At 40.6% G+C, this 288358-nt stretch overlaps 5 protein-coding genes and 1 long non-coding RNA gene across 24 annotated transcripts; 4 read left to right on the top strand and 2 right to left on the bottom strand.

The window, feature by feature from the left end:
* Positions 1-2930: 2930 nt before the first annotated feature.
* HELZ (helicase with zinc finger) lies at positions 2931-88952 on the bottom strand. Of its 5 annotated transcripts, none has more exons than XM_039562170.1 (31): positions 88907-88952; positions 71584-71811; positions 69774-69810; positions 66345-66469; positions 64152-64208; positions 63313-63361; positions 62818-62893; positions 59902-60100; positions 58778-58885; positions 58176-58473; positions 54658-54925; positions 49814-50147; positions 45922-46052; positions 43423-43602; positions 42802-42906; positions 36023-36201; positions 34330-34448; positions 32758-32903; positions 30152-30299; positions 27649-27832; positions 26525-26753; positions 23203-23407; positions 19209-19260; positions 18199-18392; positions 15629-15836; positions 15068-15144; positions 14310-14892; positions 13694-13934; positions 12011-12524; positions 8914-9166; positions 2931-5701 (listed from the first exon to the last, which is right to left on the bottom strand). In XM_039562170.1, the coding sequence occupies exons 2-31, from the start codon at positions 71791-71793 to the stop codon at positions 5370-5372; spliced, it is 5841 nt and encodes a 1946-aa protein (XP_039418104.1). In that variant the 5' UTR covers positions 71794-71811; positions 88907-88952; the 3' UTR covers positions 2931-5369. The 5 variants fall into 5 exon arrangements, with proteins under 5 accessions (XP_039418104.1, XP_039418105.1, XP_039418109.1 ...); XM_039562171.1 differs by having other exon boundaries at positions 42802-42903; XM_039562175.1 differs by lacking the exon at positions 71584-71811 and having other exon boundaries at positions 88907-88923.
* A 7520-nt stretch (positions 88953-96472) lies between these two features.
* Positions 96473-105261, bottom strand: PSMD12 (proteasome 26S subunit, non-ATPase 12). 2 transcript variants are annotated; one of them, XR_005603313.1, is made up of 11 exons: positions 105082-105261; positions 102961-103020; positions 102700-102828; positions 101514-101621; positions 100473-100577; positions 99883-100032; positions 99571-99705; positions 98918-99030; positions 98412-98586; positions 97818-97950; positions 96473-96921 (listed from the first exon to the last, which is right to left on the bottom strand). XR_005603313.1 is itself a non-coding variant. In XM_039562108.1 (11 exons), the coding sequence occupies exons 1-11, from the start codon at positions 105187-105189 to the stop codon at positions 96712-96714; spliced, it is 1371 nt and encodes a 456-aa protein (XP_039418042.1). In that variant the 5' UTR covers positions 105190-105259; the 3' UTR covers positions 96473-96711. The 2 variants fall into 2 exon arrangements, 1 of the variants encoding a protein (XP_039418042.1); XM_039562108.1 differs by having other exon boundaries at positions 97818-97895; positions 105082-105259.
* A 4444-nt stretch (positions 105262-109705) lies between these two features.
* On the top strand, positions 109706-190424 carry PITPNC1 (phosphatidylinositol transfer protein cytoplasmic 1). Of its 4 annotated transcripts, XM_010410092.4 has the most exons (11): positions 109706-110338; positions 147243-147391; positions 151017-151105; positions 151552-151559; positions 160581-160652; positions 169719-169814; positions 179001-179156; positions 179848-179911; positions 183208-183326; positions 183770-183862; positions 186173-186261. In XM_010410092.4, exons 1-11 carry the CDS (start codon positions 110291-110293, stop codon positions 186176-186178), a joined length of 900 nt encoding a protein of 299 aa, XP_010408394.1. In that variant the 5' UTR covers positions 109706-110290; the 3' UTR covers positions 186179-186261. The 4 variants fall into 4 exon arrangements, with proteins under 4 accessions (XP_010408394.1, XP_019147848.1, XP_010408396.1 ...); XM_010410094.4 differs by lacking the exon at positions 183770-183862 and having other exon boundaries at positions 109708-110338; positions 186173-186617; XM_010410090.3 differs by lacking the exons at positions 183208-183326; positions 183770-183862 and having other exon boundaries at positions 109710-110338; positions 186173-190424.
* A 1570-nt stretch (positions 190425-191994) lies between these two features.
* On the top strand, positions 191995-204222 carry NOL11 (nucleolar protein 11). The gene is made up of 18 exons (XM_039562565.1): positions 191995-192147; positions 193641-193754; positions 194455-194511; positions 195078-195223; positions 195479-195536; positions 196064-196202; positions 196617-196811; positions 197117-197193; positions 197900-198023; positions 198696-198799; positions 199051-199128; positions 199909-200093; positions 200342-200467; positions 200614-200835; positions 201328-201406; positions 202213-202305; positions 202618-202725; positions 203033-204222. Exons 1-18 carry the CDS (start codon positions 192010-192012, stop codon positions 203144-203146), a joined length of 2157 nt encoding a protein of 718 aa, XP_039418499.1. The 5' UTR covers positions 191995-192009; the 3' UTR covers positions 203147-204222.
* Positions 204223-207001: 2779 nt separating this feature from the next.
* BPTF (bromodomain PHD finger transcription factor) lies at positions 207002-260981 on the top strand. 11 transcript variants are annotated; one of them, XM_039562557.1, is made up of 32 exons: positions 207002-207739; positions 219173-219995; positions 226546-226769; positions 226923-227123; positions 227691-227804; positions 230428-230592; positions 230771-230946; positions 231810-232165; positions 232441-232572; positions 233098-233227; positions 233962-234097; positions 234569-234790; positions 235090-237517; positions 237741-237865; positions 238071-238199; positions 238516-238666; positions 239455-239578; positions 240954-241206; positions 241654-241815; positions 242779-242927; positions 243194-243317; positions 243876-244099; positions 245235-245457; positions 245684-246003; positions 247261-247343; positions 249153-249378; positions 249800-250128; positions 253302-253475; positions 254360-254552; positions 255478-255562; positions 257272-257458; positions 258974-260981. In XM_039562557.1, the coding sequence occupies exons 1-32, from the start codon at positions 207103-207105 to the stop codon at positions 259008-259010; spliced, it is 9042 nt and encodes a 3013-aa protein (XP_039418491.1). In that variant the 5' UTR covers positions 207002-207102; the 3' UTR covers positions 259011-260981. The 11 variants fall into 11 exon arrangements, with proteins under 11 accessions (XP_039418491.1, XP_039418489.1, XP_039418488.1 ...); XM_039562555.1 differs by having other exon boundaries at positions 227616-227804; positions 243194-243302; XM_039562554.1 differs by having other exon boundaries at positions 227616-227804.
* An 18423-nt stretch (positions 260982-279404) lies between these two features.
* LOC109146070 lies at positions 279405-285779 on the top strand. The gene is made up of 2 exons (XR_002047845.3): positions 279405-283310; positions 285320-285779. It is a non-coding gene; the product is annotated as an uncharacterized LOC109146070 (long non-coding RNA).
* The last annotated feature ends 2579 nt before the right edge of the window (positions 285780-288358 follow it).

Raw genomic sequence — 288358 nt, 5'->3', positions numbered from 1 at the left:
CTCAGCCTAAACTTCATTTAAAACGAGCTTCCACTGTCCACGGTGGGACAGTGCCCCTTGGAACACCACATTACTTTATAACAACTACAGGAGCATTAGGCTGCTCTGTACCACAAAACACACAGAGCAGTGGGACCTGTTCTAAAAGCATCCATTCCAATTCCCCTTTCCATTGTCACCAAGGGACAAGAAAAGAGCATCGCAACTTTACTTTGACTGAAGTAGAGGATGAGATTGCTGTTGCTTTGTCACACTTGATCGATGCTTAGGCTCCACTGAAGCTATTGAACATAAATTCAAGGCATGCAGACATCACGCATGCCCACTCTGCATCAGACACTGAGCTGCTTTGCTGCTTTCTACAAATGAATCCAGAGAAGGGAATAAACTTAGATTTCTGGACTATTTTCTATGTAACAGAACCAGCAGCACAATTCCGTTTGGCAAGGCTGCACCCCAGGCTCTGGCTCAGCTTCGTGCCCAGTATCACCAGTCTCACTGGCAGCACCTCGATGGCTTTACAGCTGGTCTTGTTGAGGTATTTACCCTCCAGCAGGAAGCCAAGTCTTCTGGAAAAGGGACTCACAACATCTTTTAACCAGTCTTGGATAATTCACATCACAGAGCATTTTCTGTAATTTTGTCAGAAGCATCTATTAATCCATAATGAGGTAAAAGCTCCTCAACATTTCTCAGCTAAAGTTGCCAAAAAACTGACATTTCCATTGCTGCTGCTGAAAATCCTTTTAATTCTCTTGAATGGAAGAAAGAAACAAATTTAGAAGGATTCAGCCCTTGCTCTCTGACACAGCCAGCAAAAAGAGACTCGTGCGAGTATTGCTACACCAACAGAAATAGCCCATATTTCATGTCAAGGAATACGATGTGCAAATTTTTATAGGCACCATAGATCATCACCATCTGTCTTGACAAGTTAATTGTCTGCAGTTTTTCTAGGAAAACTAGAAACTTTAAAAACTAACAAAACAAGTAAGTTGAAGGATGATATGGGCAGAGCATGAAGCATCGTGGGCTCATTGCCCTGGAAATGTGCAGGTTCTGATATGCCTGAGTTCTGTCTAAAAAGAATATTTGGAGTGGTCAAACACTGCTCTTGGTGCTACTTATAGCACTGGGTACTACATACATAGCAAAAGAATTGCTTATAGAGCATGATCTCTGCAAAAAAAACCAGCTGAACTTGACAAATCTGGGAACAAAGTATTAATTAATCAAAGGAGGGAATGGCACTCACAGGGTTGTTAGCAGTCAGTGGCAGGACTCACATCCTGCAAAGGGCCAGCAACACCACAGCCCATACAATTAAAAATCCAGGACAAACTGTATTAGATGACAACCTCCAGGAGAAAATGTGGATGCTGGGACCTTGGTTCTAACCAGCCAGCTTTATGCAGAACAGCAACTTAGGAGCTGTCTTGTGGAAACGCCGAAAGCTGCCATGTGACCACAAAGCGGGATGGAGGGAACTGTCCCTACAACCCACTCTGGGCTCCGAGGAGCTCGGCACTGCTGAGACACATCCTGGGGACACCCACTGCACTTCAGGGAGTAGCAGAGGACACCAGCACACCATGGAGGGGCCCCCAGCACCCAGAGCACTAACGAAGAGAGACAGGGATGTGCCACAAAACCTCTGCCTGAGCCTGCCGGGTCCTTCAGGACAGGCTGGCAGCTGCAGGACCAGGGCCAGGAGCAATCCAGGCTGTGCACAAGCACATCCGTGTCCCACACCATAACCCAGATGAGCCAGGACACCACAGGCAGGTCCTAGAGCGTCAGGAGGTGTGAATGTTACCTCAAAATCCAGCTCCAAGTCAGGCTGTGCTCACAGCAGAGCGGCATTACCTCCGGCTGCTCCTGACCTAGGATGGCCAAGTGGAAAGCTCGCAGTTTCGTAAGAATTCAGTCTTCAAATACACACAGAAAAACCTCCCAGCTGCCACTAAGTGGCTTTTTAAAGGGTGGAGGCTCTATTTGAATTGTAAAAAAAAAATATTTTTTTTTAGAATCCAAATAATTTTTTTTTTAGATATTTCCCTTCATTCTTCATTAGCTCTTATCATCACACTGACAACCTGCCATGAGGCATCCGGATTTTTCTCATGAAAAACTGGAATTAAAGAAAACAAACCCAGAAATTATCCTTTATATTAAATACAAGCTTACTAAATTTAGATCTGTCATTTAAATTTTCCACGGACAACAATGGCAGATTATTCCTGGACAAGGGGCATGGGATTTGGCACTAACTGAAGCATAAAAAGTCAAGGAGCCAAATGCCCAGTTGGTGCATATGCCCCAGCTTCCACTCATCTCCCTCAAATTGAGATAATTTACACAAAGTCAATTTTGAATTTTTGCTGTAATTGCAACAGGTCCATATTTACAGTGCAGCCTGAGCAGTGCCCACTGGAGCCATCTGTAAGGCTTAATTTCATTTTAATTAGAGTTTTATTCAAGCCCTAGGAGAGTTTAAAATACAGTTTTGGGGTTTTCTAAACATGACTTCAATAAACATTGGATAATTTGCTCCAAAAACCAAAGATCTCACTCAGGGCTGTATATGTGACATACAATGGCTAGACAAGACATTAAAAAAAAAAAAAAAATCTTTTGGAAAAAAACTAACTCTCAGAAATCCAAATGATTCATGACAAAGCTGTTAAATCAGATCATCTCTATCATATCATCCTCAAATTCCTGGGTGAGAGCACTTATGAAAATTTAGCACCAAAACCAGCTGGGGTTTTCATAAAGTTAAAAAATTGAAATTCTAAGTCAGAGAGAAAATGGGTTTTTATCTGTAATATTTTCAGTGTAGATAAAATACCAGTGCAAAACAGAATAAAGTGTGGTGAGATGCAACCATCTCCCCTTAACTGATTGACAGATAGCAGTAAATTAACAAGTGATGTTTATTAGTTTAATATTCAATATTAATTGGTGAACAGAATCAAAAGGCTGCTCCACAGAACTGAGTGACTTTGAAACCCCTGAAATTACAAAATCCTGACTCGGGGACGTGAAGTGCATTGTATCCCCAACCTCTGCTCCTCCCTCCCTTGGATCCCCACCTCAGCTCTGCCAGTCCTGCTCCCCTCTCTGTTGGATCCCCAACTCTCTCCTCTCTCCACTGGACCCCCACCTCTGCTCTCTCCCAGGACTCTGCACAGAGCAGTGCTCAGGACACAGATCCATGGAGGAGAACTGACAGTTCTGCCAAAACACCAAATCTGAGGCAAACTCCACTGGGCCCCTGCCCAGCCCCTGCAGGCAAATTTCCCACAGACTGATTCCTGCAGCCAGCAGCTTGGCAAAAAACCCATTTAACAGCAGTTTTGCTTGAGTCAAGGTTGCAGAATTTGGCCTCTCCTCATTTTTGGGTCGTCTGGGTTCAATGCCCTGTGCTGAAGTGCTGAGCAGAACTTGGCAGGGGCTGTCCCCTCCCCAGCATTGTTTGTTTGGTATAACATTAGGAAATAAATTAATGAGTTACACGGGCTTTGCTTTACAGTAAAAAGAAGGAAAAAGGTTTTCAGGTAAGTTTCTGAAACATAACCCAGCAAAGAATTATAATAAAAAATTTATATGCAAACCTCTGCAGTGTACTGAGCTAAAATCAACCCCATTACATAATGACCCTTGTCTTACCACATGAATTCAAATGCAAAAAAATAAACCTGACTGATTGTAACCAGAGAAAAAATCTGATTGAACAGAGCAGCAGCCACTGCTCCCCTGTAAGGTGTCCCATGGACAGCTGCAAAAATCTGAAAACACCCCCACACAGCTCTAAAATTTCAATTCTCACAGGTAATTAAGTGGAGGAATTCTGAACTACACCTTGCCAGATTTAAAGTTACTTCAAGTTTAAAAGGAGGACTAAGGAGAAGTAAAGGAGAAACTCTACAACCCCTCTGGAGCTCCCCGGCCACAAAGCAGGGACAGTGTGCAAGACCAGAAATCTTTATCCACAAAGATTTTATCATCTGAGTTTTCATTCACACGTTTCTTTAATTTTTTTTTTTTTAATATCCCATAATTAGTTTTTTCAGACTGGATTCCTTAAGGGCCAGGTTCATGGAGAACTTCACAGAGCTCATGGAGATAAATAACCTGGTAACCACTCTGATCCCCAGAAGATTTAGATTAATTTGGATACAGCTTTGACAAACATTAAATCTCTTCTTTAATGATGTTCCTCAAACAAAACAGTTAGCAAAATATCTGAATTTCCTTGTATAATGTCACATTTTAATGTAAACATCAAATAATGTACCAAAAGTTTTACCGGAAAAAAAACCCAAAAGTTAAAGCGGCACAATTCTTTATACCACTGGAGAAGAGGGGAGGAAAAAGCCAGATTACAAACATTTACACATGCATAGTGGAAAAAAAATTAAACAAACAAAAAAGTATTTTACTAAATTCACGCATTTTTTTTAAAATAGTTATTAAATCTACTAAGCACCAACATACCTAAAAATTTATTTTCAGCTTCATGATTCATTTAAAAAACCTATCAAATTAACTTTTCAAACAAGCTTATATTACTAGCTTGTCCAAAAATAAAATGTAGAGTTTTTTTGGGTTTTTTGTTACTTTTTTTCTTCTTTTTTCAATTTTTTAATTATTTTTTTAAAGTATACCAATACTTTTATCTGAATGTTTCCAAACAATGGCATAGGTGTCTGCAAAGAACGCCTTTACTTTACCCTACAGTGGATGGAAAATACAATACCACATCATATAGAATCTAAAACTATAAAAGTCTGAGAATGCAGCATCCCTTCACAAAAAAGCTGATAAAACTGAAATTATTTAGAAGATGCTGCACCTTTATTTAAAAAAAAAAATTAAATGAATTTAAGCAGAAATAACATACATTTTTACATTAACTGGCCATTTCTGGTACAGAAACCCAGCATAGTATGCTAATGTTATTGAATAAATGTAAATGCTACTTACAATCTTCTTAAATACAATTTAGACAAACTTTTTTTTTCCTTTTTTTTCTTTTTCCTTTTTTTTTCTTTTTTTCAAGTTGTACAGGTAATCTCTCAGCTGCTAGTTTAATGCAACATATCATTAACATTACACAAATTAAAAAATAACACGTGTTTTCCTACAGAAAAGCTTCCGAAAACCCGACCCACATCAAAAAATGCAAAAAAATGGAATATAATAATAAAAAAAATTAGTTGCAAGTCTAGCAGCAAAGCAATTAAGTGAGGATATATTTACTAATATAAACAAAGGGAATATTTGCAACTACAGGTGAAGCCCCAACTATCTTAGATCTACTGACACAAATAAAAATTAAATTCTCTCTAAAAAAAATAATCTGATTATTTAAAATAGGAGTAAAAGCCATTGCTACCTGATGAACTACCTAGGCTAAGTTCCTGAAACAAGGACAGGGGGTCGCTGTTCTTTTTTGTCTGCTCAGGAGGAGGTTTGGGCTTGGGGGGAGCCCGCAGAGCGCTGGCGTAGGACATGACGGGTTTGGTGCTGCCCGCAGGCTGGGGGATGCTGCTGTTGGACTCTACCAGCTGCTTGCTGGGCATCAGAGGGGGGAACTGGCCCAGGTGCTGGAGCACATTGTAGTTGAAGGAGTTGGAGAGCTGGATGTTCTCGGCCTTCAGGTGCTCCTCCGGGGGCTTGGCCACCTTCGGTGGAGCTGCGAAGGAGAAACCAGAGTTGGAGCAAATGAATGGCTCTGACTCAGCCAATCCACCTGCAGTAAGCCCAAAGCCAGTGCTGACACCACCCCTTTGGTAACCTCCTCCCACACCACCCATCTGCTCTGTTTAGTCACTCTGAAAATGAAGCTTATAGAATGACACAATCACAGAACGGTTTGGGTTGGAAGGGATCTTAAAGCTCATCCCGTCCCATCCCCTACCATGGGCACAGACACCTTCCACAGACCAGCTTGCTCCAAACCCCATCCAGCCTGGCCTTGAAGTGATCCAACTTCATTCCCAACTCTTGGATCATTCAGCAGCAGCACAAAACTGACATTACTAAACACATCCCCCATGTGTTCGTACCCTACAGCCATAACCCCAAACCTGCAATTCCGCACAGCGGATTCTCTGGATGCACTGAAGGGAAGCTGCTTCCAAATGGGATCTACTCTAATTTAAGCACTTTATCCACTGAGACAGCACAAAGAGTATTTCATTCTTCTTGCTTTACAGCTTAATAGGCTAAAATTAAAATTTACAGCACCATATATAATTCATTCTCCAACAGCAAATCAGAGTCCTGAATGCCAACCAACTAATTATTGGTATTTCAGGCTGAATGCATTCCTGCTAATTGATATGTTCTTGCTCCACATTTAACAACTCCTGTAACTATCAGAAAAAATGGTGCTTTAAACCATAGGTATAAAACTGCTTTCGTGAATTTCCTGAATCCTAATGAGGTCCCTTACTTTCGTCTGCAGAATTCTGCTGTCTTGCACAGCTAGAGAGACACCAGACTGAAACACAGTTCTATGTTCTATCTGCAACAGTCTAGGAACTGGGCAACAGATATATTCTGTAATTATTTCAGTCTTTAATCAGATAATGTTATTTTTAAAGTGCACATACAAAAATGTACCACCAAATGAGTGCAAAAGTAGAAAAACAAAGTTTCTCACTGGAAAGGTCACACACAGGCTTCTGCTTTTTACAGAGCACTAAAAAATAAAACAAAACCAAAAAAAAAAAAAAAACAAAAAAAACACCCCAAATCAGCCCATAAAAGAATGGATATGGAAAGAACACAAGCAAAGCAATTTTGCTAAGGTTGCTATGACTCAACAAAAAACAAACAACCCAGAACATGAGCAAAAAACCTCCCAAAATAACCACAGCACTCAAGAGAAGACAAGTAATGACAAGCAGGGCCAGAGGTGAAAGCTGTGTGTGGTAGAGGTGTCTAACAGAAGGCAAAATATGAAATACACATCTTGAATAAGAACTTAAATCATTTTCTTTCCATCAGCAGAAAAAGCAATGCATATCAAACTCCCTAGATGCAATTTTGGGAAGTGCCTGCATAGAACAACCCCGAGCAATTGACAGCAGCTCTCCCTGTGCTTCATAAATCCATCCTGATCCAACCCAACACTGGTGCCACAGCCACTCCTGATGTACAGGAGAGATCAGTCCTTTAACAGTCTGGAGTCAGGGTCACTCCCTCTCAAGCAACAAATGCAGGCACAGGACTTTCACAGCATCACATTCTCACAGGGTTTTATTTCATGGATAAAAACCAACAGTAATGGTGCAGTTACTGGTCATTAACCGTTAGCTCTATAAAACACATCTGGGCTGTAAATATGATCACAGGCAGTGAGCTGTAGATGTGGAAAGGCACAGCAGCCATAAAATGGAGATGTGTTTGCATGAACCATTAGATACAGGGCTCTGTTTCATATACATTTATTGACAAACAGAAACCATGCTAACTACAATAAAAAATATTTCATTGCAAATGCAGTTACCAGTGAGAACTTGGTATTTTCACTTAGAATTTAGTATTTGACAGCAAATGTGTGTACATGGTACTTTTTACATACACATCTGTCCTCCGAGGACTTTACTCACAAACAGGGTTCTCAAGCTTTTCATTAAAGCAAAGAAATGTGGGACTGGCTGATCCCAATATAAACGTGCCAGAGCTCCTGAGCTCCTCTTAGATAACCACGGAGTTTAGAGAGCAACTCTGTGTGAGCAATTCAGTGACGAATGCCACATAATACTGTGCATTCAGCTCCTTAATGTTCAGAAAAAATAGAAATAGATTGAAGGAGGTGCCCTGAGCTTGAAGCTTTGAACTTAGCATGAAAGATGCTGCCATAAATATGGGTTTGCAAAATAACATTTTCACATTTTGGAAATTAAAAGGCACCTTAGGAATTTAATTCTTAACTGCTGTCGCTGATATAAAGAGCTTTTTTCATTCATTCTACACTGCATGTTCCTACTTCATAATTACTATGAAATTACAAGATGTTTTAGGTTTATAAAGTTTGGTGAAAAGCAATTAAATCTTTTAAGGCAAATAAAACCAGCTTATAAATATTTTTCCACATTATTAAGTGGTTTTAATATCCACGCTGGAATACTGTTTGCAGTTTTAATTATTTTGTTTTTAAATTACCACTGGAGATTCTTAAAACAAAATCACAGGGAAGAAACTGTACTACCCTGGTAATTTTGTTTTTCATAAACACAAGAAATATGGAGAACAGAAGAAGAGAATAATAGTTGCACTGCTCCAGCTCTCTCTTTGCAGCTTTTTTTCCATCTCGAAAAGTTAATTTAGTTTCTGTCTGCTCAATCAATCAGCACTGCTGCTACCACCAGGGAAGCCACATTCCACTGAGATTCTTCCACGGTGAGAGAGAATTTAAACTCATCACTCCTTTGATGAAGTACCAGAATTTACTAGAGAAATGCTGAGAGCACTAATTCAGTTTATGTGCTGCTCCCCCAGACTGTAATACCAACACAAAATATCACTGATTCTGGAAATAAATAATCTATCTTGCAAATAAATCCCACCAGTCACCTTAGTTCCCTCCAGCACAAAGTCTGCTGCACTCGAAGCCACTGTAAGAGACTATCTGGGTTTACTGGAACTTTTGGAGAAGACTAAGAAGCAGCATTGCTTTTCTAGATGAAGAACAGGATGTTAACAAGGTGGCACATTAAAATAGGTTTTTCAAGCAAACCTTTAACTACTGAAACAATGAATACTTCAAAATCTTTGCTTAAATTGGTTTTGGGAATTAAAGAACTGGCAGAAAACACTGGGTGGGAAGAAATCCACAGGCAAGCCTGTCCCTCAGCCCTGGTCACTGCAGAGAGAAGCAGCTGCAGCTGTACCCACCTAAGAGCTCCCGGGGGGGAACGGCTCTGCTGGCTCCGTTGCATGGAATGTTTGGGTATGGGGCAGAGGAGGAGGAGTTCACCCACAACTCAGGGGAGGAGTAGTTGAACGACGACTGGTTACTGTGGTCCTGAAGCTCTTTACACTGACCAAGACTGTCTTGAGGAGTGCTTAATTCTTCAGAACAAGCCTGGACTGAACTAGAGGAAATTCTTCTTTGGTACAACGGCCTGCCTGGTCCTCTTGGTTCATACTGTGAACAAAAAACACCAAACCATAAAATAGCCCTTTGCTCTTTTGATTCAACTGCATGTACCAAATACCATTTCCCTATTCAACTTTTTCTCTGAAATGTTTAACCAAAAAAAAAAAAAATCCTTTGCATTTAGGAAAAAAGTCTAATACATTTCAAGTTGTATGCTGTATACTGCAGTCACTGATAACATATTTTGATCACATGAAATACAGAATTTTAAAGGAAGCGCAAAGTACATCAACTGAAATTTCTTAATTCTTATCAACCTTTACACCTTTATATCTCACACTTCTACGTGGGCTATGGATCACACAATGAGGAGGAAGATACCCAGCATTTACAGATGAGGCAAAGGAAGCACAGAAATACACAAGAGCAAGAAAAAATGTTCTTACAATGTAGTCAGGAATAAAATGGCTTTTCCTTTTCCAAAGGATAAATTAGTGACTTGTATACCAGGATCTGGGGAAGCAGGATACATTTGTATACTGGATTTTGCACATACAAAACAAATGCTCTGGAGAAGCGAGTGCCCTCGGGAGAAATAATGCAGAGAATTTTATCTGAAACCACAGAAATTACTTGCTTCCATAACTCTGTAGATCATGTAGATGAAAATGGCAGGAACTCCATTAATTAACCTGTGGGCTTCAACAGTTCAGATTTAAGGGCTCTCTAAGCTTTCTCAAGATTCAAAGCAAGTCTGTTGTATCACAGTTTATTTTTAACAATAAATACACTATTTACTCCCATCTGCACTGACTAACAAGAGCACTAATAACAGAAAAGTCATACAGGTAAATCTAGACTTGGTAAAGGGAAAAAGAACCATCCTAATGAAATGTCTCAAGAAATCAGCTAAACAAACATCAAGTAACTTGCTTGCAGAGTCCCAACATTGTTATTATATCATCTCCAACAAATAGACACAGGAAAAAAGTGCAAGAAAGGAAACTGTTACATCTTATTTCAGTCGCCACAATCAGGGGATCAACACTTGGATATCCTGACAATCCATTCCCCTAAGGAAATTCTTCAACAACAACAAAAACAAAACAAACCAAAAAAAATTCATAAATTACTGCCCAAATCAACCCCAAAAGTATACATTTATTGAATGTAAAAGGGCTATTTTGGTAAGCAAGCAGGAATTTATCAAAGTTCTGGACACTTGCAAGTACAGGACCAGACAGAATAACTCCAGTATTCCCTCTGATGTGCAGTTCAGATCTGGTCTGACTAAACACATGCAAAAGCTTTCAAGTATCAAGTCAATTAACAGCTTTATAAATAGTGGTTGAGGAAACAGTTTAGTAAGGATATCAAAAGTCAAGAAAACTGCCCTGACAAGTGCCTTGTCTGAGGGATGTCTGTTAAAAATACACCTAAAACCCCATATTGATTTCTTTGTGCATTCAGTCCTACCTACCAGCTGGACCAGCAGTTTTGGAAAGTTTGTAAGCAAGTCTCTTTCTTGTAACACTTTTACTGTATTTGGCAGTTCTGTCACATATTTTGAAAGGAAGAAGAAATAAGAACTAAACTGAATTTGCACTAATTACATAAAGGCTCACTCTATTTGTCTTCAGATAGCAGGAGCTGTCACAAGCTCTATAGGAATATTTATTGGTTTATTACTGCTGAAAAACCATTGTTCCTACGTCCCGCTGTACTGACAGCATTAACTGTTGTCACAAAGTATTACATTTTATATAGGGTGGTATGACTTAATGGACTGAGACATCAAATTTCTAAATGTCTATAAACCCAAACCTTACTACAGCTCTGGCTGGGCCTGAGGACTCCATTAACCTCTCTGGATCTGTGTAAGAGAGAAATTTGTAAAATGCACTGGAATTCAATTTTAGTTATTTTTCTCATAAACTAAATATTTTCTGTTTTCAGAAGTTGAAAGACAAATTAAATATGTATTGTGTGAGACAGCGATGAGCAGAGCTCCCTGCCCAGCTTCTGTAAAAACCTAAACAGAAATGCATCACAGAACAAGCCACTTATGTACAAATATTGGATTACATGCAGTAAGTGAGAATATTAATTCTCAGATTCCTGGAACGCGACCTGGCTCCAGCATATTCCATGTTTACACATCATACACTCTTTAGCACCTCAGATTCCAATAGGGAATAAAACCTCCTGTTCAAAACATGACCTGTCCTAGCAGGACTGCTTGCACAGTCTGCATCCCATAACAAACCCCCTTAGAGTCCAGGACAAGAGAAGGTGAAAAGAGACAGAGCCAGCTGTGGCAGGGTGTGTGCTGGAGCCAGCCTCAGGGAGCACAGCTGGATGTCTCTGATTTCCAACACACAGCCCCTAAAATACACAGGATGGCTTTGTACCAAATTAGTGCAGGCAGGGTGGGATTAATGACATCAGCTTTTGGACCATGTTGGAACAGCTGTACAGCTCTGGTCTCCTATGAGCAGTAACTCAACCACATTCGCAGCTCAGTACTGAGTCAACTGGCTGGGTCATTCCACCTGACTGTCCAGAGTCCTCTCCTGAGCTTCCACCTGGGCTGTGGTGGATTGTCACTGCAGATAAATGACATGCAGACACAGAGCAGTGACTGCACAAAAACTCTGAGTAACATTCCAAAAGCCAAGGTTTCCCATTTAGCAGAGAAAACCTTACACCTGCAGTGACAAGAACCACAGATCTGCTCACGGTGAACAGCAAAGACGCAGAGAACGATTCCACCTCACAGAAATTCCCAGTGTGAGCTTTTAATGTGTGAGGTGTTTTGCACTCATGACCACTTCACAACATAATTTGATATTAAAACAACAGGACAAGTGCAGAGCAGACAAGAATACCCACCTCTTCTAAGCTGTGGAGCGAAGAAGCAGAAACTGCTCGAGATGTGAGTGGATGAAATGGCTCCTGACCGACTGCGTGCTGATGATTCTGGATTTGTAAAAAAGGGCTTTGCTGCGACCTGTGGGGCAGTGGAGGTATTCCATAGTGAAAGCCCTGCCCCAGGAGGTGATTCTGCTGTAGGTTAGCGTAAGTCCAGGATCCATCAGGTTGCAGGTATTTCAAGGGAGATGGGGTTATGTGTTCGGATGGCATTGAGAAAGGGGGGTTGTACATTTGGGGTAAATGCTGCTGAAATGCTGGGTTAGTGGGCAGTTCAATGTCTCTGCTGTTCTCAGTGAAGTTGGGGAAGTGGGCGCTGTGGTTGGAGTTGCAGGAAGGAGAAGGGAGTGCTGGTGGGCTTCGGGGCTGGACTTGTCTGTATTGCAACAGTCTCGACTGGGGGGGTGGCATTTCGGCTACGTCCCGACTCTCACTTGGATCGCGGTGTGACAGCTCTCGGAGCAAGTCCTGGAATCTGCATTGGCAGAATAAATGTATCAAGAAAAGGGGGGGGAAACAAAAAAAAAAGTTTTGCTGAAATCTCGCTCTTTTTGAGATGTAGAAAACTCAGAGCACAGAACACTGAATTTAAATATTCTTATCTTTGCACTTACTGACCCTAACTTCAAAGGATGTGACTGAGCAATCAGAAATTAGGCACAAGAGGATTAATTGGATGAAATACTCACCTGAATCATCTCAAAGTTTTAATAACTCTTGAGATTTTCTTTTCAGTCAGAAGAATCAATTTTTTGTTATCTCTTAAGAGACAACTAAAGGTAAGGATTTCCTGCTTTACTACACAAAGTAAAAAGTTCACATAGTTAAAAGAAAATTTTAACCCCTTTCAAGGTAAAAGCCAGAACAATCAGGGACTCCCCTCATTTGCGCAATATACTTCCGAACTTCTTCAAAACGTCAAGAACATTCAATGCAGCACTTCAAAGAGTCAGCTAAGAAGGCATTTAGATGCTTTACCATGGCTATAACAAACCAGATGGAAAAGAAAGCATAGTGGGAGATGACAGTAAACAGAGGCAATTTAAAAATCCAGCCTTTACAATACACATGATTAAAGTTGATGACCACTGGAACCATTTTTCTTTTGATGTTCAACAGCTTCCTTTCTTGCCCCCTAAAGCTCCATCTCAAATACAAGCATTTTAAAATTTAAATCTGCTTTTAAAAGCAAAGGGTTTTTAAAAAGGAAGAAAAGTTGAGGTTTCACTGGGGAGCAGTGTTTGGGGAGGGACTGGTTTGTTTATTTTCAAACACACAGATCTCAGACTGCTACTTCAAACTGAAGAATTTACAACTTAAATAGGCCTTAACTACACTCAGACACCTCTTTCATAAAAACCCAAGGTTGTTACTCTCTATCCATTCCTTATTCCATAAATACAGCACTGAAAAGCTCCATAAAAATATTTTTCCACTACAGCTTTACTACCCAATATACTAGCAGAATAAAGCATAACACATAATAAAAGCATAGTTGTAAGTCAGCCTGTCAACTATTTTAACCTTCATAATAACAGCAGCAAAAAGCAATACCTTTAAGTGCCTTGCACTTGATCACAGTGTTACAGATAGGTGCCCACTGCTCAATTTTACACAAGCTCTGATGACTCAGTAAACAAATACCTTGAATATGTTGCCTCTGTTTCATCTTCTGTATTACTGGCAAGTTTCCAGTTTGCCCTAACTTGCTGCTGCTGATGTAATCCAATTGGTTGCTGAGGAAGATGTGGTAGATGAGGATGGTGATGGTGTTGATATGGAATAGTGCCTTGACTGAGATAGGCATTATGTTCATTCCATTGCTGTAACCTGGCTTGTTGTTGCTGCCTTATTGTTTCCAAAGCTACATTTCCATGCATACGATCTATAAAAATAGTTTTGAAAAAAAATTTTATCTAATGCCCCTTTTTAAAGATCTTTATGTCAGAAAAAAAAAAAAAAGAATACTTTTTATACAGTTTATTCCAGGGTCTATTATAGACTAACTGCATTGCAGTGCATAACCTGGTTATTTAAATCATATGGAAAATCATATAAACATAAATCTTCTAATAAAGTGCTGAATATTCAAACATGCCTCAAGCAGCAAATTATGCTCAATGACATTACTTATGGAAACTAACCCAACAATGACCCAATTCAGAGCAATATGCCTGAAAAAGGTAAATACCTCCTTCATTTTCAATTCAATGTAGTTATAATCGCACACTCTGAATTTAAATAAAGAAAAGTCACCTACCTAAAGTGTCCCCTAAGGGCATTCCTGACGGATTCTCTTCAATGAAGTTGTTCAAGTGGGTTGGCAGAACTGGGTTGTGCTGTGCAATAGGCCTCAAAGGATTACTGACTTCTTGTAACAGAGGTGGGGGGTGTTGTTCTGAAATCACAGCATCTACAGCAGGAGAATGTGGTCGGTGGGGAATGGGATTATTAAAAAAGGACTGGCTGGGGCCTGCCTGGAAAGCAGGGGAAAGCTGCGAAGGTGGTGGAGGCTGCTGATTCAAGTGATTATGCTGCTGAACTACCTGGCTCTGTTGGGGTGGCATTTGGTTGGGCTGTTCAGGCAAGTGATTTTGCTGTTGACTTAAAAGGTTTTGCTGCTGCTGCTGCTGCTGCTGCTGCAGAGGGTACGGCTGCCTCGGAATCTGGGAGAGGTGCTGGAAGTGGCGGTTGGGAACTGCAAACTGGGAGTGGGGTGGGGTCAGGTGCAGGTTCAGCTGCCTGGGGTTGGGGTTGTCTTTGCGATGGAATTTAGCATTGGGGTAACCAACACTGGAACGGGACTCTGGGCTTCTCTGTTGAGGATTTGCTTCTAAATCAACCTACAAAAGGAGAATAAAAAGTTTTGTAAATTCGCATTGAAAGAAAAACAAAACCATTTCAGTAATGACTAAATTCTTTAAGAGAGAGTATGAAAAAACAAACAAACAAAAACACCCAAATCCCCAACAAATAAACAAACAAAACAAACCAGAAACCCATACAAGAGAAACCTACCTGCTTGGATTCCAGAGGTTTCTTCTCAGGTGTTCGAATTTTACTGATTTCAGGTCCAGCAGTGTTTTCACTTTTACCTAAAAACATTTACAAAATTATTTAGTTTCAATAGAAGAATTATTATTTTGTGATTTTTTTTCCCCCAGACACAGGAAAATTGACTTATTAGTATGGCATTTACAGCATCACAGACATTTAGTGTCATTTACCTAAATAACACCTTCCCTTTAATCTCTGCACTCTGTTCATTAATCATCACTAAGTAGTTCTTCCAACTTAATTGCAAATAACATCAGCACTACTGCAGAAGGGAGATGGAACAATTACACCCTCAACACCCCTCCCCAACTCCCATTCCTTCTGAATCTCACAATATCTCAGTCATTCTATTTGAAATGGCAAATCCCAGGTTATTTCTCCAATCTGGGGATCCCTCTATAAGGGAGGAAAGTGCCACAGATAGAGAGGATGGAGGAAAGAAAGTCCTTTCCACAACACCCTATTTCAAGCACAAACTCTCCCCAAAGCAGAGCAGTTTCAAGTGCCATTTCAAGCACTAACCATTTCGAGTTTGTTCGTGCTGCTCCTTGTCCTGGTGCAGGAGCTGCTGCTGTCCTATGCTAACAGGAGAGTGGTGTCCCAGGCCATACGGGATCGGGGACCCTCGCCCATGTGCCTGTAACAGGTTCATGTTATATGCCATAGCTGCTTGATGAGTAATGAGTCGAGGGTCGACTGCAAACCTACCCTGATACCCCGTCCATGGTACCTAAGAGGTAAAAAAAAATAAAATTAAAAAAAAAAGAAAAGAGAGATGTGATCTGTTAAGGTACATTAAATTAAAGGCTGTGATAATGAGTGCACTGATGTTAGGTCAGTGACAAGAGTTTTTCATGCATCAGATGACCTGACACACACACTACAGCTGGTGCTGGAAAGGGAGAGCTATAAGGGTAGGCAAAACAAGGGGCAGAGATTTTCAAGGAGAACCCTGGGCAAAAATCTTCTATCAAAACCCATTCTCGTTTCAGTAGTTTTGAAGTTCAGAGAGAAAAGACTGATGGACAAACTGTAGTTTAATAAACTTCAGATTAATCTCTTCTCTAATTAAATAGAAATGGGTGAAGTTCAAGCAAATACAAAGCCTTTTCTCCTGGTACGTATGAGGCATTGGGCTGTGGCTCAGAGGTGGGGACAGAGAGAGAAGCCTCAAAGCCAAAGAACAGACCTTGCAGCACCCAGTGCTGTGATTCTGGGCCACAGAAGGAGCAGCTGTGCCCACCTCTGCACACACAGGACACTCAGTGAAGTTACCAGGACTATTGGTGGAACCCAGAGAGTACCCACAGGTGAGCAGTGATAGGGAGTGACACTCCAGTGTGCCTGTGCTACATGACTCATGTATTGCAGAGTCAAAGGAAAATCCACCTCCTGAACACAGGTAGAAAGTCGGGATATTTTACAATGGTTTCAATTTTATTCCTAAAAGGAATGCTAAGGAAGATAGCTCTGCATCAAGTGAGTTCAATCTTGTCCTGTAGGGAATTTATTAAAAGAAGGGAATTATATGAATAAGAGAAGATTGTAGGGAAAGTCATCCCCAACACTCAGGCTTGCCAAAGCATTCTTTACTGATGGCAGCAAACAACCTCCTAGCTTTTACCTTGGGTATGGAAACTGCATTAAACAAAGACATCATTATATCTTCCATGAACATAAACACATTTTACTTCAGTACCAACTTGTTTCAAGTGTAACAACTTCCATCCAATTATTTTTTTTTAATTACTATTTGCCCTTGAAATGTGCACTTTGAACTTCAGCTTTAGGCTACTATTGCATCTGTACAACCCCAAATCATCTCCAAGCTTCTTTTCAAAAGTAGCAGTCTCATTAGTACCTCAGTCTTCCCACTTAATTATTTAAAAATCCATCCTCATGGAAGGTAAGTTCAAAATACTTATTTTTAATAAACTTCTTTTGATTGGAAACACATAAAAAATATATTAACCTTGGAACAATAAGACAGAGCTTTTTAAATTACCTTGGTTTGATATTAATATAATGTGAGCAAGCGTGACAAAGCTACAGCTGCTGGCCTTCTCATTGCATTTAAATTTATCCATCAAATGCAGACTTCTAGTAAGTTTAGAAAAAGGAAAATTCATTGGCCTAGCAAAGAAAACCAATTTACAGCTGCCAGCTGATCTAAGACACAAAACTGAAACTACAGCAAGTCCCCCATTCAGCATCCATAACCCCAATTACAACAGAGGACTCAGAATTACTGGAAAAAAACAAATTAGCTGTATTCCAACATTTAGCATCATGAATGGAATTAAACACATGCATGTGTGGGTTCCACGTCCTTGCCACGGTCTTCAGGAGTTGTGTACAACACAGACATGTTACTCCACAAGCTTCTGCAGCCTTTGTTCTTTCCATGCATTTTCCTCCTGGAATATGTGACTGTGAAGGGTAAAAATAAAGCAGAGACTGCTTCTTTAATGTGTGCAAATTTTGGTGAGACAGTTTTATTTGTAATCCAAAATTCCATGCATAAATGTAGCCTAAAAGACCCGATTAGAAATCTTCATTCTGTTCCCGAATGTCATTAAGGAAAGGGACTGGAGAGGAAACTGGTTCACTATGAGGTTCTGGAAGGGAAAAACATCCCATTATGCTTATTTTTCTTATCACTTCACTTCAGACACCTTGCACTGCAGACATCCAAAACTTGTAATTTAGACTGTGTGAAGCCAATAAAGAGAAACAAACTTGGTGTGAATCACTGAGGTCTCTCCAATGATTAAGAACTGAACCAGGCAAATAATTCAGAGGCAGGTGTCTCAAGTCAGATGAGACAGATTCCACTGGTGTGCCTAAAACACACCAAATTACATGAACATGAAATTGCTTTTAGCCTGCCTGGAGTTATTTGTGGGAGCAAAGCTTTCAGGTCCATATTTTCTGGTGGTCCTCTGCACTGTCACTCCTAAAGCCAGCAATGCCCACAGATTTGGAGTGCTGAAAAAAACCTGCAAAAAATTCACTATCTGATTTTGCCATACATTCATGTGCATACAATAACTGAGGTGGGGACGGGGGAGAAACAGAAAATGAATTCTTACAGGCAAAGGCACAGACATGACCATATTTCCTCCATAGACAGCAGGTACATATAGAATACTTGTCCCAGTGTGTGGATCTATCCTTTGAACAGGACTTGGAGATTTCCCCAGATTGGGGTGAGGTCCCAGAGGAGGAGGGGGAGGAGTATATGCTCGGATAGGATTTCCAATTAGAACAGAAGGATTGGGCTGAACTGAAAATAAAAATAAAAGATACATACATACAAAAAAAGAAGATATATACACAAAAAGAACATGAAGATGACCATTTCTTTGGGTTTTTTTCATCCTAACAGCATCTATCTTTATAATGTATGTGTGCAACTCTCTAACAGCATAGGTCTGGTACACTAACAGAAAGCATTAATCAAATCCTGTATTCCATTTCAAAAATCTGAAGAGGCAGAAAATACGAGCTGAGATACAGAGAAACAGGCAGCTGGTAAGTGCATTAATGAAAGAATGTCCCAAACCAATTAAATATGCTTACAGTCAGAGTGGCTGTTAAGCACTGCATCAAAAACTAAAATAACCCTGCTTTTCTAGCAGGGAAGAAAAGCTGTAAACTAATACTTTTTCAAATTAATAACAAAATTATTCAGCTGTTGCATGCTACCTTGCAAAGGTATGATCAGGAGTATCTGGCTATATGACAGCACAGTTTACCTTCAAAGTACCTCAGAAAACAGTGCATGCAAAATAATCTCCAAACCCTCTTAGTGCAAATACACTGGTACAGGGTTGCAACAATGAATTTCAAACACAGCCATTTTTCAAAGGCCAACAACTATGTTTGTGTTAAGGCTCCAAAGTCAGTGCACACACCACCTATAAAGTGAGAGCCTTGGAAATATCAAATGTCCACTTAACAGTTTGTGATCTGATTCCCACATGCAAACAACAAGTAAATGCCTTTCAAACAGAGAAGAGACCAGATACTCAATGTATATCAAACTACTGTCAGCTTCACTGGGCTTGGGAATTCCCCCAGGAACTGCAGAGGCACTTACCAATTCCATCAGGTGGGAAATGGTCATTCTGGTTGTGATGATGGACCTTGCCCTTTAAAGGAAAAAACCCAGTAATAGTGATCTTTGCATTCTTATACAAACCAAAGCTTTTTATTTCAAGTGAACATGATAATTAAACATAAAACAGAGTTTGAAAGGAGTCAGCCCAACAGTTTATTCTGACACATTCAGCCATCCAGTTCCACCACCTGACTATGAATTCACAAAGCTGGACATAAAACACCACTAAATCAATTAACCAGTGGGTCATTACAACTCCCTCTGGGAAAACTCTCTCCCAAAGTCTATTTTCAGATGCAAAGAAAGTTACAGCAGATATTTTGATTTTCTTTTCCCACCATTTTATTTCCCACTGTCCCACATCTTTCAGGAGCAGCACCCAGTACCAATGTAACCCTCAGTACTCCTCTGCCATAGCAGCTTTAGTAGAAGAATGATCCATTTTCTGCTCCGGGTTCCAGCTGAAAAACACTGGAGACAAAGGAGCTGCCCCCAGTTTTACTCAGTTGCTCACCCAGCCCCATTAGACATTTGTCTCCCTGCCCCATCTCATTTATCAGCTTCTGGGCTGTGGTTCCTCTGTGACTGCTCCCCAGAAGTACAATACAGGAGAGTAAAGAACCCCAGTGCTCCAGGGAAACTGTTCTTCCTTGGTGAACTGTACGTTAGAAAAGGATTTTAACAGACCTGAGTTATCCCTACTACTTTCTCATGAGTTTGCAGCATCAATTAATTAGTTAATACTCATAAACTGTGAGCACATATTCCATTGCCAGTATGCTCTCAAGTCCTTTGCAGCACAGAAATACTTAATCAGGACCTAAGTATGTTCACAAATTTAAAATAAATCTAAAAACGCTTTGATGCTGCAAAACTTTTCTTGCCCAGGAGATAAGCCTAGGCAGTTTTCCAGCACTCCGAGCAAATTAGTCAGGGTACAAAGACAGGTTGTTTGACAATGTTGACTCATGCATAAACCAGATTAAAGAACTGGTCTCCAAATTTTCCTCTCATTTGAAAAATGAATTACGGAAAAATAAAATAATAATTGCTTTTCATTGCAGCACTTACACAAAGGAAGCCTGTTTATTCAACAGAGAAGGATCCAATCTAAAAACGTGGAGGAGCTACAGCCTTAATCACTCATGGACAGCACACAGCATTTCTGTATCTGTTACAATGTCAGAGGCAAGCAGCATGTGCAGAAGTCTGACAAACCTCTGTTCTAACCTATCAGACCTGTATTTATAGGTGCCATATTTTTAAAACTGAAATACCAAATAATGAGGTAAGTTTGTAAGAAAATAATGACGTAAATTTGTAAGAGGAGCTGTCCTCTCAGTGGGAGCTTCAGCACGTCCCTGTATGAGATTGGTAAATGAAAGTCAACTGGGGCCACCTCGAAGTTGGGGAAGGGAGTTGCTGCCTTTCTTTTTTCTTTTTCTCTTCACAGTTTTGACAGTTCAATGATTTTTTAATAGTCTGTTACTAACTCAATTGTTACCATTTCTCAAAGATTTTCACACCAAGGCTCATGTCCCCACCCATCTCCAAATACCTAAACCTACCCTAGAACTGATGGTGACTGACACCACTGGAGCACAAATACACTCAGTTTCCTCTAAAAATTCACTCTACCTTTGGAATATAAAAATCCACATGACATAAAGGCACTCAGAGGAAGCCCAGACCAAGATTTGGGTGACTGCACCCAAGATTTGGGTGAGGCAGTCAACAGCTTCATCATTCCTTGGATCCCCCTTTAGTCAACAAACGGGAGTAGAGAGTTCTGGAGAGATTTATTCCAACCTGTGGTCCTCACTGACTGCAGGAAATGTCTGGGATGATGATGCATCCTGATTTAAGTGCCTGAATCCAGACCAAAAGCTGGCAGGCAGCAAGTGGGAGGTAGGAAAGTTGTAAACTCAGAGCTTAGTTTACTGTACGTGAACTACCCTGAGGGAAGCTCCGAGTTCTGGAAACTTTCCCTTTCCACATCATCACCTTTAATAAAGGCTGCCCCCATCCAACTCCGACATTCCTGCCTCACTCCCATGCCCAGCCAAGCCACACAAACACAGGAGAAGGCAATGCCCTCACACAGTTCCATGCTGGCTGTTTGCCTCTCAGACAGAGAAGACTGAAACGTATTTCCTTCTTTAAAATATAAACAGCAAAGAGGTTTTTAATGTCCCTACATAAATCCAGGAGCAATTCTGCTGAATAAGAAGGTGCTGTTTGTACAAAATCACATGTGAAAGACAAGCCCTGCCTTGCACAAGGTCCATAAACTCACCACAAAACATGGTACTGGAGACTGTTCTTATTTTTTTGCTAGGTTCTAATCCTTCATTTTTAATGTTAAATACTGTACTAGGATGTCTAAAATAAGCAAAACCAACCATCTGCTTTCAAAACTCAAGCAAAGGGAAATGTATCCCTGATCCCAGCCGTATTCTCAGTGTATTTGATTATTACCTGCTCACTGCTCTGCTGTTACTGCACACACTCACTACCTCTCAATGGCATTCAGAGGGAAGATTTTATTTAGACTTATGATATAGGTGGTTTAAACACTTCACATCTCAAGCTGAAAACACAGCACTGGCAATCTGAACAGCACAAGGGCTTAGTTTGCCAACAAACTAAAGAAAAATAAACAGAGCTTTCTACTTACAAGACTCTCCCCAACACTCACTCCCCTTTTTTTAACGTGTACTATACCTACATTTTCAAATACTTTTTTTTTTTCATTTAGGAAACTAGAAGTATTAATAATGATGCTCTATTATTAAGGAAAAGACTGAAGAGCTCATGAAAAACGAGAGTGCAGCAGTGGCTTTAAAAGACAATTTTGTAATTTCTGGTTTTCTATAAGCCCAGTGTTTTGACACATGACTAGAAGCTTTAGAAATCTGGTGTTTGTTTCAGAAAGTAATGCATCTTGATGAAGAAACCAAATGTTCTCACTTACAAGCTCCCTTTTAGGAAGGACTGCCAAAGGGAAGGCTTTCCTTTTTGTATCAAAAAAACCTGTCGTAAAAATTTCATTTCAATGATACAGCCTGGAACAAAAATGCAAAGCTATGGGAAATACATGCAGTTCTTCCTTCCTGTACACTGAGTTCATCACAAAGCTGACAACCTGCATTTCAGCTCCACTTCTAAACACAGTTTAATTAAACTACAACCCAAATGATTTTGATATAAACTACAAAGAACTATTAAAATAGAATTCATTACTAATATATTATCCCCCAAGAAAGCTCTAAAATTTAGTGTTGTTCTTTACCATCCGAAGGAAGCTATGTATTTTCATCACTTCTTCACCTGCTTTTATTAAAAGAGCTGATGAAATTACCACTCAGAGGTAATTTTATCTCTCTGCCCTCTTGATGCTAATGAAATTTGGTCTTCTGAATGACATTATCACTGAGCTAATCTATGCAATAAACCAGTTTACAACATATTTTTAATTACATCAAAAAATTATCTTACGTAACTTAAGTCCTTGAATTTTAAACGTGATTTTAGACCAAACCAAATCCCTTCTGGCTATTATTTTGTTGGCTTCTTTATTCCTTGTCAGTTTCTGTATCAACCTGATGTTTCTTGAGGTACAGTCAGAGCACAGCTTGGGATAGGGATTGGCTCTTGCTCAGAGGGTTTCGTCTGATTTATCTAAACCCTGAGGTTCCATGGCTGAAGTTCTCCGGTCACTGCAACACTGCCAAGGTGTGTTTTAATAAGGAAACAAGGCTTGGACTACCCCTAGCTATACTGCTAAAAACTTCATGATAATACAAGTCTGGAGGTTTCACTTGAAAATGCTGAGGATCCCTCTGGAATTTGCATTCACCTCTGATTGCATTGATGCAATTTTAAAACAAACAGCTTGTTCCATAAACCTTTTATGTTCTTTCTCTACGTTCACTTCCAGTTTCTGACAGAACCATCACCAGTAACACTTTACCTTTGGAGGTGACTGCTGCTGTTTGGTGGGATTGGCTGAGTGCTGATGCCGGAGAGCTCGGGGGATGAACTCAGGGGCCAGAGGGTTCAACACGTAAGTTTTCTTTAACTCCAGAGCTTCCAGCTGAGCTTTGATCTGCTCAAATGTGATGCCATGAAGACTTTCGTTCTCGTGACACAGGGCAATAAACCTTTCCCAGAATTTCCTATGGAAACGATTTTTACAAACAGTGAGGAAGACTCAGTGGTGATTTTTAAAATAAAAACAGATTTAATGTAACTGTGGGACACTTATTTTTTGTGTGTGCACAGTTTGCACACCAAGCCATCCACCCTGAACCTGCTCCCTGCAGCTGAACCCCACAGCACAGTGCAAAGCTCCCCAGCCATTTCAAATGGACACACAGGGCTGTCCATGCGCATCAGATCACAGCACTGGCTGGGTACCACATCTAATATTAATAGCATGGACAGCTCCAACTCGGAATTTTTTCCTAGAAAACCAAAAACAGCGAATTCAATGTTTAAAATTCTGGAATGTATGTGATTTAAGGCATTTATTGAAGCTCAGTCACGGGAATTATACAGATTCTCAGTCCTAGATGATGTCACGAACATTCTCTGAATTTAGGCAGATCATTCAGTGTAACAAATACCAAAGCTGAGATATACCCTCAAAACTACTCTTATGAAACACTTCAGAAGCACATGAAAATTAACATTTTGGGCAGTTTCTAGAGATTGATATCCTCTGGTAGAAAACAAGCAAAACCATAAATTCTAGTGCATGTCAGATTTTTCTGTAACATATAGAAGTATTTTCAAGATAGAAAGACAACCATCAGGTGACACACAACTTGTCTACAAAAATTCTGTTTCCAACTTTTTGAAGGATGGAGGGGTTATTTAAACCATGTAATAAGAGAACATTCCTCCCTGTCTTCTGCTTTCTCATGACATGTCTTTCTACTGCTTTAAAAAAAAGGTCTTTTTTTTTTTTTTTTGATAACATCCACAGCAGGATCTATACGAAAACTTTACACTTATGATTTTTTTTTAACCTCAAAGGAACTTTTTGGGTGAAGTCACTGAAACTTAAAAGGTATTTAAATAAGGTCTGAAGATGTCACATTAAAAAAAACCCAACAAACCTGACTGAGCTGTCTCTTTCAAAAATATCAAGAGTAAAGGTGTGCTTGACTATAACTCCTGCTTGTTCACCCTTCAGTAATAAGGTCTGGCCTATCAGCAAGCCCTGTTCTTTCCCCAAAACCTGTAAAATGAGAGATTGCTGCACGCTAACTTTAATAGCAGTGTCACATTTTGCTGAGTAGCTGACTTTGTGAGAAAGAACAAACTTCTGTCTTGCAAGAATGCTGTGATGCTAGTGATGTTTTTAAGAATTCAAAATAGTTTTCCCTAAAAGCCCATTTCTGTTGTGATTTTATAGAGGCAAGAAATGCTCTTTCAAAATTCAAGATGCAAGTTGGCCCTTTTTCTCCATTTTGCACTAAGGCAAATAGATCTTGCAAGGTTTTAAAAAAACAAAATTAAATGCATCACTGGGATGCTTTAATGATGGAATTCCCTCTGATTAATCAATTCTGTCACCAAACCTACTGCCAAGTACCACAAATCCACTGAGACTCATCCACTTTTGCTCAGAATGCTGAGAATGCCCCAAGCAGTCTCTCTACACATGGAACACTTGTTCTGGGGTGTAAGAACAGAAAATAAAACCCTGCTGTCTCTGTTTGAGTGTGCTTGGGAGTTTAAAGGGGGTGTCTGCCAAAACAGCCCTGTCTAGTCCAGTTGGAGCACAAAGGAATGTAATGATTACCCTGGGCATACTTCACAAAGCTCTCTACAACTATCATTACAGTCTTGACTCATTTTGACAGGTATTAGAATATTTATAAAATTCAAGTACACTCTAAACTTTTTTGAGGTCTGTTTTTCCTAACGAAATGTCACTTCTTTCAGACTTCTCTACTCCTGTTGTACTAAAAAAGAACCATCTTCCCAGCAGCCTCCCTGAGCCCCTCCAGCACTATTTACAAAGAGTGAATGTTCAATTATTCAGTGAAACAAGACAATGGTGTATTAAAGGAAAAGCTTGAGATACATCTTAATAAAGTTTCAGTGTTCCTTGTTTCTTAATTATCTTTTAGTTTCACAATTTGGAACAGCTCTACGTCTATAAACAGCTGCTGGTCTTCAAAATGCAAACTCAATCCTTAACTGCCAGCACTGTAATTTATTTACCATGCTGACAGCCTATATTTTTATTTTATTAAGTTTTTGCACGCCCTATTTCAGATATTTTGTAGGAGCACTTGGGAGGCACAGGGGCTCTTTGTCATCAGCTCATTATATAAACCAGCCCATGCCTAAAAAACCCAACCAGGTAAAGGTAAAAATGAACTAAACCCACAATAACTATTTCTCTGTCAAGAAGATGTTAGAAGCCATTTAAAGCAGATCACTACATTCATGTACAGATACTCCTGATGTGGCCCCAAGCAGGGAAATGGTGAAATTCAGGTTATATTTCATACATACAGTAAACAAAGGTTTGAGTTCCATTTGGCTTTTTCAACTCTAATCTTTGAAAACCACATCCCTTTTCAATACAGTAGAAGAAGCACTGCTCAGGAAACTAGAACACAACATAGATATAACAACTAACATGTATTTTTAGCTTTATTTTAATAATGTAGTCAGTGCACTGTTTCCTCTCTTCGAGAATAAGCTGCAGGGTTTATCTCTGATCATCTCAAAATTTCAGCTCTTCCATCAAAAAAAACCCTTTGAAGAACAAGAACTTGGAACCCTTAACGTGTTTACATATCTCAGCATTTTTCACATTTCTTCACTTAGGTCTATAAAATGTAAATTCACTCAAATTTTAACGAGTTTTTTCCGAGTGTCATAAAGACCTATAAAAACACAAATAATGTTTCTCAAATCTTCTACCATCCTACAACTGCCATAATATTCAACTTTAGAATACCACATTACATCACAATTTTAAACTCCGAATTACACATCAGTTTTATTTGTGCATAAAATTGTAACAGGTATACAACAAAACCCTACTAGAAAGTAAAATGAAGTATCTTCAATTGTTACTGTAAAGTGAAAATTTGACCAACTATAAATATGTGAGAACACCGTTTATCAATGACCAGGTATAGCTAACTCACACTTTTTCCCTGTTATCCATGATGACATCCATCATTTTCCTAAATCCATCAGTCACTGATAAACACATTCTCTAGTACCCTTAAGCCCTGATTAACTAAGGAACATAGACAAAGTACCTGCATCTTCCAATGGAACATAAAGCAATAGGATCTCCCACCACAGCTACCAAGGATTGTGCTCTTGTAATGGCAGTGTTGAGAAGTTTGTAATTCGACAGAAAACCGTAATCCAAGTCTTCTGTTGAATCCTCCAGTAACTGCTCTTTCCTTTTAATTGGAGTTTGCTTATGTTTGCATGTATGCCGTGTTCGTACTGTGCTGAGGAACAAAACTCTGAACTGTTTTCCTAAAATGAAACAGAAAACATCTCTGAGATAATTGTTGCCATTTCTGCTCATCCCACGATCAGACCACTGCCCTTGCCAGCCAGATTTCACACCTAGATTTTCTGAACTCATAGCTACCCTTCACATGAAGAGCTTTATGCAAGAATAATTAAGACTTAAAAATTTTAGAAGATGCGTATTTCATTACAAGAATATTTCCTCTTCAAAAAACTTACGTTTTCACCTTGATATTAATCCCTCCTGAACTTTCTGAAATGTTAATTATCATTACAGCATTGCCAGTCAGTCAATAGCAAACCTTGAATTTATTTATTCTACCTTTAAAAAAAGTTCTGGACATTTTTGATTCATATTTTAAAATTTCTCAAATACATGAATATCCACCATGAAAAAACAGAGCAAACCACTCACTGTCACTCGGTTACTTTATCATCTGCCTTTGTTTGTTACTGAACTAGAAGTGCAACCTAGCAACAGGCTATGCCTACATAAAATCCTTGTTATCAGTGTGATTTCAGGAAGAAACACCTAAATTTTTAGACTCCTTACAGTTTATTCCACAGGTGGAAAAGAAATCAGCAAAACACTTTGAGGCTAAAGTTCTGTTACATTTGTATTTGGAACTGTAAAATCCATCAGTCTGTTAAAAATGTTAAAATTATGTCAAAAATCTCATTTTTCACAATTTTCACTCCATTTATTTTTTAAATAAGGTTGAACTTAATTCTGAGAAAAGATAATGTCCATGAGTTTATAGTCAACGTTGGAGCAACATCTGTGTCACAGCTCTCCTTTTGCTTCCATTGCTTTAGGATAATTTTAATAAGTTATTATTGCAGCAGACACATTTCCCCCTTGCTCGGCCCAGCTCTGGGGCCCAGCACTGCTCCTCACCTTGAACGTTGAGTACTCTCTCCACGCTAACGTCCGAGAGGCGCTTCTTGCGCAGCTCAGCGCGGATCCGGAACACCTGATCGGCATACGGGGTCACCACCCCAATGCTGCCGTCGTCCAGCTTGCCCCAGGCCACGGGCCACTTCCTCCTCAGCTCCTCCACACGCTCCACCACTTCAAACACCTTAGAAGAAAGGCAAAATTCTTAGAAGTTATGCCCCACTGAGCATCACTCTTTGATATGGAAAAGGAATTTGAACTTTAAAGCTCTGAAACACTTACATGACACAGCGTTATACAAGCAATGACACCACTGCATCCTACAGTGATACTCTAAAGTATCATGTATTAAAACAATGTATTCACTATACAGCCCCCTTTTTTAGCTTGAAGTAAGTTTTCCCACAAAAGTCACTGTTAAAATTACAAACTCCAAAATTACAGTAATAATCTTAATTTTCATTCTTAGGTTCTTATGAAAACATCAAGTGCACTAGGAGCCTTCTTGCAATACTTAATCTTATTAATTATTAATACTTAATCTTATTTCTGTAAGTAAATGTACTGCCTAAATAGCTATAATTTTATTTTTCTTCCGGATTTCATATATATGTCATCTTAGAGTCTGATAACTCTAGACACAGAGTCCGTATACCAGAGCACAATCATTTCCCATTCCAGAGGATACCATTGGGAGCTTCAGATTATTCATCAACTGCTAGTTCATCTCTGTGAAATACTATGAAATGTGCTGCCTGAGAAGACTAATGTGTAATAAAACCTGAAAACCTCCTCCTGTGAGGATACAGCCTCAAAGTAATGTCCTGCCAGAGCAGCTCATTTCAACACACCAGAGGTACTGCACTGCAAAAGGCATTTCTGAGTAACTTTATAGGTTTGTGATTCCTTTTCTTTTTTTAAATTTATATTCAATAAATATTTCTTCAGCTATTTAAAGCATAATTGATGATGTAGTTTTCCTACAGCATCACAAATGCAAGCTCAGCCTCTTAAAGAAAAAAAAATCTGTTGATCCTTAAAAAGTCACAAATAGTTTATTTTTGGCAATTTTAGAGGACAGTGAAAATATGGGACTGTTTTTAAGCAAGTCCTGAATATTTTTGTGACATCAATTCTTGTATTTAAAATTCCAGCTCTACTGACAAAGGATATTAGAATAAACTTTGATATCTATAAAAACCATAGCACAAAAATAATGATCTTTTGTAGGTATTTGGGCAAGATTCTCTGAAAGTATATAGCTTCTGGGTGTGTATTTAGAATTAATACCACATAGGAAAATTTTAAAATGAAGACCAACAAGGGAAAGTGTATTTCCCAGATTAATTCTTAATATAGGCATCAATGAACCCCAAGATGTCCCAATGCAAAACATCCATTAAAGGTCAAACTGAAAAAATCTCCTTCATCATGTAATTTCAGTTTTTCCTGTTGGTGTTTAAGGAGCCGCTGTCCTTCATTTCTGTCTGTGGCTATTAATGACTCACAGTTTTCAGACAGTTACTTGGCCACTGAAGTTATTTTTAGGTATTTTACAACTTTTTTTAAATGGCAAAGTAATCCAAGTAGATTAACGAAAGCAGTCAGGTGTCCAGAAGTCATTGGAGCTTCTTATTTAGGAAGGTATTTTAACACAGCAAAGAACGTTTAACAAGCACAGCATAAGAACAACAAACAGGTTTCAAATTGTGCATCAGATGAACCACACTATGATCAGCAAAAGGAAACAGACAGCTCTGCAGTGCTTCATAACAAGCACTAACCAGAAATTCCTCCTAAACTTACAAAAATTTCTGCTATTTCTTTGATTTTCTCTCCCTCCCCTAACTGAAGGTGACTGGAAAAAGGCATCTTCCACTATGAAAAGCGTTATCGAGTCAGAACGTGGGAGGTGGGTGCTGCTGTATGTGTTTGTTTTTGTGGGCTTGGGTTGTTCATTTTTTTAAAACACAAGGGAAGGAATGAGAATGAAAGTAATTTTTGAAGAATACCAATAAATCTATGTGAAACAAACAGATTGAGAGTAAGTTTTCACCTAAAAGAATCTCATCTGCACATTAGCAGTTAGACACTGATCCTAAACATATTAAAGCAAATGTGAAATGTTACTCCAGAGGACTCTTATCTGAGTGGGAACATTTCTACAACAGTTAAAGAAATCTAAGTTTTACTTCAAATTACAGTTACTCTCAGTTGCTAAGATGCATCTATCAGAATGTCACATAAATTATCAGGAAAGACATCCTGAAGAATGAGACTGAGAGAATGAGATGTGGCTTATAATTTGCAAAGAAAGAAGGTAAATTACTGGAAATATTTACTACAATTGCAATTTTCATTACATCATGTTTAGCAAATTCCATGTTCCCCTCTCCTAGTAGAGGACAATTTATGTCTTCCACCCACACTGAGCATAAACCAGTAAATTTGGGGGAGTGAAGCTTTAAGAAAACAATCAATAGTAAAAGCAAAGAAGAGTTACCTCTGCATTATTGTAAAAAGCTGTACTATTTTTTTCTTGCACATCTTCTCCACGTGCTGTGAAGAAAGTCAAAGGGTAGAAATCTTTGTGTGCTGGCTGCTTTCCACTCGCCATCAATTTGCCTTCATAGAAAAGTTCGGATGTGTAACTGTAACGAGGCAAAACAGGGTAAAATGTGGAGTCTACACATGAGCTCACTGATAAAATATGCAAATCTCCCGGATGCAATATGCAACCACAAAATACTTTGTAAGGAAAACAGAGCCACTGATTACTATTCAGCATCTTCAAATGATTACTCTGAACTGATATTTCCCTACTACAGACACAGCAGAAGGCACTAAAAATATGCTTCTCCAACACTTTCTCTACAAAGACTGTTTTTTCTTCTCATCTAAAGCTCAACAAAGTTATGAACATTCTCACTGATGTTTCACTCAGAAGTTCTGATGGCTGGAAGCTGGGCAAAAAGAACACTTGCTGTCTGGCACTGGTTATTCCCCAGGCTGGACAATGAGCTTGCTCATGTCAGTTAAGAGTTATTGGACTTGGAAGATAAATTTACTACAGATTTCATGTGCACTGAGCATGACGCAGGCCAAGCGTTCAGATGTCAACCAAGCCTTTCATCTGTGACTTCTACTCCAGGCTGATCTATGTTGCTAGAGACCAGAAACACAACCAGAACAGAGTTCCTCTGCTGGCAGCAGCCACTCCAGCAGCTGGCTGACTGAAAAAGAAATGAGGCAAGAACTCCTTCATGGTGAAAAGCAGGAAGGAACAAGACAAACTGAATGGAATGAGGCAAAAAGGCAGCAAGGAGAGACTGCAGAGTGCTGTAAATCCTGTATGCTATTGCACAGCAGAGATGAACTAATGCACTGGCTTCCAGTAATTAGTGAATTTTGGTGTCATCTAACTTTTCAATGCTCAGCCTCCAACCTTAATATTCTTCAGCTATCACTCAGAGGCTGCAATAACCTGAGTACAGCCTGACATGAAGACAACCAGAGCAGTAGACGGTGCAGCTGGTGGGTCCATTGAGTTCTTCCAGGATTCCAGTTATTGCAGCTTAAGATGGAAATAGCTGCTCATGGAAAAGCCACAGAAATTTGTCTGAGACCAAATCACCATTAAAGCACTGCAGCCCACCCCTGACCTGAACTGGCTTACCCTGGACAACCCTGAAGAACATTGGACTCCTCTGTGGGTTGGGTTGCAGCAGTCAATCCACAGCACCCAGGGGGCAAAACTAACCATTTCTTCTGCAAATTAACTTTTAGTAATGAGATCTCATTAAACAACAAATTTTTTCTGTATGGGCTGTTTTTTCCAATTACAGCTCCAAAGTCAGGCTGAACTAATGGCATGCTCTTTCCTCAGTTTCTCACGGTGTCTCTACTTCAGTGAGGTAAAGATGATTAATGAGCCCTTCATCTTCCTACACTTCTGTCCTAAGTGTCATGGTCCCACTTGTCAGGGGAAATTCCACATTATACAAAAAAGGAGACTTGAGACATCTCCTAAAGGGACCACCACCATGAGAGTGTTCAGCTGGTTTCACCTCACACAGCAACACTTCCCAGTGGAATTGGGCACACTGGACTTTTACCAGAGAGCCAACCAGCCCCAGTGGTGTTTCTGCATCCTCACCTCAGTGTTCAACACAGTGGATCTTTCTTGGAACTCCCTGTCTGAACTCCAGCTGCTGAAGTGAATTTTCATGATCTTTCTGAAGCAAATGACATGGAAGTGATCTCTAAAGAAAAGCTGAAACGATCCCTTCCTTTACAGATGTTCTCTCATTTCAAACTCAGAAACTCAAGCAATGTGTAAGAAATTTAGCAGCACTCAGCCTATAATTACAAAGTCCATAAAGTGAAGATAGATCAAGCTGTGTAAAAAAATATTTTACATTCTCACTTTAGATTCCCCAGAGCACTTAAATATTTCTGCTTTTGCTTTGAACACAGTGATAACCTAATTAGTATGACTGGATACCAACATAATATTCCTCAGTACATATCTGAGCCAGGATTTAAACTTTAGCATTTTTCCCCATGATTGCACTTATTCTTTCCAGCACAGCTCATAGATGAGCTCATTACACTGGCAGCCACTAGTTTATCATAGCAGAAAAATGCAAACCCACTGATTAATGTGTCTTGAAAGAAGTAATAAAAGATGTCAACAGTAAAGAAGTATGCTCAAAATTTGACCTATTTTTCCCATTCACAGTTGCATATCCATATGTTCCTTACATTGCCCACAGCTTACCATTCCAAGATAACCCACCCCAGTAAATCTAAAACTCTGAAATGGTTCAAAGAAGCACAGAGCCTATACAATAGACTGCACAGTGGTTAAAAAGGGAAAGTTGGCTCTTCTTTGGTTTAGTGCGCAAGCAGCCAAAGCATCTCCACCTGAACGAAGGGGTCTGTCCCTCTGGCATCTGCTCTAGGAGACCAAATTACAACACAAAATTACTAATTAACTTTGAAACAACTAAGATTTCATGACAGAGACACTTCAGCTGTGCTTGGCTCTTTTGTTCACTCACAGCAGTCAGAAGAAGCACATGATACAGTGAAAAAGTTCACACCTACTTGATGATTGCTTCATGGGAGCGATAGTTCTCACACAGCAGGATCCTGCATGGGAATTCTGCAGGGTAGTGCTCGTAGAGTCGGTCAAGCAAGGAAACATGAAGGTTTCTCTCCCTGGCAAATTCACTGTAGACAAAAGGACTGAGCTGTAATAGACACACACACACAAAGAAAATGTAACTAAATAGGTGGACTTGGAATTTCATGCTCCCAACATATGTATTTTGCATCAAACCAAAAATAAAACCTTCCTTTTACTGTACATTCATAGTTGGAAGACACAGACCACGGCTATTCCACAGAAATGCTCCTTCCTACCAGCAAAGTGACAATAGACCAGCATGGTCTTAAAGGAACAATAAAATATTCAATAACTATGCAAAGAGACCTTATATTTAAGTTCAACACTCCAAACTGTGTTTAGAATGACTTTACACCATTATTCTGACAACCACTTTTACAATTAAGTTATTACCACAAATAGTACAGATCAGAAAATAAAGGATTTTTAATACTATTTTAAAAGTTAAATAGAAATGTTGTTGAAAAAACAGAAACCCAGTGACCTATTTTCTGTTACACTAAACTCCTACTGGGCTTGTTTAACAATAAAACCAGCATCTATTACAGTAGTAAAAATAGAACCAAAAATGATGAAAAACAGATTTTTAAAATACAATTTCAAAGTGTAGAAATAAATCCAATCTATTTTGTCATTCTGAATTCATATGATTCAGATTCTGAGTTTCACTTCAGCTAAATATTAGTTTCTGAAATTTAAATACTGGACACCTGATCGGGGATCTTCTGGAAGACCCTGAGCTATAGAGCAGCCTGGGACACACAAGCCCAGTCAAGACTTCATCCACCCAGTTGGGCTGATGAGATCAAGCCTGAAGTAAGAATTCCAAACTCTTGAGAAGCACTTTTGAGAGCAATATTCAAAAAGCACTGCCTCAGCCCTTGGCATTACTAATATCATGACTTTAAATGAGCCAGCAGTATTAAATCATAGGTGGCAGCACCATTCTAAGTTTGTTACTGTACCAAAGCAAACATCCACTCTACTGCTACTGTGAGATGTGAAGAGAATTAAAGGCTAATCTATAAAAACAAATAAATCTGGCCTAAATCAATAAAGCAAGTAAAGCTGACTTTTCCAAGCATGCTTTCCTATGCCTACAGGCTGCAAAGTGACAGGCATAATCAGTGTTTCAAACTCTCCACACCAAGCAGCTCCCAGGCACTATGTAGAAACATAAAAGCACTGGCTAGTTTCAGTTTCCCATTTTTCACTTGTTCAAATCTTCACCAGATTAGATGCTTCTAATAAAAATGTGAAGTTCTCTAAACCCTAATTCTCCATATTCTTGAATTCTTTTAAGAATCAACAGGGGAATACCAGTCACTAACTCCTGACTATAATAACTATCACCATATCTTACTCAAATAACATCCCTGGAATTCTCCTTGGCTTCCCCATCTATTATATGATTTGGTGCAGATAAACAAATATATAAATAAAAATATGATACATATGCACTTCATACTCAAAAATTCCATAGCTCTTACCTGCATGTGGTCTCCAGCCAAGACAATTCTTGTGTTTTTATTAGCTAATGCTAGAGGCATAATAGTTTCACACTCCATAGCTTGAGCAGCTTCATCTAACAGAATGTGTGTAAAAAACCCTGTAAAACAGAGATATCAGCAAATAAATGCAACTTGAAATATGATAAAATGAACACTGATACAAAACAAAAACTTGAACTTAACATTCTGTATTCTGACAGTAACCGAAACTAGAATAAAAAAAAATGTACGATTACACAAATTAATTCCTAGCAACTACTGAAAATTACATAAACAATTTTCAAACCCATCAAATGACCAACAGTGGTCACCTGGTTGCCAGTGACATCAGCAGGAGCAACCCAGGTCTGCCTCTTTCTTGTGATACACATGAAATTAAACATGTGTTTTATCTGAGCCTTCCTTACACCAAGAGGAAATGTCTCTTGGCAGACCATCCTTCAAGAGGTTTCTCACATCTGAAAGTCATTTCACCACCATGAGACTTGAAGAGCTTTGTACAGTGACAATGACAAGGAATTCCTCATGTACTTGAGTCCTATTAACTATTTTATGTACTAAATTTCCCATTAAAATTGCACACATACCTGAGCACTTTGCTGGTTATGGGCTTAAAGGAATGTTGGGGGGGGGGGAAAAGGAACAGAAGTTGAAGGAAAATTTAAATTCAATCTTATGATAATATTGGACCAAAGGTTTGGTGGGAATCTATGCACTAAAGAACATGCACTTGAGAAAAAACTTGACCACTGTAGACTTATATTTTATGAAATCTAAATTCAGGATAGGTATAGAAGTGCTTTTATACATTGATGTCTGTGATATATTAAGGTTTAAAACAAAGTATTAGAGGACTTCGTGTACCATCCAATTAAGATTACATACATAAAAATGTAGCAATTTTCTTTGGAAAATATGAATTTCATACAGCTGCACACACATTGCTATGGCATGACTGTACACAGCTCGTTGCCAAACAAAGCAGCTATTTCTATCTAAAGACCCAAAAATATTTACCATAATTCCGTATTAGTTTTCTCTGTTGCAACAAATGCTTAAATGTAGCCATATAAACCCAACCCTAACAACTTATGCAAAGAAATTCCATGTTTTCCAAAAAGCAGATGGATTTAATTTGGAGATCAGGAAAATAATAAACCCTAAGCAGCCTCTGCCCCAAAAAATCAGTCTAATATATTTCAGTTTAGAAAACAACCCTAAATGTATCATGTTAACAAAGACAGGGCTTGTATGTGTGGGAATTGTTTGCAAAGCTAAACAATTCACAAAACAAGGGAAAAAAGCTCTCTGTTATTTATGCTTACATGCTCCACTGAGTAATGACCTTAATGAGCATAATATTCAAAGTCAGAATCTCAAACAGACTTCTCCCTCTTGGATCTCAGAAACACCAGAACACAGATAGTACTGCTTCTTTATTAAATTTTTTTTAAAGAAGGAAAAAAAAAGAATAAGCAAAAGTTTAATTAGAATGCCAGCAGTTTACAGATTTGTAATAAACATTTATTCATAAAAAAACAAAAGAGCATTTTAAGATTATCATTGTTTACTTTATTTTTTTAACAGTTCCAAGAACTGGGTAAGGAACCAACACTGGTAAGAGGAAGATACTTCTCAAGCTTGGATACTTCTTGTCTAGAAATTATCTTACCTGGTTCAAGATCCAGCTGACATAGATACTGTGATGTATTTAAAGTAACAACTACAACTCGTTGCTTAAGAATGTCTTCTTTCTGTGGCATCTGAAAGGTGGAATGTGTGCTTGAAATCAAACAGTACTGATGCACAACTGGGTGAACAGTCTTTACCCAGCGATTTCGGAAATATACCCTAGGAAAGAAAAAGGGGCTTATTTTCTATGAGGTTTGAACACAGCAACAGTCTAATATTTCAAATACGAATATTCTGTTTTCTGGTAAATAAACATCATCCTCAAGAAGCAAACATCACAACTGTGCAGAATTACATGCTAAAATGTCTTTGATTCACCTTCTATTATTGCAGTGCAGTATTACATACACAGTTAGCAGGTTTTAATTCACATATAGAAATCTGTAACGTCTTTGAACATTTATGTTCTGTGACCCTCACATCAATGCCTATTTCATTTTAAACTTAAAATAAAGTCATTTTAAAGAAATATTTCCTGATCTGAAATGTAACTATAGCCCAGAGCATGGAACTGACAGTGGGCTGCACATCTCACCCACTGCAGCTGATATTTGAAATATATTCAAATCCTGTTGTTCCTTTCACACATCCTGGGGGTTGTCTGAATTCTAAGAACCAAACATGAGTTGTATTCATCTTTTTATCATACAGGGTCATAACTTGATACACTGGATAAAAGAATGAGGGAACGGTGCCAGAAGTTTGGCTGGAGCCTAAAATATTAGGACACTGACTGGGCTTCAAGCATCCTTCGATGATACATAAAGGTCAATCTAACCACCATCCCATGGGATGGATCAGTGACGAGTTTTTCTCTGGAAGGGATGACATGTTACAGCCAGTTTAGCTAAATGGAAGAGAAACAGAGGACACAAAGGCTGTGCCTCAGAAAACAGGAGTACAAGTAACTCCACAGGGGTGAAGAGAATGACTCCCAAACATATCCAAAGGAGCTGGATAAAAGTGCCCTGTGACACCTCCATCAGGTGTTCCTCAACACTATCATCTCTATCAAGAACTACAAATCTGAAGTAGAACCTTCAAACGACAAGAAATTCCTGTACAGATATTAAAGTTTGGAATTAAAGTTTTTCAGATTTATTTCCAAAGCAAATTAAGATGAAATTAATTAATTTCATTTCTAAATATGGGATTTAATGCTGTTCAGTTTATCTATTCATTATTTTATTTCTCCTGCACCCATAGTTCAAATCCCAAATCATTAATGAAGTGTTTGGAAAAGTGTAACTATGCACCTAACTGCAAAACATGACTGCACTGGCTGGACTCTGGATATCACATGTCCACCCTCATCTGAAAATTACAGCTGAGCTCCACATAATGTGAGAGAAACGAATACTACGATTAGAATAAATTTGGTTTGTGAAGATACAATATCCATTTTGGATGAAATGAAATGCAAAGACACTTCAGTATCCTGAATGACTTTTTATCTGACAGCATAACCAACCCAAATCCACACCTGGAGACCACAGGTAACTCCAGGTAAAACTGGGTTCAGTGCAGGAGCAACCCCCACACTCCTGAGTCATTCTCAGAACAAGAGGCTTCTATTGTTACCCCCATGTATTTATTTGTTATCAGCTATCAAACGGATGAGCTTTATTTGATAAATTGTTATTACACTAAGTCATAGCCTAACAGCTACAACAAGGTAGTGGAACTGAGATCACCCTGCTCCACATATCCTCAGCTTTTGGGTGCTTCACTTTCCCAACCCTAACTGAGGTAATACCCACCATCTCACAGGAGTATTGTGAGCATTACTGAGTTTATTGGGAGTTTATGTTTGTAAAGCACTTTGAGATTCTTGGATGAAAGGTGCTATTGAAATGCAAAATATTATGGTTATTAGACATTATTATACCTTGCACTGTCTTTTATTACAAAAATTCAACTGTGGGTGACTCACAGATTGGCTGACAGCCTTTCAAACTGCATTGCTGCTTACCCATTAATTTCTTTTATTTTGATGTGAGATCAAAAAGGTATCCCAGAGCTATTATTCACCACTGGCATAAAAACACCTGACAAATGTGACTACTTCGAAAATGTCGTGATAGAAGTTAAGCCTCACTGAACAAGGACTTTCTTTCTTGGGTGCAACTCAGGCTAATAAAATCACCCATAATTTCATTATTAGGTGTTTTTTCCTCAAAGTTGGAAAAACCAATTACAAAAATGGGGTTTACCAGCTTAACACACATCATAACATTTCACCCTGCAACATGCCCTTAGCTTCTGATTAAACAGAAGACTAAACTTCTAAAATGTTTAGTCTTAAATCTGCATGAGCAGAGTCCCTTAACTCCAGCAGAGTCAGGCAGTTACTAAACACTCATTAGTACCTACAACACATTTTATTATTATTTGGGTACAAAGTGGGCAAAAGCTGCAGCCACAGAACCCAAACCCAGCCACAGCTCACAAGAGAGATTTTCTCCTATCACATGCCTCATACCAAGACTTTAATTCTGGAGAAATGAAAACCTTGCAGGGTAAGGTTTACCCAAACCACAAGCAGTGAAATTACTGGCAAATACATGGAGCACTGCCTCAAAATGGAAATCCCAGAAGATTATAGATTAGGGACTCAATCTTCTGCAAATAAAGGCACTGAATACATCCACTGTACTTCATGCTTGGTTAACACGCATGGAATCTGCATGTCCTGTGGAAATTCAGCTCACCTTTATTTCTACATGTGGCATCTAGGTATCTACAACAGAAGCCTTAATTTCTGTGCATCTCCAGCCAATGAGCCGAAGAATGCAACAAGCTGTCAGCTGATCTGCCTGTGTTTCCATTGCCTTCCCAGCCATGACATCAAAAACGACATCTCCCCCAACTATTTCAACTAAGTGTCAGTCAAATCAAGTAGTTCCAGGCTGGGATTCCTTCTAGCCACTTAAAATACACTTGTAAAATTAAATAAAGGGGGAGTCTGGAGTCAGAACCTCTGAGGGAGGCTAAAGAGAGTTTCATTTGCATTCCTGCCCTTCAACAGCAACTTCCTTTTGTGACTCCTTACAACAGAGTGGGGACTAAACTTCAGTTCTTCCAAACTTCCCTGTTGTGAACTGGAAAACACTGACTCCTCCCAGTTCTCCACAGAAGTTCTCTTCCCAGTTCTCCAGGACTCTCTCCTTCAGGCTGTGCTCCAATAAACCCTTCTTGGCTAAATCCCAGCTCCTCAGCTTTTGTGCTGTCACTTCTCACCTGAAATCCCTCAAGTAAAAAGAGCACAGAAACTCAGAGGGAAAGGAATCTAGCAGGCTAATTTCATGTCTCTGTTAAGAGACCATTAAAAAAGAGAAATCTAACTAGTCCCAAGAAGCCTAAAAAAAATTTTAAAGCACCTGATTTCCCTCTTCCATTTCTTTAGATCCATCTCCAATGAGAGGCTCATTCTCACAAACAAATATGTTCTTTGGATGCAGAAAACATGTGAAGAACCTGTCCTACAACTTGAAAGTTCTCTTCCTTAATCCCTTTTTCTTTAAGGATGGATAAGATGGAAGCTAGAGTTTCAAGAATAAAGTAACTAGCAGAAGACTCATTTATTTTACAAACTAACATTTGATAAGATAAATTAATTCCATTTTCAGTACAAGAACTCATTTGGAAAAAAGGGCAATGGTCTTTTAAAAACTGCTGGGGGTTTTTGGTCTGGGTTGCTGTTTGCTTTCTTTTTTAATTCAACTCTGGCTCCTATGGATCATTTTTTATAACCTGGATAATTCTTAGCTAGCAGCCACATATTGAAGCTACCTGGTTCCAGGATATATGCAAGACTTACACATGTATGTTATGATCAAAGTACTAAAAAAATCAACTGAAGGGGTTTCAGTGAGATATTTTCAACAGAATCAACTTATTTTTTGACACTGCTGAACTGACAGTCAGCAAGCACATGCTTAGGAATAAATTAAAATACTCAATATATAGATAAAGGCTGTATCAACCTCTTTCCTTTTCCCTTAAGTATTACATACAAAATCAGTGTATGGAAACAACTACATCTGAAATATGCAAGTAAAATAATACCAAATTAATATTAAAATAATACCTCAACCACTGCCCAGAAACATACAGAGGAATTGCTGCTATCTGCTTCCTGGAGTTTTTAGGAGAGGGTAGTAATCTGAATTCTCCTGCTACAGTGCTCTCCTACCTCAGCACCCACCCCCAGAAGGTTCTAGCAGCTGAGGGAGACAGGCACGTCCACAGAGAAAAAGGATATACAAATTAGGAGCCAATTACTCCCTCTTACAGCTCTGACTCACCATCTAAAGGTGCCTGGCTGCTCCTGCACACTAAAAAATTAAGTGTCTCACCATCAAACAGAAGCACTTAATCAAGGCTCTCTCCTCCCAGCTGTAGCTTGGGTTTGGGTTTCATTCCTTCAGAAACATTTCTGAATTCATTTACGTAAGTATATGAAATTGTTTTAGTGTCAAGTTTCCCCAGTAAAAGACAAGTTTTGGAGTGTGCCCCTAATACAGTTGACTCATCTAATCAAACCCAGGGGCACAGTTTTTTTTCTGGGTAATAATTTGTTTATGGGCATCAGGACTATGAGAATTTGGCCTTCAGGCTTAACTGGTATTTCATTTAGGTGCAGAACTTAGATTTAACATAAATTCTCGGTGTTCATTCTGACTTTGCATTTTCCAAAGGGCATAGAAAGTTATTTTATTAAGAAAAAATACAAATTTATAACATGATATTTAAACAAAAAACCCCACAAACTCTACTTCTCAAACTTTTACGTCACATCACTGGACAGGATAATTTATTTAGTGTACATCTTACCTACAGAAATACCTACACGGTTTTCAGTACAAAATGTTAAATAATTTAGCTTTCCTTCTTTAAAGACAACATAAATATTATAAAATATTATGCTGCTCCCCACTAAGCCAACTCATCACTTGTAGAGTAAATAAGGGATAAAATCTACAGCTAAGTGTTCAGTTATTTAAAAACACAACAAATTCTGCACGCAGTGCATCTACCTTTAATAATTAACTGCTTTCACTCCACTTGATGTTTCCTTTAAAATACTACAAGACGCTCAGATCACCCTGTTTAACCTAACAGTAATGATTTTCATTTGAAAATACACCTTTACTACAGTCAAGAAGGGAGGTACATCCATAATTAATTTTGAGTTGGGAGTCTCACACAACTCCAGTTCTGATTCAGAAAAATTGACCTTTAACTCCTTCCAGAGCAGGTTACATGCACTTTGTGCTCAAACAATAATTATATGTCAGATTTTTTACTTGAACCATACATACTTGTGGATCTGTTAATATATCTATCCAGCTCCAGAGGTGCCTCCACTTTCTTAAACCTCAATTGTTTTCTAGAGGTGTCCTGACTATTTGAACAGCATCAGACAATCTACAGCAGCCCTTTCTGAAGACTTCATAACAAATACTACAACAATTGAATTCAAACATTCCGTGACTTTTAACTTAACTCTGCTATGATTTTCTTGGCAAATACACATATAAATTTTAACCATAAGAAAAATACCACTTTTTATGTTTTTCATATTTCTGAGACTGGACTACACAGTTGAAAACAAGGTAGCAAAAGCCTGGCAACAATAGAACTGTACTTAACTCCTTGCACTGTTAAATCACACTTCAATATTCGTAGAAGAGCCGATTACACACATTTTTTTCCCTTCAGAAAATTAAGACTCCATAATGTTTTTCATCCCAAAGTGCTTTACAAATCACCTTAAGACAGTCTGTGTTAAAACACAACCAAATCAAAGGTATCTTTTCAAAAATATGCTGCATTCTTTCCCTTGGCCAGATCCTCAGTGTCCATAAAATGTCACATGGCAACTAAAGTCAACAGACCTAAGAGAATTTACACCTGTTGCAAATGTAGCCCTTTCACATAACTTCATTGGCTTTACTGACATTGCATAAAATATAAGTCCAGGATGGCTTTTAATAGCTAGCAAGTAAACACAGAGTCATTTTCTTAGTAATATTATAAATTCACCCACCGGCATTCAGAAAATGATGCCCATAATTTAAAAAAAATTATATATATATATACCAAGTTAGCAGTATAAAGTATACATTGTGATTACTGAGCAAAATGTTCCCAGGAGCAGATAAATCCTTCTTAACTATTTCCTATTTTCATATTACCCTCCTTGCTCTTAAGATTACATTTCTTTTTTTTTTCCTTAACTAATTTCCCCAAAACACCCATGGTAAGTACACGTCAACATATACATATATACAATCACCTCAAATTGACTTATCAGAAGAGGCCAAACTACTTTCACTACTTTCTCTAAATAAGTAGCTCCTATGACATCAAAATATTTCTCCAAGAAGCCAGGTGGGGAGCCCCAGTTTCCAAATCAGCCTTGTAAATGTAAGTCAAAATTTTCAGAAATTGAAATACAATTAAAGTTCATTTTATCATAGTAGCTTTTAGAGGAGCATATCAAAAGCTTGCTCATTAGGAAAGACACATTCATCAACAGAATAATAAAAGCTTAAAAAAGGATGTCTTTATTTTTATTTAACAAATGACCCAAAATTATGTTACAGTATTTCACATTCCTTTTAGGCTGTTTTTAAAAGAACTGCTGGCAATGCCGATATGCTTTTATGTTTTAGAAGTTCTTTAACCGTTTTTTATAGACACCTTTTCTTAAGAATAGTATTTTATAGATACATAATAAGCCTTAAAAAATACCTGAGAGGTCTTGCCTGGGGATTGCCTGCTTCTACATATGGATGTAAATAATCCTTTATGTAGAGATCAGCAGCACTATTAGAATGGGTGCAAATGAGAATCCTGCTGGAAAAATGGATGCAAATAAAAAAGCAATGAAGAAACAGAAAACAATTCAAAGCAGTAGAATACAAAAAAAAGGAAACAGTGGCCATCTTCCTGCACATTCCTCTTCATGAAACTACTCCCTAACCCACTGCTCTTCCCATGATCCAGCCCTCAACTCAAATCCTCCAGTTATCAGCCATCAAACACTTTTTCAATAATCATTTTGTAATTACTAATCTAGACTTCATTTCAAAGAACAGCTTTTGTTATCTACCATGCTGCAAAACTCCCCATGCCGAGCAAATTACAGCCATTCTATGTAACTTCCATTTTAATTAGTTTTGTTCTAAATGGCAAATACAGGCTAAGATTATAAAATTACTTTGTCATCCCAAACGATGACGGGTGGCGTGGCTTTGTTTGTTTCTAAGATGGGTGGAAATTCTGTATTTCTACCTTTCACTTGAATTTAAGCAAAAAATCACATCCTCTCTGCTAGTGTAGTCCTGCTCTGTGTTCAGTGCCCCCTCTCACCTGGTGTCCTGCTGTTGGAGGATGTGCTTGACTGCCTGAGCCAGAGTGAAGGTTTTTCCTGTCCCATAGGGACCGATGATAAGAACAGGAGGCAGTTGTATGGAGAGTGGGGTGGTGATAGCCAGAACAGCCTCTTTCTGCTTTGCATTTAGCCGAGGGTCCAACTGCTCATCCCATTGTCTGTGCAAAAGGAGGCCACAGAGGTTAAAAACAGAAGCTTTCACAATCCACTGTCAGGCAGAAATTAAATGAGGGAAGATTTCAAAAGCATTAAAGAGCCTTTACAGAGCTGCTGTATGGCTCGTGTCACTGAGGCACATGAAACAAATCAACAAAACAATCACATGCTTTAATCATTTGGTATTTACAATAAATCAGTTGGGTTGGTTTTTTTTTTTTCAACCTATTCTCAATTTACATCATCCCACCTAACAATAATTAACCTGCAGAGCACACATTTTAGAAGAAGGACATACTGCACCATCCCCTGATAATAAAAGCAAGTAAACATACAATGATTTTCTACTATTATCATGCAAAATATTAGTTACATTAGTTATGTTTCTTCCCTGCATTTACATTGTCAGCTTTAAAAGTCAACAGTTACACAACCCCAGGGCTTGGTAGAAGCTATCTACAATCAAATTTAAAAACTACTGGCTACTAATTAACTACAAACTTCTCTTCACTTTTTTTTTTTTTTTTTTAAGATCACCAGGGCACATACCTCTAATGGGAAAGCACTCTGAAAAAAAAGGATTTTTGTTGTAAGCAGCCTAGTGATGCCAGGATTGGGAGGAAGATGCTTTCAGAAAATTCTTGACAGAGTTTTTAGTATTCCCACTGACAGATTTAAAAGTAGACATGCATAGTAAAAAACACCTGTCACTGCTGCACATATGGCCATACTTTAGTAATGTGATCTGCTTTGGTACAAGCACCACACTACTTACAGACTGGGAAAGTTTCTGTTCTGTAGTAGTTTGCAACAGGGAGCAAGATCAAGAGGGAGTAGACTGAATTCCTAACTTTTAAGATGCCTATGAACAACAAGCTAGCAAGAGACTAAGAAACACTGGAAAGGAACAGGGACATAAAACAGAAGAAAAACGAGGAAGACAGTTTGGAGCTAGTTTTGATTCTTAAGGAACGACAAATCAAACCACCAGATGGAACTGACTTTAAACTGAACTACAATCATTATGTATATTATTTATGTATACAAAAAATACAAAACATACCAACATATCAACTGCAACTGATATGTACATAGAAGATAAAAGTTCTATCCTATTTGACTTACCTCCTTTTTATTGAAATCACTACTTACTTCCAAACTATTCTTAAACACTATTTCCTTGTAAGACTCACTCAAAACCTAATTAAGTCAGTGAACAGATTGTCACTGACCTCCATTAGCTTTGTAGTGTAACTCTATACAGAACCTATTTCCTTCTTCCTCTCAGTACTGTCAAAGCTCTGATGCACACAGTGATCATCCCACCCAGAACACTGATCCCACTCTTTTATTGGATCTGTTCTTCTCACAATTCCAGAGACAAACTACAATTTTTCCAGTTTTTTGTCTTACAATATCTCACTGTGTCAGCTTTCTGACAGATCACTGTCCTTTTAATCCCTGGGCTATCTCCTGATTTGTCCTGCATCACAATCACACTCCTAATTCTCACCTTCAAGACCCCCCACGACTCTTCCCAGGCTGAACAGACTGCCAGTTCCACATTCCTCTCATTTCCCTGGTCTCCAAGCACAGAAACCTCATGCCTCTTTTATCAAGAGCAAGAATACTGACCATATTCCCTGAGCCACACAGCCTCACATTTCTCTTCCCTAAGCTTCTTCTTCCAGAAAAACTATTTTCACTGCATCGCTGCATCAGCCTTAAGTTTCTTCAGAAGTATTTATATGACATAGGGGTTTATCATTTCATAAAGGAAACTGTGAGACGTATAGAAAGAATCTCTGGGCTGCTTGCAAGAGCAGGGCTGGTCCTTCAAGAATCATTCCCACACCTTCCATAACCGCACCCTCTGGGATATGTCCAAATCTGGGCTCACTGAAGCTCAAGAAGTACTGATGGATTAGCCCTTGCAAACAGGACTCTGCACGCTTGGGATCCTGCACAGCAAACTCTTGGAACTGGCACTTCCATTCCTATAAGGTATCATGTTTTCAGAAGAGGATGGCAGCACAGTAATTAACAGCAGCAGGTTTGTTTTCTGCAGCCACAGTAGAACTGTGATGCCTCCAAGCCCCAAGCTCAGCCCCAGGGAAAACCACTCAGCAGCTTCTGGCCCTGGGAGGATCATTCCTCTTGTTTTATTTAGCACAGCTCCACTCCCTCCTCTGAACCCCTCACCATTAATGAGGAGCACGGCTTGTTTCCCGTTCAAGGACAGATTTCAGCCATCTGCTCTGAGAAATTCAGTGCTGCATCACCACCCAATCTTTGATATTAAAGTGTTTGTGTTCGTGTACCTGTTGGGACTCCAGGGTATGGTGGGAGTCATGCTGACATCTGGAAACAAAATGCTGTTGTCCTTAATCCTGTCCAAGGCATAATGCATTTCACAGAGGGGTAAGCGGTTCAACTGGAACTGAAGTTCAACCTGCAGAACAAACGAATTAATAAATGGAGAGGTGAACAAAAAGGATTTATTTAGAAAATGCTCATTAGACTTTGCTGTACATGATACATTTTTATCTTCCTGCAGACCACTGGCTCTCAAAAGAAAACAGCAACAGCATTCAATCCAAAGATCTATGATAAAATTAACTTGCTAATTTTTTTTTGTTTTGCATCTAAGATAAATACAGCATTTTTTCTAATTTAATTGTGTTGTTTGACTTTCTAGATTAGATTCCACTTTCTGAAAAAAATTCAAGGGAAAGCATTCTTGGAACTGTTTTTTTAATACAAAAAACACTTCTGGAAAATATTATTGACCTAAAACATTATTTTTACAAAAACAAGCTTTCATCTCTTATTGTAAGAACAACCTCAAAAAAATGTCAGGCCAGAAATTTTACCAGATAAACAGATGATATAAATCAGATGTGTGACCAGCAAAGATAAACCCCAAACACTATTTCCAGTCAAACACTGAAATAGAGTAACCTGTCATTTTTGTTCAATTATTATAACTCTCCAAAAGTTCATTTCTAACAATGAGCTGCTTACCAATACATTCTTGGTTTTGGTCTCTCAATTACACGTGTTTTAATGCTAGTAAATAAAAGATATTGCCAACATAAATTCTGGTACAAAGCCAGAAACATCACGGAGAGCACTTAACATTCCCGATTCAATTCAGAATGGACCAATACATAGTGAAAGTAGTTGACACATACACACACTGAAAGGGTAAAGAGAAAAATACAATCTAAATTTGAACAAGGGATAAAAGCAGCTCCTGGGGAAATCATCATAAAAACAGTTCACTCAGATTATCATTTACACATATTTAAATTTGCAATTGTTAATCTCTCCAGAAACAAATGAATCTGATCAGAGCATTATGCTGAAGAACTCCACGTTCACAACACAGAAGCCTTTAGACAAAATTTGACACAGATCTGCACTAATAAAAACCCGCATAAAAACACCAAAAGCTGCTGAAGAATTTCAAGTGACTAATACACATTTTTAGATTTTTTCCAAAGAACTGCTGTCACTATATATTTATGTATTTACTGTGCTACAAGTCTAATAAGCATTTTTGATTAAATGGGAGTAAATCAGTCCCTTTCTAAGATTTACAATAAGTGTGCTACATGTTACAAACAGCAGCCACATTACTGCAACCTGTCTGGAATAGCACCCCTCATTTATCTGGAAATATCAATTATTTTACAATTTCTATGCCCATCTGCACCGAGAGATTTCACAACCACCTTACAGAAGCTGGTTCTGTCCTACCAATTAGAAGATGAGAAGAACAGAAACAGAGCAAAGATGAGCTGAATCTGGTCCGTCCCAACTGAAGGTCCAGCCCCAATGTCCTCCCAGAGAAAAGCCATGGAGGTGTCAGTCATTCCAAATGTAACCCCATGCATGGTCTCAGATCTACTAATTTTCTCCTCTAGCATTCACTGATTCACTGTTAGTCTGCTCTTACTCAATCACACTTTAATCTCTTGGTAATTAGTGCTACCAACCAGAAAGTTCAACAAACACAAAGCAATACTAGAATATACTTTTATAATTTTTTTTGACAACTTAGAAAAAAACCTTAAAAAGTCCTTGTCAGTTAAAAAGGAAGGATGAAAGGAAGGAAAAGAAAAGTGATCCCTTCTCTTTCAAAGCCATATAAACTTCTCCCAGGAACCTTCTCCTATGGAGGAGAATTCCTCATATAGAGGAATAATTTATCCTTCTAGATTTAACTACTTCTTGTACCTGACACTCCTTCATCTGCCTACAAAGCCCCTTCCTACCACAGGCACCACACTGGTGCACCAGTAATGTTTACTACTTGCAGATCTCCTTCAAAAGGCTTTGTAAATTAGCATTTTCTTTTTCCTACTCTTATTTCAGTATTACAGTGTTCATATCATTATGGAGCATGTAAAATCATCACTAGCTTTGCTGTAAATAAACAATGTTTGCTTGTATCCCTGCAGAGTGTAGCCATTAACTTTCCATCTCTGGCAGATATAAAGACATTAAATATTCATCTTGACTATCACATTTTACAGCAAGATGTACAACCATAAGTCTGAAGACAAGGGCAGTAACAAATCTGACAACGTTAAGCATGGAACTCACTGAGGTGTGTGTAACTGCTAGGAAAACTTTTTTTAAATAGGACGCATAAAAATTCAAGAATTATTTTTCCCCACCGTGAAGTTTGTGCTACCTAGCCCCTCAGTCCATGCCCAGCTCTGGCACTCGTCAGGAGTGACAGCACAGCTCATCCTGCCCAAGGGGCAGCTCGAGCTCCTTCCCAAGCTCTGTCCTACCCATCCCTACTAAGTGCTGATTGGTCCCCCAACCACATCCTGCAGATGTTGGGAAAGACTGCCACTCAAATTGCAATGGTCCCAAACTCGTGGTTTGATCTATCTGGGCAAAGTATCTTTGCCCAGACAGACCCCAGGCTGACAAAAGACCACACAATGTAACGAGGGTAATTTAAATGCAGAAAAACTGTGATGCTCATCTGGGTGACACTTTTAACAGCCCCTTCTGGGAGTCCAAGCAAGGTGCCTGGCATTAAATACCTATTATCTACCTACATTCACCCCTTTCTTAACAGCTTGTGATTTGTTTTGTTTTTAATGCTGCTTGGATGGAATCTAATAGCTCTATTTGCTGTTGCAGAGTACTGAATGAGGCCATCTGGGAAGGAGAGGGATGTAACCTGCTTTAATATACATTCCACAATCAGAAAACAGTGGGAAAGGAAGTTAATCCATTGCCAGGTTCACAGAGCAAGACACAGAACAGAGGAACCACTCCAAAAATAAAAGAGTGGCAGCAGCCACGGTGCTTTAAAGTTCACTCCACCCCACCTTTATGAATGGTTTACTTGATAAAAGCAGAATTGTGTATTTATTAGAGTTTAACCAGAACAGCACGTGAACAAGGCACCACCAAGTTTCTGTGACTAATTATAAGAGAAAAAGGAAAGAAACCACCCAACTTATCCAAAATCCACCGAAATCAAAGCAGTTATCAGTGTTTGAGAATCACATACAGAATATCAACTCTACTGAAGAGCAGCAAAATCTCCAGCACCTTTAACAAAAACTCCGTACATCCAAATTACAACCTCCTCAGTTCTAACCTGAGGATCGCTTTCCAAACTTTCAATTAATACCTCATCATAAAAAACTTCCTCACAATTAAAATTCATTCAAATATAGGTAATGCTTTAAGAATCTGACCACCAGTTCAATGACACATGTATGAAGTACTAAATGATTTTACAAACAACTTTAGGACCTGACTTCTAATGCAGAATAGATCTGCTGCCTCAGGCCAAGATTTGTAAGACACTCAAGGGAAAATTAGCCAGTTCCTGGAGCCCCAGCTCATTTGGCATTCCAGTCAAGTTTCCAATAGAATCAATTAGTAAGTTTAATTATCGTTTTAAGAAAACAAACACAAAACCAAGAGCTCAGAACAACATAAGTCTTCCCAGACCAATTACTGATGTTAAATTAAGACATTAGAATTCTTGCATATGTTTCCCCCAAACAAAATAAATGGGAAGAGATAAACCTTTGGTGAAAATGCATTCATTCCAGGCAACTCCAGAGACATTAATCTGAGGTTATTTCTGTTTGGTAACAAGATCAACTATGGAGCCAAAGCAAACACAAGGCAAAGAGTTCTGACACCACAACCACCTCCACCCAGACCTACCTGCATTTCACAATCGGCCCGGAGATTCAGCTCCTCACAGCATTCCCTGGATACCCTCAAGAAGATATAATCCTTTGTCTTCTCCTCGATAGCCGCTTCATAAACCTTCTCTTTGGTTCCTTGGGTCTGTGCTGACTTTTCTTTAGTGACAGGCAATAAATAAACAGCATTGACTTTGGTCATCACCAGCCGTCCAGCCAAAGTGTCTTCAGAAAGCGTCTCAGTGAGCTTAAAGCGGCCAAAAAGTTGTCCATTTTGGGCGTATTTTGCACCTCCAGAAACACCAGTGAGCATGAAGCTTGCTACAATCTGCAACTGCACTTTTATGTTGAACCTAAGTGAGAAAGCATCGAGTCAGTGTGCAAAAATGCTCTCAAGATTCTGAAATTTCAGGCGTTCAGAGTGAAGATTCACTTCATTAATTAATCTTTAAGTATAAACAAGTACGGTCAAACTGACCCTTCGTAAGTATGCAGCTGTCAAATATCCACACTTTTTCCTTTTTACTGTAGCCCATAAAGTATGTATTTAAAAGGATGAAGTTTTAAAAAAGAACCCTCACAAGAGAGAAACAAATACTAGATACCAAAAAAAGCTTAGTGTGAATAAATTACATGTCCCAAAGCAGTAAAAATTTCTATTTAAATAGTCTGTAATCTTATGCTAGGTATGCAAGGAGAGACAGGCAGGCAAAGAACAGAGCAAGATTCCTATTTATCCCATCTGTATCTTCCAGGCTGCACACCAAAGAGGGCAATCTCCATCTTAAAAGGTAAATGGTATTATACCTATAATTCAGAGGGATTGATTAAAATGTGTTGAAACAAATCAGATTGTAGGCATTAAAATGATATAATTTTATTTGAAATGAGGGGCACCACAGGTTCAGCCCTATAAACCATCTATCCACAGAACTCCTATTAGCAGCAGCTTCCTCCTGTAATCAGTGATGTAACAAATTCATCCTTTGCAGTTATCATTTTCCAGAAGTCACATGCACAACACATTAAAGTGACTTATTATCACACTTTATTGACCTCTCACCAATACAAAGTAATCTCGTCTTAGTGTGTTGGGGTTTTTTAAACAGATTGCTTCAACCTGGTTTTAAAAGAACAAAGGAGGAAAAAAGTCTGACACAGTAACAATATTCAGTTCTTTTCTCATCAGCAAGTTTTTCCTAAATTTGCAACAAATTACAGAAAAAAAGTAAAACCCATTCACAAATGAAATAAAAACTCTTGGGAAAATACATTTTTTTCTTGTAATACTTTTCATACTCATACTGGTTTTATTTGATCTGTTCTTCTTATAATTTCTATTTTAACCTAATAAACTGGTAATTGATCATTTAAGCCCTGCAGTATCAATAATCATAAGCCTCTAACAATAAAATCCAACATTTTGGCTTGCTTGGTAATTAAACATCTACCAAACCAATCAAATACATTTTTTCAGATCTGGCAAATCACGAATCTTGCACAAAAACTGCAAGTTTGCCCCCATGTGGTAACAGCTGCTTCTTTACAGAATATGGGCATTGTCAGAGCCGAATTTCCCAGTCCTCCACTCTCCAAAAGCAAGGGAAGTTTTCTTGCCTAAGAGGGATCTGTTTGGTCCATCACTGACCACAAATGTTACTGCACAAGCTACAGTGAAAGCATTCACCCAATCTTTCCCATTTCCACATGGGCCAATAAAAAATCCATAACAAAAAACAAGCTTTCTCCTACTCAAGTGCTGCACTATTCCAAAGAAGCTATCAGCAAGTCAGCAACATCTGAAACAGGTCATATCTCCTTGTTAAAATACCATATAAAACATTTAACTGAGAAACAAGGGCTGGGAATTCTTACTGAGATACAATCCTTTGCTATTGTGAATTTATTTTGCTGAAACTTCCCTGAAGTTGATTCCTATGCTGCTGAATATATATCAGCTGAAATTCAGATTTATAAAAACGTGCTGCAAAACAGTTTTACTGCATTTCTGAGATAACGCACAGGTTAGTGTTTTCATAAATGACTGAACTGCATCTGCTGCACTAAAGGGAATCTCAAGTTTAGATTATCAAGCAATTTCCATTGAGCAAGCTGACACCTTCTGGCAAGCTACAAAACTACAGAATCCTCTCAGGATTTGATTTTTAAAAAATCAGAAGTTGCTTCTTTCATCCATTTCTCACCCTTGCTTTGCAGGGTTAGACAAAATAAGGTTTTCAGTCAGGCTTATAAAAAACAAACAAAAAAAATCTTGTATTTCTTCCTAAGCACTGCAAATGCCAACCTACCTGCAGTGTTTGTGAAGCAGCTATAAGAAAATCTGTTGTTCATATTTAAAACCACAGAATAATTATGAAGAATGACTTCATAAATCATTAATCATCGAGTACCAATGCAAAAAATAAATTCCCCAAAGGCAAATAAACCCATCCTGGCCAAAGCCCCAGGTGCCACTTTGCAAAAGCACATTCAGCACATTTGTTCTGACACCGACACCTGCAGGGATCAGGGTGTGCAGTGGGACACCTGCCTGGGGAGTGATCAATGGAAGACACAGTAATGACAAAAGCAAATTTATTTTCCATCAGAGCCAGCATTTGACACATTCACAGCCTTGAGGATAAATCTGCTCTGTAATTCTGGGCGCACGGAAGGAGCTGTCTGTCACCTCACACACTTAAATGTTCATACCAGAAAATGTTCTAGTCACTCTAGCAAGTATATATTGCTTTTCTCTTCAATATGCAAGAGAGAAAGGAAGAGTTTTAAAACCATGAACAGATATTAACACTCTCCAAAACCAAACTACTATCAAGATTGGAACACTGCTTTGCTTTTCCTCAAAAACAGTGTGTTTGTACTTGGAAATTCAACAGCAGTGACTCCCTTATTAGTCTATTTTGTGATACTCATGTGTAGCAACTTGTATAAATGCCTCTTGAAATAGTAAAATAAACAAGATTTAAAAGTAAGGTTCTCTTGAGACTATCCAGAACTCCCTTATAACTGAATTCAAGACACTTAAGAGCCACTGCAACTTTCACCCAATACTGTCCAGTTCCACTCAGGTGATTCCACATAAAGTCTGTAACAGCACTTTCCTAGAAAGTGGGAAATCATCAACATTCTGAAAAACCAAGGATCCACTTCAATCTGAGCTGCAGACACTCGTGTTACTCCAGTGTTGTCAGAAGAGACCACGCTGACAATCCTACTCCTTTTACAATGTACATTCACAAACCCTTTTAAAAGTGCAACAGCTCATCAACAGTCACTCTTGGCACCACTTCAGAGGTGTTAGAACCCACTTGCATCTGGATTTCTCAGCCCATTTTTAGGCTTGCAACCCTGACACTTCACTAGAGAATACCAAGTGTGTGATCTTAGCCACAGAGGAGTGAAACGTCTGCTGGTTTGAGCCTTGTTGCAATGAAGTGGGTTAGCTACAAGATCAAAAGAATATTTCTGTCATCAACACTATCAAAACAGAAGATTTCAAGAACATTATTAACACTTACTTATAACTTATCAAGCAATAAATTACTGCTGCACCAAATAGTCCAAAGGGGAAGCATTACATACAGGATACAATTATTTTTCTTTCATTTCTCCAGGTTTACTGCTCTTTGGTTTCCTATGAGGCATGAGAGTGCAAATCTCCAGGTGAAAATCCACTCGGTAAAAATACTGCTCATGTTTTGATGATATTTCATAATATTTACTTTAAATCCACTTTTTTCTCAAAAGGCCTTAGAAGAGTCAACCTGTTTATAAATATGCATGATGGAGAATATTTCTGTACGCTGGAAACCGTGTTCAAGCATGATTCCTCCATATGTTAGACTCCAGCTCAAGAGCAGAGTGCAGCAGTGATAAAAGATAAGAAACAGTTCAAATACTGCCCTTCAGCTGCAATTTAAAAAATAAATTGAACCATTTTTCTGGTTTAAAAGCATTAGAAATACAAGACTCATAGTATTTTTTTTTCTAAGTTCTAGAGGGTTGGTTCAATTGAACCTCTATAGCTCCAGGAACAGTTCTTCATCTTAAAAAAGACTTCCTGATTTGGAACTTTCAGTAATTGATAGAACTGAATTTGCTACCAAATTAGGCTAAAAGGATGTTATATCTTTTAGACTTTCCATTCTGAGCAGTGCCAACACTTTAAAACTCTTTAGTACCACATGAATGCAGGAAAAATTTTTGATCACGAATATTAAACTACAGAAAAAAAGTCCACATGAAGGTCTGTAAGTGGGAATTTCACATCTTCTTCCTAAATCCATATTTTTCAAGCATCTACACCAGTTGGGTAATATGTACGTAACACCTAAAGACACAACAAACCAAACAATGTATATTATATGCCTTTTATTAGGAACTTTTATTCAGAAACTGGGTGTCAACCTATTTAGGAAACAAATAAAAGTCAGCTGCCACATCATCACAAGATCAGTCTGATCCACCCGCAATTCAACTCTTTATACAAAGATTTTACATATTCCTTTTCTATAACCTACTTTCACACAGGAACAAAAACATAACTGTTATTAATATATTTTTGTACAGACGGACAAAAAACTAGAAACAAAAATAATTAACAAAACCATGTACAACAGCTGCTTAGTGCCTGCATTGAAAACAGTTTGTTTTCAATGAAGTAGCAGTAATTTATATTTGTCAAGTGCTAGTGACCTTTACCAAACCGTACTATTCCCTGCTTTGTTCAGGTTCAGTTCAAAGAAACAGGAAGCCTCAGTATCTTAAAGAAGCAGGTAGGTTTAATGAAAAAAGCTGTCACCCCCATTTTAATAGGAATATTTTTATAAAGGAATCACTTACTTGCTAACTTCCTTATACTGTGCTATTTCCTCAATATAAAGGAGGTCATGGAGCCGTGACTGATAGTTGGTCTTGGTCAATGATTTGTCCAGGACAGATTGTGTGAACAGCTGGTCAGCAGACAGAGGGATTTGGTATCTGGTGAGAAGGCTCTTCTCCAATTCAGTAGTTTCATTAGGCTCAAACTCTACAATAGTCTTAGATGTGGAATCCCAGCGCTTGGCTGTGGTCAGGAGCTGTTGCCGTGCGTGCATCAGGTATTCAAGGTCTGCGTGGACAGACAGAACAGGGAAGGTGTGGTTTGTTTTTACAAACCCCAGGTGGTTTGGTTTGATTTCAAAAAAAAAAAAAAAAAAAAAAAAAAAATCCAACAAAACCCACTAGTAAAACCAATCTCCTGAAAAACAATGAACTAAACACAGGCAGGAGTCTCCTCTGCCCACAGCACCTTTAGGAAGTCATTGCTGGTACTTACCATCCCTACTTTTCAGGTGTGCACAGAGAGCAAGCAGGCTCTCCAAGAGTAACAGAAAATAAAACATTCTATAGATAGCAAATAGAATTAATAAAGACAAGCAAAGAAAGCACTTTTAACAATCACCAACAGCTTTGAAGGACTTGGCACCACAATACACTTTAAAACTCAACTGCAACATCCCCTCATTTCAAAAACATTAAATAGCGAGGAACCCTAAAACATATATTATAAAATTTAGAAGGTCATCAAAACAAGTCGATAAACCAGCTGGTAAGGAATCATCGCATTTGCAACACTGTGAAAGCCTTTTAAAAAATTCTCCAGCCCCCGAATCTGTGTGTGGTGCAGTTACATAAAGTAGCTAAAGCTACTTTACTAAGCAGAACTTAGGAAATGTAACCTAAGATGATAGAACATTAGAAAATTAAAAGGAAATTAATTTTTCAGTATATCCTGATTTCAGGGACCACATAGCTTAGATGAGAAGACCAAGCACTTGTCTACAGCCACCTAAAATATACCCATTAATACCACAAAACCACTATGACAACAGTGAATCAGTTAACAGAATTGCAGTTAAATTGCAGAGCTGAAAATATTTGGCATTTATAGTCAAGCTATGCTATATTAATATATAATCTCTGAGTAAGATTTAACATAGGTATCCAGGATATCACACCAACGCTGAAAATGTGCAAAAAAGACATTTTCAAATTCAAATTAAATGCTTAACATCGTCTTGACTGTCTTTAGACTAAATAAGAAAAAAACCCCAGCATTTTAGCAGAAGAAATCTCCATTCGGCTTGACTATGACTACAGGAACATGGCTTGTGTTACTCACTGATCTCATGTGTTCACTAAGAAGACACATTTAAATATATCCCTCAAGCCTGAACCATACCAGTCGCTACAGTTGTATGGCAAGAAAAAGTCCAAGTTTATGTGGTTTGTGTGTCTGAAATAACATCGCCACAAATGAAGCTTTCTCTGGTACAAATCACACCTCAGATGCCAAAAGCTCAGTAATTATGCTGGGACTGACTCCTTGCTTAAGCCATTTAATTCACAGCACTGGAGAGGCTCTCCCTGGAAGCCTGACATAAACAGTTCCTGGCACAGATTGCACACACACAGTGACACTTTCTTAAAGAGCAGTTAGTACATAATCAGTGCACAGAAGACTTTGTACAGCTCCCTTTTTCTGCTGTAAATAAAGATTTCAAAATGCAGAATGCAGGCTCCTCCATTAAAATACTTTAATGTTGACCTTTCATTCCTGCCTTAACATCCAGACAGGGCCCTGAATTACATGCAAATGTAGAAACATCGGGCATCTTTCTGTTAGAAAAGCACTTCCACAATATCTCAATCTATATATACCAAAAAGTAAAAGAAACAATGGAACTGGACACAGATCCAATGCAGTTATCCCTTTCCCTTTCCTATTACACACCTCTTAGATTACACAGCAAAAAGCCCAGGATTCTGTACTTAAAATTATCTGTAAAACTCTTAACACCTTTCCATCGGAAATAAGTATTAGTGATGACCTGCCTGAAGACTTCAGTGTCCCTGTGCACACAGACAGGCAATATGTGGAAGGAACAGCAGTACCTAATGCCGGGGACTGCTACCTCCACTTCATCCATCACCTTCATGTGGAATTCAATTGGCTCTTCCTGGGATCCCTGTGGTTAGGACTTGGTTTAAGGCACCAGACCACAGATCGGTTTGACAGGAACTCTGACTCTGCAAGTAAGTCATGGCTTGGCTCCCTTGATCTTACCCAGGTTTACAAGGCAGTGTCTGTTCTCCACAGGCTCAGTGGCTTAGGCAGCCTGTGATTACCCACATGCTCCACGGAGATCACAGAATAGCTCCCAAACAGACCTTGCTTCCAAGATGCCTCTCCCTGGCAATGCCATACCCTCTATTTCCAGAGATGTTACACTATGCACAGTCCCCTGCTCCTGGCTGCAAGTGCTTGGGTCATCTCAAAAGATCAGTTCATGATCTTTGGTATTTGCTATTTACAGCTTCGTTCTGTGAATGTTGCAAACGTTAATGTTATATCGAAATACAGGTCAGGAATAGAGAACTGCTGTTTTCTCAGCTTCATCTTTTTTCCTTCCTTTTCCCTTTTGTTCTTCTTTCTGCTTAAATCCCAGCACTGTAATTCTGTTTTGCTGGTGTTTTTATCTCTCAAGTTTTCATTAAAAATTAAGATCCTGTATCCCACCCTATGGTTTACTGCCAAGTGATACAGTGACCTATATTTATCTCTTACACCACAAATCAAAGTCCTTCCTTCTTTTTTTGCACCTCTTCGAACATCTTTCCATTTTCTGGCATTTTTCTCGTACTGGAGTTATTTCAAGTTTGAACTGAGAGACATAGGTCAGTTTAATAAATAGATTAAACACTTAGAGTAACTTGTAGCTCATTTTTTTACTTGAAAATACAAATATAATTACACTTCCTTTACATTTTCAAAATTCATGTCAACAGCAAATTACTGAGTTACGACCCTATACTCAGTCTCTTGCCTATGACAATCCGAGTCAGATATTGCAAGAGGAGAAAAAAATACAAACCAACTTCTCAGATAATCTGTTTTAATTACTGGGTTTACTACCCCATGTATTCTTATACAGAAACACTTCATTTCTCTAACGACCTTTTCTGACATATTTAATGTCCTCATCAATATACGAATGTTTATAAAAACATAAACATGTTTTTATAAAGGTAGAAGTTGCAGTACTGCACTCAGACACATACCAAACTAGAAAATCCCAGCATTTTAATAATACTTAGGAACCATATTTAACACAGAGTAAGTCATATTCCAATTATCTGCCTGATTTAGATCCTCTGAAGCTTTTGCCCACTATTTATATTCATATCTATGAAGAACATAACATACAGTACGAAACATTCACGAGCTGTTGACAGAGTTCTGCCCAAAACCGAAAAGGAAAGAGATGGCATGAAAGATCTCCACTATTCAAAAAAAAAAAAAAGTTTTAATACATTACCTTCAGTTGAAGCAGCATCAATCATCACTCGTTGCATGAGGACTGGTTCCAATCCAAAGTCAAACACCACAGTTTGGCGAAAAGTCCCAAAGATTTCTGTGTTAAAGGCTATACTGACTTTGTATATATAATGATCTATTCCATTCTGGACCATCTTTCCTCCTATCCATTCCTGACAGTTTTCTGGAACTTCTTGTGATACCTGGGTGGTGCTGTCTCCAGCAGATATTGCAACGATACTAAAGTGTGGTCGATGGGCATCATAAAGCAGTGCCACTCGATACAACATTCTTGCAGGCTGGAAAAGAAATGCAAAGGTTGAAATACAGAAATTATTCCAGGAATAACTTCATTTGCAATCAGATAAAGAGGGTTAATAAGAACTACCAGTTTCTCAGAGCAGATACAGGTTCTGCCTGATTTCCAGAAATCTGGACAGTTGGTACATAATCACCAGAGCTGCTTGGAAAAGAAAAGAGAAGGGATGGTGCTAGGAAGTTTCTCTACATTAAGAATGATGCAACTGAAATCTTAATTGCAAAGAGGTTATGGGTTGCATTCTAGTTATTACTGACTCACTTTTAAAAAATAAGTAGTCCTACCTTACACGTGAGAGCAAATGTCCATGTCTGGTGAGACTTTTTGGTGGTGACAGTTACTGACAGCTCAGGATTATGTTCTACTCTCACTCCTTCTACATATTCACTAAGCTAGATTAAAAGAAAAGGAAGATAACATTAAACTTCTACAGGCAGTATCAAAACACAAACATTCAGGAAAAGGTAGCATTTTTTCAATAGAAAAAGGAAAGAATGGTTTCGCAGATCATGCAGGATTGATGCAAGTCCCACTCAGGAATTAACGTAAATACGCGCTAATGCAGAGACAAGCAAGCTGAATCTACCAGATCAGTCTGTGTAAGTACAGAACAGAACCATTTAGGGACAATTAACCAGAAGACTTGATTTTCAATAATGAACTTAATTGTAAATTTTTGAAGTAGAACAGGATTTCATTTGGATAAAAGGATCTGTGACACAATGAGGCCCAGAAGACCCCAGATCTCACTAACATCAATGAGACTACTGAGACAACAGGAAACGAGAACCAGGCTTTCTACTCATCAATGCATTTTGCATAAAGTCCACTTTTCCCAGATTTTAGTCAACAATAGATGGACCAAAAATTCCTTAGGGTCAGTGGTAAGTAGAGCTGGTCGAATGCCAAAAAAATATTTCTTCTAATTCCAAAGAGCTGCTAACTTTGATCATATCCATACCCCCCACTCCTTGGTACTCAAACACTTTTGAGTATTTGGGGGATTGGCTGTTCTTCACACCAGTGCCTTGCAGCTGCAGGCAAAGAAAGGGAGCCACACACAAGTAAGAGTATTCCCCACTAAGTTGTGAAAGCTGCACCATTTATTGTTGTCCAGTTTAAAAAGTTCTGCCATCTAGTCAGGGAACAGGAACAATACCATGGGACTTGCCTGATCCATCCTACACTGGGAATAGTGAATATGCAAAATGAACAAGCTGTGATTAACCCACAAATCAGCCCAAGTCTCTTTGCAAAAACACCTAGGGCAGGATGGAAAGGAGAGCAAATGGGTTGGACAATTTCTTGGTGAGGAGTGATTCGACCAGCTCTGATAGTCAGGGCCAAAAACAGGCTCATCTGTTAGTTTTAAATAGGAGCACATATGGAAGCAGTATATTTTCCTTACCACTTTCTCAGGAGATAACGAATTCATCCATTTCTCAATCAAGGTTTCCATATAACTGCCCGAACACTGTTTGTTTTCCTTTTGCTGTTTTAATCTGATCAAGCGGGAAGCATATCGTTTTTGCCATTCTGTGAGCTCTTCCTGGGAATGTGCTGAAGTACACTGGGCACCATACCTACAGATCCCTTGCTCTAAAAATCTACATGAAATAGGAAAAACGATTATGCCTTGAACTTCTCAGCCTCCAATTAGAAAAAAAAAATAAAATAAATTTATCAAAATTTTACTTGTAAAGCCAGAAGGACCATTCTTTAAGTTTCTCTCACAGAACTAAAGGCAGTTTAGTCCATGTGAAGTAATTTGGAGATATATATATTTATACAGCATTTTCTAAGAGAGACAGCAGCTTCTCTTATTGCAAAGCCCAGGAAAGTATATCAAATTTCTTAGAAACATAGGGGGACAAAAGTCTTAAGAAATTTCCAGCTTTAAAGAAAACAGAATCAAGTGTTTGAACAGCAATTAACAAAAGGAGATCACAGAGCATCCCTGAAATGACTAGGCACTGTATTAATATGCATCAGCTCCCTGTTAATCAAGGGCAAAGGAAAGATGTAGCATAATTTCTTCCAGTGATTACATTTTTAGCTGATAAATACTCATTCAGCAGTTTTTCCTGGAGCAACAGTGACATCACATGGTCCCTTCTACTAAACACACCTACACATAAACCTCTAGGAAAAGGGTTAATCCTCTTCTTTGGAAAGGGTATTAGTCTAAAAGGATCCATTCTTGAAGACACTAAGAATTTCTTAAAGAAATACATTTTCCATTTAGTGGCATGTGTTGATGCATCAAATTAATGCTGTTCCAAAGGCCTGGATACAACTGAAGCATTCTAGTTCTCAGGATATACTGCAAGTCTGGGCAAATGCCTGTATAACTTGGGAACTATTTTTATAATTTAACTTTGTATTAAAATTATAAACCACAAGGCAGTAGATGCACCTCCATTATTCTTCAAAACTGAAGCACTTTAAAAATAGATGACAAAATGAAAATGAAATAGAGGGATAGGCTTAAGTTCTGAAGGTACCAAGAAAGCATTGGATATACAGAATAAAATTAGACCAGGAGACTGTTTTGTTTGTTTGTTTTGCAAAAGGAGACTATAAAAAGTTAATGCAAACATCACATTTTTTTATTTCCACAGTACATGTGTTATACAATGTGAATTAAACTGTGAACTTTGAGCTATGAGACAAAACCAAGCCACACCTGACTGACATGAAAACCTTGCAGCACAAATACCTGCATATCTAGGTCACACTTGCATCAGTGGTTATAATTTGATTTAGCATACACTTTTCCTTTAAGAAATGTATTTTAAAGTTTGCATGCCCAAACTGTAAACAAAATAAACATGATATATAACACCATATTACTAAAGGCCTTCTCAAGCTATGTTTCTTGATATATTTGAAATTAAAATGTTTTTCCTGGCAGTCAATTTCAGTACTTTTACTGTCAATTTTCCAAGTCACCACTGCATTAGAATGCTGAAGTACAATTATGATTTTCACGGCCTAAAGTAAATGGAGTGCAAGCATATAAAATTGCTGACCTGTTCTTATAACCTACATAACAGATTTAAAATCAAGTGGGCTTCCTTTTGATTATTTAATAGGAAAGCATATTACTTCAGAATTTGTCACCATTATACAGGTTTTCCAAGATCCCATTGTTCGTATTTTTAACACTTTTTTTTTTCCCTCAATTCTACCTTCTTATTTAATACCTCCTGCAATTCCACAGCTTCATTATCTAGAATAAATATGCTGCACTCCTACTGCTTTACGGTACACAGGGGAAAAATAAACCAGAACTTCAAAAATTCATATTCAGTACCTGCAACTGTCTCCTCATAAGGAACTAAAATCTTTAGTCTCTGGTCAGAATGATGCTGTTCAGAGGGATTTGCTCAGTAAGGCACATCCTTCTCACTGGAACGGTTAACAGTGAGCATAAAGCTCATTATAGCTTTAGTGGAAAAATGTTTCAGAGCAGTGGTTGGAAACATGGGATAGATGTTACTCAACAAAAGATCACCACAAGCTAAAAACTGTAAATATCTGTTTTTTTTAAATTGCTGATTAAGCACCAGACATGATTAAGAGTCAAGAAAAGTTGCCAAGATTTAGCATCTCTAGAAAATCATGCCAGAAGTAGCTCAAAATCAGCAATTCAGTCATTTCATTTAAAAAGCAGGTCAGAACTTTTGAAAATAATTTGCATTTGTTACATAAATGGCAGAAGCAAGTGCATAATGATGGTTCCTCCCCATATATATTAATACAGTTTTATGTAGAGCAATCACAATTAACAACACTAAGTACAGGCATTATTGACCAGAAGACTGGAAAAGACAAGGAAAAACACCAATGCAAGCCACTGGATCTTCTCTGTGTATTTGAGTTTATGCAAAAGGACAAATAATGAGATCTGAGGGAAATTCTACTTTTTTTGTTTAATCTGAAGACAAAGCCCATTCATCTGAAGGCAGCACCATAACCTCACTGCGCTTCAGTGTGCTTACACTGCTGCTTGGGGAAATTTTCACACCTCTGAAATCATCCGAATTAGAAAAGGTAGGGGAGAAAGACAGATGCTGACCCGTCACTAGAAAAATGCCCCTCAAACAACTATATTATGAAAACTGAGTTTTATAGTGATTCCATTCTATAAACTGAAGTGCTCTTGGATAAACTGACCCTTCCAAAAATCTGTGAACAGGTCAACTCCTGTTCTAACAAGTACCTTCACTTTCCTGGCCCCTTAATCATTCTGTCAGCAGGTAAATAAAAGAGGAACCATTCTGCTCCCTTGGAGGAGCTTAACATGAAGCACAGAGTTTACCTTTTACAGAGTGTGTATTCCTCACTGCTCGTGACGCCCCTGGGAGGGGGGCGGAAGTGCCAACTGTCCCGGGACCCTGCCGAGACACAACCAGGGTTAATTCTCAATTGCCAAGAGTTTTCCAGTCAGACACCAACTGCTCAGGGATCCATATCTCTAATCATCAACCCAAGGTGTAGCTGGACACAAGCAAAATTATCCCTTCCAGAATTGATTTACAATCCCTAACAAACTCATTTAGAGCACAGGTTGTGAAGGCAAGTTTCAAACCATCTCCAGAACGGAACAGGCCCTGATAGAGCCCCCTGGTCAATAAACAGAAACTTCTGCCTCCAAATGCAGACACCACTGAGATAATTCTACCTCAGACAGTGGGGCTCATCACAACAGTCAAGCCCCTTTTTTGCTTTTTGCCTGCAATGCAGCGCTGAGCATTCAGCAGGATCCAAGTCTTCTCACTAGGAAATTATGTAGCTTTAAAATTGAGTTACATACCTTCATCTAAATCTTCTACATGATATCCTGATGGTACTTTACCAGCTGCCTAAAATTACATAAAAAAGCCCACAGTTATAAAGGAACACAAAACAATTTCATCAACAGGAACTGCTGTCAAAGTGGGTTTTAGAACAACTATTACAAAAATATCACTCATAAGTTGAAATTACTTCCAGTCATAAACCCTGCTGATAACAGGGATTCTGATGAATTTTGACAGGAACACAAAGTCAACTGGTTAGAAGAAAATTTTAGAGATTTTTACAAGACCAAACTCCATCCTGTGATCAACTTAATGTGGACTGCAGTGAATTTCTAAAACACCAAAAACTAAACTGCATTAATAAGTCCTTCAGCTTTCAATCTACATCAAAAATAAAGCTCAAATAAATGACTAAGCATAAGGAAAAAAAAGAGAGGGGACAATTTAATCAGCAGACAGGAGAGTTTGATGTCCAGTACAAAAAAAAAAAGGTGATTAAGAAGGTATTTATATTGTTTAAAAAATTCTGAAGTCATGTTTATTACTTCAGACCAATTTCCAACAGAGAAAAACATAATAAATAAATAAATAAATAAAGCGTATCTAAATGCTTGGAATTCTTTCTACTTTCTATTTCGAGAATAAACAACCTATTAGCATCATTTTTTATTTTCTCATACGTCCTGCAAGACATTGTTGGGTAAAGACCAACACACCAGCAGAAACAATAATGTTTGAACCAGTATGTTCTCAGCCTGGATCTGAGCCTGGATCTCCTGGGACACATGGAAAGCAGCCCTTCAGCTGCTTCAGGTACTGCTCATTATTTTCCCAATAATATCCTCATTATTACCTCTGTTTCAGCAAGAAGTGCTTTCAGTCGTGTCAGATCTTTAGTTACCATCCCGTTCTGGGGGCAGAAAGAATATTAATTAATGAACACCATTACATGCATTAAACCACAGCAAGCAACTCCATTGCCCCCTCAACACCAAGAGAAAGGCAAGAATGAAAAGTCGAGTTTGACTTACAACACCAATTTTAAATGACACTAAATAAAACTGAGTAAACATTATGGTGAAAGAGTGAATTCTACACTGGCCAAAACCAGCACTAGACTTACAGCAAGTATCCATACAGGACAATTCAGGAAAGTACCATATTAAGAAGAACTTGAGGAAAAAATTATACCATGGTTACTGCAACACTTCAGCTCTGAAGAATTAATATAACAATCTTTCACTGCTGTTGGAGTGATGGATTCATTTCTTTTTAAGGATCTGCTTCACAGATCACTAATTTCTGCAGCTCCATAACTCTTCCTGCTCTGATGTAGACTGTGTAATTTTTGGAGTTTTCCCTCAAAAGTAAAGATTAGCCATGTAACTAACTGCATAGTCAAGTACAACTGAAGTAAAAATCTTTCAAAATTGAATTTATGTGAAATACATAGCTATTCGTAACAATTTCACACTCTTTTAAGTCAAAACTTTGATTAAAGGAACCCAGACCTATGGGGTTTGTTTCTATAATCTCTTGCAGAAATTTAATTAAGTGCTCCTACATTTGTTAGATTTCTCCATGTTCTGACTGTGCTACTGAGCAGCAGAAATTACTCTTTGCTGAAAACTTACACACTTAACAATCCTCACACTCAGGCTTTTTCCAAAATGATTTTTCACTTTTGCAGCAGAAGGCTGAAAATTGAACCTGTTGAGCTTAAATGTATTAGAGCAAAAAATGTTACCAAGAATCATTCTCTTAAGCCACTGGGGAGGAAACTGGATGGATTCCAACTCTTCAATAAATTCATTCCAAAACTTTGTTTCACTTCTTCTTTCAAACAATGGCACAAGTCAGAAAATCAGCTGCTGATTTTAATATTCCTACTGAAAACAACTGTGTCTAACAACCTAAAGCTTGTAAAAACCTCTCAAACTCTGCTTTGGGATGACACTCTGGAACTCTATACAAAGGTACCTTTATTTGCACAACAGCAGCTCAAAACAAGGGCACTCTACATTCCCTGCAATAAGGCTATTTTACTAATTTTTCCTGAAGGCAAGTTTCCTTCAACCTCACCAGGAATTTTTCAATGAAACATTTTTTCATTAGAAAACAGCTAAACAAAGAAAAAAAACCCTTTCTTTATGTAAAAATAGCCAATGGCCGGGGGGAAGGGAATTCAGGATACAGCCCAGACAGACAAACAGAACTCTCATAAATAACCTACTGATTCAGTTAAGCACCAAGATATGGGAGACAGGATCCAATCTCAGGGTAAGAGGTTCTCCTGCAAGTTTCTGATGTCACACATTCCCCTCAGTCTGACCAAGCTATGACCATGTTTCTGTTTATTAAGGCCAGCAGTTCATGATGATGAACTTCCTATTTAATCCAGATAACAGAAATTAAAGAGACGCTATTTTTTAGAGACTCACATATGTCCCTAATTTTCCCCATATGAGTAGTCACATAGGAGTCAGAAGTTACTTACACATCTGGGGTTAAAAGCGTCTTTACAAGTTTTAACAGTTCAAGGGTAAAATAGAAGCTTTGAACTCAGACCTCTACCTTCGTCTTGAAATGCAAAGCTTTTGTTCTTTTCCTGAAAAGCTTTTTATGCTGTCTTACAACTTATCATGGGCCAGTTATTTGAAAGTCCAATCAATAATTTTTCTGCTTTAATGGACAGAATTCCAGAAGTCCATGCAAAATGGGGTCAGGTAAAATTTAGAATAAGCAAGCAAAAGTTTGAGATTTGTATTATTCTCGCCAATCACACAAATATGCAAATTAATTTTACATTCCCTGATGATTCCAGGCCAACAATGAAAAAACTTTTCAAAATCCTAACAACTCTGAAACACTGGTTATGCAAGAACCTGGCATCCTGATGACATATGTGTGCCCATATATTTATCTTTTCCACACAAATAATTTTTGTTGCAACCTGCCAATGAAACGTATGTTTGGAAGTTTGTTATTAAACAGATTTTTTAAAACTGTTTTTTTAAATCATGTAGATTGCAGCAAACCCACTTACCAGTGATTCCCCCATCAGTGATTTGGAAAGAACATTAGACACAATTTGCAGCTTCCCTTTGAGATGCATGCAGCAGAGCACGGCCCGGAGAGATCCATCGCCCTTGGCCAGCCCCTCTCCCAGCACTGCAACACAAATCAGCTACCATTATCCTCAGCACACCAAACATTTAAGTCATACATACAGTTTTCCTTCAGCCTTAACAAGAGAACAAAGTCTGAGGCTCAGGTTGAATCCAGGGCTTCTTGGATGTAAATTAAGTATCATGTGCTGTTGTCTAATATTAACTTGAAGCTTGTCTCCCACCATCTAATAAATGCTGCACATGAGCTCAAAAAAGGTTGTCATGTTTGCATGCTAAAATAGACATAAATTAAATATGGGAAGGGTAAATTCAAATATCTGACACAGACACAAAGGACCTCCTCTCACAGAAAGAGTAAAAAAAGAAATAGCAACCAACAACCTCTCAGTAACACAAACATGCTTAGGAAGATCCATTCATGCTCACAAAATGCATGCCCTGTCTTTTCCAAAAATAGCCAACCTCCTCATGGGCAATTCCTGCTCCTTTAAAAGGGCTTTTATTCACTTATGCTGCAAAGTGTGGCATATAGGAACGACTGTCTGAGCCCAGAAATTTACAGGCTCCATGTAACAGAAAACTTTCTAAATGCTTCCTAGCACGGGATCAGCAGCGAGCAGTGCCAAACAGACACTTTCCTGAACACTTCCAGCAGGGACAGGATTTATTTCACGATACAGACGTGCTTCAGACAAGCTGGAACAACACTTAATCACATGTATTACCTGTCCAGAAAAGGAAATGCCAGAGTGACTAAAAAGCTTAGCAAGCCTAGCGTGTGAATTGAAAAGAAGGCTGGACAGTTGTTTAAAATTAAGGAATTATAAAATAACTGTTAATGCAGGCAACATCAACATCTGTGTTTATACTGCTACTCATGCAGATGCAAACAGCCCCTGTTAGTGCTAATAGGAATTTCACATTCACCACAACTTCAGGGTTACATTTTAGAAAATTAAATCAAAACTCCTCACTCAACAGACGTTCACGTCGTTAACAGAAATTGCATTAAAGGCTCAATAAAGAAATAGTCCCACAAAACATTTAAATAAAAACAGCTAAGCATCTCTTCAAACTGCAATGGTAACTAAATCCTTTCTTATAAAGTGCCTCAAAAATTAGTCTGAATTCACCACTCTGATAGTACTGACCACATTGCCAAAAATAGAACTTACTTCCCAAATCAGAAGCAGAAGCACCGAAAATAGCTTTAACATGTCTGACAGTTTGCTAATTTAATCTCAAAGATTAAATCTCCAATTATGATATATACCACTATCTGCATAATATCACCAAGCTAAAACATACGGTTGCACATAAAAAGTTGCAACACATTAACCAGTATCTTTTGGGAAAGATTTGTGGAATAATTTAACAGATTTTAAGTTATCATAATTCCTTGTAACACTGCAAGCAGCATACTATAAAGAACATGTATTTCTCCAGCTATTCCAAAATACACTGATCATTCAGGTTAAAATAAAACCATCATAGCTGCGCAATGTGTCAAGTCTTGTAAAAAAGCTTTGCCCATTATAAAAAGCCTGTGAGCAACAAGGAGTGTGAGTATCAAGTAGTCCATGCTAAGGTTGTTTCTTCCCAATACTTCAAACATCAAACTAAAACTAAGACCTTCTGGGATCATAAATGCAGATAGCAGATACTCTAAATGTCAAGGTGCTGGGCTACAATTGATAACCACACATCATGGAGAACCACAACCAAATCATTCATTCGTATATTCATAAAAATATGGTATGTGTGTATATGTGTGTATATATATATATAAACACATACACAACATTTTTATATACATACATAAATATGGCATTAGTAAGTTCAAAAATGTCCTCAGTTTTAGATCTGGAAAAAAATATGTGCAGAATATGCTGGCATGAATAAAGGAAATTAACATTAATCTGGATGCTATTTCTTTGTTAACTAATATACATTTAAAGGCTGGTTTTTCCTACTTAATTTTAAAAAAGAAGATAAGAGATCAGTGGTCCTATTCCACCCACTTCTACGCCTGTCCAGTGAGAGATGACAAGCAGTTACCATGACAGTTCCTTTGAGATACTGATAACTGACACACACACCAAGAAAAACTTCCACAGATAAATGTCACCCCTGTCCCCTATGACAAACCCATCAGAGCTCATCAATGAGAACACTATTCATTAAAAACAGCATTCTCCCTCCTACCTCCTTTAACCATCATTCGGCTTTCCATATGTCTCTCACTTTTATTTGCCATCATGAAAGACAACTCTGAAGTTAGAATATTACACCCCTATAGCATACATCAATAAGGTAAAAGAAATTTTTTAAAACTTTCAGGCTATTTTAAGAATGGTACTGATTAAGCGACATTCAGACTTTTGTAAGTTATTAAACTTTAATTTTACACCTAGAGAAAGCAAGTTTCTTTTTCTTCGTCAATTTTTATGGACCTTTACAAGCAGGCTGCAGAGCCCCACAAATTCCCCAAACTATGACTTGACTATCAGTGAAGACAAACACATTAAAGAAAACCCAAACCAAATTAAAATCCACAAACCCAGAAAGGAACAATTTAAAGATTATCATTGCTAGCATAGGAATGTCAGAAGAGTAGATCACAGTCTGTGTAACAAAACTGCACCTGAAAAAACTTCCTTTAACATTCAGGAGTAGTTAAAGAATTAAAACCAAAAGGTAGGACCTACCCACCTTTTCTTTCCAAATCTAACTGATAAACTGTGTTCCAACACTTTCCAAACTCAGTGAGCTCTCAGTGAATTCTGAATAATTTGCGTTATACATGAACAACAGAGGATTAGGAAAGATGGTTAACTCCTTCAAAAATACCCAAACTGAACAAGGCAGTGAAACATGAAAGGCTCAACTTCATTGTGACATAGGTACATTTGGAAGCTTTAACAAATGTGCATCATCTTGATTTTCTCTGAACTAAGGCCCAAATGCAAACCAAAATATCCACCATGTCCCTGGGAAGAAAGGCAGAACAATCAGCTGTCTTTTTGTCTTTATCTTCATAAGAATCCTGACATTATCAACTCTTCCTACATTTGTGCACTAAAATAACTATTAGCTAAATAGCACCACTGTGCCAAAGACATGTATTTGAGTCCTGGTACGTGAGCAAGAGCTGAAAAATAGTGAGATCTCTCTTTAAGGGAAAAAAAAAAAAAGCAGAAAAAGTATTATAAAGCAGATACATAATTTTAAATAGGAAAAAAAACCCTGTTAGCAAACTAACAAATCTGGGCATCAGTTTTAAAAATTCAGACAACTGACTGCAATTCATAACACTATTTAATAAAAAAAGAAAATAAGCATACCATGCCTACAGTCTTCATCTGCTTGCCCATACTTTTTCTGAAAGGTAAAACATGAAAAGTTTAAAAATAGCATTATTCCAGTTAGCATAAACAACTACATGTTTGAATTACAAGTTTTTTAAAACTTTTTAGAAACCATTACCTTGTCTTTTCCTGGGTGGAACATGTAAAGAACATAAATCACACGTCAATTATAATATAATTAATTCTTAGAATGCTGACTCTTTCTCAAATTCTCAGTTAATTCTTAAAATGCTGACTTTTTCTCAAATTCTCAGCACGGAGACATTTTAAAAGAAGAGCCTGAATGTGCAAAGGTGTATGTTTTACACAACACCTAGGAAAAAAAATAGAAAACTTAACTTTCTAGACACTGTGTGATTTTTAGTCTTGCACTACTATGGATCTGTTGAAATTTTAAGATACGCACATTATTTTATTCTGTCTTTTCAGAAGTGATTTTGAAGATTATTTTGTTTAGAAAACAAGAAGGAAAGTTTGGATTGTTTTCCTCTTTTACTTTTAAGACCTTACATATCTATATAATTCAAGTCTTTAATAGGAAAGTTTTGATTTCAAGTCTTTTTCCAAACTCCCTGCAGACTTACTGCAATAATAGCACTATAATGAACATCCAGATAGGTGTCTCAGAGGATTTTCAAAGAATGGCGTCAGAAATGTATTAAATACTCCAAGCACCAATGTGCGTATTTGCTTATGGAAATAATTTTGAGAGGTCAAGTCTGCGGTAACACAACTTCTATTAGAAAAACCAACCTCAGTTATTTGTGAATCTCTTCCCCTGAGGAGCCATAAGATAGGTCACTTCTTCATTTAAGAGGTTTCCCAATTCTTGTTTTGCACACTGAATAGTCCAATCCAGCTATTTATTTAAAGAATGCTTAAAAACACTCCCTCATCAGATGGGCAAGATTTGTCTTAAAGCTGCCCAGCAAGGTCTTGTGACTTGGCCAAACTTTTTCCACCTGGGATGAAACAGCTCCTACTCAATATATAAAGATTTGGAGTGGATAAGGCCCCTGTAAATCTGTAATAGCATTACAGAAAGGTAAGAAAATGCAGGTTGTAGGCTTATTCTTAAGCAGTGTAATGTCCTTTCCCTTAAGAAACTGTAGTTCTGATGCTTTAAAGGAAGGACACAACTTTGGCAATGGGGTCACCTATAATTCAGGGTTATGCTTCTTGCTTTGCATTTACAAACCCTTACAAGACCTGTTTTCACCTTTCCACTAAATAAATATTTGCCAGAGTCTAAAAGTTACATCTTTCACCAGATATGCGCTAGTCTAGCCCTGGAAAGCTGGGATTAAGCATTAAAAAACTAATTTTAGGCATACGCAAATGGAGCTAAAGCAGGTATAAACCAGTTACCTAGATTCTGGCATTTCTTAACTTCATTTTTTGAGTGTTTTTATTTGTGGAAACTTTAACTTCATGCTCTTTAGAGATAAGGTAATTTGGTATGTAATTTAGCATATGTACCCTAAACTTAGCTACTTTGCCTTCCTGGAATATATATATATATATGTTTGTTTTTTTTTTTAAATGTTTGAAGTATTTTTCCTTATTTGTTTAGAAAAGTGTGATTGAGACCCAAAGTAAGAGGTTCCAATCCTGAAAAATAAACGGATCAGGGAGAGCTACAAGACAGAAGCCTCACATCATAGCAAGAGGGATTCTGTGGGCAGAGCAACATGCCAAAAATTCTGAGTTGTATTTAAATCTTGACAATACAAGATATTTGACTTTTCTTTCCAGTTCACTAGATACTATAAAGAGTCACACTCACAAGTTGTAAAAAGGAAGCAATTCTATACAGAAGAGTCTCGATTTTGATGCGGTCGATTTCTGCCTGGCAGGGCTCCAGGAGGTGAGCTGGGGGGTACTGGCTGAGGGAAAGGAGAGCCTCTGTGCAATGCTTCACTGCCACTTCATAATCCTGCTGCTTAAGGGATTCACATGCTTGTTCACATGCCTTCTCTGGTCTTCTGTCTGCCATGACTCAGGGACAGAAATCCTAGAGCGGGGGCAGAGGGGACGATAAAATGTTGGTTAGCTGTGGAATGGCACTGAAAACTTGCCAACCAACTTCCATTCCCATCTCAAGGTGCTGTATCACATCCCCCTTGTGCTATGCCAGTCACATTTCCTAAACCAAGCTTCTCACTAACTAATTTCTTCCCAGGCTTTTCTCCATCCCAGCTCTTAGTTTTGATTCTAATTCAAGAAGGTACATAAAGCCCACGATTGATTTTAAGAATGTAAGTAGGGGTTTCAAATTTTAAAGTCAGCATGGATTTAAGCAGAGGCTTTTGGGTCTTCAATGGCAACACAACCTTTGCTTTGGAAGGAACACAACTCATCCCCTAAGTGCTGTCTCTTGAGCCTGCAGCCATGGACTCCACAACACCTTCTCTTCCAAGTACTTCTCACCTACACTCGGGAGGAGGAGGTGCTTCCTCTGGGGTTAAGGACAACAGGGAGGACAGGGAAGGATAGGAAGGACCAGGGGGTCAACAGCAAACCAAACGCTTGTGTATTCCTCCTGCTGGTTTAGCTACATTTACAGCTGAGAAAGTCTAGATACCCCTGCCACACCAACACCTTTGTGCAGAACTTCTTAAATAATTTTAAAGTAAATATTTGAGGGGATTGAGATAGTTATAATAGAAATCTGTATACAGACAGACATTATCTGCCAATAAACTAAGACAAATGGTTATCTACATCTGAACCACCAACAGAAGAGCAAAGCACTTCTGTAATCTCTGTCTACATTCTCCCTTCATTGACATAATATTTAAATCCATGATACACATCCCTAGAGACACTGTACTTTAAAGCAGACTTCACAAAAACGGGTTCTGATAACTGAAAGACGAAAAAAACTAACAGTTCTCATTTTTGCTTTTAGCAAGCAGCATATTGTCAATATTCCTGATTACAGATCAACTATTACAATTCTCTCAAATAACTATTTTTAGTCCACTTTAAAAATTCACTGTTAAAAGCTTCCTTTATACTTGGTATTTTCAGATTTTCAACCGAAAGTAAAGTAACTTCAAGAATTTATCTGGAAGTCAAATAAATGCATTTTCCCCATATGAAAAATAATCCCTGACCCCACTTTTCCCATTAACACATGCCTAAGCCAACATTCAGGAGAAATGCAAACAAGTCTTTTAATATATTGTACAACATAGTGTTCTATGTTTTCCCTTCTATTCTAAATTTCCATTCAGTATCAAAATAATTATATAAAAGAATATTGATTTTTCAAGACATAAACTAGCTTCCCTTTTACAACACTGATATAAAAATTTCTCATATACAACTAAAAAAAAATCTTCTCTAAAATGAAATAACGTAAGCATGACTATTTCACAGTTATCCTGGTACAAATCTGTGACATGTGTCTCTTTCTTAATAACAGCCTTGTAAAATATTACTGCATTCATCCACATTTTTTTTTCTTCTGCTAAAAATGTGTCTGCATTTTCAAACAGAATAGGAACAGGCAAGTAGGTTTTGCATTTCCATATGAGTAAATTCATTCATGAGGTAATTCTATTAAAGATTCTGCTGGATCACTTAAGCACATATTTTCAACTACATAAATGTTAGGTATTCTTAGGCTGTGTATGCAAGGACCCTTTATAGATGCAACTAAAAATCACACTGGTTTCCACTTCACTACCATTTTAGACCACTGTGTATTTCACAAATCTAGGATCTGCTTCCACGGTGATACAACAGTTAATTGATGCTTTTCTCATGTACATTGTTTTCCTCCTAAGGGACTGAAAATAGAGGACTCCATGAACTCTGCTGTACTTTTGATTTCCTCACTTCCTGGCTGACATATAACCAAAATTCCTTTGACCAAAAGGCTGAGCAGAGCTTCTGTGTGTTTATTCTCAAAGAGCTGACTAAACACAGATTCCATCCTAAGTGACCTGGCCAGTGCAGCTGACAGGCATTTGAAAGCCCTTCTCCTCCAGCACGGCACCACGTAAAAGACAAAGATGTTCCTTATCATTTGCCTTACGCTGACTAGTTGGATAAATATAGAACTCTTGTGTTTGAGAAGCTGGATTTTACACACCTAGAAGTGGCCACACAATTTCTTTGGTCAATTTGAAGACTCCAGAGTCCCTCAGAGGACATAACTGACCCTGAGCAAAATCCCGTAAATTAAGTGGAAGCAAGAGCAGTAAGGACCAAGCTGTTGGATAACTGAGTCACACTGATGATATTTCAGGGTGTAAAAAACCCACCAAAATCACAGTGTATGGGACACAGTGATAGATACGGAGCCACTCCAGTGTAATTTGTTTGGAAAAAAATCAAATTATAACAAACAAAACCAGTACGTGGACAACATGTGGAAAATTATGCACTCAGGCTCTCATTTCATTTCAATCCCACCTATGGCCGTACATGCAGACTCAAATACGGACATTTATTAGGTCTTTGTGCCATCTACTTCAGATTCCAATCCAGGTGCTCTAGACTGTTCCTTGGAGACACCTGACCTTTCCTGCTGACTTCAGAAACCATTGTTCCTAGTTTTGGTACCCTGTATCAGCAACTGAAACTTGTGAACATGAATTACAACCACCACTTCTTAAAATCTAGTCTGTTGAAGTACCTGACTTGCCTACATTTAAAATCATTCAGAGCAGTTCCTAAGTCCCAGCAGGACCGGGAAAAGTGACTGCCCCTCTGCTGGGCACTGCTGATGCCTCACCACAAGTCCAGTGTCCAGTTCTGGGCTCCTCCCCTCAAGAAGGGCACTGAGGGGCTCATTTGAGCCCAGAGAGGGGAACAGAGCTGGGGAAGGGTCTAGAGCACCAGTGTGATCAGGAGCAGCTGAGGGAGTTGTTGGGGCTCAGCCTGGAGAAAAGGAGGCTAAGGGGGGACCTTCTCAATCCCTGCAATTGTCTGAAAGGAGGTTGTGGCCAGGTGGGAGTCTGGCTGTGCTCCCTGAGAAGAAGTGACAGGACAAGTGGAAATGGCCTCAAGCTGCACCAAGAGAGGTTTAGGTTGGATCTGAGGAAAAATTCCTTCACTGGAAGAGTGGCTAAGCATTGGAATGGGCTACCCAGGAAGTGATGGAGTCACCATCCCTGGAAGTGCTCAAAAACAAGTGCACTTCACAATCTGGTTTAGTTGGCACAGTGGTATTTTGTCAAAGTTGGACTCAACCTTCGAGGCCGTTTCCAATCTTAAAGTATTCACAGAATCATTAACAGCCACGGTGTGAAGGCACTTGTTAAAAGAAATTTATTTTCAGTTCTACAAATCTTTATTTTCAAGATTTCAAGCATAAAACTGGAATTTCTACGTTCAGTCTAAGAGTAGAATTTATTACAGATTAGAATTGAAAGCTGAAGTGTCACAAGGTCTGTGCTATACTCCCAACTCTCTTTGCAAAACTTATGAGCTTCACTTCTGTCTGCAAAACTGAAATTAAAATACTAAACATGTAACAGGACAAACGTCATGATTATTCATTTTCTCAAAGAGACCTGGAAAACCACATGCCGAAAGAGTTCAAAATTCAATTTTGAGAAATAACTTATCCTATAGTGAAGTTTAATACATCTTCAAAATATTGAAGAACCAGTAAACAGGCATATTCCCACTAGCTGAAGTTGCATATCTGAAACAGGGGGACTTCCCTAAGAAATTATATATATAAATATATAATCTGGCATCATACTTTGTACCTCAAAAAACTCCTGCCCTTAAGTAGAAGAGAACTTACTGAACTTGCATTTCTTTGAAGGCCAATTTGTACTCAGCTTGTCTTCCACAAAATATTGTTTCAAAGACCTGGTTAGTTCCAACTGGTGTTACTTAAACCTCAGTGGTTTTTACAACTAAGCATGACAATTTTTCCCCCCCTACGACTAATGATTTTCAGGCTCAATATTCCTAATGAGTATTCCACCTTCTTGCCAAAGGGCTTTTGTAAACAAATACAAAAAGAGTAACTAAAATTTAATCTCCAAATAAAGCTGCACATTTCCCCTCCAGAAGTGCAGAGGGGGCTGGGAAAGGCAGAAGGGACAGCTTGAGGAGGAAGAGTGATAAACAACGTGATCTACACAGTCATTTATTTCCAAGTAAACACTACGCCTGCTTGGTGCACAGGAGGCTCTGAAGAGCTACTCCACAGTCTGATGAGTCCAACTTCAAATTAAAATCTATGTAGGAGGAGAGAACATCATGAACTAAAATTCTAGTGTTTCACAGCAGTTTTACTCATGACTGTGCACTTCCATGCTCCACAGCTTACTGATGTGTTTTATGGAATCAAAGGGTCCATGCACTAAGATAATGATAAGTTAAAGCATGTGATGGTTCCTAAAAAAATTTCAAACAGATGCTTTTTCAATTCACTGTAAAGCATCTAGCCAGATAACTCTCGCTGTACTTCATAAACAAACAGATTAGAGGGCACAATGCTGTTCCTATTAATGTTACTGGCAAAATTCCCAATGTCTGCCAAGACAGAAGGATCAGATCCAAGGTCTCGCATGCCAAGCTGACAAACAGTAGACAAGTCAGTAAATATTTGCATATTTTAACCAAACATTAACATCTCTTGTAAAGATTTATGCTAAAGCAATGATGTTCAACTTGCAGTCCTACAGTGAGACTGGTAGGGATTTACTGTCAATTGAATTTACTTCAAGAGCCACATCCTGGGAATCACAGAGTGAAGCAAATGAATGAGACCCATTGCCATGGGGAATGTGCAGGGGAAGAGCCTCTCCAGCTGCCTCCCATTACAATCCATAACCCTTCAAACAGCTCTGCTGAGAGAAATAAGCACAAAATATTCCTTGCCAAAGCCATTCAGCCATGTCCTCCTGTTAGCAGCCTCCTGTCCTGCGGGAAAGGAGAGGAGGAGATAGATTTGCCCTTCCATTGCCTATTGGAGTCAAGCTGGTGCAGGCTCTGAGAGCAGGGCAGAATGAATTCCACTCATCCTGCCCCTCTCTACAGAAATGCAAGCACTCTGTTTCCCAACCCTTTGGGATTTTTCAGCCCATCTCACAGACTGGCCACCAAACTGGACAGAAGTTTTAAACATGTAATAAATTCAGGCAATACTCAAGAAAAGACAGCTGGTTTATCAGAACTTCCCAGCAATTCCTTTTAAGAGCAGCAAGAGACCTACTGGATTTATTTACGAGACTGGTTGCTCTGTCCTTCCTCAGTAAGTTCTGAGCTTCAAGTCAATTGGAACTGAATTTCCCAGAAGTCTGAAGGGTCTCGAAGATGCTGCAGGTTTCATGAAAAATGTGTAACAAGACAGATAACAGACCCAGGGAAAGGTTAAGTTATAACTCAGCCTCTTACTGATACCAAGACATCAGTTACCTATCAATTACTGCCATGTGCTGCTATTTACCATCAAGAGCTGTAGCAAAGCATCACTCACCAGTGAAAGGAAAGCCTTATTTATTTTTCTTGCCCATAACAGTCAATGCTATAGGCTGCATTCATCAGCTTAACTGCTCCATGCAGTTGCTCCATGATCCATCCAACAGTCTCCAGGTTTCACTAAAGCAGAGTTTCCAAAGTTTTTAGACTACAGACCCAAGCAGTACACATCCCATCCCTTTCACAAAGTTATTACTGGTAAACTGAGATGTAAGCAATTCACACATTAAGGGCTCAAAAATTTGTTATTTCCATAATGTATACAAGTAATATTTGAGAAGTCACAAAGTTGGTATGGCTACAATCCCTGTGATTAATAGTTTCCCTCTCACTCAAAATTATCAAGCAAAAAGTGACAAGATACTTTAGTTTATATAGGTATGGAAAGATGTGGGTTTTAATCTGAATTAATATCTTGAATATATGACACAATAAAAAAGTTAGCTACTGTGAACATGCCAACATAATAGTTAAAAATCAGGGGCCACTGAAATTCAACTATCAAAACTCTGCAAACAAACCGCATTTGCCAGTCCACAAACTAAAATAAGAAATAGTACATCTGTCCACTGTTGAATCATATTATAGAATTGCTGTGGCATCTCTTGTGATCCCATCTTAAGGCATGCTTCCATCTCTAGATGTCAGTTGGTTTTGTATTATTACCAAATACCACTAAAATACCTTTATATCAGTAAAATAAAATTAAATATCCATTTATTTTCCTTATCTATTGTGGTAAAATAACCCCATCTTTGCCTTGAGATGAAAAAATAAAATAAAAACCCAAAACCACTTTATTCAAGCCTCCAGGATGGAATAAAATAGAGCTGCACAAAATACAGAAGTGACTTACAGACACATACAGAAAAAAAAAGTGCTGTCCTAATGTCATGACCTACACATCATAAATAATCCCAGTCTAAAAAATCATTTAATAAAATGAGAGTAGATCATGATAGTGCACTGTACCAATGTAACAGAGAGGAAAAGGATGGTGCATCTTTCATACACAGGGTGCAAAAAAGAATTATATGAAAGGTGCTTTTAGCTTTTTTTCTTTCAAGAAAAATATAACAGCAAAGATCTTACACACTCATTTATTGCAATTATGGCTGAAGTCCGTAATAGCAGCTAAGGAGTTTTCAGAAATGCACTGCACACCTTACAGAACAAATACAAAAGCCTCCACCCTTGAGAGAGGACAATCTAATCAGTTTTCTGAAATAACTGAATTACTTTGGCTAATGTTGTACAACTCCAGGCAAAATGACCCTACTTTCAATTACAAAAATGATGTTAAATCTGAAATGGAGCATACCGAATGAGGCAAGCACATTTCAAGGTTTTATTCTATACCATAACAGCAGCAAGAATCCTGCTCCAATGCCTCTGAGGAACATGATATGCCTGTTTGGGGAAGGGAAAAAGGGGAGAGGAGAGGTTCATGATGCCCTCGACCACTAAATGCTTAGACTATCCTTTCACATTGAAAAATCAAAGACAGCACCATAAATTAGGAGGACAAGTGATCTCTGGCCACATAAATGGAGCTTTGAGTCTGCTCCTGTGAACCTAAAGTATAGAATAAACACAACCACGTTTCTTGAAAAGGAAACAAGAGCCGTGCGTGGTTTATCATTCACATAACGACAGAGGCAACTGAGATTAAGAGCAAATGCCGTCTGCATCTGGTTCCTCTGCAGGCTTTAAACCACTTTACATACATCACAGACAGTAACAAGTTACATTTTTTTGCATGCCAGTTATGACTTCAGTACAGACTACTAAGTGATTATTAACACTTTATTACCTTTACTAATCTGTTTTATTTTCATTTTGGAAATGGCAGCAAAAGGACAATCTGTGCAGCCAGCAGCAGCAACACTCAGACATGGACAGACTGGCTATCTTTGGCTCAAAATCTAGAAATAACTCACGGCCTCAGCACTTGCAACCACCCCATCCACCACATCCCTAATACCTTCACATCCTGCCTTTAAAATGATCCTTTTTCACACAGATGTCTGAAAACATCACCTGTCCTGATGGAACTAAGCAAAATACCTGGCAAGTCAAAGCACAGCATCTACATGATGTGTGCTGGTGTTGTCTGAAAGCCATCCACAGCCAACAGATACAAGGTTCCTGGTTACACAAAGCAAATATATACATACATATTGCATTCATTAACTTCACAGAACAAATACTAGCTTGTAAAGTTCGATAGTCTGAGGTTGTGTGAGGACAAAAGCATCTGTACAAGCTTATGTTGGCCTTCTGCGTGTCTGCATTATTATGATATTGCCTCTAACTGCGTTAGTCACAGAGTACATTTTCCAAGGGCTACCTGGCGGAATGAGCAGGCAGAACAAGGGCTGCTGCTTAACGGACATCCAGTGAAATACTTCAGCACAGGGCTTGAGGCCTTATTTACTGTGTGTTACTCAAATCTTGTTGTAAAGACAGCATTTGAATGTTTTCACTAACTCTTCAATGATGTCTACAATACTGTGACAAACCACTTTACAAGAATTAAGAAAATATCTTTATCATTCTGACAACATTCCCATTTTCAAAGAATTAAGATAAGAACACACAAGGCCAAAGTTTCTATAAACTTCTTATATTCACATTAAGAGATCTAGAAGTGATTTTTCCCCATTATGCTCTGCCTGTACTCTACAGCCCTTTAACATGACCAACGCAGAGCACTCAGTGTCTGCAGAGTGACTTAGGAGTATCCAGCATTTCTCTACATCACAACATGAGAAAATCATTAGAAATACAGAAAATTAAGTGTAGCAAAGATGGGGCTTAAGTAGGATTTGCCTTCTCCTTTTTTGCTATTCCCTGCTCCATTTCAGAAACACTTTCTAATTTATGCAGATAGCAAAACTGTATTCCAACAAACAAGTGTATTAGCATTATAAAATAAATCATATGTACACTGCACAGCCTCCCTTCTATTTCTTTCGAATACTAATATTTTTCAATCTCCTTCTCCTCATTCAACCACCCCCATCTCTACATTTATTGTACATAATTCTGCAAAAATCTGCATTTTGCACCTTCTGTTTAAATCCAGTCGCTGCTTCCTCTGTGCTGCAGGAAGGTAGAGCTGGGAGGAAAGAGGACCTTGGTATCAGGAGAACAGAAAGAGAATTTTCTGTGCTCTCGTTTTTATCCAAAATCACACCAGGGGGGAACACAGGAGCCCTAGCCTTCAAATTACAGAGAAATCCTGTTTAGCTGAGGCTGAAGCATATTCATTGCAGGGATTATCTTCTACATTTGTACTTAATGCTGATTTGACCAACCCTGAGAGGATTTTCACAAGGTTGATCACAAGTATATCCTTGGCAGAAACACTATACAATAACGCAACTCAACTTTTCACAAAGCAGCACTATAGGTGATTAGATTATTTCTTTTCTAATTTATCATGAACACAAGAAGAAAATATTTTGCCCAATTTCTAGAAAAGATGGAATCATGTTGGCAGAATCTTCCTCTCCTCCACAGCACCCAAAAAGTCAGACTATGAAAGACACCTACCATGGGAAATTTCAACCCAAATAATTAAAATCTGGCAAGCAATAACCAAGTGACATGAGAAGTATGTCATAGTAAGCACCAGGTAACATAATAATAGGTGGTGCTTCTGCCCCACCTAAAGTTTTTGGCTCCTTCATAGAAAATCATTACTTAAACAATCTTTCATAATGACTGATTAACAACAGCAGTTTGTATTCCATATACCTCTATGTTCACACTGCTTTTTGAGAATAGAGTTTCTCACACTTACCCAAGATGAGGACATTTCAATTGGAATATTGTCCCATGGTTACCATTTTATCCCCATAACAACATCACCAATCACTTACTTTAAAAAAATGCATTAGAAAAGTAATTTAATCTTTGCTTCTCTTAATGAAATTTGCCAGAGAAAAACAAAGGGAAGAATCAGCACTGCACGACCAGCAAGCTCTCCATGAAGCAGCACCAACCTAGTGGACTCAAAACTCAAACACACTTTGCAGAACAATATCCATATTCTAAAAGCTGGTTTAAACATCACAATCCACAGCTTTCTAAACTATAGCTCACTTGTGGCAGAACCTCTTTTCTCAACACTTGAATAACAGAACACAGCCTTGTTCCTGTCTCTGCGCTAGTGTTTAGCAATAATTTTGACCAAAAACTGAACACCACTCATCTTAAGGACTTACCGAGTCCTGCAATTCCCAATACTATTCTCCACTAAGTCACAAGGTAGTGCCAGAAGTCCTCTCTGAGAAATGTCTGCTCTATGATATAGTCACATCTGTGTCGATATGACTAAACATGTGTCACCTCATTTTCAAAATGCCAAGCAAGTGCCAAACTGTGTTCCCAAGGAATGCAAAGGGGAGTCAAAGAAGATTCCCAAGCATCATTTCAACACAGGACACGTACCACTATATTTACAAATATGTTTCAGGAGTTTAAATGCAAAAACATGTCACAAAGTTTTCCAGTGCTCACTGAACCTGCCACTCATGCAGCACTGTCTGCAGAGAGCACCTGACCATCATTCATTTACCAAAATCACCGATTTAATCAGTCTCAGAGACAGAATCAAAATTAGCAGTTCCTAACTCTCAGTCCCATGTTCCATTCACAGCTTCATCTAATACAGCTGTATTTGGATTTCAGAAATAAAAGTGTTTTTAAACTAGGAAATTATTTATCACAGCATATTCCCATTTCAGAAGCCCCGTGCAAACTCTTCCCCACCCCCAGCAGCTCCAAAGCTCCGACCTCAATCCACATTTTCTCTTCTTAACAGGATATTGTAGCAATGCTGAAACAGTGTTCCCTCAAATGTCAAACTTTCATTTTCACCCAAGAACTTTCTCCACTCCTGAAATGACCTGATACTGCAAGGCAACACCCTCCTGGGAGCAGATCTACCTGAAGAGCACAGCTTTGAGAAGGCAACTGCAGATGCTACAGATATCTATCACAGTTTTAAAGTTGGATAAATGGGAAAAAAAAAAAAAAGCCCCAAGTTCATTTGCTGTTTGAGATGCAAAATATGAATCACTCTTTCAATCCATTCAAAAGGCAAAAGATTGTAAAAAGTCTTCCTGCTGAATATCAGGTACATTGCACAGGTCACAAACCAAGCACAGGAATCAGCCAGAACATTGCGGCACAAAACAGGAAAATTTTCTTTCAATATACATCAGCCTTCATTACAGCTTTATAATGAACTTTAATTTATTATAGTAGTGAATAATACTGTGACTGAGTTTTTTGTTACGCATTTACACAGTGCTTAGCACAAAAGGGTCCTACCGTAACAGATTTAATAACACAATCATGCCGCCCACAGATCCTCCAAACACATCTTTCCCCAAACCATGCCTATTATGTAACTGTACAGGGTATTTTTGTGAGCAGTTTTGAAAGTTCAAAGCAGTAACTAACCCTCCACCTCTAAAAACTGCTATCTTTGTTGTAAATAACCTTTGAAATTCATTTTTATATGACCGTGCTTCAAATAGTTCAGCATAATATAGCTAAGCCTGGTTTGGGGAGTTGTCTTCTAACTCTTTATTTTAATTACATTAACCTTTCTGCATATGGATGATGCTTTTATAACATCCCTGTTTCCTCTCCTCAAATGCCTGACTGTGGTAGTACCAACAGGTTCAATTTTTAGACTCTTTCAAGAAGAGAATATGGATTCCCAAGTTCTCCCTTCATAGCAAACTCTACGAGCAACACCACAACGTGCATCCAGAACACGTTTCCCAATGGAACTCACTCTGCTCATTCCTTTTGAAACGAACATTAGCGATTCAGTCACGTATTTGAAACCCCACTCAAAGAACTGCATCAGCAGGAATGAGTAATGATCCTGCTGTGGTTAACGGCATAATCCTGACAAAACTTGGGAAGCAGAGGACCGGTGTCTAGCCCAGCCAAACAAATATAAACAAAGCTACAGCCAAGTAGTATTGGTCACTTCAAACAACAAAACAAATGTCCTGCACCATTCCAAATGTGAGTGTCTCAAGATATGGCCAGAGCACAGTTACCTCAAAACCATTAGCACAAACAACTATAATCAAAAACATCACTGGAATAAAAGACCCACAGCACTGCGTTAGCATAGATTCCAAAGTATGCAAAAAACATTCCCCTTAACGACCTCCCTGTGTAGATAATGAGAGAAATCCAAATAATCCTGGCTCCCAAGATAGCAGAGGAGCAGATGCAAGGCAGCTATCGTGGCTGACCCAACAGTATTTGGGAATCCCAGCTGATGGGGAATTTAGTTGAGACCTGTGAAGGAACATTACTGGGAACAGAGGCCAACTACCCATTCCGGTCCCTCCAGTATCACCCCAGGACAAAATGAAATCTTCACTTAAAAAAATACAGACGACCTTACATTAAGTGAAAAGATATATAGGGAAGAAGCGTTATTGTATATGCTGCCAAAACCACTCCACTTTCCATTTGTGGCATTTTCCATTTATGACATCCACAAAGATTTGTTACCTTCTTGGTTTGCTGAACCACTAAACATTCTCCAGCAAATTAAACACTCGTGCCGCATTACTAACAACCAAGATTCTCAAGAACAGCTCATGTTACAGATTTCCCTCTTGCCAATGAGGTCTGAAGGGCTATGAAAGACCTTTTAAGCATATGTAAGCACCGTAGTTTTTTGTGTTTTGATGAATACAGTATTTTTGCTATATATAACTACGGGGGAAAAAAAAAACAGACTGTGAAATTCACAGACTGAAAGATCATTTCTAAGTAACACTTACCCTAACTACCATAAAACCAGCTCAGACGAGTCCACACAGTGCTCACATTTCTATCCTTCACTTCCTGCCGCTCCAACATTCAAAATTTCATACCAACCACAAACCTACTGTTCTTTTTCCGCCAATATTTCATTACAGCTCCGAGAATCACTAGTCTTGCTACTGCTTACAAACAGCAGAGAGCATGACAGTTGTTTCGCCAAACCATATATAAGCCAAAGATTCAAAACATTCACCTCAGACACATCATTCTGCAGGCAAGTGGTATTTCCCAGGACTAACAGCAACAAATGGCACAACAGCTCACAGTCACATCTCCAAAACATGTTTCTACATAACATCACCTACAAAACCTCTTGCTACCAGCTCAGCAGTACTGTGTATCCACTGCTTCTTGGAAAACCTACATAGTCCAGTGCTATTAATTCTAAATTACCTTCCTGCTAAGGTTCAAGCCTTCTAACATCTGACAAAGACTCCATGCCACTCAGAAAATCTGATAGTTTGTGCTCATTCGGAAGCAGGATGGGGTCACAGTCACCACTCAAACTTTGTAGCCACAAAATGGAACCTCTCAGTGTAGTAAAATTACATTTAAGGAGGAAAAAGATTGAAATCTATGATTTCTTATCTGGCTTTCCTGTAATAAGGCTGTAATTTGGTGTCATGGAGGACTCTGAGAAAAGACTGGATAAATAACCAGTACATTTCTAATTTACAACAATGAATTTGCATATAAAATTATAGAGGAATATTTGGGTATTACGTTATAGCCACATGAAGTATCATTTAACTTCAACTGGCAGTGCGATAGAAATGCAACAGAGAAACAAATTCTCACCCATGGGTAATTACTATCTCCCTGCTTAAATTCCCAATCCCTTCTTTTCCTACAGTAATATTCACTTTTCTGTGTTTCTCAAACATAAGCAATTGCTTCTGTTTGAAGCCTCATGTTGTAAATATTCGTGTGAAGAGAAAAGCTCAGTAAGCAAGACTGTTTTGGAATAAGGAACCTGAGTCACATATCAGTGTCACCATAATGAAATCCCCAGAAACTGGTCTGTTCCTGTGGAGCAGTCTCTGACCTTGCAGACTCCAAACTTCCCTGTCTACGTAGTTATTTCCTCCCACCCCAAAACACTTGGGGCAAACAAATGTTTATTTTCCCAGTCAGTATCTCCAGAAGACCAAGCATTCCTTCAGATTTTTTTTTTAATTCCATACCAATGCTGGGTGGAAACTTTTGAAAAAACAATCTCTTTTTGAAACATTCTCTCTTCCTTGTTGAAAAAGAATGGCAGTCACAGAAGTTTGCACAAAGGGGAGGAAGAAATCCAACATATGAAGTACCAAGTCTTTAAATATATGTCATGGATACATATAAACACAAGTGCTGTCTTGCTGCCAAAGGCCATGGAAGAGATAGCAAGACAAACAAGAACGAAAAAGGAAGGTCTTGTTTGTTCTGATAATCTAACTCACAATCCTTTCATTTATGGGGGAAAAAATACATGTACCATGTAGTGAAAATGAAATTTTGCCACAGCATCTCAGCAAGGAGCGAGGAAGAATTCAACAGCTGCAATACGAGCAGGAGGAAGTGTCGGGATTACAAAATTCGGAATTTCCCCCCCCCACAATGAGCCACTGGCAGCACTGCACAGAGAGGAACACTGGGGATCTGCTTCCTTCCAGGAAGAAAGCTTCGGCACTGCCAGGAGAAAAGTCAGGACAGGACTGAGGCTCACTAGGATTCTTGGCCTACTGATCCCCCAGGCAGGGGAATTCCAGCTGTCCAACCACTCTATCCCCTAAGCTAGAGCAGCATGACACCATCCTTCCTTCTCCATCTCCAAGCCAGCTCCCACGACTTTCCCCAGTTACTCAGGCTGTACACAGGAGATGGATTTAAATTATTACCAAAGACTTTTCTAATTTAGATTTCACTCCTGCTACCAGACCTGTGAGGTCCCACTGACCTCAGGAGGGGATGCCAGTGAGGTGAGAGATTCAAGGGCTTTAATAATCTGAATTGCTCCAGCAATTGTTTCTGCCATTACTAAAACGAAAACACCAAGAATAATGTTCAGTAGCAAATATAAGATGGTAATAAATAACAAATAAGAAGAAAAATAAACCAACACACTGAAAGTCAGAAAGAATATCCAGCTATAAATGCAAAGGGGATTTTACTAACAAAAATAATTGCCAACAATGGAGAAAATATTTCATCAGATTATTGAATTAACAGAGTTGAAAAACATCAGTAATATTACTTCCCAGCTCCTACATGGGCTCTTTCATCCGTATCAGGACTCCTTACCAGTCAGTAAAATTCACTATCCGTATTTTAAATTCCTTCAAAAGGAAGCACAAACAGGTGAAGTGATTTGCATCAGGCTGTCCCCATCTCTCAAGCATTAGACCTGTACCATACCCACCTGTGAATATCACCTCAAGCTTTCCAGGCACTCTGACTTACATTTTTTAACATGAGAATTTCTCTATGAATCAACCTTTGAGTAGAAGCTCTCTCCCACACATAGCCCTTCTTCTACAACCAGATCTACTCATGCTGATCCCAAAGCCCAGGAGGAACTTCTCCAAAACCACTGAGATTTCACAAAGGAAAAGAATCCTCCATGACAGATCAAGAAGCAGAACTGGGACAAATCAGAGAATAAGACGCTGCTTCCACATCTCCCTTCAAGTTTTAGTCTGATGGGAAGAGGTAAAACAATCCCCCAAACAAGCAAACAAAAAAATCCCAAAATAAAATTAAAAAAAAAACAAAAACAAAACAAACAAAAACAAACAAAAACAAAACAAAAAAAAACAGTGGTTAGAGGTTACAACCCTTCAAGTCTTCAAGCCATGACTTTAACAAGCCTCTTCCACAGAAAAATTCATCTGGCTCACCTAAAAAGGCACAATGTCTGTATGAATTAAAAGAGGGAAAATACACACTGTACATTTCAGAAGTCCAACAAAATCACAAAGCTGAAGAGTGATAAAGGAAATGTGATTTCAGCCAGGAACAATAAAGAAGTAATTTCTGCTTTCAGAACAAATTACAAAAAGAACTCTTATTTATCAGTAATAACACATAAAATGTCCCTTCACTTACCAATAAAGAAAAACTGCTCTGCTAATTAAAGTTCAACAAAAAAAAGCTTAACTCAGCTTCCATCACTCACAATTTCTGCGCTGTAGAAGCCAAGCCTACCAAAGTCTGATTCCCTGTTTGCACCCCAAGGACGTGGAGGGAATGTGGTGGCCCCTTGTACACTTTCCCCTCCTCTAAGTTTGAACTGAATGTTCAAAATCAGTTCCTCCCTGTAGACCTGCCCAGCACCCCCAGACTATCCCCATCACAAAAGCTTTATCATTAAAAAAAAAAAAGAGAGAGTTTTCATTCACAATCTGCTATGGCTCAAAAGTACTGAAACAACTGAATTAAACACACATTATTTTAAAGCCTCTCTGTTCTGCCTATCAGTCTTGGAAAATAATACAAACTTCCCAAGTATTATTTGCTTATTTTTTTATTTTTTATAAAGGAACATGTCTTTTCTTATATAAATAATGGCAGGTGATGCATTTTATCCTTTGCCTTGCTTCAATTACACTATTTATTAGGAACAACAACATTAGACGATGTCAACAATCCAAGCCACCCCAAGAGGACCAGCCATGGTGATACACTCAATGTGTCAATGGGGATATCCAATTTCAGGGTATATTTCTGTCTCACAACTGAATTCTTTTATTTTTTCAATGAAAAGTGAAATGTGTTATTTTAAAACTTCCTCTCAAGCTTGCTGTACCTTTGATAATGCAAAAATCCTATTACCTTGTTAACTCTTACTCATTTTCTCATTAACTGGGAAGCAGCCTTGCAATTATTTCCCTACAGTTATTTCTTAATTTCCATCAATGATATGTTTAATCATATTACTCTAATCAAAAAACAATTGCCTAACAAAGCGCTGAAGCCAAAACAACTGCACTCCCTTGGAAATTTAACAAAAGGACACGTCCCACCACAGGAGGGGTAACACAGATCCTTCTCCTGCCTGGGGATTTGCCCTAAAAATACATATATAAGTGTCTGCTGGAAGGACTGTGTTGCAATGTGCAGTGGAAGCTCTCCTGTTCTCAGTTTCAGAGCTGTTCCAGGGTATAAAAGCTGCTCTCAGGACCTGTGTTAAACCTCTCCACTCCACTCTCCCTGCCTAAGTCTCCTGCAGAAAACAAAAACATAAGCTCATCTGCCCACCCTTCAACCGCTCCGAGGGGGTAATTTTACAACAGTTGTTAAATTCTTCCAATTTATTTTTCCATCCCTCCACAAACCCTACCTACCCCATTTTTTTCACTTCTATTTCACCATTATTATTTCCCGGCCGTCTCTCCCGTCCCCTCCCGCCCCGCTCGGTACAAAAACAAAGCTGCCTCCCACCCCCCCTGCATCCCCCCGAGAGCACCCCCCGCTTGTGCGAGGCATGCCCGGCTCTCCGGGCCGGCCCCTCGGCCCGGCCGGGCGCGGGGCCGCTCCGCCCGCCCGCGGGCCCTGGGGAGCGCGGCGGCGCCGGGGTCCGGCCGAGCGCCCCGTAAACACCCCGCGAGCGGCGGCCGCCGCAGGCCCTCCGCGGACACAGGGCCCGCTCCCGCCGGCACCGCGCGGCCCCCGCGCTCCGCACCGCCCGCCCCGCCGGCCGCGGGGCCCCGCGGGTCCCCCAAGGGCGCGGCGGGGCCGCCGCCGGCCGGTCCGGGCCGCGCTCGGTGCTCGCGGGGGCGGCCGGGGAAGTCCCGACTTACCTGTCATTACTTTCTACGCCATCTTGGATCCACTTGTCAACGTCCCACAAAGCATTGTGGGAAAGGCTGGCCCTCCCCGCCCGCCGCCGGCCCGGAAGGCGGAGGGCGGCGGTGTGAGGGGACGGGACGGGGACGGGGACGGGGACGGGAACGGGAACGGCGACGGCGACAGCGACAGCGACAGGATATGGATTGGGATAGGAATGGGGTTCTGGTCCGGGGCCAGGACCGAGACGGAACGGCGGTGGAGACAGGGTCGCGGTCCGGAATAGGGGATGGGGATGGAGTCCGGGTCCAGGATGGGGACTGGGACCCGCTGTCCCCTCAGCCCGGCGGCCGCTGAAGCGCAGCCAGGGGTCCCCTCACGGAACAGCGTCCGGGGCTACCTGCGTGCCGCCGGCGCTAGACAACGGCAACGGATTTTCCGCGGGTTTTTTTTGCTTGGTTTTTTTTTTCCCTGGGCTCGGAGCGCAGCTGCGGAGCCCGAGGGTCGCTGGCGGGGCCGGTACTGGTGGGCGTTGGGGGCCGGCCAGAGCGACGACACGGAGCCCACCCTTGAAAAAAGCTTGGAAATTACTTTTTCTCATAGTTATTCTACTGCGTGAGATGGATTTTTTTGTTTGTTTCTTTGGTTTGGGGGTTTTTTTTAAATTATTTTTCTATGGCTTTTTCAAGTTCTTTCCCTTAAAAAAACTTGTGGGAGCCCGGGTCCGGGTGCCGAGGCTGCCGCAGGTGCTGGAGCAGCTCACGCTGTCGCCGTGTTTTCCAAGCCCATCCGCCTGTGCTGAAGAACTGCTGGTAACGCGTTGCTGGCTGCTCATGAATCCCAGAAACTGCTTTGCATAAGAGTTTTGTTTTCGCGGAGTAATCTTCCCTGTTAGCTGTGTTTTCAGACTCTTTGGCAATCAGTTCTTAATACCTACACTGTTTTGCAAACTGGCTTTTTCAAGGTGTTACTGGCTCAGCTGCCGTGGATGGGTGCCCCGTGCTCTGCATAGGCTGTTGTGCTTTAGAGCAAAGTGGACAAGAAATTGGGGAAGAGCAGCTTACTTGAGGATCTTAGGAAAGTTTATCACCAAAACAGGATTCCAGTGTTTTTTAAAAACTTTGCCTCCCCCTTTAATTGAAATAAGATCCAGATCATTTTAGTATTGGATCTTCCTGTAAAATGTATTTACATTTATATTTAAATTTACGTCTTAATGCCTCGTAACTCTTTGAAGACCAACCACCAGCCAAGCCTCTGATGCATTGCCACTGCAAGAAAATACTTGTGCCCAAGAAGGTTTTCAATATTCATCAGTAATGCATTTATAAAGAGAGAGCTCCTTGCAAAAATGTAAATACAGGAGGAACTAAATCTAAATAAATTGTTTACATTTGCAGCCCCAGTCTTAAATCAGTCCGCTTTTTAATTCAACTTCATAACTAGTCGGGAGTACAGTTGTGCTGTCACAGAGGGGAGTGTGGGTGGTCCCAGCCTCAACGCAGGAGATGCTATTTCAGAATAAAACCCTCCTGTGGAACTTGCCATAGGCCATGTCTGCTGTCCCTGCAGCCAGCCTGACAGCTTTTCTAGTGACTTGTGTTTTCCATGGGCACTGTGTGCAAGGAAGTAATCAGATAAAGCTGAAACCATGTTTGGGATCCAACTAACTTTGTGTCATTCAGTCCAGGTTGTTGAAATAGAATTAGTCCTTTTACTTTCAAGGCTGGTTGTGTTTGGTTCCTAGTTGTCTTGGGGGTGACTTTAAGGTGTGTACCCTCTATTGCTGCTCTATGCCCAGAAATTAACTTTGTGCCTTTCTGTGCCTTTAAATTGAGCCTGAGAGGGGGGAGAGGAAAAAACCGAGCAAACTTTTCAAAGCGGTTGTTCAAGGACACACATACACACACCTCTGCTGCGGTAGCAAGAGCAGAGGAAGCACCCTTCTTGCTCTTCAGCCAGCTTTCGGCTCCTTTTCTCCTGAGGAAGATGGAGAGTTGAACTTTGTTTTCCTGGGACTTTGGTTTTTCCCTTCTTCTCTTCTGGACTGTTTCAACATCAGAACACATTGGGAGAATTTCCCACCAAGGCCCTGGAGGTGGGCCCACAACCCAGCTCCAAGGAGGAGGAGAGAGATTACATCTACAGAAGGACTCTGAGATTTTCCCAGGTTTTTCTCCACAGCGAGAGGTTTTATTATTTAGCATTATTATCCTTTTCCTGTGTGTTTGTTAAATAAATAGTTTTTATCTCTTTCACTTTCCTCCGAGGAAAAATTCTTTTTTTTCCTGAACCTGGTGGGGTTGTAACCTGCCTTTTATCAGAGGATATTTTCCTCCAAATTTGTCCAAACCAGCATACTAGTGAGCTTTATATTACTGGTAATTTTTTTTCTGTTAGAAAATGCAAAGGTTTTCTTTAAAATAAATGATAATTAGAAAAACCAGTGGAAGATAGAATTATATTTATATGCATATTTTTAGATATATGTGTTTATATCCTCTGAAGTTCAGTTTGGAAAAGACAGAAATTTAGTTGGGTTTATTTTTCACATAAGCTTTTCTTGAGTCCATTTATTCTGACAGTATTTTTTTATAATGTGCTAAGAAAAAAATTGTGTGGCAGTGACTGAGTTATAGGAGGATCTGTTCAGTGACAGACCCCATTCTTATTACTCTCTGTCTCTGCTGATTTAAAGTTCCAGATTGCAAGTACCAAGAGGCAAAGGCTGCTGTGAAGAGGTGGCAGCTCTGCCCTGTAGGAATAGCCCAGAAAGGAGCTGGGAAGGACCATGGGCGCAGGGGAATCCCCATGTATAAAACACAGAATGGAGCCCATGCCCTTGCACCCACTGCTTTTAATGATCTTGGTACTTTAATTAACCCTGTTAGCTTCCATATGAAGGAAGTTTTAGTCTATTTTGTGAACTGGTCAACTGTATTACATAAACCCAGAGTGGGCGTGCCAGAGGCTGGAGAGGGAGCCAGCAGCTCCAAGATGGGGGTGGCTGCCAAGCACTGTCCTGTGCAAGCACTGCCACTGAGCCTGCAAGCTTGAACAACTCTGTTTCCATGTGGTGTCCCCTCCAAGCTCTTCCAAAGTCTTTGTTACCAGATAGAAAGATGAAGACTTGGTCCAAAACAAATTGGGGCTCCAAGTGCTCATTAACCCTGGAAATGCTGCTCAAAGTGAGAATCCTACAGCAACTGGCTTAAGGGATGAGATCCCAAATCCAAGGGGCCTAAAAAAACTAAATTTGAGTTCAGAGCCACTTCTGTGAGAACATCCCATGAGACAGAGTATGACCCGGGAACTGGTTACAGATTACCTGGGAAGAAAGAGACTTCTTGTAGCTTTCACTGACATGTTTCAATTCAGTATTGAAGGATAATTTAACGAAATAAGGTCATTATATTAGCTACTACTGTGGGAGGAGCTTCATATATATCTGAGACATCTCTTTCTCTTTCCTTGATGTGTATTACCCAAGTGGAAGCTGCAATTTTGCCTTCCAACACATCATTCACAACCCCCCAGGATGAGCTGACAAGTCAGGATGTCACTGAGCACTGGGCAAGGCACAGAACCAGACATGTTACATGCTGACTACTGCCTTGCATTTCCAGAATTGTCCAGACTTCCTAAATTCCTGGAATCCTGTGTGCTATGCTCACCAATGGGGTTTCATGCCAAGGAGAGCTCAGAGTGCTAGACTTCTGCCCAAAGAGACCAGGAGCAGGGGGTCACAAGGAGCCTGGGGGGAGAAGAAAAGCGACAGTGGATGTTGGAAATATAAGAGATACCAAAGGCATAATGAGGAAACATGAGAGAGTAACAAAGACAAGCAATTCCCACTCAGCATCATGAGACTTGACAGGATTCAGATCCTCAAAAGCCTAACAGTGATATTTCTAGGCGCTCATTATAATGGTAAAATTTAAAAAAACCCTCCAACGAATGCAGCGATATCAAACTCAATTCCACTTGTACATTTTTTAGGATTTTGAAATCTTTCAAATCTGAAAATAGCAATTTCCTACTGAAAGTTTAGAAAGCCCACCCTGCCAGGGACCATGTCTGCAAGGAATCCCTGTACAGAAGCCCTAACACATCCTGTCTCCCTACTCTTCAGTCAGGATTCTGTAAATTATGCTGGCTCGCAGGGCTCCCCCCTATTTTGTGAAGCTAGGAGCCATGCCCTGGTCCTTGGAGAATCCAGGCTCCTTGCCAAAAAACAGGGGTTTGAAAACCTGGGGCCACTCAGGGCTGCTAGGCTCCCTGCCATGAAGCCAAGATCTGAGCAGAGCGCTGAAAGGTGTGGCACAGATTCTGGCAGAGTTGGGAACTCTCAAACCCTCACTTGCTCCAGGGCTAATAGAGAGCTGGTAGCCAAAAAGCCCTGGAGTCCTGGCTCGCCCATGAGCTGCACACTTGGAATGACAACTACAGCTTAGTTTCTACATTTTCAAAACAAAAATATTCTATTTGAAAGTTATACTGCTACTTTTTTTCTTTCTCTTCTGCTTTCACAGGAAATTCAGAAAATCAATTTCCATTCTATGTTCAAGTTCACTCCCATTTCTGGGAACTGGTATTTTGTGAATACAGAAAACTCCATTTTCAATCAGCTCCACTCATGATGTCTAACCAGAATACAGGAAAAACCATTACAATTAACATGTAAAAGTAATAAGGACATAATAGAATACATTCAGCAGGGAATTGCCTCCCTGACCCTGCAGCCCAACATCCCAGCAGGCTTCTTGAACAAATCGTTCATCCCCGAGGAACAAAACAACAGGAGGCCTTTCTCAATGGAAGTGCCAGACAGAGTGCAACAACAGGAGCAATGTTTTCATTGCCTTAGCACACTGGACCTTTATAAATTTTGAACTCCGTCAGAAGCAGCAATCATGGGAAAGTAACAGAAGTTAAGTGGTTTACCCTCTTCCACAAACAAGGCAGTGGTAGACCTGGAGTTAGATAGCAACAGTAATTCCTAGTCTTACTAAACAATAAAGCAAACTCTTTCTAGGCAACCATTTAATGTCTCATTATTAGGCTGAAGAGTAGCAAGTTTTGATTTTCCAGCATGAAAATTCCCCTGGAATTCCTCCAGAGTCCTCTCATGAACAGATGATCTCAACTTTAATCTTACTTTGTAATTATCCAAGGGTAACATTTCAACATGGACTCCTTAAACACATGTAATTTCTAGAGCAAGTAATACTCAAACTAATTCATTTCTCCTTTGATCCACAAAATGAGAGCCTTGAGAAGCAACCAGCAATAAGGGGATGTTGAGGGTACACTGAGGAGATAGAAACTACAAAGGTCAGAGTAATGTAATGGTTTAGTCCCACACTGTCAAGATCAAGGATCTTCAGTCTCTGCATTTTTTTTAAGAAGCTGGCATGTCTTTATGCTGACCTTTAAATTGCTCATGGAGGAGTTATATCTGACATATATCTGCATTCTTGAGATGAACTGGCACCAAAAATTTATAGCTTTTTTCCTAGCAACCTGAATGTGACAACCTTTTCCAGACAGACTCAAGATACACTTTCATCAATGGTAGTCTGCAAGCCAAAAAAAAAAAAAAAAAAAAAAAAAAAAAACCAAAAAACACCAAACCCAAACTTCAGGCTAAATAGATTCTTTTCCACTCACTTGGAATTACCCTATAGCCCAATAATTCCAGAGTTTTGTCTTAAAACTTCTCTTTTAACTTTGTGATGTATGGGGAGGGAAACCCTGAGGGATTCTTGCTTCTGGTAACAAGTACTCAGAACACAGCAAAAGTCTCTCTCTGAGGACAGGGAGGGAGTCTGCCTTGGGCAGTATGTTCCAAGCCAAGACTAAGGTGTTCCAAGTGCGAACAAAAATATATTTCAGATCCAAAGACAGAGAGCTTGATCATTGTGGATCTTTGGCATGAACACAGACCATGAAAGTAAACCTTTATAATACTTCTGAACTGACTTTTAAGGAGATACCTGAACTGTTATTTCCATGTTCTTTCTAATGCTGACAGCAAAACGTGGTTGTGAGGGGAAAGAAACCACCTCCTCTCTCCAACAAACTCCTGCTCTAAATGCAGCCAAAGGCAGCAGAGAGGGATAGAGCCAGGCCAGAGAGGGAGGAGAATTTGCAAGAAACCCAGAAAGAGCCAGGGAACCACTGAAACATTCCACTCTAGGATAAAAAGGAAAAGAGGGTTGGCTGGGGAAACAGGTCCAACATATCTCATCTGGTAAAGCATCAGAGGCTTAAATGCTTGGGGCTGAAGATGCCAGACCAGATAGCAAATGGAAGGAAAATGTTTATTGTAAGAACAGGGAGAGGCAAGTTCCCACTTCCCCTGATGACCAATTGTTCCCCTCTCTGATAGTTCTTGCCTTGGTTCCCAAAAGATACATTGGTTTTTAAGCTACTTTGTCCATTGTTCTGACAGCAGCCAGTTTTGCTCATGCTACTAAAGCCTCCCAATGGCCAGAACATCCCATGCTCAGACATGGTCATGACAAGGTTTTAAACAACTTGTACAACTAAGATTAGAATATAATTTAGGAAGTTAGATGGTAAACATTCTGTGCATTCTGAACACCTGCTCCTCTTCCTTCCCTCACTGATAGTTCAGCTGCCTTTTTGTTGCTCAAATGCAGTGAGCTGGATTGGTAACGCTTTGAAAGTTACAAGCTTTCCAAATTACATTCCCAAGTTTCCCATAAGCTATGACCAAAGTCTGCATTTCAAACGCAAATCACTGTTTACAAGCTTCTATCTTTTCCTGTCCCTTCAGACTTCCCTCACTCAAAATCCCTGTTTGGAGTTTCCTAATTTCAGTGTATTCACATGAAAAGAGCATTACTCTGAATGAAGTTCAGAGTGCTTGTAAAGTGATGGGATTTATATATTTCTCAATACATCATTTACAATTATAGTCTCTACTTAATTATGAACAGAATAGTTATGACTAGCATTAAAAATCATTCCAAACCAGCGCAAATTCAATGGAAGTTCCATTGATTCTTACTACACTATTTGTGCTGCTATTTCACTTCCTTATAAAAACAGAGCAGGGGGAAAAGTCCACAGCTTCCCTCCATTAGAAGGAGGTTAAAGTAAATAGTAGGGCATTATCTGCTCAGAATGTAACACACCCATGATGAGAAGTAGCAGCTTTAAAGCACCATCTTAGCTAACTGATTAACTGCCATTTTAGCTATTACAAACTGTAACAACAAAACAGGCAAAATTAGTGACTTGCAAACAACATTTACTTACTCATGTACTGATTGCTCTGGCAGTTCAGAATAATAAATTTTAACTGTAGTACTAAATCACAAGAAATAGCATTATTCATAAGCATAAATATCCAGAATTTTGTTCAAAGAGTATCTGACATAATTTCACAGTATTATCATTGTAAGTTACCACTTTGTAAAACCCTAGGTTTTTATTATTTACAGTATATCCTCTCAATCACAGTCTCAAAAATAGTCCTGTAATGAAATAACCACAGAATTATGTGTTAGACAGATAAGGGTACACATGGAAAAAAAGAAATCACAAGACTATTATTATACAGGCAATACAGTTTTATTCTGTTCTTTCACCAATTGTAGCAAAAACATTTAACAACTGAATGAATAATCAAGGGAACTTAATTGTCAACAGGAATTTCAGAATTATGTTCTAAATTTTAGACCAGGAAGGCTTGACAGGGAGAAAACAAACCATATACACACTTGTAATAATAGTCTCTATTATGAAGATTTAATGCCTTCTTTAAAAGCACTGAGATTATTGAGGCACCTTACTGCAGGTTATGGATCATCTCTTCTTTGGCAATGAGATGTGTGGTTTTGTTAACTAGGGCCATGAGGGAGTTGAGCTTGTGAGACCAGTCATTGAGTATATTGTTTGGGTCCTTAGGCCTCTGGAAATTGATAATTCCTGCCAGCCTGTCTACTTTAGCAAAGATGGTCTTATTAACTACTAGGTTAGACAAGAACTCCTCCGATTCCTGTAAAGACAAACAGCACTAAGTCAAGAAAATAGCATTTTTACCTACAAAACATCAGAATTCCTCCCAGACAGCATGAAAGCACCAGGAATAAGATTTTCTTTATACACAAGTACAGCTGTAACAATCTTGTACTTTAAAAAATGCACGGCATTTTAATATTACACGTGCTGGCAATGCAAGGTGCTAGCACAAACTATTAAAAAAAAAAAACCTTTTTGTTTTCAATCGACCTATATCTGATTATCTTTCATGAAATTAAAAGTTTAATATACTACCCCAATAGACTTTTACACTTTGGAGTACTTGGCTACACAGATACCAGAGCAAGTCATGTAGTAAGCAAGGCTTAGGAAAATCCCAGTGAACTAATTACTGGCCACTGTCAAAAAAGGGTTATTTCTGAGTTTGTGGGAAAAGCAGATTTCATGAAAAGGCAGAAGGGTAAAGCTCTTCATTTGCACTCAAAACACCAGGATGTGTCATTCTACTTGGAAAGCTCTTGAAAAAACAAAGGAGGGTGACAGGAAGACCCCCTCCACCCCATGTTCCCAAAGTGCCACCACCTATGAACAGGGACATTTACAGGTGAAGGACCCTCTCTTCAGATGATTTTCATCCCTCATTGACAAGAACTTTTTAACACTGAAACACCAGAGAAGCTCCAGCATTTACACAAGGTCTTGAACATAAATTAACTTCTAAGAGCAGCTTTTGCCTTACGGGTATGTGCATCATGAAACTGAGTTTACTGTTTAAAGAATGGTTTTGTAACTCCCATAAAGGCAGAAAATTAAAACCAGAACATTACTCTGCTGAATACTCACATCTCTGCCACACACACAGAGACACAGACCCCTCCCTTATGAAAGAAGGATAAGCAAAGCAAAACTTACATCAACTGACAGATCCAGGAGCTGTGCCATTCTCTTCATTGTAATTCTGGTATAATATTTAGCCATTATTCTAATATTCTGGAATAAAAGTGTTCAGAGTAGAGGGTTATGTGCAAAAAATAATTGAAGCAGGCTGCAAAAACATAAAAGTCCATGTTACAAGTAGATTAGGAACTGTAGTGCTCTAATGACAGTCTGGCACGGGGGACAGGAGGGGTTGTGAACAAACAGCTCTTTTGCTGGTAGAAGGTATAAAAGTCTCTACATGACAAATTATTAAAAAAAGAAATCAACCAATTATGAATTTAATACAAAGCAAGACCTTCTGATTTATGCTTTATTGAAATGTGAATGCTCAATCTCATTTGAGTGCAATATGCTCTTTTTGGTGGCAAGTATGCCAAATATATATATATAAAATAGAGATATACAAGCAAGTAAAATCTTGAAAAACAACACAACAGAAAAGACACCTTATCTGCTGCTTTATTAGCTACTTTTTTGTCTTCTTTGTGATTAAAATACAGCAAGCAAAAAGTGTTTTTAGCTGAGGCACTGAGTACACAGCTACTGCCTACAGACACTGATACTTACATGTTCCACAACTCTGTTCTTTAAATCTTTCCATCTCTTTTCACCTTCCTCTGTACAGCCAAAAACATCTGTTGCAGGACTGTCAAGGGATCCTTCTCTCAACTCCTTCCCATATTCTTCAACTAGGGTACTCCACCTCATCAGCTCCATGGTGGTAAACAGTTTTAGGAGGTCTCTAAATGATTTAGTACAGTTGAATTACAATCCTGTATTAATAAGGCCTAGTCTATACTTCAAATAGATCTAAGGCATAATTTTAAATGTTTTATTCTTATTACCATAAATAATGGGGGCAGCTCAAGTCAGACTGTTCTTCTAACAAAGATCTTTCTCTTACAAGAGACATTTATTTTCACACAGAACAATCATGACATTTTTGCAGTATTCTTAATGCAGCATTAAATTCAGAGTTGCTCACAGCAGACCCAGCATAAAGAGATTTCACTTGCACTGTCAGAGAGAGACACTTCTTAATCTAAGAATTGGTTACTAGAAAGGATACTTACTTATACTTGGGGATTTCTTCTAGCTTTTTGTCACTACTAATTCTGTGCACCAAATCAGATTGTTCATTGTCATAAGGTGAAAGAATAACATAAAGAACAACGCTCTTCAGTGCCTGTTTAAGAGGAAAGAGTGTGGGTTTTTTCCACAAACAGAAGAATTGCCAACACTGATTACAAAACTTAAGAGTTTAATAAGCAAAAGATTTAATCTCAGTGTATTAAGAAACTAAGGTGAAACTGATGTCATCTTGCAGAAGTGAACTGTGGTACATTTAAATTGACACAGGTTAACCAAAATTCTAGTATTTCAAATAAATACGTGAAGAAAAATATCTTTTCAAACGTGAAATACATCTGTACTGCACACAGAACAGCACCACTGAGACCACACTTGCACACTGTTTGTAATCTCTACACTTGCATGGAACAGTTGAGACCTTCTCAATTTCAAAGATAATATAATAAAGATATTGGTTATAAACATTCTTTTGAAATCAACTTTATCATATCTGTTTTCAACTAACCAATTTGTTAATATAACCATTTAAATAGAAACAGACTGATGAGCTATTTCATCCCCTGTACACCGATGTGGTAAGATATGGGTATTTGTCACATGGAAATGCAGACATTTTTATGTACAGCTTTTTTACCTGTTGCCACTTTTCACTTTCAGCCTGGATACAGGGAGTGTCATAAATGGCTCTGTAGTGCTTACAGATGGAGAGGTAGGAGCCTTCATGTTGATCCAGCTGGATCATTAAGTTGTAGTACTTCAACTTTAGTTTCTGAAACAGTATCAAAAAGTCAAATTAACACAGCTCCATGACCGGTAAATGAAATTCAACTGAACCCCAGAAAACAGAGAGATTTAAATAAATACACTTGGACCCGAAGAGAAGTAAGTCAGATTAAAATTTGTGTGGAGGGAGGGAGAAAGAGTGAGAAATCCTCCAAGGACTTACTTCTGTGTTTTCTTCTTGAAAAAATTTTGTATTTATTTTTTTGCTGATAATTTGAGTCCGAATATAGTCTTTTACAGCTAGACAGAGTCTCATCTGCTCCAAGATAAATTCTACACGTTCTTTCTTTTCCATTGAACCATAGGTTTCCACCTGAAATGAAAATGTAACTACTTAATGTTGTCAAAGTCAAATCAAGTGAAGGCTTAACTGTGCCAGAAGAGTGGGAGGTTGTCTGGAGGCGGAACACACCAAAACAAAACAACAGAAAAAAAGCTATTACAGAGCAAGTGAAAATAGAATAAAGGTTATTCCATTTTAATTATCACCTCCACTTACACCAAAGAATCCACCAACACTAAACTCAATGAACTAGGTAGAGAATTGAAATCCACTTTCCAAGTGGAAAATATTCTGTGTAACCCAATCATGACATTAACAAAAGCAGTTAAAGCTGAACTGCACTTTCACTAATAACAATTCATCTCATTCCAGGCATTTCTGCAAAGATACCTGATTCAGTTTCTAAACAATCTCAGAACAGTCAGAATTAATTGCTATTGCTGATGCACTTCTAAGTTCCAAGGCGTTACCTGCAACTCTTGCAGAATCGAGGCAGCCTCTTTCACCTCCCCGTTCTGTTCCTTTATTGTTGCAAGTGTCTTTGTCAGGCGAGCACGCTCAATTTCCACATATATCTGAGGGCAGAAGGAAGAGTTTAAACACTAATTTTTTAAAGAGGAGTGCTAACTCTGAGACTGCAAGCCCCCTGGGAAATACACTTGATGCTGTCATCATACAACCACTTAATTTGTTGTGTATCCATCCACTACACTGGCACTATCCACAATATACACTGATGAAATACAGTGGATAATTGACACACCAAACTTTTTTGGACCAAATTAATCTAAAAATGACCTATGATTCTTCAAGCAAACACAAAGGGATATGCACTGTGAATAAAGTATTAAATATTTTGTCTACTAGAATATATTGAAACAGATAGAAGTTACATTTTATGGTTAATGTGTACTAAGTACTCCCCTTTAAATTATTTCACTTACTCCTAACCAGCCATTAATCAACAAGACTTGATTACTAACAATTTAGACTAACAGACAGAAGTCATAACATTGACACAAATTTGCCTTAATTCAGAATTCTTTATTTTCTTAAAGCAAAAGGAACACAATATAAGTAACTCACTTGGTATAATGCTTTGGTATCACCTTCTGATTACCATAACTATATGTAACACCTTGCTAAGTGCAGGAGAAATTAAACTAAACCTGCCCATTTCTCTACCAAATTCAAATACATGACATATGAAAAAGTGAAAAGTAAATGGTATTTTAGAATTTTGAAATGTATTACTAACTATATTAATAATACATCTAGATAACTACATTATAGGAACATGGACCAGTGTTTCAGCATATGATTTAAATATGGAAAATATCTGCAGTCTTTTAGACAGAAATAAACTACTTGGCTTCTCAGGTTAATTTAAAAATTACTTCTGCTCTTACTTGCACAGGATTAAAAAAATAATGCTAAGAAACCACGCTTTTAAAGAAGGTGAACATTTTTATTCTACCTTTTAGACATTGAGCCTTAAAACAAAATCTTACTTTTCCTTCTGTGACCATACGCAATGTGTCGATTAAGCGCAGTTTGACGGGTAAGTCTGTGATTTCTTCAACATAAGTGCAGCACTGCTGGACCATTTTAGCAACTGCCTAGTATGAAAACAGAGAGGAAAGACATACTATTGTTTTAGATTTCCCTAATGAATTCAAGCTATAACACTCAGAGGTAAGTAAAAAATAGTTTCACATCACACTAAAGAGACTCATTTCAGCAAAAAGCACACAGAGTCTATCTCCTCACTTTGATTCATGAAGATGTGTACAATGATGCTATTGACTGATGCTACAAGGCAAATGGGATGCTGTTCTGTCATTTTTTTCATCTCAGTTTTTCCAATAGTGAAAATAATCCATGCCATGCAGTTCTATCCTGAAAAGCAATTCCTCTTCTGCCAAATCCACAAGACTCACATGGACTGGCAGAACTTCTCTGCTTGCTCTAAGACCCGCATGGCTGAAGAGATGTGTATCTTCTCTTAACTCTGTGCACTACCCCCTCTCCTTACAACACCTGTAGATTCCTCAGGAAGGGAAGGAAGAGGGATGTTTCCTTCAGTGACAAGCACAGGTACTAGAATGTGCACTTCTGGTAACAATGCTGACAAAGCTGGTAAAATTATTATTAAAATACCTACTTCTAAAAAAAACCCAGAATTAAAACTTCTAGAAATGTCTTCCTCAAAAAGTTCCTCAAAATTCAGCTGGAATGATTCAAGCCTTCAGCTACAGTCTGTGCAAGTCAGAGAACTAAACTGTACTCTTACACATACTAGTGATGATTCCGCACACTAAACAATAGGTAACCCTTTCCTTCCTAAACCAATGATGCCATTAAAATTACCTATTGCTGACTTCTATTTAAGTCAAACTGAACACACAGAGTGCAACAAACTTCACACTTTCTAAAATGCAAGTGCTTTATACCAAAGTATGCCAGTTTCAAAAGCAAGCACGCAAAGCAGACATTTCATACGAGCACAAAAAATTGCAGTAACTCTGTTTAATGCACATCTGAACATGAAGAATATGTCTACAATACACCCTGCAGAAGAGTGTAAAGATGAACCACCATCTTTACACAGAAAGTCCCTACACATATGGGGGAACCAGGTATGTAATACAGCTCCAGAATACAGTTTTATATTTTGTTTTGAAGGATTAAATTCACCTGTTTTAACTGACTTCTTCTCTTTGATAGAAGAATAATATTTTCATTAAGAGCATCCCAGTCTTTAGCTTCGTAACACATTTTCACTACGGCAACTAAGATTCGGGATGTGGAGACCATGTCAGAAGCCTGTAACAAACCAAGAGCATGTTAGAGACAGGATAAACTGATGCTCCAAGGATACTGCAAGTCCCTTCATGACTTCAACACAGTGGAACATGAGGTGTGTAGCACATCCCAGCACCACCATACACTACTCACCGTCCGTGTTTGTTTTTCCAGGGAGAGAAGGTTTTCAATGACTTCTTGCAATCTTCCTTCCTAATAAGACGGGCAAACAAATATCTCCGTGAGTCAAGAACATAACTCAGTTTAAACTGAGAGTAGCTCAAATTCTCACATAAATAAAAACACAGACCAGCCCGTACACTCATTTTAATTTTTTTTCCTTTAAAAAAAAGTATGCATAGCACTAACTTTAAAGACATGGTTCTACACAGAGATAGAACTGGAGAGGTACTAGTGGCATTTTTGCACAACACATGCTCCAAGTTGTCTGCCTTGGGAGAGAAACCTGGCAAGTTTCAGACAGGTTTGGTGAGCTCACATTCACTGAGCTGCGTGGAAGACTCATTTCTTCTCTGGCCAAAACAGAGCTTTCAGTGAGATTAGATATGCAATTAAACACCTTGGCCAAAAAAATTGTTCACCTATTACTTCCACCCATATTCATATCTTAATTACAGTGTATTATACAAAGTATAAACTACAACCTTTACAGGCTAAGCATGGAATTATAATAGTCCTGGTTTTAGAGGGGTTTTGAGAACTGTATTTGCCTTTGTTTAGAGGAGTGTAAGATACCACAATGTACTTTTAGTCCTAAGTTGCAATTCCTAGCAAATATCTTGTTAAAAAAAAAAAGTTAATAGGGGTGAATTTGTAGCAGCCCATGGCAGTGGTAGGGCTGCAAAAGATGGTTAGAAACTAGAAACAAAAAACGGGTAGAAAATGAGTAACAAACCACAGAAAATGAAATTTGTTTCTAAAACATCCCAGCTGAAATATTGTAGACTACATACAATGGTTTATCAAGGATGTGCTCTTACTGCCACAGAATTTATGTTTTGCAGAATGAAACATGGCCATGGTGTCCATTCCTCTGCAGAGCTGTGCCTGTAGGACAAAATCCTTGTGCCTGCTCTCCATTCAATAGCCTTAAGATAATGTAAGATGCAATTTATTTATCTTAAGGCTACTGCCTTCAGAACTGTACAACGTGTGTCTTGAAACACATGGATCAAGCAGAGCATTTGCAGCATGTGAAGAGTCAGATGCCATCCTACTGGGACAACAAATGACAGCAACAACAGGGAAGCTGTGGCTGCCCCATCCCTGGAAGTGTTCAAAGCCAATTTGTACGGTTTTGGAGCAACCTGGTCTAGTAGAAGGTGTCGCTGCCTGTGGCAGGGGGTGGAATGAAATGAGCTTAAGGCCTCTTCCAACCCAAACCATTCTGTAATTCCATGGTTCTGTCTTTTCTGAGATCTGAGGGGCACAAGAATCTCCACGTCACAGAAGAATTTTTTTATGAAACACCGTATGCTCAATCACTATGACCCCACGTGCAACACATCCTGCGGTCACACAGGGTGTGTACACAGACGTTGTTTACTGAGCCGAAGGAGGCAGAGACAGCCCTAGCGCCTCTCCTGGCTCTGTTCCTCCATTCCAGCTCCTTGGGGCTCGCATGTAACCGAGTTAAAGCGCTGCCTGTCCAACGTGCCCCGGGACCTGTTACACGAAGGTAGCTCCGGCGTACAGAGCCCCGGGATGAACAAGCAACTCCGCGTATGCCCGCGAGCAGGGGCTGCGGGGAAGAGCCACGGCCCTTGTGATGGACTGGGGCCCGCTGGTTCCCTCACCCGCGAGGCTGCGCCCCGAAACCCCGTCCCGTCTCAAAATCACAGAACAGACTGAGCTGGAATGAACCCACAAGGATCATCGAGTGCATCTCTTCGCCTTGGTTCTGCACAGAACCTCCCTAAGAATCCATGTGCCTGAGAGCGTTGTCTAAACATTCCTTGAGCTCTGGCAGGGTTGGGGCCGTGACCACTACCCTGGAGAGCAGTTTCAGGGCTCAGGCACCCTCTGCTTGGCCACCAACCTCCCTCCTTCCCACCCTCCCACACAGTCCTGAAACGGCGGAGCCGCCCCACTCCTTCCCTTCCCCAGCACGGCACGGAGAACCCGCAACCAGACCCCTCAACACCGCATCGTGGGGTAGGATGCGGCCGCGGGTCGCTCCGCGCCACCTCCACGCGCGGCCTAGCGCGCCATGACTCAGCCCGTCCACCCCGCCAGGCTTCTCTCCCGCCTCACCTGCGCCAGCCGCTCGCACTCGGGCAGCCGCTGGTCCACAGTCGCGCTGTAATCCACCTCCATTTTGACGATGCGGCCATCGGCCCGCTCCGCGCCGCCCTCCGCCATGTCCGCCCGCTCCGCTGCCTCAGCGCTCACCGGAACCGGCCGGGCCCGCGCGCAGGCGCGCCGGGTGCAGCCCCGCCGAAGGGCCCCGCGCCGCGGCAAGCAGGCACTGCTGTGGCCATCCCCGGCCGCCTCAGGACCCCCGGCGGGGGAGGTGCCGCCTCTGAGGGGACCCGCCCCGCCTACGACACTTGGGAGAGGACCGGGTGTGTCACTGCCTCGCTGTGCGGATCTGCCCCTCAATCCGCCCCTTGGAGGGGACCTGGACTGCGATCTGCCCCTCTGAATGGCTCTGCCCCTTAATCCACACTTCTGAGACCCAGTCTGGCCGGGGGATTCCTCGGCACCCAGGAAGGGCAGCTGTGAGTTGATGCCAGATGTCGCGGTGACATCTCCCGCTGACATCTCCCAGTGACATCTCCCGGAGTGCAGACACGACCCCCATTCCGCCCTGTGGCCTCAGCACGGCCACGGGGCTCGGGACAGTTGCCACAGCCACGGTGTTGCTCGTAGCTTGGGGGTGGTGAGGCAGGAAGACGGTGGTTTTGTGCTGTTCTCCCACATTTGGGGACAGCCTGGCCGTGTTGACACGTCAGGTGTGGCTGCAGTGGAGCACTCTGGGTTCTGTAGCTGCTGATTTCACCTTGGTGGTTTCACTGTATCTCATTACAGCCTTACGTCATTTAATCACCTGGCATTGCTGGAGAGGTGGAGGAAAGGTAGGACACGCTTTGACTTTTAAGTGCACAAGAATCCTGATCTAGACAGTGTTGCACCATCAATGTGTTTGAAAAGTTGTGAGATGTTGGTGCAACGCCTGTGTGTGCAGGTTGCTATCATCTCCCAACACAATTTCATATGCTACAGAAGTTTCATTCACTGGGTAAATCCAGAAAATCTCCCTCGTGTTTGCAAGCAAACAACTCAAATACTGAACAGGGAATGTTCAAATACTCAAAAACTGAATCAGAATCACAGAGTGGCTTGGGTTGTAAGGGACTTTAAAGATCACCTAGTTCCAACCACCTGACATGGGAATCTTTGGATGTTATTTAAGATTTCCAGAAAGAAGAAGTTACCATGAAATTACATTTTGTGTTGTGTTACTTTCAGACTATACTGTACACAGACCAACATGTTAATGCGGCAAAGGGGTATTTGAGGTAACTGGTTTAAATATTTTTTTTTTACAGAATTAAGACTGAGTTCCTACATCTGCTGCACTGGTGTAAATTCAGAGTAGTTCAGTTAAGTGAATTCAGAGCTCCAATACTGCATTTTGCAACTGTGTCTGATACATACCTTCCAATTAGCACAGCACAGACAGGCTTTGAATCACTTTCTGTTTGAACACAAACTTGATTTAAAAAGTCTGCTAACAGAATTTATCCATTATCCTTAATCATTTTTACTTAATTTCAATTGACTTAAGTACTTAAAATACATGCATGTATCACACAGAGCGTGTCAGTTGTTCTTCCCTAACTCTGGCCATTTGCAAATTTTTACAGAGTTTTTATTTTTACAATCTCATTCTTTTAGCTCATGGTAATATTAGTATATTTTCACAGGTGATGGACTGGGAGTGATGGCTTCCAGAGAAGTTAAAAGTCACATGCTAATCTAATTGAACATAGTCCCATACACAGTAATTTGGTTCAGACAAAAGAGTGAAAGAGGAAGAAAATAACTGCCTTCTGCAACTGTTGTTTTCCTTTAACTGCATGCATGCGCAGGGAAATGAGGCAGCTGTTGCCTCCAATATAGAATCCCTGAGCGGCTGAAAAAGAAACTAAATTCTTATTCAAAAGTCCTTAGTGAAACACCCAAAGAAATGGCTTGGCTCTTGCTGTCTCTTACTCTGAAGTGACACTTTGCTGACACGAGTCCATCTGGAGTTCATACTCAGCATAATTTAACATATCGGCTTTTTTCCTCTGGGTCAGAAATGAAAAATGAGTGAAAAATGTCTCATTTTCACAACAGAGCATAGAGAGCATGTTGCAGAGGTAAGAGTAAAAATTTCTGCCAATTCATGGAAATCAAAGACCCAAAATTGAGGCAGGCATGCTTGGCAGGCACTGCCTGGCTCGTGGGAGCTGCAAGTTTTCTGTGTCAGCATGTCCCCTGGGAAGCATTTGGGAGGTGTGCTTTGGAAAGAGTCTGGGCACTCACAGTGGGGAGTTGTAAGGGATATCCTTGGGGTCACTGCTTTTCCCCAAGAGTATGTGCAACCAGCACAAGACAGAGCTATGGTATGGGGTGACTGGATAATCTTTTGCTGCAGGTACAGGAAGTAGTCTTGGTTTCCATTTTAAGCAGGTTCTGTATTTGACACACTGCTTTCTGCAGATCTGCTTTGTTAATGTACACAGAGCTATAAGGTTTACTTTATGTTGAAAGCATGCGATAGGTGATAAACTAGTTTAAGTCTTCTGGTTTTATTGAAATCAGTGTCCTTGCCTATAGTTGGGTAGCATCAAGGCCCCAAGCCAAGAAGTTCAGGTTCTTTTACACTGCTTTTCAGCAGAAACCAGAAATACTGTTCCCCGTGGATGAAACCACTAGGAAATCACTTAAAGCTGAAGGATGTTTTAGATCTGAATTTGGATTGTCTCTCATCTGTGGGTAATACCACAGAATCACAGAATCCTTAAGGTTGCAAAGACTTTCAAGATCAAGTCCAACTGTCAGCCCAGCACCACCACCACCATGTTCACCACTAAACCAAGTCCCTAGGTGCTACATCCAAACATTTCTTGACCACTTCTGGGGATGGTGACTCCCTTGACAGCCTGTTCCAATGCTTCACAACCCTGTGAAGAAATTTTTTCCAATATCCAATCTATACCTCCCCTGGCACTGCTTGAGGCCATTTCCTCTCATCACTTGTTCCCTGGGAGCAGAGCCCGACACCGCCCTCCCCCCTCCCTCCCCCCGCCCCCTCCTGTCAGGGAGTTATGGAGAGCCAAAAGGTCCCCCCGAGCCTCCTTTTCTCCAGGCTCCAGCTCCCTCAGCCACCCCTGGTGCTCCAGACTCTTCCCCAGCTCTGTTGCCTTCTCTAGACACACTCCAGCATCTCAATGTCCTTCCTGCAGTGAGATATCACAAGGTATTGCCTTGGTTTTGCTATTTTGCTTGGAATTCCAGGAACATACAGTACCAACATTATGAATTACAGCCACAGTTTTCATATTTATACATGGCTGTGTCAGATTTGAGACAGAAGTCTCATTAAACACATTGTTCATACCTCAGTTGAAAATCCAGACTGTTAATAGAGCTCCCAGATTTTTTATTTCTTTGTGTAGGTGTTTGCACTTCCCTGGGAAGGCAGGGACGTGAAATATTGTGCCATTATTGCAAGGGGCTGGCAAACGGACGTTGGTGGCTCCAGGAGATGGCACTGTGTCCTCTGGGCTAAGAATTATACTCACAGCTCTGAAATGTACATCCAGAACCAATGAAATTCTGAGGGGCTTTTGCTCTTTCTTGTTATGAAACACACATTTTATTGTAGACCTAAATTCCTCTTTAACTGTCCCAAATACGGTATTTCATCGCTTTTATTTTTTTGCAAATAAGGGGTATGTAAGTGCAGATGTATATTTTACCAGTATCTTTGCAGTGCCTTGTTTGTGCTCTTACAGAGCTTCTCTGCAATCCAGTGAATGTTTTATAGCCACTGGGAGCACAGGAGAAACAGCAGGATGAGCATTTTAAGCATGAAATGCTGAGGGTTCCCAAGTAGTTGCAGAATTGGGTTCCTGTGCATTTCAAGTTGTAACTTAATGATGGGGAAATTTCTCTGAAAAACGCAACCCCAAGCATATTAAAAATCGATTTCGCTAACAAATTGCTCACTAAAGGAGGGGGGGAGACCTCCTAAAACGGTTCTGGCTTTATAGTTCAACTAGGAAGGAGGCGTTTTCTCACTGAACTTTCTGCGTGCCATTTGAAAGTAAAAAAACGATATGAAAAAAGCGGTTTATTTGTGCTGAAAAATGTGATGGCTGATAGGTGAGGGCTGACCAGAAGGGAAATGGGTGAGGCCTCCACATCCTGTGTATGTCCGCACCGAGCGCACGTTGTCTTTTCCTTTCCTTTTGTACCGGGAGGTGGGTGCGAGCCCCAGGCTCACCGGCTCGCTTCTCCTGCACCGGGGTGTAAATGCTCTGCAAGGTGCCTTGTCACACGTAGGGCAATAAACTTCAAAACCCGAGAAGTCTTCATGGCAGAATTAACTGAAATCGCGAATCCTTGGGGCTCAGCGCTGCCGGTGTCCCCTTGCCGGGAGGCGCCGGCGGGCGCTGCCCGGAGCCCCGCGGCCCGGCCCCGCTGAGCCCGCCCGAGCGGTGGCGGCCGCTGCCCCCCCGCCGGCCCCCTCCCTCCTTCCTGCCGCCCCGCTGATGTCAGCCGAGCCCCGCCGGGGCCGCCGCCGCTGCAGCCGCTCCGCGCCCGCCCGTGAGCACCCGCGGCTGCGCCGGGGAACCCGCGGCCGCCCGCCCGAGCGCCGCGCTGCCCCCCCGTTCCCGCCTCGAGCCCAGCGGGAGCCGCGGCGGCCGCAACCGCGTTGCGGCGGGGAGGTGGGAGCCGCGTTTGGCAGTCGGGGAAGGCAACGTTATAAAAAGCCTTTGTCTTGGGAATCAGCATCGCATCTCTCCTGCCGCCCGACGTGCTGCCGGCGGGGGCGAAAGCCACATTTTCGGCTCGTTTGTTCTTTTCACCGCCCCAGGCATGTCTTGACACAGCCGCGAGAGAGCCCGGCGTTTCCATGCACTTCCGACGGATGTCTTCGGCTGGGGCGAGAGCGGGGGGGGCGGTTTGAGACTTTGTAGCGTATCTCGGTGCGAGCGTCTGTGAGACTCCCATGATCGCAGTGTGAAGGAGGAAGAACTGGGAGAAAGAAGCGGTTGTGGTGGTTTCTCTTCTTGCAGGGTCAGCCTTCCTGGATGGTTGCATTACTGTCTTGTGGACACATTGTCAAGCGCGCACAGAGAAAGAGGCTTGATTATTTTCCCCTGTGTTTGGTTTCCGTCGTGATCTCTGCGTAGAAATTACCACTTTTCTCCCAGTTCGCCGGTCCGCACTGAGCCGCAGGAATATGCTCATGAAGGAGTACCGGATCTGTATGCCTCTGACAGTTGAAGAGGTAAGATCCGCGCTCGTACCGGAGAGGCTGTTCATTACCGAGGCTTTTCTCTTGCAAGGCGAATTGAGGTTATATTTATTTTGGTGAATATTTTTTCTTCGTGTAAGGAACTTAGTCGGAGATGATTGGTTAGAGAGGAATGTTTTTATTGGGAAAATATAAGAATCCTGAAGGAATGAAGGTAACTTAAGTGTATCAAAAGCATTGTGTCGTCAAAATATTGATTATAAAGATTTTTCCAACCAAACTTTCAGAGGAATTTCATGCATGTTTGCAAGGGAATGCTTTGTGCTGGAATTTCTGTCTGATAAGGCGTTTGTCCAAAACCCAGATTCTAAATATATTTCACCTTTGCCTAAAATAACCTCGCAGATGAACGTGGCCTGAAACTCCAACACAGGTAGGTAAGAGAGGTGATCATTTATTAGTAAAACTTTGTTGTCATTTAAAGAAGTGATTGAAAGTCAAACAGCTCTTTGTCGGTGTTCTGAACTCTGTGTTAGGAACATTATGTTTTTATTTATCTGCAACATCCCACCTGCTCACTGTTTTAATTAAGACAGTAATACCTGCATGGAGTACACGTGCTCTGGAGTTATTGGTGCTCATGAAGTGTTTGTGGGTGCAATTAGGTGGCCAAAGGCCTGATGGCATTTGGAAAGGAGATGGTGCTTTATGGTTTAGTGTCCGGCAAGTACAGAAAAGCTCGGTGTTTTCTTATTTGGCCATTTCTGCTGCGGATTTGGCGTCGCGGAGGGAACGAGCCGACTCTGAGCGCGCGTTTTGCGCCGAGCTGCGCGCAAAGTTCCGCTGGTCCCGCGAGCGGCGGCGGGGCCGCCAGGGGGCGCCCCGCCACGGCCCCGCCGGAGGGTCCCGGGCGCAGCGCCCCAATTCGCTCGTTAATCCGATAATTAATGTACACATTTGTTCTTTGGGTCCATCCAGGCGAGCGTTTTGCCGCACAGTTTTATTTTTTGCAATATGTGTGGAGAAGTCCTCGCGGGTATGACAGAGTAGTCGTCTCAATGGTCTTTTTGTCCATATTTTCAGATTTGGCAAATTAACAGTTCTCTAAAACTCGGAATTGGAACTGCCAAATATTTACTTCAGGCTGCTCAGGAAATTCCTTCTGCTGGGAGCAGGAGCCAAAACCACCACATACATAAAGTTAAATAGGCATAGGTTTAATTCTAGTATGTTTCCATCCAAGTTATACTGTATGTTGTGATATTGGATGGCATTATTCTTTTAATATATAATTTTCTTTGTTTATTGCATTACCCTAATGTAGACAACATTTTATCCAAGCCAGTTCCTGATGCCCTTAGACTACCACACTTAGTTAATAACAGTTCATTACATCATCAGAAGGGAGCAGATCTAATTTATTTTGAAAAATTATTGTTAAACAAGATTTCCAGATGCAGAAAAGTTCAAAAATCTTCCAAAACAGGAATGGTTGATTCATGATGAGGCAGAAGGCAATGCTGGATGTTACTTGTTCTCTAGAATGTTAACAGAATTAGTAAAGATACTAGATTTTGTAGTTTCTCTCATGTTGAATCATCCATTATTTAATCCAAGCACTGAAGCTGAGATGCCTTAATGAGGAACCTAGAACATGTCTGATGTTTAGCATTAATTTAATTATTATAAAATGAATTAGGACAAAATTGTGAAATCAGCAAATACCTTTTTTTTCTTACGGTATTTGCATACTAAAGAAGTCCCACACTGTATTTCTCGTAGTGGTTCATCTTTGTGACATTTCTTACAGTCTTAGGAAGGTGGTGTTATCTTATTTTTACCCTCAGTTGCACATTAACTACCAACACTGTGTGATATTTTTTGCCATCTGTGTAGAACAAGGTGCTACATTGTGCAGTTGTCAGGAGAACATCATGAGGCAATGCTCACCCTTCAAAAGCCAAGAGCATTTTGGTTCTAAGAGGTCCAAACTGCCTTCTGCAGGGTGCAGAGTCACTCTGAAGTTCAGTGGGCTTTGAGGGAAAGGCAGTTTCCAAAGGACCTGCAATTTCCCGCAGGTCTGGGAAGCTGGGCTATGATGTGCACTGGTACTCGGGTATGTGACTCTCATGGATACCACTGGCAATTAAGCACCCAAGGATTTTTGAGGTCCTGTCTCAAGAGGTGTGGGAAAAATGCAGTTCTTATGCAACAGCATGGATTCCATTTTTGTGCTGTTTTTCTTATGTAGACTTAATAAACCCTGTTTTTTCTATTGTTCGGACGTTCTGCCTTTCAGCCTGTGCACTTCATACATATATCCAAAAGCACTTCCTTGAGCAGTTTTCTTTTTTTAGCACTGCCATCCATAGAAGTCTCACAACATGAATGAGAAAGAACTATGTTCTTAATTTGTGGTGGTGGTGGTGGCACCAGCACCAGAGTCATTTCCATATCATTCCTGTAATGATAAAAATAATCTGGCACAGGCAGCAAAATGAAGTGTTAGCTCTGTCAGCCAAGCATCTGTATCCAATCTTCTGTAGTCAGATTTTGTGTGTAATGTGAAAAAATGTGCAGTAAAGTGTTGTGTAATGTCCAGGCAAGTAACTGGAAGTCGTGACCTTGAATGTAAAATACCTGTGCACGCAGCAGTGTAGGAGTTAGTGCTGCTCTGGCTGACTATTATGACCTAAATTCATCTCTGGAGAAGAGTAAAAAACTGATAGATGTCAGTGTAACAGCAGCACTGTCTCCAGGTTTAAAGAGTTTCTGGCATTGTTGTGGATAGGAAATTCCTTCATTAGCTACTGCAGATCCTGTTCCTGAGACATTCTTTCCTTGATGCCCTTATTAGATAAGATACCCAAATATTTATAGGAGGTTTGTTTATCTACCTGTCTGCTTGAAGGCCAAATGCTTTCTTGCAAAGAAAACATTTCCTAAGAAATGCTGTTTGCTATAGACTGAGCTGTTGTGGTTGTATTTTGAGCCAGGATACAGGCGTTGGAGATGTGTATTTGTTCCTTGTCCGTAAGCACCAGGAAAGATGGGCTGTTCCAAGAGTTCTTGCTGAGATGCAGTGGCACCACACTACAGTTCTCATTGAAGGCTGAGGCTTCCTCAGTAAATGGAATTTTTGACAGCTGTTTAGGTCTGTTACATGTGCATAGTCACAAGCTGCCTGATCAGATTTAAAATAATTTGAGAAAGGAAGCACTGCTAAGCAAAATAATAACTGCTGTAAGAACTTTGCAAATAAGGTCAGGATGGAACTGATGGTTGACAAAACCAATATGATTGCCAATGGGAAGTCATTCTTTACCTCATTTGTGGTACTTCTGGCAAATTCAATCTTTCTGTTAACACCAAGTCCTTATAAATTAGAAAAGGCCAGTTCTTTGCATTAGTATATAAAGCAAATAAAATCTCTTCCAGTAGTTCCATAGGATGTTACCACTCTTCATTCCAGCTGCAATTAATAAATGAGCCTGCTGCTTGGTTATTTTTCCCCTGGCATTTTCATGTGTTAGTTCATTCTTACAAATAGCTTGTTACATCGTATGGGAGAATATTATAAGGGACTGCATTGTGGGTTTTAAATATCATCAGTTAAAAAAATACATTCCTAAGCAAGTGACAAGAACACCAAACAATTGAAAAGAGCAGAGATGCTAAAAAATTCTCAGGCTTAGAACTCATTGCAAATCAGAATTCCACAATTTTTCACAGGAGGGATTACATGGTTTTGTGCTTTTGAGATACCTTTATCTGAAAATGGAAACCAAATGTGATAGGTTAACGTGGTACTGAACTCTTCTAGAAAAGGCAAAGTATAGTGAGATTCCTGATTTGTGTGCAAAGTGATTATTCTTTAGGGAAATAGATGGAAAGACATTTTTGCTGGATCCTGTTGAAAATGGAGTTGTTACTGCTGTAAAATGCTATGAGCGATGTGAAGCTGGGTTGTGTAAATTTGAAAGCTGAACATCAAATAAACAATGGGAGTCATAGGGTTTTTTCCTTGAAAGTAGGGATGACCGTTAAGGTTTCTATTAGTTCTGAACTGTACGTGCATGGCCAGTACCTAAAGCCCTAACAGGTTTTTCTTTCCTTTGTTCTTTATTTCAACCAAGATTATCTCTGCTGAGGCTGGTGGAATTATTCCCACTCTGTGTTTTAAATAAAAGCCAGGTTGGATCTGTGGGGAGCTCTGCCTGCATGAGGTGTGGAGGAACAGCTGTATTATCATGAATACAAACAAGCAGAGACCTGCAAAATGTCCGTAAATGTAGATCATGGTTTTTCAACAAAAAGTCCTTTCAGCATTAATAAATTCTGATTTTAGAGGTGTTACCCTTGCTCCTTTATAAAAATATCCACTGTTTAGTTCTTGTTTCAAACATTATGAATTCTCCCAGTGTGGATTATTTCCATAAAATTATTTCAACAATATCTGTGTAAACACTATTTAGATTCTCTGAATCTTGTGTACACTTCTTCTTTAAAAAATTTCGTAGTCTCCCGTTTTGTGTACAAAGAGTACATGTTATAACATGTTTTATTCAGACAGATTTAAAGCTCATTGAAAGCATTTGAGAACATACTGTTACGGCCTGAGAGTCAGCAGGTGTTACAATATTTGTACATAACTATATGTATGTAGCACAGCAAAGCCTTTAGTAGGGTATAAAGTGTAAAATAATTTTTTTCTAAAGTACAGTGATCTGCTGCAGGGCAAACTACATCTACTCATCCTGCATTTAATACAGCTAGATTAAATAATGGTCAGCTATGGGCATTTCCTTCATTTCTCAACTGTAGCCACAGAACATATTTTCAGGAATATATAAATGTATGGAACACTTGTAAAAGCAGTATGTTGGTCATAAGCAAGAGGACTATAAACAAACTTAAGGTGAAGTCATCTTATCAAAATTAATTTATTTTAATTACTTGTAAATGAAATCATAGTTGGACCCTGTCATGTCCATGACCTCTGCAGAAAACGTTTATCTGGCATTTTTGAGCTGAGGTTGTCCAGCAAAAACAGAGGCTTATTGTGCAATTTTAATTTGAGCTATCAACAGCTCTAACGCATCTTACACCAGTTCCTTTACAAGATAGTGAATTGCTCTGAAACATAAAGAGCCTTTTGCTGTGGTTAATCATTCTGTCAGGAGATGCCTTCTAAGAACATCACCAGCCTCACCTGCCTTTTGCAGTTAATACAGTGGAGGCACTGACATGTTTGTCTGAGAAGGCTTCAGAGGTAATTATTGAGCTAGAAAGCCTCTTTACACTATTCTGAGTATCTTTACCCTTCAAAATAATTCCTTGTGTAAGTCTCTTGTCAGCAAAGGGATTGGATGTGGTCTTTGGTGGGTGGTCATATGTACTTTCCTCACAAGGCTTTTGCTACATGCAGTGTGACCTTAAAATCACCTTAAATCTTATGGCCTGGGAAGAATCATTGTAACAGATAAAACTCATGAGAGAAATCAACAGAAGTTAGCTATTAGTACCAAGGAAGAGTACCTATTGAATTTTCTTTTGCTGCACAATCGAGTTGGCAAAAAGGAACAGAGGAAAGTGAGAGCTGGTTTTTAGCATGGGAAAAAATAAACACCTTGCTTTAGTTTGGCCTTCTTATATTAGTTGTGGTCAGCTGTAAAAGTATGGCAGTGCAGAGCAGATGTCAAATCTTCACTGATCTCCACTGCAAATAGAAATCCAAAAATATGCAATTTTCTCCCTTTCTCCTGTTTGCACATTTCAGTGTAACTCTGTGAAAGAAACAAGACAATCTTTGTTCTGCAGACTTCAGTGTAAATCATTAAAGAAATCTTTCAGTGGAAAGGATTAGATATTACCCAAGGAACACCAGACTCTAACATACATCTCTCTTTATCTCTCTTGTTCTGTCTTTCCATGTCAACACTTATTTTCTCCAAGGTGTGTGTGTGTGTATGTATATATATATAGATGTATATATACATATAGCAAATAATGCCACACATTTGATTTGAGGGCTTTGTTAAGCAAAATATGGGCCCAGTTTTCCATTTCCCATAAAAGAAAATGCAGCCTGTTGGTGGTTTAGGATATTTTCTAGCTAAAGCACTTTACAGAGCCTTGATGCTATCAAGAACTCCATGAGCTGTGTTTGTGTTTGAACATAATGTAGGTTTGGAAACAAAAGAACAGGGAGAGAAAAACACAGAATGTCAATACTGGCTTTTAAAACAGAGCTTTCTGGTTTTTTTTATTTTGGGGATGAACTTTGTCTTGCTGAGAACATGAAGTTCTTGTAAGAGTTGATGTTAATGTTGAATGATCAGCATTTTTGAAATTCTGACAACTTCCGTTGATGTACCTAATAATGAATGTAGATGTCTATATTGGCATCTTGAAGTTTGATAGCTCTGATATGTCAAATACATTTTACCGTAGTCCAGTCTGTTTAATTTCTTCATTCTTCATACTTTTAAGGTAAGAAATAATATAATGATACCAGTTTTCATGTGCTTGACTGCATATGTTATAAAAAAGTTAGGTGATTTATAGCTTTTAAGTCTATAAAGCCCTTTAGATGAGAGGAAGACAAAGATTTCTGTAATAACTAGGAAAGGTTATAAATTATATTTTCCTTCATGAGTATTCACTTGAGTCTGATAGGCATTTGCATTGTTAAAATCTGTTAGAGATCATGTTCTTGGGTACAAAAGGCTGCCTAGTTAGATAATGGAAAACCCATAGCTTATAACAATGATTCATTCACTAAATTCTTCTGTGTGACTAGTGAGCTGACAAACGTGTTCCCCAGGCTGTTCTTATAGAAGCGAGTCAGTTGTGGATGTTAAATCCATGCAGGCTTTCCATCTTGGCCGTCCAACGTAACACACAAGCAATCATTACATACTCTGAGGATGGGGATGGATAATACACACATGCAAACCCTTGAAATATTCTCAGTCGTTGTGGGTAAGGAATAATCCTTTGTATCCTTATTCATGGAAAACTTACTTGGAATCTTTTTTTCCCCCAATAGTTATAATTTTCCTTATATTCTGTTTTATCTTCCGTGGTTCATAGAGCATTTATCAGCAGCAGCAGTAGATTTTGTGAGACTTTATAACAAAATAAAGCAAATAGTGACATTTCATGCAAATTTGCTCTGAAAGCCCTCCAGTGCAGCCTGAAGAACTCTATGTAGGCATATTGTGCACATATTTAAGTGTAATTGCCAATGTCTGCAGGCATCTAAAAAGCAAGGAGAAAGGTGGTCCCCAGGATTTTTGACTGTGTTTAAAAAGAAGTGAAGAAAAGCTAATTTAGATATCAAGCTGGGTTAACAGATGGATTTATAGTCTGTAGGTGGGAGAAACCAGACTTGAACTTCACCTGTGTTTCTATATAATGCTTTTAGTCTAGGCTTAGTCTTGTTTATCTCCTTCTAAGTTCATCATTTCTTTCCAATTTTGGTTATAAGTGATCAGCCAATTTTGAATCCTTGGATATGTATCAAAATGCTATTTTTAATTTTCTAAAGTACAATGCAGGGTGCTAAATTGTAGGAATGACATTTTAATGACTCTTCTTGGGAAAAAAAATCTTCCATCTTTTGGATTTTTGTTTGTGGTTAGAAAATGCTGAAGCAGTTTTGGGTTCTATTAGTTTTGTACTTTTGCAGTTCCAAAGCTGGTTTTGCAGTGCACCCTCCAAGCTCCAGCACATCCATAACTTGGAGACACACTTAATTTAAAGCACCAGGAGTCATGTGAGTCACATGCATGAATGTTTGTGGATTTAGGAAAAGACTTGTTCGTATGCTCTCCAGAAAAATCATGGTCTTTATTTGGGAGTTTTTACGTGTCTGTTCTAAGATTAGTCTTGCCCAAGTGATTTAGGAATACTTAGGCTCTGTGGGAATTGTTTTCTGTGAGCATGCTGAGAATGCCTTATTTTCCATTTCATCACACTAAATGTCATCTTAGGTTTAATGTGTTGACCAATTAATGACTGTGTTCAGGGTTTTTTCTGTAAAAGTATTACTACAATGCATGACAAAATAATTGTGTGATAATGACACTCCGGTGTGACACACACAGCTGCTCAATTGCTTGATTAACAATCAGCCACTGATGACAAACACAATTAATTTTTTAATATATTTTCAGGTTTTTGCTCTCATTTTATATGAAAGTTATTGAAATAAGTGTTTGTGCTAGTGTCACCATCTTACTTGAAAGTCTCCCAAAATACAGAAGTCTACCATGAACCAAAAAATTGTATTTATCAGAAAGGTAAAGACAATGATAATTCTATTGAAGTTCTTATCCATGCCAAGCTTGAATCTCTCCTGGTCATACTGAGACAATTTTAAATAGTCTCACTTGTTAGGCCCATTGAAACCTTGGTCTTAGTATGTATAATCTTATCTTCTGAAAGATGTTTGACGAATTTATCCAGCTACTTCTCTGATTTTGTCAGGTTTTCTTTGAAAGTGCAAATTAGCAGACCTCTAACTCATATTTTCATTTAATAAATTAATTGTACAATGACTTGCAATAAATCAAATTAAGCGCATGAAATATACTTACGATTACAATCTTACATAACCTGCCTGCTTCTTTTATCCCATAGACTTGATATAAAATTGATTTAAATCTTCCGTCAGTGGGGCAGTTTTTGTTTTGCTTCACTCTGCATGAATGGAAAATCACTCTGTGGAAATTAGTCCATAATAATACCAATGAGTACCATTGCTGTCACTGATGTCAGAGAGGCCAAGATTTCACCAAATATGTGTGATAAAACACAACATATTTTTAGAACAGAAATGTTGAGAATTTAAATTCCATTTTAGTTGCATGGTGCAAATCTGAAATAATTCCACTGATCTCAGGAGATCCATTACAGATTTTTGTCAGTCTGATCAAAAGTGGACTTTAACCAATGGCTGTAAAAGAAAAGAAAATGTAAATTTCTCAGATCTGTTGTTCTCAACAAGAAAGAGACAAAGCTGATGTCTCTAAATCTTTATTATTCTTGCCTAACCTAAATGACATTTTCACATGTTTAGATTAAGGCACCAGATTTGTATCAAACCTCTGTAATGTCTGTGAGCCTACATCAAATGAAATTCTTGCTGTCCTGACACCACAGACTTCTCTGTTACCTCTTTGCTCCCAATTTTCGGTCCTAGTTTTATAGAGCCTTTGATTTCCTTTCCTGTCTCCCGTTTTTGAGCCCTTGGTCACTGAAGTAAGGAAGCCTCTCCAACCCCGGCAGGCATGTGGCCAGCTGGCAAAAAGCTGCTGCTCTTGCTTGGCCTGGGCTTTGCAGGGAATAAGGAACTGCAGAGCAGACTTGAACAATTGATAATTCAGCTCCCTCCTGAATACTCGGCTCGGGCTTGAATCCCTATATTCCTGCAGTTACCATGGATCTTTCTCCCAGAATGAAGCTAAAGAGAGCACCAAGTTCCAGTATCTCTCCAATGTCTTAGAGGGTTGCTAAGTTTATTCACATTTCTAAACTGTTTGCTACTCAGGCCAGTTTTTTCGGGTTTTCTTTTTTTCTTTTTTCTTTTTTTCTCCTCAGGGATGATTCGGTATAAAAACATGTTTGTCTATATTAAGGGGACTTTGTTACACGTTTGGGATATATTGGGATTTTTTTTCCCTATTAACTTTAGTGGAAACAGAATAAAGCCTAAATGGGGATTTTTGTTGTTGTTGTTGTTAATTTGTTCTCCACTCTTCTACTATAGCTTATTTTCTCCCCTATCTCTGCTTTTTTTCATGTCTGAACTTGAACTCACTTGGAGTCAAGTGATGCCGAACTTCTAAATCTGTTCTGAGGGAGTTTGAGATGAGGCAAACAGCATTTGAGTGGAAATGTTATGTCATAGTAACAAATGCCTATGGATTAGTTAGTTTATTTCCACGACCTCATGGGCTATACATTACTATTTATAATTTAACTTTCTCAAGCAGCCACGACTGTGTTTATGTTGCCATGGTGTTCCTTGCCATACTTGAGGGTGGATAGTAAATGCTATAATTGAAAATAGATACTCCCACTGAATTAAGGGTAACAGGTGGTTATGTTTTTATTTAACCATGCTGCAAGCATATTACAAGTTAAATGTAGATACCTCTACCCCTGCCTCTTTGCCAAGACATTTTCAGACATGCCAGTTTGTCTTCAGTGGCCAGGACTGGAGTAAACAACGAGTGATTTGTCTTGTGACAGGCCAAGGAATGTCAGTGGCCATCAATGACCGTCCTCCACTTCAGAAGCAAATGTTCTCATGCAGGAGAGCTGCTCTGATGTGTAGGGCGAGGTCTGTGTCTCATCCTTCCTCTGGGAACTGAAGTTGGGGTAAAGCTCTGATTCCTGACCAGCATTTGAGGAGCAGCGATTGCTGTTTGCTTGTGATTTCCACGTATCAGCCCTTTACCTCATCTCAACTCTTTATTTCCTTCAGTTTTCCACTGAAGTTTTCCAGATTTTCCATGTGGGCAAGATACATCCTACTAGCCTTTTACAACTATTCAAAGCATTCCCCTCTCAAGACCATTAAGAGTAGCTTTTGATTAAATTTTGTCAACTCCAGTAGAGTCAGTTAATTATTATATCTATAATACATCATACATAAATCACATAATATATAAATATATGTTTTCTCATGTATATATTTTTTCCATACTTCAGAGTAAAAAGGCAGAAGGACGCAGATACTATCCTACATTATCCTTAACATTTAGGTTGGGGGAATAAAAGTGTTGTAGATTTTTCTCTCCAGAATATTCTAAGACGTGAAAATTAAATAATTCAAAATAATTTCACACTCTCTATTTACTGCAAAAAGCCATATGCCCAGGAGTATTAAGTAACCAGGTGCAAATACTTCAGTCAGGATATTGTGGTTATTATCAAAGGCATTTATAAAATACATGTTAATAGAACCATACTAAGGATGCCTAATCGGTGCAGTTGTGTGAGCAGTGAAGCACAGAGTGGAGCTTGTGGCCTGAGTTCTGCACAGCAGTCTCCTGCTGAGGATTTTTGTACCTTTTTTAGAAGCAGCTGTCAGACTTCAGTCTTCATTAAGTTTGGCTAATTGGGTCCTCCAATTTTTCCTATAGCTATAGGATATAAAACGAATTTTCAGGAGCAGGAGATGTGTGCATACACAGAGTTTTCTCTAACTCAGTTCAGGGTTGTTTCTCAATTTTCCTTTCACATTTTACCATTTTGTAAAGTAAAGCCAAACAAAATAGCGTTTCATGGATGGTAAGATTTGTCATAATTTGGTTTTAAGCTGGTTTACATTGGCTGGAGATGTTCGTGTTGTTTAAACCAGTGTCACTTGCTTTATATACAAGACCAAGAGTCAGAGAACATCTTAAAGCTTTGCAAGGAGGTCCTTAAGGCCTTTTACAAGCTCCCAGCAATTGCATTCCTTTCCACGGGTTGTTATACTTTAACACCTTTGTTTGCAGGCCTTTTCCACAATTTTGGAAGTTAGACTTGCAAATTAAGTGAGCTACTTTAGTTCTCTAGGCTTATGTTATAGGTAGCACTTGATTGAGTTTATTGTTACAGGAAAGCTGAGGACATTCCCTAGGGCCACTCACAAACTTCCATGTAACAGTAAGTATGCAGTAAAGCATGAGGCTTTGAAGTATTCATGCATATTTAATGGTAAGGGAAGAAGAGAACTCAGCATTGTAGCCAACCCAATCCAAACCTTTGACAAGAACAGTGAGTTAAGGGAAAAAAATTGAGTTTGCAAGATGTTTTTGATCAAAGGAAATAAATTGCTGAAGGTGATTAATGTAGATTAGTGTATCATGTGTATTAAGAACAATGTCATGGATTCACAGATCTAATGGAAATTCAGTCTCAAGCTTGGGTTTTTAATGGCCTTTCTGAGTTCTCCCTGCTCAGCTGTCCTTTCACCTGGTCTTTTTGGAGATGTAGGACCTCTGCTTTGTTTTGGTGCTGGTGGCAAGTCTGAAAGTCCCAGAGTCCTTGTGCAAACCTGCGGTGCCCTGGAGCTACCTAAATCTCATCTAAATAGATATTGACCTGGGAAATCACTAATTCACTCTTCTAGCGAGTGTGACCTGTGTGGGCACAAGAGCAAGAGTCCAGAGTCAAGCTGCTGCTTCAGCAAGGTCTTCATCAGCCACAAACTAGAATTTAGTCTTGAAGTTTATGAAAGCTTTACCACTCTGCTTTGCCAGGCTTCATTTTGTTGAGTTTATATCAGGTTATTCCACACTTTTCTTAAGCAGTTATCTATGAATATTCATTCTTAACAGTCACGATTCTCTGTGTGAAATTGTAGCATGAATTTTTATCTTAGTGTTGATGGGTGGTTCCTGATACTCCCCCCTCCTGCACCGGGTGTTCATTTCTCTGGTACCTTGCTTCTTAAATCCAGGTTACACTGCAGTGAAAATGACCCATGACTCTTGGTCTAAAACATTTTTACTCCTTTTGTCAATTAAAAGAAAACAAGTGAAAAGTAAGGGAACAAGGAAGGATACAGAAGGCATTTTTCCGAGAAAAGAATTGAAGAAGTAAAGGTTTATAGCAATAGAATTCACTTGCTCCATCAGGTGACATTTAAAAGGATTTTCCATTTTTTTGGAAACTGGAATTATAATGAAACCATGTAGGAAAAGAAATAGACTTGCTGATTAAATATTTTATAATGCAACCACTGACATAAAAATAATGACAGAGCTGTTGAGGTACGTTTTTGCCTGTCTTATCTTGCAAACCTTTCTTTTACTTTTGGACTTTGGACACCTTCCAGTTAAGAGTTTCAAAGAAAAAGGATTTTTAACTCCATCAACATTTCATCACCCCACTGATTTATATGTGCAAATTGTTTGCATGTGTCAGATTTAAACAAAAACTGTTTTGGAGGCACAGCAAACTTTGTAAGTTGACACATAAAGTTCACCTCAGTAAGTCAGCTGAAGATTTGGTCCCATGTGTCCTTTCTGTAGCAAATTAGTGCACTGCATCTGCTTATGATATTCTAGAAAACAGAGAAAGAAAAATTGTATTATCAAAGCCTAAAATGTGTAGAGCACCAGTAGACCTTTTTTTACTATTTCGCATACCTGCGTATTGATGCTAGTTTAAAACAGTTTCTTAGGCTTCAAAGCGATTCTTTCTTGATATTTTGCATTTATACTGGTGAAATAAAGAGTTACTGGGTTTGTTTCTGTTAAATCTTTAGCATTTTTTATAAATTAAAAAAATACACAAACTCTTCTGTGAAAGGTTTCTTGACAGAAGCCAGTGTTTCAGCGTATCTGTCTAATGAAGCTGCTCGGGGAATGGCTGTCATGAAAATGCAAAGACCTGTGGGTGACATAAAGCCATTCTGACATCCTGAGTATGGGATCCTTTTCAGGCAGACTCTGGACAACTGCACAAATTAATCATTACCTTAAGATAGGATGGCACTGGGATTTGCCTTGCATTTTCATAAGAACAAGAAATAACTTGCCCAGGATTGAAGGCTCATGTCCTGTATTCCCTATATTCTGCACTGCTGATAGGGGAGGTCTGGTTTCCTCTCAGCTGACCTTCTGAGATGTTTCTCTGTAATTCCACACTGTTCAGCCGTGTGGCCCAGCTGTATCTCTCTGTGTTGCGGAGATAGAAGCAGTACCAGAGCTGTGTGACACAGTCTAACCAGCACGAAACAGGGGGCTCTTTGGTTCCTCTGTGTGTAGAAGACCATGGTGAAGCCTAAGTTTTCATCCCTGAACTCTTCCATCTGTAGTGCTAAGGTGACCCTGTGGTGAATTTGGGCTAAAGAATTTTAATCTGGTGTCCCAGGTGTTCATTCCCACAAGGAGATAAAGTTACGGAGCTTTTCATCTAATCAAGAGCTGCTCTCTGAGCCTTGCAGGCTGCAAGTGATCACTGTCACTGTATCCTCTGTGTTCTCTCCCTTTTTCTCTTTGTACTCTCTGTAATATGCCTCCCACTCCCTCTTTTTAATCCTTTTCGTAGGAGGCTAATTACAAAAATGTAGCTTTCCATCCTTGCTGGATTCAAGTTTTCTTAAGTTGCCACAACCATCGTTAATGACGTGTGGAACACTTTCAGACCCAGCACAAATTCCTCTGGGACTTAACTGTCCAGTGTTGCCCTCTCTCCAGTGTTAAAAATTATTTGTCTATTTATTTTACTTTTTTATTGCAACTTGTAAATGATTATTTGTCCATGCAAGGACTTTTCCTATGGCAGATTTGTTTCTTTCAGAACATGGGGCAATGTGCTCTCAGGCACATGATGTGACTCTTAGGGATGTCCTGTGCAGGGCAAAGAGTTGGACTTGATGATCCTGATGGGTCCGTTCCAACTCAGCATATTCTGTGATTCTGTGGCCTTGGCAAAATGGGCTTTTGATATTAAATTGCCCCTATCAGGTGGGTCTGCTCTGGCTGTGTACCTGTTGACCACTTCAGACACAGATTAACATATGACTTCTCCTCACTAAAGCTATCTTATCTTTCACTCTGTATTTATGCATCCAAGCTGTGCTATTCACACACTTTTAAAAATTTTTCTTGAGTAATAGGAACCACTCTCATATGCTCTTTCTCAATTTTCTGTTCAATATTGAATAGATGGTAGCAAATGAGAAGCATATGAAAAGCAAATTAATACAAGTCCTGTCGTACTTGGTGGAAGTATAGAATTATAATTAAATGCCAACACAACATACTGAATCAATTGTAAATGCAATTATGCAATCTTTAGAATAGCAACTGAGGTTTTTTTACCGTGGCTATCTGCTTTACTGCATGTAAGCACAAAACTTCAGGAGAGGATTTTTGATGATTGGTCTTTTAATTCTTATTCTTTTACATCATTGACTATTTGGGGACTGTTTCTTAAAGAGAATCACAGAGGTAGCAATAATGCTAGTAGTTAGGGTTTCAGGCAGTTTATTAATATTTTTTGCAAGTAATATTTGTCAGTGCACCAGTATTTGCATATTATATTAGAAGTCGTTTTGCCAAGTGCTGGTTGGCAGGATGTCATGTTCCCTGCTTTCCATTTGGAGCTGTGATTGTTTTATCTCTGAAAGGAGTTAACATTTGCTTTATTTTAGATCCTAGCTCTTGCAGGATGCACAGCATCTAAACTAACAGGGTCCTGTGCTCTAGGAGTGATTCCTCACTTTGTCACTGCCAGGAACAAACACTGTTGTGCTGTTGTTTCATCACCACAGCCCTGGTTCATGCCTAACACACAGAGAACTGTCCGTCTTGGAAACAGAGATAAATTTCCATGTCCATGTTTAACTTTGATTTGTAGTTACATTTTCGCTCTGACCTCCTCCCACTGACTGTAAATCAGTAAGTGAAAAGCACACCATGTACACGATCTGCAGTCAAGGATTTGATACACTTGTAATTAATTTACAGCATTCCTATATATGCTGGTAAGAAAGATTAATGCCCTTCTCAGGTCCACTTCCACACAGCCAGTGGGAGTTTCTCTTCTTTTGCATTAAGAATGCAAAAATATGAACCTAAGAGAGAATTCATTGAATGAGGAGCTGTGTGTGACATGCAAGACAATTCTGTCCTGAACTGCACTCTGTAGAACTCTGCTGGCTTTAGGTAAAGTGCTTTGTTTTACTCTCCCACAAGTCATTTTTGCATATGACATTCACATTTATATGTCCTTTAACTGTGCTACCAGAGGACCAAATTACGTTAGAAAATTTAAACTGTTTCCTAGGGACTTCTAATAAAATTGTAAATCTGATGATTTGCTAAATGATATATAATATGGACAAAATGGCACAAGATGAAGCAAGGTTTTTCTGGTCAGTAGATATCTAGGAGGGATGAGCCTGGCTTTGTAAGCCAGTACATTTTTCTGTTCTGGCATTTGTTGCTTTGCTGCCTCATCTTCTTCAGCAAGTGAATTAATAGTCAAAATTCTTCATGTGACCCCTTGTTCTGGAATGACAAAATTACATTGTCCTCTGTTGATATCTGAAATCCTGTCCACCTTGGGAGAAAATGTGTTTTCCTCATCAGAAAATTAAAACATCCCATGACTACAAGTGAAGGAATCCTGGCAGCTGTGCTCCACATTCAATTAGGAATGACATCTGTAGACGTTGGGACCTTTTTGTTTTGCTGCTCATGCTCTCCTGTAGTGGCTGCAGGCCTGGAATTGATGGCTCTTGGAAGGTTTTGCTGCGAGGAATGGGGGAAATATGCAAATATAATAATCTTCTGAATCATCTTGTAGAAGGCATTGCTGTAGTCTGAGGCAGAAATACAAGCCATCAAAACATGCAAATCACATTTGTGTGAGTGACACAGTGAGGGTGTCCCTGTGCTTCAGTAGGGCATTACTCAAAATAGTACTATTCCAGCTTTCCATGGGAAAGTACTTTCTGTTCAGTGAGATGTTTTCTTTCTCTACCTAGTCATCAAAAACACCATCAATCCCATTTCCAGTGAGGCAAGCTTCTGTGGAATGTGACATTTGTTATTTCCCTTACCTGATAAGAGCTGTAGACCTAGATTTGTACAGAATGCAACACATACCTTTTTTTCTTTATTATTTATTTATGCTTGTAAAAGGGTTTGTTCAGAAGAACTTGGCCCCAAAAATTTGATTTTCTGGCTAGATGCAAGAGAGGTAAATTCACCCCTTCTGTAGTTTTCATGCACCTTAACGCAGAGAAGGAAATGAGAGTGAGTTTGTTGGAGTCATGATATAGAGTATATGGTTGGAAATAATTCAGAGGTAACCTCCTGCTGCTCTTTCTGTGTCTGTTGAAGAAAAGAACGTTGTTACAGCAGACAACTGTTAGATGAAGTTTCAGAATTGATATATTACAGAAATAAAATATACTGTGCACATTATGATCATGCTACGAAGTTAGTGAATGTTTTTGGTGGAAGTAACAACATAAATTAAAATCTACACGGGCTATAAGCATGTTATTCACCCAACTGCCCTTGTGGACTTCCAGGCTTGATCTTCTTTCCTTTGCATGCATGGAATTTGTGCAGACATCAAGAATTTCATGCCAGTATATGAGGTGGCTGTCAAACAAGATCCAGTGAACAGAGGTGATGGCACTTTTCCCCCCTCAGTATCCAAAAGTGGAATTGCACACAAATATGTCATCGCTTATCGGGATATAAAGACAAGCTTTAAAATCTCATAGAACACAGGAACTAATGTGTCATTTTTATGTTACTTCACATGGCTTCAGTTTGTGACCTGTAAAGTAAAATATTCTGATCCTTGCCATTTATTTTTTCAGTTTCTACGAGCTTAACCATTTAGGATGATCCACCAGTTCGGTCTGAAGCACAGAATGGGGTGTATTCATGCAAGTATTAGTCCTGGTGTATGTGTCCCTCTGAACATCAAATTAATGGTTTGAGTCATGGAAGTTAAAAGGAATTTCAAGTGCTGTTTTAATGAGGACAGACAGGAACATCTTTTGATACCTTGTACTGAATTTAAGCAGTTGCCTATCTGATATACTTCATAGTGGTGCCCGCTCCGCTTCCATAATTATGGGCCTGTCAGCATTTCCATTACTAACCCCTATATATATGAAAATATCACTCCAGGATGAAGTTTTGTACAAAGCCTTTCAGCTGTGAATGAAGAAGCTTTCAAAATTAATTTTGCTGCTTCTCCAATTTAAAAAATGAAGTTTTGCTGTTGCTTGCTCTACCCTGTATTAATGTCTTGTTTTCAGAAAAAAAACCCCACAGGGTCAAAATACTGATATTTGTTTCCTGTAGCGTGAATATAACACATTGAAAAGATAAGAACTGAAAGCGGAATGCTTTTATTTAACCACAAAATAAAAGCACAAGCAGGAAAAAGTACATCTGCAAGCTGCCACTCTGAGCTCAGAGCCACCTCACTTCATTTTTACCTGTCTGCAAAGATGTCAGTAGCCTGTACCCTTTTGCATAGATTCCAGAACATCAGGGAATTATAATTTTGGTATCAATGTAGACGGATTTAAAAATCGTGATTTAAAAGTTGAAGGGCACTTAGAATTAGGAGGTGCCAAATTATTGTTGCCCATACAGTTTTGGTTTGCCTGCCTTTTGAATATATTTTCCATAAACTGGTTCCTGGAAAGGCTGGGTGAGGCTGGTGTGAACACCACGTTTTCATGATATAATTTTTTTGTCTTTTTCTCGGGTAACATACTACCCATCTCTGAAGCTGGAACCAGTGTCTACCATGGTTTTGAGTGATGCTTATCACTAAAATGTCTGAATGTTTACTAAATACTAATCAATTTATTTTCATTACATTTTTGTAAATGAAAAAATTCTATAATTTTGCAGGTGACAAAAGTCTGTATTGAGACATAATAGTTGAAAATATTCACTTTTTCTTTGAGTATTTAACATTTGGAGCTTGGTTTTCCAGGGTGGAATTGGAAATACAGTTCTCATTGACTTTACCACTGGCAATCTGGTAATTATTTAGCATTTCTCTGAATCAGATCTTGTGTCGAGTGGGGTACCCAGATGACGAGGAACAAGGGAATAGCAATTGCTTGTGAAGAATTTGGGATTAAGTGATTTGCTTTGTGTTACCTACACTGCTTAAATTCCTCATCCTTCTGCATCACGACTGGGCCCTCGTGCTGGTGATGCCCAGAGGACACGCGCTGATGAAGTCTTCACTTCACATGACCTTGAGCTGGCACTGTTTTCCCTTCCCAGGATGTTTTCCAGCACTTCAGCAAATGGAGCAGAAGCCCTATGTAAAATCATCCCCATTGGAATGCAACTGCCTCAAATAGGGAGAAAAAGTGGTATGTGATTATTTAATTGTGCCAGTGTTTAGGTACCCAAGTACATTTATATCCAATCAGACACGCATCCCTTTCCGTAGCTCCTGACTGCCTGGATTTACAAGCTGAGTAAGATTTCCTTAAGCATAGTTTTTGTTTGTAATTATTTTGGGAGATTTTGCAAACTTCAGTGAAAAAAAGAGCTTGACTATCATAGAATCATAGAATGGTTTGGGTTGGAAAGGACCTTTAAAGGTCATCTGGTTCCACCCCCTTCCATGGGCAGGGCCATCATGTGATGTGTGATCATCTGGTCTCATGTGAGCTGCTGGCTCTTATCATCATTGCTGGAACCTTGGGATGCACTGCACAGGCTGCTGCACTTGAGACAATGGAGACTAATGGATAAAATGAGCATTTAGAATGTACACAGTGCCATATGATAGAAGAGAATAAGCAGTAGAAAAAATGAGCATTTAGAATGTACACAGTGCCATATGATAGAAGAGAATAAGCAATAGAAAAAAAATCTGTGATAAAGAACATGAAAAACACATATCCTAAATATAGTAGGATCTGTGAGAGTGTGCAGTAAGAAGAGAGTGTTTTGATGATTCTTCTGGAAAGCCCTAAAAAGCTTCTTTGGGAATATGGAGCTCTATTTGCAAAGACTTAAATTTAAAGGTTTATATTTAGCCAAGGGATTTTCATGCATAAGTATTTATGCAAAGATTACATGTCTGTTGAATTTCAAGTCCCTTTTCTAGCTCCCTGTAGGCATAAGAGCCTTCCAAAGGAAAAAATTCTGACGTTTATTTCCAATACAATGAATCATTTTTATTTAATAATTGCTATTATTTTTACCAGCAACTGAAACTTTCCTGAGCCATTTTCACTGTATTTTTCTGAGCCTAAAGTAGCCACAGAAAAACATCATGCAACTAAAATTCAGTGGAACTTTTACCAGCAAGAGAACAATCTCTTGTAATGGTAGTTGTTAGCCAGTTAATGACTGGTCATCTGTTACTTTCTCTGCTCATACTTTAGATACAAATCTCTTCAATGTAAGTGGTTCATTTTCATATTACTGTTACTGATAGCATGAATTTTAAATACAATTCTGTTAACAGAAAAATGCCACTATGTATTTACACAATACACTGCCTATGTCAGTGTTAAAATAAATAGTTGATGGTAACATAAACTTGTGTTTTACTTAACTGGCAATGACCTGCTGCAGTATCAACATCATTGTTAACAATAACAGACAGCTAGTAAATACACAACACATGCACTAAAGTGCCTTCATTGGAATTATTTTCAGAGCAGGATTAAGTCAAACTACCAGCTGCTTTTGATATTTTAGGCCAGATTCATCAATCCAGTGGCTGTCTTCAAGTCAGATACAGATCAGCAGGAGATGAGAGTGGTTATTTGGCTTCAGTTATAAGCTCCTTTATCTTTTGTTCCAAAAAAAATAGCAATAAAACTAAAGTTATAGTTAGCAGAAGCTAAGAGGGAGCTAAGAGAATAAGGACAGTCCTGAGGGTAGTATTGGGTTGCTTATCTCCACCTGGATTACCTGCAAACATTGGGCTGAGTGTTGGAAACAATCTCACCATGGGAGCACAGAGCCATTCAGCCAAATGAGTCAGCCCACGCTGAGCTCACACTGAAGTCCGTGTCTGTGTTATTCATTATTTTCATCTTGTTTCACAGGTTAATTGTTTGATAGCTCTTAAAATTCATCTTCTTTCATCATCTTTTTCATATAACCTTTGAAACCACATTTGATCTTTCATTTCAAGAAAATTTAAGGCAGTTCCACTTCTTTGAGCTTCTCACTTAATAACTATTCATACAGATCTTTAGGCTTATGGTGTTCTCTGAGAGGCTGTCTGAGATTAATTTCTTCTATGTTTTACTGTATTTTTTTTCATTGGATTTTTATTCATTGTTTAGAATTCTTGCAGGGGAAATTGCAATTTTAGACATTCTAATGAAGTTGTGGTTACGTGTAGAAAATTATTTTGAGGATGATACCTGATGGTAACTGAAAATTCACTTAATGTCACTTTTTCCTACTGATGTTATTGGAAGAAGAAATGTCAGTCAAATGGCCTTAAGGAAACATTTGGTCTACGGATGAGTGGAGAGGCAAGCGTGTCTCTGCAAGTTTCCCTTTGGGATTGCATTTCTAGACTTGAGAAAGTGCATATTGTGCTTCATTGTTGCCCTGAATGTGTGTCCTCACAAAGATGGAACAGTGACACCACAGTGACGTCTGCCAGTTACTCACGTGACAAAGGTACTAAAATGCAGAAACCCTTTCACATCATACTGACTTTACAGGCACCTCAGCTGCAAAGATAAAAGCATCCATTTTGTAAAGGTTGAGATATGAATCTCACCAATAGATAGGGTAGGATAGGGTAGGGTAGGGTAAGAAGGAAAGGAAAGGAAAGGAAAGGAAAGGAAAGGAAAGGAAAGGAAAGGAAAGGAAAGGAAAGGAAAGGAAAGGAAAGGAAAGGAAAGGAAAGGAAAGGAAAGGAAAGGAAAGGAAAGGAAAGGAAAGGAAAGGAAAGGAAAGGAAAGGAAAGGAAAGGAAAGGAAAGGAAAGGAAAGGAAAGGAAAGGAAAGGAAAGGAAAGGAAAGGAAAATGGAATGGCAAGGAATAGTTTAGTATTTCAGCCCTGCAGGACTGCCTTTATTAGTAAGTGGAAAACCAATGCTAATTTGATCTTCCTGTTGTAATGAAATTACTGAATTATGCTTTCATGTCCACAGATTAAAAAAAAAAAAAAAAAAAGAAGAGAAACTTGATCGTTCATAGGCATTTATTCATATGAATGACCTTTAGCCATTCTGGCTGTCTTTGTGTCAGGGAAGTCAGTTGTTGAATAGTTGGGGCTGTCAGGGCTTTGTGGCACAGTCGAGGACTGGAATAACTATATAAATAGCCAGCCTCAAATTCAAACCTTCTGGCTGTAGAAGGGCATGTTGTGTCTCTGTAGCACACATCAGGGCTGAGAGGAAAAATGGAAGGTCTTTTTTTAAGAAAAAGAGCCTTCCCAAATTTAGGCAGCTACAGCAAGTTTGGGTCTCCAGTTTGTGAGTTCAGGCACCAAAAACAAAGTGACTTTCAGGGTGACCTGCAGTCAGTGTGTTCTGTACCAGTCTTGTGCTCGGTGCTGCTCAAGCAATAACTTTTGTTAGGAGACCACCAAGAGCCATCAGATCCATAATGCTGCATAGTGGTCCTTGTTCTCTCTACCCTATTTTGCCCATAAAAAAATAAATAGAGGAAGGTGGAAGACTGCCATGAGAGTTGGATCTGCTAGATTTCTACCTTTGGGGGGAACTGTGATGCATAATGCTACATGAGGAATTTCTGACTTTCATTAAGGCAGCATCGACAGGTAATACAGGAAATACCATATGAACCCAAGGCTGAAACTCACACTTCATTTTCTCTCTTCCACGTGCTGTAATTCAGGTGCTAGAATGCAAATCTTTTATTTGTTCTCTGTAACTCAGGAAGAGCTGGGGAATGGGAATCCTCTGAGTTGTGAAAGAAGAGCCCTGACCTGTCACTAAATCCAATTGAATTAAACGCACAGTTTGCCCTTTTGGGAGGCCTGTATGTTTGTCAGAGCTAAGCTTTTGTATTCTCTGTTGATGGTCATGATGTGTTTGTGTGTTAGAAATTATTGGAAGAATGAGAAAATAAAGAAATAATCAGTCATGCTTGCCAGACTCTGTAGTTTTAATGTCACTAAGTGCCATGGGAAAATGACGCGAAAACACTTGTCATCCAGCAGCCCTGAATACAGCCTTCCATCTTTCCTTGCCCTAAAAGAACTTTGTTTACAACATTAACTTCTCTTCTGTGTTTAGGCCTCACTTTAAACATCTTAATTTTTTTTCAGTAGTAATTATTGATTTTGCAATTTGAATTTAAAGAAACAAGTTGGAATAAAAAGTTTCTTTTGATTTTTTCATTTCCCTCCCTTTTTGGCATAAAATATTATTTTTAAGACCACTGCATTATCTGTTCTTTTTTATTGTATACCTGGGGTGCTTTTTCTTTTCTAAGATAACTTCATTTATGTGTGTTATTTGTTTATTTGGTGTGAGTTATTGGTGATCCAGATTATATCAGGTGGCTGTGAAGCTAACTCAGAGTCATGACAAGAGAATAGGCACACGACAGGTTTAGTATGGTCAACTAGAGTATACAGTGTATAAAGCATATAGTATATAGTAGAATATATTCAGTACATCAACCTTGTGTGCGTGGATGAATCCCCCTGGAAATGCCAGATCTCTTCCCACGTATTGCCCTACTTGTCAGCATTTGTGCTCACAGCAAGATGACCATTTGGCTTCAACAGAAGTAACATTGTGAGCTTCCCACAGAGCCAAACTGGTGGCTGCCTCTTAGTGACAGTTGTGACCAGTTGAGACAGCAAATTGCTCATTCCCATCCTTTCAATCAAAGAGTAGAATTAGATGCATTAATTTATTTTGGTTTAACTAATTGCCTGCAGCCTGCATAGGAGAAAATATTAAAGAAGCACTGCTTAGGCTGGTTGTCTGTGGTGGCTTTGCTAATCCAAGATTGGGAAGTACGTGTATCAGATGCTGCAGATCAAGGAAGGTGCAGCTGAGGAATACCCCTGCTCTGCTGCTCTACCGTGTAGCTTCAATTTGTGTGTCTGAGGTGCTGGAGACAGGTCAGCCATGGCAGTGAGGAAGTCAGAGTGCCCAGATGGTTATCTGCTTCTCAGGAGAATCCTGCAGTCCATACAGAGCACAAGGCAAAACAACTGCAAAAAGAAAAAAGAGAAATAGAGAATTTAGGTTTCCAGGTTGGATAATTAACCATTAACATTCCATGTATGTATTCATTCTGTGAATGAATGTGAGAGACAGAGGAATGAAATATTCTAAAGGTTAACAAGTGGCTGGAAAGTGACAGTGTGGATATTGCAGGAACAGTTTGCCATGAGCTCCCACTAAAGCTGTTCCCTGAACTACTCAGATAAAATCTTCCTAGTCAAGCTCCCAGGCCCTGCGTAAAATATGTTAGAGGTTTCTCTGTTTTGGGAACATGTATCAGGTAGTGTGACATCCCCTCCCTCCCTTCTCACCCTAAAAGTTTTCAAATAAGGGAGAGAGATTTAAAACAAATCTGAGAAACTGTCCACAAGAGCACTTGATTTGTTACTGCGGAAATTCTTCAAAAGGCATTTGCCCAGCCTTTGAGCTGGAGAAATCCCTGAGTATTCCCATTAAAGCATAGCATTATCTGGTTAACAAAGCTGAGAGTTCATAAAATTTTTAGAATAAAAAAATTTGTCATAAAAATGTTTCACTGTCACAAGCCTGTAGAAATAGTAGAAACTATCTAAATCACTATAAAAGCAATGTTTTAACTTAAAAGTAATGCAAATATGTACTGGTATATATGTTTGACTGAACCACATGCATTTAAAAGTATGTTAGACTAAAATTAGATTACTGACCAACCTGTGAGACCTGTTTGGGGATGGACATTTTTAGTGAGTTTCATTCATGTTTTAATATTTTCTTCCATCTTTTTCCTTAATTATACCTTTTTGTGTTTCCCAAGGAGTGATTTACAGGCTCATGACATATGTCAAAGAATTCTCTAAGTTTGTCTGAATTCTTTACTTTTATGAAAAGTAATAAAGAAGGTCAAGCTGTGTTGCCATGCAACACGTTTGTGGTCTTGCTGTCTGCTCTTTCTGCTTGCTATAAAAAAATCAAAAATATAGGAGATAAAGAGCATTCATTGGGTTGCCATTGCTGCAGCAACCACTTCCTCTCTGAGTCTGAGCCAATGACAGGAGTGTTTGGGGAGTAGAAGGCCCTCGGTGGCAGGAAAGGAAGCGATGATCTCTTTGTATTTTTAGACTCTGGTGAGGAGGGTTTTTTTGTTCAGCTTGTGAGTGTGTGGTTTTTGTTTGGGGTTTTGTCAATTATTGAGCTCTACAGCAGAATGCTTTAGATTAATTCTCTGACTTTTTCCAAACCCAGCTTTTTACAGGGCGTGTGCATTTCAAGTCTTTGAGCTACATGTTTTCCATTTCAAACATGTGTCTTAGATAGCAAATTCTAGCCTGGAGTATGCACGTACATGGTGCTTGCATGACTGTCTCAGAGCACTGTGCTGTACACAGGGACTGCAGGAAGAAAACCAGGTTGTCTATACAGAATTCTTATCTATTTATACATTTTGTTGTTACGGTTTTCAGCTCTATTCCCTGGTGCTACTGTACACCATGAACTCTTATACCCAAAGGATATGTTCCAAGTGACGCAGCTGGCTCTAACTAATGAGGAAGTGGTTAACTGGAGTAGGGAGTGCAGGAAAGCTGTTTGTTCACTTACGTACAAAGCTCTCCGGAGTCAACAGGAGAGGCTTTCCATTGGACTTAACAGGATCTGTTCCAGCTGAAGTGGCCTTTTGGAAACTTCTTTGTACTTGAAAGTTTTCCAAAAGGCCACAACACGAAACAAAATTCTCATGGTGGCAAGAAAGCTATTCCCACTTAGATGTATTGAGGAATTGATTTATCTGTTACTGGTGGTATACAAGCTACTTCAGAAGGATGCGCAGTCCAGCATAGAACTAGGAGCTGCTAATTTTTCTGCTGTTCCTGGTAGTCATTACTGCCGGTTTTGGTAACCAAAGGGGTAAGGCAAGGGTATCTGTCCTAAAAGAGTTTTATAGTTTCCTGGTGCATGGTCAAGGCTCCGCTAGTGCCACTGGATTCTCTGAGATGCTGATATCTGCACTGATAAATTGCCAGCTGTGAGTTATAGCCCCTGCATAATCAGACTGTAGGTAGCTCTGTGGAATATAGCGATATGTATTTGTTGTATAAGCTTGAGAAGCTATATCCCATTTCACCCAAACATTATCACCCTCTCTAATCTTCCTAAGTATGATGAACCCACGTAATTCTTCTGCATTGGTTAAAATCTGCAGGTTGTAGTTTCCTGCACCTCCCTCTCCACTGTTTCCAGGTTCTGTCCCAGAGGAGATGCTGGTTGTGTTTGTGTAATGTTCTAGACTTCCCTTACAGAACACTAAAACCAGACAAGCACTGGTGGAATGCCTAACACTGGGACCCCATCTCTCTAAAATATCTGGAGACCATATAGCTTCACATTCCTGGCTCATGATAAAATTGAATTAAGCATATAGAGTCCCCGGTCAGGAATTCTTTGCCTTCATCCTCCCTTTAGTGTACATGTGGTATTGAAGGAATGTCAGCTCTGGAAGCTTTGTAGCCTGTCAGTCAGTCAGGAATGTGGTCCTTCCTGGAAATTTTGCTTATACTTACGCAAGAGCTTCTGTTCTGTGTAGTGCTGGAAGGCAGCAATTCTGCTCATCTGTACCTCGTCAAAGAACTTGCACCTTCAAGGTGGAGCAGTTTGAAATGAAAGGTTGTGTGCTCTAACTCTAGAGAAAGATATGAGCACCCTGACTCCTCCAGCGTGTGCACCCCCAGGTGTCACAGCTGCTTTTTGTTCTGCAGCAAAACCCAGATTTCCTGCCTGAGAGTTTATTTGGCTGCAGTTTTGATTTTCCATAAGTCAGGAACAGGCAAACAGATTTCTCCCCTAAATGTGCTCCCAACATTTATTACAGATTTGTGCATGTAAAAAATGTTCATGCATAGGTACAAAAGTAGTAAGTTCCTACGGTAGTGATTCATTTCAACATGGGGGGATTTTGTCACAGATGTATAGAATAGGTACTTAAATTGCAAACGTTTGTTCTAACTAAAATGGAAAAATTGTATCTTCTTTCAGTACTAGTTTTGAGACTTCAGTGTATCTCAAAAATCTGGGGAGGAAAGTATGTCTTCATTTCCTTCTTATGCAATTGCTCTAGTGTGCTTCCTTCCATCAAATGACTTCAGGTAACCTTAATATTTTCATTATCCTGATCCCTGGGTTAGATGCAGAGATGCAGGAGTGACCTCCACTATTTACAGACCCGGGATTCTTTATAACATTATTTTTATCTACAGGATGCAGGAATAAAACAAGTGCATTTTAAAAATTAAATTGAAGTCAGTTTTATTTTAGAAGATCAGAAAGTCGGATGAAGTATTTGTGATAATCAAATGAAATATTCTGGACTGTGAATATATTTTTATTTCATTGTAAGTAGCAAACAAAATTTCACTTTCTTCTGAATAAATTTGCAGAAGGCAGACTGGATTTGTCTTGTTCAGCTTGTTACTACTAAGTACTAAATTCTGATGCTGTTTTATTCATTGTAGATTGTGCATACTAAGAAAGTTCTCATTTTTTCATATTTGTAAGCAGAATTATATTGCCTAAAACACGTTGTAAGGAACTTGCTTGCCAAAAAATGTAATTGCAGAATTATTCCCTGCTGTGGTTCTGACAAGGTTTATGGAATCCTTTGTAGTCTCTTTGGTGCTTCTAAACTCAAAGTTGACTCAAATTTTTTTCTGAAAGCATTGAATTCTCTGCACTTGAAAGTTGATGGTGTTGGTGTGAGAGAGATTTTCCTAAGTCATAAAAATGAGTAATTACTGAAGAAGAGTAATTAGAGAAAAAGGAGCCTGAGGGGAAAGAAGTTCTACTTAAGCATTAAGCAAATACCATTAGCCATGCAAAAAGAGAAAATAATTTCTAAAAGCATGAATAGATGCACGTGTGTTTGGTCCATTTATAGTTAAAGATAAACCTAACTCTCAAGTCTGTTCCTGCACTTCATTGAATTTTGAAAGGGTCAAAGGATGTATGAAACTCTGAATACTCCCAGCTTAAACTGAACTGAATTAAAATAACTAAATTTAAATTTTGAATTTTTAAATAACTGAATCCTGCACTTCACGGAAGTCAACCTTCCTGTTCAAAGCCAGCTTTTCAGCCCAGCCCTTTGACACATTGTGTGGCTGGCTGGCCACAGCACATCCCAGCTCTGGCCAACTAAAATGTGTTTAATATGCGTGGCACATGAGTTAGTTTCTTCTCTTCCTCCCCCCTCCCCACCTCCCCCCTCCCCCCAGTCCTGTTTGTTTTAATGGAAAAACAGGTAACAGATTTTGCTGTCAGGTTTAATAGAGCAAGCTTCTCCCTCATCATCACTGGTCCATGGAGAATGTTACATTTCACTGTGAGTGAAATAGAGTCTTGTGTCACCCCATGTGCAGGGCTTGTGCCTGCTGCTGGAAAGAGATTGGTGACAGGGATCAAGAAGAATGCCCACACTTTTCCATTTTGACTTTTCTTGGAATGTCTAAAATGGAAATAGTGTTTTCTTGGAATGTCAGGAAAAGAGTTTATGTCACTGAAAAGCCTTTAGGAGCCTCTACAAATATTATGTTGCAGTTTTAGTTCATTTTACTGCATTCTAAGTTAAAATTTAAAGATACTTACTGAACAGCTCCTTGAGCTTCAGTCTTTAAATTAATAACGATCTCATGAATGAATTGTGGCAAACAAATAAAATATGCTTTTGCCTTAGAAAAAGCTTCAATAATGTTGGACAGTTATCAAACTGATTGTACACTGTAAAGCAGAGTGAACTGTGCATGAAAAGCAGGAAGCTGGAATCAAGGCAGGGCATGCTTGCAGACAATCAGAGCAGGTACTCAGAAACAGGGCTGAGAAGATGTGGAGAGTGGTCAGTGTGCAGTACTGACAGACTGCTCAAGAGACAGAGTAAGTTTTTTTAGCCATTTTTTATGTGCACAGAGGACTTTTGAGACAGCCTTTGGAAATGTATCTGCATTCCTTGCAGGAAATACATGGATAAATCTACATAATAGAATATTATCGGTATTTATGTACAAAGCACATAGTGTACATGGTTGAAAAATGCAACCAGCTGACTCACTGTAAAATATTGTTAATAAAAACTGATTCTTAAAAATTGTATGAGCTTGTACACTCCAGATAAACAGCTGGCTTTTTTCAATAGCACAGCTGGTGTAGAAGAATAAAATGACTACAATTTGAACAGGACATGAGCTATGTTTGGCAAACCATTTGCATGAAAACAGAACATTTGCAACTTAATTTTCATTTATTTTAATTTTCATTGTACACCTATTAACCAGAGATCTGGACCTGCTCCTGTTGGTTTCAGTATCACTTGTTTAGTTGTAAGCCATTATGTGTCAGGGTATTGTAAATTTAGAGTAGGCCATGTTTCTTTAGCTGGAAATACCAGAGGAGGATACTGACTTTCAACATCCAGTGTGTCATTGCTGAACTGAAATTCACGGGAATTTAGGCAGATAAAATATCTTAAGGATGTAATTTCTTCCTTGAAAAGGCAAAGCAAACATGAAAGCAGTAAGAATGGCACTTCACAGCATGCAAAAGTCAACTGTTCCCACTGCAACTGTTTGTTTGTGAGGCTACAAAAGCATGTTCCCATGAATTTGGGCAACAGTAAAGAATACTGCTGATGCAAGTCAGCAGATGTGTAGTGCTTTCTGATTCACAGATGCATGCAGGAATTAGTTGAAAGAAAAATTTCAAGCTCAACTCTAAACTCTGACTGGTTGGATTCTTTATATATTACTGCGGGAAGCAACATTTATATCACCAAATAATTTGCATTATTTTCTGGGGCCTCAAATCACAACAGTGAATCATACTAACATTTAGATTTTAGGACCTAGATGTTTGGTGTTATTCCTTGATTGGTCTTTTGTATCGATAAAAACAGATTTCCCTTTGAGGACAGTAATTTAGAAGTCTACCTTTGCTCCTGGAGCTACTTTCTCATATTTGTTCCTCAGGGACAGCCATTTAAAATACCAGTTCATAAAAACTTCTTTGCACTTAGGATGTTTCTGCATGACAAGGAGAATGCAGTGCAAAGGTGCCTGGTTTGCTCTAAGCATCTTACCTTAGGAACAAGAAGTCAAACAGTATGTTAGTGCCCACTCCACACTGCTGTTTGGCCAGGCTAAAGGAGATTTAGGGTCAGGTCAGCAGGCTGGGGATCTCTGCATAGCACTGCTCTGGGCTGGAAGAACAACAGCCCCCTTCTGCCTTCTCTGTTTACTATTCATGCTTTCCTTGCAGAATTTCCCAAGCAGTCAAACCCAGCAGTCCTCTTTTCACAGGACTCTAGCCTACAATGTCATTATTTTACCAGGAAAATCACTATTTTAGAAATATAAACCACTACTTTCACACTGGTAAGTTCTGCTACATAAGAGAGACTTCCAAGTTCAAACTTACAGTGAGTTTATTTTCCTCCTGCTTTCTTTCCTGCATTTCTAAGAAAAAAGAAGGATTATTTCAGTGGCAAGTTTTCTTACTCTGCAGTGGTTTCAAGTCTGACTGATCTCCCTCCATAGCACTGTCCTGCAGTAAAACCTTGAGCTGGTGGTTATCAAGAGATACCCATTTCCATTGCTTGCAAAGTAGTGCCCCAAAAGAAACCAAGTCAAACCAAATTCCTAATTCCAAAAGCAGGCAAGGAGGAGCCAATACAAACCCACCCATACACAAAAAATCAAATACCAGCACACTGCACATTCCTCTATTCTTGTTAAAACCAATCTAGGAATGTTAATAACAAAGAAAACAAATCACTTTGTCAGAACCTGGAACTTCTGTCATGGAAAAGATTTCCTTAAATTATTGTTAATAGCTATGAATCATCACCTGCAGTGGTTTGGGGATCAGAGGGCATAACCTCGGTGCTCCATCAGCCGGGGCTCTAATTGCCCACATGTGAAGCCTCTGCTCCCACATCCACACAAGTGTGAGGATGCATCAGGATTCACCCATTCCAGATGAAATGATGTCTAATAATACTAACATGAAGGATTTATGGTTAGTGGGGGAGATAAGAGAAAACACTTCTCTTTAAATAATTATCATTTAGAGTGAAAAAGAAATTACAGGTGTGTCTTGTGGTAACAGCACTGAGCTGGAATCGCTAGACTGAGGCTAAATTCTCTGTTCTACCACAGACATCTTTTTTGAAGTTGATGTATTAATTTCTGTTTCAATTAGTCAAATATAAAATAAGGTTAATACTTTCTTTGCCTCTCTTCAGTGTGTAACTGTAAGCTTTTCGTATCTGTACCAGTGTAGGGCTTAAGTCTTGATCAAGACCTGAAAACAATGCTCTCAACATCAAAACAAACACAATAGGAAACCTCTGTGTATCCTCCTAAACAAAGATATTTACTCAAGCAAGTACATTTCCAAACAATTTATTCCATATTGTAAAATATTGTCTTGGTTTGAAAGACAAGTGTCTGCTAAGGAAAGCAGAAACCTCCCTTGGAATGGCAGATGCAACCCCTTTCCCTCCGAGTTATTATAATTTTGAAATCAAGGGGCTTTTAGGCAAAGATGTGGGAAATAGGAATAACAGTTCTTTACTGTTATATATCTATATGTGTATAACCAGTCAAACAAACAGCAATAACTATGGCAGTAACAGCGAACAATCACAAACCCAGTGCCAGCCTTCTCGGCTGTCAGGCCCTTTCCCCTCGGGTGCAGTTCCGCTCGCAGCCGGCAGGGGCGCTGGCGGCTCCCGGTGAGCAGGGCAGGTGCGATGGTTCCCCCGCGGCTGCAGGGGGCGCTCCGGAGCGAGCTCGGGGAGCACGCGGCTCTGGTGCCCTGGGATCCCGGGAAGGGATGGAACAAAGGCTTCACAAACCGCTGGGCAGCTGATCCCGGTGTCCGGCCGGACCCTCGGGAACAGCAGGCTGGAACGGCAGGCAGGAGCAGGGAGGAGCACAAATCCTGGGTGGCAGACGAGGTGTATCCAAACGGGGAACCCCCCGGAGGTCTGGGCAGGCAGGGCAAGCACGGCTACAATGTAGCGAAGGCTCAAAGCAACGGCCGGGCAGGGCGGCCACGGCCCGGCTCCTAGCGGGGCAGGGAAGGCAGCTTTGGGATCCTGGGGCTTCTCCAGCAGAAGGAAAAGCAGCCGAAGAAAGCATACTCCTCTCTGTCCAAACGCACTCAGGTGAAAACAAAAGAGTAGCCAGATGCGCCCCACTCTGTAGCCAGGTCTTTCGTTTTTCTTAAATACCCAGCCGTTTGCTCCCCTAGCAACATGTATGGGCAAAAATTCCTTTAACGGAAGAAAAGCCAGGAGAGCTCCTAAAAGCCCAACAAATATCTCTGTTAAACTGCTGGGAAGAGATTGCTGGGAGTGACAGGCTGGGCATGTTTGGACAAGTAACTTAGTTGGGGATCACCATGTTTGTCTCATGGTGGTCCTTTGAGGAATAATCAGAAATTGTTTTAAATAATTCGAAATGTAGACAAGTGATGAATAATATTCCTATTAATCTTTTAATAAAAAAATAAAATTAAATCCTGGAACACATTCACAAGGGAGCACACAGAGCATCTTGCAAAGACTAAGACTTGAAAATAGATCAGAAATGTATCAATCAATTTTAAGATTGTTTTATGTGGATGAGACAGCATTCTATAAATCAGAATTCCTTAATAAAATTGCTACTCTTTTGCCATAATCAATGCCCTTGGATTCAGTGTAGCTGGACCGATGTAACTGATGATGAAGCTGATTCATTGTATTTTCTTGATAGAAATAAATCTTAACTAAATTGAGGTCAATGACAAAACAACTATTGCCATCAGTGGAGGCAGAGTTGTACCCTTTAGAGCTGCCTTCGTGCATAAGGACAGATCTGCTTCAGTTCAGTCGTTGCTGGTTTTCTTCTTTTTTTCTGTTTTACCTTTGCAGTTTTCTGAGAACAGGACTAGACACCACTGGCATGTTTTAGCATGAACCTCTGTGAGCAATACTTACCGTTGTTGAAATGCAGCTCACCAAACAATCATTACCTTGAGCAGGCACAAAAGACACTCAGTGTCTTCTGGACTCCAGCTCCTCTCTGCAGGAAGGGATCTCCCTACTGATTTAGAACAAAAAATTGCACAAATTGAAATGGCAGCACCATCCCTGATGGTTTCGTCTAGTTACAGAGAAATAAAAGTAGATTAAAGGGTTCAACTATTCTTTTAAATATGAGAATTATGTGTAAGACGGAGCCAGTGATAAATCTGTTACATTTTCTGTGAGCATTCAGATAAGAACTTCAAGGAGTGGTATGAAAATTTCAGATACAAGATCATTTTGGCATAATTTCTCCTTTGATTGAGTTTTATTTCTTATATTCCACCTGAAGTTTGAAAGTTTGTACTCTAAGACTTGTATTAAATCAAAACCTGAGCAATAGGCAGTCAGGCTGGAAAAAATTCAGACACGTTTGAACAAAGATTTCTTGTGCAGCTCTTGCTGGAGATGGTGGGAGCTCTGCATAAGAAAGATGGGTGGGGTGGACCCCTTTTAAAATATTTTAATTTTTTCCTTTATTTATTTTTTCCCTCCTATCTGAGGGATAAAAATGCTTCTGGTCTCACTTACCATTTTAAACAAAATCAGCTTGACCATCCTTATGCTGTTGCTAACATGAACCTTGTTTCTTGTATGACTAAATCCCAACAGCAAACACCATCTGCCTGTTGAAGGAGCAGGCGAGTCACCACCGAGACAGAGTCTCACTCCTTAGGACTTGGGAAACATCAGAGCTACTACAAAAGCTAAACAGCAATACCCTTAGAAATGTCTAATTCCACATTCTGTGCATTTGTTTATTGAAGTTCTTCCTCTGATATTGAATAAATTTTCACCTATTAAACTGAAGCATTTACAAAGAGTTTTGCTCCAGATCCAAATTTACATCAGGTGCCATTGTGTGAAATTTTACTGAATTCCTTCAAACAGTAGATGGTCTTGGAAAATCATCTTACAGCTAAGAACACAGAAATTCAGATTGTGATAGAGCAACATAAACAGTCATGGCACATCAGTTTACCCTTGCAGGAATAATGTGTATCAATTACTGTTGTTAAATGATTCTTAAGTGCTGTTTCTCCACAATATCCATAGGAACTAAGAAAAAGCTGTGACTTATTATTCAGGCATTTAAATTCCAGCAAGTTCTAAAAGACACATCTTTGCCTTGGATTTTTTTCATGTAAATAGAAACATACACTTGAAAAAATGCTATTTTATCTGAAATAATAGTTGTGCACTCTCTGATTTAGTAAAGTACTATTATTTTGGAAGTTAACATTTTCCATCCTGCTCTAGAATGATTTTAACATTTTGTACAGCAGATAGAAGCAAATGAATAGTACACAAAAGAGCTAAGTTAGCTACTTTAAAGTACATGTACAAATATGTTTCCTTTGCAGAATACAGCTGCTTTCCAGCAGGACTGCCCAGCCACTTCAGTAGTTATGAAAGGTTGTAGAATGGTCAAGGTTGGAAGGAACCTCAAAGCTCATCTCATTCCAGCCCCGTGCCACGGGCAGGGATGTCACTCACTGGATCAGGCTGCACAAGGCCCCATCCAAGCTGGCTTTGGAGGTGGATATTTCTACTCGACTGGTGTCCGATCCGTAGCTATGGAAAGTCATCGCCTGCGGAAGGCGAAGAGCAGTAGGATTCCTGCAGGAGAGCTGTCCAGCAGTGGTGCCTTCTGTTTCCTTCAACATCTTCCAAATGGGAGGCACCATGCTGAGCTGCCTTGGATACCTTTTGTGAGATCATGGCTTTGATTGGAATGTGTGTGATTTTGAGCCTCATCAGAGTAGAACCTTCCTTTAAGCACTGACTGTGCAGCATCTGGAAACCAGTTGCTGTTTGGCAGCACTGACCCTCATCTGCAGAGGGCAGTGGGCAACAAGGCTTAGCCCCCTTAAACTTCTGCTCAGATTAATTTACAGTCTTTGGGATTTGATATCTTGCAAGCATTTTATAGTGAGGTGGGCCCAGGAAAGAACAACAACCTCTGTTAACAAAGCGTGGTGTTGCGGGGATATCTCTGGTTCATGATGCTGGAGCAAATGAAGGCATCAGTACAACCCCACAGTTGGTTGTCAGGGTGAATGTACACTCATCTGGATGTTTCTGAGCCAGCATTTCCAGCAGAAACTGAGGTGTTTGACCATTAAAACTGAGAGCAAAACTGCAAAGGACTACATGGACATAGGAAATTGATATGTGCAATTATGAAACACTTTCCAGAGGTGTCCATGGCAACTAAAATTCATAACTTTGTTGGATAACAAAAATCCCAACAGAGATCGTGATCGAAATATTGACTTTATGTCAAGATGTAATTCCTCTCTCTACTCATCTGACCTTTTCATATTTCACAGGATATAAATTGCTGACCTCTTCCTTTCCATTAGAAGATAAGGACCTTATCACCTTTCCTCTTTTCTGCCATCCTTATCACTCCACAGGCAGTAAGTCTGTGCTCCCAGGTGGTGTAATTGATACTTATCTAATTAAAGGCAAAGCATTTTTTCTCAACTTGTATTCAGCTTTGAAGTGTGTTGCTTTGATTTCAGACCTGAAGAACAGCTTTGTGTGCCTGAAAGTTACTCTTTTTTAAACTGTACTAATTGATCAAATCAAATGTGCTACCAACTTTGCCTTCCCTGTGCACCAATGCATTCATTTTTTTTAGAGAAAAAGAGAAGACAATTTGTCATGGATCTAGTTAAAAGCTATGTGTGAGGTTTGCAGCTCTTCAGAGCCTTTGAGATTAGAACAAAATGTTCAAATATGATGAGATAAAGGATTCAGTAGAGACAAAGGTAGATAAGTGGATTAGCAAGTAAAACAGTGTTAGGACTTACTCTCTTAAATGAGCGTTCAAGATGCAAGTTCCAAATTTCTTACCTTCTTGTGGCCTGTTGCTGTAGGGGAATAAATTTGGATTATGTAGAATTGAGGAACTAGTATAGGGTGCCCTCCATCATAGTATTCCTTATCATTTTGTTTAGTGAGACTGTCTTGTTGCCAGTTACTAATAAGGTTTGTGATGGTTTGGGGGTTTTTTTTCTGAGCTAATTGCTCTTTTGAGTTGGGCTTTTTAAAGTATGTGATAGGATTGCTGTTTATAATATGCAATAGCTGCAAGAATCTCATGGAGTTTTCTGAGGTCAGACTGTCACGATGCTTTTGTTTGCTTATGCTGAGCTAGTACTTGGCAGCTTGTGTGGTAGCTCAGCCATTCTCTAAATTAACAGGTTGTTCTTTGTATTTGAAGGGGGATTGATGTGGTTGAAGTGATTAGCATGTACATGCCTAAACAAATTGCTCTGGGGGAGAGAGAGATCCATTTGAGAAAACTGGATAGGTCCAAAGACTGTTGTAAGAACCCTAGTATGCTCAAGAGTGTGCAAAGGACTTGAGAATAAAATTTCAGACCAGAAAATTACTGGTAAAGTACAATTTTACTCTAAAATCTTTGTCAATGAAAGTTCAAGGATGTACTTTTTGTTAAATTTCTTTGGAGGCAAAAGCCCTGGTGTAGATACGAGACACAGTGAGAAAAAAAATCAAGTGCAACAATTTATTTTTCTGTGATAACAAAGTTAGGCCAATCCTCACAGTGTTTGGCTTCCTAAGTAACTTGGGAGTAAATGATCATTAAAGTGCTTAAATGCATTTTAATAATATTGCAAAGTCACTCAAACTTCTTTTTTCAAAGGACTTGGAGTCTACGTGGTTTTTTTCTTAAGAACTGGAGCTCCTGTCTCTGTGGACCAGCAACAGTTACCCTGAATGTTTTTGTGGGGCCTCATTGTGTTGGCAGGGCAGGAGAATCCTGTGTTCCACAGAACTTTTAGAGTTCACCTGATGGTTAAAGTCCCTTTACATTTCAGCATGTGGAAGCACTAGATTAATTGTTTACTTATTCTTAACTGAAATACTTACAAATACAAAGTCTAATAATAGAGGACTGGCCTAATTCTTTACATTTGTATGCACACAGGTTTTGTTGTTTTTTCCACAAATGATGCCATGGACTTAATAACATAATGGGAGGACCCCAAAAATACTGGTTTTCACCTTCAACTACCTTTTATTTACACACAGCAGTATATCATTGACTAAGACTGGCTTTTGAATACGTGTATAACATAAAACTAATATACTTTGTTCTTGGTTTTGCCTTGCAGTACAGAATTGGACAGCTGTACATGATCAGCAAGCACAGCCATGAGCAGAGTGACCGAGGGGAGGGTGTGGAAGTGGTGCAGAATGAACCCTATGAAGATCCCAACCATGGCAATGGTCAGCTAACAGAAAAACGTGTCTATCTCAACAGGCAAGTGCACTAAAACTGTTTCTCTCAGCATGGACTTAATAAAAATTTGCAAGGAATGCAGGCAACAGCCTTTCTGTTTCAAAAGAATATGTTCCCATGAATACATGCTGCTTCCTGGTAGCCATGGGGAGGTGGGGTAGATCAGTGGCTTGAAATAGAGGGATTAGTTGTTATTCCTTCTAGAGTGTCTTCTGCATGAGAAGGAACTTGAAGTTAAGGATATAATGAAAATCAGAGCTTTTGTTTTCTTTTACACTTAATTGTTTGTCATTTTGTTCTCCAAAATTGTTGGGGAGGGGGGACCAAAAAACTAAACAACAAAGCCAGCAAAGTCCCACCCTCCAAAAAAACCAAAACCAAACCATTAAAAGGCTTAATTTTTTCTCACCTCATAGTCATGTCTCAAAGCCAGCTGTATTTTGCCTCAGCAAAGTTAATTGACATTATGAATGACCATTAGGCTTGTACATTCATTGTATGAATGACAGCCTTCTGGACCATTGGGCTTAAAGATATGGTGGAAAATTTGGGGGTTTTCTCCCTGAAATTTCATCATTTCTTAGAGTGAAATGTTTGTCTTCTTATGCTGAAATGATACTGCTGAGGATCGATGTCTCCACACTCACAGGCCAAAGATGTTTAGATATATATATATTTGTGCAATATGAGATATATTTCTCAATCTGTTCCCATTTTTACTACTGCTGATCTAATTGAATACCACTGCTTTTTCTGAAGTTCTTCTTTTCCCCTGGGCCTGTTTCATTTTATTAAACTTACGCTCTGCAGCATTTTGGAGTGCGCATACAAACACTACAGCTATTGCTTCCACATTGCAAGTTCCTCCTGCACTGCAAACCAGACATATCTAACCTTAATTCAGGCCAAATTGAATCACCAGTGATGTTACACACACACACAAGAGTTCAATAATATATATCTTGCCAACATTTAATATTATTTTTATTGTAAGTGTTCTCTCACAGGCTATATAGGACTTGGGAAAAAATCAATAAATATATTCCCATTGTAGAGCTCCCACAAGTTGTGGGGCTTTTTAAAATGTTTCTGGATATTTCTTTCCTGCATGTTAAAAATAAGGCTTTAAGCACCAAAGAGCATATTCAGAATTGCCACTTCAGGGCGATTCAGAATGACCACAAGAACCTAGAAGCTATGTACTAACCATACTTGGGAAGCACTTGATTCCTGATAGTGCAGGCAATGAAACACGGGATCTTTTAGCCAAAGATGGGTACAAACATTGACAAAGTAAATCTTTGTCCCTATAACAACTCAGAAGAGTTACCTAAAGCTGTGGTGGATGTTTGAAGTCAGGTTCACCGAGTTTAATGATAATTCTGAATCCTCCATCACCAGATTTGCTGTTTGAATCTGGGTGTGGCATCACAATGCCACCTGATATTGCAGCACTGTTGAAGCTTTGTGGAAAGGATGAGGAGGTTTTCTGGCCACTGTGGGTTTTGCTGGGAGGCTAGGGTGTCTCTGGAAGATTTCACTGTAGGAGACATGCTTCCATACAAGATGTGCTGGAAACTTCTCCTCTGCCTGCCTTCCTGAGGAACAGGACTTCCACCAGCACTGTTCTCTCCCTCCGTTTTTTTCTTCTTGGGTCCACTGCCCTAAAAAAACTTTGTTTTGCTCTATTTTGATCTGAACTTATATCTCTTAAAGAAATTTGAGACTGAGCTTCATCTGGACAGGGTAGAAATAAGGAAATAAGGAAAAAAGAAAAGATAATGTGACCCACAGCTACCTGTGCTGCTGAAATAGAGATATTATCTTTTCGTTGAGTGGACCTTGGAAAAATTAATCTGTGTCTGTGAGTGGGATTTGCTGGCAATTCTGAGTATAATCTGTATTTTGCTCATGAAGTTATTTTTTTCAGGATGTGCTGTACTGGTGAAGATAGGCAGACAGGCAAATATGCTAAAAACAACAATAACCAAAAAAAGTACAAAATGAGCGTATGTTTTCTAGTGTCAGTGTAACCTTAGTCATATTTAGAATTATTCACTGCCTCTTCTCTCCTGCTGGAGCAATGTTTTCAGAAGCTGAAAGTCTGCATCCTCTGGTATTTATAATTTAGGCACCAGAGTAAAGTTTAGCAGGGGTAAGGGAGGCAGTCATAAAAACACTGACAGAGACTGACAAAATAAACAGATCTGATACAGGGAAGTCTATTATGCAGGATGTAAAATGCTGCTTAAAAGTCTGTACACAAGAAAGGTTTATGTAAAGAAAAGAATCTGGTTTTGAGCAATGTCATCAAAGAGCAAAAGTCAATGCACTTGGCTTTCAATCTGTAGATAATGTACTAACATCTGCATTTTGCCTCTGGACAAATAAAATATTTATATGTAGCTAGATAATGGTTAAATAAGCCTTAATGATCCAAAATGTATTTTCTTCAGAAATTTGCTAATATGGAAAGTTAATTTACTTTCTGCACACAGTTATCTAAACAGAACTATTTCAAACATTTACACTCGGGAAATAGAGGTTTGGAAGCATCTCCTGCACTTCAGTACAGATTCAATCTTGGCCTGGGTGATCTGCTCAATGCTTTGCCAGACCAACACCATCTGAACTGTGTCCCCCATGTACAGGGATATTTGTGGCATCCAAGGCCTGCTGTCCTTGGAATGACTAGTCCTGCATCTTTGTTCCTGGCAGCCTCAGTGCTTCTAACTGAAGTCATTAAGAGAGGGTTGAAAGATGAATTATAGTGAACTTGCCTTTTTAAATATTTGTTTGTTCATCAGTTTTTGGTACCCTCTGTGACCAGACTGCTGGAAATGAAACCCAAGAGCCATGGTAAAAAAATGCTCCCACTCTTCCATAGTATTATTCAATTACCCTTTAATGGTCCTTCCATATGGTGTATCCATGTCTTTGTTTTCTGATTCTGCTGCTGTTGTACCACTGCATTGGTGAGTTCTCTTGACAGAATGAGCTCTGAGCTGTAACATCAGTTCCATTAATTCTCTTCACTTTTGTTATTTACTTTTCCCATCAGCAAAATGGGACTAATGCTGCCTACCAGCCTCACGAGGTGTTTTGAGTGATCTGTTAATTTTAATACAAAAGCTTCCTACTCAGGAGTTGTTATTGGTAATGTGGGAACAGCTGAGTGCCAGGTGAGCTGAGCATGAGGGCTTCAGTGCTGGCAGAGAATATGGAGGAAGAAAAAAGAGTCTGTAAGAAGTAATGGATTCGGGATCGAAGTGGACTCAAAGCCCACATTTCCTCCTGACCTCTTGTTAGAGAGTGCCTCCCTGTGGCTGAGGACAAGGTGCCACAGTTACACCTTGTTTAGACTCACCTGTTGAGTTCAGCCCTGGCCAAAGGTTTGGGGCCATGAATTCTCAAAATGAGCAGCCTCAGCTCAGCCCACTCAGAGGTTGTTGCACTGGCACTGATCTGCTCCCTCTGCGAGGGCAGCACAGCTGAGGCAGAAAATGAAAATACTCTTGAGAAGTCTGGGTGTTGCTGTGTCCCCCAAACACCTCACAAATGATGAGCACATCTGGAAGTATCTTTATTTCTACAATACACATAAGTCATAATATATTCTAATTTTATATTTTCTTTTAACTTTCAGCAAACTGCCTAGCTGGGCTAGAGCAGTTGTTCCCAAAATATTTTACGTTACAGAGAAGGCCTGGAATTATTATCCTTATACAATCACAGGTAAGGAATGTAGCAGAAATTATTGCTGCTTTGTGGTGTGGGGGTAGTTTAGTTTATCTTCAGAAGCTCCAAGTTATACGTTGAACTACAAGCACCAAGTCTCTTTAACATCTTCTGTTGAACTGCATATATTTTTTCACCTTATATGTACTGGTATCAGGAACTGAAGATTATAGACTAAGGATAGGTAAAAACTGGAGTGCTATATCTATGAAGTTTCTTGCTGGCAAAGAAAACATCAGGTGCTTGGATTCTGTCTGACTTGTGTCCTTTATTGTCCCATAGACTTTATTCAAATAGAAATCAGCAGCCTATCTGACACAATAATTTTTATTATTAATGTGTGTTTACTGTAAGGATCTCGCATCATTGTTTTATTTCACATTTCTTTTTTTTTTCTTTTCCCTCTTATTTCGTTTTTTTACAAATGGACAATTGGAAATCAGAATACACAGTAAGTTTTTCTTCCTCTTTTTATTCTAAAATAGAAAAATTATGTAAACTATAGTAGTGGAATCCAATCTGATTCCTTCTTAATATAACTAATTCATAATACATTCAATAGTGAAACTTTATTTTAGTTATTTGTTTAAGCAATTTAAAGGGAAATTTGACATAATTCTAAAGGGATCCTATAAATTCTTTTTTATCGCTTCAAAATAATTTGATATGTTTTTACTTACTGACTGTAAGAAAGAGAAGGTTCTATAAAACAGGGTGAGGCTTTTAAGGTTCCAGTTATTACCTGGAGACATGAGAACAGATTTTATTTTATTTATTGTTTTATTAACTTATAAAATGCTCATCTCTGGTATAGTATCTGGGAAACTGTACAATCTGTAGACAAAATTAAACATAATCTGGGCATGGTGCCCAGAAAAATCGGCTATTCCCTCTTGCAGAGCTAAGGCAAAATATAGCACATAAATCATGAGAAAAATTGTTTTAAATGTGCTGGCCTCAATAATACGCAATAAGTCTTCAGTCTTCAGTCTTGGAAGGTGAGGAGGGGATGGTGAGGAGGTTCCAGGTAAAGGGACCTTTCAGAAACTCCTGCTTTGATTTAGTTTGAACTTCTGACTGCAGATAAAACATAATCCCGATGTTTCTCTTAATTCTGCAGTGCTCAAAATATTTGTGTAGATTTTTTAAAAACTCATAAAGCATAAAAAGAAAAAAAAGATATTTCAGTGTGATAAAAAGAAAAAAATTAAGGGATTTAAAGTCTCATATTTGAAAACTGGAGACCAAGAGTTGAAACTGTGATGACCAGGTTTGAAAACCCAAAGCAACAAACTGTGCTTTTCAATATGTGCTACAGGTACTTAGAATATTCATTTGATTGTCAGAGAAAACCCAAATGTACCAAAATGGACAGTAGTGATGAGGGAGAGATTCTTAGCTGGTTTTGCCAGAAGACACTTTCAGTAGGATCTGTCACAGTTCACATTAATTAAGATTTACCTTTGATACCACATTTAGTTTTAGGCTGGGAAGTTGACATTTGCTGTGTTGCACTGATATCTCCCCATGGTAAATTTTTTCTTTAACTGAAAGTAAATTTCAATCTTTTCATGTGATTTTTTTTTCTTTAACTGAAAGAGACAAGTGGGGATGATGCAAAGGGTGGTGGCAGACAGAAATATGTATCTAAATTTGAAATGCGACACATTATTAAAACCAAACAGCAGTGCTGTACTCAGAGCATCTGAATCAGGAGGTGATCTCTGTCTGGTCTGTGAAACAACACCTGGTGCAGATCGGAGGAAGGTACAGCTACAGAAACGTTCAAGAGCATCAGCAGAAATGATTGCAGCATTGAAGAGACATGTAAAGAAAAATTAAATCAGTCCAGAAATGTAGAAGGTAGGCAAAGCAATCACTGAGTGACAGAGTAACTGCCTAGGGGAGCTGGGGACTAGTTACTCACCATGGTGCAAGGAAACAGAACTAGAAATACTGGGAGGAGATCAGGGAAACTGTACTTCAGACAAAAATCTAAAATATGCATTAATGGAGCTGATAGGCTGTGAATTTATCTTCATGGAAAACAGAGATAGTGCCTTTGCCTCAAACTATTGAATCTAGAACAAAAATGTTTAATATACCACTGGGAATAATTGCTATCCTTGTCTGGAATACTTCTCTAAATTTGATCTTCTATATTCATTAGAGAATTCTGAAAGAAAGAATATATAAATATATAAGATAGCTTGGAAATCCTTTTCTTAAAGATCATAAATTCACTCTGAAGGGTCTGTGGGACATGGTAAGATTCAAATTGAGCCTCATTTCGAGGGAAACTGATTCTAAAGGCAGGCCAATAACTGGATAAATAAAGCATAATCTTATCGAGTCAAGTACATACTGGTCTGTGGTATGTTCACACCTTATTAACCTTGTAAGCTCCACTCTAAATAAAGAGAAGGACCTTAAAGGCTCAGCATGTTATTTCAGTGTGTGTTAGTGATTTGGAAGAGGATGTGAACAGCAGACTGAACCTTACTGATAGTCTTAAGGTTTTTCAGTTGTAAAATATGAAGGCTGTTGAGAAATTGCATTCAAGCCCATACTCTGACATTCAGAAATGCAGTATGGAATAATTTCATCAATCTGGTTCTCCTGTGAATATTATGGAATTCATAAACATGACTTCTTAAGGATCTGAAATTAGGACACCTAAGAAAAAAGGCTCATCAGGCATTGAAAAATAATTTTCAGAATGTTGTTCTGTGCAATGGTTGTGTAAAAAGCCAAGAGTGATTGGATGCATGAAAACAGGAATGGAAATTATATTGTCATGATGTTAGTCCTCTGTAATCTGGATCCAGTTATGATGGCATCTGCTTTAAGCAATGGTATTTGTTACGCAGCAACCCCCTAAATTTGACAGCAAACAGCACATCTGCTACTGGGTATTGGCAACATTATTAACAGCATGTAAAGCAACTGACACGCTCGAGATAATGAGTTTAACAGAACTATTGCACAAGAGATGCTTTTGTGGGGTGGGATATGTGCCATAGTGTCATGTCAGGAGAGCATTTGCGAATGTACCTTGTTAAAGCTGCTGTACAAAAGACTTCCTATCAGGAAGATGACACGGGTGCTGCCCCTAGAAGTGCTGTATCAGAGCTGGAGCTAATCCTTGAAAGCTTCCTGCTGGCATTGAGAGGGAGGAGAAAGTCGAAAAAATACTTTCAAAGCTGAAACCAAAGGAAGTAATCCAGATTTGGGGGTACTGTTTAGAGATTAAGATATTCCTGTAAAGTTTGAAGTTATAGTGGCTGGGGTGTTACTTCAGAACCATATGTGAGAAAGTCTCTTCAAGTTAGACAGGAGCTGCTTTGGTTTTGATCTTGTCATTAGAAACCTGACAAGATGTCTTGCTAAAATATTTGTTTGAGGTTTATATATAAATCCATTTAATATTGTGATTAGGTCGATGTTAAGATCATACATCTGGGGTACTCTATTTAGGATGGAGCAGAAAGGGAGCCCCACAGGGGTAACTCCAATGGATTCCACTTCATAAGCAATTCCAGGACTTGGTGTGGTCAAGTGCCTCCTGCCCAGCTACACCTGCTCCTGGGGAATGGGTGCTGCTAGCTGCTGGCTTTGGAAAGAATTCCTTTGCTGGACAAGGGCTGGGGCCTTTTTCACTTGGAGGACGGAGAAAAGATGCCTTGCAGCTCTCAACAACCCCTGTGTGCCAGCTTACCACAGCCTTTGCAAGTATGTATCTTTAGTGGAAAATATTTATGCTATTCACGGTGGCAAGAACAACTGAACTTTCAGGAGGCTTTGTTATTTTTCTTTCTGAGGTTGCCCAGCCAGATTAGAAATAATTAACTAGAAAGCAAACTTGTGTCTATTGCAAACCAAACGAAAAAATAATTGCATAGAACTAGGTTTCTTTACCTGCATTGGGATACTGTTAGAAAATAAACAGCACAGAGCAAATATCCATTCGACCTGCTCAAGTGACAGTGGAGATTCTGGACAAAAAAAGAGAGGAGCCTCAAGCAAACAAATACTCAGATCACGAATGTTTGGTGACTAAACCATGGTACAAAATCTTCATGTGATCGAAGTACACTGAAAATGAGCTACACAAAGTTTAGCCCTCAAGTTGGAGAGCAAAGGGTTTAGGAAAAATACAAAGAGAATTTAAGCAAACTCTTCTGAATTTGAAGGTACAGTTCAAGTGTTTACCAGGGATCAGTTCAAATAGATTTGCCACCTGACCTGAACAACTTTGGTGTTGTTAGCAATATTTCAGTTCTGGGGCTGAAATTTGAAAACAGCTGGATAAATTTTTTGCGCCTAATTTATGGACAAATGTTAGTTTCACAATTATATAAACAAAACAAACATTAAAATGGCATTGTTTGCTCTGTGCAAAGGAGGAGGAGCATTCCTTCAACATGCCAGTGTCTCAAATTAACTTATGAATACAATATAAATTCAGAATATTTATGGAAAACAGTTATGGAACAGAAAGCAGGAGACAACAATTCCTTTGATGATTTATCACAATGACATTTATTCTTCTACAGCAAATGACTGAGGAAAATAAAATTATGTCATCTGGTATGTGTCAAGGCCCCAGAGTGAGAGTTGCTAAATGGTCCATTGCTGACCTGCTGGTTTCTGATTACTTTTGAGAACAGGCATGTTTTGTGCTTCACTTAGCTGCCGGTTTATCCATGAAGTAAATTATCTGGAAGAAATGTTTTTGTATTGTTATTTTTATAATGAGATGACTTGAGAAGGAAAACAGTTGTTTCAGATGAACATTGCTGTAGAGATTTTCCTGTGTTCTCTTTATCTGATTACCAGCCCTTGAAATTTGGATGTAACCCCTCACTCTTCAGTGCAGAAACTTTTCTGCAGTTTGAGGATATGAAGAGTCTTCATCAAAAATGCAGCAGAATCTGTACCGCAGGATTAGAGCCTAATGCCAAGTTACTATCAGCATCCTCCCATCTTACCCCCCGACTCAAAAAACAGGCTAACTGCTGCCATTGTCCTAGGAGAACACAGATTTTTTTTTCCCTTAGGGGTTCTAGCAAAAGGAAGGACCTCTGTAGAATTTATAAGAAGCAAATAATGTATCTTTTTAGAGAGCTGCAAACCTGTATTCTCATTTAATAGCTTGATCCCATTGAAATTAGTAACTCAAACTGCTTGAGAGAATTCCCTTTTTCCAGCACTGGCTTATTCCAAAGAAATCCAGCCCCCTCTCTGATGGATGGGACTGTCATTTCCACTTGTGCACGCTGCTTTTCACTTCCCTTCTTCCTCAATAAGCAGGTTACTGTTCCCATGTATCAAAGAAAGAGATCCTAAGGGAAGGCAAAGCCAGAGATAAGAGTTTTATAGTGGTTGGAGGCAACTTGTTAGTCATCGTTCCATCTTCAAGTTATTGTACACAATACAAACAGTGGTTTTCTTTCTTGGCTTGTTTATGAGAGTTTTGCTCCCTTGTTTATTTTCAAGCCCTGGTTTTGCATTGTTCTTTTCCTTTCCACTCAACAGCACTTTTGTTTTGCTGTTTGCCACCTTCCTGTGCTTATCTTGCTTTCCAAATTTTCCTCCCTCTCACTGAGTCACATCTTCCAAATACTGCCATGACCCTGCCCAGCCCTTTCCGTCTATTCTCTTCCAACCTTGTCACCCTGATTGATGCTGGTTTGTGCCATGGGTGACCTGATCACACAGCAGCTCTAGGAGCTCACATGCAGACCTGTCTGGAGGAGTCTGAGGGGAGGCAGTAACATGGTAGCCATTTTCCAAAAAACATTGAATATTCCACCTTCCATCACCCCATAGTCCCACATCCCCTTTGTTTGTTACAGCAAAGTTGGGACTCCGTTTCTCTTTCCCAGGTTCTTGATCTTCAATAAAGAAATTTTGTTGTTACCCCCTGAGTACCAAAATAGTGCCCAAAAATTTTGAATTTAAAGGATGTGATATCTGGAATTTACCCTACGGAAAAGATTTCATTTGGTTCCACCTGTGTTGTCAAAATAATGCATGTGTGACCATATGAAAAAAAGTCATCAGTCTGAAAAGTGGTGGAAGATGAGAGGGAACATTTACATGAAATGTCTGTCTTGCTGGGCTTCTATGTTAAGATTTAGGGGAATATGCTTCTGCTGCTTAAAAAAAAAAAAAAAAAAGTGGGATTAATTTTTACTGTACAGAAACAAGTGCCAAGGATTGTGGATTAATATTCACAAGGAGCAGGAGAGGTGAAGAGCAAGGCTGAAGTCTCTAGCAGGTCTTTGAACATTCTGCAGGCAGAAACCACATGCAAAATGAAACCAACTGCAACAGTATTGATGAACTGGCATCACTCGCACAAAGCAGGTTCCAGAGGGTGAAGAAACCTCTCTCAGACAAACATATTTGCTGAAAACTCCAGTAATTCCCACAGCCACCTCAGGTGTAATTACTGTGCAAAGGTTAATTTGACAGTTGTGTCCATTAAACGATTGTCACACACCGCGTGTTTGACTGTCTCTTTAAGACTTTGGCAAGTGTTTTGGCACACTTCGGTTCTACCCTGTTCTTGTAAGTGTTGCTTATTGCTATGGCAACACTAATCAATCATCATGCTAAAAATAGGCCTTTCGTTTTTCAAGAGGTTATATGAAGGGAATTGCAAATGCAACTGCAGGCTGTACTTTCCATATGCTGCTTTCATTCCTTTCATTCGAACATGGAAATACTCCTGCTCACGGCTGGTAATTACTGTTACAGACTCCTGTTATTGCACTGGGTGCTCTCTTGAGCCTTAAACCTCTCCTGGTTCTTCCAAAATTGAGGTTCCAAATATAGAAAGTTTAGGAAAATAAACAAAAAACCTGGAATGTTCCCTTTACTTGTTTTTGAGTGTTACAGGTGTGCTGGGGTATAACAATTTTTAAAGGAGTTTATAAGATGCCTAAAAAATCTGGAGGTGACAATACCTAAGATGCCTCCTTTGAGAGCTTTACACAAAGAAACCTTATCATTGAAGACACTGTGACTGAAGATTTTGTATTATTCTGTAGAACTTAAGTTTAATTTCAAGTTAAAGATTAAATTTGCCACTGTTTTATTCCCAAGAGGAACCTTGCAAGCTGTAGAGGTAGTGAAATGGAGAGCCAGAAACAGTGCCCTGTGCATTCCTGTGTGTGCTTGGGATCGATCGCCTCCAGGTCAGTGATGGAAGAACACAGGCCCCAGAGGAGGCAGAGCAGAAAGGGAGTGGTGCTCAGAAGAAAAGAAAAATCAACTAAAAGGTTTATTCCCTACTATTCACTCCCCAGTTTGATTCTGACTGTTACATAACAATTTTAATCCCCAGTTAAGTAAATATGTGGCCATTTGAGGGGAAAAACACCCAACTTTTTGCATGATGAATAATAGTCTTTTGAATGATGCATAAACAGTTTTCTGGTTCTGCCAGAGCCCTCTGCCAATTAGTCAGAGTGCAGCTGATGAATCATGAGACACATTCTGTGAAATGTTCGAAAATTTGGACCCTGCTAAGTGTTCCTGTAAGGCAGAGAGACCCCCCACAGCTGCTGGAGCAGTGGTTGCCAGTCAGTTGAGTTTCTGAGAGAGATTTTTGCGGTGGAGGACTTTCTGGTGAATTTGAATTTTCATTTGGGGTAAACCCATGTTACCATTTATAATCTCAAATTAGGTTGTTACAGTTCTCTCCTTCATACTAAACACACAGGGAGGCTGACTGTGGGTGGCTTTACAGAAAGTGGCTCTCTAATGAGGTGGCTTGAGGTAAATGGCACTTACCATTCCTCTATGCTATTCTAAGGATCCTTGGTCTTTTCTTAATGCTTCTTTTTTGAAATACAAGGTTAAAGGGTCTCTTGTTTTAATTAGAGTTTAGATTCTGGATCACAAGAATCAACAACTAGATTCAAGCAGTGGCTTGCTGAGCTGCTACAAGCAGCCCAATGCAGCCTCACGTTCAATACATGGAACAGTGACATTTCGGTGTCATGACCTGACTCATTGCTGACAACCTCTAGACAGTGATTGAAAATAGCAGGCATTTCTTTAATACCAAGGTAAAAGGGAAATCTGGCATTTGGCTTTACTCATAATTTCCTCTGAAACTTCAGCTGTGCTTCAGATCAACAGTATGAAGGGGGTTTTGCCTTCCATGGCACCAGAACCTTATTTTGAGGAAACTCTCTCACTTGTTTTTTCGACAAGGATTGATTCTAGATGAGCTTATTGAGTACTGGATATCCTGTGACCAGAAGAAAACTGAACAATGACCTGTTGGGTGATATCCATTGAACGAGGAATGTATTTGCTGCAGTCTCCAATGAGTTGCCTTCTCATTTCAATTGTTGCACTACACCTGGCCTCTTAAATCCCTTCTTCCCTTACTCACCAGCCCCTCCCTTTGAAAAACTCTCCAAATGTTTTCAAGCCTGAACTTGGACCAACAGCAGTGTGAACAGTGAGGCATCCAAACATCCTCATTGTATATCCTGTATGTACAGCCCATGAAGGAGTAATTTGCCATAGGGGATTAGTGATGCATCACACAAGGAACTGGCAGTTAATGCAAGGAAAGGCTTGGTGACTAATAGGAAAGATGCTGAACTAGTGTCCTTTAGAGCTGGTTAGACAGCTGCTCTATCTGCCTGTCTGAAAACTTGCTTTGAAAGAAGAACTGTGAAATGATAAATAAAATATACTTGAAATATTTATTCTGTTGGAATTATGTTGTGTACTATTACAAATTCTAGTCTTCATAAGCCAACTAAGCTAAGCAATGCTCAGAAAAATAAGTTTATTCCCATGTAAATACAGAATATTAATCTTTAACAGAAAAATATTGGTGCTTTTTTTTTTTTTTTTTTTTTTTTTGGCATTATTATCTAAAGATTTGTTTGGATTTAGTATAAAGGAATTTTCACAGGGGCTCATAATCCATCTTAATTTCACTAATAGGAAATTGTGCTAAAATTCATTTCTCACTGAAAATTAAGAAAAGCCCTCACACATGAAAGCATTGCTGTCTGTTTGGTCAGGACCTGCATCTGGTGAAGTGTCATTGGGTTATTTTATATGAGGGATAGACTGGTCTATGATGAGGGATATTGAGTTGCTCTCAAGATCTTATTGAATTGAATTTCTAACAAGACATTCAGGACATTCATACTCCTGGGCATACTGAGCATGAAAACCATTGCATCTCATTATTCCAGAGTGCTTATACTGATTTATTTATACCTTCATTTTGTTTTCAGCTTTTAGATAGAATCTCTGCATCCCTCCAGAATCATCAAACCTTTCAGGTTTACATTCTGTGAACATTTACTCTTTTTCTTGAAGTAATATGAAAAAAATAAGAAAGCTGATACCAAAAGGGATGTACTGAATATGTCAGCTGATGAAGCAAGGCGTATTTTTTGTGTTAAACATACTTTTCTCTTTGTTGCAGTGTTCATTTTTGCCAAAATTCTCCATTCATATAGAGACAAAATATGAGGACAACAAAGGAAGCAATGACAGTGTAAGTATGACACCTTGTGCAAAATTTGATTTAATCCTCTTTGTTAACCACAGTCTGTGTCTGGGGCCTCTAGGTCTCTCAGTTTGGGAAAAAGGCCCCATCAGACTTGTGCCTGTGCCCCTCCCTGGGTGTTCTGGTCTTGAGCAGCTGCAGAGGAGTTACCTCTGAAGCACCAGGAGATGAAAGATCTGTGTACACACCTTCCTTTCTGCCTCTCCTATTCTATTTGTTCCTTCTCTAAACACAACATAATTTACATATGTGAATTTAGTCCTGATAAACATATATGGAAAGTAAAGAAAAGATGACTCTTTTTTTTTTGGTGTAATTGTATTCCACTTTATGTGTTTTACATTATTATCTCTGAATAAAGGGGGTTGAATTCCAAGGAGGTGTCAGGAAGAACAAACGGGAAACTGAACAATGGTCAGAGTTGAGAGATCTTAGTAAACAGCTTCAGGAACAATGGCTGTGCACTTAGGTGATGCTTTTGGCAGTCACTTACCTGAAGTTAAAAAGTTTTCAGAGTTAGAGCTTAGAGATGAGAGGGACAACTAACTATGTAAAATCCTCCCTAGAGGAAGGGCAGGAGTGAATTGCCAGCAGCTGCTGCTCAGAGAGGCTCAGGAGCAGAAGGCAGGAGGTCAGTCAGACTTTGCTGTCCAGACAGAGAGCAAAGCAGAGTCAAACACCTTGCAAAAAAAAAAAGAATAACTTTCAATAAAGCCCGGCACGTAAAGCTTGAACCTTTGGGTTCATATACTAATATGTTTCTCCCTCTTTCATTTTGGTATGCATTGGCTGCAGACTTATGGGAGGAAGTTTCTTGTAGGCATGAAATAAGGTTTAACTGTCTGGAACTTTGATCTGTAATACAGAGACCCAATGAAGGGGTGTTTGAACTTATTCTTGAGAAGGAAAAGGCAGTAAAGCAGATTTTAAGCGTTCTGAGCACAGTCTTCCAGTGTCCTGGGGTGTCCCTCCAGCAGCCTTGGTAAGAGGAAGATGTTCTCTTTTCCAGGTGGGAGGTACATTTCCCTCAGCCCGCTGGGCCTGCCTGTTCATGAGGCTGACAGCTTTTGTGCTACTTATGGCAGAATAATTACATGTACAAGAACCAGGTGGAATTTGGAATAATGCTTTTGGCATGCATCTTCCCACTGGGAACATGACAGAGATCATCTATTAGCTACCGGATATCAACCACTCACAGTCACTGCTACTCTAAGCCAGATCAGTGAGTGAGTTAAAAAGAAGTTTATTACATTACCAGCTAGATGAACATTGTGTAATTAATGCACTTTTTAATGTTCACTCCTGCTTTTTGGCAGCACTTTAATTCAGAACAAGCCCACACCTTAGGTTTTGGGAGGGTGCAGACTAATTTTCTGGTGCATTATAATGTCAGCAGTGAGCAGATATTATCTGGGCTGCTGTCTGACAGAGGAAGAACTGAAGCTATTTAAGCAGAGTGAATTCTTTCAGTGTGTCAGCTTGTGGCTAAAATACTGTGAATCAAGCCCTGAACAGTATCCAACCAGGGAATTTAAGATGGCACAGAAGTGGGATACTCCGGTGATGTAAATCAAAGAAACTCTATTCTGCTTGAATCCAGCTCTTCCAATGTCATTTTTACCAGAGTGCCAGTGGGGTAATATCATATTACCTTTCTATTGCAGCACCTGAGTCACAGACTAAGCCAGTGTTTACCTAGATTAAGAGATTTCACTGACCCTTACTTGAACTGAGGAGGAGAAAGAGCAGCTGAATTAGAGGGTTGCACTCCAGTCCTAATTTCCCTGATCTTGTAATTCTGAGAGCTATGCTGTTCACTGGTGTGAACACAATAAACCAATGGAAGATCTACGTTTTTGTGCTCCCGTGACCTTGACATGGGACCACAGACATGACTGGAACAGCACTGAAATGCTGAAGGTTCGTAAACATGAAAAGGCTTCTGTTAGTCCAGACACCTTGGAACTAGGAGTCAACCTCATTTCCATTAGTCAGTGGGCAGGCTTAAATTTCCCTTAAGAACTGGCAAAGTGTATTTCTCCTTTGTGTCAGATGAGTTTAGATTAAATGTCACTGTTTGTCTGCTTAGAAAACAACAGGAAGCATAGCATCCATTCCTATAGATTTCTATACATACACTTTATTTTCCTTCATTGCAACTATCAGCCTTGTCTGATGAAGAAATAATTAAACCAAAAAATACTTCGTAAATTTTGCAGTTGTAATGCAAAATAGACTGAATGAATGTTAATGTTACAGTAATGAGGGCAATAATACAAGTCTGATTTTAATCCAGCAATTTCTCAATAATTTTTTTTAGATCATACAGGTTTTCTGAAATCTTTGCACTCTGATCTATTCTTCATTTCCATACTGTCTGATAAAGTAGATATTGATTGTGAAACATACTTAGATATAAGGATATTAAAACTAATTCCATGGAAGAAAGCAATATAAATGGTCTTGGGTTCCTGTCATTTGGTAGGCTGGTATGTTATTAGAATTATTTCATGTAACATGTTGCATTGTCTCATATAATTCTACCGAATTATTGCAATACATCTTGATGCAAAGTTCCTACTGATTTTTCTTCCCATTTGGCATGATAGAAGACACTAGTGATACTAATGAAAGACAGTATCTGCTCTGGAACCTGATTTTTCTATGTCTTAGACTTCATTATCATTTTAACCTATTTTAAATGTGTTGAAGCACTCTTGTTCCAATCTGTTAAAGTTTGCAGTTGATTTGCACAAACACTGACAGAAAGAACAACGGACAATAAATGCCCTTATTTAGGTAACCTTGCTTAGTAGTGCAGAACCATAAATCCATTCAGCTGTGATTTCAGTGCTCAGCTGATTTTGATGTATCCCATGTAGATGTTCCATGGCAACTCTGTCCTTAGAAAAACAGAGCCAGTATTGGATGAACATGTTAGTACATCAAATATTGTCCCTGCTACCTTGCAGCTTTACAGTTTCATTAATGCTGTCAGAAACTGGACCAGTGAGTCAGTCCAGTCAGTGTTTCCTCTTGCAGGTCTTTTTTAAAAAGTCAGCTTCTTAAAGAGAAATTTTATTTTGATTTTACTTCTATTTTAAATTATGAAATGGAATTTCTAAAAATTAGAATGTTTTGTGAGATGTAAATGACACAGGAGGTGGCATTTGTAGAGTACATGAAAATATTGCTTCCCTTTGCATCCTGAGCTGCTTCCATTGGTCAGGGTCACAGTGGGCAGTGCTGGGCAGGGGGAAGTGCAGGTGCCTACAGCCAACAACCTCGGTGAGCACAGACAAGTGTAAAAGAACACAGCAATCGCACACTTCTCCCATAAGGAAAATTAGTACTTTAGGAATTTGAATATAGATATGCAAAGTCTGTATTCTGAATATTAAACACATAAGGTACATCCAAGAGAATTCTTACGGTTATCTACTGAATGAAATGGTAGAAATCTGGGCAGAAGGGTGTGAGTTACTTCTTGTGTGTCAATAAAAGGGGTGTGTGCTTTCCATGAGAAGACTTCCTTAAGCTCTTTTTGTATTTGCACAGGTATTTTCTTTCAACGGTCCATTGAGTGGTCAGTATTTGTGTCACAAAGGGCTAATTTAGTCAAACTGTCATCCTGCTCTCATTTCTCTCCGATCTCTTCTTCTTACTATTTCAGTGTACATTACAGACACACACTTTGGGTTTTTTTCCTTTTAGTGGGGAATACACCAACTGTGCATTACAATCAACTGTTGATTTCAGAGGATCCACCGTATGGCTCCAGTGGCTGCTGTAATCAATGCCAGCCATGTCACACACAGCAGCGCCGTGCTGTCCCTGCGTGTCACACTCTGATACGGGGGAAAATGTCTGCAAAGCAGCTGAAGGTACAGGAAAGGCAGAGTGGGGACAGACACTGCTCAAGTAAATCACTGAATCACAGATACATTCAATTTTCCTATTTGTTGCACAAGGACCATTATGTTTGACTGACTTCTGTTGGTTTGTTTTGTTTTGTTTTTTAGTCACAGAATTAATTGCTGCTGATATTTGGGCAGTGATTTTTTGCCATCTGATGGTGACTGGGGAAAGCAAAACAAGTACAGCTTGTCAAATAGTTCAGAGGTTGTCAATAATGAAAATTCACTGTATGTAAAACTTCCAGTGCCTTGCTCTTTGTAGCATAACATTTTTCTCTGGAAAACTCAGTGGCTAGATCTTGATTATGAAACTAAAGTAAAATAAATTTTAGGTATGGCAGCTAACAAGAAAATCCATTTCTAGTTTGGTTGAGTTTAGAGTGGTTTTTTTCTCTATTTTTGTCTCCTATCTTAGTAATGTGGAACTAGGTTGTAACAAAATTGAATATAGCACATGGAAATTAAATGTAAATTCACTATTTAAGGCAACTGCCTTGAAACACTGATTCCAGCTGAAAAGGATTCAGCTGTGCCCTGGTTTAGCCTCACTGCACCGCAGGATCTCATTCTGGAAACCATCAAAAGGATTGCTGGGCATCATTCAAAACACGGCAAAGTCAAAGCAAGGGACACTTTTAGGGTGATTTTATTTGCACCTGGACTTTTCCTGTGTGATGATATTGAGCATCCCACAATTTGCAATAAAAAATTCATGATTTTATGAAGCTTTTCCCCCTCTAAGAATTCTCAAAAGATAAAGGTAAACAAGTGGAAAGGTTAGGCTGAAATTCCTCCTGAGTGAAGAGCTCTCTTTGTTGAACTGCAGATCATATGTCCCAAGAACATATGGCTATCGCAGAACATATGACAAGGCCCACACTGACAGAGTGTGAACAAGTGATATGGTTGTGCCTCTACTTTTTGATTTTTCTAAATGAACTACTGAAGTTAGTCAGTAAATCTGGCACTTGAAGTAGATGTGACTTAAAAAAACTAATCCCAATAAATATTATAGTCTATTACAGTCTTGGAAGCATAACTTCTTTGACATAATTACATAAAAATCCATTTCTCTGTCCAGAAAGTACAAATCTTAATGAGATATTTTATAAGAGATGGAATAATAGGGAAGTCGTGACATGGAGATCAAAAGGAGCAGGGAGCAAGGCTGCAGATAAATATGTAACTGCCTCTCCAACTCTGTGGCACACAGGGATATTCCCAGCCAGTTCAGGGAGCCAAATTCCCTGTTCTCAAAGAGAGATTCAATCTTTTTCCACAGAAAAATTGCTCCCAATTATGTGTGTTCACATAAATATTTTTATCCAGTGAACAGGTTTTAAATTGGTCAATTCCTGTAATCTCTGCCCAAATAAATCTCAAAAGGAAATTAAGGGAATTTGGAAGTAGCTGAGGTTGGAGCATGACTTACTGAGAAGTTACACACTGAATAAACTCTATGGATCGAATTCTGAGTCAGAGTTTTCCTTCAGAAAAATAAGAGCTGCAGTGGAGCAGGTGACACAACCTGCTCAAGGTGTGTGGCAACACACTGGGCAGTAGCCAGTGGTTCTGGCCGTGGCAGTCTGCAGAGATGAGAATTTCAAGGTGGAGAGTGCCTATTTTGTGCCTTTTTTTAATGGAAGAAAAGGATTATTCTTGCAATATTTACCACAATTACAACCCTACCATGAATTAGCTGTCTCTTTACAGCCTTCTGATCACAAACTCCTCATGTTTAGGCTAGGAAAAAAAAACCATTTTGTAATAATGACAGAGCCAAACACCTTCCAGCTGGTAATCCCTTGGATGGCTCCTTTGCTCTCGAAGACGGAAAAAAACATCACAAGAGAGAATAATGTATTATGAAATAAAGCCAAGCCAGAGGCACAGATGTGACCCTCGGCATCCTGGTAGTGCAGATGAGTGAGGAGTTTGCCAGTGTGGATGGAATCAATGCATTCAGCAGAAGCTGGCTTTATACTGTTTATATCCAGTCCAGGTTAGCTCTGGGGATTGGCCATAAAAGTTAAATTTTAGATAAATGACATTTGAATAAAATTGAAGCCCACAACTTAGCCTGAAAATAAAAGAAAATGGAAAAAATAGAAAAAAACGCTTATAGAAAAGAGGATATTAAATTTCCCGTCATCTCCTAACCTGACTTTCTGTTCTATTCCTGTAGCTACCAGGAAAAGGGAAGTCACTAGCAAAGGATGTGCCAGGACATGTCCTTGTAGGGCAGGAGGGAAACAAGGGAATGAAATTGAAGCTCACCAGGACTTAGATTTCTGCAGCACCCTGTATGAGCTGTCTTTCTTGAGGTTCTGGAATCACCTGCCTGGGGGGGAGGGGAGTTGTGTGCTTTTCTTTTGGTTGGTTGGTTGGTTGATTGGTTGGTTGGTTTGGGGGGGGTTGGTTGTTTTGGGGGTTTTGTTTGGTTTTTTGGCTTTTTTAATTTTCACCAGAACAAACCATTGACGGTCATAAAGAAGACCCAGTTGAAACTTTTCTCCCATTTTCTGTCATTCTGTGGGTGATGGTAGTCTAAATCATGCTGAGTTTTCATCCCTCTTAGGAAGAGGAAGTAATAAATGTTTGTTGTAAAAAAGCTGTCATGTTAACCTCCCAAAAGTAAAACCAAAGCCCACAGCAAAAAGGCCACTTCAGTCTGAATGTTGCTCTTTGTTTTCCATTTGATTGTGTATTTTAATCTCAATTAATTACTTGGTTTCCAAATGTAAAGCCTGTCCAGTTCTTTCCAATATAATATTTAATAGTCTTTCTACATCATCTTCTTAAGGATACAGATTGTTCTCACCGTTCAGTTTCTGCACATTTGCAAATACAGTTGCACAGATTGGGAGCCTTATGCTTCCTTTTGTGGCCTTTAATCTTTTCCTTTAAAACTTTCAAGTTTCTCTAGTCTTTTTGATCCCAACCACAATAAACCCATCCTCCCTACAGGGTTTCAGGCAATCCAAGATTCTGTGGCTAGGAGAGGCAACAAGAGAATTAGAGCTAGGAAAGAAATCAGTCTTGTTCTCTAATGACTTCTTATTTTCAACTGCTGATAGAATGAGAAGATTAAATCTCTAGCTGCAAATCTTGTGAGGACAATCTGAGAAAGGGAGAAGCATAAATGGTTAGACAACAAGTTCTGCTGGCAAAGGGAAGTGAGAATGCCATACAGCAAACTTCTGGAATAGAGGAAATGGTCAGAGGCAGCCTCGGCAGCAAATAAGGCATTGTTGAAATGGTTGAAAAATTCCTCCTGGTTTTGACAGATTGGCAAAGGCATCTGTCATCCCCACTTCCATCACAGCATTTTAAAGAGAGAAAAGGAATTTAGAACTATTTTCATGAGGTGAAATATGTGGATCAAGCCTGGGACAGACCACAGTACATTTCTTTGGATAAGATACTAGGTAATAATGTCCATTTAGGTCCTTGCAAATGGGCAGAGATTTGCATGTGCTTGAATTTATGGGGCTTGTACCTAAACCATGGACAGATTCAGAGCCTCAGCTGACCTGGTAAGGTCCATTTAAGAGCAATTTCCATTATTTTATAGAGATTATGGTGAAATACATCTTGTTCCAGAAATAGTTCAGCTGATTTCATCAGGGGCTGCCCTGTATTTCTGAACTTGTTTAGGCAAAAAGCAAGTGAGGAAGCTTATAAAAGGTGACCTATATTATATATATAAACACAGAAGTGATTTACATCAACGTACCCAATTCAGAGAAGGAGCACTACAGGGGAAGGGCTGCCCAGCACCAATTTGTTCAAATAATCAACATAATTTTTTTGCAAAACAACGACTGGAGAAGGATAATAATACAAATAAAACCAGGATGGAGTTTCTCTTTCTCAGTTCTTCTGCAGTGTCAGATGTGTGATGTGAACATGTTACATCCAGCTCAGTGAGCCTCCAGTGTTGCCTGTTTTATTCACTACCAAGACAAGTTAAAATTGTAGTCAAACTTCAGCTTTTCCTGTATTTGAAGGATGATTTCCTGAGCCATGTTCTTCCTACCAGCTGGTTCCTGTGTTCACTGGAGTCCATTGCTCTTTTTGAATGCTTTAAATGGGCCACCCCAATGCTTTCAAAAGTAATGAAGTAGCATTTCTGTTACTAAAGAGCTGCTGGCATTTTGTATTTTTAACTGTTCCTCTAGAATTAAATTAAATCAACAGAGCATTCACTGCATTTATTTAAAAAAAGAAAGAAAGAAAGAAAGAAAGAAAACAAAAATATTTTTGCTTCCTGGAAATTTCAGCTATAGAACATTGTGCCCCAAAGGAAAAAGCACATTGTGAGCTTGCTACTGATCCTGACAGTGGATGCACAACTTCCCCGAATTTCATGGCACTAATTCATGGTAGACTTTTAACTTGGTGCTGTTTCTAAGTCTCAGAATCATGAGGGAAATGTATTGCAGACGCAGTGTAAGTCACATGGGTCACTGAGATGCCTAAATAATTAAATTATGGACACAGGCACAGAAGGATACTGTGCTTCAGCTGCAAATGACCTGGATTTCCAAAATATCCCCATCGTTTGCCTTGCATAGAACAGGAGACTTGCTGTTCCAAACGAGGTCCTAAAGAATTGAAATATGTGTGCACGGATAGATGGGGGAAGCTTGCAGCTTCTGCTGAGGCAGTTCAACCAAAATTTTGATTCTCAATGTAAGAACAGCTTAGACTGAGTGTTCCCAGCAAACACCTGTATGTTGCTGTAGTCCTTAGAGGGAAAAGGGTAAAAACACCCCGAGTCCAGAGAGTTGGGTTTTTTTCACAGTGACAGATTCTAGTACAAAGATTGGAGAATACAGTAAAACCAATCCAAATTGTTGACTTTACTGTTTGTAATCAAGGTCTCCATTTCAAAAAATCCAAGAAAGAACAGCAGTGGAAGCAGGAAGTGCTGAACGCAATGTGTGCAGTAGGGTAGAGAATGTGACCATGTTCCTGCAAAAACTCAAGTATCTTACACAAAGCTGTTCAGGCACAAGCCTAAAATACATTCTGTTGCACAAGTCATTGAAACTGCTTTTAACAGTTATTCCAGGTGGATTTTGTGAGGGTGTTGTTCTGTAACAGCTTTGAATTTCTTTAACTCTTGCAGATTTTTGACAAAGAAGCTAAAGATCTGGAGCGAGAAGTCTGCTTTATTGATATTGCCAGTGATGAGATTCCCGAGCGCTATTACAAGGAATCAGAGGTAAGAGGCAACTTAGCTGTGAACTGGTGAGGAAGGGAAGGTAAGAGGCTTTAGAAGAGACTTGATAGGAATCAAAGCTGTTTTATTTTTGTATAAAATCTTGCTGGTCAGTAATATTTCAAAAGTGTTTGGTCAGAGGAGAAGCAGACAGCAGCCTCTCTGTCTAGATTGCCTGACACTTTCTTTTGCAGATGATTCTTTGAAATGCTTTCCTATCCTTATCAGAACACATCCTGTACCAGACCTTTGATATTCAGCTGAATTATTCCAAACTAGAAAAGGCCTTTTCTTTGCATTATGAAGCTCAGTGAAGAGTTTTCAGATCTGAGCAGTTTTAAACATCTCTTACTTGCATCCCACCCTGAACAGTAGGTCCTGCAAAGTGCCCAAGCCCAGCAAAGGACAGATGTGCTGCAGTGACAACAGGGCTGATGCACAATTGCTTGAGGGGAACAATGACACAAGACCAAGAGGGACTGAAGCACACTGCAGAGTGCAGCAGATCTGCCAAAAAGCATCAATGGCAGCAGGCACAGTCACTCTCCAAAAATTCCCTTGGAAATTACTCCCATGTATATTTGATGGAGCACATCTTTGAAGAGCATGTTTCTTCTAGGTCAATGCAATTCACTGTTTGAAATCAGCAGCCACCATGCAAATGAGGATGAGGTCTCAATGTTTTAATCTCAGAGTTGAAAAATGATGGTTCACAACAAACAGCTAGAGAGGAATGATCAGACCTATGCTCGCATTTAATTTTGGAGATATGATTTGCCTCTGGAGCCAAGTCTATATTCATAGCTGGCAGTGAGTATGGCAGCTGTTTAACTATCTAAAATGAGACTACATAATCATTTTTAGGATAGAAAGTGAAGACTTGCCAAGGAATATATTTCTATACTATAGGAGACATGAGTTTCAGGCTAAAAAAGTCAAGTACTTGTTATCTTCCATTTATATAGATCCTACTTTGAATGTTATGTACGGGTCATAAACCAAAACTGAGTCTACAGCAGAATGAAAAGTAATTTTATTACTTTCCTTAGATAATGAAACCCATCTGTTTAGTACCAAAAATTATATAATACTCCTGAAACAGCTTATTGGTCCCGTCATCTTATCTGAACTCCACGGATTCTGGCTCCATTTAGGAATGAGCTGCTAATGGAATGGGTCAGCATTTGACTGTACTTTAAAGAAATCCTGTGAGATTTTTCATCCCAGTCTCTGCACTTCAGAAATTGTAAACACAAAGGTAACGTCCAGTTTTGCAACTTTCCTGCTCATTTTTAATATCCAACTATTAAGCATAATTTCCCTATTATTAATCTCCTGATACAGAAAACCAGGCTCATCTTAAAGGAGAAAAGCATTTCAGAGTCTTTGTGTTGCTATTTCAAGGACAAATCCAAAGACCTGATTCCAAGCAAAATGGAATATTATAGGGGTTTAAACAACAAAAATAGCCCAGCATCTGTTGTTTTTTTCTGTACTGATGGATGATTTTTCTGTTGACTATCAAACTCTGTTTCAAAATTCATACAGAGCAGTAAGAACATGTTTAGCATTTAACTGTGCACATGCTGTAATTGATAGTGAATTAATAATAGTTGAAAACAGTGGATCTTCCAAAGTTTACAAACTATGGGGGTTTTATGCTACCATATGATGAACATGAAGCCAAATTCCCATTTCTGATGAGGCCTCTTACATGATTTAGAGACTATAAAAATTTTTTAATGTTCGTAAATGTGATTTCCGTCTGTTTTCAATCAGAACAGTAATTCTATGCAAATGATAAAGAGTTTGTGTTTCCCAAATAGCACCTGCAGAGATAGCTAAACCTGGTTAGTGTAAGCTTTTGAGAGGTATTTTAGTTGCACTAATAACAACAATTTGGCTGCTTTTAGATCATATAATCTGAACTGATACTAAGTTTAAAGATTAAAAGTGAAGTGCAATCCTCAGGATTTAACAATTAGATCCCACAGGATAAATGTCCTGACTCCCATCCAGAAAGACCAATGAGAACAATTTTAACTTCAGGCATGTCAGTAATCTCTCCATTTCAGTGGCTCTTTCACAGGCTGAAAATAAAGCAAGTTCTTTATCAGGGTCAGTGTGTTCGGCAGCTTCTAGAAATGAGCTTTAATTTTCTTTACATCCTGATGAAAGCACATTCCTCTTCAATTAAAAATATACTTCAGATTTAACACCAAATGTCATTATTTAGCTGTAATATTTCATACTAGAGAGTGGCTTAAATAATTTAAACCCTTCGCACACTACTTCCACTGCTTGCTCAGTGCTGGTGCTTATGAGCCTGATGGTAGAGGGACAAAGCCACTGCGTTCTGCCACCTATGATGTAAAAAGAAGTTTTTCAGTTGTCCTGACACGAATCATATAAATAGATTGCATTTTCGTTTACATAATAGTGATTCCAACATAAAAAGACAAAATGTATAAACCATCCTTGTATATATAATATTCCATTTGAATTGAACAGATCATTCTCACCGGTGCTGAGAGAGGAAATGTGTTCCATGAAAATGTCCTGGCTGAAGGGAAAATGATTGAATTCAACTTTGTGCATATTTGCTTTTCTCTCCTTCTAAATATTAACTAAAATTGAAAAGTGAAGCATCCAGTTAGCTGGAGGATTAAGGAGAGCTGTTGCTTCATGGCAGGACACTTTAAGGGAGCCTCTGCCAGTAATACTGAGGGATCTCTTAACAGAATCATCCAAGTGATTGGGATTCCCTTAAGGATGAAGGGCTTATCTGGCAGTGTGCACAGGAGGACTGAAAATCACCAAGTCAATAGTGAATCAGAAGACAGTTTTGTGAGCTGTTACAAACACAGAGTCCAGTTCTGTCTTTTGTGGGGGTGAGCTGATGTCTGCCCTTGTAGAAGGCTGGAGGAGGTGGAACTGCAGCAATTCAGGTATCCCAAAGCAGGTGACCTCCCTTTAACTTCATGACCATCTACAAACTCCATCGTGAAGTAGCCACATCTTAAATATAGGGTTTTTTTACAAGCATGGGCCTAATCCTTTAAGTTTTAAGAAGTTTAAATGTGAGGTTTCAAATGGAGAAAGGTTGATTCTAGATCCCAGCTAACAGGTTTGCCTGTTTGTAAGGAGCCACGTGTTTCCAAATCTGGATGTACATATGGCATCAAATACAGAATTTTGTATTTCTGTACAGAGAATGTACCAGCCAGGTAAGAGTAGTTGTACATTTTGTGAAGTCATTTCCTTGTGACTTTACCATCGATGAATATGTATCACCAGCTATATAGACAGATATATTTGTCTGAAATATAGAAAAGAACAAAGCTGAGCTATGCTGAGAAGTGAGGGCCTCCAGTGAATCATTCATGAAATGAAACATTTACCGTGGATGTGAGCTACTGAGCAAAATGTTCTGTGCAAACATATTCAAGTTCTCAGAATTAACAATGTTTCATTTCCTGCTTATAACAAAGCAACAGAGAGCTGAACAAATGGAATAAACTTTTCAGGCTGCTTCTAAACAGATTCCATGCAGCTGCTGCAGTTTTCTTTTTCCATTGCTGGCTTTTCTCCTTTAGCACAGCTGCTCTGTGATAGGTCCACCTTACCTCTGTCCAGGTGCTTTCAGAGAAACAAAACCTCTGTCACATCACTAAATTATGGTAGCTGAAATAATCCAGCTGCCTCAGCCCCCCAGTGAGTGTGGGCACTTTGTCAGCACAGGAGTTCAGTGCAGGATATGCCAAAATTATGAACATTTCCTTTTCCTTACTCATTTAGTATGTGAGTTTACATAAAGGCTGGCTGGATTATCATATTTTAGCACCTCAGAACAGTCCCAATATTTACAGTTCTTAAGTATTTAGCTGGATCGTCCAGAAAATACCATGTAATGGAAATTTTTTTTAAAGTCCTTAAAAAATGACTCCACACAAATGTTTATAGTAGCATCTTTACATCAAGAAATCTTTCCTGAGGCCTGGCTATAAGAGCTGAAATCCAAAACCTAGCAACTACTGCTGATGCTGAAATGCCAGATGACAGGTATTAAACTCGTGATTGGTTCTGAAATTCAAGATCAAACAAAATGGTCTTCAGCTTAAAGAGGGAAAAAATGATTGCACTTCAAAAGCACCATGATATTGCCATAGGAGTCAGAAAAAATTAATCCAGGCATTAAAAGGAAGGAAGGATCTGTTTCAGGGACATCTGGGTACTTCCAGGGAGAGAACAGGATGCGTGGCACAAGCAGGGTGCAGTTTCACCTCTGGGAGCAGGTTCAGCCTGGGGACCTTTGCCCATGCTGGAATGGCCACACAAGCAGCAAGGGGAAACAGAAGGATGGCAAGGCTGCCAAGGTGTCCCATGCAGGTTCCCAGCACACACAAGGAGGTGCTGCCAGCTCCAGGGTGGAGTGGCAGCTTCCAGCCAGGCCTGATACCATGGCAGAACTGAGGGCAAGTGTGCCATGCAGATTTGGAGATCTTCTGTAAACAACAAATGCATTTCATTATTTAACTCCAAGTACAAAGTAACAGCTCAGAATTAATTGTGAAAAGGCATTGCAACAACCCAGTGCTATGTTGGTGTTTGCTTACTGGAAAGGCTGTTACCATTCCATGTCTGATGCTCGTGACGTCCGTGAGGAAAGTTAAGTGAATAAATGCTAAGTGATAAATAATATACTCCAGCAATAACCATGTTGAGCCAGGACTCGTGGTCTAAGTAATAAACCCTGGGAGAGTGCTATGTTTGAAACCATATCCCATATGCAGGGGCTTTTATTTCATTGTAATTTTACATTTTATTCTCAACTAAGCCCAGCTCATGGGTTATTATGTTTCTGCTCTGTTGGCAGAAGTGCTATTTTTAAATCACTCTGCACCTGGCAATAATGTATTGCAAATACAGAGTAGGTTTTGCTCCTCTAGCAAAAGGATTTGCCAGATGGGCTTTCCTAATAAATTGTGTCTGATAAAAGGACGAGAAGGTTATTTAAACAAAAAGATTTTAGCTATGCCATTACATTTAAAACAGATTGAGGATTTTACCAGTAGATAAATCAAGGGGAAAATAGTGCATAGACCCAGTATTCTTTGGATGATGCCTTCTCTAGGAAGAAAGGCATGGGTGTCTAAAAGCAAAAATAAGGAACACACAAAATTAATTATCTAAATAATAACATAAAAGTGGGGTCAGAGCAAAGTTCAGCTTGCCCAGTTTCTAGTCATAGGAAGAAAAGCTTCAAGTATGTGTGCTGTGAGAGAAGCAGTGCTGGGTGCCACTGTAATTTCTAGTTGCTTTTAATGGAAAATTATCAGCCGTGCTTCATTTTTTGTTATAGAAGGACCTTATATGCCTAATTGCAGAAAGAATTCCAGGTTGTGAGTCTTAATCTGGCAATTTGAACCCACGAGTTAGGCACATAAAATCATTCTTGTCCAAGTTCTCATTAATTTCAGTGGGCTTTGGAGCAGGCATGGAAGAGCAAAAGATGAGCAGTCCTGGTCCCACCAAAGTCCCTCTGGCAAAGCCTGCTGCCCATGGCTGTGGTAAATAACAGAGGCCAAGGAAAGGTGTAATTACATGCAAAATATAGAGGTGAATGTACAGGTTCTTCCCCTAAAGGCTTCCTTGTATGTACCATAGCACAAGTGCTGAGACAGGATTTGTTCTAAAACAGTCAAGATGTTGTTAAACACATAATTTTTTAGCAGCTGGGTTAAAGCCCAGGGCTATTAGTTTTCCTTACAACAGCTCACCTCTGTCAAACACTTGTGCCCTTTGAATTGATGGCCCAGACATCGAATTCTCAAGTTGACTTTGCCCAATGTCACTGTGTGCCTTACATCCCCCTGCTTGACTCTTGTGCAGCCTTTGAGTCAGCTCTCTGAGCAAGCACTCAGTAAAGTCTTTAACACCTTGATCTTTCATACAGCAGGCTTGAAATCTGTTCCTCTGAGGTCTGGCTTCCATTCATCAGTCTGCAGTTTTATAGTACCAATATGTTAATGTTTTCAGAGAAGCAGGAATTTCCTAAGAGCTGTTTGATGTGAGTTGCCTGTACTGTCCGTCATCATCTGGCTCTTCCTGTGGAGCTGTCCAGACAATTTGTGACTAATCCTCATGTCCTTCAAGAAAAAGAGACAGGATTAAGGGATGCAGAGGTGCCATCCCCGGGTGCTGTTAAGGGAATTTGCACCTGGGAGTTATGTCATGGATGAGTTGCATTGCAGTTGGTGGGTGATTCAGGGACCAAGTTCAGAGTGATTCACTCTGTGTCCCCTTGTCTGATGGGTTAAACTCCCCAAACCAAACCAGACCCAACTCATAAAACTTGGGACCGAGCAGTGATGCAAGGCCATTATTCATTATTTCATTTTTAGGAATTATCAATATTTGATACTGACTCAAGTTGATTACATTAAATCCCTTTGGACTCCACTGAAGTTATTCCATTATAGATCTGGTTATCTCTGAAGGGTGTTGGGGTTTTAGGAGCTCTCCTGGGTTTTTTGGGGTTTTTTTCTGTTAAAGGAATTTCTCCCCCCCCCCCATACATGTTGCTAGGAGAACAAATACCTGGGCGCTTAAGAAAACCAAAAGACCTGGCTGCTCCTTTTGTTTCACCTGGGTGTGTGGGCAGTTGGGTCTCTGGCATTCGGACACAGAGGAGTCTGCTTTCTTCAGCTGCTTTTCCTTGTGCTAGAAAGCCCCAGGATCCCAAAGCTGCCTTCCCTGCCTCGCTAGGAGCCGGGCCGTGGCCGCCCTGCCCGGCCGTTGCTTTGAGCCTTCGCTACATTGTAGCCGTGCTTGCCCTGCCTGCCCAGACCTCCGGGGGGTTCCCCGTTTGGATACACCTCGTCTGCCACCCAGGATTTGTGCTCCTCCCTGCTCCTGCCTGCCGTTCCAGCCTGCTGTTCCCGAGGGTCCGGCCGGACACCGGGATCAGCTGCCCAGCGGTTTGTGAAGCCTTTGTTCCATCCCTTCCCGGGATCCCAGGGCACCAGAGCCGCGTGCTCCCCGAGCTCGCTCCGGAGCGCCCCCTGCAGCCGCGGGGGAACCATCGCACCTGCCCTGCTCACCGGGAGCCGCCAGCGCCCCTGCCGGCTGCGAGCGGAACTGCACCCGAGGGGAAAGGGCCTGACAGCCGAGAAGGCTGGCACTGGGTTTGTGATTGTTCGCTGTTACTGCCATGGTTATTGCTGTTTGTTTGACTGGTTATACACATATAGATATGTAACAGTAAAGAACTGTTATTCCTATTTCCCACATCTTTGCCTAAAAGCCCCTTGATTTCAAAATTATAATAACTCGGAGGGAAAGGGGTTGCATCTGCCATTCCAAGGGAGGTTTCTGCCTTCCTTAGCAGACACCTGTCTTTCAAACCAAGACAAAGGGTTATAAAGTACAACACTGAATTAAAGTGTGTATCTGAAATGCTGAATCAATGCAATGGCTCCATCACACCAGCACTGTATGTGAGTGTAAGAAAGAGCAGACCCTGACTTACAGGAAACTATTTTCCTTTTTAGAGATTCTTGTTTCACACAGGAATATTTTGCAGGTATATTTGAAATCATATTTTCTGCAATTATTTCTTTTTTCAAGGAACCTCCTACTAGAATGTTACACCTTTCTGAATATTATGCCTTCTTCCCTTTTTTCTTTTTATTAGTATTATTATTATATTGATTGCTCCAGGCAATGATCAATTATTAAACAACTCTTTCAACCAGAAAATGTGTAGCTCCATCTGTGGTTGAGCTTTGTTGGGTGAGAAGATGGGCAGCAGCCTGTGACCATGAGCTGTGCTGTACAGGGGGATGTTGCTCTGATAAATGATGTTGCTGAATTGTTTTTATGGTGATTTAACATTGAAACCTTATTATTCTGTGAGCTCAAAGTCTCCCCTTTGCAAAGCCTGTGTCAGCAATAAAAGCAGTGACTTTCACAGGGAGGAAAGACTATCACCTTATTAGAGCTTTGTAGAGAAGCTTTAATGGCAGAGCTTCAGTTTATGATAAAACCAGAAGTCAAGAGATAACTAAACAATAGGAAACAGGAATGCTGGATGATGCATAAGCTCACACTGAATGAAACAAAATTATGATCAGAGTAGTTATCAAAATTTGTTAGTTTTTCTCCTGATTGTCATCCATTTAAGCACTGTTTGTTAAGTTATAACAAAGGATCTTCCCAGACCTCAGCACTGGGGAAAGAACACAGCTGAGTACTGGTGGTTACTTTTTAGGACAGATTTTAGAAGCTCCACTATGAATTTTCTGAAATGACATAATTTTCAAGTTCTGACAATCAGTGCTTAACTGTAAATTATTTCTATTTACAAGGTATAATTAGCATGACTGGGCATAAAGGGAAATAGAATTATACCAATATGGAAAATAACACTTTCATAGATAAAACTCTATCTTGTACAGATGAAAGTAAGCTTTAAAAAGATGAACTAATGCCTTTAATGGTTTTATGAAATTACGTTGTAATTTCAATGTTGTAGTTTCTTTGATTTACCAGTTTCTGAAAGAGAAATAGAGTTGGGATTACTCAGTGATTGCTCATAGCTCATATATAACCAGAGATATATAACTATATATATATAACTGCAGTTATATATATATATATATATATATAACTGCCGGAGTTTCCTACCTAGCTTAGGATGTACAAGTTCATTTACAACTGAAAATGGCATTGTCAGGATCGGTGTTGAAGTGTCAAAGCTCCAACTGGACATGATTTCAGGAAGACAGGCATGGATAGAAAGTATGAGCAATTCACACCCAGGGACAGTGGAATAGCAGGCCCTGAAGAAGCCACTTTTTTTTTTTTTTCCCCCTACCAAAGGCCATAAATAACCCTTGGAGTGTGCTGCACTGTAATGACTTGCAATAACAGGTTTTCTTATAGCAGAAAACATCCTGGATGATATGATTGTCAATGCAGCTCCAAGAATATGCTGCCATCAATTCACTGCCAGGATTGGATTTTAGGATATCCTAGTGCATGTTAAAAATCAATTTCTTATTATTTTTTCATAATGTTTATTAGCATGTTTTAATATTTTATGTCTTATCAAAACTTTGACTTTAGCAAACTGACAAACACGACTTCCCCTCCTGCATGTCCCTGTATGTTTTCTTTGTTTTGCAGGATCCCAAATATTTCAAGTCACAGAAAACTGGGAGAGGCCAATTGAAAGAAGGCTGGAGAGAGACACATCAGCCAATTATGTGTTCCTACAAACTTGTGACTGTGAAATTTGAAGTCTGGGGACTTCAAACCAGAGTAGAGCAATTTGTACACAAGGTCAGTGAAACAGGACCTGTTTCTTATCCTTCACATAAGCAGAACTCAAGCACTCACAGGAATGTGACTATGGCTGTGGAGAAGCCTGGGAGCTCGAGCCAGTCTGTTCAGACCTCTCACGAGGTCTGAAAGATCTGGAGCAGAGCCCAGGACTTCAGTCTGGGTACAAACTTGACAAAGCCTGGAGCTGCTCAGGCCTAAGGTTGAGAGAAACTATCAATAACATTTTCAGTGCTGTGACCAATATATGAGCTGAAGTATTTCCCATACACATAGCAATGAGGTGCAGAATTCCTTAGAAACAGATAGTGGGAAAGCTTTCCAATCAGTCTACTAAAAAAATCAATTAATGAATAGCATAACTGCCAAGTGATAAAATTTTTCACAGTATTAACCTTCTACATGTTTGAAAAACTGAGAAAGGAATAGAAGAGATCCAGAATGTCTAATTGGCCAAAGAGTAGTGGATTCTGTACACATTCCCAAATGGACTCCCATGCTAGTCAAAGCCATGATTCAGTGTTGGCAACAGATCTACTTCCAGTGGGAAGCTGGACTAGGAGCCCTTGAGAGCCAGCATGTCTTTTTAGACACAAAACTCTCAGAGGGTTTCTCACTTTCCATCCTGTTGAAAGACATGGGTGAGATGTTTTGTTGCTGCTGAGGCCTTTAACTCTTTCCTTGTTTACAGGTGGTCAGAGACATCCTCCTGATCGGTCACCGGCAGGCATTTGCCTGGGTGGATGAGTGGTATGGTAAGTGTCCTCCAGAGTCAGCCCCTTTCAAAGGGGACAGTTAACAGCAGGTTTCCATTAACTTTCATGGATCATCAGGTCCCAGTGTGAGTTGTTCATGGAGGAGATGGAACCATATTAAAGATCATCTCCTTCCACCCTTCTGCCATGGGCAGGGACACCTTCCACTAGACCAGGTTGCTCCAAGCCCATCTGACCTGGCCTTGGACACTTCCAGGGATGCTGGATTTAGGCAGTAGGCAGCATCCAGGGATGCCTTTCCATCCCAGCATCTTGGTGTACCTGCACCAGTGCCCTCACCCTGCACTGGAGGCACGCAGGAGTCATCTGTATGGAGAACCTCGTGCAGGTTTGAATAAAGCTTCTTCTTAAGGTTGCCTTAACTTGCAGTCATTTCCATGCTGCAAACTCCTAAGACCTCTGATCCAACACATTTCCAGCTTTTTAGGAAAGTTTTAAGCTATTGATATGGATTGCAACAAAGAAAAGATGGGGCTTTTCTGAAAAAGATGTACATAAGCATAAATCCTACGGGGTCTGATTCAGCAGCAGCTGCATGCAGAAAGTGTTGGGAATCCATGAGTCAGCTGTGGGGATATGGGCACTTCCAGTAGGACAAAGTAATCTGAATATCAAACCAGCCAATTACATTGTATAAAATGAGCTCACTGGGTTTGTTCCTTTTACATTTTCTGTAAGACATATCCATAATCACAGATACTGTTAAAACAGGTTCTGAGACAGTCCTGTAACATGTAATAGGAATTTGGCAATAGGAATTTGGCAATATATTTAGAATGTTTATCTAGACCCTCCTCAAGCTTCAGTAAACACCAATTTGGGCATTTCATGGGTGAGTGACACCCCTCTCATCAGAGCTCAGAACCATTGTGCATTGCTCAGGAACAGTCACTGCTGCAAACACATTTCAGAGGTGTCAGAGCCCTGCACTGGAATTTAACCACGAACTCAGTGGGCCCATTGTTTGGAAATAGAGAAAAAATTGCTTTTGAAATCACAGTGTTTTTATAAATTTAATACTGCATGAAAATCTTGTGCTGTAATGGTCATAAAAATACTGAAACTGCTAAAAATATCTATTCTTCTGGAATAGCTGTAAACTAGTAAGAGAATTTTATATCCAGTCAAAGAGAGATTTTCAGAGCTTTTTTTTTTTTTAATTTTAGATTTGTTTCTTTTTTTCCCTGAAATAGAACAATACGTTCTTTTTCATGTACCGAGTTGGGAAAACCGGTAGCTTTAAATGAAACATCCTGACTTCATGTAAAAATTGAGCCCATAAATTTGCTCCCAGTCTACCCAAAATATCTATACAGTGAGAGATGGAGAATGTTACTGAGGAGCAAAGTGTCAGCTGCAGTTTAGCAGATTTATTGATAATGATGACAAATGAGTAGCCATGAAGTTAAACATACCAAACAGGTTTAGCCCAAAAACATTCCACAATAGATTTTCCCCTCCTAAGTCTGAAATCACCCTGTCAAAAATATTCTTTCCACAAATGAAATACTGTGATACAGTCATCTTGTGGATTTTTCCTGTCAGAGTAAGAATTTTTTCTAACCAATATAGTGTACTTTTAAGAGCTCAATTTTCAGCCTAAGTACAAAACCTAAAAAATCTGGGCTTAATAAAATAGATATAAATAATGACTCAATATATAGCATCAAAAATATCCTTTTTAAGTGTCTATTAACACCTTTTAAAATGAAAGTTTGAGAGACCTGGAAATGATGGTAGTCAGCTAAACTGAATCAATCAGTGTAATAAAAAATGTGTTATGGTAATGACTGGTTGCTGTTACTGACCCTGTAAGTATGAATGTGTTTTGTCATTTAATTTACTAAACTGTATTTAGCTTTATTATTAAGAAATTCTATTTTCTCAGTGTTACTTACTAATAAAGAGCATGTTCTCTGCTTGGCAAAGTGCATCCCAGCATGTTACTGACACGGCTTCTGAGCTTACTTCTCATTCCAGATAACAGTTAAAGACTGAAAGAGTACGAGTTAGTGGTATTCCATGTTTCCTTTTGATCAAAATTTTAGACTGCATTTCTTTTTACTGATGAATTACGACATTGTGCTGCCACTGATCAAAATTTTAGACTGCATTTCTTTTTACTGATAAATTACGACATTGTGCTGCCACTGTAACAGCTGAAGTATCTTGCCTTAAAAGCTGCCTCATAAAATGCAGCAGGCATCTCATAGCACAGAACAAGGAGTGGTGTGATACAAGAATTCCCAAATCCCAGTGGCACATCATAAACTTGAGAACAATGGGAGTCTCAAGAGCAGATCACAGTGCATGACCAAAGGGGCACCCATTTGCAAGCAGACTGTGCTAATAAAATGCTCTTTAAGTGTTTTGAGTAAAAAGTTGATGGCTGTTTTTACGAGGCTCTGAAGTTCCCAAAGCATCATAAAGAACAGACCAAACTCTGACAACACTCCCGTTCTGACTCCTTACTCCCCAGTGGATTTATGGAAAGCATGGGAATACTCAGAAGAGTAAGGTCACAAGTCAATTGGATTCTTTATGTTGTTGCTGGAGCTGTGGTTGATGACAAATCCTGTTAAATGTGTAACCATTGCCTGGTGTTCCATAGCGCCTTGCAGATTGTGCTGGGTGGCCACCCCCAGCCAGGCTGGGCAGTGGTCGGTGACCCTGCTGGTGGGATCAGCCTGATTTGTGGGATATTTCTAATTCTTATAATTAATTCAATTGCTTGAGGATACACAACCATTAACATAGTCACTATTAATTTACTTATCAATATAAGTGTTAGTTTCTGAATCTAAACTGGTGTGGGCTCTAACACTGAGAGTTTTGCTGGTTATGAGATGCACAATGCAAAGTTAACAAAAACTCTTTTTACAAGTGCTGGAAAGGTAAGTAAATATTTATAATATTTCTGTATCTATTCTCTATTCCAAAGGATCTTCTAAAATCTCTTTAGAAGATCTTGGCCTTTGCCAAGGCCTGCATTTCAGTACTTCCTGCCTACCTTACATTACACGGATACTCCTAAACAATTTCCACTCCTTCCTGTTCTCTGACTCCCTTTGACTTAACCTCGCACCTTCCTTAGCTGACACAACTACCTTTATGAGGCAATTTTCATAAAGCTAGTTGCTCCTTGCTTTTTAAAAAATCCTTTGTTGGCTTCTGCTGAAAGATTTTGTGCTCCTAGAACCTTCTCCTTAGAAAAGAAAAAAATGAAGTTTGCACTGAATCAATGGAAAATGCCAACAATTTTGAACTTTTTACAGATATGACTATGGATGATGTTCGAGAATACGAGAAAAATATGCATGAAAAAACCAACATTAAAGTTTGCAACCAACATTCATCTACTGTGGATGAAATAGAGAGCCATGCCAAAGCAAGAGTATGTCAATTTTTAAAACGTATTGCCCATCCTCAGTCAATACATCTGCACAGACTAGAGAAGAGCAACCAATTGCTGATCAGTCAGTGGAATTTTGGGGAGGTTTTGCTTCAATAAGAACAGAATCTTTCTCCATGAAGTGTGATCTTGCCTTTGGTTTGCATTGTAAACCTGTCAGTTATGTAAGGGAGGGTGGGGTTGGGCTCATATACAGCTCCCTGGCTTCCAGGAAAACATAATGCTCAAATTTCAGTTGGATGCATAAAGAGGAAGTTAAAGAGGATTTTTACTTTCTATTCTTTGAATAGTTAAAAAATGCAGGAGTTCGCAGTGGTCCAGTCAAAAAGCCAAGAACATGGGGAGTGGAAAACTTCTATGGGACTCACAAAATTCTTTGTTTCACCAGGAAAAAAAAATCTAATTAATTATTCACTCTTTTCAAGGTAACTTTAATGTCACCATCATCAGCTACCAACAAGGTGGAAGTATTTTCAGAAGTATGTAACAGTGGTTTGGAGAGAAGACCAGGTTTCTGTGTAGGTTCTTTGATTCAAAGTCTGGAGATTTCATAAAGTACTTAATTACCTAATTTGGGCCCCACAAGTAGAGACCTAAAATTAGAGATTGATACTCTCTGCAAATAGAGAAGTTGCAGTGGCCTTTGCTCCTGAAATGTCATTATTCCTTTATTTCTGCTAATGGTGCTGTGGAACTTAGTGCTGGGTTTAGTCACGTAACGAGTGTGGGGCAAGGCCTGAACGGCTCCAAGTCTTTCCTTGGTTCTTGCTCAGTGTCAGTTGTCACCAGCCTGAGGAGGGCGTAGTCTCCAGGAAGGTAATTCCTGTGTTTGTAACACAGCAGCTTCACTGACATCAAGTTACTCCTTAGTAGAGAATTAGTTCAGATTTTGGCTCTACACTTCAGGATTTGGTTCTGAATGAAGTCTGCCACCTGTAGTTTCCATGTGGAAAAATTGTCATTGAGGTCAGAACAGAAGTTGTTATTACCAAAAAAAAAAGTGAATCTGAGTCTTCCTAGTTCAGTGTAAGGACTGTTCTACTTGACTGTGTATCAGACCAGAAGGAAATTAGAGCAAATATAAGCTAAAAAGCAAAAATCAATTGAAGCATTTCATCTCTGAATTGAAAATGAAGAGTCTTGGAGGTTCCATTCAGCAAGACTTCACTTAAAAGGACAGTGCACTGAGAAACCTTCCTGTCCCCTTCATTTGTCCAAGGCAGCTTTTGGTTCACGTCATACAGAATTCCTCAATCAAAATCCCTGTCATTTCAGGGGGATTTGGGACCCTTTGAGTGCAGAAGCATTCACACACTGTTACATGGTGTGAAATGAAATGTAAACCAGCAAAACAGGTTCAAACCTCTCTCCAACACAAGTAGGTACAGTTCCTCTGGGACCATCTGTTTATTGCCAGCACTTCTGTCAGATCTGAAATAGGCAGCATTCTCACTCCTAATAACTGGCAGTGTGGGCTGGAAAGGTCCCCAGAATGTGGTGCAGGGGGGAGTGAAGGCAGCTGGCACCATGCTCGCTTTTGTTTATTTAATATGATGTTGGAACACAACATAAAGCTGCTTCGACAGCCAAGGTTGCACGTCTGCAGCTGGGTAGTGGTAAAAAGCATCAATGCCCTGGAAGGACAGGATTTTTTCACACACTTGGTAATCCCCACTGCCAGCCCTGTGCTTCAGACACTCAGATATGTGAGACTTCTTAATTGATTAAAAGACTACTGGTTTTATTTCTAGGTTTTTGAGCTTTCGTGTCTCAAAGAATCTATAAATGGTCTAATGAAATACTTCAAATTTATGAATTTAACTTGACATTCAGCAAAAATCTTAACATTGCTTTCAGTTGGCTCGGTGGGCGTCTTGCAGGCACTGCAGACATGGAGCAGCAGGTTCCAGAAGAGCCTTGCTGATTTTCTGCTCAACTTCCCAGTTTGTAGCAGATGTCTTTCCCTTGGGATTTTATCCGAAGTTTTGCACGGCTCGGCTCCGGCAGAGCCCGTCCATGATGGGATCGCGCTGCCCTCTTGTGGGGTTCGGCAGCACCGGGACGCCTCTGGCACCTCAGGACATGTCCCGGGCACCCGACTTTCCATTCCGAAATGGCTTTAATCTCTCATCTCATTTTGCCTACATTTTGCAGGGAATTGAGCCGTGGATTTGTCACTTGCCCACCGATATTTAAGTGCAGTTTCTGGATGGAAAGTTGGGAAGCACGGCTTTGAAAGTTGTGCCTTTGTCGGGGGAGATGGAATTCTTTAGGCTTTATTAGTGGAAAAGCAAAACAGGCTCGGTCCCGTGCATGAAGCTGCAGCTACAAGTCAATGGAAGGAGAGAGAATTTTTCATCCCTTGATAATTACAGCAGATGAACAAACCATGACAACCCTTTGCCCATTTGGGCTCATAATCCAAATGAAAAATTTTAAATCCCTTTCAGTTATATTTTGTTTGAAGTTCTGAAAAATTCTACCTGCTGACTGTATATCCAAATGTACTCTTTACTTGCCTGTGGAATAGCTGGATTTTCCCAGCAATTAAAGAGGCAGCAATCTTTATTCAGCTCAGACCCAGGTAGAAGAACCACTAGTACGTGATTAATGTACTTAAAACTTTGTTTCCTTTACACTGTGCTTATTGTGCTCCATTCAGCTCGTTACAATGGGAAGGCATTCATGTGGAGAATCACTTAATGAGATGCATGATAAGCAATATTCCCTGATTTAGGATTTGGATGGAAGTAGTTTAACTGAGTTAATGAAATTATTATTTGAAATTATTCTAACGTGCCTTTGTCTTTCATTCCTTCTCGTTGAAGACATGACAATGGATGAAGTCCGAGAGTTTGAACGAGCCACTCAGGAAGCTACCAACAAGAAGATTGGGATTTTCCCACCGGCAATATCTATCTCTAATATTTCCATGCCTTCCTCAACCCGCAGTGCTCCATCTAGTGCTCCATCAACTCCTCTCTCCACAGATGCTCCTGATTTCCTAACAGTTCCCAAAGATCGGCCTCGGAAAAAGTCTGCTCCAGAAACTCTCACTCTTCCAGATCCATCGAAAAAAAAATTTTAAATTAACCCTGCATGTTTCCTCCTGATAAGCCATGTCTGCCACAGCAAGAGTGACATAACTCAATTGCTACAAAGGTCATGGTGGTTTGTTGATTATTTGGTTGTTTTGGGGGTTTTTTTGCTTCAAATGATCTTTCTGGTGTGGAAAGATGACTCCTTTCCTCAGACTTGATCCTTAAAACCTTCTGAAAAGTGCATGCAAGAGAAGGTAGTTCATATATTCCTAAAGTAGTGTTTCAAGCCATATGGTGCATCTTACTGACATCGATGGAACAGTCTGAGGGGATGCTATAAATGAAAATCAATCTTTCTGTAGCAGTATTCTGCCTGCAAACCCTCATCTAGGTCACAGCATTTATAATTAGGAGTAGGTATTAAGTAAATCTGCCAAGGACTTCTGAGGCAAATTAGTGCCAATTAGAATGCAGGGTTAACAGAAAAAAACCTCCCATTTTCTTCTTTTATAACCAATTTTAAAATCTTACCCACTCTCAGGCTTCTCCTGTGTGTTCATAAACCTTTGACCTGTAACTCATTGTACTTGAACACCAACAGATCCACATTTCGTTTAATACGACTCAGGATTTGGGGCCTAAAATATAAAACACAAATCTTTTCAAACCTAAAATATCACTGTATCAAAGCCCCAGCTGTAATTAACTATACTGACTTTGAGGTCATTGAACTATTTCTACCTTGCAATGAATTTGTAAAAGAAACCACCTATTTCATGTAGATAATGTATTTTACTAGCTCTTCCCCATCCTTTTGTGAACTCAGTGTGTTGGTGTTCATCAATGGTGTTCTGTGACATTGAAAAAAGCAGCTGAATTGTGTCAGTTAAGAAGCAAAAGCAATGAATTCTGTCTTTTCCTCGCTGGAAGAAGAGTGGTAGTCAGGCTGGGAGACCTTGAATGTAAAGGGAAGAAAACAACACTCCTTTTGCTTTCCTGCCTCACATCTTTGCTAAACAGAACAATCTGCTGACAGACAGCTGGATCCAGGGACTGCCTCGTCTGGAGAAGGGGGACAAAATCAGTCACTTTAAAAAGCAAACAAATCGTGGGTGATGTTGAGCAGCCAGAAGTGCTCTTCCTGGTCTGTGTGTGAAATCACTCTTAAATCTCAGGAATTAAACTGTAGACAAGGATGTTTCTCAGAGGGAAGCGTAGATTGTGGAAGAAGGAGAAAAATAAATGGCAGGAGTGGTCTCTTCCTTCCTTCCTTCCTGTTAAATGCATAAACTGAGCGAGACCCTTTTCCCGCTGCCCCCGCTTTGGGGCACTTTGCTCTCTTCCACACAAGTTACTGTTTGAGGGCTGCTGCAGTTCCTGTCTCTTGGTGACATTCAATGGGCCACTGTTCAATTCCCAGGGAATGACGGCTCTTACCTGAATCATGATCCAAGTGGGTGATACTTTGTACCACCACTGACATGGTTCATGGATTGAGAAAAAAAGAGACTTCTCCAGAACTGAGCTATCACTGAATATTGAACACTCAGTTTGGGGGTGCCCATACCTGGGGCACAGTGGCTGAAATGTACTGAGCTCCTCGCTGGCTGCAGCTGCAGTACAAGTTTTGTGGAATGTGTGGTATTTAGCAGGAAGTTTTAGGGGCAGAAGTAATTCCACTGCCAACCTGCACTGAAACAAGTGTTCATTTGTCTGATAGTGAAAATCCTGCAGCCAGCAAAATCCAGGAGCTCTCTGTAGGTTTGCTGTGGTCTGACTTCCTGCATTCTCCCATGTCTTGTCTATGCTTGGCTTTGCTTTTCTTCCCAGAGCTGGTAATTCCAAGTGATTGGTGACTTGATGGGTGATGTTCTGTTTAAAAAGAAGCCGCTGTAATACTGAAAACAAAACTTTCCTACATTGGTTTATGATTTCAGCTTAACAAGGGTGCACATTATCGAATCATAGGATCATGTGTAATCTTTTTATTGTTAATATTGATTTAGTATCAAGATTGGAATATTAGCAGCAAAGGGAAGCCTTTGAAAACATAAAGCTTTGTTTGGTTGTTTTCTCATTGCCTGACTTTGGCCCATACAGAAATAGTTCAGGTCTGCTCCACCTGAACGTCTGTTTCAATGGATTTTTAATTTGTCCAATACAAATTTACTCAGCTCTATTCACAGTGTCCTCGTGCTCACACGTGGCTGTTTCTATTCACATTTTGGTATCTGGGTTTGACACAGATTATTAGATCACAGCAGTCCCACCTTTACTCATGTTTAACTGATTGATTTCCAATCCTGGGTGGATAATTGATTATGATATTAAGTAGGTTTGGGGATAAGACATTTGTGAAAATTATTAGCTTACTTGAACAGGACAGATTTGAATATCTGCCTGGCAGAGATGTGCCCAGCTTTAGTGTCCCCACAGCTCCATTCACCACTGGCAGGGTCAGGAACAGCCACTCTGCCTCCATGCTGCTGCCTAATCAAGGCCAATTAAAAGATCTGTAATGTGTCCCTGCTTTGGATAAGAGTACCCCAGGCTTTCACTGCCTGTGGAAGTACCCAGTGCTGAGTTCTGCCTTGCTCTCTCCACCAGTCACCACTCATTTGGTCAATACGATCTTTAAATGTCTTTTTCTGTTTGGTTGGTTGCTATTTAGGGTAAGATAGAATATTCCCAGCAAGTACACAAACCCACATGAAATGAAATGAGAAGGAAGGTCTTAGTATTTCAGTGTAACACCTTGAGGAGAAGGGGTTGTTTTCAGTACTGATTTTTCCCAGTGCTTTCTGTTGTATTTTCAAACATGTTTATTGGAATTAAAATAGAGAGTTTGGCAGGTGTTCCTCACTTTGTTTGCAAAAATAAAAGCTGTGGTTATTTACTGAGTACAGCTTCAGAGCATGGTGCCTGGCAGCAGAGCCGAGCAGGCACCACAGTCGTGTTCCTCTTCTGTGCCACAGTGACAAGAATTTCGTGATGCAGCTCTGCTAGGACTTGGCAAGGAATTTTTTATCAAGGAGAATACAGTTTAGAGCAAAAAATGTGATGAGTTTGTTCAGGTTTCTATGAAAACTCCAAGCTTTGCTTGTACTTGTGTGTACTTTGGACAGAACAATCATTACAAAACAACTGGCAATTCAGTGCAGCTTCAGAAGGGTCGATCTCCTAAAAACTCAAAAAGGGAGGGACCCATAAAAGTTGTAAGGAGCAGCACATTCCTGAAACACGTACTTAATGGGATTTCTTATGAATGTAATGGTTAATTTTGTAAAGGACTGGATAAATCCTATGGGAAGAAACAATTTGACCTTGTTCTTTGGCTTTTTTGATTATTCTGGAAGGTGATTTTGTGACATCTAGTAGCCAACTTGCATTAATTGCTGCTGTAGAGACTGAAACTGAAATATTTGTTCCTTGGATTTCAGTTTGTAACAAGACTGCTATACTTTGTTAAAACTGCTTTGAAGCTTGCTGCACTACAACTTCAAAATAATGTGTTATCCTTTGAAATAAGCCAGATGTATATGCTTTTTATGAATTAGTGAGTGCAGTAAGAGACAATTCAAGATCTTGTCAATAGGAGACTTTCTGTTGCCATCGTTTGGACTTGGTTTTCTATGTGTAAGTTAAAATTGCTAAATAAGTCTAACAATGTTTTGCTTTAAATGAACAGCATAGTCATTGAATTACTATCTCCTGTAGTTTTGTGGTGTCACTAAAACAGGTTTTATTGGTTTATTTCATTTCTGTGATAATTCCACGTGATTCTGTATGTCCAGTAATTAATTTTTTTTATCTAGAGCACTGATGGCAACATCAGGCAATACATCACCACCATCAAAGAAGGACCAAGTCTTGATTTGCTCTGCACGTTAAATAGTGCAAGGCTCAGCACGAGAATTTGACTGTCATTTTTCTCATATCACTTAGTTTCTGGTTTTTTTCCAAGTTATTTATTATTTTTAATATTGTATTTTTCCTTGCATTTTGTTGTAAATAAACTACCAACAACTATTCTTTACAATGGTGGCTGTTTTCTCTTCCTGGGTCTCCTGTAGGCAGGAGCCTCCTCATTAACATGTACCATTGACATTTCTACCCCAGCGCTGCAAGTCACTTCCTCAAAATTAAATAGCACAAAGAATTAGCTTTGTGAGGAAAATTTAAAGCACTTACAACTTCTCCTGGGTTCTGTTGTGCCTCAGCTCTGTAAAAGTTTTACCGGGGCAGGTGCCCCATTAGTCTGGCATTAGCCCATTCACTTGCAAATGTCAACCATTTGGTTGACAAGGAAGTTTTTCAGTGGGGAATCTAATTCTTTATGCAGGGTTTGGCAGCTCCATGTTGTACCAAGTAACTGGAAAATACTGGAAAAGAGACCACTCGAATCCTCTCAGGCTTGTCTCCAAGTCAGTTAATTTTAGTCAACAGAAATTTCCCTTGTACAACGATTCTTCATAAGCTTTTACACAGAGACTTTCTCCATAGAAACGAAGCTTTCCCTGCTCCAGAGGAACGGCAGCGCTCATTCAGGAGGGAAACGCTTCAGAGCAGCGTGGGACAGGGCAGAGGAAACAAAGAGGGGACTGGAAATGTCTTAGATTGGAAATCACACGGCGCAAAGGGGACAGAGCCCGCGCACGCCGGGGACATCTCGGCAGCCCTGCTGGGGTCACTGTGCCCGGCCCTGCCACCAAAGCCAGGCGTGGCTGAGCAGATGGGGCAGTGCCCAGTCCCAAAGTGACCCCCAGGGACCCGGCCTGACCTGTCGCTGTTGGTTGTTGGTTTGATTTGATGTCTTTTACAGCTTGGGCTCCTATTCCTGGGTAGGGCTGCACTGAAATCTGCACACACTCAAAATCCTACACAAGAAAATACAAAGTGGTGAAACCCTGACGGGAACCCTCCGGCTGCGCGGTCGGCGGGGCCAGGCTGTGCTGCGGCAGAGAGGACAACCCCACCTTGTGCCTTACAGGGCACCTCGCACAGGGCGGGGCCGCATCCCGGTGCAACCCTAAATCCAGCGGGGTTTGCGCGCACATTAAACCCCACAGAAGCCTCCACCTCCACTCCTCGTGCAAATTAGCGCACACGTGACCGCTTTTCATTAACATACACGTGACCTCTCATTAACATAGACGAGAGCCCTCTCATTGGCGTGCACGTGATCCATTCATTAGCATAAATCTGACCTCTCATTAGCATACGCTCGGCACTGCGGGACCAACCGTGGGAACCGGTGCAGGAGCGATGGACACAGTGCGCGAAAAGCCCCGGCAACGCCTGAATAAGGGCAGTGCCCATGGATCCCTGACTGTCCCGCTTTCTGACGATGTTCTGAGGATAATAATCATCGTCTTTCCTTAGGTTTTGTATCTAACACATTCGGAACGCAGCGTCATCGCAGACCCTCTGCCGAAGCCCGCTGCAGAGCCGCCCTGCACGCTCGGGGGAAGGCGCAGGCCCGGCCGGGCAGGGCCGCACGACAGCAGCGCTCACTCCCTGTCGCGACAGCGCCGGCCCTGTCCCGACCCCGGCCGGCCCCGCCCCCGGGTCACGCTGGGGCGCGCGCGTCGCGCCAGCTCTCGCGAGAGCCCGGCCTGGCCAAGATGGCGGCGCTGTGCGAGAGCTTCACGCTGCGCGGGCCTGGCCCCGGCGGCGGCGGCCCCGGGTTGTGCCTGGAGCCGGGCCCGGGCCGCGACCTCGTGCTGCTCACCGAGCGCGGCCGGGCCGCCACGCTCTTCAAGGTACCGCCCGCGCGTCCTCGGGGGCGGCACCGCCGCCCCGGGTAGCCCCGGCCTAGGTGGGGGTTCTCCCGGGCAGGGCCGGGGCCGCGGTGCCTCCCGTATTCCCTTTCACCCTGCCTGTCCGGACCAGACTTCGCTGTCTGTCCCCGGGCCCCGCTGTCTGTCCCCGGGCGCCCCCACCTGCAGCCGCCATCCCCCGTGGGAGGCGGGGCGGGGAACGGCCCCGGCCCAGGAGCGGGTCCAGCCCGGCCCGGCCATACTCTGCCCCCTGCGCTCCCCGCTGCCCCCGCTCCCTCTGCCCGGGAACATGGGGCGGCTCGGGCGCTTGTCCGAGTAGTTTTCCTTTTGCTGATGTTCTCTGTCCATTCCCCGTCCCAAAAAACACTTCCGTCGCGAAGCCACAGGCACGTGTTACCTGCAGTTCCAGGTTCTGGGCTGTCAGCTCAGTGTCAGGTGCTGTCCTGCTGGCTGCAGCACGGAAGATTTTGGTTTGCAGCACCTGAAACGAAAAGTGTGTTCTGGTCTCTGTTATTCAGTAGACCATAATAAGAAACTTTAAGGCAAATATTTGAGTTTGTCTTTAGCTGACTATCACATCCATTCGGTTGGGGATTGTAGTGACAGGACAAGCAGGGATGGGCTTAAACTGAAAGAGAGTAGGTTTCGATTGGATATTGGGAAGAAATTCTTCCCTGTGAGGGTGGAGAGGCCCTGGCACAGGTTCCCAGAGAAGCTGTGGCTGCCCCATCCCTGGAAGTGTCCAAGGCCAGATTGGATGGGGCTTGGAGCAACCTGGGATAGTGGAAGGTGTCCCTGCCCATGGCAGGGGGTGGGACTTGGTGATCTAAAGTCCCTTCCAACTCAGACCATTCCATGATCTTAGTGGGTTGATGATGCAACCTCCTTTGGGTTCCTTATTCCCAGTGCCAAGACCATATGTGAGAACATAACTGTGTTATAAATATGCCCAGTGTACTCTGGAGTGAGGAGAGGGGGTTGAGTGCCCTCAGAGCAGTTGGGTGTGAATCACACAGAACAGGAGTTCAGACAGCAAAATCCCCTGCTCTTGGTTTCAGTAACTCACCTTGAAATAGAAAGAAAAAAAGCACAAGTCTGTGTATGATTGTATTAGTCACTAAAAGCAAATTACACTAGCAATTAAAATTAGTATCTGCCCTTCGAAAAAGTGGTGCCTTGTATCTGTGCTTCATGGCATAAGCCCTTCAGACTGTTACAGGTCAAAGTTATTTCTTACATGAAAAGAAATCTAATTAATGTAGAGTTCTTTCCTGTTGTTCTGAAACTGTTGGTGTTAAAGGTGGAAACAGGAATGCTCAAGAGGAATTTTTGAGTATAGCGGTTTCCATATTTTAATATTCTAATTCAGATCCGATGTGGCTGCCTTGCATTTCCTTTTTGTCATGAGAGAAGTCCCCAAAGTGATCTTTCATATGTTGTATTTTAATTGCAGTGTCTTTGTTCTGACTCTGTAGATTTCGGATCAGAAGCCCCTGGGCTGTTGGTCAGTTAAACACGGGCAGATTCTCACCTGTCCTGTTGTGTGCAACTTTGAAACCCATGAGTACATCGCAGTTCATGACGACAAGGTGAGAGCCTTCATCCTTCTTTAGAGGAAAAAAGGATGTCGTGGGTTTTCTTGAGGGAATGTAAGTAGGGACAAAATCAGCAGTGTGACATTTCTGGTTGAACATGTGGGGACCCTCAGCATGTTGGTGGCATGAGCATCTTCAGTCTGTTGGTCCTTTAAACACAGGAGATTCTCAGTGCCTCATGCACACACTCCCTAAGGATAAGTTATTTTTCCTGTTGCAACCTGGGTGACATTTACAACTGCATGGTCATGGTACTGGAGTGGTTACAGTAGTTCAGACCCCATCCTTGTTCTTCTGCTCTTGTTTCACAGTTAAAAGTTTCTGTGTGTATGTGTAGCATTTGCTTAGATCATGCTGGGTCTTTGGCTTTTCATTGTTGTTGATGAAATACCACTCCTAGCCTTGCATTGCTTGTGGAAATCAGGCCAACTCTATCTCACTGTCTCCATCACTCTGATCTACTTTCATTTACAGTTCTGCTGTGCCTTTTTCCTTACTCTTTCCTGTCCTTTCCAATTCAGGATTTCTGAGCTTGGTTTCAGTTCCTGCTGTCTCTGCCCCTCCTGGGCCAGTTCCCACTCAAGTCACTGTGAATACTCCCTGTGTGTTTCCCTCCTGTTGCAATTGCTGGTGTTTTGAGTGCTGACAAGTCTGTGTGTTACTGTTTTACCTAAAAATGATGCTTGTCTTAAAGGTTTTAAGAATATGGAAGAATGAAGACATTAACTTGGACAAAGCCTTTAAAGCAACAGTAAGTCTCCTTCATGTGTTCTCTTCTATGTGTTTTGGATCCCCGTGGAGGGAAGAAATGCTCTAATTTTCATAGTGTTGGCCATATTACATTTTAGCTTAACTTATGCTTCATGATGTTCTGGAGTATTGCAAGGAATCCACTTGCATTGACTTTATTATCAGAATATTTGTCTTAAAATGATTGGACTTTCTTTAAAGATGATGAATTGTGTTCAATTACAGATCTTTGTGTTCTGCTGCTTGATGTGTTAAACAACACTTTGTGTGTTGCTGTAGAGCGGTTGTGTGACCTCCTGACCCTGTTATGGTTTTTATGATGTGATTCAGGAATATGATGCTCATCAGGACATTTTCCTGGCTTTTTTTTTTTTTTTTTGGGGGTAGTGATTTGCATTATTTGTGGCATTTCAACAAATCAGCAGCTACTAGATCTATATTATTAAGGATCTTAAAGGTTCATCATTCTTCTGTTAAATTTTATTGGAAAAAGTTATAATAATGAATAAAGCACTCACTTTTCAGGGTAATGTAGCAGAGAACAGAGATTTGTTTTTGTTCTTGCAGCTCTCAGCAGATGTGTACAGGATCCATTCCCTGCCCAATGGGGGGCCAGTGGTGCTGTTCAGGGGAGGTGGGGTTCGGACGCTGGATGTGCTTTTGGAAGCCCCACAACAGGAGATTGAAAACATTATCTCAGATGAAGTCATCAGGTAAGTGATGCCACTTTGTGATGATTCAGAGGAATTAACTGCGATGATGAAAGCTTTTCCCTTTTTTGAGGAGATGGGGGGAAATCAAAGACCAAGATCTTGGGGTTGGGTGTTTTGTTCCAACACATTGTTTTTAAAATGTTAGAATTACTTTTACAGATTTCCTAAAAATTGAAAGGTGCCTAAGGAATAGTGATACGACTTTTTGTATAAACCTAGAGTTTGAAAGATGTTCATCCAGCTTTCTGGTTTTAGGTGGAGTGGAGCTTTTATGGAAGGCCAACAACCTGTCTTAATTTTCACTACTGAGAAAGTGAGTTAAATACTTTTTATTTTAAAAATCATACCAGGAGACCTGAATGGCTTTTTTCAAAATCCATCACCTGATTTATTTGATTTTAAGAGCTTTTAGTGGAATCATTATCCTGATTTAATCAATACAGCAGTTAAATGGAAGTTGTGTTGCTTTCAGGGCTGAGAAACAGGGCTCTTAGAACTGCAGAGAGCAATTAATAAGATGAAATACAGTAGACATTGTGTGACTCTTCATTGCTCATTGAGAAGAACTGTTGAATAGGATGTATGTTTTTAAAAAAGGAATTATGCGTAAATCTGTCTTCATGCAAATACTTCTTCCTGTGAGTCCATTTGTTGCATCAAATAAGAATATTCTTTACTTGTAGAGTCTGTGGATTCTCTGAATTAGGCTGATGCCCTATAGAAAACACAATTTCCTAATTTTGCACAACATCCAAAGTTAAGCAGTACTAATATCTGAATTTCTGTTATATTTTCTTTGTGTAAATTAAAGGAAAGCTTTATTTTCTTTTTTTGTTTTAGGGTGGGGATTTTTTTGTCTATGTACAGAAACCTAAGCTGAGTAGTCTACACAAATACAAGCTTGAACAACAGGAAGCATCCAAGCCACTGTGTTTCACAGCACATATAACAAACCAAACTGTCACACTTCTGTGTTTGTGTAAGTTATATTTTCTAATGGGATGGGATAATGAAGGAAAGAATTGTATGGAAGGACATAAAATGTTGATATTTATGAATTGCTGTTTAATATTTTTAGTTTTTTAAACTTCTTAAAACAGCTACAAGTAGTAATTAAACCTTCCTGATACTTTAATGGCTGCAAAGGTGAACTGTTCCTACCTGTGATCACTTGTACCCTGCAGCTCTCACTATACCCTTATTGCTATAGCTTTATTTTGCTGCTTTGGATCATAGTGAGTGCTTTAAATATCCTGTATTAATTCTTCTTTCAGCATTCACTGGATTTTGTCTTTTTAGATGTTCTTTTGCTATATCATATCAAACAGGTTTTTTTTCCCACAAAAACCAATTGTAAAAGAGTGATTTTTTTTTTTTTTTTTTTTTTTTACAGATTCCAATGACTCTGTGTACCAGGTTCTGATACCTCTGCAGCAAGATACTGAGGAAGAAGAAATTTTGTCCAAGTCACTACTACTAAACTTTTCAGTCCCAGGAACTGTTCTGAAAGGAACATCTTTAGTTGTCCTGGACAAAGACCACATTGCAGTGTTGGGCAGTCTGGCTGTACCTGGGAAAGAACCCAGAGGTAACTTGAAAAATCATATAAAGATGTTGTAAGGTCTAAAATTTCCTTGGGCAAAGCACTAGGCAGGAAAATTGTGCTGTCCCTCTTGTCCCAGCTTCTGGTTTAAAGCTCTTCATTGGAAAACCAACTCATCTTTAAATTGAGATGTAACCTGAGTGATGTAATTCCTGACGCTGAATACTGGCCGAGCTATTTTGAAACAGTTATTTCTGTTTCCCGCAGCGTTTGTAACTGAAAGTAGTAAAGGCAAACGTAGCATTTATGTTACTTTTGGGATCATAACCTCTATCTCTTACTTCCCTTAGAGTGCCTGAGCATATGGAATACAAAATTTCAGACGTTGCAAACCTCAAAGGAACTGCCCCTGGGGACCAACGGCCAGGTAAAGCTCATGGGTTTGGGGTCCTTGAGCTTTATGCATTTGACAGCAGGGAAGGGAGTGTTGGGCTGCAGAGCTCTGCTGCTGCTGGAGGAGCAGTGAATGCAATATCTGAAGCAAAATTAATACTGACCAGTTGATGAGCAATTTCTGTCAGAATATTCATTGGGAGAATTGTGGCCTGTGGGGATTTCTCTGATAATTTAGTACTTTGTCACATCTCATGGTCTTGATTATTTGGTGTGAATAAAATCACTGAACACAAAACCCAACAGTGTCTCTTCTGTTCAGGCAATTTGCAGTTGAAAGCCTAAATGATTCTATGATCTCCCGAACAGCATTTCAAGCTATTCAGGAGTCAAATAGGTAAAATAGCACCTAAGGAATAAATGCACTGGTGAGCCAGAACAGCTGACTGCTTTTGTCTTAAAATTGCACAAGAGGAAACTTGAAAAGGGACTTAATGCCTTGGAGGAACTGCTGTACTTAAGGGCATCCCTGGAAAAATACTGAACAGAACACTTCTAATTTCTGTATTTAAAATCAGCAGTTAGTGAAGGTCTGCTAACAAATGTTAAACCTACTGAAAATAATTTTAAATAATCTGATCACTGACTTCTAATTGAACTTTGTAGGAAGGAGTTACACATCAGTGCAGGAACTCACTTCTCTGCTCATCTTATTAATGACACATTTTACTATTTTGCAGTTGTGGTGTTATGAGGAAAATTTTTTTTTAATTCATGGGAAAGTGTTGACTGTAATTATGTACAAGTGTGAAACATCATCCTTGGCAGCTGCTGTGGGAAAGCTCAAGGACAGTCAAAACCCTGGTAAGAATTTTTTTTTTAATTACGGTGAAAAGAGCTTGTAAAAGGAAGACATCTGAAATCGTATAAAAGTTATTTTAACACAGTCCTATAAAATGAATTGAATCTCAACAGCTTGAAGCAAATCACACTGTACCGTGTTCCTGGCTGTTAAATTTACTGGTGCTGGGAACAACAAAACACACAGACATCTGAATTTATGGTGGCTTCATTTAACCTGGATTGTCATTCAGCTACTGGAATTACTGAAAACACTGGAATGCTGATGATGAATACTGAAAACAAAGTGAAGTGCTGTTTCCTAAAAAGTGTTTTCAAAGAGTTTGTGATTAGATAGGGCAATGTCAAACCTTAGTTTGTCAACTTCAGTTTAAAATTCTACTGTCATAGTGGTTTAATCAAACATTGTATTGGTAAAATGTTGCAAGTAATGCTCAGGATAAATTGTGTAATAATTTACTTCTCTTGCTCCCAGAGGCAAAATGGAGAAACAGTATAAAGAAAGGTCATAAAATTACCTGCTGTTGAAATAAAACTGGCAGCTTTCTTGGCATAAAATCACTTGGATTGTAGTTTAGAAAGTATCTATTAGCATGAGAAGTTGGTGCAATATTCATGCTTCAATAAATGTGCTGTAAGTGTTACCTTCATATAGTTTCATTTGTATGTTCACAGATGTGTCCTCATTTGTGAACTGGAATACCCTGGAAGATGAAGAGCTGGTGGTTTCCTTTCAGTCCCAGGAGTCTGTAGCTCTGAAAGCAGAGTCCAAAATGAATGTAAGTTAGAATTAGGGTCGTGTGAGGTTGTTGTTTGTCTTGTCTCTTCCCCATGCTGCTACTTTTAGGTGTTGCAGCAGAAAGAAATTTCACTTTATCTGTTACTGATTGTTTCTAACACTGTTTCTGGAATTGCAGTTAGTAATCATAGTCCAGACAGCAAGTTGACATGTGAAGTACCCAGTTATCTTGCTTGAAGTCCTTAAATATTTCGGAGCTGAATAACAACTCTATGTTTTTCTTGACCACAGTTAAGATCAAGAAGGAGCACTGTTGCTAAAATACAACCAGAGGCCTTATCAGTTGGGCAGCTCTTACTAAATCTCAAAGTAAGTAACCCAAATATCCTCAAGTAGTGTTTAGACACTCTCAGAATAGTATAGGTGTCTCTTAAGCCATTATCTCTTTCCATGTTCTCTTGCACATACCAGGTTGACCAAGCTGCCTTGAACAGGTGAGTTGAAGGATATTGTTGTGTAAGAACGGAATTTGGGCATGATGAAACTAAGTTTTGTCACAGGAACGTGTTTTGAGAGCTGTACAATACAGGGCTTATAACATCTGAGTTCTGGAAACTCGCACAAATTTGTTCATTGTTAATGATAGTGTCTTACAGTAAATAACAGAGGATATTTCATCTGAACTTTGCTTGTTTAGGTTCTTATTTATGGCTTTAATTTTGTTGAAGGCATTTCAGCTGTAAGAAGTTGGAGGAATTGTCAGGAATTCCACTGCAAATACAGTAATAAGCTCTTTAGTTCCTTTCTAGAACTTGCTGTAAGTGTTATAATAGGTCATACAGGAAGGGAAACTATCTGCAGTTCACTTGTGGCTGGACACTTTGGTATTGTTACTGAAGTAACAGGTGATTAATCCATGAGCAGTTACTGAGAGCAGGTACTGCTTACCTGAGTTCAGAATGAGGAATTACCTCATTTAGCTCTTTCATGCTTGAGAGAAACTATGCTATCAAAACACAGAGTGGCGAGGGATTTTTGTAACTTGAATTCCAAAGTAGGTCTGCTTCTACTTGGTCTAATTAATGCCAGGGCAGTTGTCAAACCTGTGCCTTGTATTTCTGAGTTGCACAGTATTTTTGTCTTTTCCAGGATGCTTCTACTTATGTGTTGGAAACTGAATTAAGACAACTGATGTCAAAAGCACCAACCCCAGATCTGCAAGCCGCCATTGGCTGTGTGGTCACTGCCCTTACAGACAGATGTAAAAGAAATCCAAAGTACTACCCTCAAAATTTCCTGCTGGAGATTGTTGAAACCCGGGACTTGTCCTACAGGTAGTGACTCTGCATTTTTTAGTGTAAGGAGTAGTCTTTAAAATCAATTTAAAAAAATAGAAATGAAGTTCTTTACAAGTTTCTCTTGAATTATCACAATTTAATACCAAAGGTGCTTATTTTCTGATGAAGCTGGTGTTTTACGTAAAAATCCATCTGGGGAGGAAGATAAGTACTATTACCTTAGTTGTCAGTGTAGTTCTCAGTGGGTGTGGACTGTGCAACCTATTAATTTCATATTTTTATAGTTTATGTCCAGATTTAATGGCTGTTGCTTTGGAGAAAAAAGATATGCATCTCTTACAAATCTGCCTAGAACGGTTTCCAGATATTCCTGAAGAAATTACTTATGCTTGCCTGAAAACATTTTTAAGGTAACTTGAAATGAGTATTTTTTTCTTCACCAAATTTTAGTCTATGTTTTTGCTTTTATAATAAGCTTCAGAGAGTTTATTATGTGTGTTGATGGCATTGCTGATTTTAAAGCTAATAATTCAAGGCATTAAATTTTCTTCCGCAGCATTAGTGAAGCCCATCTTCAAAATATAGATGTGAATCTAGATTCTGTGATCTGTTACATTGATGTTGAATCCGACGATAAAGAAGTTAAGACTGAAATTGTAGAAAATGGTTTCAGTGCAGAGATGGACCAGGACATGTATGATACCAAAATCCCAAAGGAAGCCCAATCCGGGAGTGATGGTGAATCCTGCCCTGTTGGGCTTCAGAAGGCAGCATTATTGTATCCTCTGCATGGTGAAGGGAAGCCAGAGCATTGTATGTGCTGTGGATGTTTATATTTGGTATTGCCAAAAGGCACATCTTCTGTTACTGCTGAAAGTTTCTGAGCTCTCATAAGAGCAGTTCCTACTCAGTAGAAAAACTGTTTAGAATATAAATAGAAACGTTTAGCTTTTAGAATGTATCTACACCAATTTAAACTTAGTTTTATTACACTTTTGCAATAATCTTTCTCTACTTAAGAGAAAATGGTATCAGTGATTTGGATATTTGCCTGTTAAAACACATCAGGCAGTTACACCCTTGCAGCGGATAGAACTGTTCAAGTTAACTGTATTGTGATGGTTCTATTGCTGTAGATATTTCATGATAGAAATAAGATTCAAATAGGACCTCTGTCAAAAACCTGGAGAAATATTCTATTTAGAATTCACTCTGGTTTGTACAAACTGGTATTTTCCTCCAGTGTTATTCCCTTAATAGCACTGCACAGAAATGCTGTTCTCCATTCAGCTTACACTGAAACGTTTCTTTTGCCTCACCTGAAAAACCTTCCAGCTCAAGAAGCTATTGTAAGTATTTTAACATTAAAAGGTTTTAAAACCCTTATTATTTTGTGGTGAGGGAAAGGGAAGAGAGTTTTTCAGTTGTATGTGAGAAATTCACCATTCTTTCAGGAGTCTGAATAACAAACTAATGCATGGAAATGAAATTAGGATGCCTAATAAGATTTAATATTAAGGAATATGGTGTTTTTCCACGTACTTAAGGAAATCTTCCTAATTTTTGTAGTCCTTGCTTATTTTGGAACATGTAAGTAAGAAACCCTCTGTATGACCCAGTCTGACTGGAAAATGCTCATATTCTGTTAGCAAGTTACCTTTGCGCGATTTAGATGCTTTTTAGGAAAGGAAAAAGACACAGTAATTTAGTCAGTTCTATCAGAAACAGGAGTTCAGAAATTATGAGAAACAAACTCTGTTTAATCCCAAATGTAATACAAATCTAGATCCCCCTCAGTTTAGGAAAAAACCCCACCAAACTCCCCCATTTCTCAAAAGCTGAAATATAACTTCAAGAATTGTGTGTACCTGAGCATATGTGTGATTTTCCAGTGATTTCAAAAAAAACCCACACATCAGAGCAAAGCTGATTTCAGCTCTGACATGTCTCTTGGAACAGTGGTTACCCCTGAATGTAATTTACACTGAATATTGCTGAGAATTTTCAAACATCCAGCTATGGGTGATGTAAGAGAAGCATAAAACTTGTTTTTAATATGTAATATACAGGCATCTATGTTGCTTTCAAAAACAAAAAATCCCTCTGTCTATTAAATGCTTGTCCTTTACAAATGTTCTGACTTTTCTACTTCCAGCTATTTCTCAGGTATTTATATTACCTGTATGTGAAATGCAGTGAAAAAGTTAACACCACTCTTCCTGGAATACGCTCCCCCACGATAAATCAGGTGAGCAGCTCATTCTAAGAACTGTACTTCCTTCCCTTTCTGTGGTGTGTAACTTGGTGAGTAGTTGGGAATATCTAAAATCGGTTGATGCCTACATTCATTCTACTAAGTATTGTCTGTTAATGTAACCTCTGTGAAGTCAGATGTAACACTTTAATAATCAAAACCCAAATATACCTTAAAATATGCTTTAAAATGTGAACCCATGTATTTTGCATTAGAAGTTAATGTTTCAGAGTTCAGCTTTTAGAGCCAAATGTGTGTCATTTCCAGACTGGGAAGTGTAAGTGTACTTTTCTTGTTTGTCTTCAGATCATGGATTGGATGTGCCTGTTACTTGATGCTCACTTCACTGTCATGGTGATGCTGCCAGAAGCAAAGGAGTTGCTTTCAAACCTGCATAAGTTTGTGAGAGCCCAAGTAAGTTGCATCTTCTGGGACAATTATTTCATTTTCAGTTGGATTTGGAATATGGATGTTGAGAAAGGGGGGAGACAGACAACAACAAATTATTCAGTGAAACAAATAATGTGAGTCCTCCTCTGTATGCTCCTTCCTGAGCATGAATTGCAGTTGCCTCTGTCTCATTTGGCTTTCAAAAGCTGCTTTGTTTGTTTGGTTTAAATAGCTTAAACTGTGCAGAACCACAGATAGTTCCACAGTATGATGATGTATTAAAAGAATTAAAATGTATTTTACTATAAATGTCTCTGTTTCTTCTTTTCAGGTACGGTTTTACTCAGAACTCAACAAGATTGAAGGAAGTTTGCGGGAGTTACAAAGACTGAACCACCTGAGAGAATCTCAGACCTATTCTATTGAAGTGCTGGAAATTATTTGAATTTGAAATTCGTTATTAACACATTTCTTTTTTATTGATTCCTTTTATGACAAGGATGTATTAGCACTCCATATTGGGGCTGTCGAAAGTTGTTTTCTACATAGGAGGAGCCTGGTTACTCGGTAGTTACATGGGAGTTGTAAGTTTGAAACTTGTGTATTAAAAGCTCTCTTTTTGATTGATGAGAAGCTGGATGCTTGCTTATATTTTCATGTAGAATTCTGATATGTGATCATGAGAACATCCTAAAATACCACACGATTCTTGGCTAAGCACAAGATGGTTATGGCAGAAATGCTGGGGGCATAACTTGCCCATCTTGGGCTGTGTAACTTGGAAAGAGCTGCACACACAGTTAAAAGGCTCAAGACACTTTGGAAGTTGACATATTTTAGTTTTATTTATACACTGTCAGTACCAAATGTATATAAAACTAAAATTCTAAAAACAAAACCCCGCTGCAGTGGCAGCTAAAGATTCATACAGAGGGTGACGACTTGGCACTGGTAGTAGTTGCTTTCAGTATTTTGAACAAGAAAACTGGAATTTAAAATAAGAATATTCTTACCTACATCAGTTTGTTTTCTCTAAGTACTTTTTCAACTATTGAACACTTCAGCTTAGTTAATGTCATCTATACTGCTTGAATTCTAGCATTTCAAAGTATATCTTAGATTGGTTTTGACTCCCTTTGAAATACAAAGTGATGAACTAAAGTTTTATGTAAACAACATTTGTTGAAGATTTTACAGGTATCTGTTGAATTATTATTCTGATGAGGCATTCACTTACAGCTGACTTGTTACAAGATACTTGTGGGACTGTATTCATGTAAATGAAAGCTCATCTGGAGTAGGGGGAAATGGACAGAAGCATAATGCTGGATTTCTTGGAGTCAAGTATAAGATGGATTGTTGGGGACAAGATAATCAGTACATTTTCAGAACAGCAAATACAATGTTATTTTTACTTATTTTTACTAATGATGTGATTGAATATTAGTAGAATTCAGCATATTGGTATACTGGTATACTTTGGTTTTCATCACACTAAATAAAATGGCAATTGGAAACATATTGAATTACCTCAGCAAAAAAGTCATGTAAGCCCTTTGTTCCTACAACTGACTTCCAGTCTGCAGCTGAGCTCCAGTGGAACGTTACTCAGCAACACCTTTGGTATCTTAGAAAAACGTACGTGGAACTGATTTGAGAGCTGAACACCTAAATGCAATTCCTAACACAAGTTATGAAATAGTTTGGAGTGAAGGACTGGACACAAGCATCTCAGTAATTTAAGCAAGAGCATATGCTCACTTGTTTTGAATGCCATCCAGCTGTAGGTTAAGTTCTTTCCCTTATTCTTGGAGAAGGGAACCTACCCAGACAACCGCTTGGAACAATTGGGCTCTTCATCTTCTCCAAAGTGCCTTGTGAAAGGAGTCTTTTTTTCCATCTGTCCTGAGGATGGAGGCAGGGTAGGGCCTCCACCCAAAAATTCCTCCTCCTGCTGTATTCAATTCAGTTATAAATATGCTCATTTAGCTCTACCACCAGACTCCAAATCGGAACTCCAAGTTCCAAATCAATATGTTCTACTCTGAGTGGAATGGGCAGGCTTTGGCATTGGGTTGATTTCTCTGTACTGAGGTGTGTGTTGGAAAGGACTAATTTATGTCCTGTCCCTGAGAGGTAACATACCTCTCTATGCACCCATTTCTCCATCTAAATAATTTTCATTTTAGAAGTCCTGTTCAGTAAGCACTTCCACATCACCAACTGATACGGGATGGGATTAAGAGACAAGATATTCTGGTTCACAGTTCAAAAGCACATGATTCTCAGCACCTTTGATCTACCGCAAATACGCAAATTCCTCAGTATTTCAGAGGTGTTAATGCTCTCACGATGCTACAGGCTGTGTCATTGGTGCAGTAGGTGTGCTAGGTACCTTTGCTAGATGGTCAGTGTATAGATGACAGAATGCACAGGTGTTTTTCCCAAGATACCAGAAGAAGATAATGGAATAACCTCCCTCAAAATGTGTGTCTGTGTATTCGTGTATTTAAAGAGTTACCACAATCCTTTGCAACCTTGTAAGAGGTAGCGAAAATCAGCCTGACATAAAGTAACTTTGAAAGGTTCAGAATACAAATTGAGTAGAAAGGCATATATAGGGTTGGGCAGTGTTGGCTGCTGCTGTGTGTATCATCCTAAACACACCAGGGCTCTGAGCCTGTGCAGCTGCAACACTGAATATAAAAGAGCTGCAGATAAAAAGCTGGATATACGAGTGCAAATTGGGCTAAACCCTACTGCCATTGTTGTGTGCTTGATGCTGTGGCAGGTTTGTGGGTTTAATGAGGTGCTCGGCCTGAGCAACAAGTTAATGAACAAAAGGGCTTCAAAAATTACTATAGAAGAATGCAAATTAAATGACACATTGGACATGTTGCTGCCATGCTTGTGGCATGACCAGTGTTGGGTTTTACCTTGCTCAGAAATATAAACAAGGGACTGAGATAAATGAACATGTAAACAGACTGATTCTCTAATGATAAGACTTCTGGCTCTCTGAAATCCCGAAGCTGTCTCAATCTAGCAATGAAAAGGAAGGGTGGTTGTAAGAAATACCAGATGTTTTTGTGCCTTGGGCTGGCTTTCAGTTTGTACTGCTTTTGCTTATGAAACTGATACCCTGAATTCAAGTGGTGGCATTGGAAACCCAACTGTGCAACTGGTTTTTGTTGATTTTTAGATCTTTGTGGGTTCTGGCAAATGAGACAACTAGAGGGAATACAAAATAGACGGAGCCCATCTCTTTCCTAGTGCTCCAGGGAACTGCGGAAACAGCAGAATAGAGGAAGTGGATGGACAAAAACAGTGATGGTGGGTCCCTATGTGATCTCAGTGTTTGCTTTACACAGGCGCTGGCTGTGTAAGGGCAAGCTGTAAGAGGGGTTTAATGGGTGAGGAGTCAAAGCACGGCCAGAGATGAGTGTCAGTGGTCAGGAGAGCTGCTTAGTGCCGATGCAGGGGGGAAGCCTCTCCCGAGGGGACACCCTCGGGCGGGGGATGAAGACCCCCGTGGGGAGCCCCTGCCTGGGGGCCGGCGCGCACCCGACGGGCCTGGGGGCTCCCCTGGGGCGCGGGTCGAGCTCCGGGAGAGACCCCGGCCACGGACCCAGCGACTCTGGTGTGGGGAGAGGGGGCAGGGCCGGCTGAGCGAGCGGCGGTGTCGGGACCGTGAGCTGGGACCGTGAGCTGGGGCAGGGGGCGCGCCGGGTGCCGGCGGAGGGGAAAGCGGAGCATAAGGGGGCAAGGGGCGGTGCCGGTGCCTGCGGTTGGTGCCGGGTTCGGGGTCAGTGGTGGGAGTCGCTGCCGGGTTCAGGTTGGGGGTCGGTGCCGTTGTCGGTGCCTGGGGTCGGTGCCGGGTTCGGGGTCAGTGGTGGGAGTCGCTGCCGGGTTCCGGCTGGGGGTCGGTGCCGTTGTCGGTGCCTGGGGTCGATGTCGGTGCCGGTGTCGGATCCGGGGCCGGTGCTCGGTGCCGGGTTCGGGTTCGGTCCGGGCTTTGTGTCCGTGCCGGGCTGGGTGCTGCGTCCGGGGGTCGGAGGGCCGCCCCATCGCGGCGGCTCCCTCACGGCCGTGGCGGGCGCGCCCCCTGGCGGCGGCGGCGGGCGCGGCGGTCACGTGAGGCGCTCGGGGCCTGGTGCCGCTTCCCCCAGTCAGCGCGGAGCGGCCGAGGCGCAGGCGGGGAACAAGATGGCGGCCGGCGGCGATCCGGAGCGGGGCGCCGGCGATTCGCGTTGAGCCGCGGCCCGCTCGGCCAGGCCCCCCCCCCGCCCCGGCCCCGCGCCCTCCGCGGGGCGCGGAGCTTGCCCGTAGCCGCCTGTCCGGACTCCGAGCGCCCTCCCGAGCCGCCCTTCCCCTCCCTTCCCCCTCGGCCAGCGCCCAGCGATGCGGGGCCGGCGCGGCAGGCCGCCCAAACAGCAGCAGCCGGCGGCAGCCGCCGCTCCAGCGAGCGCCCCGGCTCCAGCGGGCCCCATCGGCGGGCTGCGCTCCCGGCAGCGCGGCAGCAGCCGCGGCAGGTGGGCGGCCGCGGCCCAGGCGGAGACGGCGGGGCCCAAGCAGAAGGGAGCCGGCGCTGCCCAGGCCTCGTCGCCCGCCGCCGCCGCCTCGCCCAGGGGGGGCGGCAAGAGGAAGGCGGGCGGCGGCGGCAGCAGCACCCCCGGTGGGGGAGGCAGCGGCGGTAAGGGCAGGGGCAGGGCCGGGGCGGCAGGAGCAGGGGGAGGAGGAGGCGCAGGAGGCAGCTGCAACAGCCCAGGCAGGGCTGCCTCGTCCAGGAGGAGCATCAGTAAAGTGGTGTACGACGATCATGAGAGCGAGGAGGAGGAGGAGAGCATGGTGTCCGAGGAGGAGGAGGAGGGAGACCCTGAGGATAACCAGGACTCCGAGGAGGAAGAGGAGGAGGAGATAATGGAGGAGGAGGACGACGACGACTCTGACTACCCCGAAGAGATGGAGGATGAAGATGATGCCAGTTATTGCACTGAGAGCAGCTTCAGGAGCCACAGCACCTACAGCAGCACCCCAGGTAGAGAGTCCATGGGCGAACTCATACAAGTCGAGGGCACCCCACATGCTCCCTCTAGGTTGGCAGATACGGTCCGTACTCCCATGCGAGGATGTGAGGGATGTCCGCAAGCACTCCCAGGGAGAGGGGTATGCAAATAACCACTGGCAACCCCGGGGACGTTGGGAGCATTGGAAGATGCTCACAAACGCGTGCACGGAGAGGAGCAGGGAGGGCGGGCGGCACTTGCTGGAACAAGGGGATGCTTTGCAAATGTTCGTGAGGAACCTGGTGGCTGCAGAAATGCGCGACCCACCAGGACGTGTTGCAGACAATGTCAAAAGTGTGTGGAGCATTCACTTTAAATTTAAAAACAAGGGAAACGAGAGGCATGCCTTGCAAAGAGGTCCTTTCAGTTAAATACAGGAAAGGCTGGCTTGTGCTTGCAAATATAGCTTGATGTTGAAAGGAAAGGAAGCACATGTAAGTTGAAGTGACTTTAATAAACCAAAAAACCGTAAACACCGAGGATTTTAAGGCTCTTGAGATCAGAGCTATAACTGGATCCAGCATTTACTGGCTTTAAGACAAAAGTAGCTTTCCAAGGAGGGAAATGAGGTGCATTGTTCAAAATGGAGATTGCATTGTTATAGTTTGGGGAAAAGTGCACAGGGCCTCATTGCAAGGATGTAAACCTAGTTTTAGTTCAACACAAAGATTAAAAGATGGAGGTTGAGTCAGAGGTCTTGCATTTAAATACTGTGTTTATCTTAAAATATAGCAACCTTTAAAACTGATATTGGGGTTAAAATTCATTCAACATAATAGTGTTTTTTTTTTTTCTTTTTAATTCTAGTGGAAAATTTGGGAAATTTTTAAGGCCTGCATTTCTGTTTGTCCTTAATTGGTTCATTCACCAAGGTTCAAAAATTCTTTTATTTAAACTTAAGCACTTTGGATTTATTTGAACTCATTCCAGAATGGCGTTCAAGCTTAGAATTTTTTTTTTTTTTTTAAGTGTCTGAACCAGGAGAGTAGTTCAACTTAGAGGTAACCTGGTATGATTTGGGCTACAGGATGGCAGACACTGATGTTGTACGAGTATTTGGCCAGTCTGGAAGAGGGGAGGAACAGGTTGTTGGTGTGAATGCATTGCATCCTAATTAAAAAAGGAGTGTAGATCCGAGTAGTTAGCTGAGGACTTTTAAAAAGGGGGAAGTACTGGCTGCTAGATTTGTCTTTATTTGCGTGAGTTAATGATATCGGCTTATTCTGTGACTTCATAATAGTACTTTAAAAAGCTCTGTGTGTTTGTCTGTATGTATATTTTAAACTTATATCCATATGCTCAAGAACCTAAATGAATCAAAATGAGTACATACATTACTAAATCTGTTTAGAGATAATTTTTTAAAGATGTTAGTTTACCTGTTGCAGGAATGTCCTGCAATCAGATTGAAATTTTTTGAATATTTATTACTCAAAGATTGAGATCTGGCTTCATGGAAGAAAAAAGCTCCAAAATACTCTCTTGACTTTTAACTCTCCATTTTCTGCTTAGTTGTGATAACTTAATTTCTATTACTTTTTTTGGGAATGCTTATGTCAGGGAAATAATATTTTTATGATTTTAGCTGACTAGGTCAGGATAATATTTTTTACATGAGCATCCAGGTTTAAAATGAGTTCTGCAGAGAATGGGTGTATGCCATTTTTCAAATGTGCTAAGTGTTTTGGCAAATCAGAAGATAGGTCTGTGTGCATTGTTGTACAAGCATAGACAGGTTTTATGTGGTATTTAGATGTATCAGAAACCATTTTGATAATTCATATGCTTATTTCTCACTTGGTCAGAATGACTTCAGTTAACTTTTTTGAGAGACGTGTCAGTGTAAGGATTTTTATCTGTAGGTGATTTTGCTCTGTATTGAGTTTTTGAGAGTTAAAATGTTTATGTTGTTATTTTGGCAATTTACTGGTGGTTCTCATTAGTTCAGTGTTTGCCTAAAGGTCACACTCCCTCCTTCCCTATCTCCCAGACACTCCCATGTCCTTTTACGAAAAAAGTACAAACTTTTCATTCAGGAAGCTCAGTCCATGTCTCATCCTGGACAAACACCTGCTTTGGGACCGTGGCTCTGCAGGGGTGGCACTGATGGAAATCTCAGTCTTGTCATAGTCCAGCAAGAGTTGCTGGACACCAGAGCAGCATTGATAGGCAAGGAAGTGCTTTATTTCTCATCAGTATTTCTGTGTCTGATGGGGGCCAGTGCAGAGAGGAGGTTAAGAGCAGAGCAGGGGTCCAGAGCTGTGTCTCCAGTGTTCCTGCAGGGGCTCCAGAGCTGTTTGACTGGCGTGCACTCCGAGCCAGAGTTGGTCCTCAGCTGTATTTAGATACAGGGGGGATTATTTCCTATCCTTGTCTTCAAGCCAGTCAGATTGTAACACAGTGGCAGAGTTCCCATGCTGAGCTGGAGGGCTTGAAGGAGTGTCTCCTCCCTTGGCTTAAACTGCCTCCTGACAGAATTGTGCAGGTTTTTTACCAGAAGAGATGATGAACAATCCTTCTCCTCTTATCTTCTCTCAGTCAGTGCAACCTGAGTTACAACCACTTTCAGGATGTAGTCTTAGGGGCTGAAGACTGTTTTTGAGAGCAGGGTATTGAATAATTGCCATTCCAGTCAAACTTCTGCCAACTAAGCTTTTACACATTCCACTTAAGTGGGGGACAGTTTTTTTTAACTTAGTTAAGCAATGAATTAAAAGATCGCAGAGCAATGTGTCTGGCCAAGAAAGCCTCAGGTTTTGTGCTCTGACTGGGAGCTTATGCTTTATCTTGAACTTAGATGTAGAAGTACTTTCTACTATAATATGATAGTGAAATTAATATTGTTATAATATAAAATAATATTATCAAACTATTTAAAGAAGCAAAATCTTAGAAAAGATAAAATGTCTTTAATATAGCACTTAGTCATGGTACAGTAAAAACATACTGTGTGAATAACAGTTACTTATTTTTCTTCTGCTGGACGTACTTTTGGTAGAGGGATTTTGTGTGTTTGTAATGTCCCTTCCCTCTCACCCCTTTGTATCCCCAGAAGGTGGATGAACTGTTAGGACAGGTATCCTCTATATCTTGTATCACTAAACATTTTTGCCGTTCCCTGTCCACTGTAAATTCTACTTGAGGCTTGTCACCGTTGCATTACAGTTACTAAGTATTTTTCATATGTTGAATAATTTTAAGAGAAGGGTTTAATCAAGGTGCCTAGAAGTCCTTCATTTTTTGTTTCTTGATTTTTCTTCATCAGAAACTGGGAAAACTGGTTTTAGGAAGAGCTATACATCTAGATTTCATCTGAGATCATCATCAGTGTGTCAAACAAGCAAATGCACAACACTGGAGTTGGGAGCCAAAATATTTATCTTAAAATACATTAAATAATATTTTTAGATGGATTTTGCTAGTCTGAGCATTTGCAGGGATTGACCATTGCTTCTATTAACCAGTTACTTCACAGTGTGCTTTTATCTTCAGAGTGAAAGAATTTAGCAGGAAACCACGTGCTGCATTTGGTGTGTCTGTAGTAATTTTTTATCTGAACACGTTTTCATGCTCTTGAAGAATTGTCTAAGTGGAGCCACTGAGATACAACATTAAGATAAGCAGCCTCTTTTGTCTGCCATGTGAGAAGATTTACCAGCCTCCCAAACATCTTACCTGGGGTACCCTCTTCTCTAAATTAAACCTGGCATGCTCTTAGTTTACCATTTAGTGATCTGCACTTTGATTTGTGCTCTAGAGGGAACGATCAGTAGTTCATCATGCCAATCATGAAAAATGTAGAAGAAGAGTTTTAACAAAGAAATTGTGTAGAAGGCCAGAGGACTAAATTTGGGCTGATCCTGCTGTATTGACTTGTAAATTGGCAGCTTATCTGAAGAGAGCTTTGTCACTTCAGTCATCTCAGAAGCTCTAAGCAGCAAATATCTCACCTGTATACAAGTATGTGTGTTGTAAAAGAGTAATTTCATGTGCTGCAGATGACTTTATTGTGCAAACTTTTTTTGTAGATCTGCAGTAAAATTCTGTAAGTGCTCATTGTGTTGCATGGAACAGGTGTAAGGTGAATAAACGTGGATTTTAGTAGGTTGGGGCTGGCTTTCAGCGCTCACTAACTTCTGAAATTACAGCTTATCCTGAGTGTGTCCCGAGAAATTGTTTAACTCTTTCTGAGAATCATTCTGTTAGTGCTATCTGTGGTTTTGGTTGGACTTTTTTCTTTGCCTGGGTTCTAGGCACAAAAGGGTTGTGCCTCCAAGTCCTTCTCCGAGTGATCTCATCTGCTGCTTGTCTTGCATTAGTTATCCGAATGTTAAAATGATGCTATAGAATATAGGAGGCTTTGTATTCCTGGCTCCTGAGGGAGTGCTGATGGCCATAATGTTGAGAAATTAAATTCTTCATGTCAAATCAGTCGAGAACCCTAGTTTGGTTTAAAAGTGTACTGCTGACAGGTGTGCAAACTGAAAAAAAAAGCAGGCAAAAGTTTTACTGTTTTAAAAGAACATAAGGACATACTTTTGTACAAGGCAAGGTAGGAGTCGAACTTTACTTAGGAACACGTGTGAGAATTTGTGTGATGTGAGTGCACTCAGGATCTAGCCTAATAACCAGTTATTTTTTCATTTGTGTTTCAACTTCCAAAGCTTTTGTGGTGATTGGAATGCCTCATTTTTAATGTTGGCTTAGTTTTTTAAGTTTAATCTTATTTATTCTGTTCTCCAGACAAAATAAATAAATTTGGGTTAAGTGTGATTACTGCAGAGCAATATTCAAATTGGATCTGCATCTACAAGTAGTTACAAATGCATCTTATTCTTTCAGAAAGTTTTTCTGGAGAGACTGTTTGACTTGTGATTATTAGAAACATGATTATCATGTTGTCATTTTTAAAAGGGAAAAAAGTGTTTTGTAAAAGTCAAAGCCTTTAATTTCAGCCCATCCCAAGAAAAAGATTTAGATTTTTCTATTTGGGCACTGCTTTTCATAATATATTCTTATTTTATGTTAAACTCATCCATTTTACTGCTTTTTTTTCTTTGGTGGAAGCTGAGCCAATGTTCTCCCAAGAGGTTGACTTTTAATTAAAGAACCAGTTTGGATATTGCTGTGGCAAACATGCAGCTCTATCCAGTTTCTGCATTCTGCTGTGAAAGGAAAGAAAAAAATACAAAAAAGGTTCTCTTACACATTATCATCAACTGTTTCCAGTTTTCTCAGTGATATCTAACAAAAACTTCTGTGTTGCTATGCAGTCCCATTTGAAACGTTCCTGGTACAAAGCAATAATATGGGACAGCAAGTGTGTGTTTATTAAAACCAAACCAAAATAGGAGGGTCTCAGGGAGTTTGAGGGCAGTCAAAAGGCAAAGTTTCCAGGAGGAAGGAAAATGTCGGAGAGGGCGTCTTCTCTAAGGAGTGCTCATGCTTCCAGAACATCATATATAACTGCCAGCTGGTCTTTATGTTGAAAAGTTTTTGCAGTGACTCACGATCTGGAAAACAAAACCAGCCCAGTTCTACTTTACTAAAGATGAACTTTCGTGTAAGTGTAGTGTGGTTTGACTTGGCTCATGGAACTTGAAGCCAAAAATTTAAATCTTTTTTTGGGAAAATTGAAAGTCTTTTCTGGGGTCAATTAGTGGAGTGTGACTGGAGGGGTGGGGGTTTGTTCTCTATTTTCCCCCCTCCTGTGACAGGTTGCTGAAGTATCTGAAACTCCTAGGTATCTTTTCTCTCCCCAATGCTTCTACCAAGTTTATCTTCTCCATGGCAGCTGTCATCAGGAACTCTGAGCTGGAGAGCCCAAGTGCTGAGAAATTATGAGGAAGGGAAAGTTCTTAGAGAAGAGAAATGAGACCAGCTGTGAACTTTCAAATCAAGGGAGGCTGGAACCAGTGTTTATTTTTCAGGTCAGATTAATGCAGCCACCACTCTGTCCCTGTTTAAACAAGACAGTGGTCTGAAGGACCTCCATCCACCAGTCCAATATTTGAAATATGTTGGATTGAAAGCCTGTGTTTTCTGGAGGGGAGGGATGTGTAACGTCAGTGAGACAAGGCAAAACTGGATTTTGGTGATTTTTGTTAGCCTACACGTGTATGGTGATTGAATACAACTAAAGCTGAGGAGCCTGAAAGTGATTTAGTTGTGATACAATCTTTTTGTATTCTGGACAGTGATGTCTATAGTTAATTCAGGTACTCTGTTTACATAAACCAGCAGATGTGTTAAAGATGGTTAAAGTAGTTTTAAATTCTGTATTCTCCTGAGGTAAAGAGTAGATATGACTTTCCCTTTTCTTCTTTCAGTCTGTGAATGAAAAGAGAGGCAAGGGGTTTGGTCCTTTTAAATTCTGTTTCATTTCTAAATTCTGAAAGGTTGAATTGATGGAAGTGAAAAAAAATAAAGCAGTGGTTTGGGGTTTTTAAGTAAATTCTGGTTTTGGGCATTCAGACGGTTACTTGAGTAACTTTGTTTTATTTCAAATATCATTAGTGTGTTGGCTTAAATATTTGTAATATAAATTATTTTAGTAGATTATCCTAAGTGTAGACTATAATTATCAGTATCTATAATTAAATGTGCCATGGGAATAGAATTGTTTACCCTTTAATCTTAATTACAGGCAGCTCTTCAACTAGGGACGGGTAACCACTGCAGACTGCTTCAGCACTTGGGGAGATGATCAGTGAAGGATTTGCCATTTAAAAGAATTTTGTGCTAGATAGAAATGTAGTGCTGAGACACTCGAGGGGATCCGGATCCTGTCAGTAGTCCAGCTGTGGCAGCAGGAGGCTGTTGGCAAATCTATTTTTTTCCTCCAAATAGAGCTATGGAATTTGAGTGGTGTAGAAGTGGACATTTTCTGCCTTTGTATTGCCTCAAATGTAGAGGTAAAATTTGATTCAGACTTAGTTAATATGCAGAAACTATCTCAGAAGTATCCAATTTGCATGTAATAAAATTTGAGTACGTTTTGGGAAACTTCAGTGTGGGTAAATTGAGAGTAGATTTCTTGAATTGAGAGTAGTTACATGAAGCTTCAGTTTAAAGTGTGGTCAGTCAAGTGGTGGTGCTTAAAGGAGAGGGAAGCTGCCAGTGCACCTGCTCTGCAATCCTCTTCATGGATTTGGGGTTAAACAAAATAGTACATACTGCAATTTCTATTTAAAACAAAAATTCCCTGTCGGGGCCCAAATACTTGACAAATGACAACAAATTTAAAAAAAAAAAAAAAAAAGTTGTCAAATCCTAGTATCTCTAAAATAATTTAAACCAAAATAAAGTGTTTGAAGTGGCCAGAGTTCTTTGTTGGGCTGTGGGTTTTTTGTGTCTGCCAGTGAATGTCAAATTTAAATATTGGTCCACTTGCCTCATGAAAAAGAAGATTGTCTTTGAAAGTGAAGAGCTTGAAAAATTGGTTATGTTTATGGTAGGAAGACATTTTTCAACGTTTGAGGGATTTTGTGTTTATGAGGCACAGTTGGGTAAAAATGGACTGTGATCTTCAGAAACCTTCACACAGGAGGTGGAACTGCTCTGAAGCAGGGTGAGCTCTGTGGGTTGTCGGCGCACTGAAAAATCAGCAGTGAAGAAAGGTTGTCCACCCAACCAGTAAAATACCAACATTTCAGCTCAAAAAAGAGACATGTAGCACTTTGACATCATTATATCATATTCCACTGACCTGCACTTTTAATTTCAGTTCAGCAGCCACTTACAATGCTTCAAGATTTATGAGCACCTTGGCAGAGAGTGTCCATCCTTTTCACTGGAGATTATTAGACTGCTTGGGTTTGTTGGTTTGGGCTTTTGAGGTTTTTTTAAAAGGTGTCTGAGTGTTTCTTGAGATCACAGTTGATGTATTGGTCAGTAATACATTTAAGCACAAATTGCTTGGAATTTCTGAATTCCCAAATCACACTTTGTGATTCTCTTCTCAACTTCTGATTCTCTTCAACCCCAGTACAGAGAATATTAATAACAAATTGAAAGTGAAATTGGAAAGAAAAAAAGCCAGCATAAAAAGATTTGAAATACTGTGCCATCAAGTCATTCAAGAAAAATAGTTTCTTTCTAAATATTCTGCATCTTTGAATACTTGCCTTTTTTAGCTCTGGAAACCAGTTTATATTTAGTCTAGAATTGTTCAGAGCAGTTCAGTGTCCGAAAAGAAATTATTTGAGCTCTTGAGCTGTGGTGTGTGGTTTCCAGTGTGGATGGGGAGTGTTGAGGTGTGCAATATCATAATGTGCTGCAACTGTGTGGCCTAACACAAATGAAGCACACATTTTATAATGCAGTGTTCTTTTCCTGTTGTCTGTTTTACTATTGCTTTTGAAATTTCTGTTCTTTATACCAAAGAAAACATGAAAATACATAAATTGATTTAAGTGACTAATGCAGCCGTAGGGTTGCGTTGTGCTTGCACCAAAGTACAGTTCTTTATTATGCTATTGTGACATATTTGTATCCCAATAACACATTTCTTCTAGATCTCTAATTGTACCAATGTGCTTCCTTTGTAAGAGGAAGTGTTAGAGACTAACTTCTTCAGAACAAATTAGGAATGCCTTGTTTTAAGGTTCTTTTTTTATTCCCCTATTAATTTCACGTGGCAAATATGCGAATGGCCTCCTTGCACCAGGAGAGGTTTGGATTATATATTAGGAAACTTTGTTTCGCTGAAAGGGTTGTAAAGCACTGAACCAGGCTGCTCAGGAAACTGGTGTAAGTCATCACCCCTGGAGGTGTTCAAAAATGTGTGGATATGGCACTTGAGGACATGGTGGTGAGGCTGGGCTGATGGTTGGGCTTGATCTTGAAGGTGTTTCCCAACCTTAATAATTCTGTGATTCCATACCATGGTTATCTCATGTGAAAGAGACATCAGCAAAATTGGTATATTGGGAGTCCATTTGTTTCAGCAGTATTCCTTCACTCTGGTTTATCTTTGTCTAAAATTCCTGGGGGGATTTGTCACTTCTGATTAATTCAGGTAAAGCAGGGTTAACACCCTTGCTGCTCCCTTTCTTGAAGGGCTGTTTTACGGCTTTACTGCATGACAGACACGTTTTTTCTGCTACAGTTGCAAACACTGGAAAGAATCCTGGTTGATAGCTTTGCTGTTTTTTGTGATATTTGGACTCTGTGAGGGCCATCACTGATTTCAGAATATCTGTTCGGTGGAGGTGGTGGTGTTGTCTTGCATGGCCAACTAGGACTGCAATGTTGAAGGAAGCTTCAGGACCCTGAAGTAGTTTATTGTGGGAATGTGTCTTTCTTTTGCTTTGGGGTCTTTTAATTAAACCAGCTGTGCCTTATGCATATATGATTTTGGATCATGGTGATAGAAAAGTTGGGTTTAATCTAGAGAACACTTGCTTTGTGCGTGGCTGTGAAACTCCTTTGTCTTTGTGTGTTTGCCATGATTAAACATTTTCCACTGATTTGTGCAGAGGCATGTTGGAAGAGAGTCATAGAAACATTCTTTCATTTTCCACAGTCAGAACTCAAACTTCGCTAAACTTGGAAAGTTATTTTTATCCACAGATGATGTTGACCTACTACTTCTGTAATGGAAACATCTTGCAGTTCATCTTCTGTATTGTTTGGGTGTGTGATTTGTTGCATAAGATTTCATTCTTTAACGTTGGAAAGGGAGAGCTGTATCTGGTGCCCTCTTGCCATACCAGCCTAAGGGTTGATTTATTTCTCTGGAATCATTTGTTGTGCATCAGAATGTTTCTTAGAGTAGCTTTTCTTTCTGGTAACTATTTTTTTCCCCCTTTTCAATGCTTTAAAGTTTTAATGATGGTGTTTCAGGTTCAGCAGGCTCTGCCTTAGCAGATCTTCTCCCATATTAGATTTCTTTTCTGTATTTCTGGGAGTATCGAAGGGAGTAGGGTGGGTTGAAAAGTGCTACAGAGAACCATTTCCTCTTAACGGTAACATCCAAGCTGAGATAAAGTTCACTTTATCTCTCAATTTCCTTAAACCTATTTTTGGAGAGGTCTGTTATTTGCAGAATTTGGTCAAGAAGTTATGATTGTGAATCTTAAAATTCCAGACTACTGGTTGTGTCACTCTTCAGTCTCAGAACACACGAAGTTTAATACATGTCACATTTTAATGAAGTGTGTGTGTGCTATGGACAACTGCAGTTTTCCTTTGGATTATCTCTGTGAATGAAATGCATCCTGCTGACACTTCCCTATGGACAGCGGATAATTTTGAAGTTTAATTGTTGACCAGAATCTTAGTATGCTTAGTAAGAGGACCTAAAACCAGCTTTCATCTCAGTTCTTAGATTAAACTTAGACGATGGTTTATGAGATTTTCTCAACTTGTTTTTTTTCTATAAAGGGAAATAAGTTTAATGAATGCATCTAAAACTTTTAACTGATAGCTGAGAAATAGTTGCTTGTAGCTGGTTATTTTGATAGAAGATTAAAATATTTCATCTGTCGGGTAGTGTCACAAAAAATTTTCCTCTTTTATTTTTCCTTCTGCTTGGCATCAAGGATAGTGGAATTAAAGGGAAGAAAGTGTAGCATCCTATCTGAATTAGCATCTGAGACTGAATTGATTATGCTCAGTGTCTTTTCTTTTAGGTAATAAAACAGCTCTTTAGATTAGCTTTTTTTGGTAAGCTTGTCCTTGAATAATTTTGCTTCCTCGTTCTGTGGGTATGGTTCCTGTTTTATTGAAGCATGAGGGTGGGTTGGGGTGGGTTTTTTGTTTGTTTGTTTTGAAAAACTGAGAATTTTTGAAATATTTTCATAAAACATCACATTTACCTTCTGGTTTTGGTTTGTAGGTAGCCAGGAGAAATATTCTAGTTAGAAAGCAGTGGGCAATGCACTTCAGGTTCTCTTTTGTATTTTAATTTGATTGAAATTGATGTTCTAAGACATCTGCCTGAAATGAGATTTCCTGGATGCTGTTGCTGGATAGGAGAATAGCTTGCAATAATTTAATACAAAATATCTGTTTGGAGCTTTATGTTTGGAGTTTAAACTAGTCATGCTGAATAAAATTGAGAAAAAATTAATATTTTGGCTGCGGGAAATGTCTTTCTTTTTAAGTAGTTTAAACAATTACATTTCTAGATTTCATTTTAAAGATTCAGTAGATGTATATTGTATGGGAAATGCAATTCCTGTATGTGTCTGAAGCAAAACTTCAGGTATCTTGTGTTTTGTTTTCATACTATTAGTTAAAGTATATATATAAAGTAGGTGAGTTAACACATTCATGTAACTGTGAAGCTTGTGAAGCCTTAATTTGCATTAGTTCAGAATGTTAGCGCAGTGACTGATGATAGATGTTTAAACACATTGGCCTGTGAACAGCAAAATTCTTACTGTTGTTTTTTATTCCAGGTAGGAGAAGACAAAGAGCACATCGTCCTCGTTCTCCAATATTGGAAGAAAAAGATATCCCACCCTTGGAGTTTCCTAAATCCTCAGAGGACTTAATGGTGCCTAGTGAGCATATAATGAATGTTATTGCCATCTATGAGGTACTAAGGAACTTTGGCACTGTTTTGCGCCTCTCTCCTTTTCGTTTTGAGGACTTCTGTGCTGCTCTGGTAAGTCAAGAGCAGTGCACACTTATGGCAGAGATGCATATAGTGCTGTTAAAAGCAGTTTTACGTGAAGAAGACACTTCAAATACTACCTTTGGACCTGCTGACCTCAAAGATAGCGTTAATTCCACTTTGTATTTCATAGATGGAATGACGTGGCCAGAGGTTCTGCGGGTATATTGTGAGAGTGACAAGGAATACCATCATGTTCTTCCTTACCAAGAGACAGAGGACTATCCTTATGGACCAGTAGAGAGTAAAATCAAAGTTCTGCAGTTCTTAGTGGATCAGTTTCTTACCACAAACATTGCACGTGAGGAGTTAATGTCAGAAGGTGTTATTCAGTATGATGATCATTGTAGGGTTTGTCACAAACTTGGGGATTTGCTTTGCTGTGAGACTTGCTCAGCCGTGTACCACTTGGAGTGCGTGAAACCCCCTCTGGAGGAGGTGCCAGAAGACGAGTGGCAGTGCGAGGTCTGCGTGGCACATAAGGTGCCTGGAGTGACTGACTGTGTGGCTGAAATCCAAAAAAACAAACCATACATCCGACACGAACCTATTGGATATGACAGGCATAGGCGGAAATACTGGTTCCTGAACAGGAGAATCATCATGTAAGTCAACTAATTGCGTAATTTCTGAACAATAATATTGTGTTTTTAATACATCATGTAAATTGCTGTTGCCATCTTAAAATTGTTCTTTCTTTAGATAAGGCCGTTGCTTGCTGTTTTGTAAGGAGATTACTAAAGAACATGGAAATAATCCACATTTATCCAAAATTAATATTCTCATAATCTATACATTAAAAGGAAATTTTAAAAGGGCCTCAGGCTTAATATTAATGTGCTAAAACACATGAATGTGAGGAAAAGAAAGGGAATTTTAATGACAACTCCCCAGTTTCTTGTAAAAGTTACTGAAGAGAACTTTGATTCTTTCTATGATCACATGGTGTGTAGGACAGACACTACTTGTGGTCTGTCACCTGCTTAAGCAGTGTTTGGCTGCCAGGTTCTGGTACCAGTTTGATGCTCTGCCTTTGAAGCTGAAACTTTCAGAGATGCTCAAAGGGATTCACTGTTACTAGAAGTGCAGAAAATGTTGTGTTGAACATTTCTGTTGTGCAGAGAAAGTCAAGAAGACATGCCTGTCTTCAAGGGAGGTACTGTGTGTGCTTCACACAATTTCCTGTTACTGGTTAGTCTCAAGATACAAATTTACCTCAAAATACTAATAGTAATCAAACCCTTGCTAGTGAGGGCATTGCACCCTGGATTTTACCTGAAAAGTTGAATCTGAAATTATAAAAACACTTCCTACGTTTTTCACAGGAAGATAGCTAAACATTGGTTTTCTCATAAAAGACGGTTCTTATCTAATAGTTCTCATAATGGAGGAGAAATAATATTTAAGTGAAATCAGTGCTATTGTTAAATTAGGAGAAATAGAGATTTTACCAGAGCTCTGTAAACAGTTTTCCATTCAGTGTTACGGAGAAAATAAACCACAGCTGGGTACCTTACAGAATTTCATACAAAGCAGGTTATAGTGAAATGTTAAGATAGTAGCTAGTGTGTTTAAAAGGGACCGTGAGGTCTGATGATGATGTTACATCTTGCAAAGAAGACACTTCTAAGGACTCATGGTATTCCTTTAAAATGTGGGGCTGTTTCTCTGGGGTATTGTCAGCTGATGGTTTAAGTATTAATTATCTCTGCTCTGTTTCCTCTGTTCTTCTTTCATATTTGTAAAAAAAGAGTCCATGTTTGATCTTTTTTAGTTTCTCTGGGTTATAAATGTTACAGTGGTGTCAAGAAACCTTTCGAAGAATGCAGGGAATCTTTTATACTCTCCTCTTTTTTTGCTATATATACGCTCCGTGTTTATACTCAGCCACATGCTCCACAGTAAGGGGTGGATCATTCAGGTGGTTCACCAGATGTGATGGGCACCTGAAGCTGTGGATATTCAAATTCGTCCATTGCCTCATGCAGAATTTCCTACCTTTTGTTTTAAGAAAATGTGTTGAAATTTGGATTTTCACAAAAAGCCTGATTGTGAAGGACATGTAACTGGAATTCTTTTTGCTCTAGTTACTTATGCTTTAATAACTTATGCTTTCCTCTGCATGGTTTTTGTATATTTCCACTCGAACTCTTGAGAAAAAGGCTGTTCTAAAGATGGGTTTGTCTTCAGTGCTCTCCTGTACTGGCAGAGATCTGGGAATTAATGTAAAAAAATCCAGATCGCTCAGGAGCTGATTTTGAGATAAATAGGCAGACTTTGTTTCCTCCCTGTATGTGGGCAGATAGGTAATTATTTTTAACCAAACTTGGTCTGTGAAACAATGTTTTTTCCCACTGGAGTATCTGATGTTCAGAAGGTTTTGATACAGGCAATACTTCAACATATTTCAAACTAAAATGAATCATGCAGGTGCTTCATGATCCTTTGACATCTGCACATGTGTTCTTTCTAGCACATTGGTAATAATTTTAACTGCACTAGAAGAGATATCTTCAAAAGTTAAATGTATTGAGTTTTTAAAAACCCAATATTTTGCATTCCTTTGAGGTGTTATGTGGGCAAATTATTTCATAAGGGGGCACAAGTACTACATAACTTAATTCCAGGGAAATGCAACTGTGATAACTCACATAGACATTAAACTCTGTACTTCCAGTTTTTAAATTCAGTAAGCATGCTGTATGGCAAACCCAACTGCTTTGCATATATATATATATATATATATATATATATATATCTATCTCTATATATATATGTCTGTATATCTACACACTGAACAAGATCAAACCACAGCTGGTATCTTGGATAACTGAAGGGTAACTTGAAGGATAACTGCCAAATGCTAAAACCTGAGATTCATGAAATTATATTATCATATCAACTTTATTAAAATGAATGAAGTGTATTCCCCAATGCCATGTGATCAAATGTATCAGAGGAAACTAGTAGATCTAAAAATAATCTGCACAAATACTGATTTGAAATCCTGCCCAGGAGGATTACAGACCTGAAGTCCTAAATTCTTGGTGGTTTTGTTTCTCAAAAGGGTTTTTAGGGCTTTTTACTTCTAATCCCCTCTCCCCCTTTAAATGTCATAAATTCAACCTGCTGCTGGTTTTCCTACCTTTTAAAGGATTTCGTAGACTTGTTCCCTGATACTTTTATTTCCATCATTTGCCTTGTTTAAGCCCATCATTGTGGGTTTGTTTCTCTTTCCACCTCTTCTGTTTTACGAAGATGGAAACGTGGACACTGAAGGGGTCTCCTCATGAACAAATATCAACAAGATTAAAACAAAAAACAGGCCAAGAACAAATTAATTCCCAAGGTTTTTGTTTCAAGCTGTTTACAAATTAAGGATGATGCCTCTGGGTCAATTGCATTTGTTTCACTTGTGAAGATCATTTCTGCAAGTTAATAACTCAGGAAATTTGGGACTTTGACTTGCATTGTCCTAGTAAGCTGCTGCAGTGTTTTAACAAGTTTATCTTTATAGAAATACTGAGATGCTTTGGATTTATCAACTATCTGTGAAAGAATATAATGAAACACTGTTTGGCTTTCATTCTGATAGCAGAAATAGGACGCACATTGTTATTCCTGAGTTGTATGGATCTTCCTCGACAGTCAAAAGCAGTTTCAGCTTTTCTTCTGTAAGATTTGTAATGCTGTTTATGTTCTTGGGGGGGTCCTCCTCTATTTTCTACAATTAATTAACAAGGGTTTGGGTCTTCATTTGAATAGATTGCTTTAAACAATTTCCTGAATTCTTCAGTTTCCAACTGTATTATCATGTAATGCAGGAAATATCTGCTACTACTAGTACTAAATATTTTGTTATCACCTTACTTGAGAGTTTGTAGCATCTTCTATGTTGCTTTTATCAGTCTTTGAACTTGTCTCTGCAGCCTGCCAGTGAATAGTTCCTGGCAGCCAGGGAGGCTGAAAGAGGTAGGAAATAGTCATGTGATTCTTTTTCCCCTCCTTGGCCTCACACATTGTCTGTGACTCAGCTGAGTCCTCTGGAGGTTCAGCAGACCTGTCCAGCACCAAGCTGGCAAATCTGTCTGGCTTGTCTGAAAAAACGTTGGGAACTGGTCCTTGTGCAGCTTTTCATCTTTCCATCTTTTTATGACAGCCCCTCTGATTTCTTCAGAGGGTAAAAGTCGTGTCCCTTTAGTAAACACAAAAAGACATTAAGGGAAAGTTAGCTGGAATCATATAATTGTTCATGTAGGTCTTACCTAAGTTGGCCAAAATAGAGTGCATGGATTGATTTCTGCTGTGTGCTCCAAGTCTTCCCCTGGCACAATCTGAATCTTGGAAAGAAGTTTGGGTGGAGATGAGTTTGGTGTAAGCACACAGACCAACCAGTTTGTGCCATTTGATTTTCTGCCTATGCTTTTCCAATAGAAAACTCTTAATTCCTGAAATTCTCTTGCTGACGTTGTGATAGCCTTCAGTTCAAAACAAACTCTATGCTCAAACCCTGGTATAAATGAAGTAGAAGGGTATTAAAATACTCTTGGATAACCTCATTGTCTGTATCCAGAATATTATCTGAGCAGTTCTTTAGTGGGCAGGACTCCAATCACGCATGGAAGGATTAGCTCCAGGTGCTTTCTGCAGAATACTCTCAGTAGTATGATGTCTCTCTCAGCTCTGTGCACTGAGCCTCAGGGTTTACTGGCCTGCAATACAGCAAACCTTTACTGGTGCAGAAGGCTTTTTCTTGAGTTATCCAGGGAAATTGAAAACAGCAGTTAATTGCTTTTCAGTCCAATGAAACCTTGCGAACCTAGAATAGAAAGGGCTGATGGGAAGGGGAAAGCCAGATGCTGCTTGGGATGTTCAGGTGACACACGTACCCTGGCTCCATTAGTGCAGCTAGAGCAATCTCAGATTTGCTGAATGGGGGGAGAAACATGAAAATAAGAAAACACTTGGTTGATCACCATCAAAATTGAAGCAATGTGTACAGGCTGCTTGTCTGGCAGATGGATGCAGGCATGGCCTTCCTTCATGGAGAGATAAGAATATATTGGACTTGATCTCAAAGGTCTTTTCCATCCAAAGTGACTCTCTGATTCTATATAAAGCGTTCATATCTAGGTCATGTAAGAGGATGTATAAATGGCATTATCTCTCTAGCAAATAATCCTGTAACAGCTACACTAGAGGGGTTCAAAATGAAAGGTTCAAGTTCCCTTTTTGGTCAGTTAAGAAATAAAATAAGAACAGCATTCATATTCTGCAGTTAACGTTTGTCAGGAGCAGAGCAGCCTTACAACTGCTGCTTTGCCAGGGTCTTGCACTTGCCACTTCCCTTGGAAACTCGCCAGGGAAAGCTCAGAAGGCACCCATTCCCTGTCCTTTTTAGTTAAGCATTTTGTTTCATCCTTTTATTTCCTCTCACTGTGTAAAGCCCTATTCTTGCATTCTCATCTCCCTTTCCATCTTGGTTTTTGGGTGTTTGCCTCTATCTTCCTCTTCTGTGGCTTTAGTTCACCACTGGTAATGAAAGTGCTGTTGTTCCTATTGTTGTTAGTAAATAACTCGTGGTTTAGAGGAAACATAGTTTAAACAGTAATTTTTTTTCAACATGGGAGTTTACAGGCCTAGAATATTCCATAGAGTCAAATGATTGTCAGTGTTCAGCTGTAATATTTTGGTGTGTTGTATGTGACAGTCTTGCTGAAATGAACTGTTTTCTGAGAAAACTTGTCAAACTTAACAGGTTGGTGTGGGTAAAACTAATGGAATGTTGGCTGTTTAGAGGAACAAATGGGTAAAGCAGAATTAGTTGCTTTTCATGAGTAAAGCCCTTTATGAGAGAGATGCAAGTTTCTTTGCAATACACCAGGTTTTATCATCAAAACCAAAAGCCAGTTTTGTAATAATGGTTTTGACAAGTTAGTTAGTAGCTGAATTTTGAGTAATATTGCCATTATTAACTTCATAACCACCTTATTTCAGTAGTGTTCTGTTTGAGTTGCAAATATTAATTGTTTCACAAACACAGTGTGGGAGGCAGTAGACCAACAGCGATCAAGTTGCCTTAAGGTTGTTTGTCTTTTTGAATCCCTGAGGCCAGTTTGTGCCATTTTTAATGTATAAGCCATGGGAAGGCAACCAGTAGAGAGGAACCTGCAACAAACCCTACAAGGGCAGATCTTTGAGACTTAAGTCAGCTTCCCATTGCTGTCAGCGCTCTGGATTAGGATCCTCAGTAGCCACAGGCCTGCAGTGCTGTAACAGGGTGCAAGTGCAGCAGTAGTTTAGTTCCTTTGCCCAGGTGAAGGCCAGACTGGTCAATCAGTGTCACCCACAAGGTGTGGGGAGCACTGGGATGTGCTGTGGAAATAGTGCTTGGGTTCATGCCAGCCTGGATCTGGCTGCTGCTGCCCAACAGGATGGAACAAGCCAAGCTGAAATCCAGCAGCTGCAGAACCACTTGGAGCATCCTCCCTGTGCTCTGCAGCCTCCAGGAGAGCCTGTTACCTGAGGTATTTATGGAGCTCCCTTGGGTCCGTGGCCCTGCTGAGGTGATGTTGGCACCAGTAATTCTGGGCTCATGGGGTCATGGAGTACTGTAGAAAAAATGTGGAAATCCCCATATCTTTTCAAATGGGTTGTGTTATGACTCATCCCTTACTGGTGCTCTCAGAGGTGGATGCTGTAGGATGCCAATATAAAATATTTTATGAATGTGATGTGCTATACTTCGAATTCCCTAACTGTGCTCGTCCCTGAATACGCTGTCAGAAACTACCATTATGGATTCTGGACTTTCAAATTATTTCAGGGTTAGTAGTAAATTACTGGTTACAGTAATAATAAATATAATGAGAATAAACCTTGTTGTCAGATTGGACAAACCAGTTTTAAGGAGACTTCAAAGCTTTCCTGAGGTAGTTGTTGTGAGAACTGAGGGGGTGAAGAAAGGGAAGGAAACAAGAAACGAATATTGATAATTGAATATTGATATTAGACTGGGTGCATATGAGCGATGTGATTTGTTTATTCACACTCAGGTATTGACATTTAATCATTCTCTGCAGAAAACAGACTGATAGTAATTTTTGTCATTTATCCAGGTATTTTAAAATCAATATTTTTTAAATACTCCTACAGAGAGGAAGATTCAGAAAGTGAGAAGGATAAGAAAATCTGGTACTACAGCACAAAGATCCAGCTGGCAGAGTTAATTGAATGCCTGGACAAGGATTACTGGGAAGCTGACCTATGCAAAACCCTGGATGAGATGCGTGAAGAAGTTCACCGGCACATGGATGTGACAGAAGATCTTACAAACAAAGCAAGGGGCAACAACAAGTCTTTCCTTTCTGCAGCAAATGGTAGGAATATTTTATGTGATGGGAATAGATGCTGCACTTTGAATCAAATCAAGTTTATCATCATCAGAAGCAGGATTTATGTCATGTTATTTGTGCTCCATGGCTCTGTAGGTGGTTTGTTTTTTCATGCTGACAACATGCTTTATATTGTAGATGAAATTTTGGACATTATCAGAGCAAGAAAAGGAGAAATAGCGGAAGATAAAAACACAGGAGATGAGGAAGCAGAAAAGCCCAAAAGTGATGTAGATAATGACCAGACAGATGCTGAGAGAGACAAGGAAGAATCTGGAGACCAGGATAAAATTGAGGAAATGCCCAATGAGCAAGACATGGAAAAAGAGAAAACAGAAGGTAAAGAAACTCTGACTATGCTTTAACAGCTCCATTTAAGTGAAGTGAACCCCACATTTCTGTAAGTGTTAATGTGATACTTTCTCTGTATGATTATCCAAGATACTTTAGTAATAGGTAGTATTTGTTAGTTCCTTTGTGCTTGTATGTTGGAGTTGTTCTTGTTAAGTAATTTCACCAATTTTCCTACTTCTATACAGCTGGCTCCTAGATACCCTGCCTTGAGGTACAGGAGGCACTTACAGGTTGTGATCAACATGTTTGTAGCAAGCCATATTACATGATTTTCAACTTTTTCCTCATCGCAACTGGTTTGTTCTTTGATTCTGAGACAATACTATCTCATAGCAAGAAAAAAAGGAAGGAGAAAGCTCGCTATTTTTCAGCATTATCAAATAAAGCTTCTGAAGTTGTTTCTATGGATGATGCCAAATGAGATCCTAAGGCATAATAAAGAACATCCCTAAAGTTTTGTTGTGCGTTTTACTATAGAGGCAACAGTCGTTGGGGATAAAAGTAACTCTGTGACCTCAAGCACTGATGACAACACCACAAATCCTTCTGCAGGAGAGAATAGTTGCTCTGAAGGGAAGGACGCAGTGGGGTGTCAGTCAGAAACCCTTGATAGCAACAACGTGGCAGAGAAGAAGGTGGCATCAGAGCTCCCTCTGGAACTCTCAGGTACAGAAGGCACTGTTACCAATGCCTCTGTAATTTGGGGAATCTGTTTTTCTCTCTGATATGTCCACTAAAACCATTCCCAGTGTATATCACTCATGCTGTTCGCTTGCAGTGCCATCCTTTACTGCTACATTGTCATTATTAACATTTCAAAGTTAATTTTCTTGCAACTAGTGCTTGAAATTTGTGGTCCACCATGACATTAGCATTTATTTCCATGCCTTTCAAAGATGACTATGGCTAAGCTTTTTATTTTCTATTTTCTGTATATTTTATTTTTCCATAGTGATCCATAATGATCATTAGCATCTTCTCAAAGTTTATTTCAAATTCTAATTTGCTGATGGCTTGTTTATTATTTTAACCTCTCATTTACTGTGTAAATTACTAACAAACGAAGCATTTTCATTCACATGTATAAACCATTGCACTGAAATGATTAAAATTGTCATGTTAGAAATTTTAAACAGATTTCAGAATTATAAGCACAAGGGTTATTGTATTTTAACATGTTTTGTTCTGCCATGTCAGTGACTCAAATGTAATAATATACACTGTTTAAAACCAGACAAACTTACTCTTGCTTTAGGAGTAAGTGGGAGTTGATTAGATGTAACATAAACTATAAGTATACTATTTTAGAATTACTTTATATTACATTTAGAATTATATTCTGTTACAAGATGTACTATATGACCAAATGTTGTTTTAAACAGCTGATCACCATTGAAATGATCAGGATTTTATTCTCAGTTCTTAAAAATCAAAACATACTCTAATGTGTGATGTGGACATACTTGGTGGGTTATGTTTTAAAAAGGGGTAGTAAATGTTTTCTCTCCTACAGAAATAGTTCTCCATGCAGTCACAGTCTGCAGCTTTTCAACTTATGAAAGTCAGTACATCCAAGCCTTGTAATAAACTTTCTTAGCAGGTGGACAAAATGAAAGCTAAGATTAATCTATAATCTGCAAGCCTCATAATACACTTCTTAAGTATAGGAAGTATCCTCATGTACGAGACAAAAACCATATATTTTAGATACATGACCAAATATTTTTGCCAGTTCTCCTATTTTTTATTCCCTTTTAAAGTTAAAATAACTATGTAGAGGGTTATTGGAAAAGATACATATCCTATAATTTTGTTTCAGACACTTTTGTGAGTTTGTATTTTATTTCAAAGATTCACTTATATATATATCATTATTTATTATGCTTTCACAAGTACTTTTCTCCTTCCAAAGCTTCTACATGAGTTGTAAATTAGTGAGCTCTTCTTTTGTAGGAAAGTGTGTGGAGAGGGTTTTTCTTTATGTCTAATTCACTATATTCACAGTGATGTTTGTGTTCTTGCTATGAAATTTCAGTTTGAGACTCTTCTTTCAGAGAGAGGGAGAGATACTGAACCAGGATCAGTGACGCAGTTACTGCCAAAAGAGGGGGAAAACATGAGTAAAATGCAGAGGTAGATGAGAATGTCTGTCACCATCCCTGTTAAATGTAATTAGGATATTAATCTTTATTAAGAGTCTGGTTTGGGTGCTTCTACTCTCCTCCAAACAACCGCCATGGAAACAGGTCCATTTTTCCTTACAGCAAAAAGGGAAATGGATCAAACAGTGGTGGTCACCCATTTGGCAAAGTCAGAAAATCACGATGCATTCAGATTAGGGATTCTCTAAGAATTCCAGAATATTTACCTGATCCATCCTTCTGCTAGAAGTGATTATTTCACAAGAAACAGATTTTGTTCTGTCACTTTTCTTAACAACATCAGAATCCCTGATGTTTTGGAAGAATTCTGGAAACAGGCAGATCTTGTAGTTTTTAAACAGCTGAACTGTCTTTGGCACAAACCTCAGAAGACATTGCTGGGTTTGCTGTTTTGAGGGATGAGGGCTTGTTCCTACTGGGAAGCTGGAGGGATTTATTTCAAGGTAGCTGCAATTCACTGACATTTAGTCAAAAGTTCCTACTGGGGCAGCACAACAGGTGAGGTGACCACAAAGTCCAGAGCTGTCAAGACACTGTAACAAGGACAGCTGGGGGCCAGGAACCCATTTGAAGCCACATTAAGACCCATCAGATCAGGAAGGGGCTGATATTTTGAGTGGGCTGATACTTACAGTGGTGCCAATGGAACAGAAATCTGTGGGATTCCTCAGAATTAAGGTGCTGAAGAAGAGACAATCAAAGACTCAATGGAAAACGAGGGGAACTGAAAGGTGTGTGCTTTGAAGAACAGCTAAAGCTCAAGAAAATTAAAAGAGAAAATCAGAAGCTGCAGGAGGACCAAATTTTATGAATTTTAAATGCAAAACACTCTCAGTAGAGGGTTCTCTGTGTATCTATAGAAAAAAAACTGTCTTGGATAAAATATGAATGTATTTTAAATACAGGTATGAATTTCAGTTCTTCAGAGATGTAGAAGTTGAAACTGCTTGGAACAAAACAAAAAATACTTTCATGGATACAGTGCTCTGAAGGGAATTAATATTTTATACTTGTTTCCCTTCAGTCCAGCAAAACATGTTCATCTGCCTTTTTTTGATGAAAACTTTAAAAGGTTGCATTGATCCAATTCAAAAGAAAAAACTAAAACTGAAGTTGTTCTTTTGTAGAAGAAACTGGTCAGATGATCCCCAGCAGTAGGTTTGCTGCACCTCCACAGCCAGATGTTGAGAACAGCAGTGGCAGCGAGCTGGACTCTGGGCAGAATGACTCCATTAAGACTCTTGATGATGCTGAAAATGCAGAGAGGGGATCCCAGGCTTCAGAGGACATAGGTAATAATAATAATGATGATGATAATAATAATGATAAGGATAATGACAGTGATGTCTCCAACTTTCATTTTATGCATCTTTTCACTAAACTTTTCTGGTTTTTTCGTAACTTCCATACATCAATAGAAAACTTCCAATTCTTAAGTTTGTTTTAAAAGCCTTTTTTTTCCCTGGGCAGGAGAGAAATCCAATGGTGACAGAAGTGATTCTCCAGGTGCAGGGAAGGGCATGCCAGGCTCAACACGGATGCTCACCAGATTGAGAAATCCAGATAGCAAACTGAGCCAGATGAAAAGCCAGCAGGTTGCTGCTGCAGCAAATGAAGCAAATAAGTTATATAAAGAAACCAGAGAGGTTTGTGCACATCTTGGAAAATTCAACTGCAAAAAAGGTTCTGGAAAGATGATAATTTCTTTAAACAATACCAAATTTTATTTAAAAGTTTAAAAAATGGGTATTGGCAGGCAATGGAGGTACTTAAAAAAAAATTAGCAAATGGTGAAATTGTAATATCACGGGAAGCTTTTTCCCCCTTCTCCTTTGCTCTTCCTGTCTTGGGTGCTCTCTACAGAGTGATATGACACTGACCCAATGCACTGGTGTAGTTGTTTTATATGACTGGGTTGTTTGTTGTTTTGGTTCTGTTCTTTTTAAGTAGCCAAATTTTTCCAGGAAGGAAGTGTTTGACTGTTGGGACTTTTTTGCAGTTAATTGTATGCATATTATTTGGTATATTAATTTTATTTCTATTAACTGATTTTTCCTTATAAGTTAACATTTGGTGCATTTATTGACAAACAAATTAGTCTAGTGATGTTATCCATGCCATGTTTTCAGAGTCCAGGATACTTGTTTGCTAAGCTACCTGTCTGAATTCTGTGAGGAGGGGGTTCACAGCTTACCTGAGTTTAGTGAAGCTCTTTTCCCAAGGCTCTCTTCCTCCATAGGCATAATCAGAGCAGCAAAACAGGCTCCTGTTTGGTCTGAGGAGCCTGGATGATTTTTTAATGTTAAAGTTGATCCTGGGAATATCCTAGCTCTATAGACAGCCATTGAAGTACATATATTGCTGTATTGGATAAACAGTTACTTGCTTCTACAAACTGATGCAGGGTATTTTTATTCTTTTATAGATAGACATTTGAAGCCTAAATCATAAGTAAATAGAAGGAATGGTTTTAAAGATTCATTTAAATTTCCAATATTTCTTTCATAAGGTTCTGGTGGTCAACTCTCAAGGCGAAGTCTCCCGAGTGAACACCAAGAAGGATGTTGTGACTAAAGGAAATATCAACAATTATTTCAAACTGGGGCAGGAGGGGAAGTACCGTGTTTATCACAATCAATATGCAACCAATTCCTTTGCTTTGAACAAGCACCAGCACAGGGAAGACCACGACAAGAGGCGACACCTCTCACACAAATTCTGCCTGACTCCAGCTGGAGAGTTCAAGTGGAACGGATCTGTTCATGGCTCCAAAGTTCTGACCATATCCACCCTGAGGCTGACCATTATTCAGCTAGAAAACAATATCCCAGCATCCTTCCTTCACCCTAATTGGGCTTCTCACAGGTAAATTAATAAATGGAAATACATATTCTCGTGTTTTACTTGTGGTTTTGCTAGGAGTGTTAATAAGCAATGGTCTTTGTTTTTTTCAAATCTGTGATTTCCAAGCATTCAGTATAATAAAATATGATGTGTGTTTAAGATGGAGGCTAAAAGGGTTGTACATTTGAGTAAAGTACTAATACAGGAGTTTTTATCCTACCATTAAATCTTCTTAAAATGGCGAGCTATATTAGTGCGTGTAAATATTTCATATCTTTTTCTTCTTTCCAATTTAGGTCTAACTGGATTAAGGCTGTTCAGATGTGCAGCAAACCCAGAGAATTTGCACTAGCACTGGCTATACTGGAGTGTGCAATCAAACCAGTTGTCATGCTGCCTATCTGGCGAGAATCCTTGGGGCACACGAGGTAAAATTAATAAATACTAAAATATTTTGCATTACGAGAATTTTACTTTGGTTTGCAATTGCTAGTTCCTTTAAGTCTGTAAGAATTACGTTTAAATTGAAACTTCAGCACTTGAAGTGTTTTTTCTCAACCAGAAACACTGAAAAACCATGACAATATTTAAAAGTGTCATTGCTCCTGCATTTTTCTGAGCCACAGTTTCAAAAGTGCTAAAACTCTGGGAGAAGAGAAGAGCATATTTCAACACTCTCAGTTCAGTGGAGTCTGAGTTTTGTCTTTCATTTTGTCATAGGAGCAGAAAATAGATGTCTGTGTTAGACACAGTTGCATCCAGCTGTGTTTGCCTCATTGAAATCGCAAAAGAAAGTGATGTTCCTGTTACAAGTAATACCTAAAACCTGATAGTGGGCATTCCTCTTAACTTCAGATATTTAAACTTCTTCAAAGGAGTATTATGTGCTGTTGACTTCTTATATTTGCTTGCACGATTCTGTACTTAAATGCACTTAAATCTGTACGGAATAGATTACGCAGAATGACAGCAATAGAAAGAGAAGAAAAGGAGAAAGTAAAAAAAAAAGAGAGAAAACAAGAAGAAGAAGAAACAATGCAGCAAGCTACATGGGTGAAATACACATTTCCTGTCAAACACCAGGTGAGCGTTTCTTTTGTGGGAAGAACAAAGAAAATACAGAAACTGTTGATTTCTGACTCTTTTTCTGTTTTCGTTTAAGTTTACAATGTTCATGTCCTTGTGTTACTGCCTGCCATGGGAGTAGGAACCATGGCCATGTATTCAAGCACATAATCCTGGTCTGAACTGAATTTGATCTGTGTCATGCTCTTACTGACACTGCCTGGAGTGAGAGATAAATGGTCTGCAAATGCAGCCTTTCCTAATGGAAGGTTTTGGTGGTTATTGGAATCTTGTCTGTATGTCTGTCCCATACCCACTCCCTCTCCCCAAAAAATCCAGCCTAGCTACCATTTGGAAGTTGTCTAATATGATGGAAACTACTATAGAAACCTCTTTATACTGTCCTACGGTAGATACTAACTACTTTTGTTGGAATAGTTCTTTGCTCTACACTTGTAACAAGCATACAGGTTGATTCAAAAACTCCTATAATCTTTCAGCTTTTAGGTAAATAGATTCTCACTATTGCATAAATAAACGAGGCTTTTAGATGTTACTGTGATAGAGCAATTTAATTATCAGCAAATATATCTTCAATTTTAGTACATTATTTCACAAATATACTTCAGCTTGCTTGGAAAAGTGTGTAAAAAATTTGGAGGTTTTTTAAATCATCTTTTGGTTTTTAAATGTAAACATTAATAATGCAGCAATTAGCATCATTAATATTACGATTTTAAAAATATTTACAGGTTTGGAAGCAAAAAGGAGAGGAATATAGAGTAACAGGATATGGTGGCTGGAGCTGGATTAGTAAAACCTATGTCCACAGGTTTATGCCCAAACTGCCAGGAAATACTAATGCAAATTACAGAAAATTGCTATCAAGTAAGTGTCTGCATTGCTTATATTTTTTTAATTTCAGTTAATTTGTGTGTGGTATTTCTTAAGGAGCCTTTAGGAATAATTTTGTTCCAGCAAAGCTTTTGTGGATATCTGCTGATCTTTGTCGGTGTAACCTGTTCAGTCATCACAGATACTTTTTAGCTACATTAAATTATTTCAATTATGTTGTGTGTAATACTTGTGCATCTTTGTATATCCTTATTTAAATTAAAGGTAGATAAAAATTATGTAGAGAATCAAAACCAAAAAATAACATCTTAAATTTTGGGGGGATGTATAGATATATTCGATAGTGCACTGTTTAATCTATGGTGTTACCACTGGATTCTGAATTTTCTTTCTGAATTTCACTAATGGTGTGCAGATGATTTGAGAAGTAAACTGGCATACATTCAAATGTGGCAGAGTACAAAAAATACTCTGGATAATTGAAATAATTTAATTTGTTAATAGCAAAGAGTGAAGATGAAAAGTGCAACTTGGATAAACGAAAAGGTCCAACTAAGATAAAAACAGAGAAAGACAGAGCAAAGGATTCTTGGGATCTGCAAGCAAAAGACAAAGCAGATGTCTCAGAAACCTTGGAGAAAGTACAAGTAAAAGAAGAAAAGTTGCGTGAAGAAAAAGTAGAAGTTGACACAATTTCTGAAAACTTAGATCAGGCCAAAGACACAGGTAATAATCTTTTGTTATTCTGAAACTGCTGTTCATGACACCATTGCATGAGTAAAAGCATAGAACCTCAGAAATAACTACTGAAACACTGTAACAGATTTTTTCAAGACATCTAAAATGTCTCAGTTAAATGATTGCCTATTATCCATTGTAGTAGTGTCTGAAGTTTTTGTTCCTTTTTTTATTGAAATCTATTAATATGCTAAATATGCATTTATTTCTTAGTACTTAATGTAAAAATATAATTTAGTATTCATTGTTGGGGAGCTCACTGACTCAGAGTTACTTCTTCTTCACAGTGGAAAAAGACATCGATGGTGAAAATGATAAAGTCATTAAGGAAGAACCTATGGATGTAGATGATGTGAAAATTGAATCGTCCATAAAAGATGAGGAAAGTCATTGTAAGCGGGATATAATCAATGTCAGTGAGGGATTTCATTTAAGGACTTGCTACAAACGGAAAGTAAAATCATCAAAATTAGATGGACTCCTGGAGAGGCGAATAAAACAATTTACACTGGAAGAAAAACAACGTCTAGAAAAGATTAAGCTAGAGGCTGGTGCTAAGACTGGGGGCATTCGATCTGTAAGCCCCCAGAAAAATGCAGATGAGCTACAAACGAGGAAGGGAAAAGAAGGAAGCCAGTTTGACAGTTCTTCCCAAGATCAAAGCTGTATTTCAGACAAGACCCAAGCCGAAGATGCAGAACAGGACTGTTTGCCCATCAGCAGCATCTCCTGTACCAAAACTGGGGATGAAGATGAGCCTTCTTTGCCTTTGTCAAACAGGCTCTCAAAAGGAGAAGGGCAGCTGCCGGATGAAGACTCCCCTCAATCCTCTGAAGGAGACAGCTCCATTCAGAATGATGGCAAAGAAAACAATCCTGAACCTTTGGCTGCTGCTAAGTGTCAAGGACAAGAGGCTCTTGGAGAGTCTGAGAGCTCTTTAGTGGATGGCTTGAAACAAACCAGTGCAGAAGGCAGAATCAAATGGGATGTTTCAGAAACAAATGAAAAACCCTTGAAACAAAAGCTACCTATTACCAGAGTATCTCAGCGAGAACTTGAAAACTTAGGGCCAGTGGTACCTGAAAGCAGCTGTAGAAGAGATGCTGTGGCCACTCTTGAAAAACCAGACTCAGAAGGGAATTCTGAACAGCAGAGCAAAGATCCAGAAAACAATTATATGATAAAAAGCCATATGGAAACAATGTCCTCTCAAGAAAGTGAAATGGAGGAAGAAATTGCTCCTGTAAAGGCTGAAAGTAAATCTGAAAAGATGGTATTTCACCAAAAATCAGCTAATAAAAATCTAGAATCGTTTAAAACAGGGCTGATTTCTGAAAGAAACCGTGAAAGTCAAACTCTGGAACACATGGATGGGGAACATATTAATGAGGATTTACTGACCTCTAAACTAACAGAGGCGAATGGTCAAAAGAAAGGTCAGGAACTGAAAGTGGAGACAGGTACCATGAACAAATATCTTGATCAGACAAATGTAAATACGGTTACTGATAAAAAGAATAATAAAGATGAAGAAACTGAGACAGACTTAGAAAAAGAAAAATCATCATTTCAAATGAATGGAAAAGACAATGACATCAAAGCATTATCAAATGATGACTGCTTAGTGAAAAATACCTGTGAAGCTAAGGCCGGGGGTGATATCGAACCAAAAGTTAATAATATTAATAAATCCATTCCAGAACATGAAATAAAACCATTGACTTTTAAGGAATCTTCAGTAAAACCATTCATGAATGGTGGCATCATGGGAGGAGAGGACACCAAGGATAAAAATAATGTGGACTTGAAGTCACATCTGCGGAGTTCACTTGAATCTGAGTCTGGAGAGAGTCTTCAGCCACCAGATGAAGTTCTCAAGTATGTGCAGAAAACTGAAGAAAACCAGCTTTCTCCGGAGAGATCTGCCAGTATTGGCTCTGCTTCCCCACCAACACAGCCTGTCTGTAAAGAAAATAACCTGAACAGAGAAACAGAATCTATGGAAACTGAAGCAGCTGAGGAGAAGAAAGTTGCTCCATCACCTGTAATCTCATGTGAGGAATCCAGCTTGAGGAGTCACTTTGCTGACCAGAATGGTGTACAGACCTATAAAATGGAAAATATTAATGGAGAAAGTAAAATAAAAACTGTTATTACTGAAGTGACTACCACAACCTCAACTGTGTCCACAGAGTCCAAAATGGTGTTTAAAGTCGCAGAGACTGGAGCTGCCAGTGATGAGAAAACCACAGTTGTTTCATCTACAGAAAACTGCGCCACCACCACTGTCACCACCACCACCACTGTGACCAAGCTCACCACTCCATCCGCAGACAGTAACTCTGATTTCATCTCTGTCCAAGAGCACAGTAAAACGGTGGTTACAACAACGGTCACCGATTCACTGACCACCCCAGAAGGCACATTGGTGACTTCTATGACTGTCAGCAAAGAATATTCCACAAAAGACAAAGTGAAGTTAATGAAATTTGCAAGACCCAAAAAAACTCGTTCTGGAACTGCCTTACCATCTTATAGGAAATTTGTTACCAAAAGCAGTAAAAAAAGCATATTTGTTTTACCCAATGATGACTTAAAAAAGCTGGCCAGGAGAGGAGGTATCAGAGAGGTTCCTTATTTCAATTACAATGCAAAGCCTGCCTTGGATATCTGGCCATATCCATCGCCAAGACCAACTTTTGGGATCACTTGGAGGTACATATTTTACATTTTTGAGAAAAAGTGTAGAATGTGATGAAATGACTTGATTTTTAAAATACAAGTGATACACAGGTTTGTGCCCAAACATGCAAATTTTGCTATTTATGATTCAGTTTTTTATATTGTTCAGTAAAAGTAGAATGGAAAACCTTTGTCCTGATGGTTTGGTTGGGTATTTTAAGTTGATTTTAAAATATAAGTCATTTTCTGTCATTAGGTATCGACTCCAAACAGTCAAATCTTTGGCTGGAGTGAGCCTGATGTTGAGATTATTGTGGGCATGTCTCAAGTGGGATGATATGGCAGCAAAAGCTCCACCTGGGGGAGGAACCACAAGGACAGGTATTGTTATTTTAAATTTCTTTGCAAAAGCTTTTGCTGTAAATTCTGAGTATTTCACTCCCTCAAAACATTTCTATAAAGGCTTGCTGTCAGCTGTGGCATTTGAATTTTGTTTGCTGTTTCTTTGCCTTGAGTATGTTGGGTTGATTAGAGATATAGCTTTATTTGTTTCTTTTATTAATGTACTGGGACTCATTTGTTGCAGAAACAACTGAAACTGAAATTACAACAACAGAAATAATCAAGCGGAGAGATGTTGGTCCGTATGGGATCCGGTCAGAGTACTGTATAAGAAAAATCATTTGTCCCATTGGTGTTCCAGAGGCTCCAAAAGGTTGGTTGGTTTGTTTGTTTGTTCGTTTGTTTAGACATTTCCCCCCTCCCTGTAATCCTGAGGTAAGATAATCTAGATCTAAGGTAGCTGTATCTTTATGCTAATTCAAACCATCAAGGGAGCAAATGCAGCTTGCCTGAACGACTCATTTACCTACCGGGAAACAAATACTGCATTTAACAAATGGACATGATTTATCTGAAGCTGAAAGGCCTTCCTGTTTATAAAATGGGACTGAAATCTCTTAATCTTGGTTTACACTTCAATTTCATTTTACAGTATAGCTTAATGTGTGTGTTTTGACTGTTCTCTAAAGAAACTCCAACACCCCAGAGGAAGGGACTTCGATCAAGTGCCCTCAGGCCAAAAAGGCCAGAAACACCCAAGCAAACAGGCCCTGTTATAATGGAAACTTGGGTAGCAGAGGAGGAATTGGAACTGTGGGAGATCAGGGCATTTGCTGAAAGGTAAACAAACTCAAGTGAACTTTTAAAGAAAGTAGTCTTAATTTGTATGATTGTTAAATAAAAGTTCCCCCTAGAGAACACGAACTTGGTCACTCTGATCACTAAAAACACATCCATGTTGTATTTTTACTGGGCCTTTTGTTAATGATAGTCAAGCTTAAAGTTATAAAGCTTAACTATTTGCTGGTACCAAAACTAAGGTATGCAGATATTTCAGATTTGTTAGAACTAATACTATGTTAATTTTTCCATGCTTATGAACTAACCACTATTATATGCTAAAAGGCTACTACTGTAATTCATGGAAAGGCTTTAGGCTGCTTTTGGCATGACTTTATACAGTATTTGTTAAATACTTCTATAATCCAAAGAAAATAACTGTGCACAAGTAAATTGAGCCTGAGAATATTCAAGTCATAAGGTGCATATTTTCAGTATCACATGCTTAGAGTTGGAACAAGATTTTTGAATCTCTTGGAAAGAATAATTTTAAATATATGTTATTACGTGGGTTCCTTGCAGTCTCAGATGTAATTATAAATTCCAGTTTTGATTAATAGTTTCCTGTAAGATGTTGCAGTAGTTTAGCATCAGGATGTTTCAGGGATGTTGCATGCAACTTCAGTAGTTTATTTTGAAATATTTTTAAAGCCGTGACCAGTTTTTCAATGATCTTCTGTCTCAACAGTTGCTCTTATGAGAGCAATTAAATTCGATAGAAACGAATGCAGTTTGATGGTTGGATTTTATGTGGTGGTATAACTTACTTTTGGTTGTGTCTTTGGCAGGGTGGAGAAGGAAAAGGCACAGGCAGTTGAACAACAGGCTAAGGTTAGTGAACAGAAGAAGGCAGAGGAATTCAAGGCCCAATTGGAGGCTCAGCTAAAACACCAACGTTTGGCTGCCCAGCAGGTGGGGAGCTGTTGGTTGTCCCACCAGTCAGCAACTGCACTGCTCACCACATGCATCACAGGCTGGGAAATGAACTTATCCCTTGCTTACACCATTTCTCAAATAGCGCCAACTGCAAATTAAGCCATCAAACAATGCTGCTGCCACTGTGTACATTTGTTATTTTGAAACAGGGTTAAAGCAAAGGTTTGTTCTGGATTGCCTTTTTTTCCCCCCACGTCATTTATAACGCTTTAGAAAGGTGTAGTTTGTTTCCATTTTAAAAGAAGGCTGGGAAGCACCCATTTCCAGGTGAGGTCCTCAGTGTTCTATGTGTAATGGAAAGCTGCCTTGGAATACAGCTGACTTGGGAATACAACTGCATTTCATGCTTCACTCAAATCTTTTGATTTTATTCTATCTTTTCTGAGTTAAGCCCATTAATAATTTTATTTAAATTTATGTAGATATGTGTATGTATTTATATATAAATGTATGCCCTTAGGAAACCCGATGCCATGTTGGTATTTCACATACATTATTAAGAACAGTGCTTTTTCCCAACTTACTCCTTTTTCATTTCATCTTCCCTGACAAAAACCCAAGTAGTGAATGAGTGCTTCTGATTTGTGGGCATTACTATAGTGCTGGAATTCAAATTAAATAAATACAGAGATAATTCCAGTAACATAGGAAAAAATGTTAGATTAGTTGACAGAATTTTAGAAGAGCCTACTGATACAATCCCTTCACAAAGGGGCTCTCTAGATGAAATGTGCCTTTTCAACAGTTACAGCACAGAAGGTCACTAGGTAAGGTAAGGGATTTTGAACCTAATTTTTTTAAGCAGGCTGCAAACTGGATTTACATTTAAAAGAATATTTTTTAAAATTGCATTCTCAATGGTGAAGCAGAATGAAAGTCTGGTTTTTTCGGTTACTGGCAGGATCTCAGTGCAGGAAGCTCTAAATTTAGGAATGCTAATAGTAAACTCTGTGTTGATGATGATATACCAATTACTGACCTAGATGTATGCACATGGTCAAAGCCAAATATAGATGGAAATTCTTCGATTTTTTTTCTAATCTTTCTGATTAATCTGAGACAAATTAATATGTTGAGGGTTTTTTTTTTTTTTAAGTAAAATGTGGAGTGAAATTAACATAAACTGATAAGGTTTTTAAAGTTGCTATAAATGAAAATTTCTGGCTGTGTATTCTAAGCATATTTTTAGTTCTGGAGGTCAAGGAGCCTATTCTTCAATCCTCTACAATTTAAACTAAAATCCTACCAGAGGCCTTTTTCTCTCAATACTGGGTAGAGACAATGTTTATGTTGCAAAATCTGAAAATACTAATTATCCCTTTATTCCATTTTTTTTTTCTAAATTCCATAGAAACGGCTGGAACAGCAGAAGCAGATCCCTGCAGGAGGTGTGGTCCCTGCAGCCACCACAGCCAGCAGCCCTGCAACCACAGTCTCCACACCACAGAAAGTCATGGTGGGCCCTCTGACAGGCCCTGTCCCCACGGGAACCAAAGTAGTACTCACCACTAAAGTGGGTTCTCCAGCTACAGTAACATTCCAACAGAACAAGAATTTCCATCAAACTTTTGCTACTTGGGTTAAACAAGGCCAATCTTCAACAGGTAAGGAGCCATTTGTCATGGAAGGAACATGTGCTGGAGTTCATCCTGTGTATACATCACATTCTATATACACATCACATCTCCTCCAAATATGCAGCATTATTACATTTCTCGTTATCTTTGCTCTTAACTCCTGCTGTGCCAGAAGGACATTTCTGAGATTATACCTGTCTAGTTTTCACTTGTTTTGATTTGGTAGGAAGTCTCATTTCTGACTTGTCTCATTCATTACTTACAGTTTTTGTACTAGTAATCATTCATTAAAGCATTTTATGGTGTAACATACTGTTTCCAAAAAAAGAATCTTTACCAAAGAAAGCATGACACATTCAAAAAAAACAAAAATGTAAAAGTAATCCTGTAGTTTGCTGTTTCATACTTGAAAAACAGTCATTTCATTGACTAATTATTCTGCTCTAAACCTGCCTGTTCTGTGTGCCTCAATAGCCACTAGCACAGCTGCCACCTCAGCCACAACCATTGCCAGCACAGGGCAGACCTTCCAGCTCTCAGGCAGCCCAGTAACGATGGCAGGGAAAGTGATAACTAAGCTGCCACTCCCTGCAAACAGCAAGATTGTTGCCGTCAATGTGCCATCAACTCAAGGAGGTAGGGCAAAGGGAACTGAATAAAAATTGTATTCCAGCTTGCTGCTTAATTCTCCTTTGACACTATTTTCCCAGTGAAGTAAACTGCGACTTGAAGGGGGAAAAATATTTTATATATATATATAAATACAAGTTTCCACAGCTTGTTCCCCCTGTGTTACATATTTGTGTCTGGAAGGGAAAAAATGCAAGATTTTGCCTATAAATTATTCTGCATTTCCTAGCACAAAATTAGGAGCTTTATTTTGAACAATGTGGAATGAAGCATGCTTTTTTTTTGTTATCTAAATCAACAAAGCAACTTTCTTCACAAAAATATTAATGCCTACAGCTGCTCTTCACTGATGAGGAGTATGGCTCCAGACTAAGATTAGCATTTTTGATTCTTGCCTCAAGAAGAGGACTTAATATTTTGAGATTTGTGAATGTATGTTGAACAGAAAAGCCCAATTCTCTGTCTCCATCATATTTAGCATTTGAGCAAGTCATGAAGGCTGCAGATTTTGTATTGAAATTTCTTAGGTGACAGGAGAAGCGTTGCCTGTTTTCTTCAGCACCACATGTTGTAGGTGAAAGGTGTTTAAACTGTTCTCTACATTTGAAATTAATCAGATTATAGCTTTTAATGGTTGTATAACACTAATTTGTGGCACCCTGTCAATGCAAGGACTTTGCAGTTACCATCAAACTGATATTAGCGAAGTTCATACTTTCCTTAACCTTTTCTAAAATATCTGTTTCCTAACTTAAAATGGACTATTTAAACTACTTGAAGCTGGACTACTGATAAAGTATGATGCTGCTTCTTTTTACAATATGACAAAGGCTCTCCCAAGACGTGTTGAAAGGCTCAAAGGCATTCTAGAAACCTGGAGACTGAGTTCTAAATGCCACCCTGGAGTTGCAGTTACCTATTTTGCTGGCCATTATGTCATTAATGAATGCTCAATTTTTCTTTAATTAGGTGTGGTTCAAGTTCAGCAAAAGGTATTGGGTATCATTCCATCAACTACAGGTGCAAGTCAAACCTTTACTTCATTCCAGCCAAGGACAGCAACTGTAACCATTAGGCCAAACACCACAGGGACGCTAGGAACAACAAGCACTTCACAAGTAAGATGTTTTTCTGGTTATTTAACTCAAAAAAAAAAGTGGGTGCATAGATTTTAAGTTACTGGCAGATAGTAAAACTTCTGGCTAATCACTTTTCAATGTTTTTGGCTCCTCTCAGCAATGGTGTGTATGGGTCCTTTATTCCAAAGAGGTACAACAGTTCCCTCCAATTGGGAAAATTAAAACACACAAGGAAAATAATTCAGGGCATATTTCAGGGGCTTTTTCCCTAAGTTTACACATGGTCTCCTCTTTGGTGTGCACAGGTAGTGCAGGGTACACCGCTGCGCCCCGGGATGACAGTGATCCGGACACCACTGCAGCAGTCAACCCTTGGCAAGACCATCATTCGAACACCTGTAGTGGTGCAACAAGGTATTCTGCCAGCCAGTAGGTTCACTTTAATATTTAAATTCCCAGTGTGAAATCCATGGTTTGTTTCTTCATTAATTCCTTGTGTATCATTGTGTCCCAATGCAAAAATCCCTCATTTTGATGCTTGACTTTTAACTAACGCCTTTTTTGGCTCTTGGATGTGTTGGCTGGAGGCTTTGTCAGTGTTGTTCATCACTGACACTGGGAAAGGTAGTACTTAATTTTAAGTCCATTCATTCTGGGGAAAAAAAAAGAAAAACTGAAAAACCCTAAAAACATATAGAGTAATTGTGCATTGAGAAAGCCTCCCTTTTTGTTGGTTTTTTCATAAAGAGAAGCTAAATGTTTGAAGTATTCCATATGCATGCAACCTTAAAATAGAAAACATTTTGCAGACATTTTTCAGTCAATCACATAAATGGTTTGTAAAGAAAATTTATGTGCAAACTGCAGTGTTTGCTTCACCTGTCTGATCACTATCACACCCCACTGCAATTTGTGACTTGGAGGTTTCCTGTGCTTATGGTTAAAAAGCTCAAAACATGTTTCTTAGCTCAAATTCTTCTCTTCCAGGTCAGACACAGCAAGTGGTGACTCAAATAATCAGGGGTCAGCCTGTCTCAACAGCAGTTTCTAGTACCAGCACAGCTTCTTCCAGCACTGGGCAGAAAACCATCACAAGCTCTGGAGCAGCCCCTCAACAAGTTCAGCCACAGACCCCAGCACCGCCCCCTCGCCCTCAGCAGGGCCAGGTGAAGCTGACAATGGCCCAGCTCACGCAGCTCACACAAGGACAGGTAAAGCACTGGACAGTCCTGGGTGTGGAAGTGTGCTAACACCCATCCAGCCTTTGGATTTCAGCAGTGTAGTGCCTGTGCCCTTAAATTTATGTGTCTGGCTTCATTTAGGATGACCATTGGCATAATTACAGACTGAAAGCAGCCTAAATAGTAAATAAATAAAATAAATAGTAACTACAAAGTAAGTCGTTTTAATAGTAAAGTTTTAACTCCCACTTCCTGTTGTATTTCCCAGTAAGGTATCTGGCATCAGGAGTGTTCAGCAGTATGGAAAAAGAAGTCTTTAATAGCAGTAAGGGACATAATTATTCTGTATGGCCTATTTTGTAGACATTCAGATCATAATGTTGATTCCTTGTCTTTTGATTTGATGTGAAGATTTAGTTTTCATTCATGCTATCCAGAATCTCAGAGGAAAAGTTGCAGTATCTTTGAGCAGAGGAGGAAAAAGTTCTTAAAACTTCTGCTCAGATCATGAAGGTCTGTTGGCAAAAAATAAGTTTAGAGTCAATTTTTGGGTCCAAGTACATTTCTGTGATTTACCACAATATCTATTCTTCAAACTATAAATAATACATATAAATTATTGCAATGTACAGACTGCTGGTTGCCAGATAAGGTTTTTTGTAGGTGGAACAAGACTTGGAGTTCAAGCTGAAGGGGGAGGGTAGGTTTAGATTAGATACTGGGAGGAAATTCTTCCCTGTGAGGGTGGGGAGGCCCTGGTGCAGGGTGCCCAGAGAAGCTGTGGCTGCCCCATCCCTGGAAGTGTCCAAGGCCAGGTTGGACGGGGCTTGGAGCAGCCTGGGACAGTGGAAGGTGTGGGTGGAACTGGGTGAGCTTTAAGTTCCCTCCCAGCCTAAACCATTCTGTGAGTTTCTACACCAAAGACTCACAGGTTTTGTATTGTGTTCTGTTCGTTCACAAAATGTGTAACTCCACCCTAGTCATCTGGGGCGATAGAATTGTTGAAAGAGTATTTTATTATCTCAGATGCTAGTTTTAGATTTTAGGAGTACGGTATGTGATAAAAATATTGAATTTTGAAATCTAAACCCCTCATTATTCTGATTTTCAGCAAAGTCTGTCTAAGAATCGTGTCACTAATACATCAATATTAACTTTTTTTTAGGGTGGCAGTCAAGGTTTAACTGTGGTAATTCAGGGACAAGGTCAAACTACTGGTCAGTTACAGTTAATCCCTCAGGGTGTGACTGTAATACCTGGTCCAGGACAACAGCTTATGCAAGCAGCTATGCCAAATGGTACAATTCAGAGATTTCTGTTCACCCCACTACCAGCAGCTGCTACTACAGCTAGCACAACTACAACCACGGTTTCTACTTCAGCCTCGGGTAAGCACTGTTCTGTTCAGCAGGAAAAAAGCTTCCATTTCAATTGCATGGGAGTATTTATGCAGCTGGAGGTGGTCTGTTAGTGCAGTAAATTTGTTGGAAGTGTGTTGCAGAGTCTGTTGAGTTGCTGCATAGAGCTTTGCAGTAGTTCCAGAGGGTTTGAGTTAGTAAGGCTCATAGCCCTGCCATTTACAATTAATGGAATCCTCGTTTGTGTTCTTCTCAGCTGCAGGGGAACTGAAGCCGGCTCTGCAGGCGCCACCAGCACCGGCTGTGCCCGCGGGGCAGGGGCAGCCCCAGGGCCAGCCCAGCTCGGCCCCTGCGCAGCCCGTGGGGGCGCAGCCCCAGGGTGCTCAGCCCGAGGCCCTGAGCCAGCCCGAAGTCTCCGGTGACTCTGCGGCGCCCCCCGAAGCTCAGCCGTCCAAATCTCCAGCTCAGTCTCCAGCCCAGGCTCGGGGACTCTCTCCAGCGCCAGGCCTGATGCAGCCGCCGCCTGCGGGCCTGCCCCCAGGCCAGTCCCCAGCCCAGGCTCAGCATCCAGCTCAGGTGCAGACTCCAACCCGACAACCCAGTCCGATGTGGCCCCATGCTCCCATACAAATTCCAGCTGGGCTGCAGCAATCCCAGCCTCAGGTTCAGACCTCAGGCTCAACCCTTGCAAGTTTAAACCCTCAAAGTTTAAATCAGGTTCCTGTGCAGTGCCCAGCTCATCCTCAGCTGCACCTTCAGCAGCCTCCAACAAGTGTTACTGAATTGCCTCAGCTTCAGCTGCAAGTGGAAATCCTCTCTCAGCTGCAGCCCCATGCTGTGGCTCAGATACAAGCCCAGCAGGGCAGCGTGCCGCAGATCAGGCTTCAGTTACCTCTTGAGATCCAGCACGGTAGCCCAGTGCAGGCTCAGCAGATTGCCAGTGTGGTGACAGTGCAAACAGCTAGTGTTCAGGAGCAGCTGCACAGAGTTCAGCAGCTCAGGGAGCAGCAACAGAAGAAAAAGCAGCAACAGATAGAAATTAAACATGAGCACACCCTTCAGGCTTCTAATCAAAGTGACATTATCCAGAAACAGGTAAAGTTAACAGAAGGAAATTAACACTTACTGAAGTAAGTATTGAAAGAAATACAGTTTGAAATGCCTGTTGTTGTTAACAATGTTAATACATTTGATAGGCAGTTAATTTGATTCTTTCAAAGATAGTGCACAATTGCTGTTGGCAATTTAATGACACATTCCAAGTTAATTCAGCACATCAAGTCACTTGTACCATGTTTGCATTCTTCTGTCACCTTGATTCTGTTTACCACTAGCTGCTGGGACAAATCTGTCTCTATTCTCAATTCAGGAAAGATAGGTCAGAGCTAGGAGAGCTGATGGAGAGAACACATGTGCAGTACTTTCATTACCTGAAAACTGAGGTTCCACAGAGGTATCTGAAATGGGATGCTGTTGGATGGCTGCAGGGCTTAAAAAATACATGTTATAAGACTCTTACCATTTTTAAAACAACCAGTCACTGAGGAAATACAGTCAACTTACATTTAGTCCCTGGATTTAAACCTGACATAAGCAAACTGTCCTGCTCTGGGGGTGGTGGTATTCATTTTCAAATTCTTTTTCAATTTTCAAATAATTGTTTTAAACCAGCACTGCTTCCCTGATAAAATCAGCTTTATTTTGTAACTCAGTGAAATAAATGGCACTTCAACTTTTTCTTTAACTTAAGAAATGTCCTGGTTCTGCCCATAATGCTGTGAAATACTGGCTAAAGTTTTCGTGTTGTATTTTGAAATCTGTATCATCCTACAGGTGGTTGTGAAGCAGAATGCTGTCATAGAACATTTGAAACAGAAGAAGACATTGACTCCAGCTGAGAGGGAAGAAAATCAGAGGTGAATGTGCATCACAGTGCATCTGTAGATGTCAAGTTTTTCATTTATTACATCTTTTAATGGTATCATAATGAAATGCTGGTTTGTAAAAACCTGGTTAAAGAAGTGTTGCTATTTTAAATTGGTTAGAGTAACATTTAGAAGTAAGTTTCATAATGATCTTTATTGCATTAGTATAATCTCAATTTTATTTTGATCATATGTTTTTTAAGTAATATTACATATTGTGTTTGAAGCTGGCCACAGTTCTTAAACTCAAGTAAAAACCATCCTTAAAGGAGCACAGAATGGAGAATTAATGGCTCTGCTGCAAAAAAAGCCTGGGTTTTGTTTGTCCTTTATCATGGCCATGTGTTTCCATTCTTGTTCCTGCACATCCCACTCTACAGAAGGAGCTGAAGAGTTGGAAGACAGATTGACAAACGGAGAGATTTTATGCTTGAAGCTGCTAAACAGAAATTTGAAATGTTTGTCATTTTTCATGGGGTTATTTTGACTCCTTTTCACACATACAGTTGCTCTAATTAGATAATCACAAGTGTGTGTCAGATACTAAGAAAAAGAAGATCATATTTTAAAAAATTTGGATCATCAGATCACAGGCTCAGTTGATTACAACACTGTCCCTGGGTGCCACTCCTTTACTGTTCACAGTTGCATAAAGAAAAAGATGTGTTGGATATGCTCTTCATTTCATAGTGTCAGACAGCCAAATAGGTGTTTCGACTGACAAAAGTCCAACTTAAGAGAAAGATAAAAAGTATAGTTCTAGCTAGCTTGGTTCATGGTGCAGCTGCCTTTCCATCTCACTGATTTATTCTTCTTCAAAAATACAAGGTGGGGACCTTTAGTCTGTGAAAAAAACAGACTGAATCAAGTAGATATAGAAGAGCAAGCTAAACAAAATTGTATGGCCCTACAAATATTTATCTACATATTACATTTGTCATCAAAATTCATCTGTCTGTCAAAGGACAAAATGTCCGAGACCACAGAGTTGCCAGCAGCTGCTTGTCCTGGCCATTGCTATTCTGCTGTTTCCTCTCAGCTCAATGGGAGTTGTTTTACATGGTCACTCTGGCAAGGAGAAGCATTTGGTTTTCTAGTGGTTTTGGAAAAGAATAGAGAAGGGAAAAGTAAATTCAGAAGAACCAAAATACATTCATTTTCTAATTTATATATAAAGCAAAATAAATGGAAGGTGCAGAACAAGTGAGCAGGAAAATAGATTTATAGTTGAATGTACAACAAGTAGATGAAAAACTAATCTTGAGCTGTCATTAGTGGAGAAATTGGGAACTGTTAATAGTGAATTCTATACAATGAAAAGTATTTGTCAGTCCTTACGCCAAAACACAAAATCTTGGTAGTATTTGGTGGTCACTGGAACGTAGAAATGTCTGTTTTAAAAGAAATTACAGGCTTCCAACTCACTTTCATCTTATATCAGAATGAAAATCCAGCTCTTTGAAACAAATTGTGGAAACTGAATTGAGTGAAAACGTCTCTTCATCCTACTAAAGCCAAAGCTTTGGGAGTTGGATGGGGGAGGGGAGGAACAATTAGTACTCAGATCATTTAAGTGAAATTGGGACTGGCCCTCTTGAGCCTAACAAGGGACTTGATCTCTCCCAGCAGTGTTCTAGTAAATAAGCAGGAGTGGAAGCACTGTGTGTTGCTAAATTTACCTTTTACATCTTAGGAAATATAATAATGAGCTTGCAGCGACTGGAGAATTGATTCTGCATTCTCAACTGGGAATAAACAGGCAGCTCAGCACAATGCCCTTTTCCTTTATTCCTTCCCCAGAATGATTGTGTGCAACCAAGTGATGAAATATATTCTGGATAAGATAGACAAAGAAGAAAAACAGGCAGCTAAGAAACGGAAGCGAGAAGAGAGCGTGGAGCAGAAGCGGAGCAAACAGAACGCAACCAAGCTCTCAGCTCTGCTTTTCAAGCATAAAGAACAGCTGAAAGCTGAAATACTGAAAAAAAGAGCACTTCTGGACAAAGATCTACAGATTGAAGTGCAGGTAAGGACAGAGTCTCAAAGGCTAATTTGATGTTAAGCTGGGGAGAACATTTCTGTGTTAATCTTTGTCTGTTTGCTCAGTGAGATTTTAAGGGAATTTACAGGAAGAAGCTGCGGTTGTGGATCTCTGCAAAGCTACTCATATGTCCTTTGAGGGCCTCTTGGTTTTCTTCTGGACTGAAATTACCTGCTTTCATGAAACAGCTTCTGATAAGTTACAGCCAGTGGGCCACTGTAGCCCAAGTGTGTCATCCCTTAATATTATGTGAATTGTAGGTTGAGAACATGAAAGAAATGCATATTTGAGTGGATTTAATTATTTTCTTCTGGTTAAGCATGGGGATTTTTGCATAGATTGTAACCCTGTCTTGCAGTTATCATATGAAGTGCCTCCCTCTATTTATTCATTTAATACACTTCAGGAGGAGCTAAAGAAAGACTTGACTAAAATTAAGAAAGAAAAAGAAAGAGCCCAGGCAGCAGCTGCTGCATCTGCAGCTGCAGCCATGGCCGCTGCTGCCCCACCACCAGTGCCACCAGCACCACCACAGCCACCGGCAGCCAGCATCACCTCCTCCTCCTCCACCACTGTCCCCATGCCAGTCTCCTCCCAGAAGAGGAAACGAGAGGAGGAGAAGGATTCCTCGGCTTCCAAGTCCAAGAAAAAGAAAATGATTTCTACTACCTCAAAGGAAACGAAGAAGGACACAAAGCTTTATTGCATCTGTAAAACGCCTTACGACGAGTCCAAGTGAGTAACGATGCCATAGCCCCTCCTGCATGTCCTTAGCTTTAGGTTTAGTGTCAGCTCTTAGTGCCAGGTAGTGCTAGAAGTGGAGGTAGTGGCAGGTTATTGCAGTGATCACTAGGGTATAGAGAATAAAGTCTCTATTTTCCACTAGCAGTTACAAATATTAACATACTCGATTGATACTGTTACTGTGTGTGGTTTATATTTACTCGTTTGCATGTCTCCATTGTGTGACCTTCCTGTCTCATATGCACATACTCTTTTCTTTTTTTTCCCTCCGCTCTGTTACTCTTTCTTTTGCTGTTTTGCCTCTGCCTCAGAAGCAAGTGACAATTTGGTTTGAGCAATTTCTTTTTAATAAGTAGCTGATGTTTTTCAGAAATAGCTTTGGTACCGTCTTCCAATAAATGACTTTTTTTTGTAAGGCAGTACCCAGTAAAGGGGGCTCTGAGTCACTGGACTGCAGTTCACTTTGGACAATGTTTCAGGGAGAAATGGTTTCCATGTGTTATTATTTGCATTCCAGGGTTGATAAAAATCAATATTTAAGCATTTGACAAAGTGAAAACTGCAGTTCTCTGTAGTTTGATTCTGACTGTGAATGAGGAAAAAGTATTTATGTTATGTACAGAGCTTGTGAAGAAATGCTGTAAGTGCTGGAGTGGAGAATCCAGTGGATTCCAGGGGATAGTGTTACATGTTCCTCCTTAAGGTAGAGGTGACTAACAGCAGTAGTTAGTAATGGTTAACATCTGAGAGCTGTGCAGAGATGTATGTACAGTAAGTCTGACTTCAGACCAATTCCAAGTAAGCAACAATACCCAAAAATACGAACTGGTACCATTTGGTGGTACTTTAAGGGCTGGTAACAGGAAAACCATAGATCTGGAGTGATGCATTTACTCCATGGGTCATGGTTCTTCATTTCAAGTTTAGGGCCAGGACTAGGAGACCTCTTGGTTCCTTCTAGCCTTTTTTGGGGTTTAATTATGTTTTTTTAATAAAGTTGAGATCTTGAGGTTTTGAGTAACTCTGACCATTGCACTATTACTTCAGCGTGGGAAATGGGGCTGCTCCCTGGACTGCCAGTGCTGCAGGAAGAGCAGAGTGATGCTCTGGCTGTTATGTCACTGTCACCTCTGAGGGATGTCCCCAGCCTCACTTAACTTCGTGTCTGTATGAGGTTTTCTGTTATCCAGCGTACTTAGGAGGGACCCTGTTCTCTGGCTGTGATACCAGAGGTCTGTGTGTTACTGCATCTGGAGTTAGTGAGTGAGCAAAGGGATTTGATTGTCAGACTAACTCTTTGTGTTGACTCTAGTGGTCATAGAGTGAATTTTGGTAGCTTGAATTGAGAACTGTGCTTCCAAGAAAATGAAATGTTAATAACTCAGTAGTATCCTTAGCAATATGACAGAGCTCTGCTGCTTTGCTTTTTGTGAATCTTGTATTTGATATTCCTACAAATGATGACTATACTGTTGAAGTACATAATCCTTTTGCTATTTGGAATTAGTCAAGTTTTGAAACAGTTTTCTGAGAATTTTTTTATTTTTTCATATATGTATATGTAGGCATTGGATACTTTTCCTCTTTATGCTGGTGTCTCTTTTCTACTTGAGAAAAGATAGGTGTGCTACTTGAAAAGCCAGTTTGTGGTATTTTATGAATACCCTGTGTGTTTCTTTGGATTTAGTAAAGCCTTTTAAGTTGTTTTGTGCTGTGTATTTTATTGCAAAACTATTACATTTATTTCTCATTCATGATACTCCAGGGTTATAGGGATTTGCTAATACTGTTTTCAAGGATGGTCAGTAAGGATATCTTTCCAAGATTCCTGCTTAGATTCCAATCTATCTTTTAAAGCATAATGTGGCACCTGCTCCACATTCCAGTGGCAAGGCTTAGCACCTACACCTGGATGCAAATGTGCTTCCACATCACCAGGACCAGACACGGCCTCTCTTGGGAACAGGGCACAGGCTGAGTTCCTTATAGTTGTCAGAATCTATGTCTAGCCATTCTTTATGGAAATGGGGTTGTGTGATATTTATTTTAGGATTTGCCTGACTGAAAACAAGAGAAAAAGCAGGATCTGAGTGTGCAGGATGTGTGCAGAGGCCCAGGAAATCAGAGATGCTTCCTGTGGAACATGGGGTAGCTACTGCCCTGCTGGTGCAACGCCCCAGGGTGTTGCCTGCAGGCTGACAGGGTGGCAGGAATTCCTACGGCAGCACCTGGCAGGGGGTTGAGGTCTCCAAAATCCAGGAGGATGGAGGTTCCGAGTCTGCTTGCTTTTGCTTAGGCAGAGAGAATGGATGTGAGTGTTGCCCATCTGGTTGTCACTGGTCATAGGTGTGTTCTGAGAGATCCATACACGAGTTACAAACATCCTGGCATAATATTTTACAGTTTCGTCACATCATTCTGTGCAAGGTCCCATTCCCATGATTCTGTCCCTGGTTCCCTTCACTTTGTGTCATACCATACCTGGTTCCGTCACACAGCTGTGTCTGAGAGGAGGCGTTATTCAGTCAAAATTCCACTTTGTCGCAGTTTTAAGTAGTTTATTATCAGATTTCAGTGCACATCCCCCTCAAAAAAAAACTCCAAGATTTAAAATTGACAGTCATGCCCTGACCCTGTTTTCTTTCGTATCATGTTACACCAAGATGTACCTACACACTGCTGGTTGCATGTTCTTGTAGTGTACTCGTAACTCCTAGCTGGTGTTTGCGCTTTGCTTTTGTTTTTTAAATTAACTGAGACCTACATTTTCAAACTTTAAGGAAATGTTTCAGTGGCTTTTGAGCTGCAATTTTGAAAATGTAAACCTTTTTTCTTTGGCCTTGTCTTTTTGTGCCTTTGACAGTTTTTCACACACACATTGAAGACAGTAGATTTTCAGCCCATAGTTTTGTCATGTCTGGTTACATATTAATATGTACATATCAATACATGTGCATTTTGATGAACTGTCAATTTAAATTGACCCAAGTGACCTTACTGCCAGTCTAGCTGCAGCATGAGATGTTAGTTTGTAAGGTTAGGGAGCAGGGAAGCTGAGACAGAAAGTAGCCCAGCAGCAAGTGCATCAGAGAGAAATGCAGGGAAAAGTTCCATGCCATTTGAAATGACAATTACATTGTCATTTTCATTGTGAACACTTTTAGGTTCTATATTGGCTGTGATCTTTGTACTAACTGGTATCATGGAGAATGTGTTGGAATCACAGAAAAGGAGGCTAAGAAAATGGATGTGTACATCTGTAATGAGTGTAAACGGGCACAAGAGGGCAGCAGTGAGGAGTTGTACTGTATCTGCAGAACACCTTATGATGAGTCGCAGTGAGTTCGGATAAGAACCTCTTATTCCATGTCTAGGTAGCAAAACTGCTCTGACTGTGCTTTCCTGTTCCTTGCAAAGAGTAAACAACTAGTTATTCTGCATATATTGTATTCATTCGTAATACAAATTGCTTTTCAGTAATTGTCTCCCCCTCCCAGATGTTTCTGTTCAGTAAATGTTTAGGAAAAGTGAACTTTCTCAGGGTGGTCAAAATGTATTGTGGTTTTTATTTTTAACAACAAACTACCAAGACACCATGTACTTTAATTGGGATTTATTTTCTTTTTTAATTTTATTTTCTTTAACAGGGGATGGTTAGAAAGACTAAAAGACAAATGCTGTATTTAGTGGGTTTTTTTGTGCTTTAATCTGATCTGGCTGGAGAACATAATTTTAGTAGGGGGGTATATGGTTGGTATATGATTATATATATGTGAATTATATACATCTTTTACTGTAAGGCTTTGTGTCGTAGAATACTCCGTGTTCAGTTACAAGACTGAAGCTTCCATATGAAAAGTGCTTGTACAGAGTGAAACAAGCCGTAGTTGTAGTCCAGTTTGTGCAAAATGCATCTTGAATTGGTTTGGATACTGGCTGGGTGAGACTTCTGGCTTTACACTGTTCCTTTCATCTAAAGCAGAGGAATGATTTTTGAAATCTTGATTGCTTGAAAGTGTAAAATTTAGGAACGTGTTTTGAAATGGTCTGTAAATACAAAAACAGTTGGAGTAGAATTTGTCACTCTGAAATCTGACGTTACCTGTTGTCTTTAATCATGCCAAGTATCTGCTTGTGTGCAGGTGATGGCAGGTTTATGGGTTTAAATGTAACCTGGACTTGAAATAGTTGAAGCCACTGACATTTGGTTTGGCTCTTGCAGATTTTACATTGGCTGTGACCGATGTCAGAACTGGTACCACGGGCGCTGCGTGGGCATCCTGCAGAGCGAGGCAGATCTCATTGATGAGTACGTGTGTCCACAGTGCCAGTCCACAGAGGATGCCATGACTGTGCTCAGTCCACTCACAGATAAAGACTATGAAGGGTTGAGGAGGGTCCTGCGCTCCTTGCAGGTGAGGAGAAGGGTGGCAGCATCAGGGAGTGTGACAAACCCAGTGGGTCTGGGAGGAGGGTTTTGATTTCTCTTTAGTAGCTCTGAGATTTGAGGGAATAGCAAAGCTTTGGCACTGTGTCAGCTGCAAACTTGCTTGGCATTATTGTCCTGAGGAATATTTACAATAATTAGTAAATCACCACTCCTGAGTGGGTGAAACTAAATAATCCCTTCAATGAAAGGCTTTTAAAGGAAGCAGATTTAGAATCCCAAAAGGCAAAGTGGGAGCCCAACTGCACAGGGTATGAAAAGTGCCATGTTCTGTTCCCAGATCAGTTTTCTGAGGGTTGTGATCTATACTTCTGTACTTTGAGAGTTACCAGATTTCAGGAGTGTTCTCATAGGGGGTCATTATCAGCATGTAAATGATGGCATCTTGATAATAAGAATATGTCACTGTCCAACAATACAGTATATTTCTGGTTTCTCTGTCACTCCCAAATAGGCTTTTTCTGCTACAACTCTAAAGACTTTTTAAGAATTCTGGTACAATTCTTAAAACTGTGGTAACAGAAATCCTCTAAGTAATAATTTGCATTGTCCTGTATTTTGCATACATTTATAAAAGCATATTAATTTTAGGGTACTAGAAAGCACTCTCAGTAAATTCATTCCATACTTTTCCATGCAGCCTGTTCAGAACAGTATCCTGTTATGTCTGAATTTCACAGTTTCCTGTTTTGAAGCTGAACTACTGGGTCACTGGCATTTAAAACTTTACCCAGTCATCAGATGAGAACTGGTTCCTTTTTCATATAATGCTGCACTTCTTCCTGAAATTCAACTCCAGACCCCAACAGATAAAAGGACGAAAATATTTACCTATTAATAGTACCTAGTTTAACTCGATTTTATATTTTAATTCTCTCCTGTTTCCCTGCCAGGCTCACAAAATGGCGTGGCCGTTCTTAGAACCAGTAGATCCCAATGATGCACCAGATTATTATGGTGTCATCAAAGAACCAATGGGTAAGTGTTGGTGAGAACAGCCTGAGTGAGTGGGTTTGGGCTTTGGAATAACAAGTTAATTTCCTGCTGACCAGTTCCAGCCATATTTTGCAAAATTCACAGGTTAGGCAGATGAAACACTGTGATTTCTCACTGATACATTCAGAAGTTCATGAAGGCTGTTTTATCTACTTCTAGGCTGACTCCTTCACCCTAAATAACTGCCTGTCTTACAGATGAAATGTGGAAGTCAATGCAGCAATAGGATAGAACTCATGTTTTTAAATTTCTTCATTTAAAGAGGACAATTTTTTTCTGTCTTTGTGCATGAGCTTCTCCTCCAGAGGCTGAGCAGGATGTGATGCTATGGAAGCATGACGTGCACCTTAAGATGGAGTTTAAAATTATCTTCATATGACTTGATAGTAATAGTAAATTTTGTTTTATGTGTAATTTATCTTTAAAGCTGCAGGAACAAAATGCATTCAGATATTGTGAATGTGGGCGAAGTTGAAAGGGAGATGCTGCAGCTTTACAGTGCTTTACTCTAATCTTCTTAGAGCTCACCAGTTAAAACTGGATAAGCACTTGGATGTGAAATTTCTTGAGAAAATCTATCTCCTGGCAGAAATGGTGTTGGGAATGTTATTCCTTTCCTTCCAGTATTGAACCAATACCTTTTCATATCTCTAAATGAGAGCCAGTGTGTCATTAGAGCTTTCTCACCTACTCCTTACTCATCCTAGAAATAGGAAAGTTCAGTTTAGTATCTTGGCAAAATGTTGTGGTATGTTGACTGAAAACAGTATTTTGTTTAGAAATTGTGTCCTTTTCTGTTCCAAGTTTTGGACTGTTATGACAATGCTGAACAATTCCTATTCCATGGTGGATGGGTTAAAGTTTATAAGGAAAGCTCAAATTACGATACTGCTAGTGGAGTAAACAGAAGTGCATTTAGCCCTTTCTGACTTAAGTAGGAGGAAAAGGCGCCTCTAAGTATACAAGTAAATCTTAGTAAAATACATCAGGTAATCCAGACCCATCTGCAGTTTGCACACATTCGGGCATTACTGGTATCTCAAAATAAGCACCTTAAGGACATTTTTCAAGGGCAGATAGTTGTTTTTCTGGCTAAAAGTGCCACGAGACATTTACACAGCTATATTTGTATTTGACAGGTTTTGTTCCTCTCCCTGTTTTTAATTGATATGTGGATTAAAATGGGACAATTACTGTTCGTATCACCATTCCTGTCTCCTTAATGTGTCTGGTCAGTAAGGATGAGAGCTCTGGAATTTTGCATGACCCTGCACTTGAAATCTTTCATCTGTGCCATGTGTAATGTGCATATGCCCATGAGAATTGATAGTTTGTTCAAAGCAAGGCAGGAATTCAAAAAATAGTCAGGAGGTGATGGCTGTTACATGTACATGGTACCTGAATCTTGGTTGTCTGACCTTCCCTTCATTTCTTCAGAAAAAGCAGGGAGCTCCTTGCAAAGGTTTTCCCTGGTCATTGTGATTCTTGCATTTTATTGAATTTAGCTGCACACAACATATTCATGCCTAAGTGTCGCTTCTGAGGGAGACCTACTGGTGTCACCAGTCACAACCAGCATTCCTGGAAAAGCCTCTAACCTGGATAATGCTTTGTTTCCCACAGTCTTGACAATGTAGATTTCTGTTGAGAATGAAAGTGTCTCATTTAAATAATATTTGGTTTCTTTGAAGACCTTGCAACCATGGAAGAAAGAATCCTGAAACGCTACTACAAAAAGGTCACGGAGTTTGTGGCAGACATGACCAAAATTTTTGATAACTGCCGTTACTACAATCCAAGTGACTCCCCTTTTTACCAGTGTGCAGAAGTTCTCGAGTCCTTCTTTGTACAGAAACTAAAAGGATTTAAGGCAAGCAGGTAAGCTGGAGTGTTCCTAACCACAGATGTTGCATTGGCCCCTGAAATCTCCTTTCTAAGCTTATCCTGCATTCATAGAGGAATTTGCTGCTCTGTGGCCTTTCCTGGAAAATTTTGTCCAAATTAAGGTTTAAATACGGTTTTATGGAGGTTACTTTGGAATGTTTATTCAAAAGGAGTTGTAAAAAATTCGGGTGGTATCATAAATTTGCAAAATTTGAATGATACTTCAACTCATTGCTGCAGAAAACTTAATGAGAGTAATTACTGATCAGGACAAATACTGTGTCTGAGTTGTGCTGATGTTCTACTCTGCAGTAAATACTTCTCATGCTAATAAGAGACAATCCTGCTGTGAAGCTTATAATCAAATGAAAGAAATTAAAATACTTCAGTGTTACACCTTCTCTCATCTTTTTATAACTTACCACCTTTGAAACGGAGGGAATAAGTAAGGTTTAAAGTAGGAGACAGAAAATGAAACATAATTCAAAATTTACCTTTTAAAATTAAACTTTCTTTTAAAATTATTTTTTCTGAAGAAGGGCTGATGTAGACATAGATACAGACATTCCTGGAAAAGAATATGCATTTTTCTTTCCAGTTCAATACTGTAATAATAATTTTTATCAGGTAGTTTTCAACCCATGTTTCTGTCACTGCCATTAGCTGGGTCCCCAGCACTCACTGTGCTTGCACGCTGATTTCATTGCTGCATTTTATTTGTTATTGTTTTTCATTTATACCATCCGTCTTCTTTCTTTTCTTGCAGATTGTGATATCTTTAGTCTGAACTTTTTAACTGGAATCAGAACTGGATGTTGGGGTCACTTTCTTTTATTGTACAATTCAATGACATTAAACTGCCCTAAAAATCCAGGTCATTTGTCTAAAAAGTAAATGTTTTTGTTGCCAGCAGTCACAGTGGTGAACATCACTGTATTAACAAAAAATTGTTCCGTTCCTCAAATACTGTATTGAGAAAAATGAAAAATTCATCATGGAGACCTTGTATTTTATTGTTTAAGTCACTAATAAAACTGTGAATGTCAAAGAGGAGTTTTGCTGAACTCTGCTTAGCAAAAATGTGACTTTAACATGCCTGTTCAGTTTTTTTTCTTTTAAGTTAATCCAAAGACTTCTTGAATAAATTTAAGCAAAGTAGACCTTATTATAAATATTTACAACTAAAAATGTCTTTTTGCTTTCCTTTCAATGGACTACTATTACGTAAATATGTGAGTAAAACTGATTTCAGGCATTTTGGAATATTCCAGTGACACACTGTATTTTACAAGTACCGAAATATTTGAATTCTGGAGGAGAAAATAGGCTTAAAATTCAGAGAAAAAATTATTTTAAGTGTCCTTTTTTATTTCTGAAGGGGAAAAAAATAAATGGAAGCAACATGGTGGTAATTCCCTCATTATGATTTATTTTTGGCAACACCTTGCAGCAACTGTGTTCTCCAAATTGAAGGGTGCTTAATTCTTCACTTTCTTCTGTATTCTGCAGGTCCCATAACAACAAACTGCAGTCTACAGCTTCTTAGAGTTCAGCGTGTTAACCAAACACACGAGCAAGGATCTGGTTGTCTGACAATTTTTAATTAAGGAGCCAGATGTTTTTAGTCAGGTTATCCTGACAAGACTTGATGTAAACTGCGTTTTTATTGGTCACAACAGTCAAATTATATTCTTGGCTTATTTTGTCCAAAGGACAAAGAAATAAAAATCAGCAGCACCACTTTCTTGTCAAGATCAAGTTGTTGTACTATTGTGGCAGAAGCAGGAAAACTTTGTTTTGTTGAAGGAGAAAGAGAGAAAGAAAAAAGATACAGTAAATGGGGTCACATTTAACTCCATGGAAATGCCACGTCTGTTCTTCAGTGAAGAAGCTGGTTTAAAGTCCACACAGAAAACTTTGACTGTATTTATTTATTGTTGCAAAAAAGACGCTTTTTTATTGCTGCCCTCATTTGTCAGCTAATTATTTTTTCTTATAAAATCCAGCCCCGGTTCCATGTAATCCATTCTGTATCTTAACATGATTCCTGTAGGTAAAAGTACAAGAAGACCTCTAGATGTCTTTTCTTTCTATGAAAGGAGCTGCTATGTACACATGTGCACATACACAGGACTGGGAATCAACAAGGAGTTTATCATTCATGGTAGATTAAAACAAGCTTGCATAAAAGTTGGGCTGAGTGGTCATGGACTACAGACTCTGTTGCCTTGAATATAACAAACAGTACAATTTGTCATTTACTCTGCACCAGACTGAACTGAGTAAAATCTATTTGAAGGTATCTTGTTTGTAAACATTTGTCAGATTCTAATTTTTTTTCTTTTGTATTAAAATTCAAAATATGGATGTATATGAAACAAAATAAATGGAGATCATTGTTCTCCCCACAGCCGTAGGTGTGTTTGAGTGTGCGCTGACACGTGTATGTGACACTTTGGGGATCTGTGCAGGAGTGTAGGGATTGCAAGGAACAGGGGTGGGAATGGCCAGGGAGTGGGACCCGATCGTGTTCCAGTCCCGTTATCCCAATGAAACATTCCCACAGTGGTGCCACAATGACTGTTCCAGCTGTGACAGGGTAAGAGGTGTCTGTGAGGTGTCCCTGCCCACTGGAGCTCAGTGATCTTTGCCAAGTGCTCTGGGAATGCTGAGCACCACCTGTAGTTGCGTCCCTGGGAGCCTCCTGGGCTGCCCCAGTGTTCCCTGTGGGAGCAGTGCTGCCCTGAGGGATGAACTGGAGTCCAAGAAGATGCAAATTGCAGATGAGGAGGCTTTTCTTTTGCTGTGTGTGACTGACTTGCTCTGGTACCTGTCTGTAGTTCCCAGCCCTGGTTTCCCTGCAGCTCCTCACCCACCTGACCAGCTCTTGCACTAACTCACAGTCAACTTCTGTTCTACAGTGGTCTGGGATTTACCTGATTTATGGATAAGCTCCTTTTGGGTTTAACCTCACACCTTGCTATGCAAGAACCTCCTCTGTTATTTTTTCTTAAAAAGATGTTGCTACTGACCACCCTTTCTTACACTTCCAGCTCAGGTGTTCAGGTTCTTCTGGGGGGATTTTATCTACTAAAAACCCATGTGTTTTTGTACATACAAATGTTGTCATTTAAACTATCTGTGAAAATTACTAATTGTTCAGTGTGGAAACAATCCATTTATGCTTCTGAAAGTCAAAGAAGAGTAGTTGCATTTAGGTTATGTTGTCCTTTGACATTTTAAAAAGATGCTGCATATTGTAAGCAGTGTGTTTTAATGCGACAAGGAAGAATCTCACCTTTAACAGCACTGGGACATATCCTGCATCTCATCCCAACTTCTCAGCATTTCTGTACTATTTATTCATACCTAAATCCATATTGACATGATTTAAATCTTTCCTACCTGTAGGCAATAGATTGCTGTTTTTAACAAATTGTGGCAAACTGAAGAGTACTTTTTTGTACCTTATAGGACACATCATCCTAGACAAATAAAGTAATGTGTTTGACATGGATTTGGTGGTGTTTCTAATGAAACATTTGATAATGTTATTGGATATAAGCCTTGGCTTTGCCAGATCATACGTAACTGTGAATCAGGTTGATTAGGGAAATAATCCATACATGCAATTTAATGCTGCTGATTAATCACCCAACCCAAACCATTCTGTTATTCCATGAGAGCCTGTTTCATTGGGCAGGTCGAGGTACTTCTCTGGATTTATTGGTGGTGATGTTTTATAGTTAAATGGTGTTACAGAAAATAAATCACTTGTGATTAATCCCCACCTGCTGTAAAGCATAAAGTTCATAAGGTTTGTGATCTCTGCTCAGTTCTCGTCCTCTTTGTATTTTATAGATTATTGCAACAGTTGTTTTGAAATGGTCGTATGTTGTAAGAGGTATTGATAATGTGAGCTGTGCCAGCTTGATTTTCCTTTTCTGTCTCTTCAAATTTGAAGCAATTATCCTCAATCTCAATTCAGTTCATGCAGAAGTTAATGGAGATTTAAAGTACAGTAAGAAGTTTGGCTTACCCAAAAGCCTCAAGTAAACTCCCTGGACAGATGGGATGACAACAGTTATTCCTGTACGCATGGATTTCTGTGTGGTGCTGGCAGAACATTCCGTAATTATCCTGCTGGAAAGAAAATTATGGACTGTGAGGTACCAAAATTACCATGGCAGGTGTTGAACGTGACCGCTATCCAGTTCTCAGTGTGGCTGTTGATGGGAGAGTTTTGAAATAGCAAGTGCAAGACTGGAAATCCTCTCGATCTAGGAATTGTTGTTCAGGAGTTGTGTTTAGTATGTGATAAGGCTTTGGGAATGGCTCTGCAACAGGATGGCATGCTGCAGAGGATAGGTAGATTTTGTGCTCACTCATGACATGCAGGTGGACAAGAAAGCCTGATCCAGCCCCCCCTCAGCCCGTGTCCGGCTGTGTCATCGGGGTGGGGCAACTTTGGGAGCAGCCCCAGCCCTGCTCCTGGTCCTGGCTGGGCACGCAGCTGCTGGGACACAGGTGTGTCCTGATGCCCCCGCCACTCCCCTCACCGGTGGACAAGATTTGGGGCACTTTGAAGGCGCGTTAGGGGTGAATTCGGCCGCTCAGAGAGGGAAAGGGACAATTTGAGAGGCTTTCTGGGGTGTCCTTCTTTTGCCTGCCACCGCAAATCTCCCCCCTCCGTTGGTATTCTCTGTCCCGCCTCTACTGGTCCCTCCTGTGTCCCCAAAAGCCCCCGCAGAGGGAGAGGGACCCCCAGTATCCACTGTCCGGGGTATATGGAAAGCCCCTCCCCTGTTACCCCCACCCCCAACTGCGTCCTCGTCCCCGTGGACTTGCAGCCTCCGAATGGGATGACGCTGACGCGAGGAGCGGACCCTGCACTGGCCATACGCGGAGAGATTTCCGTGGCTCTGCAGGCACCACTGCTCACCCTTGTCGGAGAGAATGCCTATGGCGGCGGGGCGAGCGGCCAATCCAAATGGGGCTAGGATGACAGGGGTGGGTCGCGGGGGCGGTGCCGCGGCGCCGGGGGAGCGGGCTGGGCTTTGCTCGGGGCCGAAAGCGGGGTGGGAGGGGCAAGGACGGGCGGCGGCCATGCAAAATCCCTTTCTAGTGTCGACAGGAGCAGGCTGCCGGCCCCGCTCAGCACAGGGAATTGCAGCGGTTTCAGGGCTGCACGCGGGCGCAGAGCCGGCGGAGGCAGCATGGGAAGGACTCTGCGAGGGCATGAGAGCGGCGTGGGACTTGCCGTCACGTGATTGAGTGTGGCAGGGCTTTATGGCGCCAGTATGCCGGGGCTCAGCTTCCTGGCTGAGATGAAGCGCACCTTTGGGCTTTTAAGCAGTGCAAGAGCGGAGATGGTCTCGAGGAGAGACTTTCAGATTCTGCCCTCTTTTGCAGGGCGGGAGTTTACTGCGGAGCTTTCTCCCACCCACCTTCCCCCCACTCCCCCCTTCTCTTCCCCCCCCCCCCCCCCCCAGGTCTGCTCTTGGGATGGCAGTGACTGTGACAGGAAAGGGGCACCCCGCAATGGGACATTTGTGGCTCAGCTCTAGACACAAATGTGAGGGGCAAAACTGTCTGGCACTGGCCTTTGGGCTTCGAAGGTGCCAAAGCCGGGCCTTGCAGGGAGCTGCGGAGTGCCACGGCCCTGGCCGTTTCCCAGAGAGGGCTGGCTTCGTACCGGGGCTCAATCTCAGCCGGCAAGGAAAGCCGCAGCGTGTGGGGAACGAATCCCTGCTGTTCTCGTGCCCCAGGGCGTCCCCCGGGAGCAGCCGTGCTCCAGGCCGTGACTGTCACCTGCACACCTAAGGACCCGGATCTGCTGTTCCAAACCACGGCTGTGGCAGGGACAGAGACACCGAGTGGCCACAGAAGTGGCCAGTGCACTGTCCGCACGTCTGTCCCTGCTGCTTCTCCCCCAGCCGCTGGCGGGGCACCAACTCCCAGCCACCCACTCCTAAAGCCACGGGCCCACTGGGACACTGCGGGGGCTCATGGAAGCCAGCGGCCATTGTGACACAGTGGGGCCACACAGAACCCACGGTGCTTTGTGACCCCGTGGCTCCCAGGAGAGCCTTTGTGATGCTGTGGAACTACATGCAACCCTGGCTCCACTGTTACACCGCAGAAGCTCAGGGAACCTAGGAGATCCTTTGTGACGCTGTGGAACCTGACAGAAGCCTGGCTCCACTGTGACACCACAGAACCTCAGGGTGCCCTGGAAACAGTGGGGCCTTTTGGAAACTGACGGAACCCTGGGCACCACAGTGGCGCTATGGAACCTGGTAGAACCGAGGGGCCACAGTGACACTGTGGGGTCTTTTGGAAGCAACGAGACCCTGGTGGGAACCCATAGGATGATTAATCCTGGCAGGAACCTGCTCCAGGTGAGCTCCTCTCTCTTGACTTGCACAGCTGCTGCTAGGATCCTGCTGCGGCACTGGCTCTTCACGGGCTCACAGCTTCCATTGGGAATGGCTCTGCAACAGGATGGCATGCTGCAGAGGATAGGTAGATTTTGTGCTCACTCATGACATGCAGGTGGACAAGAAAGCCTGATCCAGCCCCCCTCAGCCCGTGTCCGGCTGTGTCATCGGGGTGGGGCAACTTTGGGAGCAGCCCCAGCCCTGCTCCTGGTCCTGGCTGGGCACGCAGCTGCTGGGACACAGGTGTGTCCTGATGCCCCCACCACTCCCCTCACCAGTGGACAAGATTTGGGGCACTTTGAAGCCGTGTTAGGGGTGAATTCAGCCGGCTCAGAGAGGGCAAAGGGACAATTTGCGATGCTTTCTGGTGTGTCCTTCTGATGAGACTGACGGCTGGACTTACTTCCTCACAGAGTCAGACCTAAAGACAGTCAGAATTTACCCGTGAGACTTTTTACCATGAAATTTTGCAGCTTCAGTGAAACCCACAGAGAAAGCCAAGAAGATAATCAATGAGAACATGTTCAGGACACAAGGAGAGGATGTTCTTATTATGGGTCGTTAAGTGTGTACAAGTAAGAATTTGAGGATAATATGTAACAACTATACTTTTGCTTGTATAGCTAATTGTTTTACTCTTGAATGGTCATTGTTTGTTAGACAGCCTTGTCATTGTTTGCTAAGCAGCCAGTCTCAATAAGCCACAGCAATTGTGAAGAGGTATAAGAGTAGCAGTAGAAAAAATAAAAAAACTTTCGCGGCTTTGGATTACAACAAGTGTCGTGCTTTTATGTCTGTCTTGACATAGCTACATCTGGTGACCCATAACGTGATCCAAAGAGCCTGCCTGTAGAGCAGGAGGCCTGCGTGCAGGGCATGGGAGACGGAGACCAACGGGAGAAAAGTAGTGGGGAGAGCTACCAAGATCCAGATTGACTGCAACCTTTTTAAAGCTGAGCCATTGGGAACAAAATGGGAGCAAATACATCCCAAGAGGAAAAATCCATAGTTAATATATAGATGTTGATGTTAAAATGACATGGCATAAATTATGATAAGTTGATATTGCAAAGACTGTTACTGTGGTGCAGAAGTCAAGGGCATGAGACTACATGTGCCAATGCTTTTAGCGCACAGACATAGGAAACAGTGGGATGGCATATTTTGGTCCTTGCTTTTTGTGGAGATGATACTGTTAAAGGACTTACGACAACATAGAGGTTAGTTTTAGACACTTTGAAAGAACGGAAAAAAGAACAAGACGCTGCAGCAGCTGGCACAGCAGAGAGAACGGAGACTGATAATGCTGGTAGGACTGGGACCATTGCAGTGGGAGGGGTTGATGGGGCACAGGCTGGCAGGGCAAAACCTGTATTGTTTCCAATACCCAAGCCATGGAGGGATTCACTTACTCCCCCTTCCAACCCTCCTTCTCCCTCCTCTTCCCCCCCTCCTGTCCCCACGAACTACTTTGATCCACCTTTACCACCAGCTGTGCGGAGTGACAGTGATGGAAAGGGTGGGAATGAAATTGCACCGTCGGCACCCCCGCTGCCTGCTGCCGCACCCCCGCTGTCTGCTACTACTAATCCTTTTGTACAAGGTGCAAAACAATCCATGCCAGGGATTCAAAATGATAGCCTGCTTTATAGAGATACTTCAATTTTGCAACCCTTATCTGTAACTTTGGGCATGCAAGATCCTGCAGCTTTTTGAAGAGATATCAGGCTTGCAGCTTAAGCTGAGGAAGATTACGAGGCAGCCAAGCAACTTGTTATTCGCAATTACCATACTCAGGGGAGTTATATTCAGAAGACCCAGTAGCCTCTGCTTTTCCGGTCGTTGGAGGGAGAGGCCAGGTGCCTGATCAGCATGTTCCATTTAACTGGCAGGTACTATCCGAGCTACGCCAGCTTGCTACTAATTACAGTTTGGGGTCCCCTGCTGTGACAAAAATGCTGAAATTTATAGCAAGTGAGAATTAACTCCTTTTGATTTAAAGCAGATTGCTAAATTGCTCTACATGCTGGTTCAGTATGTGGTGTTTGAGAATGAGTGGAGGAGTTCTTGTGAGGACACTGCCTTAAATAATATGCGATTGCCTGTAGTTGATCCTCGGTTCAGTGCAGGTTTACCCCAATTAATGGGATTGAACACCATGGACGACCCTCAGCTACAGGCTCGCTTGCATCCTCTGATCCTAGAGCAGTCCCGTTGCCATGCTTTGCAGTCTCTGCTCTGTTTAAGGTGGCGAATATGTCAGCTCCTGAAAAAAGTTACACAACTATAAAACAGAATCCTAACGAAACTTTTATGGCCTTTTTGGACCACTTTTAGGATGTGATAGAAAAACGAATAGTAGATGTAAATGTAAAAGAAACTTTAATTTTGCAAATGGCACGAAACAATGCAAATGAGGAATGCAGAAAAGCTATTGATTTGCTGTCTATGAAAAACCCCTCACTGAATGATATGATTAATGGATGTGCAAAAATAGGGACTGCACTACATCAAATGGCTATACTAACCGGGTGTTGCTACAGCTGTTGCAGCAGCTATTGAAGTTACACATAACTGTTATAGCTGTGGACAGCCAGGCCACTTTAAATCTCAGCGCCCTCACAGAACTCTGTCCTCTGGAACAATTAGCAACAATAAGGTAGCCCCCAGAGCAATTCTGTGTAACCAATGTAATAAACAGGGACATTATGCGAAACAATGTAAATATCGTTTCCATGCTAATGGACAGCCTCTTAAGAATCAGGGAAACTACCAACAGAGCACGAAGGGAAGTCCCGTGCAGACACAAATACTTCCCCAGGAACTGTTGCGTCTGGCAAAAGTTTATGTAAACGGCTTGCTGGGAGAATAAAAGGTTCAGCAGGGATGGATGTTTGCCAAATCATAGACTCTCCTGCAGTTCATAAAGTGCCTTTGGATGCACATATTACTGTATCCCGCAGCCATAGGGAGGAGAGGAGAGAGATCCAACAGGCAGGAATTGTGCAGCAAGATTGATTTATTTAATTATTTACAAACTCTTTTATAGACTTTTTTCTTCATAGTCTAATTGGACAAAGGATCAGCCACCTGATTGGCTAAAATCCTAAAACATCCATTGTCAAAATATTTTTCTACTGTACCATAAACAAGGCTTTGCAAGGTTGCAGGTGTTCATAGTTTATAGAACTCTGCTACTATCTTTGTGAGAGAGAAAAGTATCTCCTAGGCTTAGAAAGAAGCAAGAAAAATTCTTGCTAGCAGCAATATTTGTATCCACAATTCCCCCTTTTTGTTTTATAAGATAACAATTCTACTATTAATCCTAAATAGAAATTTACATAAGTTATTAATTCTAAATATGTCCTTAAGGCTTTAACTATCTGACTCCATAACAAGAAATTTAAAGTTCAGTCTCTGCTTGTGGAAGGACCATCCCAGTCTCTGCTTGTAGAAGGACCATCCGCCTGATGGTTGACATCTTGGTCATCATCAGAAGAGTCATTAGGCTGATGATCTACATTCTGGTCACCATTTGGATGGTTGGCTTTCTGGTCATCATTTGGAGGTTGCCTGTTCTGCCTCTGGTGCCGCAGGTCAGGGCGAATGCATTTTGCAGGTAGCCACCGTACCCCAGTATCTGTGGAAACGCAAGCATACCCACGACCCCAAACGATAAGCTCATGTGGGCCTTCCCACTGGTTAGTGAGTAAATTCCGTACCCAGACTTTTGCCCAGGGCAGTTGTGTCTCGCCTGCAGACTGCAATGAGAGAAAATGATTCAGAATAACAGGATTATTTGAATTTTGTTGTACTGTAAGGGGATTAATTGTATACAAAGCTTTTTCTAGTCGGCTCTGTGGGATTTATCCATGCATTCCCCCTTTTTGGTTTTCCAAAACACGCTTCAAAGTACCATGAGCACGTTCAACAATGGCTTGGCCTGTAGGAGAATGTGGGATACCGAAGGTATGGTCTACACCCCATAGGTGCAAGAACTGCCACGTCTTCTCTGAGGCAGGACCATTATCGGTCTTCACAATAGCCGGCATGCCTAGGACTGAAAAAGCCAATTTCCAATGGGCAAGGACATCATGGCCTTTCTCTCCAGTGTGAGCAGAAGCTCACATAGCTGAGGAGAAAGTGTCAATAGACATGTGCACATATTTCAGCCGACCAAATTCAGGGATGTGAGTTACATCCGTTGCCAAATCTGCAAGGCTTTTAGCCCTCTGGGGTTTACCCCCACTGGCAAAGGCGCAGCGAGTCCATGACAGTCAGCACAAGCGCTGACAATGTCGCACGCTTCGGTTGGCGTTAAATGAAACTGCTTCTGCAGGGTGTGTGCACTTTGATGGAAGAAACCGTGCGATACCTTGGCTTGTGCAATTTTTTCAGGCTAAGGCCCTACCCTCGCAGGGTTGGCCAGCCTGTCAGCCCTGGCATTGCCTTCTCTAGGGTGGCTGAGTAGGCCTGTGCCTGTATCTGTGCCACCCTCTGGGGGAGCGACTGCATCAGAGGGCAATTCCCCCTCCTTGCACCCCAGTGAAAATTTCCCGACAAAGGCCAACCATCGGCATGAGTCTGAGATCTACAATAGTCCGAGCAATCCCCTGGCCTGCCACACCTCTTGCACTGGGGGATCACTGTGTTCTCTTCTTGGCTCGGCTTAGGCTATTTCTGGTTTTTTGTGCGTTTGGGTTGCTTTGGTCCACGACCAGAAGATGCGTGAACAGGCTGCAGAAGCGCAGCCAAAGCAGACCTTTTCTGGTTCCCAGATCCCATTTTAGAGCAGGCCTCGACCATGTCTGTGGGCTCAGGTTCTCCTGGTAAGGCATCTATGATTTTTCAGCACTCCTCGTTTGCGTTATCTCTTACTAACTGCCTTAAGAACAAGTGCCTTAACCCATTATTGTCAACCTGCTTCTCGAGAGAAGCAGCGACTTTCTCTACAAAAGAGAGGAATGACTCTGATCTCCCTTGAATTGTTTCAGTATATTGCTTTCTAGGAGCAGACAGCTCTATGGTTTTCAACAGGGCAGCCATGCCAACTTGCTGAGCTTGCTGCAGGACACTAGAGGGAAAGGTACCCTGTAGACTGGGATCAGAGAAGGGACCAGTCCCCATAAGAGCATCTGTCGCTACTGCACGTCTAGGATCGTCAGCAGGGAGCTGCATATTCCCTAATGCAGCTTTGTCGGCCAGCTTTCTCCAGGTATTCTCAAAAACTGCACATTGTACAGGTTGAAATAGGATTTGACCTAAGTGCCTGATACCAAATGGAGCAAGCAAATCTGTATTTATCACCCTTAGTATTTGCATAACCTCAGCAGAACTGAGCCCATGTTGTGCAACCTTGGATTGTAGATCCTGTGCGACCTTCCAGGCAATTACCTCATGCTTATCATGCTGCCCTGAGTTTGGGAGAGCCTTATACACCGGGAAAGCTTGGATCTCCCCTTTTGGGGTGTCACTACCATCCTGAAAAACTGGCGCAGCATGTGGATGCAGTGTAACAGCTTCCCGATTACTCTCAGGATCCTCAACTCTGCATGGCATCCCCAGTGTTTCCAGTAAATCCCAACTGCCTTCCTCCAGAGCCCGCATCTTAAGTGACTCCCAGAAACAGTTGTAGTGTCTCGGATGCACTGTCACAGTGCAGTCCAGGAAGGTCCAGGGGCAAGACTGGAGCAGCCTTTTCTTTCGCCTCCCGGCTACAGCCGCTTTACGACCTGGGGCCAAAGCCTCCTCTGCCTCACTGCCTGACGATGAATCATCACTTAAAGGCAACTTTGAGGTGCCATGAACGAACAAAGGTGAGCAAGGAGGATTGGACTGACCAGAAGAGAAACTGACAGCACAAGCTGCCGTCGGCTGCACTGTGGTTTCAACTGCAGCCTCTTTCTGGGATGCAACCTCAGCCGGTTTCAACCGATTTGGCACTGGAGCTGCTGCAGCCGTCTCCGGCGCTGCTGTCATGCCTGGAGCTGCGGCAGTGCCTGTGCTGCGGCAGTGTCTGGTGCTGCCACCGGCTGGAGCACAGCCACCATGTCTGCCGCTTCTGTCGCTGGTTTCAGCTCCGTTGGCGGCTGGAACGCCGGTGTTGTGCTGGCGGATAACGCCGCCACTGCTGCCGCAGGTTCTGGGTTTGGAGCTTCTGGCAGTGCCACTTCCGTGTTCACCGTATCTCTCGCTGGGGGCGTGGGCGGCACAAAAGGTACAGGCACAGTGTGCCCCGCACAGAGGGGCGCCTCTGGCCACTGCAACAGCTGCCTTTGCAAGCTGAGCAGTTCCAATAGCTGTCGTGATATGTTCGGCAGCTCTGTCAACAAAGGCAGATGCTGTATTAGAAGGTAGATTGCTTAGTTCTGCTTTTCCACAGCGCTGTCTGTTGCTACAGAGAGACGAGTCGCATCCGGGCATTCTCAGTGCAGCAGGCGCATGCGCAGCCGGGCTAGGAGCCACCATGGGCATCCAAGATACCAGCCCACTGAACTGTGGCCCCGAAAAAGCAGTGGGCCGCCGCTGAGCTGAACGGCAGGGCAAGCTGTGCACCCCCCCCACTGCCCCAACACCCCCGCCAGTTTCTCTGCCAGCGTGGGGTTCTTGGGGGGCGCAGAGTCCTGCGACTGTGCAGGGTGACCCGGTACAGGCTCCAGGGCATGCTCCGCCTGTGGAGCCGGGACGGATTTTTTGGGTCCGCCACCACACGCCCCTGGAGCCAGGTCAGTGGGGTCTCCTCCAGATATCTCTCCTTCACATTCCACTGAGGCAGGTGAGCCAGCTTTACTGCTACAGTCAAGGTCTAACAGCAGATAAAACAATGACCACCAAGTGCATAATAATTCTAGCACTGCCAGATCCCCAGATGGGAGCTTGCATCGTATAGCACAGCCTAGCTCCTGCCACAGCCCAAAATCCAGGGTGCTGCCTGCATTCGGGGAGACGCCATGTAGGGCAGCCCAGTCTAATAACTAACAAAGTGAGTTCTCAGAGACAGAGGCGTTCATTGAACTGATAACACCTTTCCAGACTGTTAACACAGTGTCGGTTTTTAAACCGCTGTTCACCATTCTTTCAGCCCCTTCAGACATCCCGGGACAGGGCGGGAAAGGGAACAGCATACCTCTAGAGAAATTCGGCTTGGCTCACAGCGTGCAGGACACTTTGCAGTGTGCACATCACGTCGGGGTCACCAAATATTACTGTATCCTGCAGCCGTAGGGAGGAGAGGAGAGAGATTCAACAGGCAGGAATTGTGCAGCAAAATTGATTTATTTAATTATTTTACAAACTCTTTTATAGACTTTTTCTTCATAGTCTAATTGGCCAAAGGATCAGCCACCTGATGGCTAAAATCCTAAAACATCCATTGTCAAAATATTTTTCTACTGTACCATAAACAAGGCTTTGCAAGGTTGCAGGTGTTCATAGTTTATAGAACTCTGCTACTATCTTTGTGAGTGTAGCGGGTTGAGTTCGAAACCGGGCAGAAACACCAATTAAATGTAGTGGTTTTGGTTCAAAATATTCATTACTTACTTATTTTCCTTCTGTGAGATAAGAATTAGGAGAAAAAGCAAAGCAGGCACAAACCTTAAACAGTTGCAGTACAATGAAAGAGATTTATTACTAATAGAATTAAAAGTAAAGAGAAAATAACAGAACAAAATTAAAGCAAATCCCCCCCCCCAGCACTTCTCTCCTTTTACCCAGCTCACACAAGGGATAACAAAACATGGGATGTTAGTCAGTGTTCCAGTTCTTGAAAAGTCTCTCTCTTATGCTTAAGGAAAAAAGGGTTTTCCTTCAGTTGCACGTGGTTCCCAAACTGCCACTAACAGCACACCCGCCCGGAAACAAACAATCTGCTGTGTGTAGAACATCTCTTCCATGAAAAATCTCACAGTTCCTTCACACTGCAAAACATAGGCCATCACATGGGGTTATTAATCTTTTTAAGGATAAGTTATTTTGGCCTGCACACAAAGGCTTTTTCTTCGCCACAAGTCTCTAACAGCCTCTTACCACTTCTATATAGCCTGGCATAGGCACTCTTCACAATCTTCACAGGCCACACGACGATTCTCCATCCCCCCATGTTCTTCAAATGGATTAAAGAGACAAACAGTTTGTGGTATTACAGTTTCTTACCACGGCATGCAAGAAGGTTTTGTTTAAGCTGCGCGCCAGAATCGCGGCACCACCCTCTTTTCTCCCGTCGCCATTTTCAGCTCCGTCTCACGTGACTCACTTCCCTTTCTCTCTGACTCTGAAGCCGCCATGTTGAAGGGTGTTCTTGTTCAGGCTTTACGGTGGGGAAAGCCTCGCTCCCTTTGTGCTGCTGGCTGCGTGGTGTCCTCTTCAGTTCAGCACGAAGTGTGCTGGCTGCAGACAGGAGGCTCTGCCGGCTCCCGTTGACTCCGCCGGCTCCGCATGGAGAGGAGAGGGACCTGCCTGTCCCCAGAAGCCACGCTGGATGGGTTTAGCTGTGAGCAGTCCATGGCTGGGTTTAGCTGTGTGACAGTCCATGGCTGGTTTTAGCTGCCTGCGACTCTGGGACAGTCCCCCCGCAGTGATCCAGGGTCCGTGCCGCAGTGTTGGGAAAGGGGGAAAGGGGCAGTGGCCCCGGCCCGGCCCGGCGGGGCCGGGAGGCTCGGACCCCCCCCACCTTCCAACAGGCGACCTCCGACAAAAGGGGAAGTCCCGCCTTTCTGTGCGGTTTAAATATGTAAATTGTGAGAAGCATAATTGGTCTTAAAGACTGTCCATCAACTCAGGGTCAACCCAATACAGTGAGAGAGAAAAGTATCTCCTGGGCTTAGAAAGAAGCAAGAAAAATTCTTGCTAGCAGCAATATTTGTATCCGCATGCACATGAACCTATAGGGCAAAACTTAGGTGCTTTGCTAATAGGAAGATCAAGTGCTACTTTGCAAGGAATTTTTGTGCATCCGGGAATAATTGATGAAGACTTTAAAGGACAAATATGTACAATGGTTACTACACCCACTCCTGCAGTTATACCTGCTCATACTTGTATTGCTCAACTTGTACCTTTCAAGTCTTGTGTTCCCAGGACCGGACTTAAAGAGAAAGGAGACCAAGGCTTTGGTTCTACCGGCGCACCTCAGGTTTTTTGGAATCAACAACTTTCCGAGCAGAGACCGCAACTGCTTTGTGAGCTAACACTGAAGGGGGCACAACCGCAGACTGTTAAGATCAAAGGGTTGATTGATACAGGAGCAGATGTTACATTGATTTCACTTCACAACTGGCCAAACTCATGGTCTGTCATTGCAGTGGGAAATTCAATTGCGGGTCTTGGGGGAATGACACAAAGTTCTTTAGGTACTCATTTTGTGCTCATAAAAACATCCAGACAACCAGGTTGTCTCAGTTCGCCCATATGTGACTGCTGTGCCTCTAAATTTAGGGGGACGTGATGTTTTTGGCCACTTGGGGAGTTACAATTGGCACAAAGTTTTAATAGGGGTCACTGTGCAGCAGGGTGGTTGCCACCCAGTAACACCCCTGCAATGGTTAACTGACTGACTGGTGTGGCAAAGTCAGTGGCCCCTGACAGAAGAGAAACTTGCCGCCCTGAACAATTTAGTTGATGAGCAGTTATCACAAGGGCACATAGAGCTGTCTGTCAGTCCTTAGAATACTCCTATATTTGTGATTCAAAAGAAATCAAGCAAATGGAGATTGGTGCACGATCTGAAATGCATTAATGCAGTCATGGAAAGTATGAGTGCACTGCAACCAGGCATGCCATCTCCTACTATGATTCCTGCAACATGAGACATTTTAATTGTTGATTTGAAAGATTGCTTCTTTACAATTCCCTTACATCCTGATGATAGACCAAAATTTGCATTTTCAGTACCAGCTGTTAACAGTGCTGCACCTGTAAAATGATATCAATGGAAAGTTTTACCACAAGGTATGAAAAACAGTCCAACTATTTGTCAAATGTATGTGGCCCAAGCTCTATTGGCTCTCAGAGAACAATTCCCTAACAATTATTGCTATCACTATATGGATGACATACTCACAGCATCTCCTTGCAAACAGGATTTGCAAAACATACAGCCAGAGCTTTTAAAGGCTCTTCACAAATATGGATTACAGATTGCACCTGAAAAAATCCAAACACCTGGAAGCACCCTGGAAATATTTGGGATTAAAAATATTTGAAAGTACCATATGCCCTCAAACTGTTCAATTTGACACTACAGTACATACTCTAAATGATGCACAGAAATTGTTAGGAACCATTAATTGGCTACGTCCCTATTTAGGACTCACCACTGCACAACTTTCTCCTTTGTTCAATATATTAGCAGGAGATCCAGATTTAAACTCACCAAGACAGATTACCCCTGAAGCTCAACAAGCCTTAGATAAGGTGCAACAAACTATTTCCAATCACCATGTGTACCATGTGGACCCTGACATTGATGTCGTTGTTTTTGTTGTAATTCCAGAATTTCATCCAGCAGGTATTATTGCACAATAGTCTGATCATTGGTCCCCTGACGCATTGCATATTTTAGAATGGATGTTTTTACCTCACAAGCCTAGAAAAACAGTCATTACAATTTTTGAATTGATTGCTCAGATAAAGGCACCGATGCCTGCAAATTGCTGCCAAAGATCCTGCTAAATTTACTGTTCCTATTCAGCAAGATTATTTTGAGTGGTCCTTGGCCAATAGTTCTGCACTGCAGAGCCCACTGCAGAGCTACACAGGACAAACTGATTACCATTTTCCTCGTCATAAATTACTACAATCACTGAATACCACCCCATTATCAGCAAAACCTGAATTAAGTCATACTCCTGTAAATGGGCCTACAGTATTTATAGATGGGTCAGGAAATCAGGTAAAGCAATTGTTATCTGGAAAAATGCAGACAGATGGCAGACTTTGCAGGGTCAAGGTACTGGATCCGCACAACTGAATTAAAAGCAGTAACTATGGCCTTTCATCATTTCAATGAACCTTTTAACCTAATTGTTGACTCAGCTTATGTTGCAGATGTTGTACAACGAGTAGATTGTTCCCTTTTGAAAGAAGTTAATAATGCTGATTTGTTTCTTTTGCTAAAGGCTTTATGGACAGCTGTTTTGCAACGCATGTATCCTTTTTATGTTTTTGCATATTAGAAGCCATACAAACCTACCAGGATTTCTTGCAGAAGGTAATGCCCGTGCTGATGCATTAGCTAATCCTGTTTGGGCAGTTCCTCAGCCAGGTAAACTAGCCCAGCTAAAACATCTCACACCTTTTTTCATCTAAATGCGCACACATTGTGTCAACAGTTTTCGCTTACAGAAGCTCGTGCTATTGTTAATAACTTTAATGGACCTTTACCCTTAGGAGTAAATCCCCATGGTCTTTTGGCCCTACAGCTTTGGCAGACTGATGTTACACACATTTCAGATTTTGGTAGTTTTAAATATGTACATGTATCTATTGACACTTTTTCCTCTGTTATATGAGCTTCTGCTCATGTGATGTAATTTTGCACTGGCAGCAAGCCTTTGCTGCTTTAGGCATACCTGCCTGTGTGAAAACTGACAATAGGCCAGCCTACGCCTCTCAGAAAGTTAAGAATTTTTTACATCTGTGGAGTATCTCTCACAAATTTAGTATTCCTCATTCTCCCACTAGTCAAGCTGTTGTTAAACATGCTCATCACACACTTAAAACTGTTTTAGAAAAACAAAAAGAGAGAATGCAAGGGGAAACCCCACAGTCCAGACTTTTGAAAGCTGTATATACAATAAATCACTTGACCATACTGGCTCATTCAAACAATCCCTCCATTTTAAATCATTTTTATTCCTTGCAGACCACCAGTGAAACACATTTGCCTTGAGCTAAAGTGTAGGTAAGAAATTTGCTTACCAGCCAGTGGGCAGGCCCCTGGGACCTTGTCACTTGGGGCCTGGATACGCTTGTTTTTCCACAGATACCAGACCACGGTGGGTGCCAGCAAGGTGTGTGCGTCCTGATTTGAAGCAGAATATCCCACTGCCTGTTCGGCCAGATCCTGAAGATAACAGCAACACAGGTTGATGACATTAGCAGGGTAGTTCAAGCTACCTCTGACCAGAGAGAGCATCGAGCACTGGTGACCAAGGAGGACTGTATTGCACTGTATATCCCTGTGATCAAGAGTATTGGCTTGCACTGAGATGTACTGGAGTGCAAATGGCAACAAATAACAGAAAAATGTAGGTGCCAATAAGCTCAGTTTTGCTGAGCTTAGTGCCTACTGTTTCTGCTTGGCCTGTTAGTCAGCCAAGAACCAATGTGTGGGTTACCCTGGCCGATGCGATGGGGCAAGATACTCTGTGCTTAGCTACTGCTACTCCTGACAATCGTTTTTCTACCTGCCTTGTTGGCTTGCCATTAGATGACTGGCCAAAGCCTAGGACAGTTAGCAAGCTTTTACAATCCCGTAATCACGCTGATGCTTGGGATCAATGGGTTTCATACCTTCCCCATGCAACTCTTGAGCCGCAAGAAACAGAGCTTTTAGGATCTGTGAAAATGGACCTTTGTGTTAAGTTTAATTACTCTGGATCTGATCAGTCCAAAGTATGGGATGTTTCTCCTAACCAACCCATATTTGCAAATGAAAGTGCCTGGTGCAATTCCAATTCACCACATATTTCACACTACTACTGTTCCTCTAGCTTTGACACCAGGGGTGATTTTTATTTGCGGAGACTGAGCATGGGCTGTGATTCCATCACACATCAAGGGAGGTCCTTGAAGCTTAGGACGACTCTCACTGTTAACACCTAACTCATCTATGATTTTACAGCATAAACCACAGGGAGGAAAATGCAGTACCTATGCGTTTGCCCCTGATTGTGATGACAGCACCAAATTCTGGCCACCAGGTACTTGATGGACTGTTTCCTTCTTTTCTCCACAAGTAGCAGCTGCTAAAGCATTGGGACTGCTAAACACATTAAGATGTTGGTTAGCTTGCTAAACTAACACCACTTCACTTGCTTTAGATGGATTATTAACAGATGTTGATTCAGTAAGTCATGCTACACTGCAAAATAGAGCTGCTATTGATTTTTTGTTGCTAGCGCATGGACATGGATGTGAAGATTTCGATGGAGTGTGTTGTATGAATTTGTCTGATCATTCAAAATCTATTCATGCCCACATAAAAGAATTACAAACAAGTGTGTTAAAATTGCTTGAAGAATAAGAATCTGATTGGCTTACTAGTTTGTTTGGTAATTGGCAAATTGCAGGATAGATCAAAAATCTACCTAAAATTGGATGCCTGATCATATTACTTATTTTTTGCATCCTGCTCATTGTGCCATGTTATTGTCTTTTTTTGCAAAAGGCCCTGAAAAAATCAATAAACACTGCCTTTGTAATACAAAAAAAAAGAGGGGGACCTGCTGAGACGGACAGCTGGTCTGGGGGCCTCACAGAGTCAGACCTAAAGACAGTCAGAATTTACCTGTGAGATTTTTACCATGAACTTTTGCAGCTTCAGTGAAACCCACAGAGAAAGCCAAGAAGATAATCAATGAGAGATGTTCTGGACACAAGAAGAGGATGTTCTTGCTTTGGGTCGTTAAGTGTGTACAAGGAAGAATTTGCGGATAATATGTAACAACTATATTTTTGCCTGTTGTCATAGGTTAGCAAGCATAGTCCCAGAAGGGATGTCCTTGCTAAGGGGTGCTTACAGCTTCCTCTGGGACCTGATAGAACCTATCAGCTGGCCAGTTTGAATATGGACAATTCTCTAAGCCACTTAAAGTTGTGACAGCCTCTGTGATCCACACTTAAGAATAGACAACCCCCCCAGCTCTCTCTCATTTCCGGTGCTGGGACAGGTGGCTGCGGGGCCCGAGTGGGGGCCAGTGGGCCCGGCCCCTGCTCGGGCCAGGCCAGGACGGGCCACGGCTCCAGGAGGCCCCCTCCCCCAGGCAGGGCTGTGGGCAGCCAGAGCATCTCCGTTCCCCCCTCCCCCCCTCCACTGCGGCCAAGATTTCAGCAAAAAGCGGCACCGCTGTCCGGCAGAGGTCAGGTGACCATCAGCGATAACGTGAAGGCGGCAGGCAGGCGAGTGGCAGCCACGCTCCTCTCTCGGCGTGTATGCTGCGCACACGAGCCCGGTGCTCTGTGTCTTCGTTCTTCTTCCCTTTTTGGAGCACGTCACGCTTTCATTCTGGCGGAGGCGAACAGTCGCACGGAGCACTGTGCCAGCAGCGAACGGCTCCAGCGCACTGCTTGTGCCGAAAGACACCTGGGCCATGCAGTTTCCCTCTCAGAGCTATGTACCACCTCATTATGCCTCTCTGGTTGTTCTAATTTAGATGGAAAGCTACTCGGCTACATGCAAGCATGGCCTTTCTGTTTCACAGAGCCCAAACTGTTGGCCTAGCTCTCACTCAGCGAAATGGGTTAGGAGGGAAACACTTGCCGGATTAGCCTTACACTGGCCAAGACTTTCAGCACAGCACCACAATCTGGACAATGAGGAGGAAAAAGGAAGAACATCTTTCCGTCCTGGCACAGTTCTCTGTCCTGGACGTCTCTCCGGATCTTTGCTCCTTGCGAGGCTGTCGTGTGCGCGTTGGGACTTCGAACTGAGAACAAACGTGCAGAGAGCACGGCCATCTGCCGGGACGGTGCAGGTTGCAAAGGAAACTCGCATTTGCACCACATTCCAGTGTGTGCATTTGCACACTGAAATGTGGTGCAAATACAAGCTTCCACGCGTCGGGGGCAAGCTCTGGGTAAGCTTGTTGTCGTGGCGCAGTTCTCTGGGCGACACGTGGCCGAATAGCTTTCTGTTTACATTGCACCGGGCTCGTGTGTGCAGCATACACGCCGAGAGAGGAGCGTGGCTGCCACTCGCCTGCCTGCCGACTTCATGTTAGCAGTCGGAAGGAGGAAGTTCGATGGCAGCCCCTTGTGCTGCTACCTCATCCTCTTCTAGCCCTCCCTGGAAACAATTGGGCTTGCCTTGAAGCTTGGAGATGCAAAAAACACAGTGGTAGATGCAGATGAGAAGGCAAGTACAGGGTGCGGCGGGGAGTTTATGTGACTTACGGGAGGCAAGGGGAAGGTGCAGCCCAGCACTGGCTTTTACTTCTTCTTTTCTTCATGAGAGCAGCTTGCAACCGAGCTGCAAGAGCCAACAATGGGATTTTCATGCCTGTCGGAGAATGAAGCTACAGAGCCGCAGTTGATTTCCACAATTTTTAGCTGCTATACAAAGAGGGCTCTTTTGGACCGTCTTCTCTCCTGACACTCCCATCTCTGTGAGCTCTAGCTGCTTGAACTTGGCGACCCTGAAGGTGTGTGAAAGTGATTGCACTGCGAGTATCAAGTTTTACAGGGAAGAGGGAAAGTTAACAATACCTTTCTCTCCTGGCACATCTCTCAGTCCGAACTGCAGCTGGAAACGCTGCGCTGTAACGATGGGCTCTGCCACTTTGAGAGAATGTGATGATGCACTATATATATTTGCGAAGGAAAGTGCGTGTCACTGGTGTGTTTCACCTAGCTTACAGACTTTAGAGGGACTATGAAGGCCAGTGCTGGCTTCTTGTTCTAGGACATTTTCTTTGCATGCAGCTACTGGATGTTTAGAAGGGGTTTGGGATCTGTGAGAGTTGGGGGGTAGGATGGTACACAAAGCTTGAGGGAAAGTGCATATCTCCAGGGACTTTGATCAGTGTGTGCGAGTTCAGAAGGTGCGAGTTGCATGTTGAGCATGTTCATGATGGCACAGCAAAGATTGTGAAAGAAAGAGGCGGTTGCTGGACCTGCCTTTTCTTTTGCCGCTTATAAACTGCACAGCCAACAATGAAAATATTACTCTTCCTTCCCCGCTACATGCAGGATCACATTCTTCTATGTCTCCAAGAGCCAGGACGCACAGCGGAACTCTTCCACCAACTGCTCGCACACGACTGGGTCCGGGCCAGCCATGTGCTTGGCTTTTTCCTGGGCACTGTCAGCGCTCATCAAAGCAACCACACGATGGCGCTCTGGACTTGCAGAAGAAGGAAACGCTCCGAGCCCAGCTCGAAACCACCCCAAGGGCAGAGGCAACTTGGAAACTTCCCTGCTCTCAAATCAACGGTGTCAGGACAAAAAGATTTCCCGAATCTTCCCCTTCCAAGTGCAGACTCTTCTTTGCACCACACTCCAAGAGCAAGATGAACTCATTTGCCCTAACAAATCTTTTCCCTCTCGCAGAGTCCGGCCACCATCTTGAAACCATTTGGCAAAAACAGAGTTCACAAAAGTGCCAGCTGAGAAAGCTCTTGCTGCCTACAACTTCAGCTGCACCCCTCAAAATAGCAGCACACACGCTGCTCTCGACACTTTCCTTCTCAGCGCTAGGTACCATCCTAAGCCTTCACTCTCCCAGAGTCAGGATCCAAAGACAGTGGCACCAGGGACTGCTCACACACTAAAGGCACCAGGACAAAAGGCTCACGAGCTTGGCCTTTGCATTCCTGCTTACAGCTCAACAGCTCTAACCCAGAGAACTGCCTGTTGGGAAAAGCCTTTAAAATCACTAAGAGCACCTAATGTGCAGATCCAAACTTGCTTTCCTTGCCAAATGAGCAACTACAAGCCCATCTCCAAAGAAATGGCATCCCCTCCTCCAAAATACATCCAGGGACCGATCCACCTCTAGTACTGAATACGTCCAACAATTGCTCCTACACAGAAGGGGCCAGGAGAGAAATGTCTTGCTGGACTGTACCTGCCCATGGTACCTTAACATCTGCTCCAGCAACACTGGCACCATGTCTTTGCCTTCCCAAGGAAAGGCACGCTGAGTCCCATGACCTTGCCTTGCCTTCGGCACCTTGTCTCATTTTTCCTAACCTACCCTTGCTTTGCTTCCTTTGCCTACGTCTGCCTTGCCTCGCACTATCTCCAACTCCCTGGCTTTGCTTTGCTCCTCCTACCATTCTTCACCTTGCCTTCCATGCAGGCAAGGTACTGCAAACCAAGTGTAGGAAATTGTGGGCAAATCAAGGGAGAGGTAGGCCAGGCCAGAGCAGTGAGGGGAAAGCAAAGGGAGTGGTAGGCAAGAGAAGGCCCAGAAGTTAGAGGCAAGGCTGGCCATAGGAAGGTAAGTCCACTGATGGGTAGGCCAGGCAGAAACAAGAAGGGCTAGGCCCTAGAGGAAAACAGCTGGGGCAGGTCAAGGGTGGGGCATGGCCGTGCAAAGGAATGCAAGGCTACAGAGGGTTAGCAGGGGAAGGCAAGAAAACTTTTGGGTTGCCAAGGCAAAGCAAGGCCTTGGTACAATGTACAAGGTACAAGGTGAGAAGTACATTCAAGGATTGCTGGTACACAAAAGTGGCCAGGACCAAGTGTTCTCTGTGGCCTTGATCTCACATGTCTACTCTGCACCTAAAAGACTTGGGCTAGCTGCTTTACTTTGTATGCAAAAGAACTCTCATTGTGGTCCTGGATGCCAAGGCCAAAATGTGAATAGCCTGTCCAAAATTCAAGGCATGCAAGGATTGGTCCCAGACAAAAGCTGCCCAGAAAGACAAACAGAACCTTGCCTGGGCTTCTTCTCACATGCTCCTGAAACACTAGGGATATATGAGAGCCTTGGGAGTCCTTGGGGGAGCAGAAAGGGCAAGGCAAGGCTGGGAAATGCCAGGAGAAAAGGGGTCTTGAATTCCATGTGGGGGAGGGGTGAGCAAGGTAATGGGAGGTAAGAGAGGGTTTCAGGGGCAAGGCAAGGCAAGTGGTGGCTCTGCACCGCACAAGGGAGAGGTAGGCAATGCAGTGAGAGTCCTAGAAGGAGAAGGAAATGAGAGGCTGGACCTGGAGAAATGCAAAGGGAAGTCAGGTGGGGGATGGGTGAGCAAGTCCATGCAAGGCAGTAGAGGGAAGGCAGGCCGAGGGAAGGCTGCAGACCGGACAGCAAGGCAATGCAAGGTGTGGGGAAGCAAGGCAAAGTAAAGGAAGGGGGCAGGAAAGGCAAGGAAATGCCAAGGAGATGTAGGCCTGGTAAGGAAAGGCCCTGGAGAAAAGAAGTAAGCAGGTCAAGGGTGGGGCATAGCTAAGGAGGGTTGGCAGGGCAAGGCAAGGAAACAGGTGGGTTGCCAGGGCAAGGCAAGTGACAGGTATGTTCAAGGACTGCTGGTACACAAAAGCGGCCAGTACCACTGCTCTGTCTGGCCTTGATCTCGCATGGGCCGTCTCTAATCTGCACCTAAAAGACTAGGGCTCCCTGCTTTCCTTGGTATGCAAAAGAGCTGTCATTGTAGTCCTGGACCCCAAGTGCAAAAATATGGATTGCCTGTCCAAAACTGAAGACATGCAAGGATAGGTGCCAGAAAAAGCTGCCAGGACAGACAGGTGTGCTTGCATGTGACCTCCTCTGGGCTTCCATTCACATGCTCCTGAAACACTGGAGGTATGTGAAGGCCTTGAGAGTCCTAGGAGGGGCAGGCAGGGCAAGGCAATTTGAAGAAATTCCACAAAAAGACGGATCTTGAATAGCAGGTGGAGGAGAGGCAAGCAATGTAATGCAAGGCAAGGAATGCCTTCAAGGGCAAGGCAAGGCAAGTGGTGGCTTTGCAAGGCAAGACAAAGGAGAGGCAGGCAAGGCAATGAGAGTCCTAGGAGAAGGAAATGAAAGGTTGGACCTGGACAAATGGGAGGTCTGGTGCAGGATGGGTGTGCGAGTCAATGAAAGGAACTGGATTGGTAAGAAGGGCAAGGGAAGGACATGGATAGGTCAGGAAGGCAAAGGAAAGGAATGGTCAGGAATGACAAGGAAATGCAATGTTGGGCAGGAAAGGCAAGGCAATGTAAGGGAGGGGTAGGCAACACCATGGGTGTCTTAAGAGGAAAGACATCTGTTGTCCATGCGTGACAAGGCCAAGAGAAAAGTGGTAGAGAAAGTCAAGGTGGGGGATGGGTTAGTTCAGCTGAGAAAGAAAGGAAGTGCATAGCTCCAGTGTGTGTGTGTGTGTGCGCGCACGCACGTTCGTGTGCATGTGAAGTTTGCAGGATGTAAAGCAAAGAAAGCTGTCATTTCATTGCGGAGGGAATGGACATTTTCGAGTGTAAGCGGCAAGGTCCGAGCAACTTTTTTGTCCTTGCACATCTGCGTGTGCGAGGTGTAGGCAGAACTTCTGGGTTTAGATTCAGACTGCAAGCGGGACACAGAATGTGATGGTGCGAATAGCTGAGAAGGAAAGCGCGTAGCATCGGCATGTTTTGGCAGAAGCAGTTTGTCTGTGTGAGAAGGAGATTCCGGCAATATGACAATACACTCAGCTGAGAAGCAAAGTGCATAGCTTCAGTGCGTGCTCTGAAGAGGAAAGGATGCAAGTAAAAGGCAAGGCAAGGTCAGTGAAAGCTTTCTGTCCTGGCACATACACTGGTTTGAAGTGGAACCACTGTTGGGTTTCCCTAACACTGAGAGCATGTGCTTTTACGTGTAGCTGAGAAGGAAAGTGACACTCACCTTTATGTTGGAGTTTTAGGAGTTCTCCTTTTGGTTTGGTTTTTTTTGGTTTATTTTCTCTTAAGGAGTTGTCCCCCGTGTGTGTTGCTAGGAGACAATCACCATTGGATACTTAAGAGGGACAAAGACCTTGTCACAGCTCAGGGGAGGGGTTGCAGCTGTCTACTTTCTCTTTACCTGGGGGTTTCTCGTGGAGGGCAGAGATACCAAGAGTTTTGGACTGGGAAAACGGGATTGGGTGCAGCCCCCAGCTCTTGTGCTCTTGGCATTTGGAGGGAAAGGGAGACTGTGGTGGCTGTGGGGAGAATTCGTCACCGCTGCGGGGTTCTGTCTCCTGCTGCCTTTCTTCTACCATGAGTGCAGCTCTGCTCGTAAAAGTGGCCATTGCATTGGGACCTTAACACCCTACCTTCGCTAAAAGAGGGACTTCTCACCATCTGCTTGGGTGCCTCAGGGGAAAAACTCCAGGATCCCGAGCCTGCCTTTCCCTGCCCTGCTCAGAGCCAGGCCGCCGCTGCCCTGCCCCCACCCCTGCTTTGCCACTGCTCTGAGTTTTCTATTATATAGGAATAAATTCACATATAAAGACATGAATATATTGAAGAGATTGACTGATAATATGGGTTATTTACAAGCTTGATTGGCATATTTAAGGCTTGATTGCCACACTGCTCACAAACTACTATTAAATATAACTCACTTTCAGATTTCTAGGAGTAAAATATGTATTTGCACTGTATTCAAAATGCATGGTAAATTATTTCAGATATCATGGACAAAAGTAATGCAATAATCACATAATAAGAACTTGAAAAGTCAAGTAGGCAAGAGAAAACTGCTGGGTTTTTGTCTGCCCACATTCTGGACCATGGCTGTGTGAAAATGGTCTGTGAGCCAGGTGCAAAGGTGCACAGCAGGAACAGCACTGTCACCTAATAAACACCCCAGGTTTCGGAGTAGAAGAATGTGTTAAGTTTGCTACAGAGATCCATTTTGAGAGGAGAAATGTTTTGAGAGGAGCAAAATCACAGGAGTTTCCACTCTAGGCCATATTCCCGTTCCATTGTATCCTTTTACTGCAGAAACCCATCTGATCCTGACTACTTGAGTTACACGGACACACAGAACCGATTGCACATCTGCACACTGAGCCTGAGAAATGTTTTACAATGAAAAGGAAATGAGAAGGACCAGGATTACAAGTGAACTGAAACACAAGCAGCTCATACATTCCTCCTTTCCTTAAAATCAGTTCTAAGAATTTAGTGTGAAGTACATTTAGGCTTGGTCCACAGTAATTTTAGTTCAAATAAACACGTCTAAATTTTTTCCATCCTTCCCATTAAAGGGTATTGGGTTTGGCTCATTCTTTCAGCATTTTGCCAGCAATATGCTCAATGCTATTTCCATAGGAATGAAAGCTGTAGCATGATATTCCAAAATGTTTGGTGAAACCTTTGCCGTGACTCTCAAGTTGCAACATGCAAGATAATCATTGATTTTCAAAGCTGGTTGAAGATATAAGGAAAGCATCTAAGGTTTATACATGAATCACCTTGTCACAATGTCATGCTGCAGGGATCCCTGCAGAGCTCTAAGACTGGATTTAAAACAGAAAAGCTCAACAGTGGCTCTTGAGCCAGCAGGATTAAACATCCAAGATTGTACATATATTACTCCTCAAACTACTCAAACTACTGTATGAAAACATGTTACCGTTATGGCAGTTTTCTAGTACTCCATAGGAGACATCTCTTTAAGTACTCCAATATCCTTTCAGTGCTAAAATAGGTGAGTACACAGTACAACTACCCCTGAAGTTGTTGCATAGACAGATTTAGGAGGAAAGGATTTCATCTTCATCACCTTCCTTCTTTCTTGTTTTGACAGCACTAAGAACTTCAGAAAAATCTTATATCACTGGTGCTCAGGACTCCTCCAATTAGACTACACTCAATTACGCTGTGCTGAAGGACAATGAAGTCCAGAGCTTTGGGTATCTTCTGCTTCTGCCCTAGGAACTGCTGTACCTTTGCTCCAGCTGTTAAACCAAGCCAACAGAACCAAGGGAGTTCTGATAGAATGAACCAGGAATTCTCACACAGTGCTAAGCCTAGCCCATTTCTCTTGAAGGGTACAATGGCAGTCATGGCAATCAACACTGCTCTTCATTGGGCCATTACTCTGAAAAAAACATGCACCACCTCTCAACCTAAACCATTAAGCCTCCTGGTGATGCTGACCGATGAAGTTCAAACTGCAGTTAGATTCCAACAGCTACTTCCAATGACCTGTCAACAGAGCTTTGCAGACTTGCAACAGTCCAACAAACTAAAGGGGCTATGTTTTATGGCTGCTTTTCAAACATCATTGACTTATGTCCCTGTTGCGGTGGCAAAGTCCACTTTACAACCCCACGTTTGTTTGAAAGTGAACCCCTTCACACTGCACTGGCCGGGAGTCCCCTCCTTGTTTCAGCCTGGTCCCCTTTGGCGGCTGCAAGGCCGCAGGGACAAGGATGGAGGGGGGTGGGTAACAGGGGAGGGGCTTCCCATATACATGGCACAACAGATATTCAGGGTCCATCCCCCTCCGTGAGGGCTTTTGGGGGGCACAGAAGGGACCCGGTAGGGCTGGTGCAGGGACTACCAATAGAGGGGACAGATTTGGGGTGGGGGGCAAAACAGGGACACCCCAGAAAGCATCTCAAATTGTCCCCTTGCCCTCCCTGAACCGGCCTAATTCACCCCTAAAATGGCTTCAAAGTGCCCCAAATCTTGTCCACGGGTGGGGGGGCGAGTGAGGGCATCAGGACGCACACATCTCCCAGCAGCTGTGTGCCCAGCCAGGATGAGAAGCAGTACTGGGGCTCCTCCCAAATTTCTCCCACCCTGATAACACAGCCAGACCCAGGGTTGCCTGACCTTCTCTGGTGTCACAGTGGAGCCAGGGTCCTGTGTACTTCCACACGGTCACAAAGGGTCTCCTGGGTGCCACGGGCTCACAACGCAGTTGTGGGTTCTGTACGGCCCCTCTGTGTCACAATGGCCACTGGCTTCCACAAGCCCCCTGTCTTGGTTTTGAAAGACAGGTGTCTGCTACGGAAGGCAGAAGCCTCCCTTGAAGTGGCAGATATAACCCCTTTCCCTCTGAGTTATTATAATTTTGAAATCAAGGGCCTTTAGGCAAAGATGTGGGAAATAGGAATAACAGTTCTTTACTCTATATATATATATATATAAAACCAGTCAAACAAAACAACAACAACTATGGTAGTAACAGCAAACACAAACCCAGTGCCAGCCTTCTCGGCTGTCAGGCTGTTTCCCCTCGGGTGCAGTTCCGCTCGCAGCCGGCAGGGGCGCTGGCGGCTCCCGGTGAGCAGGGCAGGTGCGATGGTTCCCCCGCGGCTGCAGGGGGCGCTCCGGAGCGAGCTCGGGAAACACGCGGCACCGGTGCTTTGGGATCCCGGGAGGGATGGAACAAAGGCTTCACAAACCCCTGGGCAGCCGATCCCGGACTCTCAGGAACAGCAGGCTGGAACGGCAGGCTAGAACGGCAGGCTGGAGCGGCAGGCACAAACACAAATCCCGGGTGGCAGACGAGATGTATCCAAAAGGGGAACCCCCCGGAGGTCCAGGCAGGCAGGGAGAGCACGGCTACAATGCAGCGAAAGCTCGAAGCAGCAGCGGGGCAGGGCGGCCACAGCCCGGCCTCCAGCAGGGCAGGGAAAACGGCTTTGGGATCCCGGCGTTGTTTCCAGCAGAAAAGAAAAATGGCCGAAAAAAAAGGAAACAGCAGCTCCTTTCTCTGCAGCTTCTCTCTCCGGACGCTGAGAGCGAACTGAACCCACACCCAGGTGAAACAAAAGAAGTGGCCAGGCCCCCTTGTCTTCTCCTAAGTACCCGGCAATTTATCGTCTTAGTAACAGAATGGGGGAAAATTCCTTTAACAGAAAAAAACTAGATCTCTTAAAACCCCAACACCCCTCCAGTGTCCCACTGGGCCCTTGGCTGCAGGAGCAGGTGGCTGGCAGTTGCTGCTCCCCCGGCAGCTGGAGGAGAAGCAGCAGGGACAGCATGCAGCCAGTGCCACCCCACTCCTGTGGCCTCTCATGTCTCTGTCCCTGCCACAGCTGTGGTGTGTAACAGCCCCTCCGGGTCCTTAGGTGTGCAGGTGACAGTCACGGCCTGGAGCACGGCTGCTCCCGGGGGACGCCCTGGGGCACGAGAACAGCAGGGATTCGTTCCCCACACGCTGCGGCTTTCCTTGCCGGCTGAGATTGAGCCCCGGTACGAAGCCAGCCCTCTCTGGGAAACGGCCAGGGCCGTGGCACTCCGCAGCTCCCTGCAAGGCCCGGCTTTGGCACCTTCGAAGCCCAAAGGCCAGTGCCAGACAGTTTGCCCCTCACATTTGTGTCTAGAGCTGAGCCACAAATGTCCCATTGCGGGGTGCCCCTTTCCTACAGTCACTGCCATCCCAAGAGCAGACCTGGGGGGGGGGGGGGGGGAAGAGAAGGGGGGGAGTGGGGGGAAGGTGGGTGGGAGAAAGCTCCGCAGTAAACTCCCGCCCTGCAAAAGAGGGCAGAATCTGAAAGTCTCTCCTCGAGACTATCTCCGCTCTTGCACTGCTTAAAAGCCCAAAGGTGCGCTTCATCTCAACCGGGAAGCCGAGCCCCGGCATACTGGCGCCATAAAGCCCTGCCCCACTCCATCACCTGACGGCAAGCCCCGCGCCACCCTCACGCCCGGCCCGACCCCTTGGCGCGCTGCCTCCCCCGACCGGCCCGCACCTGCCGCCGGCTCTGCGCCCGCGTGCGGCCCTGAAACCGCTGCAATTCCCCGCGTTGAGCAGTGCCAGCAGGCTGCTCGCGTCGACACTCGAAAGGGACTTGGCACGACCGCCCACCTCCTTGGCCCTCTGACTCCG

The sequence above is a fragment of the Corvus cornix genome, chromosome 18, assembly GCF_000738735.6.
Source record: "Corvus cornix cornix isolate S_Up_H32 chromosome 18, ASM73873v5, whole genome shotgun sequence".
NCBI classification, from domain to species: Eukaryota; Metazoa; Chordata; class Aves; order Passeriformes; family Corvidae; genus Corvus; species Corvus cornix.
The sequence above is the reverse complement of the archived record's forward strand: the minus strand, read 5'-3'. Positions and strand labels throughout refer to the sequence as shown.

Coding starts and splice junctions, on each gene's coding strand:
- HELZ (XM_039562170.1), bottom strand. CDS start 71,793: ATGGCAGACAGAAGACCAGAGAAGGCATGTGAACAAGCATGTGAATCC. Junction 30,300..32,757: donor TCCCATGAAGCAATCATCAA/GTAGGTGTGAAC, acceptor GCCTCGTTACAG/TTACACATCCGAACTTTTCT. Junction 23,408..26,524: donor TGTTCCATTGGAAGATGCAG/GTACTTTGTCTA, acceptor TCGTTTCCATAG/GAAATTCTGGGAAAGGTTTA.
- PSMD12 (XM_039562108.1), bottom strand. CDS start 105,189: ATGGCGGAGGGCGGCGCGGAGCGGGCCGATGGCCGCATCGTCAAAATG. Junction 102,829..102,960: donor TGGAAAAACAAACACGGACG/GTGAGTAGTGTA, acceptor GGTTTGTTACAG/GCTTCTGACATGGTCTCCAC. Junction 98,587..98,917: donor GAAGAAATCCCCAAGTATAA/GTAAGTATCCTT, acceptor TAAATCATTTAG/AGACCTCCTAAAACTGTTTA.
- PITPNC1 (XM_010410090.3), top strand. CDS start 110,291: ATGCTCATGAAGGAGTACCGGATCTGTATGCCTCTGACAGTTGAAGAG. Junction 169,815..179,000: donor GCTATTACAAGGAATCAGAG/GTAAGAGGCAAC, acceptor TTTGTTTTGCAG/GATCCCAAATATTTCAAGTC. Junction 179,912..186,172: donor CTGGGTGGATGAGTGGTATG/GTAAGTGTCCTC, acceptor TTCTCGTTGAAG/ACATGACAATGGATGAAGTC.
- NOL11 (XM_039562565.1), top strand. CDS start 192,010: ATGGCGGCGCTGTGCGAGAGCTTCACGCTGCGCGGGCCTGGCCCCGGC. Junction 195,537..196,063: donor TAATTTTCACTACTGAGAAA/GTGAGTTAAATA, acceptor TTTTTGTTTTAG/GGTGGGGATTTTTTTGTCTA. Junction 199,129..199,908: donor AGCTCTTACTAAATCTCAAA/GTAAGTAACCCA, acceptor TGTCTTTTCCAG/GATGCTTCTACTTATGTGTT.
- BPTF (XM_039562554.1), top strand. CDS start 207,103: ATGCGGGGCCGGCGCGGCAGGCCGCCCAAACAGCAGCAGCCGGCGGCA. Junction 242,928..243,193: donor GAACAACAAGCACTTCACAA/GTAAGATGTTTT, acceptor TGGTGTGCACAG/GTAGTGCAGGGTACACCGCT. Junction 250,129..253,301: donor ACGCCTTACGACGAGTCCAA/GTGAGTAACGAT, acceptor GAACACTTTTAG/GTTCTATATTGGCTGTGATC.